The sequence below is a fragment of the Anticarsia gemmatalis genome, chromosome 1 (assembly GCF_050436995.1).
Source record: "Anticarsia gemmatalis isolate Benzon Research Colony breed Stoneville strain chromosome 1, ilAntGemm2 primary, whole genome shotgun sequence".
NCBI classification, from domain to species: Eukaryota; Metazoa; Arthropoda; class Insecta; order Lepidoptera; family Erebidae; genus Anticarsia; species Anticarsia gemmatalis.
In genome coordinates this window covers 12500723-12770809 of record NC_134745.1, presented here as the reverse complement: position 1 = coordinate 12770809, position 270087 = coordinate 12500723, and the positions used below count along the sequence as shown (strand labels likewise).

Sequence of the window (270087 nt, the reverse complement as noted above, 5' to 3'; positions counted from 1 at the left end):
GTTTTAAGGTCGCTGCCACGGGGGCTCGCATGTTTGAGCTCCCAGGAACGTCCGGAGCCGAGAAGGCGGACGCCTTCGCCCTAAAATTGCGCGAGGTCCTCGGGGAGGACATCGTCCGCGTGTCCAGGCCCACCAAAACCGCCGAACTACGGATAACGGGCCTGGACGACTCTGCCTCTCCGGAGGAAGTAAGAGCCGCCCTCTCTAGGGCCGGCGAGTGCCCAACGGACTCCGTCCGGCTGGGGCAGATCCGCCTCGGCCCTCACGGCGGCGGATCTATTTGGGCCTGCTGCCCAGTCGCGGCGGCCAAGAAGATCGTAGATGGCCGCCGCCTATTGATCGGTTGGGTGTCGGCGCGGGTGGAGCTTCTCCCACCGCGCGAGCGTCGCTGTTATCGGTGCCTCGAGGGAGGCCATGTCTGTGCGCGGTGCACCTCCACAGTCGACCGAAGCGGCACGTGCTTCCGGTGCGGCAAGCCGGGCCACATTGCCCGGTCGTGCTCGGAAGCACCGAACTGTGCCGTCTGCGCCGCGGCAGGCAAGCCGGCGGCGCACGTGGTGGGGAGCAAAGCCTGCGCCCCACCAAAAGGTCGAAAGCAGAGTCAGGGGGAAAACTCCAAGAACCCCAGTAATAAAAAGAAGAAGAAGAAGAAGAAGACTGCGAAGAAGGCTAAGGCCGCTTCGCAGTCGGCAGACCGGCCCGCGGCTTCTGACGCCGCCGAAGTGCCGGCAGACGTGGTGGAGATGGAGACCCAACAGTAATGGCTCTCCATCTCCTCCAAACAAACTTGAACCACTGTGCCAGGGCCCAGGATCTCTTCACCCAAAGCCTGGCACAGTGGTCAATAAAGTTGGCAGTGGCGGCAGAGCCGTACTTTGTTCCGCCCAGGGATGACTGGGCGGGTGATTTAGACGGCTTGGTAGCCGTAGTCTCCCCGGCCGCCGTCGGAGTTCCGCCCCTCGTACCCACAGCGAGGGGCCATGGTTATGTGGCGGTCACATGGGGAGACATCGTCGTCGTCGGCATATATTTCTCGCCAAACCGGAGCCTGGCCGAATTCGAGGCGTTTCTCGCGCGGATCGGCACCGTGGTCGGCCGTGATAGGTCTCGCCCCGCCTTGGTCCTGGGGGACTTCAATGCCAAATCCACGGCTTGGGGTTCCCCCTCTACGGACGCGCGGGGCGAGGAAGTCGAAGATTGGTTGGCGGCCACGGGCCTTGTTGTCTTGAACCGGGGTGCCGTGGACACGTGCGTGCGCCAGCGGGGTGGGTCCATAGTGGACCTTACTTTTGCCACCCCCGCACTTGCGCCCCGTGTCCAGTCCTGGAGAGTCCTCGAGGGGGTTGAGACCTTATCTGACCATCGCTACATTAGGTTCAGCATCTCCCCGGTTACCTCGAGGGCCTTGCCTAACCAGGATGCCCCGGTCGAAGTCGGACCGCGCTGGTCCCTGAAACGCCTCGACAAGGAGGCGCTCGTCGAAGCCTCCATCGTTGACGCCTGGATTTCGCAGGCGTCAGAAGATCGGCCCGTCGACGTGGAGGCGGAAGCAGACAGGCTCCGGGCAGACATGACCCGCGTCTGCGATATAGCGATGCCCCGCGTCCGGTTCTGTCCCGGACGGCGGAGGGTATATTGGTGGTCGGCGGAAATCGCGCAGTTGCGCAAGAATTGTACTGCGGCACGCCGCCGCTACCAGCGCCTCCGCAGGAGGCGTCGCCGACCCCCAGACGCGGAGTCGCAAGAGGCGGAGCTGTACGAGAGGTACAGAGCGGCGAAGAAGGCCCTGTCCACGGAAATCAGCAGGGCCAAAACCGCCGCCTGGGGAACTCTTCTGGAGACACTGGATACCGATCCATGGGGGCGCCCGTATCGCTGGGTCAGGGGCAAACTTCGCCCCTGGGCCCCCCCACTTACGCAAAGTCTCCAGCCCCAGGCGGTCGAGAACGTGGTGTCCGCTCTGTTTCCTCTCAGGGCGGCACACATCCCGCCGCCCATGGCTCCGCCGGGCGAGACGCCGACGACGACGACGGAAGAGGAGGAGGAGGAAATTCCCCCGGTGACCCGGGTAGACCTGAGGGTGGCGGTGCAACGCCTCGCGGCAAAAAACACCGCCCCAGGGCCCGACGGCATTCCAGGCCGAGCGTGGGTCCTGGCTCGAGAGGCCCTCGAGCCCCGACTACTGGGGCTCTACAACGCGTGCATAGAGAGGGGCGAGTTCCCGGCACCGTGGAAGACCGGGAAGCTCGTCCTGCTGAAGAAGGAGGGGCGCCCCGCGGACTCGCCGTCCGCGTACCGGCCCATAGTGTTGCTGGACGAGGTGGGCAAGCTCTTTGAGCGCATCCTTGCAGACCGCCTCGTCGCACACCTAAGTTGTGTTGGGCCGGACCTAGCGGACCAACAATTTGGGTTCCGCAAAGGGCGCTCCACGATCGACGCAATTGCACGCGTCAGGGCCCTGGCGGAGGACGCAGTAGCCCAGGGAGAGGTCGTCTTGGCGGTGTCACTCGACATCGCCAACGCCTTCAACACCCTCCCCTGGAGCAGCATACGGGTGGCACTGGAGTATCACAGAGTGCCACTCTACCTCCGCCGCATTGTCGGGGCTTACCTAGAAGGCAGATCGATCGTCTACCCGGGTCAGAACAGTTGGTCGCGAAAAATAGTCACGTGTGGGGTTCCACAGGGGTCGGTTCTAGGCCCTCTCCTGTGGAACGTGGGCTATAATTTCGTTCTGCGCGGTGCGCTCCCGCCGGGCGTCGGCATATTCTGCTATGCCGACGACACGTTGGTAACAGCCCGGGGGAAGACGCACCGCGACGCGGAGGTGCTGGCCACAGCTGGGGTCGCACAAGTCGTCGCTCGCATCCGGCGGCTGGGTCTGGAGGTGGCACTTGAAAAGTCGGAGGCCCTATTTTTCCATGGGCCCCGACGCCGCCCGCCACCCGGATCCAGCATAATAGTAGGCGGAGTCCACATCGGCATTGCTACGTCGATGAAGTATCTTGGCTTAACTCTCGACGGCCGATGGGACTTCACAGCCCATTTCAGTCGGCTGGCCCCCAAACTAGTAGGTGCGGCGGGCGCACTATCTCGCCTGCTGCCAAACCTCGGGGGGCCAAACAACACCTGCCGACGGCTGTACGCCGGGATCGTGCGGTCAATGGCCCTATATGGCTCACCCATTTGGGCCAATGCCCTGTCGGCCAAGAACATCGCCGCGCTGCGACGTCCGCAGCGCGTGATGGCCGTCAGGGCCGTGAGAGGCTACCGCACGATCTCCTTTGAAGTGGCGTGCCTACTGGCCGGAACGCCGCCGTGGGACTTGGACGCGGGGGCCCTCGCGTCACTCTATACATGGCGCGAGGAGGCCCGAGGCGGAGGCTCACTGCCAGCGCCTCAGGAAATCGAGGCGCGGAGAGCAGAGCTCCGCCAAGATGTCCTGGCGGCGTGGAAGCGACGATTGGAAGACCCCAGCGCCGGCCTCGTCACTATCGAGGCTGTGCGGCCGGCGGTCACGGAGTGGCTGGAGAGAGGGCACGGCGCGCTCACATATCGGCTGACGCAGGTCTTGACCGGACATGGTTGTTTCGGCAAGTACCTGTGTCGCATAGGCCGCGAGCAGACGCCCAGGTGCCATCATTGTGGTGACTGCCCCGATACGGCGCTGCATACGCTGGCACACTGCCAGGCGTGGTCGTCGCAGCGCCGTCAATTGACCGGGGTGGTCGGGAGCGACCTCTCGCTCTCGGCTGTGGTTCTGTCCATGGTCGGGAGCGAGGCAGCGTGGTCGGCCGTCGCCTCATTTTGTGAAGAGGTCATTTCCCTCAAAGAGGCGGCGGAACGGGAGCGAGAAATCAACGCTCCCCTCCCTTCCCGCGCAAGACGCACTGGGCGTCGTAGGCGCCGGGATGATCTCCGGCCCCCGTGACGCGGACCTGTGGGCGGCGGAGGCGGAACGCTCCGTCGCCTGGACAGGGAACAGGTCCGAGAGGTGGGGAGTGCGCTGTGTGTTCCTGGCGCACCCCCGTGAAGTGGAGAGCTAGGGGGGGACAATCCTCAAGTCCGCCCCCGCTCGAAGTAGGGCCCGCATCCAAAGCGGGCCGTCACCGGCTGGGACGCGGAGTATCCGATTGGAGGTACCGCGTCCTGGCCACGTTATGGTGACTGTAGAAGGAACACCGTCAGGTTTTTAGTCGGTATGCCCATGTTAGCCGGAACGCCTTGCCGGCGGGAGAGCCCGACAGACCCCCGCTTTCCTCCCTGGGGCGGGACATGCAGTAATGCATTTTCCTGACGCAAAAAAAAAAAAAAAAAAAAAAAAAAAAAAAAAAAAAAAAAAAAAAAAAAAGGGGTAACTTGTCTCCCCCTCGTGGGTCTGCACCTTGTCGTGGTGAGGGGGCTTAGTAGCAGTAGCGAAGCCAAGACAGGCCCGAAGGGACCGTCTCGTTCTGGGGCCATAAGGCTCAGAACAAGGTCCCTTCATACCGTGCGGTGGTGCGCGAGCTCCACTGCGCGAGAGAGGAAGGAAAACCTCCATAAAAAACCAACCCAAACCGCAAGCCAGGCTCAAATTTTGGGTCAGGGTCGGGGGTCGCTTGTCGGAGGTCGGGGAGACAGCGATCGCGAGGAAGAAAACCTCTATAAAAAATCACTGTGCGTGTCCCTCTGCTTGCAGAGGACACAGATGTGGGACGGGTGATCCGTCGGTGGGAGGGCGGGCTCTCCCGGTTTCGGTATCGTCTCCGGGTGGGCAGACTTCGGTCACCGCCCTCAAACTCGTTATCCCAGCGGAGGTGTCGTGGTCACGTCTCGCGGCCAATGCTGGGACCGAGGGCCTTGCCTTAACTGGCCGGGCCAAGAGGACTTAACCTCAATAAAAAATTTAGTTTGTAAGATCCGGTGAAACCTGCCCGACCTCACCGTGTAATAGGGTTACCCAGGTACAGGGGGCTCTGCCTGGGTGGACGGTTTACTTCCCCCATACTCGTGGGATTCAAATGGAATTGTCATCTATTAAAAACAAAAACGAAGAAATCAGTGGGAGGGGCGAGAAGCCCAACTATGAGAAGATCGGGGGCAAAAAGCCTGGCAGTCTCGACTGCGCAGTTGTGGAGGGTCGTCGCACGCCCAGTATTGCGCGACCCTCGTCGGTTGTCGGAGGAGGGGGTTCCAGGCCCCTTTCTCCTGCCATGGTGCTGGAGCGGCTCCCCTTCCATCTTGGGAGCCCCAGCGTGAGGACGAGGATGAGACGAGATGCTCAGGAGTCCAGTGTCGATTCTGACACTGGCTCCGATATGAGCCTTGTTTTTGACGGCACTCATCCGTCAGTGAGTGGTCGCCTATGGCGAAAGAGACGCCCGCGCCCCGAGTCCGAGGAGTCGGATGGGGCACGGAAAAAGAAGAAGGCGCAGAGCAAGCGGGGGTCGGAAGCTGACCCCGAAGACAAATCCGCCGTCCAACTGGCGGACACGATCCTGTCCAATTTGGAGGCAGTCGTGGAGGTTGCCGACAAGTCCGGCAACCTAAAAGGGACGTTTGTGAAGTCCCTCAAAGACGCTGCCAGAAATATAAAACTGGCGGCGTCCGAATTGAGCCGAAAGTCCGCGTCTGAAGAAAACCTGGCCCTCCAGGCCCAGAACAGCCGGTTAAAGGCGGAGGTCGACCATCTTCACAAAGAGATGGCGGCGCTTAAGGCCGTGGTGGAGAATATCAGCACAACCACCACCGGCGCCCAGCCCGTTACCACTGGGCAGGCGCCTCCGTCCATCGAACGCGCCATCGCCGACCTCCGCCTCATGGTGGACGCCCGATTCGGGGCCATAGAGGCCCGGCTTCCGCCAGAGCCTCGCATTCGTCCGCCCCTAGCGGCGGACAAGAAAGCGGTAGGGGCACCTCCTGTGCCCGCCGCTAGAGCGGCGAAGGCGGCGGCACCCACTCCCGCCGCCAGGAAAAGCAAGACGGCAGCGCCATCTGCGCCGGCGATAGAGCCCGCCACCGCGCCGACACCAGCAGCTCCCTCGGCCAAAAACGGAAAGCGGGGCAAAAAGTCTCAGCCGTCTTATAGCGCTGTTGCGGCCATGCCGGCCAAAACATTGCCCGCTAATCCGACGGCTGCCGATGAGTGGCAGCTCGTCGGCAAGAACGGAAAGGCGGCAAAGGCGCCCAAAGAGAAGGCGCCGAAGACCGCGAAGAAGAAGGCCTCCAAGAAGAAGGCGTCGAAGCTCCGGACTCCGAAATCGGCTGCAGTCGTCATAACACTGCAGCCGGAGGCGGCGAAAAATGGCGCAACATACAAAGACGTCATTGGGGATGCAAAGGCTAAAATTAACCTGGCCGACTTGGGCATTGGCCCCAACGACGTCAGGTTCAGGGTTGCTGCCACGGGGGCTCGGATGTTCGAGCTCCCAGGAGCGTCCGGAGCCGAAAAAGCGGATGCCTTCGCCTCCAAACTTCGCGAGGTCCTCAAGGAGGACATCGTCCGCGTGTCCAGGCCCACAAAAACCGCCGAATTACGGATCACGGGCCTGGACGACTCTGCCTCTCCGGAGGAAATAAAAGCCGCTCTCTCCAGGGCCGGCGAGTGCCCAGCAGACTCCGTCCGGCTGGGTCAGATCCGCCTCGGCCCTCATGGCGGAGGATCTATCTGGGCCTGCTGCCCAGTTGCGGCAGCCAAAAAACTCGTCGATGGCCGCCGTCTCTTGATCGGATGGGTGTCGGCGCGGGTGGAGCTTCTCCCACCGCGCGAGCGCCGTTGTTATCGGTGCCTCGAAGGAGGCCATGTCTGTGCGCGGTGCACGTCAGAGGTTGACCGAAGCGGCACGTGCTTTCGGTGCGGCAAGCCGGGCCACATTGCCCAGTCGTGCTCGGAAGCTCCGAACTGTGCCGTTTGCGCCGCGGCGGGCAAGCCGGCGGCGCATATAGTTGGGAGCAAAACCTGCGCCCCACCAAAAGGTCAGAGGACGAGAAGCCAGGGGGAAAACCCCAAAAAGGGTAAAAAGAAGAAGACGACTGCGAAGAAGGCCAAGGGCGCTTCGCAGGCGTCAGACCGGCCCGCGGCTTCTAACGCCGCTGATGGGCCGGCGGAAGTGGTGGAGATGGAGACCCAACATTAATGGCTCTCCATCTCCTCCAAACAAACTTGAACCACTGTGCCAGGGCCCAGGATCTTTTCTCCCAAAGCCTGGCACAGTGGTCCATAAAGTTAGCAGTGGCAGCAGAGCCCTACTTTGTTCCGCCCAGGGATGACTGGGCGGGTGATTTAGACGGCTTAGTAGCCATAGTCTCCCCGGCCGCTGTCGGAGTCCCGCCCCTCGTACCCACAGCGAGGGGCCATGGTTATGTGGCGGTCACATGGGGAGACATAGTCGTCGTCGGCATCTACTTCTCGCCAAACCGGAGCCTGGCCGAATTCGAGGCGTTTCTCGCGCGGATCGGCACCGTGGTCGGCCGTGATAGGTCTCGCCCCGCCTTGGTCCTCGGGGACTTCAATGCCAAATCCACGGCTTGGGGTTCCCCGTCTACGGACGCGCGGGGCGAGGAAGTGGAAGATTGGTTGGCGGCCACGGGTCTTGTTGTCCTAAACCGGGGTGCCGTGCACACGTGCGTGCGCCAGCGGGGTGGGTCCATAGTCGACCTCACATTCGCCAGCCCCGCACTTGCGTCTCGTGTCCAGTCCTGGAGGGTCCTCGAGGGGGTTGAGACACTATCTGACCACAAGTACATTAGGTTCAGCATCTCCCCGGTCACCTCGAGGGCCTTGCATGCCCAGGAAACCCCGGTTGAAGTAGGACCGCGCTGGTCCCTGAAGCGCCTCGATAAAGATTTATTTATAGAAGCCTCCATCGTTGACGCCTGGACTTCGCAGGCGTCGGGAGAACAGCCCACCAACGTGGAGGCGGAAGCGGACAGGCTCCGGGCAGACATGACCCGCGTCTGTGATGTAGCGATGCCCCGCGTCCGGTTCTGTCCCGGACGGCGGAAGGTTTATTGGTGGTCGGCGGAAATCGCGCAAATGCGCCAGAATTGTACAGCGGCTCGCCGCCGCTACCAGCGCCTCCGCAGGAGGCATCGCCGACCCCCAGACGCGGAGTCACAAGAGGCGGAGCTGTACGAGAGGTACAGAGCGGCGAAGAAGGCCCTGTCAACCGAAATCGGCAGGGCCAAAACCGCCGCCTGGGGCACTCTTCTGGAGACGTTAAACATAGATCCATGGGGGCGCCCATATCGTTGGGTCAGGGGCAAACTTCGCCCATGGGCCCCCCCGCTAACCCAGAGTCTCCAGCCCCAGGTGGTCGAGAACGTGGTGTCCGCTCTGTTTCCTTCCAGGGCGGCACACATCCCGCCGCCAATGGCTCCGCCGGGCGAGACGCCGACGACGACGATAGAGGAGGAGGAGGAAATTCCCCCGGTGACCCGGGTAGACCTGAGGGTGGCGGTGCAACGCCTCGCGGCAAAGAACACCGCCCCAGGGCCTGACGGTATTCCTGGCCGAGCGTGGGTCCTGGCTCGCGAGGCCCTCGAGCCCCGACTGTTAGGGCTCTTTAACGCGTGCATAGAAAGTGGCGAGTTCCCGGCACTCTGGAAGACCGGGAAGCTCGTCCTGTTGAAGAAGGAGGGGCGCCCCGCGGACTCGCCGTCCGCGTACCGGCCCATTGTGTTGCTAGACGAGGTGGGCAAGCTCTTCGAGCGCATACTTGCAGACCGCCTCGTCACGCACCTAAGTTGTGTTGGGCCGGACCTAGCGGACGAACAATTCGGGTTCCGCAAAGGGCGCTCCACGATTGACGCGATCGCGCGCGTTAGGGCCCTGGCGGAGGACGCAGTAGCCCAGGGAGAGGTCGTCTTGGCGGTGTCACTCGACATCGCCAACGCCTTCAACACCCTCCCCTGGAACAGCATACGAGTGGCACTCGAATATCACCGAGTGCCACCCTACCTCCGCCGTATCATCGGGGCTTATTTAGAGGAGAGATCGATTATCTACCCGGGTCAAAATGGCTGGTCACGCCAAGTGGTGTGTTGTGGGGTTCCACAGGGGTCGGTCCTAGGCCCTCTCCTGTGGAACATCGGTTATAATTACGTTCTGCGCGGTGCGCTCCCGCCAGGCGTCGGCATATTCTGCTATGCCGACGACACACTGGTTACAGCCCGGGGGAAGACGCACCGCGACGCGGAGGTGCTGGCCACAGCTGGGGTCGCACAGGTCGTCGCTCGCATCCGGCGGCTGGGTCTGGAGGTGGCTCTTGAAAAGTCGGAGGCCCTATTTTTCCATGGGCCCCGACGCCGCCCGCCTCCAGGATCCAGCATCATCGTAGGCGGAGTCCACATCGGCATTGCATCGTCGATGAAGTACCTTGGTCTAACTCTCGACGGCCGATGGGACTTCACAGCCCATTTCAGTCGGCTGGCCCCCAGACTCGTAGGTGCGGCGGGCGCTCTTTCACGCCTGCTGCCGAACCTCGGGGGGCCAAACAACACCTGTCGACGGCTGTACGCCGGGATCGTGCGGTCAATGGCCCTATATGGCTCACCCATTTGGGCCAATGCCCTGTCGGCCAAAAACATCGCCGCGCTGCGACGTCCGCAGCGCGTGATGGCTGTCAGGGCCGTGAGAGGCTACCGCACGATCTCATTCGAAGCGGCGTGCCTACTGGCCGGAACGCCGCCGTGGGACCTGGACGCGAAGGCCCTCGCGTCACTCTATACATGGCGCGAGGAGGCCCGAGGCGGAGGCTCACTGCCAGCGCCTCAAGAAGTGGAGGCGCGGAGAGCAGAGCTCCGCCAAGATGTCCTGGCGGCGTGGAAGCGGCGACTGGAGAACCCCAGCGCCGGCCTCGTTACCATCGAGGCCGTGCGGCCGGCGGTCACGGAGTGGCTGGAGAGAGGGCACGGCGCGCTCACATATCGGCTGACGCAGGTCTTGACCGGACACGGTTGTTTCGGCAAGTACCTGTGTCGCATAGGCCGTGAGCAGACGCCCAGGTGCCATCATTGTGGTGACTGCCCCGATACGGCGCTGCATACGCTGGCACACTGCCAGGCGTGGTCGTCGCAGCGCCGTCAATTGACCGGGGTAGTCGGGAGCGACCTCTCGCTCTCGGCCGTGGTTCTGTCCATGGTCGGGAGCGAGGCAGCGTGGTCGGCCGTCGCCTCGTTCTGCGAGGAAGTTATATCCGCAAAAGAGGCGGCGGAACGGGAGCGGGAAATCAACGCTCCCCTCCCTTCCCGCGCAAGACGCACTGGGCGTCGTAGGCGCCGGGATGATCTCCGGCCCCCGTGACGCGGACCTGTGGGCGGCGGAGGCGGAACGCTCCGTCGCCTGGACAGGGAACAGGTCCGAGAGGTGGGGAGTGCGCTGTGTGTTCCTGGCACACCCCCTTGAAGTGGAGAGCTAGGGGGGGGCAATCCTCGTGCCTGCCCCCGCTCGAAGTAGGGTCCGCATACAAAGCGGGCTGTCACCGGCTGGGACGCGGAGTATCCGATCGGAGGTACCGCGTCCTGGCCACGTTATGGTGACCGCAGAAGGAACACCGTCAGGTTTTTAGTCGGTATGCCCAAGTCAGCCGGAACGCCTTGCCGGCGGGAGAGCCCGACAGACCCCCGCTATCCTCCCTGGGGCGGGACATGCAGTAATGCATTTTCCTGACGAAAAAAAAAAAAAAAAAAAAAAAAAAGGGGTAACTTGTCTATCTACTACTTATTTATAAAAAGATAGGTGCACATCAATACTTCTCTTTCACTTTATTGTTCTTCACATTTTGGAAAAAACTAGCTTCGTACCTACTTACCCAAAATATTACTACAGTCGCATCTGTAATCACTGTATACTAGTAAGGTAGACACGGTACATTTAGATATCATTTATCCTTACAACAAAGAATATTTTACAAAATTATGCGTCTCTCAAGTTTATCTGATACGGACGGATGTAGCATTGATTATAGTATCAAATTGTAATCTGCTCGGTTTAGACCATTATACTCATGGTAGGTATTCTCTATAAAGGCAGCTCTGTGTTAGAGCGTCAGATTGCGAATTCTTAGTATTCTGTTGTGAATACGTTCTAGGAAGGAACGTCAGTATGTTGAAGATAATCTTTGTTTGTATCAGAACTATTTGGTACATTTGTGAATTTAACATGAAGTTTAAATGTAAAGCGAAATTGTAGTATCTAGTAGGTAGCTACCATAAAAGTAGTATAAGGCGATGCGTTTCATACATATTTTTATTATTATTGTGAAGAGATTATGTGTGTGTAAGTATTCTTGAGGGTTACGAGTGAAAAATCTGTCAGACTTTAATGTATGAGTGAAATCAAATCTAGATTAGATATTATATATATAAAGATAGTGAGGCGTCGGGAGAGCAACAGGAGAGTCGTGTAAATCAAAACCACATTTAATTGTAGAGTTTGAAGTTCTGTCTTCAGTTGTTTGCTATCTTTCGTCATCGGTTGCGAAAAATACAAAACTGTTTACGAAAGATATCACATTTATTGTAGAACCAAACAAACAACAAAGTCAAGACAGCAATTCCAATAATACTTACTCGAAAACCTAGCCTAAAAACATGACCTAACGAGTTACCTGCACTGTGCTACATTAATATTTCACTCGACGAATGTAACCCGGCCATAAGAAATGCTATTGTGTTTTGCGGTTGAACTAGTTAATAAAGACGATGGGCTGGCAAGTGGCAACCGGCCAACGACATAATGCAACTTTGTCTTCCACTCAACCATATTTACGCCAAACTTCTATTCAAGTAGTGCCTTGCCACTTGGCACTTGTCGTGACTCAGTTTATGAAAGAAACAGATTACAAGTGCGACTTCGTGAATCATTATTTTTCATATCATACTCCAATTTCGACACGCTCTCCTTATTGTTACCGTGACTAAGGAGTGATCAATAATTTGTGAAGGGGTGTGCGGTAAAGGGTTAATGTTGATAATCCAATAATGCATGCTTTTGATTGATAGGTCTCACGTCCTAGATGTCATGCGTATTTGATGTTTTCCGTGTGGGAACAAATATAAGTCTAAAAAAGGAAGGTAATATCGCCGTAATACCAGCAATTCTGCATCACATAGTCTCTACTTAGGCTGCAATAAGCGCATTTTCCCTTAACGTAAACTTCAAACGAGCAATATACAAAGCAATTTCGCTCACAAGTGAATCTTCAATAAGATTTAGTACAAATTAAATGATTAATGGATTTACGAGCGTCTCAGAAAGACGCAGTGGATAGACTAATCAAATTGTGATCCGAGGACCAAACTACACTTGATTGGATGTTGACCTCGTTTTTAACAACGTGACCGTCGGAGCCGCGCCGAAATGATGAGGATGACTTACGAAAATACCACCATTACCCTCGTTTCCGATAAACACCAAGTTCTGAAAGAGGATTTGACTATGTAATCTTGTTTCTGACCTTCTTGAGTTTTAGAGCGGGATTTAACAAAGGCGCGGATTACGATCTGTGAGGATTACTTTATTTAAGTCGGAGCTGAGTGCGGCTCTGTGCCTGTATTAGAGTTATAACGGTGCTCAGACGCGAATGACTCCAAGTTACGCTAACTACCATCCCTTAACCGAAGTGTAATGTAAGCACTTCCCTAAAGTGCCCTTTATCTTGTCGCGCTTTTATTCCAAGAGATAACAGATCTACCAATGAAAATCTTACATTTGAGTTAATATAAGCTAGTTTGGCAAATGCATTATCTAGTTTTGTCTCTAGTTTTTCAGTGCAGACTGAGTTTGGCCTCTTTTCATCTCAGTAAAGTTGTCCTTCTTCTCGGTAGGTGTAAGTTGGGAATTAGTTCAAACTTTAAAGGAATGTCTCGAAATTCGGTCGTCAAATTGAATAGAGCAAAGATTTATTGGCGCAGTTCGAATTCTTAGTGAATTTCGCGTTCTTTTTAGCACCAATGTACGCGAGTGTTCATGAAATTAGCTTTTCAAAGGTTTTCATTTACACCAATAACTCCACTGAAGTGAAACGGCACCAAGTTTCAGAGGCTATTTACAGAAAGCGAAATGCAAATCAGTATATATGTTACTGTAAAAGCCCGAACGATGGTAAATCCTAAGATTTTCCGGTATAACCTAAGATTTACCAACTCGCAATGGTAAAAGTCCGAACAATTCTTTTAATTCGGATTCGGACTTTTACCTATACTCACTTGATGATGTCGAGATGTCGCCGGAGCCCCGCTTCGCGGGGCTCCTCCTTCTGGGTGGTTAAAAAAAAATAACCACGAAGGCTAAGGTGGGAGCTTCGCTTCGCTCGCTCCCACCTTAGCCTTCTAACCTAACCTACCCATGTCGCTTTGCCCAAAACTCCTTCTTTATAACTATGTCACAGTATATAATTATACCGTGAAATAGTTATAAACATAGTTATGAAGGAGGATTTTTTTATATAACGTAACATAGTTTTTAAACTCTGGCTTGTTCGGACTTTTACCATTGAGAGTTGGTAAATCTTAGGTTTTACCGGAAAATCTTAGGATTTACCACATGTCGGGCTTTTACAGTAACATATACATACAGATATACTTGGATATATCCATGTATGTATCTTTGGTTGAATAAAAATCCAATCAAATGAAAAACTTAAAGAATATAAAAAAGGCGTAGTAAAAAAGGGAGTATTTTAAGAGGGTTTATATAATTTAAATTGTATATGTAGCTACGCATAATTGTCATTGCACCACCCCTCAGGTCATATAAACATATGGGTTGCTCCACAGTTTCCGAACTAAGTTAAAAAATCGAACACAATAGCGCTCATCTAATTAAAGTGTATTGTGATAGTGGTGTGCCAAGTTAGCGATTTGATTACACCCTCGCTGAAAGTGCAGGTCCCGGGGGCGGGGTGTAACAAGTGTCGGCCGCTCGGGACATGTGCGGCGCCCCCGCTCATTCATTCGCCCTTCATTCACTCTCTCGCCGGCACATTTCGAGCCCGACGGCCGCGCGACCCACGTCGTCCTCGCGCACGCGGCAACATCGTCTCTCCCGAACGCGACCGATTTCGCGCGCGATTCGAAAATATAAAAATGCATAGAGTTTAACGTTAGTTTTAAATTTATAAAAATGGGCGAGCAAACGTTCAACATATCAGATGAAAATTTAGAACAGCATATTGTTACTTTATTTGAAAAATTGGAGTGTTTACGGAAGGATGCGAACTCGCACGGTGACGGGGGTCTGTCAGGCAGAGTTCCGGCGCGGCTGGAGCTGCGGACTCTGTCATTGTGGAAAGCAGTGGTAGCGGAGTGTGCCGCGTCTTTTCTTTATGTGTTCATCGTGTGTGGGGCTGCGGGCGGAGCGGGCGTAGGAGCGTCCGCTTCAGCCGTGCTGCTCTCCACCGCGCTCGCTTCCGGCTGTGCCATCGCCACCCTCACTATGTGCTTTGCTAATATATCTGGTAAGTCGGATTCACATAAACTGATTAAATACTCAAGCATGCCAAACGTCTTAAAAGCATAAGTAATCTATGAGCATGTAAAGTCTCCAATTGACTTTCAGAAGATGTAAACAAGCAAAAAATATTTATGTTCAAATCGCTAACGGTATGGCCACAAAATCCTTCAGAGACGTCCTAACACTTAGACGTAGTCGATGGCACTTAATGCCGCGAATAAAATAGAACAGGTAGTCCTAAAATAGCACTTAAAGCAAAGAAAAGAATAAGAAGCATTACCCTGGGAACTTGAAATTACTAGTTACGAGGAATGCGCAACCGTAATTGGCATGGAAAAAAGTAAAAAATATAGCCACGTGTGTGAACGTTGTTATTTTAACTTATAATGTTTAATGTAATGTGGGATGGGGCTTATGGGACCGGGCCAAGGTGCCATTTGCATTTTTACTCCCTTTTTTGTGAATCTGATTTAAACGCAGAACGCAGGCTACAACAACGGTCGCCGCAAGGATAAACCTCTTTGTTAATTTGTGTTACAGATGGCCATGGATTGTTCTTTGTCTTATAAATTATTCGAAATTGTATTAAACGGGAGGCTAATAAAAGTTCTCATTCTTTCATAAATTAAACTGCAAGAAATAACTAAATAAGTACTAATTCTGTTTCAAGATTTCATGAATAAGACATTATTTTTTGTCGATCTGTCTTTGTTTAAAATATAAGTAGTAGGCGGTGATGTTAAACAATCAATTTCTATCAATACATATTTTATGTGAATATGTAAATCTTAGAGATACAACTTTTATTGTATGTAGGTACACCTTATTCACCTCGGTTTTACGAGCACCGAAAAATATATTTCAGTGAGCCCAGACTTAGTATTGATATATTCTTACATAAGCTCGCTGTATAAATCTTTTTCATACATTCAATATAATCTCGTAACACACAGCGAGTGTGTTTTCTTTTACGATTCATTTTGCCGATGTGTTTGTATGTGGCGCATAAACCGTCCAGGGCTAAGAAAACACGATCATGGCTGTCAGGTGTTTTGGTTTTTATTAATTAAGGTCGAAAAGTCCCCTAGTTGTCTATCGAGCCAATTAACCCCTGCGTCGTGGGGCAATTTATACCCGTTTGATAGCGCGGCCAGGCTGTTCGGATACACTTGGGATGAGTTACCGCCCGCGCCCGCGACGTGCAGATGTTCACAATTATCCGCTTTTTTTTAAAACGATCGGCGGCTGCAAGGCGAAAGTCTGACTTTTTCAACTTGTCAAGTAGGTTTTTAAGTGTTCTTTTTAGTTTTGTAAGAAATGACGCGGTGTCGATGATTTACCGTTAAATGTTGAGTTTTACATCGATTATTTATTAGAGCTTATTTAATATAAGCACGCAGCACATTGCATTTTATAATTTAGTGTTTATTTTAAAACAAGCAAAGGCGTGTGGACTGTCCATGTACCCATTCACATTTAAATGATCTATGAATATAAGTTTGACGTCAGTTTCAATAAACACGACATTAGGCGGGATTATTATAAGCCAACAACACGTGCACCCTTCACCCTTCGTCCCCTCGTTATAACTTTATAATGGCGATCACATGATGCCGGGACAATGACATTTTAAATTATATCATAATAACAATAAAACGGAGAAAGCTCTCGGCTTCACAATCAGGCACTAATTCTCAAGCCTATAAAGGATATAATGTTCGCAAGTTACCGTGAATAATTTTTAAAATACACCCCCGACGTGACGCCCTAATTTTCACTAATGGCTGGACAAGTGGACATCCCTATTTCGAGCTCGACTAATGTAGAGCTCCCGGTATATGCATAAATAATAGGTTGTCTATTTTCAAAACTATATTCTCAGTTTTGAAGGCTGAATGCTGAATGTCAAAGCGTTGGCGTTTTGTGAGGCACGGGCACTATTGTCAAGAATCCCTTTCAACTTCTTACTACTACTTACATTCTCGTTTTGTGCGTGCTCTTTTTATTTGAACGCTCGATGTTGTATTCATTTATCAATGCGTACTCAGGAAGTAGACAGCCTGGAGTTGTATTGTCAACGGAGCTTCCTTTGTAACTTGTCAGACGCTCTTAAAAATTACGATAATTCGTCAGCCTTAAGATGTTGAATGAAAGCGGGCAAAGCCCACGTCTTTCTCACAAATTCGAATTAATTAAAGTGCCAACATAATCATTTCGACAAAGAACCGTTATTTTGATTGAGATCGTTTTACAACAACAATACTCATAAAGTTTGTATTGCACTCAATGATGTCGTCTCAGACCATATCTCGGTCAATACATACGTAATTACTTCTTATATTTTACGGACACAATCTCTCTGTATTTTTACTTCAAAGCCAGTCGGATTTTAATTTCGCCCAACAACGTAGCCGTATCGCATTTAGGGATCTCATAGAGAGCCCGAGGCTATGCAATATATCTCCGGTATACTATACATAATCCCAGAACGCAGGTAAACATCCGCATTGCCATTATCGGGTAGCTTCTGTGGTGACTCCTCGCTGCCGTCACGGGACCGAATATTTGACGAGAATACTAAGACGACACGGTTTTATCTCTTAGCAGAATTTGCTATTCCGTACGTAAGCCCGACCTAAGGTAAGACAGATTTTATGAAAACAATATTTGAATGTTGGCTGGAATAATCATAGTGTACTTAGTCAGCTATGTAACAGCTGGCTGGCGCCGACTGAGCGAGAATTAATTTTGCACTTAACGACTTTAAATGCGTTATACCAAATACGAAAGATTAGGGTCTCCTTTCATTTCGGACGTTATAATGAGGTAAAGTGTATTCAATATGTGTGGTTTATCACTTAAGTTTTAGTTGGCTATTATTAAAAGCTATAGAAGCCGTTACCACGTGGCAGTTTTTTCATTATGTAGAGCAGAAAAATCACGTGTCACACATTTGTCTCTCTTATGAACTGTAAAGATTTTATTTAAAAACCTCTATAGGCAGAATGATTTACCTAACAGCAATTTTTTATCATCTTGCTACAATAAAATGTCGTTAGTATGTGTAAACATGCAACAATTCGATATAAACTTGACACCCTAGCTCGCCCTGTAATCCGTTTATGCAATAGTGCGATGTACGACGGCTCTGCCCAGCGTTCGAGATTGTGTCGCTTGCATCTAACGACTGACGGCCTCTTTGACTACGTCGTTCGTACAGTTTCGGGAATCGTCCCACGCTGCGCTGTCCGCTCCAATGACGTTACTTGAGAGCCTTTCCTTACCCCAAGGATCCTCCGAAAATGTCACTTCAACTTACTAATTGCAAAGCTTACACTTGACAGCTTCAGTTCTTCTCTTTGTTCCTATTCTCAGCGAGTAATTAGACTCCAGTCTTCATTCATTTGGCAATATTGAGCCCTTTTATCATTAACTTCGCGTTCTTCATTAATAACGAGGTAGGTACCTGTAAAATTCCATCATAACAGAAGCCAAGTTGAAATGTGAGATTTCGCTTTCGTTAATTAAAACCATTCTCAAAATATTTCTAGCGAATAGCGTACAGTATCCACAAAGCGGATTCGCACGTCACTGGCTCCTATCATTGCATGACAAAGTAAAATGTCCGGGAAATTCTACAGTCTACCGCATGAATGGATTGCTGTACGAATCGCGATACACGACTACTGAAAATAAGGAAAAATGTAATTTGTTATATGCCGTTCAATAGAAATGGGGAAGTTTGGTAATAACGAGTTGATTTTTATACAGATCGTTGCCGGGCTTCCTGTTTATATGCTTGTTAAGTAATATTTGGAGATGTTTACGTCGTGACACGTAATTGTGATGCTTACTCACAAGTGAGTAGTTTTGAAGCATCAGCTTTTTAGTGAACCTCGTGAAAGCTGATTGTCGTATTCGTGTGACGGAACATTATGTAGCATATTTAATGTGTGCTAGTTTTAAGATTCCATTAGCGAGTTCTTTAGCTCTCATAATGTGTCCATTCTCTTTTTGTTTTGTCGTTGTCAATGGTTGGCTCACATTGCCCTTTCATATGTGCGATGGCAATCTGGAGAATTAAAAATTCTTTTTATCACATCAGATCAAGTGTACCGGTTTTGCTGATTTTAAATGTACACATTTTTTAAGATTTTCATTTATTAAATACCGAATTTAACAACTTTAGCGCGCCATACTTTTGGCCACAACGACTTAATTATAACTTTAGCATTTTTAGGTGCAGCGCAGACGGCACACTTTTTGTGAGCGATCGAGTCTGCAGAATATCATAATAGACATTTAAAAAGAAAAATGTGGGATGAAGTGTGCTGTATTGTTTATTCCGCTCCTGTTTGGACATGTATGAGTCTAAAGAAAAAACAAAATACGGCAAGTTTAAGTTTTTAATAGACTTTACCACATTAGTACACAGACTCGATCGCACAAAAAGTGTGCCGTCTGCGCTGCACCTTAACCTCTACTTCAACAATCACTTTTTTGAAGTCGCAATCACCCCTTAAGTAGTCTTCAATCTACAAAGCTTTTTGCTTATTCCTGTTAAAGTAACTAGTATATTTTTTCTCAGGTGCCCACGTGAACCCGGCGGTGTCAGCAGCACTATGTGTACGCAGACGCGTGTCTCCGCTGCGAGCCGCGCTGTATGTCGCCGCGCAGTGTGGCGGTGCCATCGCCGGCGCAGCTGCAATATATGGGTAAGTACTTTAAACTATACTATTTAAATACCTATCCTCAGACCTCAGTTGGATGTTGGTAAACTGGAAATGCTTTAGGGATGTCTATTTGATTTTATACAGCAGCCTTTGGCCCTTTGAACTTCTTATTAATTGAGAGGTAAAGTCGTTCTTTTGTTTTTTGGGATAATATTAAAACTATGTTATAAACTTTCTTGTTGATTAGTATCTATCTAATATTATGATATAAGACTACTGGCTAGTTATTTTGAGACCGATAATGATTATCGACATTAATAATATATGTCATGCGTATCTCTCTCCTACCTATACTTGATAGTAATACAGCTGTTCTTGTGAGAAAATATCTATACCGATGTATACTAACTTCAGAAAGGCTACGGCGTTAACGACTTTTATAACTAAGTAGCTACGTTATTCTACGTAAAGTACTTACTACGTTTAGTAGGAGAAACTTATTTTCTTTGAAGAAGAAAATACACAAGATTATTATGACTTTGTTACTAGCATACTTACAGTTGCATTAACAACAAACTATATCGTTGAAAAAGTTCATCACTTACTTTTTCATAGCAAGTTTGCATTGAACATTCAACAACACTACTTTGTTAAGTGAACGAGAAAATAGAGCAACGACTCTATATAGATTTTTTCTTTTACTACTTGCGCTAGATACTTTCTGTGTAGAGCAAAATAAACGTTGGCGATCATTAACCGTCTCTTACATCGTAAGGGTATTAACTGGGCAATCAAGTATCAAGACCGAGCGCTCCTCTTGCGTGAGACAGCGTTTAAGAATGTGTTTTCGTTACGACACAAAGACCAAAGTTTGGAAGAAGGTATTCAAAGTCGGTTGAATAGTTGTCCGACTTGGGATCAATAAGAGCATTAAATTGAATTTGCGAAGTTCGTACCCAAGGGTCAAATAAATGCACCATATAAAGTATATACGTAGCGGGAAAGTGGTTTTACGTTTTCATTCGTTCGTAATCCAGTTATATGATGTAATATTCTGCATATTTTTTGTAAAATTTATCAGTTCCCGATGTATTAAAACCGTATATTTCGTGAGTACGGCCCGGCTGTCCGCAATTACTCAAATCCTGAACTGTTAATGAGGGCACAGGTGGGCTCGGCTTAATGGCTGACAAGAGATTATATATTGACGATCAATGTAGTCATTATTGGTGACTTGTATAGGATAATGCCCGTGGCTGTTAATGTCTATTCACTTGTGTTGACGACTTACTAGCTAATGCTTGTAAATGACCACTTGCTTCAGGCGTTGCAATAATTTAGTACCTAACAATTTATCATGGATAGTAATAGACATAATAATATACATATAACTATTAATATTGACAATGTTTCGAGTCGTACGCTCTTACGAGTTTTTATATTATTTATTTCCATAGATACAACAATATTAAGGCTTAGATATATTAAGATTTGTGTTTTCAAGCCGTGATACTACCTGTTATGTTACCTACATAATAATATGTTACCTCGTACTAAGCATTCAAATATGTTAATGTATGTGTATATTGTGTACATATCAAAATTATTTCACACGGTACGATTGATCCGATATTCCACGAAAACGGGACTCAAACAACGCCAGTGAATTCAATTTTAATTTACGGATATTTTCCTAAAATATCTCATAAATATTGCAGACACAAATATATTTTCCTAGAAATATTTTATCATGGCTATATCGATGCTTTAATACTATTACGAATACGTTTATTAGAATCAATTGTTCCACGATGGGTTTAGGCGATTAATCGAATGTGTTCGTTCAATCATGTTGGTTGTGTATCGAATAGTAATTTATTTTCTCCCCCGATGGAACGAATAAACGAATTTCTTTGCCGCCGACCTCACACCAGATTAATTTGCGGTTTTTATCAGTAAATATTATTCACGATGTAATTTATTTACTTACTTAAAATTGACAAATAGGCAATTTATTTTATTGGATTTATTCATTGTACGTGTGGTGTGCGGGATGTTAATGCGATATGAAATGAATATTATTCGAAATGAATGACTTCATTCGATATTTATGAAATCGTCTGTTTTAATGTAATTTGAAACTTTAATTAAGTAGCGTTTTTAATGGAAAAATTAAAATAGCGAACGGTTAAAATGTTTGAATAGCTTTTAAAACAGAAAGGTATAGCAATCGAGCAATCGTCATTGCATTGCCGATGTTCATTTGAACTAAGTTCCATTTCCCACTCAAAACACAAAGGACATTTTCCTAGCGGGTGAGTACACTGAGGGCTGGCCGCTAGGTATGCATACTATGCATACTGTGCACTTTTAACGTCCGACGTACATTACCTAGATACAACACCACAAACAATGCAGCCTCTCTGGTTACGCACACAAAGTGATACATTTACTACTTTTACATTTTATTGTAACTACATAATGTATTCCCTTTACCATTTTTCCTGCTTTTACGCAAAAGCTGCAAGCTCAGTAAGTTTAATGTTTTAGTACGATACATTTTACAAAATTCTTGCTTTACGCCAACACCATTGTTAGTGGTAGCTTGATTGTTCTAAGTTTTGACGTAATAATAATTAAAACGATTGGATAAACTAGACTATAGACAGATAATAATTACAGTAGTTTGTAACCTGAAACATATCTAGAGGAGTTTCTTGAGAATCAGACAATATTATTGACACGATTCTCAAACGTTTATAAACCTCAATATATCTGTGTCACTCAATTCAAGATCTTTAACACAGTTTACGAAAAAATCGATAACGTCTGTTATCAACATTGCTTTTTAAAACTTATCGGATGTTTGTGTAGAAACTTTCTATGGAATAAACTTTGATATATCTAATACACAAATAAAATAACGTAGTGTATACGACAGGGTCAAACAAGTACAAACAGCTCGACATGTTTGCTTTAAAGTGATATATTGATACAGTTTCCCAACTGACATACAGTTTGGAATTGTGTTTACTGTGCTATCTCGCGTCGTATTTTCAACTAGTCATGAATTTGGGACTAACACAACAAAGGTGGAAGAACAATTACGTACATAGTACCCATCTCAGTTACACATGTCTTCTTGTTGTCCCCACATATTAGAAAATGTCATAGCTGCTCGTCTATTCGCAATAAACTCGGAAAATACTGAAGTGATGGCTATGTACTTTTTACCCTTATTCTTTTGGTCAATGGTTCTTGTTCTTGTAACTTTTTACACTTGATTAGTAAGTGTATTAAAGCTAAATATGGAAAAAAATATAAGCAGCTACTAGTAGTCTGTTCAGTTCTCTATTAAACACACCATAATTTTGAAACGCATTCAGCTCAGATTCACGTTTTGCTTTTGAGCTGATTTAATGAAGAATTTCTTAGCTTTTGTATTCAGAAGTGGTGCAAATAGTTAAAGTTAATGTTGTATACAAACAATACAGCGCAAGTTAGCTAATGATGTTTGTTATTTATAAGTTACAGAGCTAATAATAACTTAATCATCTACAAACAAGATCCTATTCTTAGCGTGTAGGTGTTCTTACTTAGTTGATATCTCGCACAAACCCACGTTGTATAAATTAGCAACCGTAACAAAAAATAATGTTCCTATTGAAAGGTCCAAGTTATGTGTAAGAGCTCAAACATTTGTATGAGTTATTGTGTAAAGGGTGCGTTAGAAACGAACCCCGGAAGGTGCTTACTTTTTATTGCCTTGTTTGTATAAATGTGACACTTTTATATTGTTCTAAAATTGAGATTTTATGACGCTTAAGGTAAATCTGAATAATTATGCTTTAACGTCCGAGCGAATTTTGATTACGTTCACTTGCCGCTGATATGTAAATTCATTCAAATCCAATGAGAGATTCACGGTAAATCTAATAAAGCTTTTAAAAATATGGACGACGTTTTGACAAATATCTAATTATACAAAACAAACTTTATCCTCAATTATTCTGATGAGAGAATAAAACGTGGAACGAAAATTTCTCAGGGTTGTTCTTAACTTGTTTATATAAAACTGAACTACTAAAAGTAAATGTCGTGTCCGGTGAGAATACCATAACTGACAACAAAAAAAGACATCAAACTATTGTACAAGTTTCATTGTAAGTTTATATAGGTTTTATGTATAACGTACAGCCGTGAAATGTTTCTATGAAATCCCAAAATGTAACAATACAGATTGATTCCTTGTCACAGGAACATTTGTCCGTGAAACTGTCTTGTTATTGTCCCACGCAATACCATCTGATTTATACGTGACGTCATATAACAAAGGAGTTCTACAATCACCACCCTCGTTTGAAAGAATCCCTTTGTGGTGCAACGGATTTTTACCTGTATCCAATTTGCGCGCTTCGATAATTTCTCATGGTGAAAAAATGGGATAGAATTTCTTTGAACAAGTGACCCTGTTAGAACGAGAACGGTATATGTTTCTTAGAAACAAAGAATTCGTTATGACAGTAACTGAACCATGTTTTAATTTTAATATAATGTTGTTGCTATGTGACTATTTTACATAGGCTGTATGACAAAAGCTTTTCGTAGGAGTTATAAGTTTCTAAATATGTTAACTTATTAGAAATTATGTTTTAATTGTATGTGTGTTCTATAAATACATAGGTATTAGCATACTTTGTGAACACGTGTAACAATATTTTCGTCGTAAAGCCTCCGTGAGTCGAACACTTAGCAATAATCGTATGTGTGAGACATTTACAGAGAACTCAAATCATATTTTCACAAACTTCTTATTATCGTTCATGCAAAACTTTCTCCATGAGTTATGTAAACTTTATGAATAAGATTCCAGGGACGCCTTCTTACAGCCGTTTCCTATTGTCATATAAGTTGTGGCGGTTAGAGGGAAATGTTTCGTTGTACAATGTACACTTTTTTATATTTCTTATTTTGTTCTGTTTTTGTTTTGGGATTGATCAAAACAACTCGGCCAATTTGAATACTTAAAAGTTGTTGTTCCCTTCGGCAAAGTTATAAGAGAGCTTATAAGGTAATAACAAGCGGGTTACTTTTAGATTTGCCACGAGTATAATAGTGATATCCGAGATATTATGACTGGTTTGTTCGATCCCACGACCGTTTGTTTTGACATGACTCTGTTACTATCAAAAGCCTTTTACTATTTAAGGAATAATGAACCTACAAATTTGCATGTTTGTCAGGTATTAAAGCAAAGATCCGTAACCGAAGCCATTCAATCTAAGCTCTGATAATCAGCGCCTAGATTGGATGTCAAAGGAATGGTCTAGAACGAACAGCTGACACATAAACTCAAAACCCAATGCTGAAAATGGTTCGCTCAGTCTTTGTCGAGACCGAACTTAGAATCGCTGTGGCTTAATGAACACTATTGACGAGCAAGGATCTTGTGAAGAGATGGCGTAAGTTATTATTCTATTATTATTAAAAACAGGTGCACAATTAACTGCCTATTACAACAGTTATGCTGTCGAAACAATCTATTTTCACCACGCAGCTGCGAGATATGACACATTAAAATATTAATTATAACTTCCCATCTTCAACAAAAAGGATCCACAGACCTTAAATGAGTTAAGAAGCCTTTAGGGAGAGGTGCAGTGAACTTTAGCCGACAGATGCGCGCGCGCACCGTGCACGTGCACCGGCCTGACGTCACAGCACGTGCAGATACCACACCACCCGCTCATCCTTACGATACATATAAACTTTATTACGATAACAATAAGGATCAGAATTGCTCATCGTAAATACAGTACAGATTTCCTTGTGCCATCTGCATACACTGTATTATTACGAAGATAGGATTTTAAATTGAGTGGAGCAAGTTCCGAAGTAGTGCTAGTGAGTGTGTGAAGTTTTTCATCGCTCAAAGAGGAAGCCAGTTGTCAACTGTGCCCCTGATGCAGGATATTGTGGCGTTCATTAAACGGACAGTTTGCCGCAATAGACGTACAAAGTTTGCTCTTGCAATGGCGAGCGATCTTTCGCGTTTAACTTGAAATGTACATTTATCACCCCCTCGAATAAATATTAACTACTTGGAATATAAGAAGTTGTTAAAAATATGAAGGCGTTGACATTATATCACGATTTGTGAATACGTAATTACTTGCCAGCTTTTTAGCAGTACAAGTAGGCGTATAAAAATTCTGTAAATGACATTTGAATCTAAAATTCTCAAAGCGAGTTGTCGGCGTGGGCTTAACATCACATAACAATGTAATCTATTCAGCCTACTGAGCCTACTGTTCTTATTTTCCTCTTTCCTATAGCAATATTTTGTATTGTTTTATGTTTCAAAGAAATCGTATAAAATTGATTAGGTGTACGTTCAGTGCTGAGCTTCCACCTACGAGGTACGGGGAAGGTAATACATTCTGATAAGGTAATGTATCGGTGTACGGTGTCGATACATCTTATTTGATCGATGTAGGCCTGTGTTCTGATAATTTACAGCGCATTTCCCGCCTTTCTTTTATTATTACCTGCCTGCCTGAGATATCGACTTCTTGTCGACTAGCCCCGTTAGTTATGGCGCCAATCTGCAACTAGCATAGAACGAATTATGCTGAGTCCCTTTAAATCAAGTCTACGGACAACGAGAAAAGCGATGAGTGAAATATTCTAAAGTATAAATAAATAGTTTTCTATTCTAGTACGATTCTATTTTATAGACACAACTTGACCTTTTCTTTGTTCATAAATACTAATACGGGGCCGGTGTTATTTGAATTAAATAAAACTCGGCCGGTTATTCCCTCGTGTGATCTGCGTCAACTTATTTTACTTCATGTTTCTCCTGAGAGTCGAGTTGGAGAACTTTTATTGTATTTATTATGAAATAACATTAAAGTGATTACAAGTTTCGTGTCGCCGGCGGAAGAGTTGGCTGCCCAAAGAAAACGGGAGAGAAATCCAGCGCTATTCCCGTTGTCTATGACCTAATTTACTTATTTTGACAAAAATAATAATCTTATTTTTCTTACGTGAAGCTGTAATAGGAAGACATTATTTTAGCGGTGTTTTATTTCATAAATGTTTAATTATATTGTAATTAAGTCTGGAGAGGCTGTACGCAGTAACGTTTGTTGGAGAGTTGCCAAATCTTGTGCTTATACCGAAGTACTTTTCGCTTCATTATTTTGCTTATGACTAATAAATTAACACTGCGATGATAATTAAAGTCTCCTTTGAAATTAATTGAAGGGCACTCTGATGATACAAATGACAATTGAACGTCGTCAAGACGTTTCAATTACCTTGTAGCAATAAATATTGTTTGTGGGAATGATAAACGCAAATAATTCGCTACCAGCAGTAACAATCGAAGGATCGAATTACTGGGGGAATCGGAAATATGGCAATCGGTGGATTGTATCTTACTTAACTTATTTAGATAATTTGATTAGTAAAATATAGGTTTAAAGAAATAAGAGACACATGTGAATATGTTTTTTTACACTAAGTTAATTAGTCATTTTACTTTCTAAATACAATCTTTAAGTTTTTATAATGAAACTAGTACAAAGGCAGACTAATTATTCTAATGTTAGAATAGACAGGTGCGTAGCAGTTACGTAGCACATTTCATTAATAGTCGTAGCACCTCGCTTTGTCTACGCGTACCTACATCGTCTACGTACCTAGCCGTCGGCTACGCTACACTGTCGCCGCTGCTATAATACTGCCATTTACTACCATTTACTCCATATTACTCGCATATACATATTATTGGCTTGTTAGATATTAAGCGACATTAAAGTGACATTTCGTGTAAGTAAATATTACAACTGTAGTGTAAATAGTGTCGAATGAACAGCCATTCGTGAATTGTAAACACGATTCCAAAATACATGTCATTTCACAGATTTTATTGATACAATTTTGTGTGAAATATTTACGAAATAAAATGCATAGTTCCGTTATTAAACGATGTCAGTTAGTATATCCAATCTGTCATGTAGGATGACAGGGTATAAATATTTGGAAAGTATTTTAATTCGACTTTTAGCTTGACGTTTAAAATAAAGGTAATATTTGCGAATGATATCATGTAAATACCGGTATTTTCTCTCTGCTTATTTGCGTTAGACAATAAATTATATTAAGTCCACATCTATATAAAAACACGTATATAAAACACATAGAAAAATCCGATCGTAAAAAATTACTTACTCAAATATTTTTCTATCTTATTTCCTAAAATAGAAACCGGACCGTTAAACAGCTTATATCATAAGCTTGTATTTACGACTAAAACTTAATCCTACCCGTAATCCACCAAGTTTTCCACTGTACGTCATTTTCTCAACATAAAGGAAATGATACGTACAAAGTTTGGACCGCACACGTGACATACGGTACGTACCCCCAACTAAGATGAACGTACTAGAGCCATGTAAAAAGTTTCCTTCTTCTAAACTATGCAACATTATAACATTGTTTAACTTGTTCTCAAGTAAAAAGGATGCGCTTGGAAATTTTAAAAACTTTATAGCCGTTCTCAATTTGAAAAGTGTGCATTGTTTATTTAAAACGGTAGAAAATTCACGGAGGTATATTATGAAGAAACTATCTGATCGATTTTTGTTTTAGTATGTATTACTAATTATCTTTTTTTATGCCCTATGCACGAATAACATTCAGCCAGAATTGCGAGTATTCATATCACCACTTTTCGAATATTGCTAATTTTCTAAAACTGGAATAATTGATATAATTCATTTAGTTTCGATTTGTGGTAACAAACTAGGTTACACATAGGTAATTACTAATTGGGTCGCCATATTTTCTCATTTGAAATATTTGTATCAGACATATTTGTATGAAATTAATATCTAAATTTGATTATCAAATTCAATAAAACAGCTGATGAAATTCAACATGGAGATATCATTATCACTTTCAATGTTCAGTGTTAAATTTGCTTTTACCGGTGGCAGATTACAGCTCTGTAATTAAGATTCCAGTGATGTCACCATTGTTAGCTCTAACGACCGACAAAGTGAAGCACGGTGGGCCACGATTGTCGGATGTCGAATAACCTAAGGCCCAAAATTACAACACGAGGCCGATTTCTAGTAATGAATACAGCTCCTGCAATTTACCGAAACTGCAGATAACTGGGAAATGTTTTCAAGGCGCTTTTGTGCACACAAAGTGGGAATAAAACGAAGTAAAGAAACAGCAAACACAATAGCACCTCATTTTTTCGCAGGGCTCGAAGCACAAAGCGCATCAAACAAAGGATACAATGTTATTTTGAAACTAATCCTCCGAATCACTGTATGTTGCCATGGCAACCATACAATAACATCCTACCACAAACGAAAAATAAGTAGCTTACCGCCGAAACCATGATTCACGTCCGTAAAGAAGTTACAACTCCCCTTTGGTTAGACAAAAACAATAATCTCTTGTTCCGAAGTTAGAGAGAATAAGTTTGTATGATGTAGTGATATTCTTCGATGTATGAAGGTTGTATATCACTTACTGGCTCGACGGCACGTGGCGCATTTATCTTTATTTCTTCACTCCCTGAAGTCTCTGATTTACAAATAGAAGGAGAAAATATAGGTCAGTGTATCTGAAAATTGTTTGTATATTGCGAAGTGCATTTACTATTCAATAGCATCTGGTGAAAAAGGAGAGCCGATTTAAGTCTCAACTGCTTTTAGTTGATTAAAATCTGATAACTTTTGAAAAGACATTACGATTGCGATATTAATACTTTTATTTTTATTTCTGTTGTAACTCAATGTTGTAGCAAAGTATTGTCCGCTCAGTACAGAAGTTATTCCTTTTAATAGAAAGTGCAGATTCCGTTTAAATTTATTTGTTCTCTTGCTAATAGAATAAACAACTTCTTGGTAATTAATAAAACTATTGTACTCCATGTTTTCTATTTCATTTAACCTTCTTTTATATAACACTGCTAGGAAAATTAATTATGAAAAGGATGCGGCTACATCTATTAGTTTTTCCTCAAAGCTACGAGATATTTCCCGCAACTATTGAGGAACTTACGGGATAAAATATATTTGAGCCGTGTGTACATATTGCATCAATTATTTACCGGCATGATGTGTTAATGCTTGCACGTTTATATCTATGTACGGAGCAAAGTGCTTCGGATATGTTACAGTCTCAGAGGCACATCGGTGGTAGAATGCCTGCAGGGTGATTTAAGGGCGGTTATTTGCTAATGGTTTCTAGTCTACGAGGCTTTTGTACTTAGAACCTCTTGGGCCCATCCTTGTGATGTTGAAACGTATTTCTTAGATTGATTTTATTCTCCCAAAGGACCGATCTGTAGTGACACATCGCTATGATTGATTTGTCTCGATATGTTTTATCTCGCATGATGTTAAGTAAAATGTTTTGCGAGTTTTTTACTGCATGTTTCGAGAATTCCCGAACTGCGGTACCAAAACTTTCGTATTATAATTTAGTTTTCGCTGAATATTATTCCCTAAAGGAAACAATGTAATAGTTATGTTCTATGTTTTTCCCTAGAAATTTAATTTAAAAATACTAATTTCGTTTTTATGGATAACTATAATTACAAAACGTTTGTTGCATTACCATAAGTTACAACAACAAAGCGAATGTTTTTTTTTTTAATATGAGAGTAACACGTCCGATATTGCAACATTTTTATTTTTTGCACAAACTGCAAAAAACTATCACTGAATAAATGAAATTCCCACACAGCTCGGCAGTTTCCCGTCTAACGTTTCATAAACTCGTTCAATTTTTATTTTCCACTTGCTACCTTTAATATCGCGTAAAATAACGTTTCAGAAAGTTATTTAGCTTAATTTGCTGGTGGAGTAATAATGAGGTCGCCGCATTTTACCACCAGACCTGGTCTAAATATGCACGGACCACGGAGGAGGGGACACGGGGGTGAAGGGGGCTCCAAGTTGCATTTACAGGTGGCCGGCTACGATTCCATTTGCAGCCGTAATGAAACTTTGATCGAACAAATCAATTGTGTTAGGGGGTCAACTGTCACTAGCGTGGTCTAATCGTTTGCGATATCGTAAGTAGTTCGTAAAAGTAGCTTTAATGAAAACACGTTTGGGCCAGTTAAAAACTCATTAAAATTAACTTATTTTATCATTTGGCTGCAAACTATTTCATCGTGCCAGAAGATAAATTGAGAGAGCTGAAATACCATCTATAAAGTGGGTATGCAGTTGATGCAAATTGAATGTTGTTCTGTTGAACGTCGCCATTTCTTTGTTTTTGCTGTTACAATCACTTCGCGGCGAGTCAGTGAGGCTTTGCTTTCCAGCGAGCGACGCTTTCAAGCGCGCTCACTGGAAAAAACAATCCTTTCTTTTAAAGGACATTTTGACAGTCAGCCCGCAACGAAACACTGATGAACACTCGGCACACTTTCACATAAATTAGGTACTTCACTGCTTTTTGTACGTGCTACAAATATTCCTGTAGCCGTATGAAGAAACTAATTGAACTTGGGATTTTCTTTCTGTTCACATTTTTTCCCTTTGTCTCGCGTTCACCCTCCCTAAATCCCTTAATCTATGACGCGTCAGCGCTATTTTTAATATAGTTGTAAATATTCGCAGAGAGCAGATCCAAGCTGCAACTAAATACGGTTGCAGGTGGGGGGTCGGGCGGTATCGATCGATACAGCACACCCCTTTATGTTCGCGAATTGTTCGAATTTCAGTATGCGCTCATTGAAATATTGTGAAACCTGTGGAGCCACCGAGCCAGTGATTTATTCATTAGTCGTATTTGCGGCGGTGCTCCTCGCGAATAGCGTGCATTCCGACCGAGAGTCTTTGTTCAGCGCGCCACAATGGCAGAGGGATAAATAAACGTCGTACTTAATGGCCCCAGATTAAGAAATCGCACCGTACGGAGTAGCCAGGTGGGCGTACCTTCGCACAGAATATTAACTACCCGAGAAATGTTCTGCAAGTACATTGAATTGTCTGCGACGTGATCCACTAACGGTATTAGAGACCTTTTATTTCTATTCAGCGGACGTTTACAATCCTTTTAGGTCGTCTCTACATTATAAAGAATGCTCCAATTATGATCGGCACGTTTTTGATGAGACAGCAGCAATAATGGAGTAACAAATCGTTGGCTGCTCTAATAACAGTGACAAATGAGTGCCGGAGATAAATGTCTTTAATTACCAAAACATTCAAGATGAAACATTTATTAGTGATCCGAGCATCGTTTTGTAAAATACAACCCCGAGCCATCGCACGTAGCCCTCAGCTCTATATAAAGAAAATATTATCTAGTTAGGCGGTGTATGTTCGTGTAATAGCAGGAAGTTATTAGCTACGTACGACTGGGTATTACGAAAAATCCTAGTTAAGAGGGAATATTGTTTTCCCGCCATGGGCGAACGCGTCATAAACACATACCTAGCGCAAATATTTACTTATCCCAGACAAAGATCTTGCTTCCAATTTTCCATGGCCGTTCCTTATGTTTATGTATTGGAAAATGTCGCTACACGAAATGAGAGAAAAATATACTTTGTCTAGAATAACTTTGGTCTTCTGCGAAATTATATTATGCGATAGTTGTTTCAATTTCCAATTACTCTCCGTCGAGTTTTATCTGCGATATATCTCGACGTAATGTGTGTTCAACTGAAACTATGCAAAGAATTTTCAATAATACTCAGCAGTTTTTGCGAGCTCACTGAAATATAACTTTTCGCATGAAGAGCATTTCATATAAATAGCAGCAGAAATAACTAAATAAGTTGTGTGTTGGGGGCCAGCTCATGTCGTTAGCATTAGCGTTTTGCCGTGCAGCTCAGTTTACGTTTAATTTCGGGTGAAACGTACATTTTCAACTGTAATGAATAAGTTTAACGAGGGCCTGCACCGCGGCGGGCGGTGACGCGCGCCTTCATTAACTATCTAAATTACGCAGCCACCCGACTTACATAATAATAAGATTGCAGTATGTATACGACTATACTATACGACAGTATACGTACTTGTCGAATGTTGAGTGTGACTCTGTCGTATGAACGTGTGCACAATCTAGCGTAATGCACAAATCGGGAATACCGATTCCACTCGACCGGCACCAGTTCAGCGATGAAATCTTACGATCGCATTATTTGATTCTGCCGAAATAAGAAATATCTCTCCGAGAACTTGCTATGTCGAATTCAATCAGCGTTGTTTTCTATTACTTATATTTAGCTGTATTCTGCAACACTATTTAATTATACCAGTAATTATTACATATTAAAGTACAGTAACAATTGTATATAAGGTTAATAAGGTAACATAATAGCAGTTTTTAAAGATTGCAAATAATGAAGTTTTCCAATTAAAATGTTCTGTTACGGAAAACATGTACCTGCTACAGCTACCTATGTGTATTTTAACAGACAATTAAAAAGTTTTCGTTTGTATTAGCGTGGGTCGCGCTTACGCTCCGTGTCTGGGAACTACACGTGGCAACAGACTACATGTACGTACTGACCCACTACATGACATGTATGAGAAATAGTGGCAATGTTGAACGTTGCGTGGGCGGCGAATGTGGGTGCCTGCATCTTCTTGGGAACCGGGAGCACAATCGACCGATTGTAGGCACTATCACTTAGAACAAGCTCAAGTAGGACACCAACCGTATGTCGATTTTATCTTCACGTTTTCAGAATAAACGGAAATGTGGAATATTCGGTATTTCGACCTGCACGTGTCGCTTTATGATAATATACTGTCGAAGTTTACTTAGCCGACAGGTTTTGGCAGAACTAATGAAGTTGCGAACTAAAGCAGAAAGTTTAACATGAATTCTAAAGAAGAGTTCCGGGATAAAGGAAATATACGCGCAGCACGACGCGGCGCGGCGCGGCGGTGGCGGGAGGCTCGCTGGAACTTCTTAATTGATCTAATACGTTTTCAATGTAAATGGAAAATGTAAAGTTTTTGTGTGAGCATGAGTCGGGGCGCGGCGGCGTGACGCTGGAGGCAGGAGCCGCGGTCGGACTCGAATGTCGCTCCTTGTCAACAAGCGGACTCAACTTTTTGTTCGTGTTTAGCGAGCGGTGGTGAGTGATTTCACATTTTTACTCGCATTGAGTTTTTAATATAAAAAAATTGCGTCGCCCGTCAGCGGCAGAGCTTGAGTGACGTTTAATCTATTTCCCACGACAAAAACTTAATTTCTGTACTTGAGCCGTTCTGTAATGTGTACTTTTTTACGGTACATTTGCCGAGCACTGAAGATTTATGATGATACTTAGTGAAAAATTTGCATGCTATCCAGTATCCATATTGGAATTTGTAAACAATTTTTCTTTCTCCATTACCGTGCCAAATTGGTGGAACGAAACGTATCAATTTTGTTTAACATCGTAAGGAACAAACTAAGTGAGTAAACATACTTTGCAATGAAACAGGCAATATGTACATTAAATATTTTATGAATGTTTGCTTGAGGAGTTTCATCTTGATATCATGTGGATCGATTGCACGCAGTGTAACATGGTAACATACATACATACATACATACGTACATGAATGGTCTCGCGTCCGTCGGCGGCGTGTTCCCACGGTGCGCGATGAGCAGCAGCCTGCTAACTTTAACTAAACAAATAATAATAAACTTGGCTATTAGCTGCCTGAGCGCGACCACCTCATACAGCAAGCCGGGAATAATCGCAGAGCGGGTAATCGTTCAGAGCGAGGTACACCCAACCTAATGTCTTCGCAATTTACCTTCTAATTTTATATAATTAAATTAGCGCGCATCTATATGTGAGTACTTACGCTGGAATCTTTATTACCTACGCAATTTTCACTTTCATAATCTAATCGAATTAAGAATACATTTAATAAATTACCTGAAATATTCTTAGGTTATATGAACGTAATTTCTTAAAAAGGCTTATAGCGACCTATTTTCCCCACATTAACATAAGTTTTGGGTTAAAATAAGAAAAGGTTATCTTTTTTATTATCCAGTATCTACTTATTATGATAATATTGATTTACTATAATAGCGTTCATTTGATTTCTGATAAGATGTTTACCGACCACTGCCGACCAAATCGTAATTGGCTTCGGAAGCAGATTCATAATATAATTATAATACGATGGTGGCCAATATTAAAGTTTGAGTACAAGTAAGCTTATTCGTTGATTGTTACGATCGACCCTTCGGACGCTATAAAATCTTACAAACCTATCTAATATATTTATCCCATAATTCTCGGTAAAATTACCTAGCATTAGAACTACCTTTCCTTGGTTTTAGAAAGTATTAACTGATCAAAACAATGTCATCGTATCTTTTCTATATCTACTCTAAGGATTTTAAATAAGGAAGCAAGCCTTTTGTTTGTACATTTTAATTAAAAGAGGTTTTGTTTCAATTAAATGAAGAGTCATTTCCGTAGCCTAAAAGTTTATAATTAGGTAAGAGAAATATTTAAGATCTTGATTACAGAAAATAAAAACATTTGTGGTAGGAGGATAATGAGATTTATGAATGCTGAATTCCTAAAAGGAAGGAAGCTGGAGGCAAACCACTGAAATGTATTTTAGCAGAATTTATATCCATTTATTTTGACAAGAACCAGTTAAATGTTAGCGAAAATTTTCTGTGGAGTCTACCGGGGTAGGTTAAATGGTGACATGTCTATTTGAGTGTGTTGATCAATTAATTCTTGTTAGGTTGTGGCTGAAGTAGCGGTTGTAATCCGCCGAGCGGGCACGATCCAAAGTGACAAAGTTCACACACCGTGTCCCGAGCACTCACTAGGTGACTAGGCTTTTTCCGAGAATTACTCCGATTAGTCGATTGATTAATTTCGAAGCCGTAGAACAGCCAAAGAAGGCTTTCACAGTGTGGTATTCTTGTGTTAAATATTCAAGTACTTTCGTAGTATCGCAGAAATATCGTAAATACTACTATGGCTTAATGGCATAGTAAGCTTATTCGTGCTGTCTGTATTATTATTCACATTATTAATTCTTATGTACCCGTTGTAAGAGGAAAAGACACCAATTTCTTATTGGTTATCTAACCCTAATAACAGGGAGTAAAGCAACAAACATGCTAAGACTTGGCCATAATTATAATTTGTGTTGTGATTTATTTATTTGTTTGTACAAGAGCAGATAGTCTTTTACGACAACAACGTTGTGCATTTGCCCTACCCGTAGCCTGTTGATTATATTATTAACTTATAGTACTAACTGGCTGACAACAAAAAATCCAAGGAGAATATCCTAACCTCTTTAAAAAAACTCTCTTCTTTGAAGTTTTAAAATATTTCTATCGGTACGTCCTCAGAAATCTATCCATCAAACATCGTATGTACCAAATATTTATCAAAATACGTTCAGTAGTATTGCCGTGATTGTGTTACACACATCCATACATATATTCGCATTTATATAAGTAAGAGGTAATACTATTAGGTACGATAACAACAGTCAAATAAATAATTAATATTAGTTGTCGTCAGTTCAACTGTTATTGTTGTTAATTACAGTAAATTAGCATAAGCCGTATTCAGTTCTCTGCATTGCTTTAAGGAATGCATTATGGAATCTCGCTCCGTTACTACGTACCTACATAGTAACTGTAAGATGTATGGAGAATACAATTATACATTCGATGTCTGCATATTAATTGTATACAGTTATGAGTCATGTTTGTGTTTGAATTGTAGCTTATTTAATTAAATATGGGGTATACCTGTTATTGAAGGCAATGAAAAAAGAATGCAAAAGAAGTCAGCAATAAGTATCGTAAGTAAATAGCGTCCTTTGGTCCCTGCCTGACGTGACTAAAAGGCGTGATTTTATGTATACATGTATGTATGATTGTAAACTTGTTTTATACAATTGATTTGTAACAAGTGAGCCACAAGTTTTGACTTATTCCGTTTATGAAACGTCGTAAAAGTTAAATGCAACGCAGCTTTCTGTGTATAACGATTTCATAACTGCAAGGAATTTGGCTTTAAACGCAAATAAAGAATTTGAATTTGGCTGCCTCATGTGTGAATACGTGACACAGTAGAAATACTTTCGTAATCCACATTACGATATAGTTTTATTAGGATATAGTTTTCCCTGTATGCTTATTCATAATCTGTGAAACTGGTTTTTAATTACATGAACGTAGTATTAAAAATACTATAGCGTAATAAAAGCAATAACAATCCAATTTCGCAAAAAACTTCAATACCTTCAGGGCGTAATCAATTCAAATTGTTTCACAAAACAAGTAATGTAATTTTTCACAAATGAAAATAAAGCTGAGTATTCAATGGAGTGAAAATGATGCAAGTAGAGTTTTAACAATAGTGTGAACGGTGCGACACGGGAGTGCACTTTCAGGCATTCGGTCAATCTTTGATTGCTTGACGGTTCGACTGACTGAATGGCACTATGAATAACGTATCGTGAAAACTGGCCGCTCTGCATACCTCTAACTGATTCTAACTACCTTTATTGACAGTTTCTATCGTCGCTTCTATATTTTATTCATTGTTCCTATTGTTTTTTGACATTTTAATTGATATAATTGACTTGTAAAAGATAATAGAATTAGATTCACGAGTCTTCAAAATGTAAATGAACATTACTTATATAAAAACGAACACTTTTACATAAATTGAAGTGATTCATCATAAAAGTTTGTTATATTTTTATCCAAATAAAATAAGCGTAGCGAATTTTATCACAGCGTATTTTAGTTAAACTAAAATTAGTTCGTGATTTAAAATGAATTAAATATTGTTATGTAACGTGAAAAATTATTTCTACCTATTGTTTGTTTGTTAACACACAACAAATACGGTTCAATGTTGATTGTTCAAATATCTCCGTTGTTGCATTTATTGAACAGCATTTCGAAGTTAGTGCACTTTAACACATGCAAAATGGCCCAGTAGTCGTGCTGCGTCGATTCTATCACTCGCACCATTTCTGTATAGAGGATTTATCTAGAGAACACCATGCACCTGCCATGCAAGCTGCTAAGAGCTTCCAGAATATTCCATCTACGTATTTCAATTATGTACATCTCGAAGGTTGACTTGGTCGTGTGTGGTTCGATATTCGAAATATATTTTTTAAGTCTCTCAGCATGTGCTCTGTATGCCAGTTCTTTATAAGTACAAGTAGTGATTAATTATATCGACTTACGAAGTGCTTTGCGCTAATATTTCGTATCTATGAACCGAGTACATAATAATATATGTAGAGTTGTTATCTATACTAATATTATAAAGCTGAAGAGTTTGTTTGAACGCGCTAATCTCAGGAACTACTGGTCCGATTTGAAAAATTCTTTCGGTGTTAGATAGTCCGTTTATCGAGGAAGGCTATAGGCTATATATCATCACACTACGACCAAAAGGAGCAGAGTAGCAATAAAAAATGTTACAAAAACGGGGAAAATTGGCCATAGTTAAACGGAAACGATCCAACCCACACAGACGTAGTTTCGAGATATTTAACTTTTAAGTTCAGATCACTAACTTTGGGGACTAACTCAGGACTATAACTTCATGGTGGGTTTGAATTTTACTTGGATTGTTTTCGTGATATTAAAATTTTAACTTCAAGGAGTGTTTTCGTATACATAACTCATTTTTCCCATAGTGTGGGTTGGATCCTTTCCGTTTAACTATGGCCAATTTTGACCCATTCTCTCTTATGTGACGCAAGCGAAGTTGCGTGGGTCAGCTTGTAGGGAATAAGCTGTTTTGTACTGTCTCGTAGTGTCTAAACATTATTATTTTACATTACCAAGACACAATACATGTTTTTTTCGTACTTAAATATTCTATATATTTTTGTTTCTGAAAATATTGTAAACTTAACCGTATACTTTTCAACAATATCAAAGAGATTCAAGATATGCTTCCTCTATGATCCTGATTTAGAGATAGTTGCAGTAACTCGGCATTCACTTGGGTATGCGAAATGACGACACTTTTTCCGTCTTAACAGCTCCTCGGGGTCGACTTAAAGTAATAACGCTTTTAGTTCACCAACCTTCTTGTTTTAACCAACATTTTGAAAGTAGCTAAGAGAAGTAGATTACGTATCTATACATAGCTTAATATATGTATAGTTATATTATATAGCTTAATGTAGGTAGATATGCATAGCCGAGTGATATATACTTTTAACAATAAGTAATTTTGTTGATTTAGACCTACAATGTTAATATAAATTAAAGAAAAGCATATTTACAACAACTAAAATAAAAGCATTTACATGGCTCTAGTAGTGCCCTATAGAATGTATATCTACATCGCTTGCAAAAAAATAAAATTAATTCAACACCAAAACCATTTGATAATATCATAATTATTAATAATAATGATCAAGGCTAGAGGGTTGTCAATCTAATATAGTGGGTTATAACCACAGACCCTTGTGTGGTTGCGTCTCTAACTAGAGCACACACTCCTGACTACTTGAAATGTGACGTTAATTGAGTATTACAAATTAATTCACGATATTAGCCCCCGGTTACTGAGGTACATTTAGCGGTGGTTTATCTATTCAATAGTGTTTAAGCTCATATAAAAGTGACTGTTTGAATAGATAAAGTACCGCTAAATGTCCCTGAAACCGGGTGTAAGTCAGGTACTTAAGTAGGTGAAGCATGCCTAGAAAATTGACAATCGGAGAGAGTTCCTGAGAGAAAAGTTAGGTTAAAAAAACAAAGACGATTTATTGCTCATTAAGTACTTCGCAAAAAAAAATCTAAAATTTTCATCACTTCAGGAGTAAAAGGCACGGTATCAGTTTTTTACACAGCATACAAAAATATGTAACAGTTTAGTGAGGCAAAAGGAACAACATGTACTGGTAACAGAAAACCGGGAGTCGAATAACAAACCACTACAGAATTTTAACTAGCGAGCACGTTCCTATGTACTACATACATGTACCTTGTAGGCTTGTACGTATATAAACCTTTACGTTATTTTTTGTAATGTTTTTTCAATGATACGAGAATTTCCGCGAACACTGAAAAACATTGACGAACAGTTATCGCTTTTTGCGCGATTGGAAAATACATATTTCACGGATTGATGCCCGGTATTTATTACCGATCTATACGCCACTATGACGAGGAAATATCTCTGCAATTTTGGTCAAGGAATTTTAAAATCGTGTGTGTTTTTAAGTTATTCGCATTGGTTTTAAAACTATTTGCTTGAAACTAACTCGACTAAATTCTTGACGTAACAAAAATAAGACCTTGGCTACGGTAAAATGCAAATGGCTGCTGAAACTGCAAATCGGATTTCAAACACCAATGCGGCAACGTACGTGAAGTTGTCGTTAAAAGTTGGTATCATTGGACGGAAAGGTAAACATTTATAAATAATTTAAAACTTGGTATGACCACTTTTGGACGTTTCGAAGAAGATATAAAAAATTTTGATGGTAATAACGTATTAAATATTAAAGTATTACCAAAGTAATTTGCGTAATTGGTAATTTGAAAGATATTGCACTTTAGCACAGAATCTTCAATTTCACTTACAAGATTAGAAACCCTGAGAGATAAGTACATTAAATATTTCAAATTTAAAGTATCTACTTACAGAATTTAGTAGACAGATAAAATGAATATTATAATTTTCATGTACATATATTCGGGTCTTCGAATGTTAATCCGACTGACATTTAGTCATCCTTTTCATTCATTGGAGTGGTTTTGGGCCTCACCTTTGTGCGGTAAAGTGAGATATGCAAAGATATTTCACCTAAACTCAGTGTTGAATATTTGATACTCGATATCAGCTCGCCGCCATAACTCAAGTTCCATCTGACGGGTGCCTTCACACCTAATATTTGAAGACTAAGATTCTGTCGAAATAAAACCACGAAATAACGAAATAAGTTTTCTTACTGATATATAATATATGTGTTTATATACTGTGCTTTTGAAAAGAAGACTAATGTTAAAAATAAATACAGTTTTCATTTTAGGTTTTCTTCATATTTAAAATACTTATAGTGCCGATAAACTTACTTCTATTACTATTTTAAATATTCGCCTAAATGTTAGAAACTAGTATTATAACTCAAAATTTAAATTAATTTGGCTCGGGGTGTTCGCGCAAAATCCTTATTCCATTTACAAGTCGACATCGTTTCAACGTTATTGATTGAAACTTAGACGTTTTCATGCCGTAACCCGATCTGAGAGATGTCTCCTCTAAAGATGTCAGCAAACTGATATAACTTGGTATTCGCAAAAAAATATCTTCGAAGCAGACTTATCAAAGTTGATCGATAGAAGAGCATTCGATACTATCGTGGGAGATTGAAAATTGGACCGACAAAACATTTTCTTTATTTTATTTGAACACTGCTAATCGATTTCAACCAGCCAGTACCACGACTTGATGAATAGTTTCAATAATTATAATTTAAATCAAAATATTAACAACTGTCAAAGTAAATGATTAATGAGAAACATCGAGAGAATAAATAGCTGGAATACGTTTTAAAACGAATCGTTTGTTGATGACAGATCTCATTTAATGTTTTACGTCTTTGTCTAGCTATCTGTGGTGGAGACATGACTATTTCGTTTGCGTTGCGGTGTATTCGTGTTTTCAGTAACATGAGTTTGCTTTAAATAATTGATGTGCTGTAGTCTTTATATTGAGATTGGAATAAATCACTAGAATTCTTTAGTATTAAATGAGGATTAAAGAATCATAATAACGTAATTCAGGGTTTAGCTCGAGTCGCTACTATTAAACGTGGTTGCAAGCTGTGCCGGCTTGCAAAAACGGCCAGCGCAATTAGGGGCCGTGTAATAATTACTCGTAGTTAATTGTCATGCAAGAGTATAAAAGTAATTATGAATCACTGGCGACAAGCCTTAATAATCTCTCTAGTTCAATATCCGGGTATAAAGTATTAAAAATATACATAATAATAAATTAAGTTTATCGGATCAGTGGCGTTAATGGTTTCACATGATGTGACCACAAATACTGGGAATATCGTTACATTTAACGTGACGCTCGTGGATCCCGCCTGATGGTTAGTGTTGTGAACGTTGTGTGTGTGAGTAATTACATAGTGTCGGTATCGCGAATGTCGACGACACGGTAATGAGTGCCAGACTGGCAGCCCTTAGCGAGCTCGCTGCCGCTCAATAAATAATTCAGACGCCCGCTGCTGATGAGAACACCTAATTATTTATTTATAAACTCACATTTAAAAAGTAAAGCTAATGTGTCTGTTTAAATTCAGAGATTTCGTCCATTTTGAGGATTACTCGGTCTGGTTGCTTAGGTATTCACTTTATCAAGCGCTCGCGGCTCTCGTAATTGTGTATCTACAAATAGCAACGTTACTCGGTGAAAATACTAGATGTCTGAAGGAACTTGAAGGCGTCGAGTGACCTCGTCACCCGTGAGGAAACAACAAGGCTTCAAGGGTGGTTGTACTTTTGTTTGACTTTTTGTGGTAGACGCGGTGTACTGAAGTACTACGTTATACAGATGAATACCGCTGCTAAAACACGTACAGATACAGGCACATAAAATGAAAATTTTAATGAAGAACTTTTTCTACTGGAATAAGTATTGTTTACGAGAACTGTTATTGTAAATCGTAAATCTAATATTTTTATCTGTCACGAGCTGTGTTGTTGAAATAGAAATCGTTCTTATTTTTATGTCACACGTGCTTTGAATAAATTAGCAGTGCTGAAAGTATACAAGTTGCGTCTGAAAGAAAAATCTAGGCATTTAATCTAAAAACGTTTAAACATTAGATTAGTATGTATCTTTTATATGGTTACAAAGAAAAATAGATTATTATTGCAGTTAATGAATTTATTATAGCTGCTTATAAATACTTGGAATAACGTTATCTTAAAAAAGAACAATTCGAACGCAATACGGACAGTTAAAAATTGGTTGTAACAACATCCGCAATAATAAAACAAAAAAACAATCCCTAAATGGCCCGTAATAAAAATAACATTTAATTTAAAAAACCATACATGCGAGTCATACAAATGTTAACTAGTTTCAGCTTTTGTCGGTTGTACATTGTTGATGGGAAAATTCAGGGTATTCAATAAATCAATTGTAGTGCAATTATTGATTCTCTTTGATGATTGCAGCTCATTATAAACTATTCATTTCAAACATGTGTTTACTTCGTTTATTTGTTGTAACTAATAATATTAATTAGTAGCACTAAATGCATCAACATCACCGTTGGCATATTTAAAGTAAAACACGAATATTTATATTCCGATATGGATATGATCTTTTAATCACAAATTCGAAGGCACGAGGACTTCGAAACCGCTTTAAAAATGCAAGTGGAAATGTAGTCACGTACCGATCTCATTTAAAATATACCGAATACTTTAAAGAAGATGCAAATAATCCTTACTCCCCAAGGATTATTCTACATTACGGTCATTTTTATGTACAAAAATATGTTGAAGACTTGTTCGTTGTAATTTAATTCCATAGCAGACTAGACAAGTAATGAGATTGTCTGTACACTGGGACGGTCACCGCATTTTTTTTTTTTTATACAAACCTCGGGAGCTTAATTAAAAAAGCTTCTTAAAGAATCTGTTCACGTGTTACAAGATCATAAACAACAAGCGCTGTGATTATTTTTCCTCGTCATGTGCCACACATGTGCCAGCGTGTATCACAACCCGACTGTAATGTCTTCTAGTTTATTTGTGTATGCCTAACTGCGGATAAAGTGCCGCACTCTACCTCACTACACATCCAAAGCTGAACCTCCGAAATTCCACGTAAATCTGTTCTACTCCAAAAAAAATGTCCAAACCAACTTTGTACTACGATTCACTTCCGTACGTACGGTTTCAGCAACAGGAAACTTTGTAAGGAAAACATCGCGATGTACACGGTTTGTCGGTAAACATAGCCACTAGCTAGGATATGGACAGAAAAACTCGTACACCTAATAAAGGGTGATACAAAACTCAGTGAACCGGAAACAAAAGAAGCTCACGCATGATTACCCTAAATATACGTTAGGGTTGTATAACACTTGATCGTTAGCGGTGTTCGGCAGCCGAATGCGAATCAAATAAATGTGGCCCACCCGAAACGTCATTTACATACGGTCGTTAGGTTCTTTCGGTTCCTGAACTGGACGCCAAATGTTTGGGCGATTTAAATTTGTTAAATTAAGCATAAGTTTCCAAATTACTCGTCGCAGTGCCAACGGGTCCGCGGCGCTACACGACGCCGTAGTAACTGGATCTAATTACTATCATTTGCTAGTAAAGGAATGTCTAAAAAAAGATATTCTGCCCACACAAGCCGGTTTACCCTGCTCATTTGGGACGGGCGGGCGCAATTTTATAAATTACCGGTCCTTGGAGAATTTGATCCGTTACCTGGTCGGGTAACCGCATTAATTGGCCCTGGGCGAACTGTCCAACTACTACGACATCAAAGTAAAACTATTCACTCGTCTTCAAAGATACCGCTTTACACTTTTATGTGAATTTTGAAATGTCATCACCTAACTTCAAAGCGTGTAAAAATTTCGGCTGCTTTCATATTAGTTTTCCGATCTGTTGACTTAAGTTCTCTCACTAAATATGTTCAAGACGGTGATGAAATCAGCGAAGCGTGTTTTCTTTCTGAACGAGTCCTGAGTATATCAAATATATACATCTTGCATAATATGTAATATTCCACGCTCAAGATAAAAATTCTTCAAGCACGTGGAATAAGTATTCTCATACTAAGTGTGTGAAGAAGCTATCTACAAATTTGCCAGGTCGCATCTCACGCAAGAATACTCTCGATTGTTTTCTACAGGAAAACCAAAGCGAATCAATGGAATTGCATTTTTATACAAATTATGAAATTCGTGCTTTGCTCTAGCACCTCTTTAATACACGCAATATTTTCGCCGCATTTATTTTGTTCAAACGTTTTTCATTACAACGGCCGTGTTGCGATGATAGTGTATTGTTTTAAGCGACTCATATGAATACGGGGCTGAGCAAAATGAATGAAACTTGTATGAGAGCGCTGACCGGCCGTTGTTGTGCAATGAGTGGTTGAAACCGAGCAGTTATCTGCGCCGTTGCGCCGCAAATTGTTACGGGTTTGCACATTTTTTATTCTATTTTTACCTTTTTTTGTCAATACGCTTTTTCCAATCCACACAGTGTTAGTTTTAGCGTGGCCGACTTGTACACGACAATTTTAGCGAGCTAGAATAAAATATCGATATTGTACGATTGTACCAATGCAAATATGTAGAGGTTAAAAACTGGACTTTGTAGAGGTACATTGTAAGTGCATTCTGGTTGATAGCGAATATGGCTGCCAATCAAGAATTCCGTGTGTGCGATTTGGATCAAGGGTTGCAATTTTACTTACTCTGAAATCTATAGGGGTGCGCTCATAAGTCCCTTTAATACTCAACTTTTTAAGATATCGGTTGTTATGTAAAACAATGTTAACCCAAGTCCAAAACAGGAGTAAATTCCGATGTTTATCTGAAGGTAGACCGCAGTAAATCCACTGTAGTTCTAGTTAGATAGTTGTTCCCAACTGTTCCGTGATAATGAAATGTAGTGAAGAAGGTATTAGTTCAACATTAGGAGGAGGTGACCTAAGCAAACAGCGCACGACTCGGGGAGCCCTCTTAATGGAGTTTGATGCAGTGTAAGTGGACCCTCAGGCGACCGACACTATGCCAGCAAACTTCAGTAAATCCACTCTTAGTTTCACCTAGTAAAGTTAGGATGGATTAAAGGCAAGAGCTTGGCTAAGTTGTATGGTAAGAATATTATAATGCAAAGTCGATAATTAAGGGTTGGGATACCTTATTTGTTTACCCGACGTTTCGATCGAATTGCTTAGACCGTTGTTTCGCGTTTATGACCCGTTGCTTTGTAATATTATGTGTACAAGTCGCGAGAGTTAATGATCGTTAATTGTAAGAATAGTTCCGAAATATGCTATATGCCAGTTTCCCAGTCTCAAGACTCAAGACAAGTTATCTAACTGTTACATTATCTTGTAATAATAAAAATGAATTAGAACTTGATTGTCAATCTCATTTTGATTGACATCGCGACCGATTGCGTTTCATCCAAGATTTCCTTGATGTCTGTCTGTCCTCGTTCTGTAGAGGTATATTAAACTGAACAATCTTTACAACTATTTACTTATTGGCAAAGTTTTTAATTATTTTACCTTGTTTGTTACAGGTAAGACCTCAAACCTTTGTATTTATCAAACGTGAAAAATAAGCGAAGTGGTAAGAAACCCGTGTATAAAATATTTGTCAAAAGTGAAGAAAAAACAAAGCGGTAAGATTTATATATAAGTAAAATAAGTACCGCGTCAAAACGACACAAAAACTGTTTGTAAAAATTCAGCCACGTGACAGTTTAATACTTCTGTATAAACTTGACAATATTTCCATTTTGTTGAAAGTTAATTAATTAAAGTCAGTTGCACAGCTCGGCAATCAACGCAATGATTATTATCGCGAACATCTGTTTCATAAACAAAGTAAATAGAGAACAAGTTAATGTTTTGTAAACTTACTATATTGAAGTCAACGAGGTAAGTTTACAAGATACTTGAGACATGTTGATACTATGTAATGTCAACTTTACACTAACTCTTTGTACAAAAGAAGTGTTTCTACTCGTTTCGCTGTATCATATTTATTGCTCATGATATCAATTAGTTCTCTGCTGCGACTTTTCTCTTGTACAAGTCCCAACTTCTTAAAGTTTTCTTTAGTTTTCTTCGTAGCCACTTGTACGGTAGCGTCGTGGTGTTGTGGCACTTTTGCTTGTATTTTGAACTTATACATATAACTTTATTCTAAAGTTTTGTACTGTAAACTAGACGTGTCAATTGGCAAACAAATATTTTAAGTCTAATTCAAACCTTTCGGACTGGTAATAATTTAACATACTTTTATCATTTTTTCTTTCCACTTTAGTACTACTGTAATTATTCTGCATAGTACACAATTTTCCTTGTAGAATAAGTAGCATTAAATTAGTTTTGTCTGCGGTGTAAGTCGGCTAGTTTTAGTTCTGTTCTACAAACACTTTAGCGCACAAAGTTTACACACCTTCGGTTCGTGCTCACTTTTTATGTTACGTAAATTGTGGGTGCAGTTTACTTTTAAAACTTTTAGCGGAGGTGATAGCTGAAGCGTATTGGTTTTTGTGTGATCTTTTTGTGAAGGTATTTGCAATTTTACGTCAAAAACGAAACCTTGTCTTATCTTTTACTTGAATACTTTTTCTATCTCTATTTTACTTACCATAACCTTGCTGCTGCTGGCTGATCCTGTTGAACGACACACCTAAATGTCCCTTTAAAAATATATAATATATGCTGTTAGTTTGAGTGCTCAGTCTTTAATAAGTTTGTAAATTTACTGGGAATGTAAATAAAACTCCACATTAGTTCTCTTACTACTCAAAGGGAAAATTCTTTTTATCCGGCCACGCAGCAACGGGATAAAAAGTGAAGAATCGACTAAAGCCTTGACATCCTGTCGAGATAAACCGGATTTGAGCCGATACGGACGATTTAAATACACGCTCCTGCCTAGGGGACGGTCTACCGACTAAATGACAGAGGATTAAGTGCTCGCTTTAGCGCTGATCGAGCGATTCTTATACTCGTTAGTGGTAAGACGATAAGCACTATGAAGCTGTGGAGAGGTTACAAACGACGAATGTAAGGACCCCTTGACATGTTGTTTTTATAGCACGGTTCTTTGTTTGAGTAGCAGCGCGGTTCAGGAAAAGATACATTATGTCAATCGAAGCAATAAGACTCTTTGTTTATTTAGCACAGAAAAATCTAGGGCAATGTTACTATGAACGAAACCATTTGATAGGAACATATTATTATGTAGACCAAGTTACTTACTTTGTACACAAAGTGTGTTTTTAAGTAAAATTATTATTGCTTTGTCGTCACAACGGTATGTAGCTACTCAGCCATATTCCCAATTGTTTCTAAGTAAAAGTAAGTAAGCAACTTTATTTAAGTTCTCTAATTAACAGTTTAATGCATTCACTAGCACGGTCTTAATTACCCACCGCTACCCTCCGCGCTAACCCGCTCCCTAGATGTCGTACCGTTTTATCAACTGGATAACTTTCAACTAAATATCTTATACTAACATCACGTACTTGTATAATATAATAACTTTAAAGATATAAGCACGAAGTCTGAGATAAGACTCGATATATTTTACAGTAAAAATAAATTAGATCGACCTCTGTGGTCGTTCGACATGTCAATTTAAATTGTCAATGGATCTATAAAGCGTAAAATATTTTCAATTTAAGAACTTCGGCGGTATTTATGGTTACCTAAATCGATTTTCAGATTTGAATGTATTTGATCGAATGCTAAGAATTCCGAATGAAGTGAGGCACACGAAATTGAACGACGCGACCCTGACCAAGTTTTAATTAAATTAGAAATTGCTCTAATTAAGAATTTAAATGGCCACTTTCAATGATTCCATTTCAATATTCGCCGACTAAAGTGTCTAGAGTAACAGAGTTTATTTGATTTATACACATCGACTAACTTTTTCTAATGCTTTTTTATAAGTTCGATTGATGTTCGAAGTTTTCTTTTTTATTTGCAGAGTTCGTGTTAAGGACTCCCATTCATTTAAAAGTTAAACTACGGCTCAGAGAAAACGTATCTTTGTTTTATTTAATGTTGCGTGATTTGCAGATTTATTTTCGTTGTAAAATGTTTAGTCTCTCCTATTTTATAATGTGAAAGAGGTGCACCGAAGTAAAGCTGCGGTCGACCTCTGATTACAATGTGAGTTCATTACGCTTCACTTAATTGTGATTGCGCTGATATAATTTCATTGAACTGAATAAATAATGAACTTCTAATAAATGCGATGCATTATTAATTGGGTTAATACCTATCAATGACATTAAACCTTCCTTTGTATAATGACATCGTTATACATAGGGTATTTGTTTATCGTTTCGATACACTACCAATATATTTTTATTGTTGTCTAGATTTGACCTTTCTCTTGAATGTTACGGTCTTTGAAACACGAGAAGAAAAATAGGTTCTCCTGATATTTTTTTTCCTTTAAAATATTTTTCTAAAGTGTGACAGAAATATATGTCGCTGGCTGTGATAGCGGTGCGGTGGCGGTGAACTAGGATACGTCGCGAGCCGCGAGTCTTGTCTCCGGCGTCCTTTCAACGAGACCATTCATGGACTGTGCCATTCACCCTCCCCGCGGCAACCTCATTTAGGACACAGTTTTACTCCTCACTTACATATTTATATATTTTTATTTTTGTACCGCTGATTACCTAACGAATTGCAACATTCAACTTCGGGGTTAATGACTGCCATTTCGTAGTTCGCTGTAACGAAGTTTTGCAGAGTGCAATCAAGTTGACAGTTTGTATAAATTATATAGGTGCTCGTGATAAGTTTCGGTGTTATTTTTGCTTCACTGCAGTTCCGTGAATCTGTTTCAATTTCGCAAAGCGGATCAAATAGCGACCTGAAAATACGATTCGCTAAAAATTCGTAGCGAACTTAATCCCAGATTGACTGATTTAATAATCTAAGCAAAACGGATTTATTAAAACTAGTAAAAACCTTTGACAGGTTATGATAAAGAAGTTGTCTGAGACGGATTTTTTTATTCATTTAAATATTTTAATTTCGAGAAACTTTGAAATCAAACTAAGTAAATTATTTGTTTGATAGTAATGTAAAATTACTCACATCTCAACGTTATTCATCAAACCCTGTATTAACATAACATAAATTCTACAAAATTTGCCCAATTTGTGGGAGAATAATCCCGGCTGAAGCTCACCACAAAACATACACATGCAATCTGTTGCGAGAGGGCTCTAGCAAAACAAAGCCTAATAACTATGATAATTATCGTTGCACCGCAGTTCAGCGAATACAAATGTTGGAGAACCTATCTTTAGGCTGTACTAAATATACACGAGATCCACGAACTAATTTGACATCCATAATATAACATTACAAATGCGAGACTGGATTTGTATGAATCTATGTATCTGTTACTGTAAAAGCCCGAACTGTGGTATATCCTAAGATTTTCCGGTAAAACCTAAGATTTACCAACTCTCAATGGTAAAAGTCCGAACAAGCTAGAGTTTTAAAACTATGTTACGATATATAAAAAAATCCTCCTTCATAACTATGTTTATAACTATTTCACGGTATAATTACATACTGTGACATAGTTATAAAGAAGGAGTTTTGTGCAAAGCGACATGGGTAGGTTAGGTTAGAATTAGCCTTCGTGGTTATTTTTTTTAACCACCCAGAAGGAGAAGCCCCGCGAAGAGGGGCTCCGGCGACATCTCGACATCATCAAGTAAATATAGGTAAAAGTTCGAAATAAAAGAATTATTCGGACTTTTACCATTGCGAGTTGGTAAATCTTAGGTTATACCGGAAAATCCTAGGATTTACCACCGTTCGGGCTTTTACAGTAACATATCCATTTATTAGAATATACAAATATGAAGCTTTCGCGACCAAACTACTGAACACGTATGAAAAAAAACAGTCGAATTAAGATCTTCCCTCTATTTTGAAGTAGGTTATAAGTTTGTGAATAATGTCTCTCCCCATCTTCTTTTTCGTTTCTTGGTCTTTGATTTTATGTATGTATATGTATTTCTCTTCGTAAAACATAGGTCACTTACACGTAAAGCTAATTTCATGCAAATGATTAAACTGACATACAAATAAAGCCCATTAAAATTATTTGCTTGTAAAGGAGATCATCCATTTTGGGCCTTTTTTCAAAGTGCCGGCCAACAAAAAAAAGTGGCATGTATCGATAGAGCTAGCCATTTCAAGCAATAGTTAGTATGGCACGAAACCGTTAGGATCGCTTTGAACCGAGTTATACAGGTTTGAAGATTCATAATATTCAAACATTTATTAATTTCTGAAAGTGCTGTTAAACATAAAATAATGATTGATTTTGCTAGAATTAAGTATCTAAAGCAAATGACCACTCTGAAGTTGATTTAAGGTCGTAAGCACACGTATCAACTCGGAAACGGGTCGTCACCGTATCAACGCGAGCTCAACAGTATTATTTGTATGTAATTCCCTACTGTACCACACTTATCGGAATCGTTATGTGATCGCCCCGGCTCACGACGATGGGAGTGGTGCGCATGCGCATTATGCATACACCAGCACCCAGGGTGGAGTGCGGGACTATGTGCAAATTCCGATAGAAGGGCGGTTATACCTTCTAAACCACAACATGTGTCCTCATAACAAGGGCCCTCATCACAAATGGTGCCCGAAGCACAAAATATTGTTCCACATGCCGATGAGTCGGACATAACAACCCAACGGCAACACTCTAGATGACCTCTTACCTAGACGATGGTTTGTTAGTTGCACACAACCGAGGGTGCGGCCCCTTAGGTGCGAGTTTGATTCCCCCGGCGCCTCAATGTGTCGCCACTGGACTGGTCACTGGCGACTAGCGCAAGGTCAGCGCATCCTCCCTTAGCGAACCCAAGGGGCCGCAACCTCGATTGTGTGCAACTAACAAACCATCGTCTAGGTAAGAGGTCACCTAGAGTGTTGCCGTTGGGTTGTTATGTCCGACTCATCGGCATGTGGAACAATATTTTGAGCTTCGGGCACCATTTGTGATGAGGGCCCTTGTTATGAGGACACATGTTGCGGTTTAGAAGGTATAACCGCCCTTCTATCGGAATTTGCACATAGTCCCGCACTCCACCCTGGGTGCTGGTGTATGCATAATGCGCATACGCACCACTCCCATCGTCGTGAGCCGGGGCGATCACATAACGATTTCGATAAGTGTGGTACAGTAGGGAATTACATACAAATAATACTGATGAGCTCGAGTTGATACGGTGACGACCCGTTTCCGAGTTGATACGTGTGCTTACGACCTTAAATCAACTTCAGAGTGGTCGTTTGCTTTAGATACTTAATTCTAGCAAAATCAATCATTATTTTATGTTTAACAGCACTTTCAGAAATGAATAAATGTTTGAATATTATGAATCTTCAAACCTGTATAATTCGGTTCAAAGCGATCCTACCGGTTTCGTGCCATACTAACTATTGTTTCAAATGGCTAGCTCTATCGATACATGCCACTTTTTTTTGTTGGCCGGCACTTTGAAAAAAGGCCCAAAAATGTATGGAGCGTGGATGATCTCCTTTAAATACTCAGGCAGTTGTCGACCAAATTTGTAAAAAAATGCGCAGCCTTTACACGTTGTATTAACTTCTTTTCCTACTTAATGAAGATTACAAGCTAAGCTCTGAGAGAAATAAAAGAAGATATTATTATATCTGTGGCTAATTAAAACATAGCTGTTTATAACTGTATGAAAAAAAACATTCTTTGAATGTATAATAGAATACGGGAATTAACGCGAACACGCATTTTACCTTAAAATGCCTAACGTTTCGGCGCAGGTTGCACTCGCCGTGGTCCCAGGCAGACTGAGGCAGATTTTAAGGTAAAATGCGTGTTCGCGTTAATTCCCGTATTCTATTATACATTAAACATGCAACGCGAGAGTTTAAAAGTTATGAACATTCTTTGAAATTTAATATTGATCATAGAATTTAACTAGATTATCAAATTCATAAAATCTATTTTTAGTATTTTTAGTGATTCGATTACTCGATCGATGGCCATGAGGACAATTTCGATTTTCATTGTTTTTAATTTTATAAAAATATCAGATACAATATATTCAATGTCAGTACTTACACAGATAAATAATTAATCTTTAGCATATTATGGTGATTATATTTTTAATTATTTCTTATATAAAATTACAAAAATACACGTTTCAATTGTGAAAATACGATACAGAAAGTCAGCCTGGGGTATGTAAATCATTGAAATATAATGGCCAGTGTTTTTCTTATATTTTGGCTTCGAGTAGAGCAGGCACTCACGCATAAACCTTTGTAGTCCCTAAATATTCAGCCAGCCGTAGTGTGAGCACTATTACATAGGTACCTTTAACGGCTTTAACGGCTTAGAGCAATTCAACGAGCGTGGTTATTGCGTTGGGCATTGGGGAAACGTTCCTGTTCGGTTTGGCGACTGAATCTTGTAATTGAACATCGAAGAGTCATGTTTAGTTTGAGTGTCATTGATCTTACAAGTCAGAACAAATTAGTTATTCGTCCTCTGCACGGTTTTTCTTAAACCGTAAGAATTTTGATGTTTTTAACAGTTTCTTCATACGTTATCGTAGCAAAATGACCAAGTTATTCCTCGAGTCAGGAAATAATGCTCCTACAAGCGTAAACACAAACACGGTTTCGTATAGTTCTCATCAAAAAAGAGTTAAAAGTCAGGACAGGACTGGCTTGGACATGCGAATAAGGATAAAACAGCACGAATCACATCGTAAAAACGTCTGTAGTCTGTACCATTGACAGACAATTAATCCGCACTGCGACACTAGACTTCAAGCTAACAAGCTATAGCTCAGTCGAAATGTAAAAGTAGATGTAACTACATAATCTGTATGAAATGAGACGGCACATAGTTAGAGGTCACGTGGCCCACGTTCCGTTTACACTCAAACGCGATTGGTGCATAATTTATATTCACTGAATAAATCTGCGTCACAGTTTTTGTGTGGAATATTTTGTGAAGAGAGCCGTTTGTATGAAGCACGTCGCACGTCGTATTACAGTCAGCTGTATCTAGGAGAGGATGCGATTGCTCTGACATTGCTCTTCGTAGGGATATGTGAGAGATATAAATAAAATATGAACGATTTTTCACATGGAAATATTGTTGGATTCCGCGCGATTTTTCTTAGGAGAGCTGTTTTTCTCAGGTACTATTTGGCTGCAAAAAAAACGTAGATATATCAAATCTCAAAAAAAAAAGTTATCAAGAAAATAAACTAGGAAATGTGAACACATTCCTTAGATTCTAATTTTGGTCCTATTCTCCAGGCTATCTACCAAAAATAGTTCAAAACTTCAACTATTCGGAATTTTCGGACGATCACGTCAAGAGTAAGTCCTCTTTTGGTACTCGCGCTATAATAGACCACTGTAGCTTTTATTAGCGAAATTCCTCTAAAAGTTTTCAGGAGTCCTTAACGAGCACTTGTTTCAAAGTTTTGTATTAAAAAAGAAATGTAATAAATCGTATATTTTGTTGCGCAAAATGCTCGATAATATAAGTATAAGCTTAATTCAAGTCTCGCAAGTAATATCGTCCCGTATGATTTAATCTTTGTAAGCTGGGTGCTTTGGGCCGAGTGCGTCTATGTCAGGCTTGCGATAACCCCGACGATATGCCACCTCCTTTATTTTTATCATTCCCTGATTAGGGCCACGACGACGTGTCACTTACATGCTGTTTCATTTAAAATAAGATATAAGTGAAGCTGTTTTTAAATTATAATTTTAAGCTTAGAGTAATGGCATTCTTACACACGACGTGGGGCGTGAGTAGTTGAATTGGAATTTAGGTATTCGAACTTATTATAATTAATTCTTATATTTATACATTGAAATAAGACTGCTATAAATTTTACTATATTCAAACGACTCTTAATTTAAACGTTAAGATACGGTCAGCTTGAATCGAGACTAATGATCACCAAACGTCATTTTTATGACATACATAGGAAGCCTTTTGTCTTGACTGATCAACATCCTCATCTACCCTCCACTTGTTACCTTTTGGTTGTAACTCACGTAATTCGTTTCGCACTTCAATATCTTCGGCGAATGTCCGCTCTCGTTTCATCACAGCCGCCTCGGGTGCTCGGCTGAGCTTTGATACATGACGCTCCGTGCGCTGCCGCTGGCCACACGCGCGCCTCGTAAAGATCTATGGCTCTAAGTGCCGTAACCAGTTATTTGATTTCCTCTTATTGAAATTTACGACTTAAACTGATATCATCATTCAGAGATGTAAAAGGGTTCGCGTATAATTACAGTGTACTTGTACTTTGCAGTTCTTGGTTAAAAAAATATGTAACAAAACTTATGTTTTTTTCTAAAAGACTCGTATCGTGACATTGTTATAAATAGTTATATTATGGAAGATTTGAACTACTTAGGGGCGTGAGTAGTAAACTAACGAAGCAATTAAGTCCTGTTTTTCTGTTGTACAATTTGCTGCCGTAAATTAGCTGTTAATTAGCCGACCTAAAGCAGTGATTACGCCTAGCTCTCCCTTAAGGGTCCTGCGTAAATATTTTAAATGTCCGACCCTAAAATGCATTTAATTTAAAACAACGTACCCTCACTTATCCTAAGGTTTCGTTTAGTTTCATTATTTAAGGTACTTTATGTGAACACAATCGTTATTTCCGCTCGTCGGCATCCATTTTAAACGGCGTCTCTTCCGCTTGGCGAAAATCCCCAGCTTCAATCAACTCGTATTATACAGTTTTTGCTTTAACTTTTCTAAATTTAGTACCGCTCAGGAATGTTGAAAAAAGAGGTCATCAGCTGCTAGCTCTATACGTCGATGGAGTTATGCGAAAAAAAAAGAAATAAAAACGAGGGTGCGTTGTACCATGCACCCCTATTATAATGTTAGAGATGGTTCACGTGAAATGTATATTTTTAACGACCAGTCTGTATTACTATTTATGTGTTTGGATAAAAGTTTAAAAACTTGGCTACAAATGTGAGGCGAACAATTTGTGCAGGTGTTCTTTAGGTGTGTGCAGGTGTCGCAGAATAAAATTACCGTAATGTATAAATAAGATAAATGTTAGATTGTGGGGTGATTTATTATTCCCAATATTACTTTAAAATAATTTCGCAATATGTTACTGCAATGCGGCGTAACTTAATAAGTTAATAAACAAAGTTGACAAAATAAAAGTTGCGTAACATTTCATAATGCGGTTTAGCGCACATTCTTGAGAGTAATCTAATGTAACATGTTAGAGAGTTCGCTGCGAGGAGTTTTGGGTGGAACAAAAAGAGATTGTGGTGTTTTGTTGTGAAATATGCTGCCCTTTAAAAGTTTAGGGGGTGATAAGAGGAGGTGGTAGCTCGTCGGATGTTGTGTGCAAGTAGCGGCAGTGCGCCGGTACAAAAGCGCAATACATCAACAACTTATAAGTCGACACCAACGAGCCGCCCCCGGCTTTGTGCCCCGGTGCAAGTTACGATCCGAAGCGACAAAACATTTCTGAATAGCTTTGTTTAATACTTACGCTGGCCGAATATAATTCTCAGTAAAGTGCTGGAACTATTGAGGTGTATTTACTTTACTTTAATAAGTTTTAGTTATAGGTGAAATATTGCAAACAAGTTGTTATGTTAATATTTAAAGCCTAATTTATTACTTACCTTTCCTACTTTACATAATAACATCGTTTTATAGATCATTGGAAATAGCGTTCGTGTTCCTAAATCTTTTATCAAAATGTATTGTTTTTTTTCTAAAAGATCAACTTAACTGTTAAGACAGTCTGTCTGTAAGAAGTATGAGTTACAATTTTGATTAAATCTAATTTGGCTTCAATTTATTGGAGTCGTCTGTTCGTACTTTATTAGCTCCGTATTTATTCCGTCAGTTTGTCAGATAATTTGTTCGCTGTGAGGGAATTACTCGGCTCATTTTGACGAATGGGCTGTTTACCGAATTCTTTTTGAAGTCTCCCCACCCATTTTACAATTTTAATTAAGATTTTAGACAGAATATTTTTTTTTCAACGAACTATTTTGGCAGTCAAGCTTTTAGACTCATATTACAAAAGGCCTCAAAACTATGGACCTGCCCTGCACACTGACCCGACTCAATATGCGTGTGATTCACGACGACCCCAACCTTTAGGGAAATACAAGCGTGATGATATGTAATACATAACTGTAAGTAATTTACAAAAAAACTTTGTTTTGAAAACTTCTGCTGTAAACTCTTGGGTAAAATTCACGAAATGATTAAACATCGCAGTTGAGGAGAAATAAGTTTTCAGGAAATGGCAGCCATGTAAATATTTAAAGCGAACTTTTTAATATTACGGGAAAATAAGTTTTAAATGTCATCGCGCTACCGCACTCAGCCGCGTAGGATAGTCCGGCAACTTAGTGAAGAGCACTTGGACAGGCACGATTTATCTAGAGTAGATTTATACCTACTTTTTTGTATGTCCAGAATAAAGAAGCTGTAGCAAACAAGCCACTTTCGGAAGCATAAGCCGTCAGAAAGTTCTAAATTCTTATTTTGTATATCTTCGGAAAGCCGCGAGCCCTAGATCCAAGGCTTTACTAAGTTGTCGTATAACTCTAGCAGTCTGACATATAGTACGAACTAGTTTCTGTACATAAATTAATGAACAATTCATATAGGGGTAGCACAATAGCAATACGCTGGCGAAGTTTTGACGGCCGTCATAACTGTATTAGCGCACAGCTAACTAATATGGCCCGGATACGTCACTCACTTCACGGCTAACAATACTACTATTATACTAACTAAATTTAGTTTAGATTGAACAGTGTTCCTAACAATAAAACTAGTTTTGGTCTAATCAATCAGCTCAGAGTTTCGTTCGGTCAAAGTTCAGTTATAATAGTTGACTGCCTCCGTGGCACAGTGGTTAAGGTCGCCACGCCGCTTTCATTTTCGGCAGGTCGTGGGTTCGATACCTACCTATATAGATCAATTATTTGTGCGATTCACAAATAGTTGTTTCGGGTCTGGTTGTACTTTGTGTTCATTGTTTGTATGCTTGTAAAAGTCTCCGCGACACAAAAGCAATTCTTAGTGCGGGAGTGGTCTATAAAAAAGAAAAATAAATATTACCTAATAAATAGTTGTGTTTTCAACTCGTGACATTTTCAGTTAAATTATAATATCTCAATCTATAGTTTGTGTGTCTTCAACCGTCTCTTCACACGTTCATCTAAGATGAAGCCTCTTTAATCACGGCGTAAGTGCATTTTACCAAGAACATCGCATGCACTAAGGCGATTGGATTAAGGGATACATACTTCTACCGTAGCTCGGATAGGTTTAGTTTCAGACAACGAATATTAATATTTGTACTAAAGTTTGATTTTCAATTTTACAACGTTTTAGAATGAGTTAAAACAAAACGGATGCTATCTCGCTTGAAACACTATATTGTCTCGAATTGAGTCTGAGGAAATAAGAAGAATGAAAAAGTCGATTTAAAGTTCCTTAGCAAACTGGGCGACAGATAAGTTAGCAGCGATTGAGAGCAATAGTTTGAAAAATAAAGAGAGAGCTGGTGAAGATTGCAATAGCAACTTAATCAGATCCGCTGTAGAGCAGCCGATGGAAAAATGTCATTGTCTTCCTTTGTGTGGAGTTATTGATTTTGCCTTCAGTTGTTTTACTAAAGCACGCGAGACAATCAATGTTATCGACACAATCTGCAAAACATCAAATTAGTTTTTGTCTGGATTTAATAAACAGTTATTTCGCACATAACTGCAAAGTACTAACCTGTCACTATAACATAAAATGTTAAGTTGTATTGGAAAGAGTAAGAATTGTACATATTATAAAGAACATTTGACGTGCGGTTGCACTCGATCGCACAACAAAAAGCAGCGAGCGACTCGTAGTCGTAATACACGTCTGAGAAGAAAATCTTTCGAGCTACCACAAGTTTGTGAACTATTATATTGCATTGCTATTGTTCCTCAGCTCTGGCTAAACTCGAGATGTGACTAGCAAACTGTCTACAGCACCACATGATATTACTTTGGTGCCTAGATTAAGGGTGGCTGCACACAGCCGATTTCATTTCGCAGGAGCACGAAACACCGCCGCTTAAACGTGTGTAAACGCGGATCAAGTGCTGAACTAATTAAGGCTTTAGTCGAGGAGACGCTATCTGTTTGCTGCATTAGCTGCCGGATGACTAATTCCAGTTTACTTAGTGTATTGTTGGTCTGTATATACAAGTTTGATAATACAAACATAAAGCTACATTTGATGTAAGCATAATTTACGTATCTGCTCTGTAATAATATCTGATGAAAAGCTTTTAATATTTGCTTGTATATTTCCCGTAGAGTAGAATCTAAAGAAAAAGCTTTTAGTTAAAGTTTTAGTTTTTTCAGTATTTGTTTTCAATCTATTACAAATTGAAGTAGCAACATAGCTAGGAAAATTGCAAGCATTTTTCGTTAGGCAACAGCGATTCCGTACCTATAAAATAAAGTAAACAATAAGACACCACGGTATTATTGCGATGGTCGGATGTGGGAAGTAAAGAGCAAACATAAATGATCGATGGAACAAAATGTGGGAAGTACAATCGTGTATTAAAAATAAAGCCACGCTACGTATATTTCATAAGCTTTTCATTTTGCAGTACGAATGACCGTGTGAGTCGGTGTGTGTTCATTCGTGGCTGTTCTGTCTTTCTTTTCATTGCTTTGTTTTACACTCAATTTCGTAATATATCCATTATTATATGAGTGTTTGGTGTGGTACAAAGAGTTATGCACAATCATCATTGATTACAAAGTTATAACTTCAAGTTTTGAGTTGTGTACACAAGTTCACCCTACATGAGATGTCTTGTCCCGATGTTTGTAAAGAGCGTGAAAATTATAACTGTACCTATTTAATTCTGTCTCTCATACTTTTATATTTGCAAGTCAATTCACTTTAATTATTTAGTCGATTAGTAACAAAAAAACAATTAGCTAAGTAATACTAAGTATATACTTTTTCGTTCATTCTGTTCTGAATAATGCTTCTTTTATTTAATTTCAAGTTTGAAGCTTAATGATGCTCGACAAAAAATAAGAGGTTTAATTTATTTTGTTTTATGCTAAAACTCATTTGTCTGTGAAAAATGCAGTCGAAAATGATCCGAAACATTTTATATTCTGTAAAATTTTCTCGAGCGATAAAAGCTTAATCCAATATTCGTTCATAAATATTTTTATTAATCATTAAAAGTTATTCGTTTTCTTTCGGGTTTTTATAACTGTAATAAAAGAATAATATTAAATTATGAACTTTCGTGAAATTCTTCATTGGTTGGGCGTGTGTTAAGTGTGGGAGCACGAAAATAGTAAATACGAGTAGATATTGAAACATTGCTTTGCTTTGTATACCTACCTCTACAGCTAAAATTGAATTTACTTTGTGCTTTTTGAACAATATTGTTATTAAGATTAAAACATTCCCGTGAAAGGCTTAATACCTTTTACACTCACAATAAATATTTTAAAGATTGAATACTGTACTGAAACATCGTTTCTCAGAAACTGCCAGTAATTTAGAAGGTTGTTGATTTAAGTCATAACTACAACAAAAATACTAAACTTCTAAATAATAATGAAAGAGAAACAAAGCTTTGTTTAAATTAATTTAGACGTGAACACAGAAATACAAGCGCTGTGCTATAGTTACAAAACATTCTGGAAAATTAAAGGTTGGTTTACACACCAGACATGTAGACAATGAAAAACTAATATGAATCATCCTTCATAACCCATACCTACTGTAGCAGGATTCCATACTACTATCAACTATCGACAACCGGCTAGCTAACGAGACGGTTTGTATTAAAATTTGATCAGCGCCTTTAGCGAGCGCTGTATGAACTATTTCTGCATTACATTTTAAATGTCAAACTCTCGACACTCTTTAGCTCGAGAGAATCGCGTGACTGAAAATGTATGTATGTATTTACTTTATAGTATGTAGCAACGAGGTTTACTTTAAGTATTGACGATCACAAGCTTTAAAGCGAACTTCTAAAACTGACATTGTCAATCGCTGTTACACAAGTTACTTGAACTCTCTAACTTCGCACAATTTCGTGACTTAAATTGAACAGTGAACGGAGATTGAATTGTACTTTATTCACTACATAGTTATAAGTCGAAAAATGAAAAGTCGTGGAATAAATGGAGCATTGTATGTCTTTCGTTCGAAGCTCACGTCGTCCGATCTGACACTTAAATATTCTCGTCCGACCTCAAAAACTGTGTTGCCGACAGATAAAAATATTTTTTTTGTTCGATCAATTATTCAAGTCAAAAATTCTTCTCACTTTATGGGGCTTCCATTTTCGCTTATGAGTATTTTTAATTTTGAGAGGAGATACGTGTCTGGCTGTTGACCCTGGGACGGTATCGGGTAGATTAAATATATTGACAGTATTGATTTTTTATCATAAAACATAAAATCATCACCGAGTATTTACTTATACTATAATTGGTGCTTCAATAATACCTTATACGCACTTGCGGTTCGCCTCAGAAGTTTGAGGTGAGCATGAAAGCGTGTATACCGCGGCAAGTGGTCCACAAGGAATTGTTCGAACTATGTGTGGTTGTCCACAAAGGAATTGGCTATCTCATCCTTATATTTCTGTATGTTATAAAGTGATTTAATACAAAACGTAACATTGCAGAAACATCGTCCGTACATTTGAGCAAAATAATTCACTGTTTTGGATGTCGCAGGAAATCCGTCGCCGCTAACAACAATCGAAATGGAATCTTCTCTCCTGCTTTAAAACAATCTTAGTTAAATATCGTACGTTACTTCAAGTTATAAGTTCCCTGAATTTCGTATTAAAGGCTGCTTCAAAGCGTAACGTTTTCTTAAAATAAAACCTATTTTTTATCGCTCCGCAGTTCTAAAACTTACGTTATATATTATGCACAGGTTTAAATTCCCCGCGATAACAGTATTCAAGCAGTTTTATAATAGAATATCTGGGCTTTGGACTGTGGGCTGAGCGCCTTGTGGCAGACGTTGACGACGGTCAGCGGATTTCTTTTGTAGATTGTGCTTTTACTGTACTTTTTATACATACTTGATACTGCCAATAGACCCTTCTGAAATAATTTTAGAACATTATTGAAGAAGAAATAACACAGGTTTTCTATCGAATATGTCACTATTGATTTAGGAATCAAGTTTAATCAAAACGTTTATTTAATAGCTTAGAAGTAAATTTTACACATTAAGCGCGCTCTACATTCGCGCAATTCTGTCCTCATGTTACATTTGAAACTGTATTAAGAGTGAACATTTGCCAGATGCCAACTTTTAATGAAGTTCATATGTGCGAATGATTGACATAATCAATGCTTGATTGAGCTGATGTGGCACTCAGTAAGCTTGCGTGCTGAAACCAAATTGAAACTGGCATCTGTTTGGACTCGTCTCATTACTGTTTCTTTATACGAATAAGCCACGATTTTTGTATAAAAACTTGACTTCAAACGTTTCTGTGTGTTCTTTCTTTTCATGTTGATTATATAATATTTCTTTTTCAATTATTTTTATTAGAGCGTTCTGCTTACATGGTAATCCGCACACTTTCTTTGTACACATTTCCACTGAGTGCGTCTGTGGGGCCCCTTTCTTTAATACATATTGATCTTTTACGCAATATCATCCTCTCAATTGGGTGTTTTTCTATCGGCGCATTTGAATAGCCTTCATCTTTTAATATGTTGTCATGGTTGTGGCTGCGGGTTAATATACTATGTTAAAATAACGTATTGTTGGTGTCACTAGACGTACGTATTTTGTAGAGCACGTGTATTAAGTTATCCTGAGAATATTAGATAAATTTGGGGCACAATTCAACATGATTGACGGGGTTAAAACGACGCTGACACAAATACAGCTATGCCTAAAACGATTAACAAAAAATTAAACGATAACACGTGTGTTCGTTGTTAATTAACAAACATAGAGTAGAAACAACTCGATAACTCTATTATTTTCGTGAGCATCAGCCAGTAATCTAGTTTGGAAGTGAGGCAAATTCGCTTATGCGGTTGTATCCACACATAACCGTTATATTCGGCTCTAGGTTCGGTTGTACCGGTTAAATCCGGCTGCATCCAACCAAATATGACTTGGTCCTTTTGTTTGACTGCAAATTAATTTTCATTGTAGACGAGCCGGTGCTTCATTAAATACATAATGAAGGCGAGTAGTCGAGTCATAATTTCTGGGTTAGTCGAACGCATAGTCTGAAATATAGCTGCACAAATACAAATGTTTACAAATACGATAAAATATTTTTTTACTAATTAAGCTGAATCCGAATTTAACGATGTCAGTAAAATGTAATTGCAGTCTATATCAGTTGCGCCGGTGCAGTCATAAATTTTCAGCGTCACAAAATATCAAATAAAAATATTTGCCGCGTCAATGCACAGACAATCTCGCAGCAAGTGCGCTCTTATTTTTTTATTTCACAAATTAGGCAGGTGCCTAAACAAAATATATTTGTGTCGAGGCCCTGACCTGCCTTCAATTACCGCGAGTACCTCTGAATTTTTAAAGCAAATTGTCTTAAAAAGGTAGATGCGCACTTTGTCGGAGGCTTCGAGACAAAAGCGCGAAGTTATGTACCGTGATATTTATTCAACGGCGCTCTACAATGCGGGGAAACTTCTAAACTTTACAATTTACAGGAAAAATTCTTTTAAGTCTCATTTATAGTGTACGAGAGCGGGGTATTTTTAACTGGAGATATAAGTAGCCATTTCTGAAGTTTATGACAGTTTTCTTGTCACATAAAGTTTGCAGTAGTTAGGTACCTACTTTGTATAGCATATTCTGCGATTTTATAGCTGTCTCGTCGGGTTTCGGAGGTCAGATATCTCTAGTGACTCGTTGAAAGCAACTTGCTAAAGTTGCTGCGTTTAGTTTCTGAATGCTCGGTAACAAGTAGTAACAACAAAGCTTGGGAGAACAAAACAAAGCTATAACGTAGCAAATCCTTTGGAGTCAGCGATGTAAAAACATGCAATTAGTACACACATTGATTTAATGGAACAAAATACTCGACGAAGTTGCTCTCTGAAATTGTAGATAATGGTCTGAACTTTGTATGTTGTCGGGCGAACGCGCAATTTGCGAACTCAATTAATGGTATTACAAATATAAATATGAAAGTTTGTTACATGAAATTAACGTTACACTATGCAATCCAGATTACTTTTTTTGTTAGATACTATGTAGTTTTTGTTGTAGAGCATTTAATAAGTAAGTATATTTTCTTTGGGATATCTACCAGTTAATCAATAATCACTGCCTTACTTACTGTACGCAATTCCCGCCAGACAAGTAAATTAGTAAATAGTAGTTTTGATAATCTTAGGCATTGCAATTTTACCTCTAATAACAAAAAAATGAGTTCACAATATTAACAATTTATACTACAACGCATTCCGATACATAAAACGTTACCAGCTAACTAGAAAAACAGTATAAAAGCTACTAAAATGCCTACATCGTTCATCGAAGAAAAGGAATCACAATATCGTCGTCACAATCTAAATCATATTTGTTTGCACCCTCGCGAGTTTCACACGCAGTCAGTTACTCGAGCTGACATTCAATTTACGTTAGACAAATATACATGTAACTCTGTGACGAACCATTTCATATTTCTACAGAATATGAGCTTACACAACGTGCTTATGCCCACACCTTATTTAACATGATTATGAGGTTTGTTACCATATATTATGGAGGTATTTTTCACCTCTGCATTAGAGAGCCCCTTTTTTGGATGTTACAAATATAAACATACATACTTCCCTAAATAGGAAAGGCGGGAAGTCAATACTTATCATGTCCAAGGTAGATACTCCTTAAACAAATCCCCTAAAACTCTTTGGCAGAGTAAGCCTTTGATACTTTTGCAATATTACGTAGCCTGTTGACTCGTCTCATGTAGATTATTACCTATCATCAGCTTCGCAGCGAAGCGGTGGAACCTTTGAAGGTATAGTATAATTTGACACGTCAAAAGACATGACACACACTTATTTCGATTAAAATAATAGAATAATTATTTATTTGAGCAATATGTGTTAACAAAACATGGTAAAAATAATAAATTGGTACTAGACCCATTTCGCCATTTACATGCATGCAAATATACAAATGAAATTTTACAGTTAGGCATTATAGTGTAAAAGGTACGAATTACAAAAAGCAACACTCACAGACACACTATATTTTTCACTATTTGTATTAATAGTCAACCTAAGTTCAAATATTTCCAAAAAAAACCATTGATATTCTGAAGAATATGTGAAAAGAACGTTATTTAATAAATGTTTACACGCGTTCATAATACCTACCCATCACCTGTTTAACAAATCAAAGTCATGAAAGCAGAGACAGGTACACAATAAAACTGTTACATATACACATGTAACTGTGTATCACAATCATATTCATGGAATATACTCTATTGTGTTATCATATTCGCAATGTTTTACATAATAATATTTGTGTTCAAAGATAATCGTATTCCAGTGTTTTCGCAGGTAAAAAATATAAAAATTGAATGTGGTTTTTATTGAAAAACCGAAAGGTAATTATCGTTCGTCAGATTGTTTACGTTGTGGACAATTGGCTCGATAAATCTCTTGATCGGTACACGTCGTTATGTACACTCATTATTCAGATAGGTAATTTCATCTGTCATGTATTTTTAAAGAATTTATACATTCTGCATTCTGAATAAATCCATTTTTTATTGTTTGAATTTAAAATAAAGTTTATTGGGATTTGCGTCATTGTGAAAATAGCAAAATGAGTTTTTTTGTAATTTTTAGCCTTTGGAGTCAGCCTGCGACTACGGCAAGTGCAACCTGCGCCGAAACGTTAGGCATTTTTCATTCCCGTATCCTATTATATAGTTTTGTGTCACAAGTCAAACTGTCTTTCTCTTCAACCGTTTACTTTGCCTAGGGGACAAAACATTCATTTAGATATACACATTGTCCTACAATATATGTCCTTATTCTATTATTCTACTTACACGAATAGCAGAATACGAAGGCACTTGTATAAAAATCTTGTTAATTATATCGCGCAGCAGAAAACACAATAACATATCTAATAGAGTTATCTTACATCCCCTGATGCTTATCTCGTGTAACATGGAACCCTTATCATGATAACAGACGTTTCTATTACACGGCCTGCTCCAATTAATACTCGTAATTATAGTTTAATACTATTTTACTTATTAGCTATACTTGTTACAAGCTCCCTGATTACCTCCCTGATACATTTAATAATATATTCTGGAATATTATCAGCTAGACTTTAGATTTTTAATGGAAAATTGAATAAACTGTTATGATTTTTCATTGATAATACGGAAAAATAATAACAGTATTACATACTATAAAAGTAAAGTTACATTATCATCGCTTCAAAACAGTTACTGGAAAATTGCAAGCCATTTTGATTGCGGCATTCTCAATGGTATCGCGAAATGTGAAGCGGTACAGCATAGTAGCATAGTCTACATGATACCTAATTGGTAATCCTGTAGCTCTGGCCGTACAATACGGGGAAATACGGACGGGAATGTCGGGATGTTACGTATAAAATTGTTACCTACCCCAGTCACGTTCAAGAAATCCTAATTTTGATAAATATTATGCCAGAGCCCAGGCATTTGTTTGTAACTTTATTTAGGTAACCGTTTTTGCTCGCTCGAAACACATGTGTAATATTTGAGGATCAAGTACTCGTAATTTTTCTTTTTAAAAGTACTTCCCTTAATTTGGTTACTAACGGATCGTATTACATTATTATTTTTATTAAATGCCTTCAATATTTTACTCAAATCACAATCATAGTTGATATAGAGACTAGTCGTAAAGGATTTTAAAGGAATGTAAGTTAGTTTGAATGATAAGGCGTTTTCTAAATGTATTTATAATTATTTAATTACTACAGATACATTAAACTATGCAAGCAATGTCTCTGGGTAGCGGTAATTATTATGGTAAATACTTTTTTCAATTGTCAAATAGAACTTTGTTACAGGGAAACTTTACTGTGAAACTACCGCGTCGGGACACCTTATCGCTTTTTGCATAAAACAAGGGAAAGTTCACAAATAAAGGACAGTGTCGCCATAATTTTATTATCTTGCTACATTATTTATATAATTTATAACATAATTAACGAGCTACATGGGAAGCTGAGAAATAAATAGCAGTTTGTATGGGAAAATCTTTAAACATAGACGATTGACAACTTAGTGATTAGACACTTATTTTTGCAATAGCAAGTAAATGTCCTATTTGAATTTAGCTGAAACAAGAATATTTTGATCTGAAAAAAATATTTTTTCAGAAGTCGGATTATAGTCAAACACTCATGAATCATCTTTAAAGTCAGTCATCAATGAGATAATAAAAATTAAAAAAGAAACAACAGGCAATACTAAACATTCATTAGTTTGACCCTTAAGCTTTGCAGGATATTTCAATTAACTTGCAATATCTCATTTGTTCTCATGCGGGTCTCGAACCTTGAACACATTGTTCCAAGGGGCCGTTTTAAATTTAAATCAATTGAGCAGAAAGAAATACATTGATTTCATTAACTGAACTTTTTCCCATGCTTATTTATATTTTTGTTACGACCCCTATTTATTGACGATGACATTTGAATTTTTCCTTACTTTTAGCATTTGTAGGATTGAAGTAAAATATTACTAGCTTTATAGAACTATACAAATACTAATTATACATAAAAGTAAAACAAGCCTGGATTTATTTTACAAGATGCTACTTTTATTTATATTTTCATGAACCAATAGCAAGGCAAAAATAAACTACAACAAAGTTCTTAACAACGTTAAAAGCAATGTTTATCTACATACATATGTATATCCAAACGTTATAACTATCTTATTTAAATCTCCAAGTAAAAGCTGTTACACATTAACTGTCCCGCACTGAATGGGTTAATCTCCCTCTTTATATTTATGGCAGCCGACTTTACTTTGACACCCGTTAAATGATGCATCATAATTTATATCTACCCCTTTTTTTTCGTCAGGAAAATGCATTACTGCATGTCCCGCTCCAGGGAGGTAGCGGGGGTCTGTCGGGCTCTCCCGCCGGCTAGGCGTTCCGGCTTTTAAATTTGGGCATACCGACTAAAAACCTGACGGTGTTCCTTCAACAGTCACCATAAAGTGGCCAGGACGCGGTACCTCCAATTGGATACTCGATATATCTACCCTAACGATATTATTATTTAATAGTTTTCCAAAATTAACTTTTCTATTTTTGTAATTTAAGCATGGAAAAGCAAAAACAAACAAGTTTAGTTGCGTTTTATTATGCTTATTTATTTTATATTCATTAATTTTAAATAGTTTTAAATTAATTTGAGAAACTATAATACCTGGTAAGCGCTCTAATAAATACCGAGTTTTACAACTACTCAGTATTACCGTCAAACTCGGTACCTAATATTTTACAAGCTAAACAACAGAATAAGCGGCCAACTATTGTTGAAAAGCTCCCGAGACCGAGTTTATTTTCATCGCGAACCATAGCGAACTTAAACACTTATTTAATTCCAACATTGTTTAGCACTTTACCGCGATACTAAATCCTCATTAATGTACAAGTTATCGACTAAGAGGATTTGAATTTACGCTTAAAGCCACGTTGCGTCTGGCGCGAATATATTACACTTGACTAAATCGAGTGGCGCCTAACGTAAGCTCGTACTACGTGATACGTTATGTATCATACCGTATGTTAATGTATTATACTCAGAGCATGCTTCGGTGGCTACCTATGCGAATGTATAATAGTGTCTATTAAGAATTAATTAATCACAATAGCTGAAATAAGTAAAGATGCTTACGAACCCCTATTTTTGCGCTGTAATGCGCTATACCAGGCATCCTTTGTATAAAAGCGATTTCGCCGTATGTTACGCAAAACACGAAGTTTAGAAATCATTGCAATTCACTAAAATTTACGACCTAAGATGATATCGAAATGTACCCAATTGGTATTTGAATTCTTCTCTTAAAATTAGCGCAAAAATGCAATTCTACAATTAAATTAACAGACTGTTTATTACATTCTTACAAACACAAGACGAATTCGCATTCTATCAGGACGCCCGAGTCTTCCTAATTTTGTTCAGTTAAATCGGATAATATGCTCGAGCGATGTAGAACAATATAACAGGCATAATTCGTAAAGAACAAAGTTTTGTTGCGAGTTCAGTAATACGGGTTATCTGGTTAATATAAACATTATGTTTATTGTTCCATGTGTACACTGTACGGCTTCTACGTGCGACTCTAAGGGACTTTGAATTAATTGACATAATTTAATCAGCTTTATTTACGTCACTGGTTATGATAATGTTATAAAAGCTTAAGCTTAATTATTGTACAAACTTAGGAGAGATGAAATTTAATTGGTTATAAAATATAACTATTGTTAAAACAGGATTTTCTAAAATGAACTTGGCATGTGAATGTCGATCAAAAACAATAAACGATTCTTTCTGACGCTGCCGCTGCGCTGTCGTGAAAAAAATCGTAATTATGCATGAAGAACGGATGTTTTGTGTTAATTTAAGCAAATTATGCCGGTCTATTGTATCTTGAACAGCAAAGACCACCGGGGAGCTTATAACGTGCCTTTTCTGCTTTATGAAACAAACTCTTTTTGTAATCCTCCACGGAACACCGACACAGGCATGAAAAACTTTATAAAATTGTGCTTTTGCGTGAAAAGTAGAACAAAAACGTTCGTTCAAACATCATTCTTCAACAGTCGCCCTGAGCGTCGAGTTCACATAAAAAACTTAGTAATTTGTTATTTATTCAGGGACTAAAAACTATGACAGGCCCTCAAACTCAACGTTTCTAGAAATTAGTGAGATAAATCCCTGAGGCGGCGCTGACAGGCATTTGTTTTCTGCTGAAATCGCTTCTGTTAACTAATTATTCATAATGTTGAGTAAGTGTTAGCCTTTGCCTGCGATTGGGACAAAGAAGGTAACTTTTAATTTAAGCTTGTACAAAACTATTTCAAGCATTGTTATCAAATAAATTAAATTCAAAGCCCGCCGCCATGAATTACGTTATATTAGTTAAACAACTAATATTATTTAATGGTAAACATAATATAGGAAGCAGGTGTTACAGATAAATCCGATGTAGAAGATGTAACGCCCTGGGGCGATTAGCGAGAATTAATAACTGACGTCTGTGGCCGTTGCTATGGTTACGCAGTATCAAGCGATTTACTAGATTCATGTATTTTCATGTTTATGAGATAGGAAAAACAAAGAAGTCGATAGAACTATTGATATTATTCTGTCTTTATAGAATTTAAACCGTGCGTGCCAACCATATTAAATTTTATTCGAAATTCGTGAAAGTCAAGTACATACCTTTCTAGCGAATGAGTATAATATGCTTTTCAGTTCGAAGGTTTCACACTTGACTTACGTATAACAAAATTAGGCACGCTGACTTCGCTGAGGTTTTAGATCATACTCATTACCAGATATCTCATTCCTTTGTTCGGAGAGTAGGTACCTAGTAGATAGCACTGTTGGCTTCCCGCACTTATCGTTCCGCGCATTCCGGCGTAAACGTTATCGTGACAGACCCTAATTAAAAGTAGGAAATTAAGGGTTTCATCCATAAAACATGCCTTAATATTTTGAAATGTCCGTCGATAGAAGTAACGACCTATAAAACTGAATGGATACGAGGGATAAGCTCGCAATAATGTCTGAAAAACTTTGTTTTCACTCCACTCTCCGCCAGGCTGTTGAGTTAAATTGCAAAGTAACATTCTATTCGACGAAAAATGCTTAACATTTTCAATTGTACAAATGAAATACTGCTGAAATAAGGTTAGGCCTACAGTTGTTTATTGCAGAATTATTTTAATTTATACTCTGTGGGACGATGATTTGAATAGGTAATTTAATGCTATAATGCCTGTTAGGCTCTTCCTTTGATTTCATTCGTAAATACGAGCATCTCAGGTGAATAATTTCGTATTGAATATTTGCAGCGGCATAGTATACTGTGCTCTTGAAATATTGTTGAATTATGATGTAACTTAGGGCCACAATATAGTAACATATTTACCTAGAGTGATAAATGATAAACTGATTGTTTGACTTTACAGATCTTACAACTGTAGCACGAGTCTGGAAGTGCTAAAAATTAAATGTATTGAGGAGACACATATTGTGGTTTCTCTGTAGAAGCTTTAAGAGAGGGTCTTCAAAGATAAAGCTCCCGCACTTATAAAAGTACCTAAATATTTTAGGATACAGACTCCGGCCCACAGAAATCATAACATACGCAAACACCATCTGTAGGGCGCATCGTCTGCTAACAATCCTACTAATGCGCGCGCAGACACTCGCAATAAAAACCATTCTCCACACAATACACGTAAAAATATACTCTACATATTTCACCCATTATTGTCGCCATTCATTACAAATGAAACGATGGTTACACGACCCTTATCGCTTTGCAATAAGGTTGCAATTGTAATAAACATTATCAGTGGCGCACAGCATGGGTGCTTATTGACGGTCGCGATTCGCGGCTTCGCACGACCGCGGTGTGACGACATGTGTTGCGAAGGGTTAACTTAAGGGTTAAAACGCCGTTGTTTTCTTTATGGTTTAGCAAAACAAAGGGCAAAGGGTAACAAGTTCGCGCCCACCGCCCGCTGTGCGCTGCGCTTTTTTGGATAAAAACGGATTAACGTCGGAAAAATATTTGATATCTTTATTTCGAGTATTTTCATGACATTATTATATTAAGGGATTGTAAGGGTGCCGCAATTATAATTGCTGGCTTCCGAAAATACAATACACCCGTTTATTTTACTGTATTTCATAACTCTACCAAATACCTATTAACAAAATATAATGTTTAGTGTTTATTATTATAAGACACGAGGCTTCAGTACAAAATACGTATAATTAGCACGGAATATGATAATTCAACAGTGCTTCAAATAAATTATACTGTGCACTCCAGAATTTAATGCTCTCACTTATTTCGCCGCACATTACATTCGACAGAAATTTACATTTTGCGAGGCCTATTCTAAAATCATCCTTAAGTAAACTAGGACAAGGTTTAATTTAAAATAAGCAAGTGCTTTGTTAAAATCAGATTATACAGGATAGGATGACAAGTGGCACTTGAGAACAATTGAATTTTTAGTAACAGTGCCCGATACCCTCTCGAATATATTTTTTAACAAATGTCGCGGTAGATTATCGTAATACAAAATGATAGCGGTTTAATATCGCAGGGTGGAGCCGCCACATTGGGGCACTTTAAAAACTCATCCGTAAATTAAATGTAATTGTTCGGTTGTTAACTATTGCGTAGGGGACTCTAGTAGCTTTGTACTTTTTTATTAGTTTTTTCATTTGCGCCAACTGTTTCCGGCCAGATTTAATGTTAGAAAAGTTAGATGATGAAGTGGAAGCAATAAAAATATTTAGGATAATGTTCCCAAGCACTGTTTAATTTGGTTTATTGTAAACTCGTGGGCGTACTTTAAACATGTAAATAGATTTTAATGAAATTTAAAAGGAAACATTATTTTAATCAGTATCTTTCATTCTCGAGCAGTTTTCACCATCAATGTAACATGCGAGTTAGAGTAAATTTTTCGTTTCTTGCAATTCCTGAATCAACGCTTTACGGCCTATAAACGTGTACTAACGAGCTAATATTATTCCATCAACTTCACTATACACAGCACCACGACTAATGAGTTTCAGACCTACAAACATAAAACCAACATTTTACTTTAACATTTTAATTAAATCTGACATTTACATCTTTCCGATTTTACGACATTGTAAAATGCTCATTTACGTTCTTCAGAGAGTGAAATATGCAGTTGAGTCATTAACAGACACTTGGCATTTATTATTTGGCTACTTTAAATACTTTGTACTAGAGAAACATTACGTAGTTTAACTTTTGAGACTGGGAAGTAAGGGTTGCAGTGAAACTGATAATTAAGGGAGGAATGAAGATGTTTTATTCTTGGCGTTCTTTCTGCGTCTGCAGGGCAGCGCATTGATGCGCCAAGCCACGTAGCTCCCACCTTCCAACCTGTTTGTCTTCTGAATTCGTAATGCTTACAACATTACTCCCATTTCCTAGAAATGTAGAACAAATGGAAATTGTGCCGGTTGCTCTCATTAACGTAATTACATTGAAAATAATTATTATTTAGTTGTTTACAAACGGCTTTGCTGCTGTGTAAAGTTTTCTAGTTTAATATTATGTGCAACTTTCAGTAATTACCTATATTTTACGTGGAATTTTAATGAGATAGTATATTTCAACGCAGTAGATTTTGGTTCGGTATTACATTTTATTCCTGAATACATTTAATTTCATGTAAACTATTATTGCCAGCATACAATCCAAAACTATTTTTAAACCAAAACTCATTTTGTCCATAAAATAAACAAAAACAAACATTATTTTTATTATGCATGTGCATCGAATATTAGCCAACATGACAAAATCACGCAATATCAAAAAAATACTGCAACCTAATAAGCCTATTGTGGGCGAGTGATAAGCAAATATTCCGTAATCCGACAATGGTCAAAAAAGTCCAGCCGCGCCATAAGGTGTGAATGTTCCCAATTTGTGACCATTGAAAAACAAGTATAAAAGATGCGCCCCATATTGCATACAATGGGGTGTTCCATTTATGCCCACTTGACCCTAAGCTGGGCATAAATTATGCATAATCATGGGCCAATATCTAGCGGGTGTAGTGAATACTCCAGTTATGTAAATGTTTCATTTAATAAACGACAATTTATTTCGCTTGTGTTTTATGACCATTAACGTTATCGCTGTATTGCATTTGGCTTCCACTGCTTTACTCATAAATATTCAATAATTGAATAAATTATTTTTTGATGTTATAACTTTTTTTGCTATTTAAATATTCGTTCAAATTAACAAAATAAAGCTGGGTTTTTAAATGTTTTACAAATGATTGGTTTAAAATAAAAAATCGGGTATGTTTTTTGCAGTACATATTGCTGTCTGTACATTGACAATCTGATTAACGCTCATTAGATCTAAATCGCGTTAGAATTAAATAAACATCTAACCCTCAAATGCTAAATCGTTGTTATCAAATCGTATATCAGTTATTTTCCCCCAAAATGTACCCTTATGCATTAATCGTAAAGCCATGAAAAAAGCTTTGGAGAGTAAAAAAGACCGAGTAAAAAACTGAATAAAAAAAGGACTTAATCGGCATTAGAATGATGTTAGAATTAGTTGTGTTGATGTTATCTAATGCACGTGTGTTTTGCATACACTCGTAAGCTTTATGTTAAATGTATAGAAAAGTATTGTGGTCCGTTTAAACTGTTGACAGAACTAATTGTGAATACATTTTAACTACGCTTCGTTGATTACCTATAATTATTATTCTTTTGCAAAACATAATTTATAATTATGTTTTGCAACAGAATAAATAATATTATAATTATGATACACATATTTGCGATGTTCTTATTATTAGATTGTGGAATTATAGATACAATAATGTACCTAATAATACAATGTGTCATATTAATGATTGCGTAATACAGAAACAGTCGCCATTTCATTTTCAAGAATTTATTAGATGCGCTACTAAATGATTGGTGTGTAAAGTCTATAAGCATGGGATCCCGCTTCCTTGAGCTGGTTGAAGGGTGAAAGATATATTTTATAAAATAAAATATGTTACAAATATATTGCGAATGGGTTGTCAAAAAAATATCAATCCAGAATGTGATTAATTAAACAATTTTTAAATTTATTTTTTAGATTACACTGGTTTGGTTATTAGTAGTTAATCTTAGTCTATATATGAATTCAATTTATTCAAATTAGGTCTGATATTTTTTAGTGGTTTAAAAGAGTTATAAAATAATAACTCTACATTTAACCTTATCATCCAGCCAACATTTCTTTGTGAGCTGTGCTAAGACGCGACCTGAACCACAAAAAATACTTTGTTTTAAAATAGACGTCTTAAAATCCTCTCATTTTTGTTTAATTAAATGTTTAGACGCCATTAGACCGCAGCCCAAATTGGTCGTATCTCCTCTTTATTACATCGTCTCGTAAACACCTACTGAGGCAGTATTTGCAAACCGATGTAAGATTCTGAACGTGCAAATTGTCTGACTATTATGGTACCTAGATATTCTATAATCGACATAAGACAAATTCCCGGCTCCATACCCTATATTCATGCATTGATTAGCTAAACGAACAAAATTTTATGATATTTTTGTTCGCTAGCTCCTAGTAATCTACATGTAAATGCGACACATCTAGGGAACGCAATCCCGACTCGAGATCGTCAACTCGAGATCCCTCGCGATCAGAAATATCAATCCCGCGGGATCCCGAGATTTTCGGGATCCCGTCTAGTTAGTAAAAATAATACAATTCGAACGGCTTGTTTAATGTAATATGTGTGTGATAGTGTGGTGAATGCAATAAATTATTATTTGAAAGAAAATAAAAGCCTTTATTTTTCAATATTACTAACAACGTAACATAATTAACAGGTGTAATAACATGAACATAATCAAAAAAGTAGGTGTAGCTCCAGGAGATCAAAATAAAAAGTAATCACATGGCATTTTGAAAGTAGCCTCTTAAAATACAAAGTGTATCAATATAGTACGAGCTTCTAATCGGCATCTTAAGTCTATTGCAATGTAGCCAGCTGCTGAAAATGCCCTCTCCGACAATCCCGAACGGGATCTCGTCATATTATGCTTCGGGATTGATCCCGAAAAAATACACGGGATCTCGCGAGATCGGGATCCCGCGAGATCGGGATTGAATTCACTAGACACATCCTTAGTCTTATAAACAGTCAGTGTAATCTATTTTTGCATTAACTTTTATGACTAAAATAAGTAAGTAAGTACTTATAAAAACTTTAAAAGTAATTCACGTAGCCATTAAATAGCCAAATGGCCATCGTTATAAATCGTTAGGAAAAAGAGACCTTTTGGAAGTTAAAAGCGGATTTATGGAGATATTTGCGCAATGCAGCGCACGATTTCAATTAAATATTGATGTATTACGAAGATTATAATGACCTGATAGTCTTTTTGAAATCTTTAAAACCGGTTAATTGCTTTAAAAAGAAAGAAGTCTATTATAATGGGATATTAAAATTGACTAAGTACTATGTACTACTAGGAGGATCATAAAGTAATATGTTATTGTTCAGTAAGCAGGCTGAGTCGGCTCGGCCAGCGGAACGGGGTCAACAAGTAAACACAATTACACCAAGTAATGCCATGCCACATGTGACGTACGACGTGCCAAATTCTGCTTGAACTTAGTATAATATAACAACAACCCTTATTATACATAATCGGGTAACAAATATAGGCACTGACGATAGTATATCAACCTAATCCTGAAATAGATGCAAAAGAAAACTTAAGAAAACTTCTCAATCCTGCTTTATTCATTGCAGCCCTCATAACTCATACTTGAAACCAAGTCAAATTACACAGTAATGTAAAATTATAAACATTGTCACGTAAATATTTAATTTTGTTAATATATGTAGATTTTCCAAAGCGAAATGATTGCGTTGCATGAACAAAACACTATTTCATTTCCATTTCCCCGGTTATTATTTATTTAGATGAATGGACACATTACGACGTAACGATTCTAGTGTCTAACGAAATAGGCAAAAGCCCAGCCATTTAGTAAATAGCTCGGCTAACTAGGTACCTTCTAGAACAGCCTTAATTAACGCCTCGTCGGGAATAAGAAATGTTGCCTGAATAAATCATATAAAGCGTACCTACACGTTTCTTTTATACATTGACTAATACCCTTGCTGATTAGAACCAACGATTTCTACGTCATAAGCGAGCTACTATGTCTCTTTTCGTTGTTTATACCTTACCTTACATTTACCAAAAATACATATGTGACCTTTTAATCCTTTGTTACGAATTGTTTCTTTACTTAAAATCACCTATAATAGCAATAATTTGTGTTATACATATTTTTGCGCTAAATTAAAAAAATCCTAATTCAAGGGTTGAAATGTTAGGTTAGGCTAAATTAAATACGTCTAACATACGTACAGCTTAGCTTGGTTTTAAGCCAAATCAGCTCATACTTAAACACATCTTAGTGTGCAGCTAAGATTCATCTTAAGTCCACCAACCAACTTGTACCAACCCTATGCGTCTACAGAATTTCAAATTACTGATTCTCAATTGATATCGACTGTCGATGGCTTTACTCCCTAACGTATAACTGTGGGATACGTTCATGTAATATATTATGTAGTACATTGACAACAATATGGCATCTCTTATGGTCTTAAGTGACTTGATCACGATAGTGGGCCTTCCAATTAGTTCAGCACTTTGATCTCACGCAAGTATTTAGTCACGAGTTCAGTAGAAGTACTCAGATACTTTTCCTTTAGAACAAAGCATATTACGGTCGTATATTCACAACATCACGAGTACTCTTTAAAAACTTCACAAAGACCTTTTCCTTCCCCGTACTAAAAATATCTAAGTTATCTACATTTCACGGTAAAAAAGAAATGTTCAAGTTTTAGCTTCTGATGTTTGTTTACTTTAAAAATAGCGACGATTATGAGGCCGATTTGAGATTTCAGATAATGATTTTGATCGCTGTCTGTACGGAGCTTTGTCAACAAGTCAATGAAAACTGAAACCCGTGAGTGTTCGTTGAAGGTAGTTGAGTAACGAGCATTGAGCGACCCCCATTCAGTTGTATCAGTCTGCTTCTCAATAGCTATTGTATCTCGCGACGGCACGCGGCTGCCGACGTAACGACAGAACCACTTGAAACTTGCGCGCTATATACTGCTAAGTACTACGTTTAATAGTGACCACGCAGCCTGGCCCAGTTGTAACTGACCTCATTAGCATTATATGTTTGAAAAAAAATCTGAATACAATTTAATAACATTTATCAGTTCCTGATAAGGTGAGGCCAGAAAAAAAACGATATCATCTATACTAATATTATAAAGCTGAAGAGTTTGTTTGTTTGTTTGTTTGTTTGTTTGAACGCGCTAATCTCGGGAACCACTGGTCCGATTTGAAAAATTCTTTCAGTGTTAGATAGCCCATTTATCGAGGAAGGCTATAGGGTATATATCATCACGCTACGACCAATAGGAGCAGAGTACCAGTAAAAAATGTTACAAAAACGGGGAAAATTATGATTATCTTATGTGACGCAAGCGAAGTTGCGCGGGTCAGCTAGTTTTAAATATGCATTACAACCCGGGATCCATAAGCTTCAATTTAAATATGGCGTTTGCACAAATTCTGGCATAATCTATATAAATAATCTCTTTTATATAATCCTGTCTGAACCCGGAAATAAACGTGTTACTTGAATGGTATGAATCGGGACAAACTTTTACACGATTTCAATACGGCCTTCACATTGTAAAGATAGGTATTACTTTTACTCCCTTTATCCCACCGAATGAACGCTGGCGGCCACGTCATATTGAATAGTGAACGTTATTACATTAGTTAGTATTCAACAGAATGTATGGTTCATTATTCCGCGGCGTGGACTCATTATTGCTCTATGAAAAGAAGCCGAGACGGGAACAATTTAGCGGTTTTTAATTAAAATGAAAAGTGCGGCGCCGGCCACCGCTTGTTTATAGAGCTCGGGAAATTAGAACACTTTTTTATTTTGTTTATTTGCCCATAATTGTTGCTTCGAAATATAATTACTCATGAATATTATGTCTTCATACTCTACGCACGGAATTTGAATAGAGGTAGATGGTTTTCTCTAAAATTAAACTTTTTAATAGTAATATAATAATTAACGTTTCTTAGTAAACCATTATTATGTAGAGTTATGTTTGCACTAGATTTATGTTTCATGACATTCGTAGAAAGTATGAGATGTCTCCTCGTACTCGTCAGTGGACACATATCGCGGTTTGCGAGCACGTAGGGAGGTGCGTGTCTAATAATAACGAAAGGCCAAGAGGCTTCGATCCATATAAAAATATACGCTGCTATTTTATGAAAAGCCAAACCTCACTGAATCAATAATGTAACTCCCATGATGAATGAAGTAAAGTCCCTACTTTTTATTAAAGCGTGATTTTTAATACATTGAATATTGGTACTTAATTGATGGTAAACATACGACTTAGTCGTTCAATCAAATTGATGACCTAAATTCTGCTATCGGCTACCAGCTCGGCTTGATTGTCGAGGATGACGGAGACGCAACCAGACAGATGAAAAAGTATAAATACCGTCTAAACTGTTTATGAAACACTTAAGCACCGGAGCTTAGACTCAGGGTTAAGACTAAGTTGTTTTTTTTTTCAAGTAAAATGGGTATGGTATTACTAAACAATGACAAATCCAAATCATTAACCTAGGACGGCCTTTTCTATCTTGAAGATCATCGTAAATTACAGCGAAACGTATTTTTGTTGCAGCGTGAGCGTGCCGGGCTACGCCGGGGGACTGTCGGCGTCGTTGCCGGGCGGCGGCGCGGCGGCATGGGAGCGGCTGGGCGCCGAGCTGGTGCTGTCCGCGCTGGTGGCCGCCGCGCACTTCGCCGCCATGGAGCGACGCTGGACCGGCGCCGCGCCCGCACTCCTCGGGGCTGCCTATTGTGCTGCTAGCTTTGTTTCTGTAAGTGCCGTTGTTGTGAATGAATTCTATCTACAAAAGAAATGAAACCATAAGTATTACAAGAGTGATATTCACTTTGACTGTGAGGGGATAACTTTGATTTCTCGACATTGACTTACTAACCAAACCGATAGAGTCAGGACTCCAGACCTGAACTTTACACTATAAATCCATTATCTAAGTTTAAATAGACGTTGTGAATAGTTTCTTCTATTTATTTGGCTAAACGTTAATGCACAAAAACTTAAATAAATCATAAGCGATAGATACACGAGACGCTTCAATTGTACGCCGAGGTCCTGGCATTGTCTGCTCCGGCATTGGACCATTGTACAGGACGTACTACCTGCCTTTTGTGCGTTGATTCTTAAGGACAGCTGCCCGATTGTAAACATCTGTCGGCGAACAAAGTGTACGTGAAAAAATAACTACCTACGCAATACCTGCGATGTCTATTCAAGTTTTCTTTTGCAAATTCTTTAGACTAGACAGATTGAAATGTAATTTAGCTACGAACAAAAACTGCGATTCTGTTGTCATGTATTGATATACCTATCCAAACTCTGAGGGAAGTTATATAGGTAATTTGGTTTCATAATATATGACCACATGTCACTAACAATGCAGATTTCTTGATTTGGATTTCTCTAGAGATGCTATATCATGTTACAGATGCCGTCATTAAATCCCGCTCGTTCGCTTGGCCCGTCGTTTGTGTTATCACGCTGGGAGAGTCACTGGGTGTGTTGGGTTGGCGGCGTAGGCGGTGGGGTCGCCAGCGCGCTGCTGCACGAGTGGGGCTCGAAGCGCGGCCCACGTGGCGGTTCGTCCCGCGCCTCCTCGCCACGTGACCTCGACGAGCTGGACAAGCCAGCATTCCCATCGCACGCACACTACCGCCATGCACCCACATACTGCGCCGCCGCGGCTCCGCGCCCAGACACTACCGAACCACTGTACTCCGGCACTAAGTCACTCTACTGCAGATCTCCGCCACCTGCCAGGCACGGCTTGCACAGGTACCTTCATCTTCCTCTTTTGTGATTGTAGATCAGTGTTGATAAAATTGTCACCACCGAAAAATCTCTGCTTTCAAAGTATTATTAACTTCCCGTAAACTATATATTCGGCTTTATGAAAAATAATGAATATAATTTAACGCTTCAGGTCACAGTCAGTGTACAGTAAGGGCAGTTCTGCGACGTCAGCTGGCGGCGTGGGCGGCGCAGGTTCGGTGACAACGAGCGCTGGCGGTGGGCCGCTAGTGGGCGCACAGTCGCTGGTGTTGCGGCCGCCCCACGCGCACGCGCATCTCTCGCTTGCGCACAACCAGAACGCGCACAACGCGCAACGTGACCCACCCTACGGCACCGCGAATGGCGTGCGCCCCGGACCCGCCGGTCAGTCTCTAATCTCTATCTTCTGCTCCTAAAGTTTACTCGTACCTTTACTACAAAATGTTTAGAGGACCAAATTGTAAATTCAAACTGATTCGTATTCTGCAGGTGCTGCGGCCCAAACTCGCCGGGAATCAGTGTACTCGGGCAGTGCGGGAGGCACAGCTACGAGCGCGAGCGGCGCGCGGCGCGGGGCGGGCGCGGGCGCGGGCGCAGCGGCAGGCGGCGCGGAGGAGAGCGCGTACGGCACGTACGGGCGCGCGCCGCACTACCGCGCGCCGCACACGCCGCCGCACGCGCACGACCACTACTAGCGACGCGCCTCGCACCACAACATCGCGCTGCTGTTCGACGTCTGAACCGCCGCGGCTGTGAGTGCGACCTCCGCTGAACTGTGACGATACACCCCTGCGATATGTGACCTACGCCTTCGAGATCCGCGATTTACGTTATTGTCGCGACCCCGTATTTATGCCTAAAACGATTGTGACGAGAGGCGTCAGTGGAACCGAGACTGTCAGTGACTTTAAAAACTATCGGGGTGCGCGGTCTCGTTTCGTATTAATTTGTTAGGTAGGCTTACCGGTTTCCTACCTTCCCCAAATGGACGAAAACGATTCGTAAGCTGTGCGTGCTGCGTGCTAAAGAGTACCTAATGATAATTAAAAGTATATGACGTGCTATAAGAAATAGTTGATTCTTACTACAATATTTAGAAAAAAGTTATAATATGTAATACTTATAAAAAAACGTTTAAATACAATAACCTTACAATACAAAAACAATCCTTAAAAACCGATCTTTCTGTCCGACGTGGCGAAAGGGTTCTCTGATTTATTTGAACGAATAATTGTTCAGAGAAATTAACGCAATGGGTAACTTTCGCCATTATGGAATTTGATAGGGCTCTTTCCCATGGACACATTGAGTTGTGAGGTTTTGAGGCTTTACCAAGTTCTCAAAAGTCTAGGAGGAGTAATTTTCTACCATTACTTTTCTACTGTCGAGTACCATTCGAGAAATATTGTTAGAAACTGATCAGCGCTCCAAGTGCATTCCAAAGGAACTAATTTTCTTTAGTAGGTACAAACTGTCGATACGGTAATAAAGAGTAACTTAACTAAGATCGTATCGATTGAAGAATGTATCGATCACTTCACCGTACTTGATTGGCTGAGTGGACCAAAACATTGCCAAATATCACTAGTTAGTTTAATCTTCCATATATTATATTGTGCCATATTATCTAACATTTTACTTCCTTTTTCATGTTGTAAATTAAACTGTTAATGCTAAAAACGTAGCTAATGTTGAAAGACTTACTAGAATAGATATTAATGTAAATATTTGTATGTATAGATAGATCAATTCAAGCGATATCACACAATGTATCGGTTTTTAGTGTAAGTGTCATAGTTATAAGTTACTAATGTTTAACAATAATATTGCTATGTTTCGAATAAACGTGGATATCTCCATTCCTCTTTCTGAAAATTTGTTTTTGATTTTTATTGAATACCTTTTTAAACTTGTAACTTGTATATAGGAGGAGTGTACACGACTGCCGATCACAAGTTCGCAGGGACAATCCCCGGTACGAGCAAAATTCTGTTAGGTATTTGAAATTGCCCACTCTCTAATAAGCCTTTATTACCTCGACTTAAAGTACAAACGGCAAAGCACCTCTGCCCTCACCTTTAAAAGTCACAGACGTGACGTAAGAAAATGTCTTACTTGTGTCTACTTTTTACACAAAAATATATTAGCATTTATAAAATGATATCTAATTGTTCTGCTAAATCTGCTCAGATTAATAATTATAATTAATATAAAACTTTAAAAACGTAAACGCTAAAAAGGCATAGGTATGTCTTCGTAATGTATTGTGCCATAAGCTCTTTTTAAATTTGCTGAATTATTTTGTTTTATGTATAAACCTAAGAACACTTAGAACAGGCTCTAAAATGTTTACTTGTAAAATGTTTGTTATACCTAGTTAGTACCGGTATTGGACCGGAATATTTGAATTAACTTTTATAGAATTTCAATTACTTTCAATTATATGTGAATATTTTTTTATAAAGTGTCCTAAAAATTGTATATTCGTATATTTTCAGTCACGAGCGAAAGAGTAATCTATCAACGACTAGGCAGAAGATTCTAACTAAGTCGTGGTGATTCGTTAAATCTTAATTTCACGTCACTATAGGACAGCTCAGTAAAAAAAAAAACATCAAAAGACAAAATGTGAATTATGATTAATATTGTCTATGATGATCAGTATATTTTTACGTGAATGCCTTTAGCATAATTTTGTTATTCCATTAAAACATCTTGTCTACTTATATATTATACAGACTTGCATTTGTAAATAAGACTTTTGAAATAAATATAAATATTCATCTACACTTGTTTTTTTTTTTTTACTAATGTATTACTTATATTCTCGTTTTTTAATGATATCTTGTTTAATTTTTACTTGTTATTTTTAAAGAACAGTAATATACCAAAGCTTGATATAATCATGTCAATACTTTTTAATGAATTAGAAATAAGAGGAATTACAATATATTACAAAAAAAGTTTTCTTGAAAAAATCCGATTTTAAGTTGTCATTTTTTTCAAGGACTGCCTGGCTGAATGGAATTTGGCGGTTTTTTTGTGTGGCTTTTTTTTCCTGTTTCATTCATTTGTTTTTTCTACACCGGTTTTAATGGATAAATAAAAGTTAATTAACTCAAATTTAAGTTATGTTATATTATGCATCTGCAGTGAATTGATGTTTTATGCATTATCCGAAATTACCGTGAAAACTATAAATGCAAGAACCAAGCACCGAAAATGAGCTTCGTCGTTGCAATTCGTCGAAAGAAGAAGTCCAAGTAAGTTCTATATAATATAGATATTTTATTTGTAAAAAAATAAAAACATTCCAATAATAGCGGACTTATATTAAATGTTATTCCATAGGTATAGTGTATAATTTGGGATTGTTTGCAACTTAGTATGCTAAAATGTAAACTATTTACTATACCTACCTATCATTAATTGCTACACGAACACTACATAATAATATCATAAACATTATAGGCCGGAGTGTACAATCATTTACAAAACTTCTTCCAATTTAGTCATATATAATTACAAACATAAAATAACCTACCCACATCATTCTCTATATAAATTAAAGCTAAAACTGGCATCAGATGCTAGTTTACAAAAAAAAAACGGTTTTATGGAAAGACAGTTTGTGCCCATGTATAGTATATAGCATAGGAACTTACCTATGACGTCTAAATTACTCTAATAATAATAATTGAAAGAACTGTATCTTAATTGACATTGTCGCAAGTTTCAATCGAACAAAAAGCAGATACCTAACTATTTTCTACGTGTATAAGTATTGCAAAATATATTTAATGTAGTGCTACATGATATGAGAATATAAAATCATTTATTTTGTTGTAAACTAGCATTGACGGACATCGCCATCTTGTTATTTCAGTTTTCAACATCTATGTCCTAATTAGATGCTGCAAGCCCAACTCGCGGATGATAGCTTTTAGTGGATTGCTGTAGTCTTCAAAAGCAGCGTCGATTTTCTGTAATAAGAAAATTCCTTAGTTCATAAATACTTTACCTGCTCGTGGCTTATTTTGTACCAGGTTTTGTCTACATCTTGTCATAAACTATAACGTAGAGTGTAATCGATAGAAATTGAAATCAGATCAGCAGTAAAAGTGAAGCAATGTAAAGTTGAAACTTTTTTTTTTGCATATAGGTACATATATTATTATGTAAGAAGGTATATTTAAATTACCGTTTCTAAGCTAGAAAAATATTCATCGTCGTCGTATGTAGAACCGCGACGTTTTTCCTTGAACATACTCATTGCTGTGCTCTTGGACTTCCTGTGATAATCTGGCAGCAACGCGAACATCTGTCATTGAAATAACAATGTAATATCAAAACTTAATAACCTTGAAAGAATATCACAAAACATTATCATTTGGTACATATTTTAATGTTACATACGTCTATTACCTTAACAATGAAGGGTGCAATAATGATAGAGCTGAGATTTGGTTGACTGTGCTTGTCCATGAGTCGTGTGTACTCGTTATAAGCTAGCTCCACGGCCTGCTTGTTGTTGAACTGGTTGATTCGAACCAGTTCCTCGTAACGACTTTCTAGGTTCTGTCAAATTTAGGCATAATTATGAAAAGCTTACCTAAATGCGGTTATTCGAAATTCTGTAATTTTTTTTTTACTTCTGTTTCTCTGTTATACGAACGGTGTAGTAGCTTACCGCGATAAGCTTGTTTTTGTAGTCATCGTTTTCGCTGTCAGGCCTGTCGGCGAGGAACTGCTCCAGAGCACGCGCCCGGGCATTGCCGTGTAGGTCTCGCAGCGCGTGGGGGTGGAAGCAGCAGGATTGTGGACCCCACGCCGACGACACGCAGTTGTTATAAGTGTACTCCGCCACTTGCATTGCCCACATGTTGCTGTTCACGTTCGCTCTCTCGAAATCGCCAAAGTACACTGTAATTTCCTGAAAAACGCGTTCAAGTTATAAATCGACAGTATTCCCTAAATATATTATAAAATAGCATATTGTATAGACGCACTAGAATCGTAATAATGCGTCAAACTTAAACTAGCAAGTGTATTTGCACAATCAAAAATCGTATATTCAAATTTATTGTTCGTCGAGAAATGAACGTACTTGTCGTAGTTGTTCCACGACGGGGTCGTCCTCGTGCTCGGTGCGGCGGTTGCGGTACGAGTGGAAGTGTTTGATCGCCTCCGCTAACGCCTTCTCGTGTTGTCTCTTGAGCTCGTCGGAGCTGACGCCCGCCTGGCAGGCCTCCTCCTTCATCCGAGACAGGTACACCTCGCGCGCCTCCAGCTCCGCGTTCCTGTTGTTCTGCTCGTTGACCGCGCACAGGTGCCGGTACAGCTGCTCCAGGCCCTGCAACAGTGTCACAGCCGCGTCACACGCCGCGGGTCCCGCGCGGCGCGGCGGGCCGGAGCGGCACGCACCTGCAGCAGGCAGTCCCGCTGGTCGTCGCTGGCGGGCGGCACGCGGGGCCGCGCCTGCTGCAACAGCTGCAGCGCGGCGCGGCGCGCGGCGTCGTGCAGCGCGTGCAGGTCGCGCGCGTGCAGACACAGGCGCGACTGCTCCTCGCACACGCCGCGCACGCTGCTCTCGTACGCGCTCTTGGCGCGGGCCACCGCGTCGCGGGCCTTGGCGTCGTTCTGCCACAGGTACAGCGACAGCCGCGCCGCCAGCTCCTGCCGACGAACGACTCGATCAGTACATCGACAGACGAACGATGCGCGGAAGCTGCGATTAGCCGAAGATTCACACCTTTTCGAGGTCCTCCAAGTGAGTGTTGATGTTCTCTTCGGAGCCGAGCTTCTTTTTGGCTTTAAAGTGTTCTACGGCGTCATCAACGGCAGCCGCGTGCCACTCGTGGATCATGCTTGTTGTCACACTGTCGTCTTCAATAACATTTCTGTCCATCTGACTCTCGTAACGCTCCCGTGCTTCTCGAAGAGCCAGCATCATGCAAGCATCCGCTGTAGCCTAAACAGAATAGCACAGTGATTAAAATGAGGATTCAATTTAATATGTTAATAGTATGACAATGTGATACTACGCATGATGTAAAAGACCTGGAAAATGGAGGTAGCTTGTGGTAAATCGTCGCTGTTGAAGATCTCCACGTAACGTTTAAAGTACTCGAGAAAACCCTGCGCTTGAACTTTTTCTCCATTAATAAGCTTTGGAGTCAAGTTGTCCGGGTCGAATAACGACGGGACTAATTCCAACAGTGACATCCTGAAGTGTTCAGTGATATCTGTAACAATAAGTTAAGTAAGAAATGGGCATTGTAAACAAAACTAAAAACAGGGGCTGTTTACTGACCACATAGACGTCCTCTAAAGTTGCGGTCGCCGACGGCAAGACCCGGGTGTGGCATCAAGAAGCACACTAACTTCTCGAAGCACGAGTGAATGTGCTCGCGTACTTGTTGCAACTGTTGCTTCTCATTAGACCGTGGCTGCGAGTGGTAAAAAATATATTAATATTTGTATGTTATGTTCTGTACATATCTCTTGACCAACCATTTTAGCAATGTAATTACCGCAAGTCGTTTCTGTAACAAAGCTTGACCGCCCTCGTAGCCGTAAGGGTGCTCGTAGGCGCTCATCCAGTCCCTGATAAGAAAATTCAATGTTTGGAACGCTTTCCCGTCCGCACCACTCGCTAGTTTGCCATACTCCGTAAAAAGCTGTCAAGAGTATTCGATATATTAATGCCATGAAAAAATATTTACAAGGTTGCCAGAAGATCTCTTGACATCGTAGGTACAAAGAGACTCACTTGCAGGTGTTGAAGATCGTCCTCGCCGATGTTCGCTCGCAGGTTGTAGATCTGCACGGAGGAGAGGAGCGTTGACAGCGCAAAGATGGCGGAGTTGTCGCCCATGTCACTCTCTGTATCGAACGTGCCCTGAGTGTCCATCAGAAGCACCGCTACCTATTAGAGTACAAGAGACATTAGCAATTTAACATCATCCAAGACATATCAAGATATCGAGAATCTAAACGTCGTGTAGTCGTGTTCAAATTCAGGAGAATATGTTTGTCTTGTATGTACCTTTTCTCCAGTACGATCAATGGTGACAATGATCGGTTCCGGCCACAAATGGATGCCCTTAGTATTGCTCTCACCACCGCCGCGCCAGTCGAACCCTTCCAGCGCCTCATCTTCTGAGCCCAACCACTCTCCGCTCAGCTGACTTGCACGCTGTGTCAAAACATTTGCTGTTAATATATCGGAATATTCAGGTTATAGAAAGAGAAAAGTATCGTATTGTGGATTGTTGTGCGGTGATAATGTATAGTGAAGACTTGCCGGCGCCTTAAGGTATCGCAGGAAGAAGTCGAGGATGAAGGACTTGCCGCCGCGGTAGGCGCCGGCCACGCTGACCACCATCACGGGCAGACTGCGCACGTCGGCTCGCAGCAGCACGCTCGCCAGCGCCTGCTCGTCCACCTCGTAGCGCCGCCCCGGCTCTTGCGACATCTTCATTACTTGTACTCCCACTGGCATGTTTCTGGTATGCTCGCTCATTTTTCTTTAACCGTTTACGTATCTTTGGGAACAAAGCGGATTAATATATTGCATTTAAACAGGAAGCTTTTAATAAAATATATGTGTTATAAAAAATATTCTCGTTATCAAGTACAGGCTTATCCGTTATCCTGCATATTTAAATGAGAAATCATAACCATGACCTGGTGCTTAAATACCACCCCCCTCTACATGCATCATCATCTCCTCATCCTGTGTTAGATATTAAATTGTTAAACAGAAAACTTAACCGAATTACGATCTGTTTAATGCCAGGTCTAATAAGAATAATAAGTCAGTACAGATATTCAGTATTCAGCTTTACAACATTAGGTTTAGCTACAAAACCAATAACTGGTCTCCCAATGACCAGTATTTAACCAACGTATTTCATCATCCTTTAATATTGACGCTCTAACTTACCTATATATACCTATTATAATATTATAACTAGATAGGACGACCACAGAAGCTAAAGTTTAATTGTCCAGTTCAACTTAAGATTGTATGGGAATACACCCGTGTAGTTTTCCATAGAACAATATAGCCACCATCGCTCGTTAAATAGTGTAGTATTTTTATGGGAACAAAAATTTATATATTGCATTGATTTAATGAAGGGTTAAGAAAAATTTCATTTGAAAATGTTGTCTCTATAATTAACCATTCTTTAAAAAAAATAAGCTGGATGAAAGGTATAATACCTTTCATCCAGCTTTTCGCAATTCGACCTCTTTGTCTAAGTATACTTTAACCATTCTAAGAACCCGGCGGCATTGTTGTACCGGTTATATTGTTAGGATATTATTATTATAAAATTAGGACAATATTTAAAAAAAAATACCCAATGTTAGCTTAATCCTTCAAGCCCACGCTGAATGTCGAATCACGATCGACGATACTGATAAAGCTTATCACAGATAACCACTTCGTACTCACTCAGTATGTTGTTGTCTGCGGTGGGTACAGCGTCTTCACTAAACACACAGCTCTCGCGAAGCGAATCTCTACAATTATTTGTATCAACTGTATTTAGTACACAGATACAACTGATCTAGACTGAAGTCTAAACTACTCTGCGTAAGATTTGCGAATACTGCGAATATAATAGGGGCTTGCAGACATTCGATGTTTCGCGCATACATGTTTATCGGTTAAATGTGTAGATTTATTATTTACAACCTTTACTTCTAACTAACAGAGTCGATTTTATCCTGCCGTAGTAGGCCATACAAAGCTGCATTTATAAATAGAACAGAGATACGAAAACAAACAATTTGGAATAAAGTTACCAATTTTAAAAAAATCTACTATTTTAGTAATAATTTCAACCATTGCTGAAAATGTATCTATAGGTTACACTTCAAAATATTTTTTTACGTTTATTTTACTAATTTCTGTAAATTTTTTAATATATATTGCATTCAACAATAAATAAATACATTTGGTTAAGTGGATACTGTTATCAGTATGTACTTAAATAGCTCTTATCACCATTACATGTTTAGATGGTGTGCTAGTTTAAGGTTTAGTTTTAATTAGATATCTTTTAATCCTTTATTTCACAATTTAGTACAGCTGTAAAATTTCCCAGATATTTTCCTATATAAGTACATAGAAAGAAAGACAATACTATAAAAGCATCTAAAATGCTGTTCTCGTTGTTATTTTTTAACCTAAAACAATCCAAAGACCTACAAATAAAATGTTAGAAGATTTTTTTTAATTTACGTTTGGCAACACAGACAGCTATGGCGGTTCTTCCCTGAACACTTGCTCGATGTCCAGTCACTTCGCGACACACATTGATTACAATTTATTATGCGAACGACGCCGTCTGACTTATGAAGGTCTAATAAACTTTTTTATTCTTATGATGACGCATACATATTCTATACTTACGAATAATTTTTATTTTATCTGACACTGCATACTGTTGTTGCGCAATATTATGACTTACGCTCTTTCACCACAGCTGGTTAGTAATGCATAACTTGTCTGTTACTTTATCTATCGGATAGAATAAATGACACTTATCCATATGTTGTGAAACTAACCTACTATAAATACTCTTGGATTAAATAGGTATGTTATCCTTGGTTAGTTACTCTATTATCGTTCGCTAAAATTATCATGGCGATACGTGTCGTAAGCCGTATCCTCTTCATTTGCGGTTATATGTTATTGTTATTATATATTAATTATTATATGACTTAGTACATTGTTCGGTAAATGATTCACTTGTTTCGTTGTTTCTTATTACTCACTTCTTAATTATAAACAGAAATTGAGAATTGTAACATCTAATTAAAAACAGTTTAATTATCGTTCTTACAAACTTTGTATACATAATTTTACATGCTATGTTTTATAGTGCTACCTTTATTTGTATACTTGTTCTGATAGGTTCGAAGTTAATTCAAAGCATGCAATAGTTGTGCAATGCAATATTTCTGATGAACTACGATAAGTTGTTCGGTACATGTTCAGACAAGTACAGTGATGCAATTCGGTACAATCATTGTATGATTCATAAATAATACTTGATTGAATACAAAGTACGATCGTACCGCCCAAATTTATGTTCTAAAAGTCCCCGCAACATTGAATCCCAGTGCGGGACTTACTTTCTTTTAAGGAAAACATAACATTATTGTCATTGTTTTTTGTTAATTCAATGTTTAAAGGGTCGCCATTGGATGTGTGCAGATGTGATTATTATGGTCTTCATGGACTTTATAGTGTTAGCCTTATGTATAGTAAAAAAATATGATAGTATTGGATTAATTGAAATAAAAAAAATTCTTAGTGCCTTGATATTTTATTATTAATTTAAGTATTTTTTTACACCTTAAAGCTAAAAAAGAACTTGCGACTGCGCCGGCTCCTCATCCTAAGGTACCGCTTTTATTATACAAAAATATTCAGTGTGATTCGTAGTGAATAAACGGAACAAATGCACATATCAAATAATACCTACCCTTCCCTTAACAATTTATTGCATCAAGTTGTTCTTTTTAGTTTTTCAAGCCCACCTCTCGGCCCAATGCTTGTAATGGATTTTTGTAAACGCTATACGCTTGATCAATACCCTGCAAACAGAAAAATAAGTTTGTTTTGTGCTAAAGTGTTAATGGTTGAACGATTATAATTAAAAGAAACTGATATGTAATTAAATAAATCGTGAGGAAGGCCTTAGCCCTACTATTTTCAACAATTGTTTGCTTTTAAGCTATGTTAAATACCTGAATGTCGTTACCTGTTTGAGTGCAGACAAATATTCATCATCATCGTAACTGGCTCCGCGGCGTTTCTCATTAAACATACTGATTGCTTTGCGCTTCGAGTCGTCGTGATACCGCGGAAGTAATGCGAAGATCTAAAATTTAATCAAATTTGGCCAATGACTTTAAGCAACCATGACAAGTAGGTAAATCTGAAAACATTTGGCGATAAAATGTCACAAGAAAAATTTAACCAAGACTCCTCGTATTAAAGAACCCATTTTAACAAAGACTAATTATTACGCATGGTGACTCAAGAAAATTTAATACGCTACATCTACTTAAAATCGTGAATAGAACACTGTAACGCCATGTTGATCTAGTGTTGGCAAAAGCTATTATCTAATATCAATCAAGTGGATCAAATGGATTAAAGTTTCTTTTTTGAATAATCAAAATGATTACTCAACTCACCTTAAGGACGAAGGGTGCTATGAGGATGGAACTAAGATTGGGTTGACTGTGTTTATCCATTCGCCGCATATACTCGCTAAGAGACTGTTCTACCGCTTGTTTATTGTTGAACTCGTTAATTTTTATCAGCTCCTCGTGACGGGTTCGTAGATTCTATAAAAATCAGGTTTAATATTCATAAATATCCATTTAACATATAATATTAAATTATTGTCATCGTGCACTTACCGCGATGAGTTTGTCCTTGAAGTCATCGTTGTGACTGTCCGGCCTGTCGGCGAGGAACTGCTCCAGAGCACGCGCCCGCGCGGTATCGTGCAGTTCTCGCAGCGCGTTGGGGTGGAAGCAGCAAGACTGCGGGCCCCACGCCGACGACACGCAGTTGTTGTACGCGTACTCCGCCACTTGCATTGCCCACATGTTGCTGTTCACGTTCGCTCTCTCGAAATCACCAAAGTATACTGTAATTTCCTATAAAATGTACTCAAATTATTGAAAGAAAAAACACATCTTGTTATGGTAAACATTTAATAAGTCATGAATAGCGTCAAAATAATATTACATGAATAGCATATTGTACGTACGCATCAGAATCGTAATGAGCGTTTAAGTTTACGGGCGTGTTTATGAACTTGCGAATTTACTCGCGCATTTAGTTTGTGTATTCTAACTAACTGCTCGTCGAGAAATGAACGTACTTGTCGTAGTTGTTCCACGACGGGGTCGTCCTCGTGCTCGGTGCGGCGGTTGCGGTACGAGTGGAAGTGTTTGATCGCCTCCGCTAACGCCTTCTCGTGTTGTCTCTTGAGCTCGTCGGAGCTGACGCCCGCCTGGCAGGCCTCCTCCTTCATCCGAGACAGGTACACCTCGCGCGCCTCCAGCTCCGCGTTCCTGTTGTTCTGCTCGTTGACCGCGCACAGGCGCCGGTACAGCTGCTCCAGGCCCTGCAACAGTGTCACAGACGCGTCACACGCCGCGGGTCCCGCGCGGCGCGGCGGGCCGGAGCGGCACGCACCTGCAGCAGGCAGTCCCGCTGGTCGTCGCTGGCGGGCGGCACGCGGGGCCGCGCCTGCTGCAACAGCTGCAGCGCGGCGCGGCGCGCGGCGTCGTGCAGCGCGTGCAGGTCGCGCGCGTGCAGACACAGGCGCGACTGCTCCTCGCACACGCCGCGCACGCTGCTCTCATACGCGCTCTTGGCGCGGGCCACCGCGTCGCGGGCCTTGGCGTCGTTCTGCCACAGGTACAGCGACAGCCGCGCCGCCAGCTCCTGCCGACGAACGACTCGATCAGTACATCGACAGACGAACGATGCGCGGAAGCTGCGATCAGCCGAAGATTCACACCTTTTCGAGGTCCTCCAAGTGAGTGTTGATGTTCTCTTCGGAGCCGAGCTTCTTTTTGGCTTTAAAGTGTTCTACGGCGTCAGCAACGGCAGCCGCGTGCCACTCGTGGATCATGCTTGTTGTCACACTGTCATCTTCAATAATATTTCCTTCCATCTGACTCTCATAACGTTCCCGTGCTTCACGTAGGACCAGCATCAGGCAAGCATTAGCTGTAGCCTGAACAATGAAATTATTATTGAAAAGAACTACGATTGATAAACAGGTATTTCATGGACGCGTGGTATAACAATCTAATGCAATGCATGACGCCTGATACCTGGAAAATTGTTGTCGCTTGTGGCAGGTCATCGCTGTTGAAGATCTCCACGTAACGTTTAAAGTACTCGAGAAGACTCTGTGCTTGAACTTTTTCTCCATTAATAAGCTTTGGAGTCAAGTTGTTCGGGTCGAATAACGATGGGACTAATTCCAACAGTGACATCCTGAAGTGTTCAGTGATATCTGTAACAATAAGTTAAGTAAGAAATGGGCATTGTAAACAAAACTAAAAACAGGGGCTGTTTACTGACCACATAGACGTCCTCTAAAGTTACGGTCGCCGACAGCAAGGCCCGGGTGTGGCATCAAGAAGCACAATAACTTCTCGAAGCACGAGTGAATGTGCTCGCGTACTTGTTGCAACTGTCGCTTCTCATTAGATCGTGGCTGCAAGTTATAAGCAAATCTATTATTATAGTTTCATAGCTACTTTTACTTTACCACGATGGTCTATTTTAGCAATTTATTTACCGCAAGTCGTTTCTGTAACAAAGCTTGACCTCCATCGTAGCCGTACGGGTGCTCGTAGGCGTTCATCCAGTCCCTGATAAGAAAATTCAATGTCTGGAACGCTTTCCCGTCCGCATCACTCGCTAGTTTGCCATACTCCGTAAAAAGCTGTCAAGAGTATTCGATATATTAATGCCATGAAAAAATATTGACAAGGTTGCCAGAAGATCTCTTGACATCGTAGGTACAAAGAGACTCACTTGCAGGTGTTGAAGATCGTCCTCGCCGATGTTCGCTCGCAGGTTGTAGATCTGCACGGAGGAGAGGAGCGTTGACAGCGCAAAGATGGCGGAGTTGTCGCCCATGTCACTCTCTGTATCGAACGTGCCCTGAGTGTCCATCAGGAGCACCGCTACCTATTAGAGTATAATAGTTATCAGCAATTAAACATCATCCAAGACAATCTTACCAACATTTTTATGTAGTCGTGTTCGAATTCAGGAGAATATGTGTGTCTTGTATGTACCTTTTCTCCAGTACGATCAATGGTGACAATGATCGGTTCCGGCCACAAATGGATGCCCTTAGTATTGCTCTCACCACCGCCGCGCCAGTCGAACCCTTCCAGCGCCTCATCTTCTGAGCCCAACCACTCTCCGCTCAGCTGACTTGCACGCTGTGTCAAAACATTTGCTGTTAATATATCGGAATATTTAGGTTATAGAAAAGTGTAAGGTATCGTATTGTGGATTGTTGTGCGGTGATAATGTATAGTGAAGACTTGCCGGCGCCTTAAGGTATCGCAGGAAGAAGCCGAGGATGAAGGACTTGCCGCCGCGGTAGGCGCCGGCCACGCTGACCACCACCACGGGCAGACTGCGCACGTCGGCTCGCAGTAGCACGCTCGCCAGCGCCTCTTCGTCCACCTCGTAGCGCCGCCCCGGCTCTTGCGACATCTTCATCACTGGTAACCCTTCTCGCTTAAGTTTAGTAAAGTTGCTCATCGTTCCTGTAACTGTTTCCAAGTTCAACTAAAATCGTTGGTGTAGTAGGTACACAACAGATAATAGTTCGCCAATAAACACTACCAAACATTACTAAAATGAATAAGTATAAGTATTTAAATAATGATTGTAAGCCATCGATCGTTGACCACAGATTATAAAAAATTATATCTAAATTAAACTTACATATTTATAAACTTATATATTATTTTGATAATTGGAACTTAAACTAAGAAATTCCCGGACTTTATACACAATACTGTTGCAATATGACTTCTAACACATACTGAACAGATAATATAAATGAGGTAGAAAAAGGTGAAGTCCCGCGAAATCATGAGTCAACTCGAGTGCCAATATAAAGGACATTATTTCATTAACGACCATAACAAAATACATATAAAGTGTATATTGCTTAGTCAGTCTGTTCGATTTACAGCGATAAAATACTATAAGAGCGCGTTATAGTGACTGTTTTATCTTGTTTTCACTAAGACTCGCACTTATGTTTATTTCTTAGTTCTAAAACCTTTAATTCTATAAAATGGGTTCAGTTGCATGTGAGTTTGGTTTTTAATCAATATCCTATTAATTTCATAAAAGCATACGTTTGTGGATATTATTTCTCGCAAATCTTACTGGACGGATTTTATATATACAATTGACACTTCATTTTAAATTACACTTAAGAACGAGCGTTCATTGCTACTTTGATAATTATGGTCTACATAGACGGTGTCTTAAAAGGGGGTATTCGCTGCGAACCGATTCGCGCGTTACCGGGAAATAGCGCCTATAGACAGCGTCCACAAGATCCGCGCAAGTTCGAAATACGCGCGAAGATCACGTTCCTTGTGGACAGAGCGTTTGCGCAAAATATGCGCGAAAGAATCGCAGCGCACAAGCCCCTTCTGGACACGGTCTTATGTAGCGATAGATATAACTGAGCATCACCCAAAATAATTACGTAGGATCCCTAATCCAGATTACACACACATACCTATCTAACTAGGATACTTTTGCCTCGGGGAAATCTTGATATACCTAGGCCACGGTGTAAACGGTAACATAAATCCATGAAAGTTAAAGCATTTCTACCATTTTCTTTTCGAAATAAATACTTAGAGAACAAACGTTTTTGAACTGTATCACCATGGTAAAATGAATAAATTAGATTTATACTATTAACTTATGTCGATATTGAATATATACTCAATTTCATGACGTATAGAAAATTGAATTATTTAAAATTTCATTATGGCTACACACAACCGATCCACTACGGTAATTTCCCTTTATTACTTACTTTCACGGAATTACTTACTTTACACAAGATAATGATTGATGAGTACAGCTCCCGCATACGGGTAATGCCAATTTAGTTGACGTTCGTGTAACTAAATACATCCCCTAATGGGATACTGTTTGAAAGTAGCCACAGTAACAACGGAAATACTTCCGCGGTTATCATATTATTAAGTAGTATGGATTTGTGCTTGCAAGTATCCAATAACCTTAACTTCCCGGGTTTTTTTTTGTCCAATTAAGTGCTGCGGTTGCGAGTCTCTAGCACACCCCAATAAAGCCACTTTTTATCTGGAGTTTTCTAGGTAACCAGGCTACAAATGAGACGTTCTAATATATACAGAACTCTTTGCTTATACAATGGAGCTAAATTTAATAAGTACAATGATGTAGTTCATAATAATTATATATTGTATTGTGAAATATCAGCTAATGTCGTGTATGCAAGATATACCTTCTTACTTAGTTAATTAAGTAGTGTTCTATGGCCAAACTTCCTGCAGGTCCATGACAGCAGTAAATAGATGACCTAGCAGCACAGATTTTATTCAAGGCAGCTCCTCTTGTAGTTTACAATCTATGTTATCTCCTACCAATTTTTAACATTATTGATGATGGCGTCACTTGTGACCAGCTCTCGATGTTTTGGGATTGTAGGCTTTCAAAATAAACAAAGTCTTGTTGTAATCAAAACGCATTTAATATTTAGAACATCATGCTAATTTTAAGTTTTTTTTTACAAAACAAAACTTTTTCTAAACGGCAATAAAGCATATTTAAACCACATTGCGATATGAAGTCTAATAAAAGTACAAACTCTTGTTTTAATCAGCTTAAGCCAAAATACATTATGTAAAATAGTGTTTATCATTAACCCCTTGGGTACTTGCGAATGTTGCTATTCCTACAGTAAATATATACATTTACATTCATTGAATTAATAAATAAAATAGGAGGTTTTATTTCCTATGTAGATATAAAAAAATCATGTGAGTAGAAATTAATATTTTAATGGTATGCAAGAAAGGCACCACTTTAGCGTCTATTTGTATCTAGGTGATTGTAAAAGATAACTCAATTACCTATATAAATTTAAATGTATTCTACTTGAAACGACAATCTAAAGAGAAAAGATAACATTACAAGAGTTCCTAGTATTCATGATTCCTTAGCAACATACAAGGAGATCTAAAATTATCTTAGGTATTTATATCTATTGCTTTATTAATGATATTAAAATTAACATGATATTTCACTAGTAACGTATAGCAACATTCACAAGTTAGCAGGCGCGTCATCGCGTCAGTGTCTCGACACACCTGTTCGGAATGTAAAAATTGAGCTCCAATTCATTAGTCGTATAATCGTCGGTCGCCTCTGGGCCTATCATACAAAAGTCGCATTTCTCTCTAGTTTACATATTGGGAATATATTAACAGCGCTTTTTACTATTTTAACAATTAGTGCCTATCTTCCGAAAAATAACGATAAAAATAACGTATCTTTTTTGAAATTAGTAAAATTGCAGCGTAAACCATTTAACATACTATATCTCTTGATATCTTGGAGATAGTGAAATCATTTCACGATTAACTAGCAATTGCTTAAGTTATTAACGCACTCAACGCCACTTGTCCCATAATATATGTATCATATGCATAAGAATATACAGGTCGAATATTTCCATTCCATTATTTTTAACCAATTCAATATATTGTTTAATGTTTCGCGTAGGTATAGTAAATAACAAAATTGGCAATAAAAACTAATCGTTTTTTATTCCACAAATGAACAATGTTCGTATGCAGACGCCGATATTGATAGCACAAAACTTCTTATCTGAACAAGGCGTTATTTTGGCTTCAAGAGAATATAATGTGCCATATGTTTACGTCAGCAATTATATTTCACTAAAACATATAGAACTAAGAATACTGAAAGGTTCACTAGTTTTGCTTAAAAATAATATACAATAGCTTTATTCAAACATAATTTATAGTTGCTAAGTAATAACGTGGGTAGATCAAGCCGCACTAGGTGAGACATGTTGCCGGAACTTTCAGATCGTTTGTAGACACACAGAATATGTAGCAACAGTTGCAAAGACTTGTTGATATAGACAGAATTAATCAATCGCTATGATTACAAACGAGCAATGTCTACGTGTAATTAATAGTCTATGGAAAATTGTATGTGTCTATAATTATTTTCCTTTTAATACTCTTCTAGCCGATGCACGTCCCGTCACAATATGTTCGATTTTTAAATTTTCCATGTATGTTCATTATTACAAAAATATCAAATATTGCTTGCAAGTTTCCCTATTATCAATTGGCAAACAGAAAAGGTAATTACTTTAATATAATTAGTGGATATACGTTAAATGAAAAGAAATCTAAGCTATTGTCTGGAATTCTATGTAAATGTTAAAAGTAAGATGACTACGCAATAACAAGCATCTCGGTTATCTATCTATAAGCGAATAAGATATTAATGTATAATTTATTACTATTTATTTTTGACATGAGCGGATATTTACCCGCTGAGCACCTACATCCACTTTTGATGTTTTAGTTATAATGTATATTGGCAGTGAGAATACATATATGCAATTGAATACTTTTACGTGATTTGTTATCAAAACGCGGCAACAATAGTAGATTAAGAAGATGTCGAAAATACTTAAAAAACATTTTAATAAACAAATATAATAAACTATGTACATTCGAAATTAGACTTGGGTTTGGTGCAATTTTCACAAGTGATTCAATTTCACTGAGCCTTGTTATCAATAAGACATATGATTTGCAATGCGATAGCGAGTAAAATAGCTGTTCTGCACTAATGTCAAACAGTCTCTGTAAAAAATGAAAACGTTTATTAAAGTTAAAATAATGGTGGAAGACGATCTTAACGCACACCAACCTAATACAATAATTAAGTATGTCTATAAAATGCATCAACCGATGTCTAAGTATAGAAAATCAATTATTTTTAAAGTTTACTCTCATTATAATAATTTATCAAAAAAAGTTACTATCTATCTTATTATAGAAGAAATTACATTCACAGTGAAAATTGCCTCGAGCCCAATCACGCGAGGGCTAAACCAAGAACTTAAGTATTATAGCCCGCTGAGCCCGCCGTCTTTCTCGTCATACAAGGTTGATTTACAACAATCGACACTACCGCTACCCGCCACCTCACCATCCTCGTCGCAGTCACCGACAAGCGACAACAACCCTCACAAAATCCTGTAGACTATCACTCTAACAAGTCAGTGTTCGTCGATGGTAGCAACATGGCCGCGATACTCGTGCAACTAACTACGTGTTGCCGTCAGCTGCGATGCGTGGTTCACAGTCAGCCGCAGGTCTCACTAAATAATTACCAAAATGTTTCCACATCTATTCGTTGCTACGTCAGCGTTCCTAATTTGTAATAATTTCATACATCGTGACAAAGTCACTTTCCGGAACTGAAAAATGTTATTTTCTTAGCACGGATCTCAAAGCTACTGTATACATGTGAAAACATTTAACATGGTACATTATATTTCGTGAGTTCCTTATAAATAATAAAATGCACAACGCCGTCGAGTAAAGGAAAGCACAAGTTCAAGCCTCTCTGTACGTGCGATGAAACTAGCACTACTACAATGATCGATTAATAGTTCCAAAATTATTTTACAATAATGCCTAAAACACTTCGAAGCGAATATCTCAACTATATTATATCTAAGGATCGTGTCATGTTCGCATCAGCTTCTCGATTACAATAACGTTCAGTCGTGAATGTCACACATTCGATACAAGTATAAAAAAATAGAAATCAATACATCAATCAAGTACAGATATCGTTCAAAACAATACGAAAAGTTTTAATTTTGATTCGGTGATTACAAAAGTCTGAATGGGTCGATCGAGAGACTTGAATTACATACAATCGGATTCACAAACGGTTAAATCGGTTATTACAGTCAATACAATCAGTTCTCAACATAGCGTTCTTTCGTATTCAAAATATCCGTCGTTTTATAAAATCAGTACATAGGTAAAAATATAGAGTATCGACGAAGCTCGCGGAACGAACTCCGACGTATCGATACATGTTGTGCGTTGGAAGCGGTGCGGGGGACAGCTGGGGGCGCAGGGGGGCCGGGGGCGCCGGGGGCAGGGGCGGGGCGCGGCGCTCAGCACACGCAACCACTCTCGTTGCCCTCCTGCTCCGAGCCCATCGGCGACTGCGTCTGCAGATCCACCGCTACACACACGGGTTAAGGAATTGTTACACGTATTCTCTACCACAACACCACCTCACATTGTACGTATCCCGCACAAATACAGTTGCAAAACATTAAAGAAATTCCTAGTTTTTTCGTTCACCACGCTTGTTCCAGTACAATCAAATGATCCAATCTCTGAATCTAGATAACAATGCTATTTAGTAGAAAGCGTCTTGGAAAATTAACGGATTAGTTTTTGTTAAACAAAAAGAAGTGTATTTCAGTGATTGGATTACTAATAGACATCTCTGCATTTTTTTATTTAAAGAAAAAGCTATGCTGAACCTTCCTTGTGGTACGACCCGATCTCGACATGGAGTCGTATTTTTTTCTGAATTAGGGAAATACAATAATAAACGTAATAGTGTTTTAAATATTTTATTCAAAATAAATCAGCGTGATATGATGGATATTTACAATTTCAAGACAAAACAACTGATGGCGGCTGCTCGTAACACAAGGCACAGATAACACAGCGGCCGCCTTCCCAACACTTATATTTCACGCGGTTTATTGCGTAACTCAGTATTAGATAATGCAAAATTTAAAATGTTATGTGACTCAATGTGTTTTAAACAGTTCTCTTCTGTAGTAGGTATTATAACTTTTATAAAAATATATATTATCATAGGACTATTTATCTTTACTATTTTTCTTATGTCAGATTATTTCAGAGTTTTGTTTTAATAAGGTACGTAACAACCGAATGAAATAAAGAGAGGAAACGTTTGTAGTCTACAATGCGATGGCTTTTAAACAGATATGTAAATGAGTAAGGGCTCTCAGCTGATATTATATTCCTGTGAATAGTTAAACATCTATCATGTCGTTACGACAACAGATAATAATTGACATGTTGTATGTTACTCTGTATTAAAAAAAAGACTCCCGTTATAATTACTTTCATGTTTACACATTCACAGTATATTTTTACACATCAGCTCCATCAAAAAGTACAAAATTTATTGCACCTAAAATAAATTATAAAAATAATTTATAATAATAATTATAAATAAGCATTAAAGTTATTAAATATCCGTAACGAGGCCAAACATCTCTAGAAAATATTTATGTATATTGCTAAAATTGATTGATTATTATTTATTTCATTAACGAAGCATGTTGGAATGATACATTTATAAAATAGTGTTATATAAATCGATCTATATAACGTCAATATAGACACTTGAAAGCTAGCTGTGAAAATCTCACTAACATTGTTTTAGACAAAGAATTATGTTTTGCACTTAAGCACTAAGTAAATAAATAATACTAAATGTACAAGAGCCGCGCTGTCTCAACTCGTCTTATATGAATGATCTATCGACACCGGAACACCTAGCTCATGACATTCAAAATCACAGACGAATTACGATGTCGACAGATAAATATAAACATTATCAAAATGTCCATATACCAATGATTAGGAACCGTGGTTGAATAGTAAAGGTGAACGGTTGAGTGACATGGCGCGGCCGCGTGCTATGTACAAAATACAGAGCAGCTCTAACTTTCGTTAAATTAAATAAAACAGTGGCAACAGCGGTCACATTGAACGAGCACAGTACATACGATGCACGCTCAGTGTCACTCACTGTTATTGCGCACAACTCTTTAATAAACATATTAATTCTCTCTCAGTAACAATATTCACGTCATTTCTATATGTCGTATAAGATATTCTGCAAGCCTAGCATGCACTCTACACGAATTAAGTTGATACAGGGCTTGCAGTGTCAGTCTCACACGAACTTAAATATAAAACCTGCCTAGAATATAATATTCATAATCAAAGGGTTAAAATAATGTAGGAATCCATTTTTTATATCTCCGGCTAAAATTTCAACGAGATTTTTTATTGGCGTACGAAAGCATGACTGTAAAATCTTAGGGTAATAGTGAACACACTTAATATTGTACCCGGAACTGACACTAGACACTCGCGCATAACAGATATTAGTGGTCAATTTTAAACTAACATAGCGCAGAGAATGCCTCAAATAATTCCTACATAAGTACTCATTTTCCTAGTGCGGCTAATACATAGTGCTTTTGTGTAAATGCATAGTCAACATAGCACGTCACTGTTTTACGTAGACCTTTTATATCTTAGTGAGAGCTCACAACCACACGATAAAACAACAGTGAATCGTAGCATCGAGTTTTACTTAAAGTACACATATATGGCATTGTCAGCGAGTTATAAAGGATACTACAGATCACTGGAGGCCTAAATAAAACAGCTTCAGTCATATAAATATTATGCCTTAATTTGATTCAGTTTCAAACTACAGGTAGTACATTAAAATCTAATATCACTGTAGACACACACACAAAAGCACGCTAGCACGTATCAGATCGGTGCGTGCACGCCGTCGTCTACACATCACTACGTTCAAACTATCACGCGTGTCCTTGCCCCGTCTTTATGTGATGCAAAAACTTGAAATACATCTATAATAAATTAGTCGTTTTTTGAACTACAGAAACGCAGTGCGTTAGCACTTTGTCCGCACGTGGTGGAATCGAAATTTACTTTCACAATAAGTCACGTTGTTAAGTACTCTGAGGTAACTGAATATGGTAATAAGTGGCAGTATGACGTACGGGTGAAATAGAATGTGTGACGACAGCGCGCATGTAGGGCGTGGCCGACCGGTGCGGGGCGGGGCGGGGCGGAGCGGCGGGCTGCGCCTAGCACGCGCAACCGCTGTCGGGCTCCTTGTTGTCTCCGGGCGCCTGTCGCAGGATGACCTCGTGCACTGTACACATATCGCATTAAGGAAAATAAAACGACTACGATAAAGGGTAATTCAAAGCGAAGGAGGTATCGGTAAACCTGACCTAACAATCTAAATATACTTTGCGAGATCCTAATCCTATGAGATACTACTTCATCAATCATAATCATGAAATATCACCAACCGTTTATTAATTACTAGCATGTCGTTTGTTTTAAATTAACTTTGGCAGAGCTGTTGATAAAGCAATTCTCTTGCATATAGCATGCCTAATAACTCAAAACTGAATTAAAGTCCTAATGTATTGTTTACCGATACCGTCACAAGTCACAACGCCAACAATAAGACATTACGAGTATACTTAGAAACGATCGTAAGTATACGTCCACAAGTTTGTTCCAACATGCGTACCCGCATGCTTTTCTCTATAGTGTCATATGAAAATAACGTTATAAGCGCAAATTATAAATAAGCAAACAAAAAATAAAGCTTATTAGTGTGCTAAAATAAATAAATAATGAATATCTAGTACAGTCAGCAACATTTTCTCAATTGTAAACGGTTTCAAAGATAGCTTTACTTGATAGATTGGATACATTTATTATTAAGCTTTTGTCGAGTGATTGTCACACGCATTCAAAGTCACGGACAGAAGTTAGTTAGATAAATAAAAAAAAGGTTACAGACAAATCTATGATTAAAATTATTAGGTCTTACTTTAAAAACAATGATCAAGGTATTACATAAATGTAAAAACGTTATTGTTATAGCTTTTTCAAACAATATTACAATATACTATCTAAATAAAATAGTTATTAATATTAGATAGTTGCCGATATATTATATATAGACCACTTTTACTCACTGTAGATTATATTATTAAGTTAAACCTTTGTATAGTTGCCGACTGTACATATAAATTACTTGTATTTAATAAGCATGGATATGAAGCGATGTTATTTTGACAAACAGTCACATCACACGCGGTTTCCTTATACCGTTTTTACCTTAAACGCTTTATTAATAACATTGTTTTATTGTGACTATAGTATTTATAGATAAATATAGATATATGTTATGATACATTGATTATTTTATAAGGAAACCAAACGCAATATGTTTAATGTCAGTTCGAAACGAAATTTTGATAAGAAATTGAAGCCGCTTCTTTTCAGTCTAACAAGGAAACTAAGTTATAATTTCAAATTATTCAATATATTTAAATACTTCAATTTCAAAAGTACATGTGAGTAAATGTTATCACTAACTTGTTATAACCGGCGGTAAGTAACGCATGCCGAGATAGTTCAAATTGCAGGTCAACATAATGATGAAGCTAATAGTAGATTTTACTACCAGGTAGGTTTTAATAAATTTTGTACTTAACTCAAAACATAGATGGATGCTCCGTAATATTTGAACTGAATGTCTCCGTAACATTCAGTTCAAATATTACGGAGCATCCATCTATGTATTGTCGGCGTCAAAGGTTGCTTAACTTGCTGATCTTTTACTGATTGGCGAGTGATGTTTACATGAATTTAATATATAATATAGCATTGTGATAAGAAACAACCAAAATTTGACCGAATATCCGTTTTTTTGTCTTATGTAAGGCTTCTGCTTCCTTTATCAAAATTTCGTTTGGAAGTACACGTTTGTCACGAGCGATAGATACATAATACAAGACAGACATAATATTAGTAACGTTAAGTTTACTTACAACACAGGCGTTAGACGTTATTACAACCACCACCATCGCCGGGACACTCACTAGTAACCAATAAACGTTTAACGGTCTCGTGGAGAAACAGCTACGAATATACACGATATACTTTACAACCAGGTATTGAAAAAAGGCCTTTATCTAACTAACCACTTATAAAGTTATGTTTAAGAATATTTTTTATTAAACTTAATGTTTCAAATATTTTGTTTTTTAGGAAGGCAGCAGTGCACCTATGTCATAGACGTGTTTTACAGGAACTGTCTAGTTTATTAGTATTAGTGTCTATAAATGTTGCTGTAGTTTAGCTTGCTCATAACAAAAAAAAGGGGAAATTAAATTATTTAAAAGAGTCACGAGATGTATGGTAAAATTAATCAGCGCAAGGTTCGACGCTACAAATCAGGTCCATTTTCAAATGGTATCTTTCAAACAAAAAAGTCGTAGCTTATCCTCCACGATAAATTCAATTCAAAATAATTCCGCCAATGTATCAAATACCGATTAAAATAACATATTTATATTCTAGCAATTATGATTGTTGTACACACTAAATATATTACTTAAATACTTCATATGTGTGCGTGTATGAACGAGCGTGGCGCGTTTGAGTGTGTGAGTTAAAAAACAACGTTAGTTTCGTTTAATTTCCGTCAAGTTGGCGCTACCGTCGGAGCGGACCACAAATTCATCATTCTTATTTATTAGGTATGTATATTTTCATTCCTTTTAACATGGTGTCACTTGAACGCAAAACCCGTCTTTTTTGATGACGTACGTAATAATTTGTTATTTAACACTTTACTAAATAGGTAAGTTACTTTACTAGTCTTAACAGCATGTTGCCTTGTTATATCACCAGTCTAAAAAGCTCATTGTTTTAGCTAATTTATGCCAAAAGGAACATTACTTTACTAACCAGAGATAGACAAAAAGTTGTCGGGAGCATTAACAATTAATATGAAAACAATAATAATAAGAAAATCTCTATAACTGTTCCGGTGTGAAATATTTGGCAAAGGAAAAACAAAGTTGTGCGTTCAACGTCCAACGGCACATGCCCGCAAGCGTCCCATTCCATGCAAGTACAGTGTGACGTCACACGCCACGGTCCGCTCCGAGGCACGCGCTCGCCTTATGTAGTATGTGCAAAGGATACTGTCTTCCGGTGGCTTGTTCTCCGCAGAGTCCATGCCGGGCAACGCCGCCGCCACTCGTCGGAACAACTGCAATTATCATTTAAATTGTATTATTGTATGTGAATAAAAAATGCTGGTAAGACGTAGTGTAGTGGTTAAACGTTGATTTAGTAAGTTTAAACAAGTAATAGTGCGTGTATACCAGCAGTTTGTTACGAACCACTTTACAACATCTAAAGTTCTAAGAAAATAATAGCTTGAGTGAGTCAATTAAATATTTAAGACGTAGAAGAAGTGATGAAATATGTTACAATTGTCTAGATTAAATAAATTCTAATTAAGATAAATTCCTTACTTTTTACAAGATGTAGTGATACGTTACATATTTCATACTAGGCACATCATATCCAGCGCAATATATCGCTTCCCTGGATACTTTTAATCATTTTCAAAACACTTTTTCCTAAACTATTCCTAGCATTCGAACATTTGACAGAACGCAAGCCCACTGGGACAGCTTCTTAAAAAGCTCTTGATTAATTCTGCTGCTTAGTTTTTATGAAAGTGCTATGTAAATGCTCTTAAAATATTCGTTGACGTCAAAAGCACCTGGTATAAGGCTAGCACCTGTTGTTTTCTAACAGACTCGGCTAAGTTAATGACTGTTCTTCTCAACATGATTAAATAATCACTTGAGTCGTTAATACAACGGATGATCAAGCTGACTTTAATGCATTTACGCATTTGTTTGTTTTAATACTTAGTTAAACGTTTCATGAGACCCTATCAATATAAAATTATATTAAAATTTAAGATTAACTGATGATTTCAATCTATTGCTCAATATTTAACAGTTTTTTTTAATACTGTAATTTCATTTATCAAATAGTTTTTAGCTAAAAGATAAATCCAGGGCAGAGAATATGACCAATTTTACAGTTTCCTTCGTTCGAACTTTTGTTGTAAATAATTTAAAATTCCATAACGTTTTCTTTTAATAATAGGTAATAGCCAAGCCATCAAATAAATCAAACACCTATTTTTATTTAAGCCTATATGCCTTAATGCCTTCATAGAAAAAACGCATATACATACGAAAGCGATCAGGCACCTAGCCAGATACACACGCATATTGAACAATGACACAAAATTGAAACATTTTCCAATAAACTATTTTGACAAAAAGTCTAAAATAACCAAAAAAACTAGTAAATAGATTAGTCTAGCCACGTTTACAACAATCACAGTTTTCAACTGTACATTTTTGCAACGGCTGACTGACGCAACCAAGCAGTTGGGAAATTGGTCATCGATAAACCCAGTATTTTTTTGTGAATTTCAGGTTACATTTTTAAGGTTTTTACAGACAGAGTAAACTTTACGCGTAACTTTTTCATTGCTGACCATGGACCAAAAGTTCGCATTAATTCCCGTATCCTATTGGTATATCAAACATGCAACGCGAGAGTTTAAATTAAAAGTGATAGCAGGCTTTCAGCCCCAAGCTGACTAATTAGTGTTTGTTTAAAGACTTCGGATTTCTTCAAGAGCTTTTTCTCAGAACTCAAATTATGTCAGTAGTAGGTAATACAAGGTGGCAAATATTCGTAGTTTGTCCACGCCGTGTGACAGTCAAGGTGAGTGTTGATTTGTATGGCCTTTATTGATCCATCGTGATTACGTCATCACTAGACAGTAGACACTGTGGTACTTTCAAATACGGAGAAGTCCCTTTTTATGGGAAATAGATGATGAGCATGAGCTTTGTAAGTTACATAATATAAAAGTTATTTTAGAGGCGTGTCAAACGATTCCTAGGTAAGTTCAAATATAAAACTTATTTTTTTTCCAGTAACATTGAACCGTGGTTCCATGGTTACAATTATATTTTAAAGTGAGCAAAGTAAATCTTCCATTCATTTTGTAACTGAAGGCTGTAATTTTTTTAGGGACTACAAGGTAACATAACAAAGAGATTAGTTTAACAAAGTTGTACCTGTTTAACATTGTATCCAGCTTTAGCGCTGGTCTCGATGAACATGACGTTGAGCTCCTTGGCCTTGCGGTCGCCGTCCTCGGTGGACACCTGCCGCTTGTCCGACAGGTCGGTCTTGTTGCCCACCAGCATGATGATCACGTCGGAGCCGCGCTCCGTGCGCACGTCATCGATCCATTTCGATGTCTGGTGGAATGAGTTTGCGTCTGCAAGTTTCATAAAAAAACACATATTAGACATCTATTTAGTAAAATTGTGTCAATGTTATATCTAATTTAACTAGTTCTTCCCCATGAAAAGATTGCAGATTTAATTGTTATGCGGTATAATATGATTTTAGACTGTATTTTCTCTAATGGAAAAAGTAATTCTGGAGCTTAGAACGTTCATAATAACGATTTCTACAGTTTCCTTATATTCATAGCTAGGCGAAGAATAAAACGCTCATCAAATTTTCAACTTAACTATTTCGGTAAATCGTCTGCAATAAATAAAGCCAAGGATACGAAACCTTCAAAGGTAGCTATTAGCCTTCGAGTTAAAGCTACAAGTACACAATAGCTGAATGAGCCTTGATAGAACGACTGCCGAAGATATAGGTATCTACGTAACCTTCATATTGTTGTATTAATTTAATAAAGAAATTGCAGTTTTCGTAATGAACCACTAATTAAAACCAACCTCAAAGGATACTGTAATATACACAAAAAGGCATTTAGGGTTTCTAATTAAATAGATTCTTCATGTTTATCACGCTACAGCGTTATTAACAATTAATATTCTTGTACAACAAAGGCAATGATTACTTCTTTTTCTCAAAAATACATTTATATTGCAATAACAAACAATCAAGTACCATTTGCCTAGTTAAATACATAATAAGAAACAGACGCATGAGTACTAAGTACAATGAATAAATATAACTAAAATATTTGAAAGATTACGATTTCTCGTAACTTACATCCCACATTACATACTCCACCAATTTCTTAAGAAGCCTTATAAGTAGTTGGTAATATAGTGATCAACGCGAACAAAGAAGGCGCGGCAATAGATTATTATGAACACATTCGCCGTGTGAGTAGGCGGGTACATGTTCTCACAACACAAGTTCGCACGCACATATACTAGCTACAGAACAAATCATTAGCTGTATAGTAGTTGAACCATTATACACTATACACTATAGTTGAAGGTCCCCGCTGGTTACTGACCTCAGTGCCGGAACATCACCGTAAAATCATTCAACGCGTTGTTTATACATGCGAAAAAGTGCGTAAACGCAGTTCCTTACTCTTTATCGCCTACGTCCAACGAGTTTACGAGCAATTAGACGTCTTTATCGCTTTATCTAGACTTCGTTCTCGTTAAATCTTTGTAATAATCCACGAGCTTTGTTTTCATGATCAAAGTTAGGAACTATATTTAGGAATTTGTTGAGACAATAGAAAAGTTGGCAACGGAGTTCGTATAGAAGAGTTTTAAGCACTGCTATAGAAATTTTGTTTATGAAACTATGCGGGCGATGTTAAGTTTAAAAACCGTGTGTTTTACAAGAACCTTAAATATTTAACTGAAAAATCCGCAACCCATTAAGCTAAAGCAAAAACGTGGTGGACACACTACTCAACATCTCATTTTACGAACAACCTTCACCCAGATACCTCTTGAGTAAAATTGATAGAGGTCGTACCACTAATAAGGCGCGCCCTCAGTCTCCTTAGAAATGTAAAATGGCTCTCCGCAAGATAAAATTCTGGATCGTCCTTTTCGGTAGCCCAGTCGCACGTGCCACTCTGAATACCAACTATCCGTGGCGGTATTTTAAAAGCGGTCAAGTTCGTATATCTACGCACATTTAGTTCGATTACAATCGCACCGGCAAACGTGAGAGATAATGAAACGTTCGTATATTAGACCTTGTCTATAATAGGACAATAAAAACGATTTATATAAAATCTCTTTATCACAGCTACTTCATATTTTGATATTATTTGTAAATTAACAATTTAGAATAATAAAATATGGCTTTTGCCAGCAGTTTATCTCTTCTTGGTTTGAAAAACCAGGCTTTGTCTCTCCCCGAGTTATAAACGACGGTGGCTGATACCAATTTACATCTTAATCGGTTCAGCAGTTTAGTTTAGTAAATGCGTAAGCAGACAGACTGGGTTAATACCTATGACATTTATGATAATTGTATGGATGAAGCAACACGGGTTTCACGATACTTTAACCAATATGATACACGCATTATAACAGGTCATTATCAATTTACAGTTATCCTCAACACAAGCATACAATACAATATTTACCAGAACATTAATCCATTGCTAATTTACCATACAATGTAGCCAATCACCGGCAGCGAAATTAAAGAATCTACTATTAACGAAACACATTTCCTTAATGACCAATCAGCTTTTACAATAAACAGTCTTTAAAGTTTTATGGGACTGGGTATCTTTTTGAGGTCGGCAATCGATATTTTAAAATATACTCTTATACTAATATGATGGGGGAGTCAATTCTTTGTAACGCCCTAACCAGAATACAACAATACCTATTTCAGACCGAAAAATCTAAGAAAACTTTGTCCTGGAGTGCTGTAGGCTGCTTTTTCCCCTTAATTCAATAGAAGTTATATCGTCTCATGGCTACTTATCAAAGTTCTCAATAATCACGATAAAAAGTAAAAAAATATAAGTCTATACTAGAAATTTCAATTAAATTTATCCATTGTTGTGTTTAATTGAAATCTGTTTAACTTTTTCTTATGATGAGGCAACATGCCGCCGGGCAAAATTATAAAAAAGACAATTTACATTCCGTTGGTTATTTCTCAAGCATCATTGTTGTGTCCGGTGTAATACGTAGATAAAACCATTGTATCATACATTACTTGTTTATTATTCAACGCATGCTCTTTAACTTGCCTAGGAAATTATATTATGAATAATTTAATACAGAAAGAATAACTCGAGTTAGGAAATATGTTATGTAAGAAACGGCTTCGAAACAGTACTATTGTCGGCACAGAAATGTTAAGTGCAAATAAAATCTAGTTCTAGTATAGTACAGTACCTCATGGTCAGTCAAGACCTATGACACTTGCACTGACATTGAATGAATTATTTCAAAATTGCTATTTTAGAGATATTGATAAAAAACCGTTTTCAATTTCCTAACGTGAACAAATTATCGCCTACCGCAGCTTAGTTGCTAAGACTCTTTTTTAAATACTTAAATGTTGTTGCCAACTACTACTATCTCCTTAATGAAAGCGGCCGAATGTTATTTTCACCTATCTAAATACTTTCATTATCTTTTACATTTTTGATGATAAAGAACCCGTTTGATGATTTAATCAATAATTTTACCTTTAAGCCCCAGTCCACGCAGTATCCCTTTAGTACACTCCCTTAGTTTTAAATCTCTCTGAATATAATCACGGAACTTGTCAGTTCCACAACTGTATCGATACAATTTCAAGTTTACGATTAATCCAATTGCAATAACCTTACGTTTTTACGATACCAGTATGTACAATTATGTATATTCTGAACCTTGATCAATACGAAACTATTTTGCGATCGTACTGTAATTTTCAATCGATTGTAGGGCAACGAAGAACTCTGAGTACAACAATGCTCTGTCTACCATATAACACGAATATGTATGACGATATCAAATGTGAGTTATGGAGCTAATTCTAGTTTGATGTGTTTGTTTCTTCAGAAAGCAAATATATCATTAAAGCATCCTACTTTATCAGTAAATAGTAATGGAAAAGAGGTTATCAAATGCCTATTTTGCAACAACACATAATTCAGTGTAATGTGTTCATCTATCGTCTGGTTAAAAAAAGCCCTTTATTTTATCTGGGTGTTCAAACAAAGGACATTACAGTACAGTTGGCTCCAATATATCATGTAGACATATAGAGCCTGGGCCAAGGTCCGGCGCCCACCCCGCATGGAGCAAATATTTGTCACAGACAGACACACCCCTCGTCACAAATATTGGCCTTCACACCCAGACATAAAGTCTATATTTGCTTGCGCACATCTCGCGGTTGATTGATTTAATTAAAGATTTCAAATTGTTTTGTGACCGCTACGGAATTTGAATGTTAGCTATGTCAGTTGTCACGCGTATGATTTAAACCTCGCACTGAACATATACAGTTAATACCATAAACTTTTCAATTTATGAGTTCAATACATTTTACGACTGCAGCTAAAACATAAAAATGTAATTCAGTAAAGAAAATTACTTGACACTCTTCCAGTAGAACGTTTTTGCCAAAATTCTACATTGGATCAATAATTGTAGTGGATTTCGTTCAGCAACCATCCAACGAGTGGAGTTTAAATTCCGAGCCTAGCAATAAAGCATCCCCTAAAATCAAACAGCAGATGTAGGAGAGGCAAAATCAATGTTGTACTGTAGTAACCTCAGCGCTGACCGCGGCCATTGGCACTTGGCACACTTTCAGTGTCTGAAGTACACTGAACGTGCACTCGCTGTAATCGCGTCTATTCATTTCCCGGTTGCTTAAAACATTTTATGAAACGCACTGAAATACTGTACACAATGTAAGACGATGCAATAGTATAGTGCTGTGAATTATACGTCTTGTGGTTTGAAATGTATGCTAAATGTCAATGTCAAGTGTATGTTGTTGTCTACATGCTGTTATGAGTCAGTTATCTTGTACACGGGGTAATTAGTCGTGGTTAACTGTAAGATTGAGTTACGATACAATGTTCCGCTATAATGGGTGTTTGATGTAACATAGATAAGATTTCTAACATACAAACTATATAATCAACTAATTGAATCAAAGAGACTTTCCTTTTTATCACGATATATCTGGAGCCTTGTAGCGGACTGGTCATCACATCATCACGTAACGTATCAATTTAAGTCGATTAACTCACACTACAAAATGACGTATGACGCGAACAAACTAATGAATACAAACTGAGTTCATTTTATAAGTTCACATAAGATAGGTCACGAATTTTATCATGTTCGGTATCTGTTGGACCAAGTGTCGATGTTTAATTAATGACCCTTATTTATACAAGACTCGTGCTAAAGTGGATACTGTGTGGAGCTTGCGACTGCTAAGAATAAATATGGATACACCCATGTGTAAATATAGAAAAACTTCTATCGGAATAGCAAGTAATGTCAGATTGACCTAAAATTGTTTTATTATCGTACAATAGGGTTTAGAAGAGGCAGAATTTAAGGCTCCATAGCAACGACAGTGGGACTGCATTCTAGCTTTGAAGCAAGCCAATTTAAAGAACTTATAAGCGCGGTACTCATAGGCAACAAACATATTGGTTAAAGTAAACCTTGTACATATGTATAAAATACATAAAAGTATAATAGAGTTATTTTTTGAGCCGCGAGCGAGACCCCGGGGCCTGAGATATCGTTACCTCGGGATTCAATCCTCGTAATACGGTTGGACGGGAGCGATATTTTATGTACTTTAAGTTCTACAACAAAGTTCTGTATTCAGACGTTTTTTTGTGCTACCAAGTTCTCTAATATAAGGATTAACTGAGCAAACCGTATTAAATCTTGGTTACAAGTATATGTTGCTAGTTAAATTAAATGGGATAAAAAGAATGACCCTTCGATGTTCTTGGAAATCGTTACCTCTTAACATGGTGAGAACCATTACGTAATGTATACTTTTGATTCATCCCACCTATAAGCACTGATAGGCTTAACAATCATTAACAAATCCAAAACGCAGCAAACGTTAATGTGTTGAACTTTTTTTTCCTTATGGTAGATGTCCATACTATTGCATTTAAATAAAACGATGAGGTTGCTCCATTAGTAGGAACCATGTAAGTATATCGGCAGTACTCGCTGACTCGGTATTAAATCGTATAAAGTTTATGAGGCACGAGGCAGACGGCGTTCATAGCCGCACCACCACTATCGAATTTTGCCGAGCAGCAGACTACGCTATTGGCAGTATAATCTTCATTGGATAATTTTATGTCATGCTGCATCACACCCGAAACACATGCCTACTTTTAAAAGACGAAATAGTTCCGTTCCCCCCTGTTTTTCTACACCTATATCCAGTTTTCTTATATTTCGAAAGCAACAGTACATGTTTCGAGTTTTCAAAACCTCCTAATCACAAAGTCCTAATGCGGAGTCTGGCGACGAATGCGGTAGAACGCTAGACAGTATTATTGATAAAGTTTCATACATACGTTGCTCACTTACATTCTTCTGTGTGTCAAATCAGTCAACACCAGAAGATATATGCAATTATAATTGATATATCCCGCGGACACGCGTATTCCTTATTTTTACGCCTTTCGTTGCCGCAGAGACATTTTAGCCAAATCCAGAGAGACTGAATATTGACGTTAAAGTCTGATGAAAATTCTAGGTAGAAAAAAAACGAATATACTTACTGGTAATATCGTAAACGACTACAGCGACGGTGGAGTCTCTGATGTACGAGGGGATGAGGGATCGGAACCGCTCCTGACCCGCCGTGTCCCACAGCTGCAGCCGCACCGTGCGGTCCTCCAGGTACATGGTCTTCGACAAAAAGTCGATACCGATTGTTGCCTAGTAGACAAAAATACTCATTAACATTTTGGACTACTGACAAAATATACAGAGTTAAGTAAATAAGACATTAATAGTATAACCATACGCCATCTAAAGTAACCAAGTGAAGTATCGTTACGAAAGTTAAACAAAAGGTTTTTTGTTTTCAAAACGTAAATGTAGAAAAAATAACATTTAATTATTTTTCTGAATAAGGCTGACATAGTTCTACTTATTTTGTTTGAAAATCTTGCTTTTCAAAGCATATACATATAGCACGCATTAATTGAATAAGATTTATATGAATGCGTTCAAAGAAAGATTTGCCATCCTTTGTACAGTTGTGACACCCATTGTTTCAATACATCTGTTCTGAATAATGTAACAATATTCTGTACATAACAACAGTTTATAAAAACATATTATTTTCTACTTTATAGTCTCTCATATACTAATTACTGTTAAAAGGCACGACTTAATATATTTTTATGAACTTGTAATAGGAAGTTACACTTGTATAACTGTGAGTGAATAGTGATTTTAAGGTCGAAATCAGGAAGGCTATCAAATATATCGTATTTTAATTTAATTAAATAAATATTGCAAGGCCATTTCACAGCGGCACGTAAATACTAATTACATTATTTCTCCTACTATATTATAGCTTGATCAAAATAAAGAAAATTGTTATTGATAAGAATCCAAATTAGCTGTTTCGAAGGTTTTGCGATTTAAATGTAAATACAACTAATTTGTACGTAATTTATAATCAAATCACGATCTCCCCGCCCTGTCTCACCGGAGCCTGAATACCTGCTCCGATCATCTTGCCCAATTGGGCATATAATTTTATTAACGCCCGCTTGATTGGTCGGGAGATTAATTAAGGAGGTGTTACATAGATTTAACTATAGCAGTCTTTAAAACCGATCTTTGAAGAATATGGAAATTGAAATCTTAATCTACCTCACATCTACCAATATACTTGCAAAAATCTAAGTTTTCATAATTCTATTATTATGCAAAATTTGGTATCACCTTTTTTGAAGTCCGTAAAAAAATTACTTGACTTTTAACTAACATATTGTGTTTAAGCAATTATATTGTTCGGCAGCATTTCAACTATTGATTTGTTCGAAAGTTGAGTATGATTCTACGTCAATGAGCATTATCCATTTTTTGCAACAGGTCATAATAATTATACAACACGAAGGACCCTAGGTGTGAAGCAGACCGCATAAGAAACTCAATCCTGCGGTGTAATACAATTGTTAATGAAGGTTATAAATATACATTAGGGCGCCATTTACCTTGTCTGGGTCACAGGATAGTCTGGCGAAATATACAGAATCCAACTATAGAGCTGGTCGAGATGCATGCTACCAACAAACTACTATTGGCATATTTATTCGTGAATATAAATGTTTTTTTAACGAAACAGAGCGATTTTTCGATAAATATATTTTCGACTTACATGGTAGTTCGGAAACCTATCCAAGTATGAGACAGAAAACGCCAAGAATTTTCGTTGTACAATATCCCGTTCATCCAATATGTCAAGGCAGGATAAGGAATTAATATTTAATTTAATAGCTGTCAGAACGAGTCCGAACGTCTTCCCCGGAGAATAGACGCTGGCGTAACTTGCTGTACAGGTGAACAAACTTGAACAAAATGTAATAAGGTCGACTCTATTGGCATTTGCTAGACATGATTGAAGTCCCCGGCCAACGCTGGTCTTTTCTTTCACTCATTGCTTTTGTACTTAGTCTGTAGATTACTTTGATCAACATGCAAGCCGCGTTAAATGTCATAATGAGAATAACAAACGCCGTACAATGCAGTTACGTCATCTATATTAGAGGATATTGGCCTGATATATTTTACACGGTAATATTTACCTGTTTGCAAATATGAAAACGATTTAATTTTCTTTCCCCGTTTGTATTTTTGTAATATGTGCCTAACGACATCGTTTGAGATAAAACAAATCAAAAAAATTAAATGACTAATAACTGAAAGGCTTGAATCGCATTATCTCATTCCCAACTACGAATTACTATTGGCCTGTTTGTGTTATAGTAAAGTTACAGAATACTGTGGATCCAACTGAAGCAGAGGTAATAAAGATTAATATTTAATGGACCCGTCGATTACTCCCGACCAATTTACGTAAGAACAACCGAAACACAATCATATTTCCGTCTGTGTGTCAGCAAAAGTAAATGTTCAACGCATGGTTGATTCGAGACAACTTTTACTGATAAAAAATGGCCAAAAAAGCATTATAAAAGGTATGTTTGATGAGCGAAATGTTCCTACTGACACCAATAATAGTGGTAAAGTATGTCAGTTAATGTTGATTTATTTATTGGTAGTTGTTTTGACTGCTGATTCATACGCAGGTGTAGTTAGACTTAGCAAATGAGGCTTAAGATGAATTAAGTATTATTGATGACTTACAGACAGCAGTCTTTCGTGTTATTTGTCATTTTTATTGGCTATACAGTAGACTACGCATTCTTAAATTACGAACTCACTGGCCACGACTACAATATTCTTCTAGAATTCCAATGGGTTCTGATTTAAAGTACGAAAATCTTATTGGTTATTTTATTACGAAATTGATGAAGTTGGCATGAAAGCCAACGAAAGCTCCAAAATTTTGTATTCAACGAATGAAACCGAAAATATTATAGCACTACGATGACCGCCAGGTCTGCTAGTTCGTAATATGTCATAATCCATTTAAAACACCAAGTTCCGTTCATATGTATTAATCAATACTGTCTGCCTAAGGAACACTTTTTGCTTTAAACAAAGCGGTATCCTTACTTTTTACAAGTATTTCAATTTTCATAATAATTCTACTTTAATAAAAAAACACACACCGTGTGTTTATAAATCAAACTATCGTAAAACAACTTTTCCAAATGGGGAGGATATTTCATTGATTTACCTCGGCTTTCCTGTTTATGATATGTTCATATTAATTAACAACATGTATTTAAATAGAATTATATAGTTTACACTGATACACAATCAGTTTTATAGGCTTTGTTAATGGTAGAGTACCTACAACACAATATGATGGCACCTTTTGTCATTTGTTTTATTTCTGTAAAGCCGGGACCAGACGAGTGTAACGTGAATTCTTACATGAAATGTTGAGGTAGTACATCTAGAGCACCCATTCGAATAGCACCTACCCTAATCCACGAAAAGAACATGTCAAATATAGGTGAGTAAGGCTAGCCTCTATTCAAACGCGTGCTCTAGATGGACTACCTCGCGATGTTCACAGTGCCGTCCACACGTAGAATTCACGTAACATTACACTTTACACACGTCTGGATCCGGCTTAATATGACTAGATCCTGCAGTGAACTATTGTTAAACAAAAGCGAGAGCAGTAGGTATCATACAATTTTTGACCACACTGTATATGATAAATTAATTATTTTATTCACGCGATCAAAGTTATCGGAAGCGGAAAATACATAAAAATGCATGCTTAATTAATTCAAGGCACTGCCAATCTATTGTTTAAGTCAAGTTACTTCTTTATTCTAAACAACTTTGTTCTTATCTTCCCACTATGAGAGGGATAGGAATCTAGGCTTGAGTTTAATACTTAGTCTGTGTGTAGTTAAAGAAAGAACAGTAAGCATTATTAGTAATGAACTTTGAGTAAGCAATAATACTTTTATAATGGATATGAATGTAGCAAGGGAAGTTTGTAAGGATCATACCAAGTGGGGTTTATATCATCTCTACCAACCCCTATGGGAACAAGATGTGATTTTGAGTTTATATGTATATAACTTTGAATAATTTTTAATTAGCTTCTGAAATATTGACTATGTAAAAGTAATAACATAGCACACATAACATTAACAGTAGGGTTTTAATGTCTATTTTATCTGAATATCCCCACTTCAAAAAACCTATGACCAGGCCTAAAAAAATATCTAAGTACACTCAAACAAATTGTTCATGACTTCATAAGCAATTATTTCTAATCATGATTAAACTATAGTTTTTGACATCAATACTATCACTTAATTATACTTATATGTTACAGATAGTACCTAGAACTGATAACAGTATCAAACTTTATGATCAAACCACACCGGAACATATATAGATTATATTGTTATTATTTCACAAACAACTTTTTCAACTTAAATGATATTTAGGCTTTCATTTTCCTTTAGATAAGAGATACTACTACAAATAATAATAAAACAATACAACCACTTACTTTTTCATGATTTAGTGTTTTTTGAAAAGGGTGGTTCTACTTTAAAGAACTTATAAAGATGACTCAATCAGATAATGATTATATTAAGTATAAAACTATGAATCACACCAGTAATTATTACAGCTACTAAATAATAAGAATGTTTACATCATACAAGAAAACTAATAGTTTGGCAGATTTGACATATTTTACTCCTCCAAAGGCTTTTATTGTTTTTTATAGTTATCAACAGCTGACTATTTATAAGTATTAAAACCAGCTGCCTTATCAATTAAGGTTGATTTGTTTATAATGGATAATAAAAGGGTAAGTATAAATCAAGTCAGATTAGAGACTTGACAAGTTGGTCATAAATATAATCTTGTTATTTTTATACATTTGTATAGATACTAATTCAAGCCAAACTTTTGCTTGACAATAATAATGATTAAATGACCACTTTTTTGGTCTATTATTAAAACTACTTGTATAATCTAACAATTGACTGCTTAGTTAAATGAAAAAAAAAATAACCAAGTGTTAAAGTATCTAAACTACTCTGCCTCAGTTTGTTTATTCTATATAATAATGTTATTTAATAATGATTCTTTAAATTAGTAAATTTAATTGCATAATCTATAAAAATTGCATGTGACTATATTTGTAAACTAAACCAGTTAACCAGCCAGCTTACCATTTATGGAAGTGCTGTGTAATAAAATCAGCAGCGTTTTCTTTTGATACAAGTAACAAATTTATAAAAAAATCAAGTGATGGTTAAATGTGGCATACATTCCCTAAGATTATGCACTTTCTCAATATAGTTTGTGTGTATTCGCCACTTTGGTACTATCACCATTTAAAAAATATTAATAATGATTATATCTGTGTGGTTTCTGATGTAAGTGTATTACTTTATAATTTTTCTATTGTTTAAAACACATAAAAATGTTAGGAGTTTTGTGTGAACATAATGCAGAGAAACAATTCAATTGCAGGCTAAGTAACAACACAACTGGATTGCTGTCTAGCATGATTTCCAAATACATTTCATTGTTAATCAGTGTTGCAGAACATTCAATACTCTCATATTGAAAGAATTATTGTACCTCATATTGTAACAAATATTTTTGGTGTTGCCTGCAAATACTTTCAGTTTTGAGCTCAGTCACTTTCATTGCACTTCTCATTTAGAGCAAAAATTATGACTATTACCTTGCTCAGATGTTATGCTGATACAACACTGTGTTCAACATATACATATTCATGAGGTTAAGTGACTAACCAGTGATGTAATTCATAACTGGACACACACCACACATAATTGCTATAAGATTTCAATCAGAATACTCTCAAGCTAGCATAACTGTCAAAGAAACATGATGACTCACCTGATAAGTGTTGTCAAAGCTATCATACATGAACCTAGTGATGAGCGATGTCTTTCCCACTGAAAAAAATACAAGTCTTCGTGTCAGTATTTCTCCTCATTACTATAGGTCGAGTCTAATCAAGTAACATTATTGATAACGGCAGATACGCGTGAGAACATTGTATAGAAGCGGTTCAACGCTCACAATGTACTCGGAGAGTGTAACCTACATCTCAGCTAGTAATTCGGCACAGACGCGGCAGACGTAGCTGCAGAGTATTGACACTTTATCCGCGGATAAAACCCGCAACTTGCGCCTCCCTACCCCTATGTAGGTCAGTAATTCGATAAAGTCTAGACGAATCTATACTTACATATCGTAAATTCAAAACTATATATTAAAAATGTACGACGGAGGGGCGATAATTCGCCCTCAACTCACCACTTTGTTCCCCTAGGAAAACGAGCTTGAACTTGCGTAAAGGATTACCGAATTCACCCGAGGCGGACATCGTGATTGTGTAAATTAGTTCGCTAAACTATAATTTCACAGTAATTCTTATCACAGAAAACTACATGAACAATGACAGTTCGAGCCACTGAGCCACTCCTGCAGCACACACACGAGCGCAGCGCCGCCACGTTACGGCAGACTGACGGTGCGACGCGCAAGCCAACTCAGCAAAATTATTATGAAATAGAAAAGAACTAACGTATTTAAAAAATCTATATCCTTTGAAAGCAGCACATTTAGAACAAAAATATTTATAACAGATTCTTATTAAATGAGTTATAGTAATATTTAAAAGTAGTATGAATATAACTTATCATTAGTTTCCGAACGAATCTGTTGTCAATAGTGCGCCTAGAGAGGGGACAATAAAATCGACTATTATGTTTCTATCAGCTAATATGAACTTAAAGAGTTGCTGCATAATGTTAAGAATAAAGTCCAGACTACTGGACCAACGAAATAGTATAGGTAGGCTGTGAGTAGACTCAATTTATTCATATAACTAATATTTTTTCATGTGCTTTAGTAAGTCTAGATGTTTGAAACAGGCTTATGAATCATGCTCATAAATGAACTTTAGTTGCTTACTGCAAGTAATAGCTTTTAGTAGGTTTTAATCAATAGATATTTATTTTTTATTACTTGATATTAAATCTTGAAACCTTCGATAACTTATTGTTACTGTGCTGTTATTTGTTTACTAAAGACCATGCTTGTTATTGTACAATGTTATACTCACAAACTTTAATATAAATCAGTCCTCTTTCAATTATTTCGTATCGTCTACAGTAATGAAACCAAGCATGTCCTTATTATATTTTTTTTTATTTCAATATTTACAATATAATACATAAAAATAAATATCACAATTTTGTAACTCAAAATTTAAAATTACTAGGTACAAGTATAGTTTACAAATAAATGGGATCATTGAATAAAATTGATTTAAGGTGGTTAACAGGCACCAAACTATTAAAAAATATATATTAACTGTTAAAAGTACAAAGGTATTATAATATTAGTTGACTGTTACAAGTTTTTAAAGAAGAACTATTTTTATAGAATTTGGACACCATGTAGGTACTAGTCCAAATACCATCATAATACATCCAGGCATATTTACATTTATTTGCAAACATACAGAAATGGCTCTTACATCTATTACATCAAACACCATATCAATTAGGTAGGTACCTACACAAACTTACAAAAAATAGGATGATTACTATGTGTCAACATCTGCAAAATATAGAATTCTTAAAAATCATACAATTATATTTTTGACTCTAAACATAATAGGAATAACTCTATAACCAAACATAAAAAAATAGATAAAAACAATCAAAATAAATAATACAGATTAAAATTTTATGTTAAACAGAGTAAATAAACCAAAACTACTCCTTTACACACAGCTAAGGTACTTATTCATACCAAAAATTCTTTGGTCAGTAATTTTTAAAGAAACTAGCTCTACCCACATCTACCTATTGAGTATATTATATTAAATAAGTATACAATAAGATGTAGAAAACATTATCGAACATGAATATATAGTTGATTATGTAGTTGATTTAAGAATAAATAGTCTTACAGTTCCGTAATTCATCTATTGAATAGAAAAATGTAGCTAACAATTCCATTATGAGAATATTCCTTAATTAATAGTTTTAAATGAAACTGGGCACCAGTAAGGTCGCTACACAATATATGGTAACTGATTTCATTCTGTTTAAAGGTTTGTATAAGTTTATAAAAACACTACAAATATCGTAATTTTGTTAATGTATGTACATAATTTAATATCCCAAAGCTACAAGTTTAATGCTTAAGAAACAACACACAAGCTGTTATAAGTATGCAACTTACGTCATAGTCTTAATCTTAATCTTTTCTAAGACCTGTACGTGCAAACAAGAGGAGATAAATTATGTATGACATAGTTCGCACGTTTGTAAAAGTCCGAACATAGATTATTTCACCATGATATCATATGGCAGGAATAATGATTTTTCAGAACCATTTCTTGAATCATTTTAAGGATAAGTGCTTGGAAGTATAGCAAGAATGCATTATGGCAATGACTTGTTGTTTGTATTCTTATGGAACCCAAAAAAGTAATTCCATATAAAATTATTATTGTACATGTGTAGCGACTTTTATGAAAAACTGTTGGAGTTTTACAGCATTACAATAACACCATCCAGTCAAGGAGCATGCCTTCTCGGAGGAAACATGTTCTCTTCAACGACAATTACACCGCAAAGCAGATCGTATCCTGTGCGGTTATGTCGGAACACAAAAAGAACAACGCATAAAGGAAACAGTAATGATATAAGGAAGTTCTTCATAAGTGACCTGATCAATGCTACGTTGAAAGAAAGAGGTCTGCCTGGGTAAAGCAGCACTGTCTCACGAGGCCGACCATCGACTGGAATGACAGCGGAGGCAGTAACGACGCGCAGGCCAAGAAGTGCTTTTCCTGGAGTAGCACCACCGGTTCGTCCAACACTGCCTGATAGACAGAAAGCCTGAAAAAGAGTTAAGCGAAGTTAGTAAAAAGAATGTAATTACCACAAATCTGGGACAACCCTAGAAATATCTTCCTTGACATTGATTTGGTGAGTAGTACTCATAACCTGTGGTATGAGGTAAAGATGAGATTGGAAAAGAAGGAGTGTTTTTATTGGTATCTGCCTAGGTCCATTAAATATAGGAATATGTGTGATTCCATACAAAATATGTAGGTATGTGTTTGTAATGTAACTCACCTCAAATATGCACACAAGTATCCTGTAAATGACTTCCAGGAACAATATTTCTGAAGTCAACTCCATTGCATACTTGTAATCATCATAGTTTTCACTGAACTTGTAGAAGTCAAACTTTTCTAAGTCACTGAAAAATATGGATATATTTTAATTTATTACAGTCATAGCAAAGTGCTAGAAGAATTATGTTAGAGAATTTAAAAGTTGCATTAGAATTGAATATTATTTGGAACTGTTTAATTTTTTTTTAAATAGCACATAATGTGATGCAAATTAGCTTGTTAATTTAACAATAAAATATTAAAATCCAAATACTTGTGCTCAGTTCATTTTCATACTAATAATTTAAGTGATATCGTAATTAGTCAACAATACAAAAAGTGTCCTTACATCAATTCAAACATATCCACTGCAATGAAGGTGACGATCAGCTTAAGGATGAATAGCAATATGAAGTCAATGAATTCAGCAAACAGCCTCTTGTGTAGTTGTGGTATTACATACTCATAGCCACCGTGTCTAGCGATCACTGTAAAACATTGTACAAATATCATATGCAGTGTCTTATGAGCCTAATGTTAGGTATGTAATTTTGTATTTGTTATGTTCTTTGGTGTGGTTTATAAACATTTTCTCATATTTGTTAAAAGTGTTTTAAATTATTAAGAATTTATATTAGAGTCTTATATTTTTAGTATTGAATACCATGATGTAATAACAACATTTTGTAAGCAATAAGGAATAAAACATTATCTGATTATAAAACATTATTTAATTAACAAGATCTACCTTCGTTAGGCACAACAGGTTCTGCTTGAGGCTGAGTTTCAGGAGCGTTGCGAGGAAGATTCTGCATTTGAAAAGGAAACTGCTGGCCTTGGAGCTGATAGTTATTGTTCAACAATGGAACATTCGTCGGATTGTTCTGTAAGCCTTGGAATGTCATCATGTAATAAGGGAAGCATGTGGATAGATTCTGGTACATCTGAGCTTGTTGAATCCATAACCGAAGAGCTTGGAAATAAGCCTCTCGTTCCGATACCGCTGGGGCTGCGTCACCTTCGCCTCTCCCCTCAGCCGATTCTGAAGGTGCCGCCGCATCTTGGACAAGTCTTTCTGATTCCGACATTTTTATATTTTGTATTTAATTACCAATTGGGAATTTTTCATTTGTACCTTTCCAATAGTTCAATATATTGATAAGTACACGTCAGTTTATTGACAGCATTTGTTTTGACATTTGTTCGTTTTTTTTTATTATTTTGAATACAATAAGTTCGGATACACCATCAGTCAGACAAGAAGATGGTACTTAGTCGATTTTTCAAACTAAATATTCCTATGGAATGGCTTTGCTTGGGTTATGAAAATGTTGCTAGTGCTTTTGTTGTCCCTTATTAAGGTAGACATTTAAACATTTTAAACTGAAATCAATCATGTAGGTACTGAATTCAGAGAAAATTTTGAGCAATCATTTGGAAGTTGTGTTCTCCTTGTTAAGTTTAAAATAAAAAATGTTCGTTCGCCGTATATAATAATTAAGCATTCTCACATGATTAATTATAACACTATTATATTAGTGCTATTAAGAAAACGAAAATAAATGTTTTTTTTCTTGCTACTTATGTATCAGTGCATACGAACGCAAAAATAAGGGGTAATATTGTTACTGTTTATAGCAACATTCCTTATGTCAGCCGTCGTTTGGCCGAATGGCCGATGTGAACGTCGGACTTGCTACTGCGTGCGCAAATAATGGTGATGTGAATTTGGGTGGTAGAGGATCGTAGAGTTATCATTCATGTTACAAAGTTGGTTTTTATACAACCACATTTGTTGCCGTGACGGCGTAATACATTATTTTCAAGTGTTGTGTAGTATTTGATGCTAAATAAACGTTGATCTAAGTACAGAGTCAGCTGTGGACTAATCGGTAATTTAGAGTATTATACTTGATGCAATGATAAGTGTTCCATGTTGGACCGGTGGTAAATAAAGAGAAACCTTCGCGTGATACTTCGTGACCAGTTACATGTAAGTATTTGTACTTGAGTAACACTTGCGATGTTTTCGTAAATACTTTATCCGGTCTATTTTTTTTGTTTTATTGTGTATCATTCACGGTAAGACCATTGAGTGGTATATTGAAGTTATCTTCGTGATTAGATTTGTCGAATTTGGTAAAATGCCATAATTTAATGCGTCACGCCTTCACATTATGAATATTAGTAGGTACCTGTGCTAAATAAAGGTTATCTCATATATGAACAGTTACTACAATATTATATCTGTACTTAGAGGGCAGAATCGTATTTATTTGTTATCTAAAAGTTGTTTTACATCCTATTTCTCCATGTATACAAATAAACAATGACTGTCATGATTAATGTCTTAGTTTTAGGAACTGTCCTTAAATTACTGTCAACACTAAAACAACTATGTTTATCAAATTTAATATACCTTCCTGTCCAGTGTCTAATTATTTCGAATTCATCTTCTAACAGACTTTTCACATTTTCATAAGACCTTGTTAACTTCTCTTATTAACAAAATCATAATGTGTAGGATCAATTTTTATTTAACAAACATGCAACTGTAATTATCTATCCAGCCAGTGTTCCTGCTCTATGACTTTTTATTCATAGAAGTCATATTATTTAAAAACAAAAGCTTGATAGATCAACAATACAACCAGCTTGTAATATGGCACATTTAAATTTGGAATAATCAATTAAGTAATTTAATATTAATTATGTCAGTGGTTAAAGCAAACCGGTCTAGACTACACTCTGTTTCTTATCTGTATTATTTGTAAAACAATCTTGGTGATACTGATTGTTGAAGTATTCATATAAAAAAATATGGAATGTATAATTTAAACAAAAATCTGTTTAGATATGTGACTATTTTTAAAATTAGTTATTAGTGTGATTTTATTAAATACCCATTAATAAAAAATTATATTATAATGCTATTTAACTATTCTTACTTAATAGGATAAGTAAACATAGTGTATTTTTACCTTTTTGATAAGTAAATTGAGTTCTGGAAAATACACAATTTTGTAATGGTAGTTGGTACCTTGTTACTAGGTGGTCTCATATTATCAGTAATTTTGATTGGGTTTACCCCCATTTGAGGAAATACATTGACATTAATTACCAAAACTATTATGTAATGAATTTATTTACTTCATTTTAAAAGATTCTGTGTATACAAAACAAATATATATTATTTTTTATTTCAGCTATGAGCATGTTGATAATCTTATAATGTCTTAAGATTCTATTCCATAAATTATTGAATGTAAAATGTTAATCTTTTGCCCATTAACACAATGTACTAACATATTCAGCTAGTTTCCTTAATAAAACTCAGATTACTTGTATATGTTATAGGCTTATAATCCAGAGGAGGATAATTCATTCATATAAGAGTACACTGAAAGGCTTAATACACCTGTATTCACTGTACATACACATTAGCAGCAATTTAACCAGTATGAACTTTGAAATACTATAAATGTCAGTTATGTCTGGTTTGATTTACACTTTACTATATACAATAACTGTAGAAGTAATTACTGTTTTGCCATTGAGTACTAGCAATTTAAGATTTTTGATAATTGCTTTAGTTATGGTATACCACCTTCTCCCATTATGACAGAAGATACAAGGCATGGTAGAGCAGTGTAATGTTAGCGTTCGTCATCATACGCCGGTATGACCATGAATGTTTTTATTATTTTGTGCCCGTGCAGACAGAGAGTGCCGGCGCCGAGTCCACTGTATAATTAATATGAACATCGCATACGAGCGTGTTGCATTACACCGAGTGGCGAGTATTTCCCCGCTGTACCTCGGATCATGTTAATGTCGCCGTGAAACAATGTTTTAAGCCCTTCGTTAGCTGCTCGTGATTTCCGTGCAACGTCCCGGCTTTCATGTTTCATCCTCAGTGCCAACTCACCGACGTAATCCTCTAAGAGGTGCTAAAATTTCCTGACAAATATTTTGCCTTTTAACGTTTTTGGAGCGTGATTTATGTCCGCTACTCCTGAAAAGCCACCTTTTACCGATTTTACCTACGTTTTATTACCGACAGATATACCTACGTATGTATGTTTATTTATGTATTTATTGCTAATGTTAGTTATTACATAATACACATTGTCGTATGACACGACACGCACCTTATCGGTTGGCCTTCGAAAAGGTCAAGTGCATAGTGTTGTGACCGGTGAAGATGCATGCAGCAACGAAACTCCGAATTGTTGCACGTGACGTTCTCCGAGGAAAATATCGTCTGTTTGTTGACTACAGACAATATTCCTTCGATTAACGGCAGCAGTCAGCCGAAACTGTAATAAAATTTGATTAAGAAATATAAAACTAAAATTCGAGCAATAAAAGCACATTCGAAGCCATGTTTTAAACTTTAATAGTTGTTATGATAGCAGATCTATAGTTTGAAAGACTGCAATAACACAAAGTGCACTTTCCGTGCCAAGCTTACAGCTACTTAGCATTGAAGTCACGCTACATAGGGCTTTTTAAATACGGTACCGTTCATTATCAAGTGAGAAATCTCAAACAAATAATACCTAAATTCTGCTGTTTGGTAAAAAGGTAGGTAGATTCTAGGGTACTCTCACTAAGCTGTGATCATCTTCACTTCCCTGACACTATAGTTAAATAACGGAGACATCGAATAGAAATCCTTTAACAGGGTTACAAGTGGATTAGCTAACACCCTCTCTCGTATAATTGGATCAGTGTAACGAAATTGTGTTCGTGGCCCTAACCACGTCCTAACTACTGCTCTGTACTAAGCCTTTCGACATTCGTTTTTTGTTAATTTACGATCTGTTAACGACTTGATTTTATAACATTCCTTAAACATCCAAATTACCTAATGATTATTGAAGGTTGTGACCGTAGCTGTTACAATGTCAGTATTTACGTCATTTCAATAATTTGATGTTAATCTTGCACAATGATTATCAAATTAAAAACAAAAAGTCCAACACTACGCTCGTTATGCCTTTTGCGTCGGAGATTCTGCTAAGTCGGCGTAACACACGACTTCTGAGAAAATGAATTGCTTAAGCATCACACGAGGGCAGACTATTAAACCACTACTTAACGCCATGAATCAGTCTGGACGGTGTAGTCCACCGGCTATCTGATCTGACTCATTGGACGTATTTGGTTTTCGTGTGAGATTTCATCGTTAAGTGATTAGTCACAGCCGCGTCGGCACTTCACACAGGCCTAGGAATGCGTTTAAAATAGATAAAGCAATAAACGCTGTAAAAACTTTCATATTTAGGCTGACGCTTTAGAGTTTATGCCTCGAATACCGTTCGTTTTGCACTGTTCAGCGTAAGAAGACTGCACAGTTTGAAGAAGCCAAGTATTTAAAGTATTCAGTGCTGCGTCATCTCATATTGAGGCGGTCATTTCCCACGGGCGAGACAACCTAATTTATCCCTTCGCTCTAAGGATTAAAGATGTGATTGGTTTGTGATTGGCTCGCGTCGCTCCCTGTACTCCTCATCGGCGACGGTCGGCCACAATAATTTGTTCCGCTTTATTTGCCAACGTACGCCGATCACTACTACAACAGTTATGTCATATTTCGTAATCGATAAAATCGCCGTACAGCCTATAAGCATGTTTGCTTTATAGCTTTAACCTATTATATCCGTGCCTACAATACATAAATAATGTCATTTATTTCGTAAAAAGAGTATCGATGATAATATCGATTAACTATTTTGACCTTTGGTGGAAAGAACGACCATTTGTTACGATTAGGATAAGTTTTAATGGTTGGTCGGTTCACAGTGCACACATGTGTAAAGAGTTAAAGACTAGCGTGGTTAAATGGCGCGTTGTTTTTACTTTTTGTTGACATTCCCACCTGGCGCCATGTGTACGTGAAAGGATACTAAAGACAGACCGCCTCAGTGCGCACTTAGAGCCACTTGTACTCGTTACTTACTGTTACGTCACACGCTTCAAGGAGCACGATGCGATACAAAGACACTCAATATTTTTGTAGCCGAGCGTAGAGTGCTGTTCTAAAAGGGAATGCGAGACTACTAACATCGACTGGCCTGAAGGCCTGAAGAAATACGCCGGCTTTAATTAGTGTTCAGTTAACATGTCTGGACTGGACTCATTGTGTTGTTATAAAGTTGTTACGCTTCGTCCGCATGGAAATATAACTCGTAAATACTGATCATCGATTTGTAAATCGACGTTATAAACTATTTGTGAGCTAAATTCCACAAGGTGAGGGAATTCACAGTGATGCAAATAGACTAATCGGTTTATTCGTATCATCATGATGTTAATAAAACAATATGGCCACTAAACGAAAAACACTGTGTAAATAATATTCAATAAATCCTCACCAAATCTATTTGAGAATTACTTCAGGGGGCTTTTAAAGGTGGTGTGCGTTCGCGCAGCGGAATGTTGTTGAATTTAAAGATATTAATTATGCAGATATTTAGTGTATGACGTCGTATAATTGTGTATGGTAAAAAAAAAATTGTGTACGCAGCCATTGTGGAGAAATTCACCAAAAACTGATTCCGCTGGGCGAACGTTGTCCTGGCGGAACTTATTTTAATCCATAGACTTTAGAAGAAAAGAGGTGTGTCCAAAAATTAGTGTGTATTTGTGTGTAATTGTGTATGTATGAATAAAATGAGTGCATGCATAAACTTCGGAGAAATTCAAGTTTCCGCTACGCGAACGTTTGGCCATTAGCTAGTTTTCATATAAAGCGCTTACATAGAGAGCTGTAGATTTTTACATACGTTGTTTTGAATTTGTTTATATTTGTTTAAAAAACAGATTTAGAAAAAATCGTAGGGCTTAAAAGATAAAAATATAAACGTAAAATACACTTAATAGGTCTTAGTTCTTAAAGTATGCACTTTGGGGTCTAGATTTTCACGTTTATACAAACCTTGTAAGTATCTGAAACATGTTGCCAAGTATCAATGATGTTCCGTTAGTAATTAAAGAGTTAAAGGACAATTTTACCATGAATAGATCACTGTTTACAAAACAGTCAAATATCACGACGTTCTAAAGGAATTGCATGGTAAAATGTATGCCAAAAATTAGTTTATTCATTCAACTATTCACATGCAAAATTTCATGTCATTAAATTTAGTAATTAAAGAAATCAATTAAAATACTGACGAAGCATCGAAAACCTACATAACCCGACCAAGTTCGGATAGCTACAAAAAAGCGGCCCAGCCATATATCTAAGAGACGTTCTTAACCTTCCAATATAGTATTTACTAATATGGTACAGTTCCGTACACAAGCGTTAGGAAAAAATAAAACAATTGCATTTCTTGAATTAAAAATATTTTTTTAATAATAACCCAACTATCTACGATAAAAACAAATCTTCAATTAACAAGTACTTTTCTATTTAAATATCCGTGTACAAAAATTTTTTTTATTAAGTATATTACATATTATTGCCCTCTCTTTTCTTCAAGGATGGAAGTACCGTTTCAAGCGGGAAGCCGCGCGCGTCCTGTTCGACTAGCAGTTTGTGGAATATTCCACAGACGTTAAATTACGTGCGTTCACAAGAATATAATTAAATCAAAATATTAACTTTTAAAAAATGTGAATATCTATCGGAACTCCGGAATTATTCCAGTCAATTCTGGAGCTGAAAAATCAGAACAATTGAACAACAATTTGGTGTACAAAAATAAATGACCTTTAAATTATATTGAAACAACAATTGTGTTATCACCTATACCAATTCAATACCGGTATTATACGGTAAATTTTGGGATGTTACCTAAATATATTGCATGGACGCTTTTTTGTAGCTATCCGAACTTGGTCGGGTTATGTAGGTTTTCGATGCTTCGTCAGTATTTTAATTGATTTCTTTAATTACTAAATTTAATGACATGAAATTTTGCATGTGAATAGTTGAATGAATAAACTAATTTTTGGCATACATTTTACCATGCAATTCCTTTAGAACGTCGTGATATTTGACTGTTTTGTAAACAGTGATCTATTCATGGTAAAATTGTCCTTTAACTCTTTAATTACTAACGGAACATCATTGATACTTGGCAACATGTTTCAGATACTTACAAGGTTTGTATAAACGTGAAAATCTAGACCCCAAAGTGCATACTTTAAGAACTAAGACCTATTAAGTGTATTTTACGTTTATATTTTTATCTTTTAAGCCCTACGATTTTTTCTAAATCTGTTTTTTAAACAAATATAAACAAATTCAAAACAACGTATGTAAAAATCTACAGCTCTCTATGTAAGCGCTTTATATGAAAACTAGCTAATGGCCAAACGTTCGCGTAGCGGAAATTTGAATTTCTCCGAAGTTTATGCATGCACTCATTTTATTCATACATACACAATTACACACAAATACACACTAATTTTTGGACACACCTCTTTTCTTCTAAAGTCTATGGATTAAAATAAGTTCCGCCAGGACAACGTTCGCCCAGCGGAATCAGTTTTTGGTGAATTTCTCCACAATGGCTGCGTACACAATTTTTTTTTTACCATACACAATTATACGACGTCATACACTAAATATCTGCATAATTAATATCTTTAAATTCAACAACATTCCGCTGCGCGAACGCACACTTAAAGGTGCCAGACGAACTTTATGAGTGTCAGTGACTGAAAGAAAGTTGGGAACTTATAAGAGTCGTCGCTTAAGAATTCGTCTCACGTACCGCCCTCACGTCCTGGCGTAGCTGACAAACTTCGGAGGGCATAAAGATTAGTGAAGGTGTGTCCCTTAATGTGTGCCGACTTTGACTTACGTATATTATTAACTAAATACACTTCGATCATTTAAAATAAAATGTCGTTAATTAAATATATTTTTGGGTTCGAATAAACATTGGCGAAAGGATATGGGTGTATTTGAAACGAGCCACAATTGGTCCCGGGTGAGAAGCCAAGCCGAAAGTCTGTCGGATGGAGGGGAGTGATCGTCAGGCAGGGTCATCAAGTATGCATGAACGACGGTTTCCGTCACGTCCTCGCACCCGAACTGATAAAAATACCACTGCGTGTTGTCTATCACGTCGAGCTGTTTCGTTTATGGACCATTGTTTTCGGCATTGTTCGATCTTCTTTTTACCTGGTACTGTTTTCTTATTCCTGCAATGGAAATTTACCGTTTGATGTAACTAACGAAACCAATGGATGGTTGAATATATCCACAGTATGCTATAACAGACACTCGTCTCTGATTGTTCAGAGGAATTTAAACGAAATGTCTGAAACGGGAGTTTAAACTGTGTACAGAATAGCATTGAGCTATAAATACATAAAAGGCAGATGTACCCGCTGTGAAGAATGCGCCGCGGACCAAAAACAGATAAACGTTGCCCGAGGAGCACTCCACATGACCGATGACGTCAGAACGACTTACGAGTCTTACGACTTACCATAACTGTGTAGCTGTATACTGTGCGTACTATACTTTAACTGGTACATATCTTTGTTTCATTCACCTTCCTGTGTTTTATTCCCGTCTCGAGGACAGCATCCAGTGTTTTCTTTAACATTAATGTCATCTGCAGCAATTTTGCGGCTACTTTATGGACCAAGTTTCTTTTCAATAAAAAGTAGCGAACTTTTTGTTATAGTATTCCCAGTAAACCATCGAATGAATGTCGTGATTGATTGTAAGTTTTTGTGTACTGACCGGATTATGTAAAGATCTCATCCATCCTGTTGTTATGAATGTCACAGTGACGCTTATTTACATTACGTTATGTCAGTTATATGCCATCAAAAACATTCTGTAAAAACCTCAAGTCTCGCCGTAAAAAGTTGTGAGATCGATATAATACCAAGTCGATTAATGTATTTAGTCTCTACTTAAAGGACCTTCTGTCTTAAGTTATTACGTATGTTATTATCATGCCAATTTAAAAAAAATACCTCTAAAACAAATAGACCGACCTGGCCATCGCATGATTTGATTATTAGTATGTATCACACTACACAGCACGACGAGAAGTTAATGCTCCTGAAATGTTAATAGCGAATTTGTGTTTTCTTGCGATGACCAAGTCGATCTATTTGTTTTAAAGGTATTTTTTTTAAATTGGCATGATAATAACATACGTAATAACTTAAGACAGAAGGTCCTTTAAGTAGAGACTAAATACATTAATCGACTTGGTATTATATCGATCTCACAACTTTTTACGGCGAGACTTGAGGTTTTTACAGAATGTTTTTGATGGCATCTCACTTCTTTTTGTAGAGCGAATATAAGTCCAATTTGTATGGAATGACGTTTTTTTTTCATAATTCAACATATTTTCCTATGGGAATGTTGTTCAGTTTCATGGGCTAAACACCCTTACCCACCCTATACCCCCTCCCGTTATGTCTCATATGGTAGATACATATTTACACCTATTTATTTTATTTTCTACAGAAATAATAATTTAATTCATTAACTGCAAATGTAACCTTGTAATCTTATACATTTATATGGGATTACAAAGTTATGGTTGCAGTTAGTGTATTTAGAAAACTTGACCGAAATTAGAAAATATTGAATTTTTCCCATGATTAAGACACTAAACCCTATTTGTATTCTAAATTTTAAGCTTCTAAGTCTGCTAGAAGTACCTTAGACTTTTGATGATCGGTGAGTCAGTGAGTCAGTGAATCAGTGAGTGACAAAATTCAAAATTTTAACAAGTTGTCATTCTTAAACTACTGGTTCAAATTGACTGAAATTTTAAATATACCGTGTTTATACAATGACTGATTAGTTGCTGAAAATCCAGGCTTCTTGTTTTATCCACTACGAAATTATAGGGGTGTCAAAAATAGCCCGAATTGCTTCGAGAAAAGGATGTTACGGCCGTGCCGCTTTTTTTTTGCTCGACTTGCGGGGGCACTTCCGTGCCCCCAGATATCGCTAGAATCATTTTATTATTCTCGGTTAAGCACAATGCCACCAAGGTTGATAGCGGCACATGCTCGCCCTTCCTGCCTTTTTCAAAATACTTTAAATTCATTCTTCGAATGTCTTTATGCGTATTTTATTCACCGGATTTCTTAAAACGTTCCTTTCTGTGAACGAGCCTGGCAATTGTGACATAACAAAGGATTTTATGTAGTGATATATGAGGGTCTGATAGGAGATTCAAGAGCACTAATAGATTTGAAGCCTTTCAACTAAAACCATCTCGTAAACAGGTCTATTGGCAATTGGCATAGTTTAGCTGATCTAAATCTAAGATCATATCTGGGATCTAAATCCGTTTACAACATTGTTGGTCTCGATGTAATGGCTCTATTTGTTTTGTACATCTACTGTTACGAAAACGAATGTTTAGTATGGCTTAACAGTTAAGCTTATCAAACATCTAAATCGCAGTGTAATAGTAATAAAGTTGTATGAGATGAATTTGCAAGGGTCAGCGGGGGAACACGTCAGGTGCAAGTCTACTAGTAAATGCCACTTGTTACTTGTGCGGGGAAAGGTCAATATGTCGGGTCGTGACATCTATAGCGCTTTGCAAAACAATACAAAATATATGACACGACTATCGGTCAATTGCCAAACGAGTTATTAATTTAAACAGGTATTTTAATACAGGAAACATTAACGCTTCTCAAACATAAAATGCACATTATTTGATATGTTGTGTTATTTAAATGTTAGCAGAATTCATAGGTTTTGTGTTAATATTTGTTATTTAGTCCGATTAATGTTAATGATACGAGATAAAAATGTTTTTATTACAAAAAAATGGAATAGTAATAAAGTTATGCGTTAACGATACAAAAAATGACATCCTAATGTTGAACGATGCAATCTAGAAAATAGTTCCCAAGATATGGATCCACAGATTCTGTTGATAGCCAACTTACAATTACGACCACAATATTACCAATGCATCAATATATCACGTGTAACAGTAAACTCCAGCACTCGAACGGTATCATTGGATACACGTGGTATCATTTTTCATAGTACAGTCGCCCACAATAACACGCGGAGTACATTCCTTTACTACGTCTCCAAGAAAAATAAGATCTCGTAACGCAATAAAGCGTTCGTACGTCTTGTAGTTTTATATGGATGTGTTCCTGGAATGTCTAGATTAGATAACATTTACATACTCGTGCGTATCTCTCGACCAGTCTTCGCATTCGGAACGCGTGCGTCACTAACATTTGAGTGTCACTCACGATTCACGAAAAATAGAGTAAAATTTGCTACCAAGGTTGTATTTGTTATGCACAATTGGTATAGGTAAACGTGTGATGAAGTAGCGTTATGTTTTGCGGATAAACTTCGTTTGAAACGGAACAATTTTTAGCAAAAATTCAGGTAAATATGTCATTCATACTAAATACAATTTTGTTAATGTAATTTTGGTCGGTTTATGTTATCAAATAATTTGTTATATTTATATAATATATCGATGATATTAACCTTAACAAAGAGTTTTTGAAGAAAAACGGATTTTTAACCCGTTAATTGCAATTATATTAGAATCTCCTGCCCTGTGTTCTGAGCCTTTTGTGTTTAAACGACGGACCATTTACGCAATCTGTTGGTCTTTCTGGTGTTTCTATTCGGTCACAATGGTTGTTATTCGTTCATATTCTTTATATCACAGCAAGTCAATGAGTTAATCCTTGAGGTTTTCCTTCCTCTGAACGCGTCAAGCTCTAGAAAAAATAATTAAAAATAATAATTTACCACAATGTGCCACTTATAAATTAGAATGCATAATTTTACTTAATTAGAATTGACATAATATTTTGGTGACATTTTATCCACGTAATACTGCCAAAGTGCCAATCCATATAGTTATGCTTACACAGTGTGTATGTTACCTTATATTTTCCGCTTTATTAGCGAATATATCAGTGCCAGATAATTGTTATCGATATTTTGACAGCAATTACCGGTCACTCCTTTGCTTATCTAAACATCGCTTTATTTTTGGCACAGATATTTAAGGCACCATACCTCTCTGTTTACTTTCATCAAGGAAATTTCATTTATTATCAAGTCGTTTGAAGTCTCATCTCGCAAATGTTCTTTAAATATACATTTTGTTTCTTAATAAATATTTCCTTGTGTCAGTTTTTGTATGTTGTTCTTTTAACGTGAAATAAACTAGGAAAAAATACCTTTTATTTTTAGAAAGGAGGTAAATACTTCCCCGTATTTCCTTTGTTTACGTATGTTTGTAACTACACAGTCATAGCTACCTGTTTTATTCCCCTAAAGAGTCTGTGAACTTTAAAACACAATTTATAGCTAGTTTTAAGACATTGAAATATGTTCTCCGATAAATAACAACAAAGCTTCACTTATATCGTTGGTGGTTGCCAGTGCTGATATAAAGCCGCGCCATTTCCAGTGATTTGTCGGTCCAGGTAGATTTAAGTATCCAATATCGTTAGACAGATGGCTTTGTTAACCAATTATGTTTAACTAAAGGTCATGTTTTTTCCGTGCGGTTATTATGTTACGAGATCTACGCGAGGGCATTTGGTACGTAGGCTGTTGAAAAAAGGTGAAATATGACTCCAGTATATCATAGTTTAAGGTTAACTAACTTGTAGGTAAAAAACATCACTAAAAACGAACAAACATACTCGCAGAAATTAAGATTCAAGCTTATGCATGTTATCCTTATCCAAGATATGTATTATATTCCCAATTAGTTTTATTTAGACATTGTTTGAAAAGCATTTCGCTCAGTGCTTTAGTCCAGGTATCGTCTGTGAAGTCGCCTTTCGGAGCACTTTCAATGAAAACAATTATCTATACTAATAATATTATAAAGCTGAAGAGTTTGTTTGTTTGTTTGTTTGATTGTTTGTTTGTTTGTTTGTTTGTTTGAACGCGCTAATCTCAGGAACTACTGGTCCGATTTGAAAAATTCTTTCAGTGTTAGATAGTCCATTTATCGAGGAAGGCTATAGGCTATATTTAATTACGCTACGACCAATAGGAGCGGAGTAGCAACGAAAAATGTTACAAAAGCGGGGAATATTTTGACCCATTCTCTCTTATGTGACGCAAGCGAAGTTGCGCGGGTCAGCTAGTCAATTATAAAGATAAAAATCAATATTCTCGTCAAGCAACGGGAATAAGTTCTTTATCTAGTTTTTATACAAAAGATTGTAGTTTTCCTTGTAAATAACGAAGTAAAGTAACCAAGTGGTAAATTATGCGTCCTCTTGAACTTTGATATAGTTTTTGAACCTTCGTTCGTTTGAGTGAAGTAGTGTTCGTGACTTGGCATATTTTTACTACAAAACAAGCTTATGAACAGCTTCGTCCACACCTCTAACATGCAAGTTAATCAGGAATTACTTAAAAACATAGCCGTCATTGAAAAAAGTAAGTGAATAGGGATGGTAGCAAGTAGCGTTCTTTGATCTTACCCTATAGAAAAGGTGTAACGTGTATTTTGTCGAAAGCATTTCATAGGATGGTAAATAGCTACGAATTGGTCAATCAAGTTTTCGTTATCTTAATTTTCAAAAATAGTTAAAATACGACTAGTGGTTTTGAAAACAGGTTTATCAAAAAGTGATGTTAGTTTTTTTATTTCATTGAAAGTTGTTCGTTGTGTTGTCAATGTTCACCATTAGCAGTATTTCTATCTATTATTCAAGTGTTTGCTAGCACCACATTTATCTGTATCCTTCCTTCGATAATGACCAGTAGATAAGAGCAATTGTTTCATGCACTCACTCGTCCTATCAATGGGATTGATAACAATATTTTTAGAAGGCAAATATGCGTAGAACGTTACGTCCGGGTAGAAATTCTGTATGATTGTATTGCTTGAGGAAACAGTATAATAAATGCAATTACTTAGTAAATGTATTTTCGTGAGAGCGAGTGTAATTTTGAATGATTGCGTTTTTTTATTGATTAGTACCTTGTTGCCAATCCTGAAGAATATAACCTAAAGAGAACAAGTCAATAACTTGGTATAACTTAAACTGCTCTGTTATTTATATTATGAGAAGATCAGGTAGACTTAACATCTTTGTCAATTATGAATCAATTATTTGATATATCGGTTACTATGAATATGAAACTGTGACATGAAAAACTGAGACAGCTATGTACCTTACTGTGACCATTATTTATAACTGTTTACGATCTAAATATAATAATGAGTTGTTTCCCTCCGCTAGTTAAAAGAACATCAATTGTATGGCAGGCGAGCGTGTCATAGCGGCCGACATCAACTCTGTCCTTTTATACATTTATCATTTTGTTTTGTACTATTGTGCGTGTTTTCGACGCAAGCGAACCGTTAAAAACGGTCCTTTACAGAGAAAGAATCTTCCACGAATGTTGTATACGTAATGAAGTTAACCGAATTTCTGTCGAAATAAACCCTTTGGATCAGAGGACCTTTCTATTAATACTTTTTAATTTTCTCTAAACAACACCAATGTTATTAACTGCCATCCTTCTATCAAATTTAAGTATTCGTATAAATTATATTCATCCATCATTCCGGACAGTATTAAAGCCAACTTGGAATAGAATTTCCCTCTCGCTCTATCAGTTAGGGAAGGAAAGTGTCAACATGTTTTTTATCTTCCTTCCTGTACATAAACCAACGGCATAATGTGTTATAGCACATTCGACCCCCGTAAATCGTTTATTGCTTGAAACCAATTTTGTTGTTTATAATCACGATACAGTTTGTTAAAGAGGACTCAGATAATAAGCTCGTTCTTTGTTTTCGATTTATAATTTAATCATTTTGCTGGAATGGGAGGAAAGATTACAACATTCTCCTTACACTCGTGGGCGGCGCTCAGATGAAAATGGATGGAGCCGATTTTATGTTAGCTGGATTTATATGTGGATTCTTATCTGTCAACAACATTTTAGTATCATATTTATTATAGTATCATATATATTTTAGTATTTATTTAGAATCTTCTTAGAGTTTATTCAACTTATTGTCGCTAGTATTTTCTAATGTCGATGACCGATGAGTCGGAAAACTCGAGAACCTATTAAATTTATTGCAAAAAGAATTTGAGGATTGCTTCAAATTTTGACTTGATTTTTTCATCAGTCAAACAGCCATTTTCATCAATTTTCTTTGGATTTCCTTGGGTTAAAAATACATTTCCTATTATGCCGTAACTCATTTAATCCGTTCGTGACATTTCCGCTGTGAAAGAAAGCTAAAGAAAATATTTGGGTCGTTTTGTGAAATTCAATCTTATTTAAATGATAAATAAATTAAATTTGAGGGTTCCTTCCTATCTTCTCATTGAGAAATGAAAAGAGGAATTGGAAAAAGCGTAGCATTAAGATATACTGCTGAAGAAGCTTTTGTATTGTTATTTGTGAATGCTACTAATATAGGTTTTTTCAAACAGCTTTACTATCATGGACTGATTTTTATGTGTATTTAAGCCAACCACAACTCACCACACTGTTGCTATTTAATCTTCCACATTTTAGCTAATCAAACATCGATTAGATCAAACTGGGGCGGAAACAGTACTTCACAGGAAAGGTTAAATACATGCTTCCAATATTACGAATATTTTATGGCCATTAATCTCTAAAGCCTTGTTTATATCTGCACGTTCTGCGTAAATAATAGCGAAACTAATTGCGAAGTCAGCGACGTCTACTAAGCCTTTGAAGGCAGCCTGCTCGTGAAAAACGATTAAACGGTCAGAAGGCAATTTACCTACACCTTATACAACTTTGGTATCTTCGTATACTTTGATGCCAATTTGTGATGGCCATTTATATAAAGTTTTACCCTTTTAATATAAGTGTTGAGTTCGAAATGTCCTCTCTATTTTCTATACATTTTGAAGTGACGCTCATTAGATTTTCTATCGTTAAATGCTGTACAAAGCGACCAACGTTAGTTGTTTCCTAAAATTAGGTTAGTAAAGTACTTGGTTATTATATTGCTGTTTCTCAAAGGTATATAATACAGAAACTGTGATGTGTTTCAAAAAGAACAATCAAGGAAGGAAGTAGGGACAATTCGCCCGCGACCTGTTTTACTTGAATACGTAACGAGTGGACTTATCTGTGACAAATGTATGAAATATACCACTATTATGTTCCTACTTTGATATCTTACGAAAAGTTTACACAGCGAAACTGTTTTACAAAGATTTATTTGTTCAAAAAACCTATTTTATTTTGTTTAAAAGTGTATGTATGTAATTATTTTGTCATTGGAGTATTGGTCAGTAGCGTATATCGAAAATAATCAAATATCAATCGACATACATGAAATTAAAAGCACTATGTTTGATCACTTATTAGACCGTTTTGGATGCACTCTGAGTGATTACTATGGCATTCCTAGCAATAGTACGACACGCGACGTTTGTAAACAAAATCCTGTGGAAAGCTGTTGGAAAAATCTAGGGTCTATACTATTGTAGGTATACGTTATGTATTATTTCTACAAAGAACCGTCTTGCTTTCTATTACTTGACTAGGAGTACCTACGTCATTATTTTTATTCGCGGCGGATTCGTATCATTACGGTGGGAAGTCGTCAGCGGTTCATATTCACAGATTTCCGTCGAGATTTACCCGTTCCTATGTGGAATTGTCTATGAATAGTTTCTGTTTGTTTAGCTTTCTGTTTCTTCTCTTTCTTGGAATAGTTTATGATTTCATATTTTATTATTCGAAGACAGAAGAGAGAGATACGTCCGAAATTGCTAGAGGAACAGGTAATCTGTTTATGTTTTGTTTATTTGACCTGTTGATTACAACTATAACAATTAATTTTATTTGTCTAGCTAATAGCTATAATATGTTAGAGGAAGCGTGCGCGCACCATTTGCAATTATAATTAGAGCGTATAACAAGGCACATACTAATTGAGTCGAATGAACGCTCATAAAACATCTATGGGGACAACCTTGACCACAAAAAGATGTGCCTTGACACTGTATGCGCACGCGCACCTGCTAGTGTAGCGCCATCTGTCGATGCTATTTATATTCACATAAATTTAAAGTTATTCATGTTATAATTAGACTGCTATTTTGATACAAAGAGTGTCTTCATTAAAACCATGTGCATTATTATAAAAGTAATACGTTGAAGGGACAGTGAAGCATTGAGCGTTAACATACGTAATTTAACGTTTAATTATCGTTCTTAATGAGTTACAAACTCATAACTGTGACGAACATTCATAGAGTTCTTAACAATTTAACGAATATGTACTCGCGCAGTCTTTTGATGTGTCGAAAGTGTGATTTACAAGAAACAATTACATTTTACCTCGGAACGCATTACATTTTTCATTCATATTTCAAGCGACGAAAGTGCCGTTTAACGTGCAAAAATGCTCGGTGTTTTTACACGTTAACGGCGTGGCGATGAGACCAGAGCCAGGATAAGCGGAAAATGGAAAAAAACCGTACATTGTTTATACTGTTAAAAAGGGTCGCTTTAGGCGATCGTAATAATAATCAAGTATTCATATCGTACAGTCGTGTAAACGCAAACATTGATAATGGTCGCTCGGATTATAGTGCTCAATGTGCTCGTGTTAGGTATCCGTGGATTATAAAGGTGCGGTGAGGATAAAATAGCAATTTCGTTGTGCCCACGGCTGACCGCTTTTTTAAAGACTTAGGTTGTCTGATTATACGGCCAGATTGATTGATTTTCTGCATTTAGATCAAAAGATTCGCCTCAGTTTTAAATGTTCGAGACTGATTTTAGACTTCCGTTCCCTATTCGAAACACTCGAACTGACTAAAAATGCTTCTTTATAAGTTGTTCTATTTATTTACAACTATATTTTGGTATATTTGTAATTATGTAGGATTATAATAAATTGATTAGTCCATGACAACATTGTGAAGGTTAGTTTAATGCCTGACAATTTATGCTCGTCAACAAATTAATCCTGTTTATCCCAAGCGAAACGGGTAAAAAATACATTTGAATATTAAAAGCACGTACAGCTCGAGTGTATAATGTGAAATAATGGCGTCGTAGGCACGCGTAATTCATCATATTCATGAAAACGCGCAGGATTTACTGAAAACAGGGATTTTACTTAGACATTGTTTTGGATTAAATGGAAATATTCCAAGAAATACGCAGAAAAGGCGAAACTTGTTCATGCCAAAACATAATTTGAATATTATTGACGTCATTTATATGTTAAAAGTTATCCTTAGTTTTGTTTTTTTAATCCATATGCATTTTTGACGGATGTATGAAGACCTCTTCAACTTCAGTGATCTCTCGCCAGCCATTTTGGAACACGTCCAAAGAGTCCCGCTTTCCCTGTAAACGTCAATCATGTTTATATTAATTAAAATTTATCTCAACAGTTCCACGTTGTATTCTTTTTCATTTAAAAAATCTCTATATTTTCCCGCAACACAGTACACAATGCTAATGTATCAAATACGATGTGACAGTTAACACGTATTCGCTCTACGAATGTGCTCTATACATCTCTGTTACGATGAAAACACTCCAATGTTGACCCACGAAACACTTTGACTCGGTTTAATCACGCCGAATCAATTAGTGCGATCTGTTCTAGTGAAATTTAGTAAAGATATTAGCGAATTAAACATCATTCATGAAATTTTGTTGATAGACTTGTAATGTTTTATTTTAATCTGACGTTGATTTGTTAAAAAACTAATTATTCCAAGTGGAACGTTTCTGAAAAAAGTTAAATCATCATCAGATTTTACTAATTTTAAGTTCTCTAAACCGAGTCCGCAATTGCAGACATTTTAATTATCCACTGCAATGTAGCCATGTAAAACCGTCCCGTCCCAAAATCAACAAGGTTCTCATTGTTATCAAACCGGCCATTGCTTACATTATACATTAGCACTATTGTCCTGATATACGTGGAGTAATTTGTCGCCACTGCCGTCTGATTACACCCAGTTATACATAATTCATGTATGGACTCGCCTCACCAGGACGTCGCCACCTGAATACTCATTGGCACAGAATATACATACAATATCAAACAATCTCTGGTGATGACTTGTAATTAAAAAACTTGCCGTATTTTAGGAGCATTCCGTCTTGGCAGACGCATTGATTGATTTATTTGAGTATTGAAGTCTGAATTCAAAGTGACTTCGACAGATCGATACTTAATTATCATTATTATTGGCAGATTCTTCGTTTTTGCAGATTAAAATTAGAGGATTAGTCATCTTTGGTTATTAAAACTGGATGTCATATTATAAGGAGAAACCATTATAAATAGATTGCGTATACCGTTTCTAGAAAAGAGAAAAGATAGCAAGATTTGATAACGTTCGCGTTCTTACGATGACTCGTATCTTTTACACTCAACAGGTTTCAGGTAAATGTAATATGAGTGTTGAAATATAAATTGGCATGCTATCAGTTTGTAGACGGCACGAGGGCATTATAATTTAACATACAAGAGAGCAGAACTCAATAAGCAGTCACGAAACATTTCTAAAACCAACAGCGAGGCATGACGCTGCAACAGCGAGGTTTTAATAAAACTCGCAAGAGTAAAGCCGAAATGAATCCCTGTGGGGTGAACGCCCCAAGTACCTGTAGTAATACCTGTGTAAGTGAGCACTGCTCTTAATTCGATATGAATAATGAATAATTGCGAACTGGTGTCGCTACCTTTGTTTCGTACGATAGTGCTACTGTTTGTCGTGGCATTAGTTGCGGAGGCCATTTAATGAGGACAAATTATGGAAGCTGTTTCACGTTAAATGCTCGCTTTCTTGTCTGGTTTCTATTCGTTGTTCTGAGGGAATTGATGTTCATTGTTATATTGTGTACTCGTCTGGGTACAAAATGTGGCTTGAGTTGAGCGCTAATTGGTTCATAGATCTAAGTTTTATTTTATTATGAGGCTCATTCAAACTAATATGGCTCACGAAATATACCGCAACGTTTTTCCGCAAAATTTATATTCAGAAAAATATTGTGGTTGGTAATTACAAAAATTCGCTACACAAAAAATACCATCAGAAAACTGAAAACGAGTTGAAATAAAATGGCAATGAAATTATTACGATCGTACCATTTTACATAACAAGTCATACTAAAAAACGGATAGGTATACATGTTGTGCAAAGCAGGCAACCTAATTAACAACACAAAACACGTCAAAGGCGTACAGAGGACTCCAGCATTAACTATGTACTGAAATCCGTCAAAGTTCACACTGAAACACTTCCGTGGAAAGGTTACCGCAAGCTTACACTCACTTGTTTCTCTTTCACACACAACCTTTGCAGAGCAACGCCAACTAAATTGGGTTTTGTGAATGAATTTTCTTCTTTTTTCGTTGTCAAACTATGGGTGAGCTTTTCTCAATCCTACAGTCTCTGAATCTAACTAGGTAGGTGGCTAACGTCTGGTGAATGAAAATGTGTACTTACCTTTTAGATTTTTGCTTCGTCCTGAATCTCTTATTATATGCTCTCATGAAATATGTTTTAAATATGTTAGTTCTATATGTACCTTGTCGGTAAATGTGTGTTCTTTTTACGATGTAGACGATTAAAGGACAATTTCGTTAAAAATCGTGGAGCATGGGGTCGTTTGACTACCTCAATGGCGCACAGTACATTTTATCGTGCGATCCACAAATAATTATAATTGTTTCGGGGCTGGTTGTACTTTGTGTCCGTTGTTTGTATGTTTGTAAAAGTCCCCGCGACACAAGAGCAATTCTTAGTGCAGTTGTCTTTAGAATCAAATCAATAAAGCGGAAGGAAAGAGGAAACAGTTTTATAATTAGCAGTAAAGGCATTATCTATCAAACAACCCCGATTTCAAAGACTTGAGTAAGCTTACACCTGTTCATTACGCTTCTTCCTTCACTTTTATAGAAACAAACTCCCAAGCTCTACTTCCACATATAATACCTATTATTTTATGAAGTCGCTTTTACATTTCCATGAAGTTCTCAGCGTTATTTGGTTTTTCATTTTAGTTTGTTTCAATGAATACAATGAACATTTTCGACTCAATAAAATAGGTTTAGCATTACACGTGTATGCTTTCAAGGTTTACTGCGCATTAAGGTTGGGAGGGTCGTATATCCAGTGGTTTACAGCGACGCCCTGATTCTGTATTGACTGCCGATTTTTACATGTTTTGTAAATCAATCGTCGTTTGCCGACCTTATACCTACCATGTTTCTGAGGTTGTTATCTATATACATTCAGTGATACTATTTTAGCTGCTTTCCAGAATATTGCAACAGCTTAAGACGTGGACTGGTATACGGTCACATTTGTTATTACATTGTTTGGTAATTGCAAATATTTTAAAGAGTAGCAATACTAAACTACAGTTTCATCAAAAATGTGTCAAGTAAATTATCAATTTGAAGTTGCCGTTGTTAGTCCAATGTTTACCGTCGTTGTTATAGTCAAATACTTATATCGTAAAACACTCAAACACAAATAGTAGCAATAAATAGACTAGCAATATCATATCCATATAGTGAATAGAGTAATAGAGTATCGTTATCTATGCGATGCAGTGCATGTGGCTAGTTGTCGGCGATAAACAGCGGCGTCCGCGCATATAACACAATTACACGCCCTTTGGGGTATCATACCGCTTTGATTGTTCCTGATGCTAATGTAATTACCTTGATTAGGATTACATCGCACTGCCCGCCTTTAAATGTTTGAATTCTCTCAAAGATTCAAATAACTATCCTGTTCTACATTTTCGGTAAACTGGTACTTCACCACTATTGTCCGACCAAGCACTGTTAATTATTCCGTGAAACTTATTTACAACTTAATTAAAATCGTATTCGAGCCTCCTTCAGTGTTTAAAAGCTTCTGTCTACAACAAGCTTCGTAAAATCAATAGCATTTAACAGATTATAAATATGTCGAAGGACTTCAAACTCAAAGACACTGTTACCCACCCCCCTTTCAAGTAAATCGATTTATTTCAAGCCTCTTAAGGACCTGATCCAAGTTTGTCAAACCCTTGTCTGCAAATTATTTCCGTTCCGAGTGGTTTCCTAAATACTTTTAAAATTAATAAGTGTCTGTTTGACGTTTGTTTAAACATCTGAAATGTTTAAACAACAATTTTCTGGATCATTAATCATCTATGAAACGAACATTAGTCGGGTGGTTTTGGCGTTTGGAATGTCCGAACTGTGTCGGTATCAATGCTAACAATTTGACGCCATAAATTCGATAACGTTTGTAGCAATTCATGCCTAATCGCTCGAGTTGAAATGATAATGATTAATAATGAGACTCGGCCGGTCGCCTTAAACGTAGTGGCATTCGGTTGTAAAAGGAGGCGACTTTTGTGCAGTACACAATAGGCACACGTTCAACCTGTTGCGACTCTCTAATGAATAAAGATTGCGCAATACGCATGCACGCCCTATCTGCATTCATTCGCAGCTCCGCTCGTGTGCATTGTGCATACAATTTAAATCATCCACAAGATGTTTGCGTCATCGGTGTTTATCCGACGAGGTCGTTTTCTTGTGCGATTTGTTGTACTGGAATTTCAAGGGTTAGAACACACTTGGTTACACTGTACATTGTACAGTGTACTGTTTGGACACAGATGATGTCGCTCACACAGTTATTATACACATTATAACATTCAATTGTACGCGCATGAACATGATATTGTTTTAGTGCCTAACTTGTGAGCACGATTACAGCAATCTGCCTTAAAACACATGCGCAGTTGATTAAATGACACATGTGGTAGATCACAAATAAAATTCACATTTAAACCGATACATTACAATGCGGGTAATAGAATACACAAAGCACGTTTTAAGTAGACACACTGCGACCGAGTTGGCACCGACCCTAGACCGAACGGTCAATGCGTGGGAGGTCGCACTTTTCATAGCAAAGTACACGATACCTTTTAGCTACTATTTCCCTAGAGGGAAATGAAAGCTTCGAGTAATATTTTCTTATCATATGACGAATATTATTCATCATATCGTGGCTGGTTATTTAAATAAATTGTTTAGTCAGGACATTACGTCAAAGAGCCGAGCTTCAAGCCTTTAACCGATTCAATATTCCATAGCTCAAGGCAAAACGGAGCTTGCAGATTGTAATACTGTTTATCCAGATTTAAAGAATAGGGACCAGGATTATGTTGTCTCTGGGGACAAGAAAATAAAATCCTTTGGTACGAGTAAAGGTAACATGTTCGAGGATTGAGCAGGGTTGTCGAGACTCCCCATGGACCTACCACCGCCTCTAGCAGGTCGGTTTTTCCAACAACTTAACTAATTTCACTCTTTTATGTTTGTTAAAACACCATAACAATGCTATTTTCCTGCCGTAGAACTTACCAAATACGACTTTTTGTAGTATAAATCAAGTATGGTATACTTGGTATACTTAATATGTATTTTGATTTTATTTCTAGCATGAACGAATACACAATCAAACGAAACTCGTCTTATTTTCATTTGTGAATTTAATAAATTTTATTATTTTATCGTGTTCAATTTTCTGGGCCGTCTATTTTTATCATAACATCGCAATTGAAAACAGCGACTCTTGAACTCGATCTAACGACCACTTGAGTTGATCTAGAATTCTAGACAGTGCCGCTTGTCTCATAACTCATAATAATAGGAGTATTTATGTAGAGTTCAAGAAGCGGCGGGCCACGTAGCGACATTTATGGCAGCCCTAATCTAAAGGAAAGGTCGGTTATTGGTTTTCGCCGGTAAAAGCCTCGCTCGGTATTGATGTAAAGGAAATCTAATAACAAGCATGGAGGTGACGTATGTGTGTAATATAACATACGTAGCTAATACGCAGCCTTGTGATCGTTAGCTCACACTCACAGGCGGGTACACAGGGCCCATGTCGGCTCCACGCTCCACCGGACTGCTAACTTTTAATTAAATAATTGCTGGCAATTCCAAATTTGATTAAGCTCTCTTTAGTTCTCAGAAAATAATAACGGATACCCTTGCAATGCGAAAGTAGGCCAAACGACTTATAAAAATGCTTTATGTTATGATCAGTGAAATTAAAACCGTAAGATTATACGAGTTCTAATGTGACTTGAAGTTGTAAGGAATATTTTAACTTGCCATATTAAGCTTCTAATAACACTTATTAGCGTCGAACAAGTATTTTAGTTCTGCCTTTTAGAGACATTTTTACATTCCTCGGCGTAGAAACGGCGAGGTGTCTTGGCTTATTACGTGAACCTTATTTTTTTCTTACCTCAATTTGACACTGTTATGTAGCTCGATAAAATCTTGCGTATGCCATTAGGAAAATTTTATAGTATTTCAATTTTATAGTAAGTACCTAATCAGAACGTGTATTTTCATTGTAAAAGGCGATCTCGGAAGGTTACAGAAAGCTGAATCTTTGTAAATGAGAAGTAAATTGTTGTGTAAGCAAGGAAAAAAAACAAACATTATACGAATAATTTTCCGTAGACTAAAAATAACATCCGTTGGAAATTAACTTGTTGTGAATTAGATTATTAAATGTTTGCTCAATTAGCCTGTATATTACAGAACATTAAAATTTTAAATTGAAGCGAAGTTTTCAATTAAAGCGTCCACTGAGAAAATTCTGTGGCTACGTCACTTGGTCGCGTTCTTATCTTTCTGATGTTAACTTTGACGGCGGCTCGCGGCGCGGAGGTGGCTAAGGGCGTGACGATGAAACGCCCTTCAACGTCACTGCATATTATATTTTCCCCGAAATAATACAATAGATAATCACTTTTGACGCCATTACAAATGGACGTGGGCGGTCTCAAATTATGACTTGTTTATTGAAGCTATTTTCAAAGCCAGGTGTCTACTCTGTGAGTGCCTTGAAACTGGCCGGAGATAATTTTCATTTATGAAAAGTTTTCAGTGTTTGTTTACATCACCATTTTAGTAGGCGTTGGTTCTCAAATTACCGAAGTTTAAGAATTGCGTAAAGGATTTTTATGTATGTTCTACTTATAAGTAAAACAAAATTGTTTGCTAGTTTAGGAAGTTTTCTACAATATTTGTGTTTACTTATGTGATTTGTTTCAATAATGCATTGTTTATTGTTGCAGGTTTATGCTGGCCTTGCGCAAGAGCAGTTTGCGGGTAGACCGCGCCGCCTAGCCGCCAGTTGAAAAGTAAGTTCGATACAATTTTTCTTCTTTCATTGTTCAAATAAAATGCGAAAAGATGAAAAATTTGGTGACAGACACATTGTGTATTTTTTCACGCTCTTTTATCACTTTTATCGTCGTTGTTTGACTACACCCAGTCACGATATCTTGAAAGTTATGCCGGAACATTATATTTTACAAACTTAAATGAAGTTACTACTGGATTTTGCAACGATAACATCTAGATATCATTCTTTGTTAATAAAATGTTATTACATTCGACAATAAGGTAGTATTCTTATTAATATCCTAATATGTAATCTACGTAATTAATTAATCATCAACAAAGAAACAATCATTTTTAATGCAAACCGGCAATGAGTTACGCTGTACAGATTACCGTCATTACAGATTATACGCATATACATGTATCTAAGTTAATGTTTGTAATCACATGCTCGCACAGAGCGACATGATCACTAGCTTGTGTGAATACATGATACACGCCATATGCCATGAAACGTGTCTGTTCATACGCGTTACGGTATGATTACTGTTGCCGATTAACGGCCATTTGCAATGTTCTGTCAAAGATGATAACGTCAAAATGGTATACTGATTTAGTACAAAATTTTATTCATGAATGGATCAGGTTTGCTTCATATATATTCGGTTCGGCTCATTCGGTTCGGCAATGTTTATCGAACAACAAAACCGACTCGACTCACTTGTTCGTCTTCTGCCGATTGGGTTCATTTAGGTACATATTTTGCCGCTAGGCCGATTAATGCCGAACCGAATATGTGTGTAGCAATCCCAATAGAAAGCGAACTACGATTAAGTATAGATCATTCTTGTCTTTAGTAAGTAAACAGTGGATAGTTTGAACGATAGTAACGGGAGTTAAACGACCGACACGGTAAAGGTAGAGTAAACTTTTCATAAAAAAATAGAGGTAGGAAGTAAAGTTTTGATTTATAATGAGATAATAGTTTTTCCCTGTATTATTACAGAATCCAGCATGAATCACGTAGTATTATGGAGGTGTATTACTAAATGTATTGAATTGACACGATATTCATTTCTGGTGGATACAGTCTGAACAGAAGTCCCAGACCTAGTATTATATGCATGGGCGTATGTTTCTTCTCAACAATGAGAAAAATACTCTTAGAACGTTAAAAAAGCCACTTCTTTCATAATAAACTGACTGTAAGTAAATGGTCCCGTAGTTATTTTTGGTCCTCTTTAAGCACAGCTAAGCCACTGTGTATTAAATATTCGGGATATCGTTACACTCTAAAATATCGTTTCATGAAAACGGTAATACCCCAATTTGTTACGATTTGGAGCTCTGAGTTGACAAACCTCTAAGGAATACGTGTCCTACTTTTTAAATCGAGCCTTTGTTTTTAACTTAATACAATTGTAACGTTGTTTTTTATTAGTCTTTATTTTTTTTAGCTTTTGCTACTAATTAACAGTGCTCACTTGGCATTTAATAATAGAAAATGTTTTAGCGTTATTCTGCTATTTCTTGTCAGTCTTAAGGTATATTTGTTTTATTTCGACGGGTCATTATTTTATAAAGGCTTCATCAAACAGTACGTATTCAGTTTCATTGTATTTGCTCGCACTTCGGCTCTTCTGTACACCAAATTAATATTCATCGAAATAATACTAACTTTATGATTACTTTGCGTTTGTTTTATAAAATATTGTTTTCCCCAAACTTTTCGGAAGCCTGAATCACTGTATGCTGGAGTGAAACCAAATACGTAAAAAACAGAAAATACTCAATATTTAACAGCACGTATATTTCCGCCAACATCTACGAAATAAGCGACTTTTTGTATCGGTATAATAAAAGGCCTGATAGAGCCATAAAACCTTTAGCGAATGGTTACCCATATGGTTAATCATTGAGTCAAACGTTTCAACCACAAAAGGATTTATGTCTGTTTGAAGTGATAAGGTCTCAAACCTAACTCGATTGTAGACTAAAGCGTAAAGATTACCAAATAGAGAGTGCTAAAATTATACAATACTGGCTCTCAGTTACAAATAGAGCACTCAAGATCCACAGAGCGCAAAGTAAGATGCGACGAGACCGTGTAAATATCAATATTCCCGCCACAAAAATGGTTTTCCACTCAGCTGGCAAATGTTTCGAACGAAAACGTGAATAGGTCGCCAGGGACTCGCGATCACACAACACAGATAAGGAAAACATATTCAAATGAATTATCTTAATACTGACTAATACTTATGAATATTTATAATAACATGAAAATATAAGTCCATAACAGTATAATGTTATGACTATGGCTAAAAATAACATTTGCCGGATAGATGGATAACTGTAGTCGTCGCAGATCCAGACCAAAACATTGCAGTTTGTATTGAGTTATTTGATATAATCCTCGGAGTTATAAAGTTAGACATTCAATCTCAATATTGTAGCACAATGCAGACGACATTCCGCGCAAGTTTGATCGTTTTAATCTAATCCCTGTGTCATATTCATATGCGAGTTGGCATTGTTTTGACCGACGAAATGTTCATACTTTGTGTTATTGTTGTTTTCAGGCGTTGACATTTTCATACATGGTCACAGCTCAGCTTCCACACGCCACTCCATTTATATGAACTCGAAACTTGTTAGCAAATCAGAGTCTAGATTTTATACTATTGAATTACGTTGACTGATAGTGATAGAGTTCTATTGTTGTATATGGAAATTCGACTTTAAAAAGAGTTGTACAATACAAAGAATTGTCGTATGATTTTTAGGCGGTGTTTCAACAATGTTCGTGCATGTATGTTCGACGTTTGTGTGTACCGTGTTGACCGATTGTTGATTCTACGAGGCTGATTCAGGCGTTGTGTATTGTGCTGTCGCGGGATTTGCATGTGTTGGTACAGTGAAATAACACTGCACAGACTACACGCCCTACTCGTACGCAAATTTAGGCACGCTGCCAATTGAATAAACGGTCTTATTTGAAAGACAGCACTGATATGATTTAGCACGTCTCACTCATACTAGAGCTATGTAAACAGCAGTACAACTACTTGGAACATACGTACTCTTCCTCATCTGTATATATCATAGGTACCAAAATTCCCTTCCTGATATCCACAACACACATGTATCTCTTCTAATATACTCGAAGATGTTGACAGCAGTGTATGAAATTGTGCATTGTAATCATAAAGTTATTAGTAACTTACCATTAAAGTATTATTGTATGAGTGTTAAAAATGCAAATGCACATTTTCTACGAACTCTATCAATCTAGTTTAGTGTGTCAGAACGTAATTTAAAATTACAAAGTGTTTGATGAAAGGAATTAATTTACGCGTTTGTAAACGATCGAAGCTGCCAATAACATTATTAGGTGTAAAACAAGCGTATGACGTTGTATGCAACATTATTAAAGTCTGTAGTAAGTACTTCATTCACATCGCAGAATCCGGCGTGGCGCCATCTTATCTTATCGGATGCTGACAGTTCAAATAATAATAAAATATTTGTAGATATAACCACCTGCTGCATGCCTCCGTAATTTATTATATTTTGCTCTAAAGTCAACAAGGAGAGCATGCGTTAAGAATTATAATGGCCGTGGACTGTGAACACAGTTTGCGAACGCGGCCGATGAAAACCTATGTCGAAACATCAAGCAAAATCGAAGTAAATAATGCGTAATCGCGTGAATTCCGAAATCGTATCGGTGATGCTCTGAACAATATGTTCGTTGCAATAAAAAAGATTATATTTGTGTGAAAGAGTGATGTGCGATTGAGCCAAGTGACGTCTAATTGCAGTCATTAATTAATTGATTCACTATTCTGCTTATTCAAAACATAGTATTACTACTCACGTTTTCTTTACGTCAAACAAACGGTTTTTGATTCATTCATTGTGTAGGTAATTAGTGACTAAAGTTATGGTAATTGTATGTAAACCACGGCACGTTTAAAATTGCAAATAAAGAGAAAATACTTCATCAATGACGAATGTTCGTGGTGTCATTTAATTATATTAATTTATTTAAAATACAAGGAAATAAATCAGCATGCTTAAAACTTGTTCGATAAATAACTTTTCTGAACAGTTTTAATGTCACAGTTAAATTTATTTCTATCGCTTTTTCTAATTGGACGGTAATATATTATAAGCTTCTGTCTTACGCAAAGAGTATGCAACGAAGAAATAAAGAAAATTAATAAAATATAAGCTCTTTTTGCCCACATTTCTATTAAACAATATTTACGAAATACTAAACTATCAACAAGTTAGTTTCGAAAACCACGATTCATTTTACAAATTAAATTAATTAGTAAATTCCATTAGGGTAAGTGGGGATCTGATTTAGCCTCGGAATATTTTAATGCTTACGATATACGGCTCCTATATAGAATCATTTACCGTTATATAAGACAACCATATTTGTTTTTATTCTAGTTTATCGTTAGACGTGTCGAATTAAGTCCTAATACCTTAACAATGGTAGGTATGAACCGAATCTCGGTTAACCAAATATTAATCGTCTTGCGAACCACTGCTCATAAAGTAATCAGATTAGTTAATGAACATTCCGCGAATTCTCACTAATTTCCTTTATCTACCGTGAGATATTCGACGGATTCCATATAAGACTCCAGGCAAATATAGTACGTTATTGTTGTAGGTACCTAACTAGTACCTAGTTTTGTAAAAATATTAACATTTAGGAATAAAATAATTAGACTTTCGTCACCAAGCTCGTCACTATTTTTATCAAGTGTTTGTAGTTTATCTATTCTTAAAGTGGTTCAAGTCGAGTACTTTGGTTGAATATAGCTTAATGTCTGATGGACGTTCCATCCCAAGTACGATTACCCGTCTACAACCTGCTTGCACTATAAGTAAGTTGGCTCCTTTATCATTGTCAACTGTGCGTGCTAAGTTAATATAGTTTGTAAATCTACAAAATTACATCATTACAATCTTGTTTATGCCCGTCTCCTGCAAGATGGTTGTAATAAGCGTGTGTTTATTAATATGTATCGAATCAGATCGATGCGTCTTATCAAAGTTTAATTGAATTTAACTCGCCGAATCCATTAATTAGTTCAAAGGTCGGCAACATACGAATCAATAGCGACAATAAATTAATCATGAGTGCTGAAACTTTATTCCCAATGTATCTTTATGGGATAAGTAATTTATTATTCAAACAAATATCGTCAATACGATGTTTGTTTGTATTATACAACAAATATTTTGTTTGTTAAAGTGATTGTATTGTAATATGAAGTACACGTTTATTCCCACAAATAATTTCCTCCAAATCATATAGAATTGTGTACCTTCACGATACGCTACAACAAATTGAAATATAGCAATAAATAATGAACATTTATTTATTCCAATCATTTCCTTTATTTCCCGAATCATATCGGAGCAAGTACCTTCGAGATACGTTATAACAAATTTAACTGCCACGATCAATACATCGGTACAAGTCATAAGTACATACACATGTTAACAGTTAACCAGCTGATATCAAGATTGTTTGATGTCCCAGTTTCATTTCCTCTCTGTGTACATTGCATTCCGTTGTCGAAGTTTATAAAGGAAGTTTAAGACGAAAGTACGGGATGGAATCTTGAGCCGCGGCTCTTGATCGATAACTGTCGAGGGCCGTTGAGCTTTTATCGGCAGATAGTTCGATGAAAACTCGTTCAGATATCGATAAAAAAGATGATCCACTAGAATTCTTGAGAATATAGTGCAAAATTATGTTGACAGGTAGACAAGGTGATGTTAATTTCTGAATTTACGACAAAATCGGATATGCGTCACCGTATCGAGTTTATATAGAGTCATTATGAATAGTATACCTATCTCTAATCTTTGATCATTGACTCATTTACGAGATAAATGTCTTTACTTACTCATAATTTCCTTTAATTTTATAGGCGATTAGTTTTGATAAGTGATTTCGCGTTTTTCAACATCAATAAATTGTTAAGTTTTGATAAGTGATTTCGCGTCTTTCATCGATTGTAAAATAAAGTTACTGTTCGTTTGAAAACGCCACTCCTAGCATTGTTTGAGCGTTTATCTTCAAGGAGATCAATACCTACAAGGCACCGGTAATGATTGTAGATGCCACTGGCATTAATGGCAACAAGGTTGACTCTTATCTTTCAATCTTGTAATCTAATACTGCACGGACGGACGTGCTAAATTAAAATAATAAAAAAAACCTGTTATATTTAATCCTATTTTTGGTATGTGATTTTTTTTCGTTAGATAGTCGGCTATATTAAAATGGTGATATTATCCGTTTTATTTAAGTTTGTATAGTCTAATCTAATATTTCTTTACTAATCTAATAATTTTTAAAATAATCCTCCAAAACGTATGTATATTTAAAACGTAAAATCGTTTGCTAATGTTGAGAATTATGTCATATTATTATTTGACACGTTTAAATCATCGACGCCACTATATTTGTGCGTAAAGTTATTAACGGAAACGTACTAATCAATACGAACACTATTCATTATACATACGTACACTTTGTGCGTACTTATATAAATGATACAATCAGAACTTTCCGCCTTCGTCCTATTAATTACATACATTTGCAAGATAGGCTCTTTCGTTAAACCTACCCGCATATAATTAAAACCTTCGTTAAAATCTTTCAGGCACGATTTAGTTTCACATAATTAAATGAAATCTTAATCATTTAATCACCCCTCTCTCTTTTTACTAGTACTTAGTTAAATGAGAAAAATTGCCGGCGAATGCCCCGCTTAATTATGCCAAGGCTCAATTAAGATTTAGTTAAATATTACAGCAGTGGAGCCCGTTACCTCTCACCAATAAGGTGCTTATTTATGAGGCAATAAAGGCTACGATGGTGTGTATTAAAACGGGTACTTAAGCTCTTATTGATTGGACGGTATTAAGGTTGCATTATGTATGAAGCATATGATACACACGTGTGCGTTGATACATTTAATTAATATTTACAACGATTGTTAGACATGTTTTTTCATAGAGTAACGTCATTGCTTTTAATAATATAAGTACTGCGACTGATGTCTTTATATGACTAGCAATTTGAATTTTATTAGCGTTTTATCGCTGTCTGTTAAGACTCGTAAGACAGTATCTTATTGCTGCTAAAATGGAACGGGCACGATACCTATGTACTGTAGCTATTATACCAAGTGTTGATGCACTCGCTGCGGCTGAGATTCTCCGCTATTTTACTGAGATACTGACTTTTACGAGTGTCTTTAGCCAAGCTTACCCTGACATTTTGATATTCAACATAAATTGCGTTGTCACGGAAGCCTACACTAAATTTGAGGGCCAAGAGAGGACGAAGACAGCTACTATAATAATGTTTCAGAAATATTGTCTTTAAATATCAAAACTATACTTTAAATATGTATGTAATCTTTATATATTTGTACGTAAACACGTACTGCTTGCGCTATTCGTGCGTGAAACACGTTGTAAAAGAGAAGGTAATGGCTTTCACATAAAACAGAAAGGTGTCTTGTACTACAGTAGCATAATACAGCAGTTTAATATTTTCAGTTCTAAATACATTTGAATATTAGAATCGTAAATGTTGGACACTGTACAATAAACATTTTTTAAGAGTTATTATATTCCACTGTTTAAAATACTGACTGTTGACTGAATATGTTGGTATACTAGAATAAGTAGCACGCAATAAGATGATATGCTTAGTTTTAGACTATACACTGTTTATGACAATACATAAAACTATCATTTGAAAAGGTGCTTCGGAGAGCTTTTCGGGCGGCTTGAGCAACTTTGACTCTAAGTTAACCACTAACCATACGATAAAATAAAAAAATAATTTATACAGGGCGAAAAGATAATGTATTTTTATTGCAAAAACAGATTAAATACCAAGAATTAAAATTATGTAGACAAATCTATCGTTAAGTTAACAAGGCGGTATGTTCACAACATTTATACAAGTCTTATGATCAAGTAATATCTTAAAACATACTTATTTAATAGCTCTCATAAAACGTATACGTTCCCATTTCAATTTGTATAAAATGTTTCAATATACGTTAAAGTAATTGGCGCATAACATTGTTCTGTTACAGCACTTAGCGAATGAAACGCCATAACGATGATTGAATTTGGTATTTTATTTAACCTTTTACAGTTCAAATATGACTATCACTTTTGTGGTTGAAGTTAGAACAAATTTATGCCATCAAAAACATTCTGTAAAAACCTCAAGTCTCGCCGTAAAAAGTTGTGAGATCAATATAATACCAAGTCGATTAATCTATTTAGTCTCTACTTAAAAGACCTTGTGTCTTAAGTTATTACGTATGTTATTATCATGCCAATTTAAAAAAAAATACCTCTAAAACAAATAGACCGACCTGGTCATCGCATGATTTGATTAGTTAATCCTTCTGAAATGTTAATGGCGAATTTGTGTTTTCTTGCGATGACCAAGTCGATCTATTTGTTTTAAAGGTATTTTTTTTTAAATTGGCATGATAATAACATACGTAATAACTTAAGACAGAAGGTCCTTTAAGTAGAGACTAAATAGATTAATCGACTTGGTATTATATTGATCTCACAACTTTTTACGGCGAGACTTGAGGTTTTTACAGAATGTTTTTGATGGCATCTCACTTCTTTTTGTAGAGCGAACATAAGTCCAATTTGTATGGAAAGACGTTTTTTTTTCATAATTCAACAAATTTTCCTACGGGAATGTTGTTCAGTTTCATGGGCTGAACACCCTTACCCACCCTATACCCCCTCCCGTTATGCCTCATATAGTAGGTACCTATTTACACCTATTTATTTTATTTTCTACAGTAATAATAATTCTTTCATTCATCAGCACTTGACCTAAATGAATAAATGATTTGATTTTGATTTTGATTTCATTAACTGCAAATGTAACCTTGTAATCTTATACATTTATATCGGATTACAAAGTTATTGTTGCAGTTGATGTATTTAGAAAACTGGACCGAAATTAGAATATATTGAATTTTTCCCATGATTAAAACACTAAACCCTATTTGTATTCTAAATTTTAAGCTTCTAAGTCTGCTAGAAGTACCTTAGACTTTTGATGATCGGTGAGTCAGTGAGTCAGTGAATCAGTGAGTGACAAAATTCAAAATTTTAACAAGTTGTCATTCTTAAACTACTGGTTCAAATTGACTGAAATTTTAAATATACCGTGTTTATACAATGACTAATTAGTTGCTGAAAATCCAGGCTTCTTGTTTTATCCACAACGAAATTATAGGGGTGTCAAAAATAGCCCGAATTGCTTCGAGAAAAGGATGTTACGGCCGTGCCGCTTTTTTTTTGCTCGACTTGCGGGGGCACTTCCGTGCCCCCAGATAGAACATTTATACCGCTTTTGTACAAGAGAAATTTCAAACACAGTAGGATGAGGCAAGGATATGTAGGCATATGTATAGCAAAAGCCAATTAGCAGTAACAGCTCTCGCAATGGGATTCTGATTATTTCACAAGTAACTGCATAAAATTACAATAAAAATCAATGTTTGCTTTTAACCACATTTCGCAATCGCTGTAATGAAATGGCTTTGTTCAGATTTCATTTTCATTGACGTCATTAGAACCAAGCATTGACGCTTATAAAACTGCTGAACGAAACTTTATTCAGAATATTATGTTGGATTTTATATTATTTCTAAACCCAGTATATACGTATAACACAGCCATTTCATATTTTAGTATGTTAATATTATTTTATAAGCGAGAGAATAAAATGAAAACTCCTTTGAACTTATAAAATACAGCAGTATACGTACGATCTAACATTGCGTTGTACCTAATTAAAATTGTGTTATTTTTAACGATGACGTAGTACAAAGGTTGAGAACATTGCAGTTACTTGCATTAGGTAATGTAGTTATTAAGTAACCTACATTCACGGTAATTGTCTCACCGCGCCTGCATTAACAGGCTACGGCCCGTAGTATATACTTAATTACGTAGCGCTACGGGCGTAGACACGTAGACGTAGACCGTCGTATCATTAAAATTTATTCCTCTACGTCGGTATTTTTGCTACGGCATTTTGGATATTTTAGGTAGGAATACAAGTAGTATATAATTGTACTGCTATAAACCTGCTTAATGTTCACCAATGTAAAGATGTCTCTTTATAAATGTTAACATGTCGGTTTTGTGTTCAAAAATAACAATATAAAGGTCTTAATTACTACTAAAATCTTACAATGTGTACTTTCCTACACCTGTCTACGACCTTTGACGTTAAACATAACAAGCACTCTTAGACTTTTTCACCGTCACCATTTCAGAACAAAAGAATTAAATGTTCATTATAAAATTCCTACAAAAAACACCGTAATTAATTCTACAATAAAAAGGAATATCGTTCGGCTATCAAGAAATACGAGGTCGCCGGTATAATAAAAATAAAAGCTTCGAAAGCTTAAGTTCTAAACAAAATTACTTTTATAATACCTGGTCTACCTACAGTAGGTAGTCTAGAACGTAAATTAACAATTAGACTAGAAATAAATTAAATATAATAAAAAGGCATATTATACTTTGTGCCTCAGTCGGGTCCAGTAGATCACAAACTTATTTAAATACTATATAGGCATTGAGGGTGGCAGCCCTGCGGGCTTATCTCTGAGCATTCAACGTCCCTCGTTTATTTTATTTACATAAAAATAAAAAATAGTAAGTTACTCTTAAAAATACAAAGCTTTCTAAAATCTAGTATTTACTTTGTAAAATAAATTACATTCGCGAATTTACTTTGAGCCGGCTTTGTCGCTCATCATTCGTCCGAATTTTATTTACATAGCCTTTTCTTTGATGTTTTAGTAAATAGCGACTGACGATGGTGGTTTCCTCGATAAAATACATAAAGTAAAATTTATTTATCGCTAACTGAACACTCCTTTTGCGCACTCAACGGGGCGACGAAGCCCAACGTTTGAATTGACGTTTGTAGTGATTCGTTTTAAATACAATTGACTGTATTGAAAGTGTATATGTTACTGTAAAAGCCCAAACTGTGGTAAATCCTAAGATTTTCCGGTAAAACCTAAGATTTACCAACTCTCAATGGTAAAAGTCCGAACAAGCCAGAGTTTAAAAACTATGTTACGATATATAAAAAAATCCTTCTTCATAACTATGTTTATAACTATTTCACGGTATAACTATATACTGTGACATACTTATAAAGAAGGAGTTTTGGGCAAAGCGACATGGGTAGGTTAGGTTAGAAGGCTAAGGTGGGAGCGAGCGAAGCGAAGCTCCCACCTTAGCCTTCGTGGTTATTTTTTTTTAACCACCCAGAAGGAGGAGCCCCGCGTAGCGGGGCTCCGGCGACATCTCGACATCATCAAGTGAATATAGGTAAAAGTTCGAAAGAAAAGAATTGTTCGGACTTTTACCATTGCGAGTTGGTAAATCTTAGGTTATACCGGAAAATCTTAGGATTTACCACCGTTCGGGCTTTTACAGTAACATATACACACAATGTATACATTCTTTTATGCAACGCTATACAACGGTTCTACTGATCTTTAATGTAAATACATAAATAAATATGTAAAGGGTTATGTTAAAGTGTTATCGAACAGTAACCGTGCAATAGTTAATGGTATGTATAACTTAGTTAACGTTTTCATTCAGACAACTTTAGCTCAGTCTATTCCTAAGGTCTAGAGTACCATTAGGAGTTTTATCGTGTGAGACAGACCGGAGCCGTGGGAAGTGTCTGAAGACACGCGAGATAGAAATATAGTGGTGAAACGTGCATCTAAGATGTATACAACGGAATCTTGGTTGTATACTTTGTTTATCTTAGTTCTTCTATTCACCTTTATGATATCAAGTATTTACTAGCATTTTCTATGAATTTTATCGAAAGCATTATTGATATTAAATTAGGTAATAAAGTTAGTTCGGGTTACTTTATAGTTATTATACAATTAAAATAATTTTATACAAATGTATATTAAACAGTATTAAACATTCCCCGTTTGCAGAAATGAATACAGTATCTGTTTTGTATGTTTAAATAATATACATAGGTACTGCGTAGTGATTGTCACCGTCCATAAAACAGATACGGGATTTGGTTCATTGCAAAGAATTGTAATGATATTGGCTTATGACAATATCTTAAGCTTTATCATTTGAGCACGTTACTATTTTTGTACCAAAGATCCGCTTTAAAAGCAATCCGTGAAGAAATAACGAGGAAAAATTTACGCAGCGTTCTAATAGCCGTTGATTGAATCTCAACGACCACTTACATACATTAACATCGCTATATATTTTTATTCAAGGCAAATATAAATCGTCCCAGATATGTTTACATAATAATCGTTTAGATAAGTTGTGGCGCGATGACAGATGGCTTAGCAGATGTACGGAACTGTGAGCTGGCGATGTGAAACGTGCCTCGGTGTAGTGACGCGCACTCGTCACACTGACGGCTCTTTGAAATGTTTGCTGAATCACGTGCGATTTCAATCTGTTGCGTTCGAGTGTATATTTCGATCGGTATGCGGTATCATCTACTCTGCATTTTCTGATATTAGGCAGTTACATATTCCTTTTATATCTCAAAGATTTCCAACATCCGTTTAGCATTCCAGCACTATGGGTTACAGAGTTCTAGCTAACTTATTACTTTCGACTAAGCTTGAAGACTTGATGGGCGATGGTTGAGTTGACATTATCGCGCTTGATAATACTATAACAATTCCGCCTGCTTCCATTATCCGAGCCTCGTGATCGGCAATCACATACATAATAGGTACATGGAATAATAATACATTCCAATAATGAGTCTAATTCGATATACTATTTGTTGAATTACAGAAATAGATCCGTAATTTAGAAATACATGATAAGCAATGAATAGAAAGATCAGGATGATTTACGAAATGTATGTTCCGCAGCGATCCATTTGACCTTTTCGAGAAAGGTAATACACATAGTCGTAAAATGTAGGGCCTGTTTTAATTAGTTGCTCGCTCCAGGTTGCGGTGTGGTTTGTATCTGTACACACAATAGATCGCTCGGTGCGGAGCAAGGCTTGCGGGATGAACTCATTTCCGTAGCACTTGAGTTTTCTATCAAGGACGATTTGCAGTATAGAGAAATCTTATTGTTGTTTTGTTTGAATGTAGAAACTTAAATGTGAAGAGTATACGTTGAAAGTCTTGTACGGGATGATTTGGATCTCGCAAATTTTATTTTGTAGTCGCAAATCGGGTTAGTTTTTTTTTATTACATCCAACTTGTTCATTTACCTGTTCTTTTTGAAAGGGTTCGAGGGTTGTCTGTAAGTTTAGCTTCTGCCCCTAACTTTGTCGCGTGTAAATATCTCCTGGTTCAAAAGAATAATATGAGACACACTCATCAGAAGAGACTTTCGTACATAAAGGCTTAAAAGAGCCTGTCGTTTCAGATGTTATTTCCTTCATTCATACTAACAACTTTATCTTGTTATAATATTAGAATAGAAATCACGATCTACCATGGCGGCAGTATCTTGAAAGTTGTTAGCAGAATCACGTGCGGGTTTGATCTATGGTATAAGTGCTTCCGATCTGATTTTCTCGTACATCAAGGTTTATTACACATAGATATTATAACGATTATGTATTACTGGAACGAACGCGGAACGTGCCTCAATGTACGTCAAACCAACGACCTCTTGAAAGCAGTTATAACGATATACGACGGAGTTATCACGTGAATTCACGTGCCGCATTCACTGAACCATGGGAACACTGATCTATAAATAAGTGTAGCTGATAATAAGCCTATGATAATTATATTTATCAATGAAATGAGTTCACTGATAACTTGATATTACGATCTCGCACCCCACCCATATCGTCTGCTCCCAATAACGGTAGGTATAATAATCTTAATAAAAATGTCAGAAGTAAAGTCGACTTTTTAAGAAGGTTTTTTAAATAAAAGTTAGAGATGTAACAAGATCTGTTGTTGTTATATTAGTTATTTTTAGAATACTGGTTTCCTTGTGTGGTTTATTTTTATCTATTTAATAACATTATTTAATATAATGTATAATAGGATCTCAACAAGTATAATAGCGGCATAGTCGTTAACCGCATCGTTTACCCATTTAATTATAATGTTATGACACATAAGGGCCGCCTATTAATGACCGCTGTTAGACCAAATGCTAATTTTAATTTAGTTTAGATTATGAACATAAGCATTTAGCAAGTTTCCTAGTAATTGGAGCGTTAAATTCTAACACGCGCTAGCGTTATTTCAGTAAGCATCAGTAACAACCCTTAGCAACCATTTTAGTTCAAGATTCTGTTACATTTAGTTATCATCATCTTTATTCATAGGTTTTCATCCCTCGAACATAATTTCTTCTTGTTTTGACACCCTCCGTGGAGCAGTAGTTAAGGTGGTCTCCACGCCACTAGCATTGCATCGGAGGTTCGATTCCCAAATTGTGCCATCCACAAATAGTTGTTACGTGTCTGATTGTACTTTTTGTCCGTTGTTTGTATGTTTGTAAAAGTCCTCGCGACACAAGAGCAATTCGCAGTGTGGGAGTTGTCTTTTAAAAAAAAAACTTTTTTGCGCGTCATCTCTACCCCGTGTCACTGTAAACTTGTAGGTATCATCTCGCATATTTTCTCACGGCAATAAATACCTCGTGTTCTTACCCTTGGACACATAAGCACCTTTCTATCAAAGATCTGCACTTAAGGGCCCCAGATCTTGAAGTTCACACCACGTAGATTAAAAACCCTGTGGCCTTGAAGCTTTATATAGAAAGTAAGTAGTTCCAAATGATTCTGCACCTATTGTGTTGAATACGCCTGTAAGATTCCGACCGGCTGAACATTTACGCAGATCGTGAGAACACGGTGTTCGCCTCCAAACATAACAAACATCGTGTTTTATAAACTGACCTCGTTCGTAATGTACTGTGTTTGGAACATGTGGCGTTGCGGTTCAGTCAGGTATGGACTTCGGTACATGCACACGACGCAATTCATACTGATACGAATAATCTATGATATCTTACACTTAGTACTATCATGACTTTAATCTAACTCTCTTCTTCCAAAAGTCTTTAAGATCTCTGTAGTGACGATAGCCATATAGACGCAAATGGATATGGCGTTTATTACCCACGGATAGCAATAAAATAGTACTGGATTGATGTCATTGATGATAGCTACAACATCGATTTCGCGATAGGTTTGTCTTAGTATAAGACTATGAAGGCTTCGCAGATACTGAATTAGGTAACTAAAGAAATACTCCTAACAACCTGTAAGTATATATGACTCAAAGGTGACTGACTGACATAGTGATCTATCAACGGCCAGCCCAAATCATGGAAGGGTGGAACTGAAATTTAGCATGCAGGTAGATGGTACGACGTAGGCATCCGCTAAGAAAGGATTTGGAACAATTCTACCCCTAACAGGATAAAATAGGGGCTGAAAGTTTGCATAAAAATACTGTCCTAAGTCACAAATCACTCAGACGGGTAATATAAAGAAGAATATTTTTCTACCATTTCATTACAAACCCAAACATTTACCTGTTTTAACATCTACAAATAAACAATATACCTCTAAAACAATATTTGTACATTATCTCTTTATTTCAGAAAACATTTGTCGTGTACACAATGTTATTTGCCATAGTTTCCGGCATCTTTTAGACTTGTTATTAAATACGATTCGTAAAAACAGGCTCCGGATTTTCCGTCCGTATGTAAACGAATGTGACATAACATAGTCTACATGTTGGTTAATGTTTTTGTTTTTATACGCACATATTACGCAAGCTTAATTAATATTTCCTGTGTCGAATCGCGTTTCCTGGTTATGCTCATTTTTCATGACTGGAACTGCGGGGTGTCTTTTGCTTTAAAAACTAATATACCTAAACAAAATAAATGAATTAGTCTATCTGTAGCTTCAGTATTGAACAGATTAAGTTGTAATAAGGCGAATTAATACCTCGACTAAAACCCTGACTATTTTAAAAGCAAATTCCGCGCGTGGTTTTATTTTTCGCGCCGTGCAAGGTATTATTATATTTTTTCTCTCTCATCTGTTAGAACTGGGGTAGTTCATTGTCACTACCGCATAGGCCTTTTTAGCTATGAGCCAACTAAGACGCCACCTGAATCATAGAAAAAAGATGAACACTGGCGTTTCATGATTAGGAAAGTAGTGTCGTATTCTACAATTATGACTATTATCAATAACTAATCCATGATTGAAGTCAATAAGGAACCGTAAAAGGGGGGTTAAAATATATGATACCTCGTTATACCTTGTTTATTAAAAACAACTAAATGGTTTTGCTAAACAATCGTTTCTCTTTACCAATTACGTTGTATTCCTAGTAGTAGCGAGTACTGGCCCCCACCGGTTCATACGCCGTACCACTGAATTAAACAGTCGTTCCACTGTTTTATGACACATTGAAAACGTGTAATGATCTAAACCGATTACTATAAAAGCTTTGTTCTGTGTTCTTTTGGTGCGTAGTGTTTCGCGTATCTACGTCTGAATATTGGCACTCGTTTCTTCTAAATAACTAGTTATGTTACTGTAAGTGTATGAAAAGCTAAAATTAGAGGACAATACTAACTGTCATATTTAGTTAATCTTAAATTAATCAACCAGTTACAGGTTAACTAAATATATGACTTTTTGGGCAGATTTTTTGTAGCTTTATACTTTACTAGCTTTTACCCGCGACTTCGTCCGCCGCCTGAATTTTCCCATGGGAATGCGTCATTTTCCCGGGGTAAAAAGTAGCCTACGTCCCTTCTCGGGTTTCAAAATATCTCCATACCAAATTTCATGCAAATTGGTTTAGTAGTTTATGCGTGATTGAGTAACAGACAGACAGACAGACAGAGTTACTTTCGCATTTATAATATTAAGTATAAGTATGGATTTGTACACACGCACTTTGAATACTTCCTTTACGCATTTATCGTGTCTTTTGTTCCTACAAAAACAAAGTTATTTTGGCGAACATATAAATCCGATGATCGATTCCTAACCATATTCACTGCGAACTAAAAGCTTTTCTATAGAGTGCTCTCACATCAATTCAATTCACAATATATTGATAGTGAAGTCAAGATTTTGCCATACACGTCGCCGTCGGTCGCCGTCGGACGCTGTCGGGCCGATGTCATCAGTCGTGGAAAGGTCCATTGTATCTGTTCCGGTCGACGTCGCACTATGACAAATTCTCTTGTCCGGTCTGTAACGAGCTTGCTTTTTTATAATGGAGGTAATTTATTTATGAAGTAATTATTTCTTGAATAGTTATTTAAAAAAATATGCATTTCATTTATTAAATATCGTAGCATTCTATAATGATTAAGAATTCAAACACTTTTTTAATTATGTAAAAGATTTTTTAACGAGTTTTTTTTATTTTGTTATAATTGCATTTATAGTAACAACAAGAACACAAATTGATTTATTATACTTACTTAATGCAGGTTAATACCAAATTATGATAAAATGTTCATATAATTCGTATTCCTGTCTGAAAGCCAGGTCTCATATCCAGTATTTGGATAGTGAATGGGCGTGAACGTGACGTACGTACGAGATGACGTCAAGTGCAGGCATGCCTGTTGAATACACGGCGGTACACGCGCCGTTAACGTTTACAACCTTACTTCCTATTATTCATATTAATTTGTTTACCTGTTACAAACGAGATGAAAGAAAAACTAAACTATAAGTTGTAGCTATAAAAAGATGTTGAAAATAGATATAATATACAAAATACCTATCAAAGGATAACCAAAAATATGCAATCAAATTAATATTACTAAGACTTTTATGATAAGAGCTGAGACCTTCTATTGTCTTAATTCAAAACATTCAATTCAATAGAAGTTATATCCTGTTTAATATTATATTAATAATCAGCACAACAGAATCAGAATAAATCAAGGAAAACGAGTAGAAATTTGTGCCGAATTGGATCCGCCCTTGCTCCGGCATGGCGCAAATAATGCAATATAGAGAGTACGCACACCCCCTCGTATGTACGTAGTGTACGTCGCGTCGGTGGTTGTCAGGCAGTAATGAGACCATGTATCATTTCGTGCTGAGTTGTGCATGTCGCCTAAAGCATTTTCAAACCCGTTTTAATAGGATTTAAGAACTTAAAACATAAATGTAGCTGTCTTTACATTCGAAAGTCTCGGATACCTTTCTATTGTGAACTTTTTCACCGCTTAGCCTACATATTTTAACATGAATAGTCTACGAAACAACCCCTCAATCTGTTAACTTGAGAAATCTCGACAAAACTTTTAATATTCCAAGTTATCAAAACAAAAGGGTCTTGGTAACTACTATAAATTGAAATATTTAATTTAGGCCACAGTTTAACGTTGTTTAAATTTAAGGGTATGCCCCATAATCGTCGTAGCGATTAAGGCTTTAAGGGCTTCAGTTCGTCCCAATTTTCTCGTTCCACTTTATGCCAGCAGATCAATAAGTAATTAAAATCCGTTTAGCTTTGCATATTGTAGAATAAAATGTGAAACAAGTAATTAAGTAGACGTCCAAAACAGCATGGAAATACTCGAACGTTCCGATAGAAATAACGTTAGCCTTTCACTGTTGAAAGAGTTGATGTTGGTAATCACGTGCAAAATTTAATGGCTTGCTAAAATAAGGTTTTATCTTTTCACAATATTCACATTGAATACATCTTATGCCCGGTTTCTGAGTACTTTTAGCGGTATTTTATCTATTCCATAGCGTTTTTTTATATGAGTTTATTAACGCTGTTGAATAGATAAACTTGCGCTAAATGTAGCTCAGAAACCGGGGGATAGTCAATTACTTTATATCTGTTTTCAAGTTTAATAACGTTTACACCTCGGTACTCATATTCCCGCTTTCCCAATAAAAATCAATGCTTACAATACTCATTAGTGAGCTAGATTCGTACGTACCTAATTCAGCTCTAACAAGTTTTAGCAAAATCCAATTTGGGAACAATATAAACGATTAACGTCATAGTAACCTAGTTATATGTTACAACGTAGTTCCACCGCTATTATAATGATATTAGTTTCCCGGAGCGACACATGTAAGGCTCTATCACGTAAAATATTTTTAAATTGAATCACCTGTGTGCCAGGATGTTCCCCGCCCTTTCGGTCGCATGCATATAACAGCTGGTAACCGTTTTATCTCGGGGCTTCAAGCCGCACTCAATTTATTAAACGTTGATACCGTTTCATGTATCTTGTTTGTAAAATTCTGTATAAAAAAGAGGTAGGTTTTCAGCCTTTCTTGTTCAAATCTAAAACTTCTCTTATTTAACCACTTTCAAAACAGTTATCGAGTATCCACATTGCCATTTAAATTCGGTTAAGCTCTACTACAAAAACATATTCATGAACAAATCCTCTGCGACGACCTTAATACAAAGACTTTGTTTGCACAATCAAATTGTGTTTTACGATCAAGTTGTTCTAAGGGTAAATGTACTGGGTGAAATGACCGAGCGCGCCCGCGCCCGTACCTCCTAAATCTAATAATAACACACATTCAGGAGGCACATGACTGATAGAAACCAGAAACACATTCGTTATAAAAGTCACTCTTTTGATATTTCTGCACGTTTTATGTGCCCATAATGTTATTATTACCTCGCAAAGAAAGAGATATTAAATTCTGCGTATGGGGGTGTTATTGTGGCGATAGCGCTAATCTATCCTTGGTGGGTTAATAGTCGCCATATACGAAATGGGGACACTGAAAGTGTTGCTACACCCTAATAAATAAAGATAATTTTGTTAGAGATTTTAATTAGCTGCCAGCAACAGCAACCAATCCGTAGCACACTTGAGTGCCACTTGAAAAGAGCTTCCCTAAAAATTCTGTGGAAAAATGAAGTTGAGCACTCGCAACATTGAGCTTGAAATTCTAAAGTAATCTTTAAGATGATGAGTAGATATTATTTCGCGATCCTCATCTTAACATAGTAATATTCGAAACCACTCATACAGCCTCATAGTTAGCACGTTCTTGCTAGAGTATATTCTTGCTCGCCATACATTTTTCAAACGTCGATCGGCTTACATTTCCATATCCAGTTGTGTGTGTCGGTAAGTTATTTAAATGCGAAGTGGGATATCTTGTGTCGTAGGTGTGTCGACACCTCGTGACCTGCTCTCGACACTACAGAACATTTAGCTCACGTAGCCTGACTGTGTGACGTCACATCAGAAAGCTCTGTTCTCTGTTCTACAACCGTTGATATAATTTGTTCTCTTTCTTGTCGCAGTTTGTTTCTACTTTTTTTATTTAAATTATAATGGTGCTGTCAAAATGGTACTATGAAAGAAAAGACAAAGCTTTCTTCGCATCGTATTTCCAAGAAATACCAATTAGATTACCCAGTAAAGCTCAAAATTGGATGCTAGTGATGTCGACGTCTAGAATGATTTATATAATAACGATAGAAAAATATCTTGCAAAATAAAGAAGTAATGATACAAATAATTTCAAGGAAGGGACATCATATGTTTTGAATTTTCCTGCTTGGCTCCATGTGAATTTGTCTACTATTGTCAGCGGTTGTGAAAAAAGGAGGAAAACATTTGAAAAGTAGTCGGTGGCGGTAGTTGGCGGCACGTGGCCGGGTGCGCCGGTGAAACGTGCTCGTTATACCACTCCGGCTCTCCACGTTGGGTCAACAGGAGCCAACACAGTCCTACTACCTATATTAATGCTGTAAGGTAACTGTTACGAACATTGTATGCCAATAACGCTTTAATTTTTGGGATAAAGGAGGCTCTATGTTTGACGCAAGCTCTGTACTACAAACTCGTATACATACATAATGATGATTGATGATCTAGTACGAGTCTTGATTATTCTATAACTCAGATATTCAGAGACAAACTTCAAAACAACTGCACAAGTTTCAGCAACGCTTCAAAAGCACGACTACTTTCGTGTTTCCCCGTTTAATGGCGTAGATAATACGATATCTAGTTCAAAATCGACATCGTAAAAGACCTTGATAATTTTGGCTCTATGCCGAATAGGGAAATGTCAAATCGATATTGATTGAACGAAGCCCATCATTCAGGCACGCACCGCTGAATAATTAAGAGGTTTAATCGTCTGTTGATTCGTTCCTGGGAATTATACGTACGATTTGTTATATTAAATTATTTGTTCACAGCGATCGTTATAAAGCATATCCTGAAATATATTATATTGACATAAACTGCCTCTGTGGCGCGGTCGGTAGTATATGCGACTGCGGTGCGAGAGGTCTCGGGTTCGAATCCTGGGTCGGGCCAAAAAGTCTTTTCTGAGATTTTCTGTTAAGAATTTCTTAGAGATTGCCCGGAGTTAGGAAGTTGAGGTCGAAGACCTCCGTGCCTCGGAGAGCACGTAAAGCCGTCGGTCCTGCGCCTGACCTCTCACTGGTCGTGTCGGTTATCCGTCCCACCAAACTATGAGAGTGATGGAATAGAGAGTGTACCTGTGTATTGTGCACACACTTGGACACTATAAAACAAAGTCCTGCACAGATGGCCAGTTTCAATGAAACTGACCGCCGTAGCCGTATATCGGCTAGGAGGACATTATTATAATATTGTACGCCTTGCATGGCCGAACAGTGTGATTCTACAAACCACAATGTACTTATTAACATCTATGTAACCACTGTTTTCACAATAAAATAAACCTTTGATTTTATTTGAAATGTTTCACTGTATATTATCCACTGCACATTAAAATACTTTAGATTGAAACACCGCTTGAGTGAAACGGTTCTTGCACAAACTTGACCTGTCTTCTTTACGCGAAGTCTCTCGGGGATAAGAAAAAGTAAAGTATCAAGCATTACCATCTACCGTCATTTTAACTTGAACTTTGCGCTTTTATATTTTCCCAGTATTCCTTTTGCAATTTTTCTCTAGAAAAGGGATGTAGAGTAAAGAGAACACGCTAGTAATATTCTTTTCTACTTAATTAAGTTATATTTTTGTAATACTTTCATTTAATATATGTATATCAAAATATTAACCCAAACGTGAGTACGTAATGTATTTGATAGACTTAATCAAATTATAAGCCAAGGACATCAAAAGCTAAAGTTGTCAAATAAACGTGAATTACATAATTTTGACCTTTAAATCTATTCAGCGGAGGGTGAACTCCCCAACAATTTGTAGGTAATGAATTTGGTCCTCGCTCTCCTAAGCATAATTCATACATTATGAACAGGCGAGCTCACTCGACCATCGGTGACTGACGTGAATTGGACCGTTGCTTAACCGTTCAAATGTATTTTATCTCTGCCCATTAAGATATAATTTTTAGAAGGCGGTATAATAACGAAGCCATCCCTTTATGTATATTTTCCTCTTTTATAAAGGCCATCTCTATCAACAAAAGATTTTTCTTCAATAATAGCAGAAGCGATGGAGCGTGAAGACTAACAATCTTCAAGTATTGACATTAAATTGTCTAGAAAAAGTACACAATCATCCACCGTAGTTTTATTACAAATCGTCAGAAGTACTCAGAGAACAATATTGTAAGAAAATTCTCGTTGCGGTTCTTCAGCTTCCTTTTATACTACGAACAATCTATTTTTCAGGCGCAGAATTGATGATATTACTTAGTTGGAAAGAAAAGCTAATAATTTTTCACGTGTCTGTTGTGTTTGTGTTGTATATTGACATAATTACGCGTCGATGAAGCTTTGTTTGCATTTCTCGAGCGAGAGGAAGTGTTATTTATTGAAAACGCCCTGGAGGCTACACCCCTACCGCAAGTCCTTCCCCCTGCACCTGGCCTACGCCCCCTGATCCCTGGCGGAGACGCTGGCGTCTTGAGTGTATTAAAAACAGGTCACCGACACAAAGAGATGGATGTTTCGTGCTACAGGATTCTTTCCCGTCAATTTATTGTAGCCGTTACACACGCACACCGGTCCCGTTGCTCACACATTACGTGCGTAAACAGTTGTAATTAATAGTGTAAATGTTTTTGTTTAATGTGTTCCTTCAAATAGTACGCTCGTTACGATTCTTAGAATATATCCACAACAGGTACCTTGTTGCTCAATCCCGTACATGTTTGTTACAATCTATTCTCATTTGTGCTGTTCATTCGTGAGCAAATATTTGTCATGCTCGGGTTATGAGATTTTCTTATGTGTAATGAAAATATAGATCGTCATATATTTTAGCCGGATACCGATTGTAACAAGATTGTGTTATTCTAGAAAGGCTTGCTCGTAAATCGTAGAAAGATCAGCCCGGTAAAGTGATAATGTATTTATTCTCTCATGATTCTAAATGTATTGAATAATAGTGACAGGTAATTTCAATGAAATGAATAAAGCAGGACTTGTCGTTTCTGCATTTATAAATTAATTGAATTATAATATCAATACGACCTACCGCAAGCCTGATACCTAATCCTTTTATTCAAGTTTAATAATTTAGTTCATTTCAAACATATAAGAGCAGCTATTACGGTCATTATCAGTTATTACCACTCGCGGCGGAATTTTGCGACGAGTGGTCGAATAGATCGGGAAAACTCCAATCAAGCCAGGGTCGGTAGGGTGACGTGCAATCCGAGGGAATGAGATATAAATGGAAAAGTAAACAAGGTGATAGCGACCAGTCTCGACCCGACGCCTACGGTGACCATAATTGTGTCATGAAAAGTCCCTTATCCAACATTAGCTCTCCCATAACGGTTATAGCTGAATGAACCTCATGTAACAAGTGGTGTTTACGGGGCCGGCCATGTTGCCAATGAATACGCACCAAAATAACGATGTGTCCTTTATTTTTTATTCAGATAGCGTAGTTCCCCATCTCCAATTTAGATTTATTGAGGCCAAAGCGTTCTTTTCCAAATCCGTAATAGATTAACGTGAATCACCTTCATCAATGTAAATGAAATCGAATGGGAAAGTTTAAGAAGTAAAGTCTCGCATTATCCGGGCGGGTGGCGACCTCGCTCGGCCCGCTACGACGGATGGATGGCGATCCGATTATACGATCCCCCGTCACCGGCTCCGTGCCGAACGGGCCGGATCTCGGTAATCATGGCAGTGTCAATTCCTATCAAATACTTATTACCCACACCGCCGAATACTGACTATGTGCGATACGACGTGTTGTGAGCGAAACAATTGGCAAAATAATAGGCGCCTTCAATTGATAGGGGCTCATCTTGTCAACGAGGAAGCATTGTACGTATGAAAGTGGCTTCGTGGCGTGTATTGTCCATGTTATGAATACGGTTTAGTTAGGTTATTGTTTACGATATAATTTACGGATCGTTAGTTCACTCATAATACTGATTCAGTCCAACGCGTCTTCATAACGACTTGTTAAATTGCTCTGCTGAATACGAGGTAATATATCCAGAAAATAAAGCTCTAATGTACGGTAATAACGGGAAAGCACTGTTCACGCTATAAAATATCAGAACACAGGTTGCCAAGATGAAAACTGCTCTCGTTTTTTCTATAAAACATTCTTAACGAGTTAAAGTTCTTGTAGCATAACTGAACAATGTATTGGTTACTGTACTGTGTTCACGTCAAACATGGTTTAGGAATGGAATTCTGAAGGAATACCCAACACGATTCAATTACAATTGTTGTTTTGTAAAAATAAGTTTTACCAGGAGGTTGAGTTCATTGTTTTTGCTCTGTTAAATAACTTATAATGTATTTAAAAGAACAATCATTGTGCAATGAGTAGGTACGTTACTTGCAGTTGTATGTTTCAGTTTGGTATAACGTTTCATTTGAAATCTTATAAAAAATACAATAGATACCTTAAGGAAATCCGTGGAATCTTCCAGAAAACTGACCTAAATATCATATTGAAAGAGATAACATATTTGTTGCTACGAAACCAAGAAATCTTTTATAAAAGTTCCGATTAAAAGACGCGATGATTTACGGACGAATACTATTGTATGTACACATCTAAGCGTACAAACGCCCACCAGATTACGTACTTGTTACTTACTGAACCCTACCCTGAAGATTGTATTGTCGACATTTCTAAAGACCTTCTTGTTAGACTCTCTATTCATTTCGCTTAACGATAATCAGAGTAGAAAGATCTAAAATCAACATTGTTTACTTCAGATCGTGTATCCAATGCTTTAGTTTAACTAAGTTATAGAATGTAGGCGTTGTTTCCATCGCTTGATTGGAAAGAGTTTAAAACATTTTCATGGGCAGTAACGCGAAGCTAGTTACAAAGAATTTTATGCTCTTTGCTACCCTCGTCGAATTTATAATTAAAAACTCGGAGGAATTTAATTGACATTCGATCTTTAAGGGTCCGATGCTCAAAGACTTTGGATGTTCAGGATAAATATTGATGAATTTTATTGAAGCGCTTCGAGTTTTTTTGCTAATAATTGGTCGTACTCGTAGTCCGAGACCAGAGCACGTCATTTTGTACAATTTTTACAAACTTCCCTAGCCCTACTCAAATTCATTTTCTACCAAGTAATAAATCCTTTTTACCACAAAAGACACAATTTGTATTATTGTCGTGACTCTATTATGAAAATACGATTTAACTAACTGTTATTGCCTCGTTGTGGGTAAATAGCCTAATTTGCAAAATTTATTACAATACGTTGATCCGTTAGTTCGCGTAGGAGACAAATTCTAGTCTTACCTTATAACATTCGTTGGGTTTGTGCAGGCTTCTAGACAAGGAATATAAATGTGGTCTTAACTTTTTTGAAAGGCTGTATAACCTCATTTATTCCGAGTGGGTGCCCGTCAAGAAGATTTAGTGGCATTAGAACGAGAAAAGAGGACGAACAGTGGACCTTATGGTTAATACCTGAATGTCAGAAAAATCTTAAAGTAATGTTCGGTAAGGCCAATGTAACGAAAGACAAAACGATTGCTCAAAATATATTTATGCCACTTTTCCTGCAAAGTAATATGAAAACTAATATGATTTCGGAATCTACTCCCGGGCGAGGTCCACGTACATTTGTGCGAATTTCTACAACTGTCATTGTATGTAAAATGTATGACATGATCTCATTATCCTCGCGTCTCCGGAGGGAAAACCCGTGTAAAATTAGGGCGGACGTACCCTTGTACCTATGAATTATTAGCTCTTACACTAATAACACACTAATAACCAGTATTACATTGAATATTATACGGTTGAATTATTAATTAGTGAGCCGTGAGTCTGTTTGAAAGTGAAGAGAAAAGACCATTGTTTGAAAGTTACGGCCTTATTACGGCAAGGTGAGATGCCGCCGGAACAATGTATCTTATAATTTATTTAGTGAAGACGAGCGGAACTGTCACGTCTCGTGCACGTTTGTTCCAATGTTTGTTTGACGTCCCTTGTTCCTTAATTTTGCTTTGAATTTATGAACGTACTACTGTTTACAACTTGCGCTATTGTCGCGACAGTCATATTCACACTTTGCTAAATGTTTATATGAGTACCTGTGATTTATTTATAGGTGGACCACTGCATCGTTTATAAAATGATATTGTTCACGTGATATTTGGACAGTTTCCTCGCCTGGAATGAAACATTCAAATTGTAGTCATTGTAGAAATAGTATTTTATTCGAACCTATTATATGTAGTTTAGGGTTATCGAACGAGCGTTGCACAGAACCCAGGGGATGGAGAGTCCAATTCGCTCGTATTCTGTTTTTTTTTCTCGCCTATCGTTCGGAAAATGTATAGAAAGCAACAATAGCGTATCGACAACAAAAGCATTGAACTTTTACAGCCAACACACTGGCATGAAGCTGAAGCGAACTCGACGCGGGATTATTCGGTGTATTGTGACTTTGTGAACTTATACTGAAGTCGCCCACCGTGATTGAACAGCATGATTATCGATATTGTTCCATATTAAAATATACCGTACTGTTACAATAAAATAAAATTTCATAATAATGTTTATGCCACGTGTTTCACATCTCTTGATAATTCTTGACAGATTGATAGAACAGAAATAAGGGCTTGTTAATGCATCGCTAGAATAATGAAGAAACACCTTTAACGTTGTACATATGGGCAAAGTGTCAAAACCGATTATGAGCCTGTGGTTTCAGCACGTAAGATATTCTACTTCCAACAGCATCGTAACTTGGCAACAGTTTATTTTACAAAACATAAACCATCATTTGCTTAACGCATTTAATTTTAGCACCGTCCAAAAATCAAAGTAATAAATAAATGATGTTTACACGATGGTCAATAACAGTTTAATGGTTTAACAGTTAATGTTTGGCAACAGGCACCATTAAGGTATATGTCGGTTTGGCAGACGTACTGTGAACATGACTAACTATAGAATAGTAATGTTTAGTGTTGCGTTTTATTGCTGTATTTGTTTGAGGCAGTAACTACTAGTAATCAGAGACTGACGAAGTTCTACCTAACACAGAAAATAAACAGATTCAAGAAGAATTGGTTTCTTGTTTCAGATTCTTTTTATTTTAAACCTTCAAAATTAGATATAGATAACGATAACGATTTGATATTATTGCAGTCTATTTTTTTCGGTCTTAATAACATCAAACTTTTACCAATTAATTGTATATCGTAGTAGTAAGTGGAAAAGTGTTGTTCACAGTAGTGTGAATGTCCTCCATGTTGACCTTTGGAGGTTGCTTTCTCTATGTTGTTTGTTTATTAGATTGTATTTGTTTGTTGCAGGGCGGCCTGGCTGCGCAGTATTAGTGTGTAGCGGTAACGCGCACCCTGGAGCCGCACAGGGGTCCACGTAAGTATTTAAATTAATATTTATTTCTTCAAGTAATTGTTACCTGCTTTACTATGGTTATAGGCCCTTTATGCCTGGAAGTTTTTTGGGAGTTCGTGGCTTAAAGCTTATTCCCTTGCTCATTATAGGAAAAGAATTGGGCCTAAGAGTGTGACTGTAATGGCAATTTGAGATTAAACATCTCAAAGTGTAATACTACAGCCAACATAATATGTTAAAAATTTAAAAAAGTAATACGTAAAGTCGACGAATTTTTTTACAAATTAATATTAATGATCAAAAAAAGTTACCTACAAGAATAAATTCCATGTGTATAATGTCCTACAATATGAGTGTCGGCTTACGGTCTTTTCACGTGTGTTTACGCGAAGCCAGTCTGACCCATAAACCGGAGAGACACTAGTAATCTGCATAAGTGCTCTTACGATCCATACCGAAGGTTTCACGTGGTTCAAAGAAGCGGCGGTTGCTATGTGTACCTGGCAAACAACGACCCCCGTCTAAGGTTTTAAACGTATCCGGTTAGTCGATCACGCAGATAGATCAATGTTCCGTAAGCCTTCCGCGCGAGTACGTAATCCTACAGTAAATTGAATCTCCGCCCACGTCTTTTATGTATAGTTTTTACAGTGTTTTAAATCCAAAAGGTATTTTTTCCACAAGCGTGTAGAATTACAATGATTTAAATCTCAATGTACTATATTTTCACAAGTGTTTTTCCCAATAGTTTAATCGATATTTACACATACACATTTTATTTAGTAATTCACTAAATAAAATCGAATAAGGAAGGAATCATTACACATACAACTACATCATTTTGTGTTTATGTAGTTTCCAACAGGAATCGGCATTTATTTCAGAATTTCCACGTACCAACATGTTTAGTTTACAAGGAAATGTATTTTTTCGTGATTCGCGCTGATCTTCCAGCTACGTGTTTGACGGATCGTTACCCACATTTCAAGTTGAATTTATACATACATATTTGCATTCATTATGAGTAATTGTACATTAATGAATTCAGTTTCACACAACTGAAGCTGCGATTGGATACGAATCACGATCGTTTTAAACACAGAAATTCTTACATAATAATTAACGTTTCCAAGGAACATCGTATATGACGTTATAATAATTCTCGAATATCATAACGTCTTAATAAATGTATATTTCTCCGAACGATATTTAAACATCTTTCTTTACGTAATATCATTTGTACTGAAATAAAAGCTTTCAATGATGAAAGAGATACTTGTATTACATACTTTTTAGAGGATCATTGAATAAATTATAAACACGATATTTGCTGTATAATTTAATGTATTACGTGAAATTCTTGTTCCAGTCTTGTTACTAAGTTACATATGACCTTCAGAGGATAACTGTAATATATACATTATTATATACCAGTAACAAATACTGTGGTCTATAAACTTAGTAAGAAATAGGTAAGGCTTCGCTTTCACTTACAATTACTTTGATAACGTGGAGCTTTCTTCGAATACAATCGATAGTTTTACATTACTGTCTGTGACTGCGAACACGACTATGTTGTTAACCAGCTATTATATTTGCTATTTCATTTCTTAGTATCGCACAAGTTGAATAAAGACATAGAAAATGGATGGAAAATTTAACAAAAATAGTAGGTACATCCAAAAACTACTAAAGTATTTTTTGAAGCCATTACTGTCTCACCGCTGGGCAAGGGTCTCCTTTAAATTTGAAGGAGGGATTAAGCTTTGGGTCCACCACGCTGGCCAGGATATACCACCAGGTTGGAGACTTTGCATACTTTTTAAATATGGGAAAAACAATTTTAACGCATACAAAATCAGTATATATTGGGTATATATACAATCAGGCCTGTGTTGTTGACATTGGAAGGTCAGCCTGCATGCCAGTTATGTGCTATAGCAACAAGTTGTGTGCCTGACAACTGCAGCAACTCTTGCTGAAACTTAATGTAGTTCAACACATTAGTACGACAGCTTATGAATTCCAAAAGGGCACATCTCACAACAAAAACATAAGACATTTGCCCTTTAGTAACTACAAATTCTAGAATAAACAGTTACTAAGAGCTTATTTAAGTAAAGGTAGACTACGTGTACACTTTGTCGTTTGAAGATTTCTGCGCCTCTTTATAAATTCTTTTTAATTACTATATGGTTATATAGCGTGCTATTCAATGCTTAAAGACCGTAGATAAAAAAAACCTATATAGATTTGCAATGTAAATATCCCGTACTAATGATGCGCTCTGGTAATAAAATAACGACGTTGCGGTTTCGCTAACTGTAGACGTATGATACACGGGGGCGGTTCGAGGCGGAAACGGAACACGGAATCCGCTGGAGCCAGGAAATGCTCAATATGCACTATCTGATACAGATGAGATATTGAGAACGACTTATTTGGTGTTAGCTTCCAACTGCCTACAAGCGATAGTTTAGGTTGATTTTCGCAACGATTTTACCATGACTTTTTAACAACTGTCGACGACTACACCAGACCGAGTTACTATCGAGATTTTTTTGTGAAATACTAATCAACGCCCCTGGTGCGCTCTATAAAAACCTTTTTTTTCTATACTCGATAGAAACGTCTATAGGAAATTGCGTTACATATAACTTTGTTTGTGGAATTATATTTGAATTTTTGATACAGTATGGAGAATTTGTAAAAATGCCTAAAATATTCTTCAGTAAATGTTATTTGATGATGGAAAAATCGGCCCTTAATCGAATAAATTATAATAATAATCGACCCCGTATTAATAATGTATCTTTAGTCGCACTCAACGAGATTATAATAAGTACATTTCCTAGAAGGCATTACCTTAACTTTATAATTAACCTCGATGCCGTCGCCCACGTCGTCCCACTGCCTTAGGTGGGTCGCGAATATCCCAATATAATCCTGAATCTATTTTCTTTCCATGATATTGTGTGATGTAGGAAATATGCGACATATTTATAAATACGTCAGCGAAGTGTTCCCTAGGGGTGTCTTTGTCGTCTCCAATATTACCGGATAAAATCGGCCGGGGTAGTGTTGTAGAAAACTGAATGACAAACTATTTATTTATAATAGTTTCTCTTGAAATAAATATATCAAGAGATCCCGATCAAGCTTTACCTAAAATAGGAAGGTAGTATTCTTTCAGCATCGTATTTCCATTAGCTTAAAATTCTGAAATCACACGTGCCGCAAAAAGTGGTTCTGAAAGAGAAATAAATAGGCTATGCATAATGAATGAACTAAAAATACCTACGTTTTGTTTAAATTCGCTAGGGACCGATCGATTAGAGCATATCACGTACAAACCGTTTACCATTGAAAGGCAAACAAACTTATCCCAGGACAAAAGAATCACAGATGGCGTTTCTAAAGAAATAAAACTTTATTATATTATATCATTGCTCCTGCGTAAAAGAGATTTAAAGAAAACAACTCTACTACAGCTTGTTGACTTTTACTACGAGTATAATAAATCTACGGCAAATATTGACTCGAGGGAAAATTGGTTACGACAACAATGTAACGACCAGTTCCAGCTCATATACGATAAAGAATACCGATAACTGTGTTAAATTGAAATACTTAGTACCACTTTTACAGATTATATTATACGTATAGATAAGTGTCGGATAACTATCTGATGGATAAAGTGACATATACATACGTGTTGGGTATAAAAACAATTGTCAAAATCCCACATGCTGAGTTAACCAATACTTATTCATATATGTGGTGAAACCGGGGTTTTATTGTGGTTAAAAATACTCAACGGGTAATTTATTTTTCATGCCAGAGCGGAAAGCCTTCAATATTAGTAATAATTAATTACCGCTATATAAATGATTTCTATAGACCTTCGTACAAGATACTCATTCAAAGGACGGCACGTGTACGTAGTGAAATTTTAACAACTAAATTAAATCACGAAGTTGGAGGTCAGACCGCAGACACTTCATATAAACATAGTTAGTTTCAGTTAGTCCTTGGAGCAGGCTAAATAGATTCCACGAAATAATTCAACATGGACGAATCTCGACGTTAAATGAAACTAGCGCACCTGAGCGTTGAAAACTAGTTCACAGCAAGAGAGAATCTTAGCCTTCCCGCATATTCTCTGGGGAAAGACAACTTGAACTTGTTATTTGTCTCCAGATTCCACTCAACGCTTGGCGGCCAACTCTAAATGATTTTTCTTTTACTTTAGTGCAAAGTTTTTACAACCGACCCATATATATGAAGCTGCAAAATAAAAAGTTCACCAGTTACAATCTGTTTAGTTTTTGCACAGAGTACATAAGTTAGTTCCGTGTTATTATGGTTATTTCTTCCGTTTTTTATTCGTATTCTGTGATTGCTCTATCTCTTTTCTTTAATCAATTAACTCTATTAAACAATGCGAGTGAAATATTTCTCGACCTTTATGCGGGTACCGTATTATGTGGTTGTTAATTACATTCAAAATATATTTGCTAGTTACAAACTGTTCTGAACTAGGCCGTGGTCAGACCTTATTTGTTCCCTTAATGTGAATATATTTATATAACATGAGCATTAAGGTTGGTTTTAGTCAGCATTATCCTTCCGTATAGCTGGGGAGTTTTGTTGATTTTGTGCGCGCTCTAAAAATCCATATATATTTCTATGAATCACATATCACATTATTGTGCAGTGTTGAGGAGGGCGCGGCGGCAGAATGGACGACGCCGGCAGCAACAAACAAAGGCAAGCCACACGAGTCTTCAAGAAGAGCTCACCAAATGGCAAGGTAACATAAACAGTTCAATACTTCCTCAAATCGTAAATTTCATTCTCATTAGTCTTCAAGCACTCTTCAAACCTATAAAGATATTTCAAGTGGAGTCTTAATAAATCAAAACGGCTAAAGGAGAATGCTCAAAATGTATGGGAAAAAAACCCAGGCCGTACACAAACGGTGTGTAACTCAGAATTTTAGTGATACTGAGTGATTCAATTCCAGATATTCGCCTCTATCAAATTCGATGGCTAAATACTATTTTTTGCTATTTAAAAGGTGAATTTAAAAAATAAATATTTTTCAAACATTCATCACAATGATTATTTTTTGAATAATATAATTGTATCGAAACCGCACTACGGGCGCCAGCTAGTAGTGTGGGCGGGTATGTCTTTTTTATATTCATGATAAAAAATATTGAAAATACATTAAAACCCCTACTGAAAAGTAATAGCAATATAATATGTTTAGCCATTGAATTTGATAGAGGTAAATATCTGGAATTAATTATACAGTATCACTCATTTCTCCCATTGCTCCCATGCTGGATTGAGAGCGAAAAAAAAACATAGAAGGTGCCAGCTGCATTTCTTCCCGTGCATACTGCAAAAGTCAGTAGAGGGATGGAAGGGTTTGGTGCTTCATAGGCTATAGGCTAGCAATCTACCACCATGACAACACTTTTCTACCTTATAATAGCCCTCCAATTATTGTCTGCCAACCCGCATTAGACCAGTGTGGTGGACTAAGGCCTGATCCCCCTCTTTGTTAAGAGGGGAGGCTCGTGCCCCTCGGTGGGGACATATATGACCTGGTGATGATGACTCATTTTTCAAAAATATATTTTTGAATATTTTTAATTTGTAACTCAGTTACATACCTACCTATATTAAAAATGTGTGACTCAAAAAAGATTAAACATTTATATAGGTAACTTATTTAGTAGTAGTAGTAGTAGTTTTGTACTACTCAGTTACATACCTATATTAGAAAATATAAAAATATATTGAAAACCCCTACTGAAAAGTTATAGCAAAATAGTAAGTTCAGCCATCGAATTTGATAGAGGTAAACATTGGGAATTCAATTACACAGTATAACTAATTTTTTGAGTTACATAACTTTTGTGTACAGCCTGGGTTTTTTTTGAGCATTCTCCTTTTGTTCAGTTTGAGCTCATTAGAACCTTCATTATCTTTCGACACCTTTCGTCTCGACGACTTTTTAATCACGCAGCGCATTTTAATTTTCCCACTCTCGTTCTTGTTTGACCTAAAAGAGCCTAAGTAGTCCGACATCCTTATAAATCGGTCATGACGTAATGACGTCACATTAGAATAAAATACGATCGCTGTGCTCGATCGTTTATCTGATGACGTGATCAATCGCGTCACTGTGTTATGAGATATGGCCACTCACCCAACTAAGTTGGTCATGACGAATGATCATGTGAACTATAATACTCAAACAATATCGTAACGTGACAATTTGTTGAATGCGATATAATAATATGATTGCGTACCTCTAAGTTGCAAATGCGATGATCTCGATACAAACGACACAGTTAACTTACTGTAATGGACTTATAATGTCTTTTATCTAAGTCTGATCGGGCTGTCAACCGCACTGTTTATGGCAATAACCTCCCCTGATCGTTCATTATTACAGTTTTTATGATATAAAAGTACTATTACGGGTTATTATGATTAATTTTATGTGTTTTTATGTTTGCAGATAACAGTATACTTAGGGAAAAGAGACTTCGTAGACCACATCACACACGTAGACCCGATTGGTAAGTAGTAGTACTACTACACAGGTAGCAACTTACGTTTGAAGTCTATACAAAGGGCAATTGTTGCAATTGATCAAACTTGTAAGACGTTCCATCAATTCGGACAAGTTGCTTCAAGTCAAAGTATCCACTTAGATCGTAAAGGGACTCGAGACCATTGTATAATAGATTGCCACTTCCACTTCAGATCTTATAGTTACAAGTTAATTACGACTAAAAGATATTCACTAAAGAAGAAGATATTCCTAATTCATATAACAGACATTACAGGGGAGGAATTTTAATTTTTCTGTTCGTTTGGTTACGTGAATGATGAGATGAAATTCCAATCGAAAGTAGATTAATTATAATTATTGTTGTTTGAGCGATTGCGATCAAGATTCGTTCAATGCTTAATGTAAACTCATGTTGTTTCCACTTTAGAGGAACACCTTCACCGGTTCAGTGCTTCTCTCTTCCAACACACCCATTTCCGCTTTGGTGAATTCCGTCCGTGACAAGTGCGTAACATAACCACATGACGATAAACCGGTTTGATTGACGTACAATTTATCTGTGAATCATAGTGACGCACGGGTAGTTTGCTCAATGGAAAAAATCTAAACAAATATCATACCATCTCATGAATGAATGTTGATCGTGCAAGTTCCTTGAACTAGTGCGTGGCAGAATGACACGGTAAATGTAATTCCCTTAATGGAAAGTACATTATCATATACTATGACTTTCTCTCATAAATCAAATTGACGAGGAAAAATAACAACATGTGTGTTGAGATCCTTGTTGGAGGAGCACATTAGGACGGACTACACATTAGGGCCTCGTAGACCAACCATTTAATCATAGTTCTCATATAATTCACGAATATCTACGACGAACTCTGTGACCGTGAATTTCAGCTGAAAATTCTCACATAAAAATGCGGCATAACGTATTCCCACTCGGGCTGCCGAGGTCGGTGTCACTCACTCTGCCGAAATAAAATTAAAAAGTTGGTAATATACCTGGACGAATATTCCCGCTAGTCCAGTAAAATGTCGACTCATTTTGGATCAAAAGCTTTATTGAGTTTTCATGTTCTAACGTACACTACTCCGTTGAATACCAAAATCTATCACTAGTCAACAATAATGGAACTACCTTTTAGTCTTTGTCAACTAGCTAAAAAAGAGTCAATAAATATACTCTGGTGTATACTTCACAACTTATTGTCAATGACCTAATCGATCGAATCGAGACGTCCATAGCCAGTTGCGCTCACCGTTCAGTAAACGATCTGTGGTTTAAGCAAACGTTGGCGCCGTCATTCCATAGATGGGTGACCGCAATGGTATATGAAGTGGGGATCTCCGTGCTTCGGAGGGCACGTAAAAAGTCGGTCCCGGCTGTAGTCTACTAAGATAACAGTCGTTAAGCCATGTCAAAGGCCTCTCGGGCGACTTCAACAACTTTGACACTAGGTTGACCACTAACCATACGCCAAACAAACAAACAAACAAACTGACCTAATAGGAGTATCAAAGCTTTCAAAGTATTTTAAACCTTAATGCCTCTTTCAGACGGCGTCGTTCTAATCGACCCTGAATATGTGAAGGACAGGAAGGTATTCGGTCACGTGCTGGCCGCGTTCAGGTATGGACGCGAGGACCTCGACGTGCTGGGGCTCACGTTCAGGAAGGACCTCTACCTGGCCGCTGAACAGGTAATCAAGATCACGGTAATAACTGACCAACTCTTGTAGCTAGAATGATATTTTGCTTTGGGCTAGGTGGTGGTAGATGCGGAATAGAATTTGTAAGGTCATTTAATTGGGTAGGGTTATTGTAAAATTATAAAACTTGTACTAGTTAAAGGTTCATATATAATGCTAATTTTTTCCGTAAATGATGTAGAAATTGTAAATAAATACATACTGAAACATTTTATTAGGAAAATACGAAACTGTGACCTCACTACACCGTATTTCTATACTAAAATGTATTTTGAACATTTCATAAAGAGAAGCTGATTTGACTGTTGTCAAGTACCCTATTGTTCAGCCATTTTACACTGTGTTACTTTTATTTATCCTGGGAAAGACAGACTGTTTTAAATCCATACATAATGAGCCGTGGGTAAAAGTTAACCTGTTATAATTTCGAAGTAGCCTTCCAATAATTCAATTCGATCTATGAAGAGGTCCGAAACTCACCATTCTCCACAAAAAAATATCGCTCGTTGCCTCAACCACCATACATAATGTATTACCGATTAGTCACGTTTAAGGGCTTTTTACACACCTCACTTCACGCATAGAAGACCGATCGATTTGTGTTGTGTGAGTTGCTTAATGTTCAATGACTAGATTAGTTTACAGTTATCGACCGAACACTACGACGTTTGGTACATTGAATAACTAGTTCACTATTATATACTATGCTTTATGTTACTGGTATATGGGTATTGGGTACATAGCAAATCCTGTTAAATAAAAGATACAGAATTCTGTTCTGAAATCCACAGTTGCTAACTTTTGGGTTGGTTCTAGGTTTCTAGGTTCTAACAAAGTTCTGGAAAGTCCCTTTGTAAGCTTAATGTTTTTCGAATATATGTCTCTTTTTGTCTGAATTTATTTATCCCTCTCTAAGTACTTCTGAATATAATTTATATTCTTTCTTACATTTCTCGTTGCCCAGTAGGTGGCCGCAGAGTGGGCCACTCGGTCTCGGTTCAACGCAACGGGCGAAGCTATTTCTCTAATTGCAACCCATTTCTTTTGTTCCGGAAGAAACACGCTGTTCCGGCCAAGTGACTAATATACATAAATGTGTTTGTACTAATGCTCATTTATTATTCAGATATACCCACCGACGAACACCACTAAGCGGCCGTTGACGCGGCTTCAAGAGCGCTTGGTTCGCAAGCTTGGTGCGGCGGCACATCCTTTTTACTTCGAGTTGCCGCCGCACTGCCCCGCTTCAGTCACACTACAGCCCGCTCCTGGGGAGACTGGGAAACCATGCGGAGTAGACTATGAGCTCAAGGCGTTCGTCGCCGACTCGCAAGATGATAAACCACATAAGAGGTCGGTATAATAATCGCTTTAGGATAATTTAAACGATTTTTAACATTTTACGTAACTTTGAGATAAATAATTTATTCATTATATTGACATGCTAATATCTTGTAATGACAAACGTATACGTGTAAAACACGCAATTACTATGATTCATTGAATGTTTAATGTGTTGTTAAAATGTGTCCTAAAATGGTAGAACAGTTGCTCATCTTGCCTAATTACTAAAAATGATACGATTTCTTATTAAGACAACGTTTTAATAAAAGTCTGTAATCATTCGGAAAGAGGAGACTATAATTAGAAGGAATTTCGTCTAAATGAGTGAGCAGCTTTGACCTATTACTAAACTGTTCTAAGCCTTGTAATTATTACTGATCGTTAATTGGACACATTTATCGACCTACCCTATATTTAACGATGGACAGCGCTTCACTAAATACATATTAACTTTGATTACTTATTAAACTTTTCCGTTAAGTAATCTATTTTGATGAATTACGCGAATGCGCGGTGTTCACATACGAAACATGACTAAAATAATATGTAGACCGCAAAACCCACAATTTGGGAACCGATTGTCCGATTGAGTAAAACTCAATGTTCGATCGAATAAATCTGTTTGGGTACGGAGCATTACTTAGACTGTATAAAATAATAACTTTTCACGTATTTAGTTACTTAGAAATAATGTTTTATCAAAACCCACTAAGGAAAAAGGAAACAGCTTCCGGCAGGGCAATCTCAAACTCATTATGAGGAAATTGGAAGTTCGATCGGTATTTGACGACGATTGATGATATTATTTGTTTTATAGGAATTCTGTGCGGTTAGCGATCAGGAAGATAATGTACGCGCCGAGCAAGCAGGGCGAGCAGCCTTCTGTGGAGGTGTCTAAGGAGTTCATGATGAGCCCCAACAAACTGTACCTTGAGGCATCGCTAGATAAGGTAAGAAAAGGAGAGTTTTTAAGGTCACAGTCCATAACTCCATATTCTTTGTACTTATAATGATAACGCGTGTTAGTTTCTTTTTATTTCGCGTCAAAAAGTTTGAGCCGCTTTAAATAAGTATAGGCTGGATGATAGATTATAAATGTCGGTGCAGTAGCCGGATTTTCTACAGACGAAACTATCGACTGGCCAGCGTTTGGCATTTAAAATGGTTGAAAGATAATAGTTATTTTAAAAACGCTCATCAATTATTCACACAAAACTTGGACAGGAAGCTACTATAGACGATAGAAAAAAGTGGTTGAAGCCGTGGATCTAAATTTAATACAATTTTGTTTTGAATGTCCCCAGGAGCTGTACCACCACGGCGAGAACATAGCAGTGAACGTGCACATAGCGAACAACTCGAACAGGTCGGTGAAGCGCATCAAGGTGTCCGTGCGACAGTTCGCCGACATCTGCCTCTTCTCCACCGCGCAGTACAAGTGCACCGTCGCCGAGACCGAGAGCGAGTAAGTACCTTATTATTATGGCATTACGACACATAATTGCATGTGATATATTAAACCTTATTAATAAACGTTATAATAAGCTAGTTATGTCATATTTTGTCTCTTTCACTCAAGTTTAAAACTACCTGTGAGAAACAAAGACAGAATACGGAGTACTCTAAGTTTACGCTACGATTATTATAAGCCAGTAATATTGACGAATCATACAACCACACTGTCTATAGCATTCAGAGAAAGGAAATTGACACTACCTTTATGCATATAATAAACATTTATACGGTATGTTTTTTCATATAAATACATATTGTAACCTATTCCATCTGGTATAATGTACCCTTAAATGGTGAAGGATTTAATTTAACTAGGTATGTTCAATAGTTCCGGAGATAATTCCCAACACATATCTACACAAAATCACTGTATAAAGTAGTATAACAGTTTATTTTGAATTCAGGAAACCAAAGTCCATGATGAAGAGGTTATTTAGATTCCCATTATTTGGGATATTGAATAAGAAATATTGTATGCAGTCCGTGTAAGTACTGTGTGCGTGCATGAGACTATTGAAATCGTGTGACCATATAACGGTGTTGGCAAACTACCCAATCATTAGCTGGTTAGTTTAAAGCCCTTATTAATAGACTAGTATTAATTAAAGCATTGTTTTGAGAACCAATGTAACAGACATACTTGAATATTAGGTTCTTAAATCCGTGTTTTGCAGTTACTAGTGTATTAATTTGGACCTAAAACATTGATGTAATCAACCAAATTGAATGCATTTTGTGCCCGTATAGATTAGTTTCCTTCATGACATGTTATACGCAATCCCAATTAACTTAATCATTTGGGATTTTGAAAGCAAGTCTGCTAATGCTCTAATCAACATCTCCCTACATTGTATCCAGTTTTTAAACGATATTTTGCTACATAAAGACAAGTGCGTTTTAGTTCACGCACCATGCACGGGTCCCATATCATCAAGAAATTATGAAACTTTGTTATAATTCCCAAAAACCTTTCTAAATATTCACCAGGGGTGAGGGTTATCGTAATGCGAAATATTTTAATATCCGTTTCGATATAAGATAACGATGTACGGATCCTTCGACGCCCACATACGTTATAATAGAACTTTTAGAACATTCAAACTAAAATGAATTTTGTTTTGAGTGCGGAGTTGTTTTGATTGCGGTGATTGATTGTGACTAATTACGCTACTTTGTGGAGTTTCTATTTTGAATAAACCTGTTTATTTTATGGATTGGTTAAGGCATTGAAAGTCTGGGATATAGGATCGCTTTTCAATCGTTTCAATTGAATATAATGAGGTCGATGAACTTTGTTCTACAAACTTATTAGCAGTAAAAGCTGTAAGATTTTCGCTTCTCATACGAGTGATCGGAGATTATTTTATCATAGATATTGTCATTATTTGCTTTGAAGTAGGAGTTCTTTGAACAGTTATCAATGAAATACGAAATTCAAACAACCAAAAGGTTAGGATGTCGACTGAGTAATGCGATAAGACTTTTTCCACGACCTAATATATCAGACGTGTTGTCAGACATAATTATGATGTAATGTTGTAATGTTGCAGGGAGGGTTGTCCGGTGGGCCCCGGGTTCACGCTGAGCAAGGTGTTCACGGTGACGCCGCTGCTCGCCAACAACAAGGACAAGTGGGGGCTCGCGCTCGACGGACAGCTCAAGCACGAGGACACCAACCTTGCGTCTAGCACCTTGTAAGTACTTAACTATTACTTTTAAAACATCTTTTAAATGATTAACTTCGCGTGTTATATAAGCACCGTAAATGTACCTAATGTTTTGTTTTAATAATATTTTTATTTTACTCTGGCCAGTGTTAAGAAAAGCACATAAAGTTTTTAAGTTTATTCGTAATGTTAGGTTCTAAGCATTGGTTTTCTTTTGTTCTTAAAAGTATTTCTTTGTCGTTATAGAATCGCAGATCCATCCCAGCGAGAGAACCTCGGCATAATAGTGCAATACAAGGTCAAAGTGAAGCTGTGTCTCGGACCACTCGGCGGGTAAGTAAAGGAGATAATTGTTCATTGGTCTCTATTTCATTTTTTGTGAAATCAAAAGTTATAATATAATGTTGATGTGATTATCAGTGACCTGAGTGCGGAGCTGCCGTTCATCCTGATGCACCCCAAGCCCGAGGAGGAGCCGCGCCAGGCGCCGGACAGCGCGCCGCGCACCGCCGACCAGGACCTCATACAGCTCGACCCGCACCCGTACGTACACGTGCACCTACTACCCGTACACGTATACGCAAACCCCTGATACATATATCCCTTGTATTAATAAAATCCTCTTTTTCTTATCACAGAGACGAGAACGGCCAGGAGCAGGACGACGATATCATATTCGAGGACTTCGCGCGGCTGCGGCTCAAGGGCGCCGACGCCGACGCCTGAGACGTGACCCACAGCTACTAGCGACGGCCGACACACTACACCATACTTGACACAACTCGTCTATCACGACTCGTTACCGCACCGGCGGATAATGATTCGTAATACGAGCCGTTATTGCATCTGAGTCACGCTTGTCGCTCGACGAACAAAACATAAAAGTACGATACAGCTCGCGTCAGCCCGGCGCGAGCTCCGGCACGTCGCGCACGTGCCCGCGGGAACACACCGCCTCGACTTAGTACCACGCGACGATATCGATTCCTACGATATCGTATGACTATTATGTAATTTACGGTCTAGAATGCTATTGAAATTATAGTTCTCGTAAGAGTCGATGGTGTTGACGTAAAATGTAATTAATCGTATCTCGTAAATAAATGTCATAGGGTGTCGTATGAAAACGTAAACGAATGCAAATGCAAACACAATCTGTCCATGAACATTCACAATCCCTGTACAGTGTATAATGTGTTGAGAGGATTTGACTATTCACAATATAACGCGAGCGTCTGTCGGACATGTCCGGCGCGGTTGCACTTCCCGTGCGGGTCGCGTGACGTCTGTCCCGCCGTCTGCTTCACCTCGGGAACGTATATCCGACAGACGAGCGCGAACCACTAGCGTATTATAATAAAGAATTTTATATTATATTCGATGTATATTGTATGTGAAAATTTATTTTAATAGTTGTGTCTATTGATCAAATAAGCGAGTACAATTTTAATTTTCTTTTATTTCTACATATTTATATCATTGGCCATTGGATATTTAGGAGAGTAGTACAATGTTCGACGAATGCATTTAATAGTATAAAAGAGAAGTGTTTTTACCTCTAATGTAATTTTTACTTTTCGACGGTAGCGTTGTATGTGTTATTGTTGATGTTGGAGATAATATACTACGTTTATATACTGGCATTGTGATCACTGCGTGCGCGAACAATATGTATTTGAGAATCAATATAATTTATTAAATCATTTCGATGAAACATGTACGAATATTGAATGAATAAGAAGCCAATATTATTGAATTGATATGTGAATCAGAAGTGGTGGAAGTATTCAGTGATCCTAATGCTAGTAGGGTACAGTTCGGTACGTGTTGTCGAGCCGCGAGGGCTCCACTCACTCCGCACGTGGCCTTCTCACAGAATTTAACAACATTTACATTAAATATACGCTCTATATCACTCATTGTAGAACTTTACCGTTCATTGTTGATCATCTGTGTTATATCCGTTACATGAGACAATCTCGCCGCCCACTGGGCTGCCTCAGAACAAAAGCAATCAAATGTAAATTAATTATTATTTCAGTATATGAATCAACAATATTCAGTTTATATAACACTCTGGATAATGTAATATGTCGGTTGCTCGTAAGCTTACATATCGCCGTCATCATATGTTCGCAGATTGGCCACAAAGCTATCCTTAATCACGTCATAGTAAAGGGACTATTTTTATAAATAATGCAATTTACCATAAAATATATAATAATGTGCTGTATGTTATACTATTTTAAATTAACTTAGCTGCTAAAATATTGCCAACTTAATAAATAATTGTAATTTGATGGCTATTTTTTGGTCGCTAAACATTTACCCCCTTTATTCATAAACGTCGAATAACGGTGTAAAGACTATTTAACTCTGAACTCATTTGAAAGATAAAATGAATGAATACTACATATATGTTTATAACACACTGTTAATTAGCGTTTAAGAGTAACGGTGTTAGCGTGTATATGCAGCTCGTACCAACAATATATAAACACGGTAACAAAGTAAATAATGTAAAACTACGTTTTAGTATCGTTATATGTTATAGCTTGATCCGTCTGTGTACTGGCACGCGGCTCCGTGTCGCGGCCGTGTCGTGCCCGTGTCGTGTCCGTGTGCAGTACACGTACACGTCTTATGATGTTCGTTCTGTGACTATGTACATTCATTTCGCTATGTACAGTATAATAGTTGTGTATATTACGTGGCATGTTTTATTGTATAATAAGCTTTATGATGCACAAAAGTATTCTATTGTTTAACACTCGGGCGGTACTACCCGCCCCTTTCTACTAAACACAGAGAGTATCACGGTGTCAATATATCGTATGCGTGGAATATTTTCTATTCGCATGTTAATCCCTAGATGAATATATTTTCTAAGGTTCTATCTATGGGTAAGCTTACTGGGCCGCGTCTACATCGCGCATCTCAACAGACTCGCATCTCGCGCTTCATTTACTTAGAACTTTAATTTTACAAAATATGTTTCAATGCATTAAATAATTCAGTGTTTCTGTTACTATCAAATTGTATTATTTATGTATTTTAAATATAAGTATTAAATGGAAATAACGATTTGTAATATGATAGTAGGAACAAAATAAAAAGACGTAACAGTGGATTTTACAGCCAATAGGTAGATATATCGTGGCCTATGCTGGCAAAATACTCTAAGTACAATTAGCCAATTTTAATATACATAATTTACACTTATCAGAGGCTAACTTTTTTACTTTCCTTGCACAAATGTATTTTACACCTAAAAGATAAAACCTTTTCTACTGGAATACCATTTGGCTGTAAAGGTATCTGTATGATAAACCCTTAGCTAGTACTTTCAATACCCAACGCGATGTTAACCAGTCAGGCTGAGAATCATCGCAACAAATGAAACTTTATAATAGTAAAGTAAGATTGAACATAGATGATATCAATCTCGGCTGGTATGACGTCGTTATCCCGTGCAGACTTCATTCACTAATGGCAATTCGCACACGTTCTTTTTTTTAATTTTACATCGAAACGTTTTTGATGTATACTTTTTCAATAAATAATATGTAACCAAAATGCCTTTTATTTATATCCTAATGCCTGTGGCTCCACCCGTGTAGTATTTTTCATTTGTTGATAAAAATAGCAAATGAACGTTCTTTCCTTCTGTGACCCTGCCGAAAGATACGATACAAGACAACATTGGTATAAAATTACCCCCGGTCTACAGGTACATTAGCGGTAGTTTATCTTTTCAATAGCGTTAACGCCCATATAAAAACAACGCTATTGAATTAACTTAACTCCATTGTGGTCAAAGTGTGGATTGAGTCCTTTCTGCTTAACTACGTCCAATTTACATACAACATATTCCTCTTTCATTTAATCCCTCCACCCGAGACCACTCCTATGATAAAAGTTTTAAGGTCGGACAAAGCGTCTATTGTTAGATAAACATGTTATATTATAGAAAAAATATGTAATAATGATATTTACATAAAAATAAATATTAACTGGGCTAACAATAAAAGGAAATAAATATATTTTTTTATTAAAACTTACTTTTCTCTACCATAAATCAACAACCAGTCGTCCACCGCCACCAAGCAAAAACGAAACGTAAACGTCGATTATGACTGTTGGCGTTTAGGTTATGTTGTCAGTTGTGTTATTAAAATTGCTAATTTTATGAAGTAATCCATTTAAATTAATACAATTTAGTATACAATGTGATATACAACAGAATTTAATGTGTAGTAAGGCTTCCTGCTATTCTGAATGTTTGATTATATCGAACATTCGTTGTCATCTATTGGCAACTTTCGGTAATTTTTAAGTGTTAGCTCTGCCGATAAAATGAGTTCTCGAGGCCTTACTAAGAAGGAGCTCGAGGAGCTGAAGAAGAAGGAGGAAGAAGAAGCAGCCGCTCATGTAAATAATGTTACTTTTATGCTATTGGTTTAACAAAAGTAACAAACATTTCGTTTCCTCTCCATCAATATTTGTTTACTGTCAGCGATGCATATCAATGATTATGTATCTATATCATAGATGTTACTGGTTTTCGCCTCGCGGTACTTTTAGAATATCCGAAAAATCTAAACGAAAAAGTAAATATAGGAATTGCAATTACCATAGTTTAAAATTGCATAAAATAATCTCATTAGCAGTCATCCATATACCAATAACTTGCTCAACTTGATTCATTGTCCATATAATTTATTAATTGATATTACTATAACACATTAATAGTTTTGTCTGATATAATTATTAGTTGTAACCAACTGTTGTGTAATTGCAGGTGTTCAAAGAGTTTGTGGAGACTTTCCAGGAGGTTCCTAGCAATACAAGTAAAGTGTGGGTGAAGGCCGGCACATATGATGCAGGAGCTAGAAGTTAGTCGCATTTCATTATTCAGCTACTTCATCTATATTTACACTTTATTAATAATCTTGTTACTACTGTATATTTTTACTGTTCTGTATGTTTTGTTACTGCTGGAAAGATTAAATTGTTACTGTCATCTGAATGTTGTTGAAGAGCCATAGATTTAATTCAAACATTAACACTGTATAAGACCTAACTAATTCATGCTCTCTCAAATTTTTTGCTTGCAAGTTCTGTTACAATAAAGGATAGAAGTATATTATGTTAAACAGTCTCAGCAATGATTTTGTACCAAATATATGTTTTATTTAGCCAACACAATACTTACAAGAATATATTAAATCCCATAGAGGAAGATACCTCAGAGAGAGGTAAGCTATACAAGCCAGTGTCCCGTTTGGATGAGAAGCGGAGTTCATCAGAGGCAGAAGTGGTGCGCAACCTTGTGCAGAGACCGGAGCCACCGGGCAGACCACATGCCAAGAAAAAGGGACAGGATAAGAAGAAAAGCAACTTGGAACTCTTTAAAGAAGAACTTAGACAGTGAGTGGTAGCATTTAGTTTCTTACAACTTTACATAGTTTAAATTCTTACATATTTTGAATTGTTTTATAATTTCCAATATTCTCGACTAGTATTTGTAAAAAGAAATTAAATGTTAAAGAGCACAAACCTCTGCTTTGTAAAGTTTGTTGAGAGAAAAACTTACATTGTTATTGAGAAAGAACTTCTACTGTGTGGTAAAGGTCTCCCTTCAAATTGTATTTTTTATAGCGGTGCTAGCCCATCTCTCAGTTATTTCAGTGATGATTTTATAATTTTGTAGTAAAGAATAGCTTCCTGTTGAAATAAACTATTCAAATTCTTTATAAATTGTACAATAAACCAAGCTTTATATTATATTTTTCTAGAATCCAAGAAGAGAGATCTGAGCGCCACAAATACAAGAATGTACTCCGAGAGCGCGGCGTGGTCGGCGTGGAGCCGAGCCTGGCTCTCGACGTCATTCCCGACGTGGGGTCATACGACACTGGTGACCCCAACACTACTAACTTGTACCTGGGCAACTTGAATCCAAAGGTGAGATGACAATGACAAGTATAAGTAAGTAAGTATAAGTACTATGACAGTGTTAAGTAATGTTTTATTTAAGCTGTTGGAGTACTGTTTTTGATTGTTTGTTTATGTTCTGTCAATAAATATGTTCACCTGAATTGAGCTTATTCTTGTTGCGTTGCAAGGCACAATCTTATTTCAGAATGAGAGGGATTGTCCCTTTTATTTACGATTTAGACTCGTAAATAAATTAAACAAAACTTAGTAGGATAACTAAACAGTTGCTGCTGCTTGCTTTTACTTTATATCCTAATGTGCCTTAATACCCTTGTTTCTCAGATAACAGAGCAGCAGTTGATGGAGATATTCGGTCGCTACGGTCCGCTGGCCAGCATCAAGATCATGTGGCCGCGCTCCGACGAGGAGAAGGCGCGCGGACGGAACTGCGGCTTCGTCGCCTTCATGTCCAGGAAGGACGGCGAGCGAGCACTGCGCTGTATTAATGGTACAAACATTAACTCAATACTAATGCACATAAATTAATATGGTAAAGGATCTCTTACTACTCTTTCTGAAAATCTACATGTTCCCATACATTCGTACACTAAAACATGCGAACTTGTATTACACGAACTTTCATGGGCAGATTTTATCAACTGCTTCAAAAACGATTTTTCTGCCACATTTTGTACACATGTTTAATGTTCAAGTTCTTTTAACGCATTTGTTTTTTCTTTGTCTATGTTACTCTTGAACGTAGTATTATATCTTGTGGAGACCGGAAATCTACTAAGTGATACCCTCTCTGCAGGTAAGGAGATAATGAACTATGAGATGAAGCTGGGCTGGGGCAAGGCGGTGGTGATCCCGCCGGTGCCCATCTACATCCCGCCGGCGCTGCAGACGCCCAGCAAGCCGCCGCCGCCCTCCGGCCTGCCCTTCAACGCACAACCACCCAAACATCTCGCTAATAAGGTACAATTTTATTTAAAAAATAAACATTCTACTTATATTATAAATGCGAAAGTTTTTGAGTATGTATGGATCTTTGTTACTCTTTCACGCAAATACTACTAAATCGATAACTATGAAATTTGGGGTGTAGGTAGCTGAAGACTTAGAATAACACATAGACCACTTTTTATACCGGAGATCCCAAGGGATCGGGATTTACACGGGAAGGGTTTCCACACGGACGAATTTGCGGGCGGCCTCTAGTACACTATAAAGCTTACATAATATTTGCTTGTAAATATAATAAATGCTTATAAATAAATACTGTGTTTTACATTATAGATTCCTCGCATCCGGCCTGGCGAATATTTCCCGAGCGATCCAGATGATAGGAAGCTTTATGAACAGGTATTATAACATATAAATTTGACACCACTGTGTTCAAAATTCTGTATTCTGTAAATTTAATTATTATGTGTTGTACTTACATGATAAAATTGTCAATGAAACTTTTTCTTTTCAGATTTTATCACAATCAATAGTCAAAGTTGTAGTGCCTACGGAAAGGTAAGTTTCACTCTTTTAATAAAATGTTCTTTATTTTTATTTATCTCTTACCATTATATTTTAATAAATTAATAACGAATTTAACCCATTAATATCCCACTGGGCAAAGGTCTAAACCCTTAATGCGGGAGGGGTTAGACTTTGAGTCCACCACGCTGACCAATACCTACCTTGTGATATATTCGTATATTTCATATTCAATATTTCGCAGGAACATATTAATGTTGATTCATCGAATGGTCGAGTTCGTGATCCGCGAGGGTCCGATGTTCGAAGCGATCATCATGAACAAGGAGATGAACAACCCGTTCTTCCGCTTCCTGTTCGAGAACCAGTCGCCCGCGCACATCTACTATCGATGGAAACTATTCTCTATGCTCCAGGGAGACTCGCCTAAACAATGGTCGTTAGATGACTTTCGAATGTTTAAAGGTAATATTTATTTTATTTTATTCGTTTTTGTAGCGATAATTACTTATTATATAGAAACATACAGTATAGATGTTAGTCATAACGTAATAATTAGAATTTTAGGTAACAATATCACCAATAAAGTTGGCAGCATTCTCTTTTGCTATGTTGAACATTCAATAAACTAATAACTGTTTAATGATGAAAGAAAACATAGCGAGATAACCTAGCATGTTTAAAAGTGTTTTACGTACTGCTTGAAGGAATCTTATGTTATTAACACGTGGAATCTTTTTGTAGGGAAGTGCTCAGTGAGGAAAAGCAAAATTTATTTTTTAATTAAATTTTTATACACTTATTAGCAGTCGTTATATTCGTATAATAGAAAATGATTATGTTTGTGTAACAGGTGGTTCAGTTTGGCGGCCGCCTGTTATGAACTTATATACTGCGGGTATGCCAGACGAGCTGGTCGAGGAGGAAGACGCTAAGGAAAACATCAGAGGAACACTCTCAAATAAGTAAGTATTACTGCTTTATAATACGTATTCAAATCGTAGGCTACCTGTTACTAAATGTCATCAATTTACTTATTATAATAAAAAAATATATATGAAGGGGAACAAATATCTTTTTAATATTTTAAAGTTGCCGTAGTTTTTATGACGGAAGTAGTATTTAGTGACATATAAATTAATGTTGTAGTTTTAAAGTGCCTTGTGGCGGTTTACTTAGTGTTTTACCTTTCGACTTATGCAATATTTTTTTTTCAGTCAACGCGACCGTCTAGAAGAGTTGATTCGCGGTCTAACCCCGTCCCGCTCGAGCGTGGGCGCGGCCATGGCGTGGTGCCTGGAGCACGCCGAGGCGGCGGGCGAGGTGGCGGCCTGCGTGGCCGAGGCGCTGGCCGGCGACGGGACCGCGCCGCCACGGAGGGTGGCACGCCTCTACCTTGTGTCGGATATACTGCACAATGCCGGCGCTAAGCTTACTAATGCTAGTGCTTATAGGAACGCGTGAGTACCTGCCTTTATATTATATTGTTCAAACCGTCTTTAGATATCTATGCAAGTGGTGTTCTTTAGCTTGTAGACCACAGTATGTAGAACTTTTGACTTAGATTTAAAGAACTATGTTATATTGTGTGTAGGTAATGTTTATACGCACGTATACGGATCTCAATAATAACTCATGAGTACGTTACACTTATGTCATATTTTTCCTTCATCAAACGAAATACACAGATATCATGTATACTTTTTACTTCAATAATATCAAAAAATCTAAAATCGTTTTTTAAATGCAAATTGTTTCAAAATAGACAAAGAAGGCATTGAAGTAATGTCTCGCTTGAAATCAAATTTGTAATTACCCTACATTTTATTCTATAGTAAGATAAACTAGCGTTAATCGTTTATAATGAATCAATTATATTGTTTCATTTAATCCAGGTTCCAACAGCGACTAACAGAGATAATGCGCAACTCGCACCTAGCACTGACACGTATGACGTCACGGCTGCAAGCGGAGGGGTTCCGTGCCCGCGTCACTCGCATCCTACAAGCGTGGGCCGACTGGGCCGTGTACCCGACTGACTTCTTACTGCACATCAATGATGTCTTCTTAGGACATGAGAAGGTGAGCATGCGAGTTTATAAGCGAATCGAGCATCGAGTTTACTTTTTAATTTACATATAGTATGTTTGTTCGTTGGACAAGATAAATGGTAGGTATGCAAGATTTTGTCTTGCACTTTGACTCGTTATAAAGAAGTAAATCTGAGGAAAAAGTTTCATTTTCTATTTACACTGCTTAGCGGTGCATTTCGGAGTTAATTTAAATTGCGCCTGCAGTATTAACCGAAAGTGAAACAGATGGACTTTTGAATTTACAATTTTATCTTGGATTTCATTCAGAGACAACGTATTAGACTCTCGGTCTAGTCGATCAATTTTGGCGGTAAATCAAATGTTATATTGTTCTATCAGGGTTCGGAGAGCGTGGTAGTGGAGGGCGTGGAGGCGGGCGAGGGGGGCGGCGGGTCCCCGGGCGGGTCGCCGCGCTCGTCCGCGTCGTCGGGCTCGTGGGCCGGCGGCGCGCTGGACGGGGCCGCGCTGCGCCGCCTCGCCGCCATGCACACGCAGTTACTGCACCCTGATACTGTGCCTGCTGCCGGGGACGATATCGACGGAGTGCCGGGTGAGTGCGGCTGCATGATCATTTACTTGAAGTTAATTATTATTCTTCAACGTGTAGAAAATGGATTATATTTTTGAGTATTAAATGATATTATAACTGAACATATATGCCAACACAATTTTGAAATGATTTTTCGTAAAAGTGCTCATAATAATATTCTATTATGAACTGAAAAACTATTAAGTAGTAATAAAACCTTGCACTGATGACTCTCCTTTTTTAAGTTGTTAAATGTGAAAGTCGTATTCAATACGACAATAATATTTTCCTTTTAACAATGTGTAACATATTGTAACTGTGTGCGGTAGTGGACGAGGACATAGACGGCGTGCCGCTGGAGGCGGAGTCGGAGGCGGGGCGGCGCGCGGCGGGCACGTTCGTGCCGTCGCGCTGGGAGAGCGTGGAGCCCGACGCCGAGCCGCCCGCGCCCGCCTGGCGCCCGCCCGCCGCCCGCGACCCGCCCACGCCCACCACGCCCGCCTCCGGGGACATGCACCACGACAGGTCACAACTCCTATTTTAATCTAGCTTGGAAAATATACTTGTAACAAATAATACTAATGTTGACCGACTTGAAATATGAAATGTAGGCGAGTATTTCTTCTTGTCACGGTTACATATAACTATTTTAACTCATTAGTGTCTATCGGGCATTTATATTCTACAGCTATCTAAGGACAGTAGTCTAAAAGTCGACCTGATTGTCAGCCTAACATACATGACTTCATCAACTCACTGATATTTCCATGTATTTGTATTAAAGTTGTGTATTTCCTTGTGTCCCCAGCGAGGAGCAGTCTCTGAAGCGCGAGACGCTCCGAGAGATCGAGGTGCGCGTGCTGAAGTACGCGGACGAGCTGGAGGCGGGGCTGCGCGCGCGGCGCCCGGGCCTCACGCACACGCAACAGATACAGCACTACCGCAGGAAACTTATCAAGAAGGTATAACTATTACCAATATCTTAAAAAACTCTTGTAATTTGACCGTAAGTATGACGAAGGCTTCTCTATAACGGGTAATTTGATTTTGTATGAAAAGGTAGGTTTGCTAAGTAACAGACCTACAATGTTTTTTTCTGTGTTGTATTAATGACTACTTTCATTCATAAAAATTTAATTTCTTCCTATAGTAGTACAAGAATCTGCATAAAACAGTTAAATTTATGGTTTATTTAATGCATTTTAAAATAAATAAATATCATATGATAATATTTCGTGGTTGTGTTTCAGGCATTACGAGAAGCGAAAGAGGCTACCGAGGAAGTGCGTGACTCGCCCGACGTACGACGAAGATCTCCGCCCGATGATGATGCTTATTCAACGTAAGTAATAACTAAAATGTTATAGCTCTTTAAATAAAGGACTATATGACGTCTAAACTACAAATATGAATGATGTATTACAGAACATCGTCTAAGAAGTCGAAAAAGTCTAGGGAGCCGTCGTTATCACCGCCGCCAAAGAGATCTCGATACAGGTAAAATATAATATTTCACATTGCCTTTATTCCGCTTTAATTTGATGTAGACAGTTCTTTAGTAGACCTGCAGTCTTTTTCCACTATAAGCCCCTTTATCTTCTCACCACAACCAGAAAAAAGACCTCGCTTTTTGCTCATGAGAATAAATTATTACTAATTAACAGTGATTTGGAAGTCATTAGTAATTCTTACAAATGTTAATACTTATGACAGTCATAGCTACTATTCCTGAATCTACCATGATATGGAAACGAGTAGACTTTTTTCGAAAAAGGTTTCTTATACTTTGTTCTTATCGTAGTGACCGCAAATCAAGATCACGTTCCCGTTCCCGAGAGAGGGAAAGAGACCGCGATCGTTCCCGCGAGAGAGAAAGGGAAAGAGAGCGAGAGCGTGAAAGAGACAGAGACAGGGACCGTCGCCGGCGCTCCCCGGCCACGCCCCCCGGACATCATCACCGCAGCAAGCACAGCAAACATGCCAAGTATAAGTACTGACTGTGATGAACGTGTAACTGAGTAAAATATTATATGTATTATGAGAAGACAAGCTGTTGTATGATTCATTGATATAAAATTATATTACGGTCCTGTATGACAAGATGTGATGTGAATGAGGCAAGGGAAGTTTGTAAGGATCGTACCGAGTGGCATTCTTTGGTCAATGCCTAGCCCTTCGGGGAAAATGCGTGATATTTTGTGTATGTATGTAATTTTACTCGTGAAAAAAAATATGATTACTGATTCACTATTGTATTCGACTCCCAGAATGAAAGGGACATATAGTCTATCACCAATCTGAATTACTTGGAGTATAAGTAAATGAAAATCCATAGTTAGTATTGTATAATTTTATTTAATAAACATCTCATCCATAGTGATTAAATTATTATAAAAATCATAAAATACTAATATCATTCCCTAAAAATACTAAAACAATCCAATACAAACAAATTGAGAACACAAATTATAATTCATTGAATAATCTCATATAATTATTAACTCCCTGATGCAATAGTAACATACGAATAATACGATCTAAGAGTAAGTATCATGTCAATGCATTTCATTTACATTTTAATCTCTTTAAAATAAAATTACCTAACTTTATTGTAGTAAATCATCATGTTTATAATTTCAAATATAATTTTAAAAGAATTTTCTAAGGCTTTCCTTCTTGTCGCGTTGAATCGGTCAAGTAGATCGAGTTCACCGTCGGTTGCGTATCATATAGAATAATCTACCGTATACGTGCAATCGTGTATTCGTTCGTGACACCGACGTCATCGTAGGAAAACAGGAAGCCTAAATATAATACCTAATACTCGTTGTAAAATGAGACACATTGACATATTACATCGAGACGCGCGCTACACTACATGACTAGCTGCTAGGCTTCACCGCACACTTAAAACATACACATTTAATTAATTTATATCATAATTTGTCAATTTCTCCTCAAAATTCCTTGAAAGTAACTTTTGATATGTGAAATTATTTTTACAATCGGACTGTAACAAAACCGATTTATTTTTCGTATAATTCGTAGGCCAAAAATTGCGTTCATAATTTGATAAAGTCTGGCTGTACCAGTGCATCGAATGCGGTTTATAATAAACTTCATTATTTATTGCAATATCTAAACGTTCTGTTAAGGCATTACACGTTATACTATACAGTTATAACATAGTTATATATCTTTGTATTGTTAATAAAGCTCCCAGCATTTATCATAGCCTCGCAAGCGTTCCATTATCTGCATTCGATTCTTACTTAACCCAAATAATGTATAATATATTTGTGATTCTATATAAACACTAGCACTTAAAATACATAAGGCAGCTGCCTATAAAATATTAATACTGAAATACGCATTGGGGAGAGACAACACAAAACAAACCAACTATTGTAAATAAAGATTATTTAAAAATGTTCATAGCCCTTCGTGCTTACGCTAAAGTTAAACATTTATTTGGACATTAGTACATTATAGTCGTATAAATTTACTCCTACATAATTTGACAGTTACCTATTTGACTAATATATAATGTGATTACATGGTTACGACGTCGCTATGTCTACCCGTAGCACAGGAATGTACAAAAATATAATTAATTATTCGATTAATCACAGACATATCATAATTGATGTATCAGTTCTAGTAACAGTAGTGGAGACTTCTATTCTATTATAGTCTGACAACTTAGTACAGAGCCTTGTATGCAAGGATGGAAAAGGTATAAAAAATGTAGAATATAGAGCGTCAGTGACCTATTCTACGTAGCTGACGGTGGCCTGTTTGATATAGCTAGCTTAATTTGGAACGACACCGAATTATTATCTAGATAAATAGTGGATGTCAAAGCTGTCTATTAAGTTGTCCGTCTATAGTTAATTTGTGTAAGACTGGCATCTCCACAAGCTATGCACTTACTTTAAATTAAAGTGATACTTATAATTATGTTCTAAGCTGTGATTCGATTATACACTCCTTTGCAAAAAAAACGGGCACCTTACACACACACTTTACCTTAGCTTTTCTATGGGTAAATATTATTATATTTTTAGTATGTCATTAGCTTGGATGACTAGAAATTTCTTATTATCAATGAGAATCTAGTTTTTTAACACTTTTATCCTGGTATCGGTGTTTTAGTCAATGTAAACAGAGAGCCGTGTTAAAATGGACATTTTTATGGGTATAATGAAATTAAGACTACGAGTATTTTATGGTATTTTAATAAAAGAGACATTAAAAAATAAAAATTAATAACGAGTATGACCTCCTCTTGCAGCGATTACGGCATGTAATCGTCTTGGCATGCTTCCCACCAGGCTTTTGATGGTGTCCTGTGGAATGTGTTCCCACTCAGTCGAGATTACACGTTTAAGCTCTCTGATGTTTTGTGGAGGTGGTTGAACAGATCGTACTCGCCTTTTTAGGAGGTCCCAAACGTGCTCAATGGGGTTAAGGTCGGGGCTCCGCGCTGGCCAATCCAAACGACGAATACCGACCTCTTGCATATAAGCATCTACGTCGCCAGAACGGTGGGCCCGAGCATTATCGTCCATGTAAATGGCATCTTCACCAATTACAGTCAGTGCGGGTTGTGCATTTTGAGAAAGGATTTCTGTTATGTACCTATGCGCATTTAGTGAGCCATTTTCTATGAATACTATCTCGGTACGATAGTTGGAAGTTACGCCCGCCCAAAACATAACGGACCCTCCACCATAAGGGGTGATTTCTTCAAAACACACATCGGCATAGCGTTCCCCTGGTCTTCGTAACACTCGCCGACGTCGGTCCTCACCATGCAGACAAATTCGAGCCTCATCGGAGAAGAGTACGCTACTCCAGTTACCTGGTGTCCAAGATAGGCAATTTCTAGCGAACCTCAACCGCGCAATCCGGTGCTCACGGAGTAACTTGGGGGCCCGCGCTGGTCGTCGACTACGTATATCAGCAGCTAAAAGTCTTCTCCTCACAGTCCATAGGCTAACTTGTGCTCCTCGTACCTCTTCAAGGTTTCTTTTGAGGTCTATGTAACTGCATTTGCGGTTCCTCAGCGCCTGAGTCACTAAAAAGCGATCGTCTCGCGGCTGTGTGCAACGTTTTCTCCCAGAACCTTGCCTTCTCTGAACGGAACCTGTCTCTTGGTATCGAGTCCAGGTTCTTTGTACCGTTGAACGACTCACGTTTAACCGCTGTGAGACGTAACATTGGCTACACCCCTCTTCCAGCAGCGCTATAATTTTACTAGCTCTTATTGCTTTTTCTGCCATTACGATAGACACAAAGATATCTGTTTTAAGTCACAATAAGGCAGAATTATGCGATAAACATAAATTGTTGTACTAAAAATAACGAAAAGTTACTTTTAGTTGCTTGATAACCTTTTAACCGCAAACCCGCGAAAAGTGTCACAAAATGAAAAAGGGATTAATAATTTAAAAAACAAAAGTTTTGAATTTGGAATGAACTTTTTTTCATACCCAGACTCTTTATTAAGTGCCAGTAACATAGTTTGGCTATTAAAACCTCTGAAGAACTAAATTATTACCAATAATGTTAAAAAATCAAACCCGCCCGTTTTTTTTGCAAAGGAGTTTATGTTATGTTTATAGCCAGTACATAGTCAGTGAGAGAACCAGTCACGTCTAGCGCTCATAAACGGTTGTCTAAAGGTAAAAATGTTAAGAAAATTTACGCACAGGGACTGTGAAGTAACTTTAACTCTATTTACACTCAACATCGAGTAAATAATGTCTTCATGATTGAGGTCAGTCATGTTGTTTTCATGTTTGAGACACTCATAGCCAGTTGTTCTCACCGGTCGATAAACAATCTGTGGGTTAAGCAGCAGTCATTCCATAGATAGGCGACTGCATAGTGGTATTTCAACTGAGCGTCTCCGAGCTTCGGAGGGCACGTTAATTGTTGTCTATTAAGATTACAGTCGTTAAGCCACGTCAAAGGCCTTTGACACTAGATTCACCACTAACCATATGACGAATTAAAAAAAGGGGTTGTTCAATGTAAATAGAATTAGTCAATTGTGGTACAAAAGAGTGCAAAGTCAGTTCTATTTGGGAATTTGGCTAAATAAAATTGGCTTTGATACGTTGGCCGGGTATTGTGCGTACAATTTGGCAAAATGCGTTGGCTTCTAAATGACGTATCATTGGCGATATCTACACACTACTAAACGTATAGGTACACGTTAAATAATCACAGGATTCAATTAGCTAAGCTAAGGCCGTAGGTTTATGATTTAGTATACTGAAAGGTGTATGTAGTGAAATGTGAATTTAATTTTTGAAAGACTAAGAGCTAGTTTCAGTGTTTATGAAAAGTAAACTGTCAGAAAACTTATCCCTTCGGTAAAGTGAGGTAAAGTGACAGCAAATGAATGAGAAAAGTAGCTCGATTCTTTACCACCGGCAACCGGCTAGCTATCGAGAAATTTTGTACGAAAATCTGAACAACGCTTCTAACGGGCGTCGTTGCAGCGTTGTAGGCTAATCGAGTGGAAATTTCTTGTTACTTCTGCCTCCACTTTATCTATTGGATAGGTTAACCAACATTTACCATGAGCTGTAAAACTAGCATTAGTAAGGAAAGAAGTGATTTGTATACCTAAGTAGAATAGAAAGCTGAGGAAAAAGACAAGATGCGAGAAAACAATAGTTGAAAATTTTTAACATTTTTAGTAGTTTGGTCCGTAATTTAAAATGACATTTAACTACATATCCCTTGAAATAAATTCGGTAAACTTATTATGATAATGAAGGCCATTTCTAGCGGTATACTGTCACGGTTACACAACACTCGTCTTTTGTTCATTGGTCTAAAGTGGCGCTAGTATCGCGAGACACCACATTATGAAAATAATTTGTGACATTGTTTTAAATTTCATCAATTTACTTTATAAAGGCTGTGATAGTCTTTTTGATTAAACAAGTTGTATCCTTAAAGCTGCATTTTTATAAGCTACGGTATAAAATATAGCAAGTTGACTTCCCAAGACACTAGCGCCACAAACGCCTTGCGGCGAATATGAAAACTACACGATATAGTGAATCTACTTTTGTCTTTACGATCTATATCCTAAGATTAATTTCACAATAATTGCATAAGTTGAGTGATATTAAACATTATTATATTCCTAACTACTCGTAACTGTTAGGCCTAGATTGTCAATTGTGTGAGGTACCTACATTTCTTAATATTAGCTTGTAAGTTAGACTTATCTTATTGGAATGTCTATTGTCTTCGATGAAAGGAGTTGTTTTGACGGAATTCGTCCAGGTACGTTGAAAATTTATCCAACACTTATAAAAAGTTATTATAAAGGACCCAGAGCGGTACTGAGTAGTTACCTTTAATTATTATGAGGCCCCGGGCAACTCTTACAAAGTATATTGCTTGTGAATTATTAGAATACAGTTGACATAATTTCATACATTTGTCACCCACTAATTAGCGCTATAACAGCAAATTGAAATATTATGATTGTCTTTTTCGAGATCAATATTTTTTCGAAGGTTAAACTTCAATCGTACTAACATTTTCAATTGAAAATGTATCCGCGATACTACTCTACTCCGGGCGATGAACACCCGCTACGATAACATTGTTCCTAACTCATTCTACCACACTTGGTCTTAAACTTACGATAAAAGTATAATATTCGTTCGATCGACCTTACTTCGACACTCACCGAGCACATTTATAGAAACGCTTAATTCTTCTAAAATACAATTTAAAGATAGAAGATTGTCATGATTTTGATATTATTATAATTATTTATTTATAGCGTCTCTATACATGTATTCAAAAAGATTCACGATAAACTAGCAACACAGTCCATAAAGCAAACAAAGCTGCGTGTCCACCGGGCGCTGTGGTCCCGGTCACCGCCAGGCGCGGCGCGGGGAGGCGGGCGTGCTGGCCGACTGCTGCGGCCGCGTGGCGGCTGCGTGCAGCTTGCGGGCGACGGGCGGCGTGCTCGGGCTCGAGCACGCGCTCGTGGGTCATCTTCTGTTGCGTAAGCGGAAACAGCGTATACGACCGTCACTGGAATATCATTATACAGTTAGATTCAATACTAATTTTATATTTCGATGGGTGCCGGTTTTATATAACATTTTTATAAGGATTCGTGAGATTTAGGTAAGGTACAAACCCTTAGATAATTATTTTCTGCATCAGTATTTTTTGCGAATTTTCACATTAAACAAACTTGAAACTATACAGCTGTACCGAACTGTTAAATTTGAAAACTAATAGAAATCAGTATGATTTAAAATTTCCCAAAATTTAGATTTTTGTGAAAGTTCTCATGTGCAATTTGTGCAGTTGACATGTGTTTGTGTCCAAACCAATAAAACACGTGCACTTCAAGCCTTTACCTATCAATAATACTAGCACAATCTGGCGAAGAGCTTGGACGACAACAGATAGAAAAAAAGGAAATGGAGAACTACATGACTACAAGGGAAATATCTAAAGTATTTCTACAAGTTGAAACATCTTAATATTTCGGGTTAATATCTAAATGTTTAAAAGAACTGTAGGTTTTCTGTCTTCTTCTAACTAATTAAGACGAAAAGGGATAGAAATATTGGCTTAATCTTACGGTTAAACAAATGATGATAGTACAGGGTTAAATGAAAACTACATACAACATCAAAAGCCAATCGGTTAGTGACTATTTGACTACAAATACTTAACCAAATGGTCGATGGGTTAGTAAATAAACTTAAGCTAGAATTAGTTACATTTTCAAAATAGGCTGGAAGTATACACTCACAGGAAAAACATCGATAACACACTCTTACCTTTTACCTTTATATATGATTTTCATGGAGATGTTTTTCCAACGTTAAAAATTTTGTCATAATTCGAGGAAAATCTGACATTCTGACAGATAAAATTCGTCAGAACGAAAAACGTCTCGATTTGATTTACTTATTTGATATGGAAGAAGCTGTACTTAGTAACTTACGCAATTTTATAAATAGAAAGTCTTTTGGGAATATAATCGGATCTATTCCACTAGTCTCATTGAGTTATCCAGTTACAGACCAAATGTGACAAAACAGTGTCAGTTGTCCCGTTACGGGATTAGTAGGATAGAGCTATCATATAAAACAAATTAATTTTTGTTTGGTTTCGACAATAAGAAAAGGCTTAGAAGAAAATATATAGATTTTCGGAGAGTTAGAAAAGCATGTATAAAGGCACACATAAGTGAGTGGTACATAAGTAATAGAAGCGCGCGGTTCTGCCTGTAGTGTGGAGTGACAGTGAAGCGGCGGCGGCGTGCGCAAGCGTACTCCTGTGTGTACGTGTATGTGTGTGCGTGGACGTGTACGTGTACTTGTTGTGTGTGTGTGCGTATACGTGTATGTACGTAAAAGGTTGTTTACGTATGAATGGTATATAGTTATCAACTATATTTATTTTGTGGGGATGATTTATTATCCATATAAATGAAAGATTATTATTATATTAGGTACGGTATTTCGATGTGTTTCAAAATATGATGTTTAGTTTTGCAATGATGATGCTGTATTTACATACGAAATAAAACCAACATATTTATTTGCCGGCCCTCTACAGGGTGTAGCAAAATGATGACTTGATAGGTACTTAGCGTTTGTTAGTTAATGCGACATCTAAAGCTATTGCAGGACTCGGCGTCGGCGGATCCAGGGGGTGTGAGGAATTACTCCAACTTGAAGCCTTTGCATATTTAAGTTACATACACTTAAGTTAAGCTTCTTTTCTTGAAAATCAATCGGACATCGGTATCTAAACAGTTTCAGTAGTAATATATTACTGAAGACAAATCGTACATCATCGTTCTCATTATGAGGTCCTGTGACTTGCAAGTCATCAGGCAGTCTTAAACCTCGTTGTACTTTTCTAACTGTCTGAAAAGATAATTTTTAACACCCTGAGGATAATTTTATCATGGAGCGTTGATAATTCAAGCAGACAATTCTAATACTTGTATAAACATAAATAGTAGTTGTTATAATAAAAAGCCCTGGATCCGTTGTTCCGCCGAGCGTGTGGGGTGGGGTGTAAGTACGTAAGCACCTGAGAGCACGGGCCGCTCACTGCTCCACGGTGATCCGCCACGAACGCACTTCGCCGCCGCTGCAACACACTCACGTTACATCTCATATCATACCTAACAACTCGACCCTTATATCTTTCAATGTATTCTTAAGGAACTATTAAACAAGAGTGGCTCTTTTGACACTGGGTTGACGAATAAGCTGATTAGTTCCTTGATTAGACTATTTCATAAAAAGTTGTTGTGAAAGAATAGGGTCTCGACTTGTTTGTTCGTCACTCGGTCACGGTGATTAGAGAAAGTTAACGATTAAATAGAGAACCAAAAAAGGAAAACGATCAATCTCAGCGTGATGTCGTAGAGGTTCGTGGAAGGAAACGTATTTAGTAAATATATGAGTGAGTACGTACTTCCCGGCGGTGTAGAGCGCCCGCAGCTGGGCCTGCGGGTGTGCCCGCAGCGCGTGCGGCAGGTCGGGCAGCGCGGCGGGCGCGGCGGCGGCCCGCAGCGAGCTGCTCCACACGCGCAGCGCAGAGTCGCGCCCGCAGCTCGCCACCAGGCTGCCCGCGCCCGCGCCCAGCACGCACACGCCCGTCACCCAGCCCTTGTGGGCGTTCATCACGCCCTGCGCAAACAACATACAATCATAAAACCGTAACTGATTCGGTTCATAATCACCTATGCACCCAAAAACATATTACGTAGTACGACTTAGAGGTTGTCGTAAGTTATACTTATAAATTAGATAAATCTCGAATTTCATAGATATTTACAACTAGCTGACCCGCGCAACTTCGCTTGCGTCACGTAAGGAGAATGGGTCAAAATTTTCCCCGTTTTTGTAACATTTTTCACTGGTACTCTGCTCCTATGAGTAGTAGCGTGATGATATATAGCCTATAACCTTCCTCGATAAATGGACTATCTAACACTTAAAGAATTTTTCAAATCGGACCAGTAGTTCCTGAGATTAGCGCGTTCAAACAAACAAACAAACAAACAAACAAACTCTTCAGCTTTATAATATTAGTATAGATATATAGTATGTATATAAACAAACAACAGAACCCAAGAACCGATAAAAAATGGTCATTATCATAAAATATTTAAGACCAACGAGACTGCCGTAAGCTTATAGCATATGTCATACATACATGTGTAAGCGTATGATCAGTCAAGCTCCACCGCTTGAGGCTGGTGTCCCTCGAGGCACTGTACAGCGCGCCGTCGTCGTCACTCAGTGCCAGCGCTTGTACTCCGTCGTAGTGCGGCGGCTCTAGCAGCCAGCGGTTAGTGGCTTCCCAACTACCTGTCATTGGAAAACTTTACGTTATTTACCTTGAAATTTAATATGAAAGTATAAAATCAACTGTAGACAAAGAGGAATAATTAAAAACGGGCACAAGTGAACCATGCGAGGACCTGTCGAGATATATTAATATGTTTAAAGGAATGTACGCGATCGTATACGTGCACACATGTATACGTTGCAATTTTACGAGAAATAAAATATACAAACAAAGTTTCATCAAAAATACGATGTTAAAACGTCTATAATAATAATTATAAATGTATAAAGTAAAGTGGTTACCATTATCCTGTGGTTGCATGTCTATTGTTCTGACATAGTGGTCTTTAGAGCCGGTAGCAACGAGATCTCCTTGAGGCGCACTTCCTAGTGCCAAGCACATCACAGCCGCCGCGTGGCCCGTCCACAACTTGCACACGCATTCCATCCTATAAACAAAACATTTATGTTATTACAGTCAGTATAAATAACGATTATCTTTTTCTAATATTTGCTAATGGAAAAAAAGCATATTTCAATTAGGGTTAGAAAAAGGACCGTCTGTTTCTACGGGGAATTTTGTAATTTTATGGAAAAATGTATTTTCGAAATCAGCGAAGTGCTTCTTACATGCGTAGATCCCATAAACGCAGTTTATCTCCTGCAGCGGTGTACAATCGGTGTGACTGCGCAAGTGCGAGTGCTGTGACGGCAACTTCACCGCCTATACCACGAGTCGTCGGACAAGGGCCTGTTGCGCCGGACGACCTATAGGTAGAAACAATATTATGAGACTACAAATAGCATCTTCATGAAACTGATTTACCACATACGTTCGGTAATATTTAACAGAAAGAAATAAATATACACAATTACACAAATAAACTTGTTTAAGAGTATAAAGGACAGTTTAATAATTCTACAAAGGGAAAACTAAATTTGATTTGGATTAATAAAAATCGTGGGTAGATTTTGTGTAACGCGTTGAAACATTTAGAAGTGAGGTGTGTGTGTTACCAGAGCGTGGTGACGGGAGTGCGCGAGCGCGTGTCGAAGAGCCGGACGGCAGCGCCGGCGGCGGCCAGCACGAGGCGCTCGCCGCGGCCGTCCTTGTCGCCCGCCGCCAGCGCGCCCACGCCGCCCCCGCACCAGCCGCGCCACGCCTCCGCGCCCGCCGTGAAGTCCCAGCCGCGCACCGTGCGGTCTAACACATACAACAATTTACAAATAATAGATTGACAATACCATTGTTCGATTATTTTAATCAAATCGAAGCTCTTCAAATTCTTATTAGCTTGATTCTCTATTAATATCGAATAGTGACAAGCGGGTAGCTATTGCAAATATTCAGGCGAAAATCTGCTCAGCGCCTCTACCGGGCTCCGTAAGAACTATTTTGGCAGTATATTTTCAAATGTCAAACTCTCGATACTCGATAGCACCGACTGTAGAGAATTGTGCTACAGATATTTTTTTATTTGTTCACAATCGATAGCAATAGATAGATTGGTAAGTAATGTAGTATATCTCACCGACTCCGCCACTGTACAGCATGTCATTAGTGGCGGCGAGTGCGAGCGCGGCGCCGGCGTGTCCCTCCGCCACGTGCGTACACTGCAGCCACACGCCCGTGTTGTTGCCGCCGCTGCCACTCACACGCTGAACATAACATACACATTAGTTACGAGATACAGAAAAGACATTTCTGTAACTGTAGCACGCGTCAAATATCTTTTTGTGTCTTATTTTAACTGCAGGCTACGACTAGGAAGTATAATAATAAAAAACAAGAGATTTAGAAGAGTAGTGCACATCCTCGTTAGGTCAGCGTCACTATCATTCGCATATTATTCGTATTGGATAAAGGAATAATTAGTTTTTACATTCCAATTCAAGATTTTGAAAACACAATAATTATTATACATTGACTACCTACTGGCGCAAAAAGTGTAGTGATTTTCTCAGTATTTGAATAACGATTTAATAGTATTGGAAAAGTAAGCTAAAATAATTTGTAACAAATTACCTTTAATGCGATTTCCTTGACAACCCCCTGCGGCGTACTATCAGTGCCGGCGCCGGCGAGTCGCAGAAACACGTCGTCGTCGCGCGCCCGCCGCGTGGCGCCCGGCGACGCGGGCGGCGTGTTCGACCCCGCCGACGTCTCTCTGCGTTAGTACCAGCGTTAGCACGTCACGTCACGATACGTCACGACATCATGTTTTACAGCCGTGATTGTGCCGTGCACGTCAGCGTGACGGTTAGGAAGCACATCACTCGGTTAAGGCACGTGTGAATTTGTGAAATATTTGTTACTTTATTTACACCCATGATTAATATATTTTAGAGTCTTCAATTCTCTAGTAAAATGATGATTTGATATTTTAGCAGTTTTAAGACAAACAAAATGATTACTAGACGTACATAAATGAGTTGTATGGATCACAATGGCGGCTCATTCCATGATTATGGTTGATTCATGTGAACATTGAGCGCTAAACAAATATCTATACTTACAGTTTCTTTATTTTAACTTCATTGGAGAACAAATATTTGAATTATTCTTGATTTCGTCACTTCTTGGTTAATTACTTGATAAATTATTGTGTTTCACAAGTGAAATGCAGGATTTTGTACAGTAACACGTGATGCAAACTAAATACAACACTCAGAACAGCAAACTTTTATATTGGATTGTTTCATTACATCAACTTTTATCCACTAAATATTGAGACAATATTCCGACAATAAAAGAAAATTTAATGTAAAATTACTAATTTAAAGTTTGTTGCTTCAGCTGTTGTAATGGAAACAATCCCTCGAATACGACATCTAAAAATTGCATAGCAATCATCACTAGGTACTTTCTTAAGTAAGAATAAATGCATAATAAGATCATTATTTTGTGTATCCAAAGAGAGTTCCCCCTTTTGTTACTATTGGAAATAAAACATTAACTCATTTTTATTTAGACAAATATTAACATTCGAAAAGAAAATTAGTTTAATACAAAATTAGATCGAGACCAATAACATACTTTCTTTATCATCTACTTCTTGTAACTTTCATATATTTTGGTAGTATTTCATGTCACCAATTTCAAATCGTCGCTTGCAGTACTTTATAAAGCGTTCATGCAGCATTATACAGTAATAATATAAAAACCATCGAATATATCTGTGGCACATTTTAGATGATAACTTATTTCCCTTTTTGCCCATACTACAAATGGTATAAGCAAATGTCATCTATACTAATATTATAAAGCTGAAGAGTTTGTTTGTTTGTTTGAACGCGCTAATCTCAAGAACTACTGGTCCGATTTGAAAAATTACGCTGCGACCAATAAGAGCAGAGTAACAATAAAAAATGTTACAAAAACGGGGAAAATTATGACCCATTCTCTCCTAAGTGACGCAAGTGAAGTTGCGCGGGTCAGCTAGTCTGTTATAAGCGGCATACGAATTAAAAGCAGGAAGTTCAATTTTAAACGAGTCAGAAATACGATTTGCAAGAATAGATGAAAAAATGCCTCTATAAAGTTCCTTACTAGGCCTAGAAATATCCTACAATTCTACATTGTGACTATTTGTGACTCTCCACAGATATTTTCGATGGTAGTATTGGTAGCGTGGGTGCATCATGCCGGTATAACAAAACACAAGCTGTATTGCAACTATTTATTGTACGACTACTATAATATACACATACTTAGTACACATTAGATTGATGTTAAAGCTTACTTTACACTTGTGACCTAAGCTTAATAACTAACTTTATAATACAGTAAAATGCATTAAGCCTGCCTACTAAAGTCTGAAAACTACTGTTCAAAAATGCATTTGCAAAAAAAAATCCACCTATGTTTGTTATCTTTTATTATATTATTAATAATATTTTTTTTAAAAGGTAAATATGATGACTATAATCATTGATATTATTAGTGTTGGAATAAGTAAAAAAAATAAACTTTTGTCAAAGATTTCTAAGAAGAAAAGTCTCCCGACATGTAACGCAGGCATAAGCTAAATAATTCTCGTTGTATTAGTGATATTAATCATACTTTACAAGTTTTACAAAATGCATATTCACCTAAATTATCCAATTCGATACAAAATTAGTCCATAAACAAGAATATCACAATTTAAGATTGTATTGTCAAAATTTGCGGTATCAAGCGTCTTTGGATTTATTTTGGTTTGATACCCGTATTTTAGTATGTAGAATACTTAAACATTTCATATTACAATAAACTTAATAATATATTAATTTCTTAATATTCAATATAAAATCATATACATTTTCATGCGTACGTATTATCGCACGCAGTTAACGTGCGCGCATAATACAAGCGTGCTTTAACATTGACTATAATATATCCGCGGTTAAACGTAGAAAGCAATAAATAAAAGCATGCAGCGACGTCGTGTTGTTAGAGACAGTAACTTTGTGGCGGCCATCTTGTTGTGACGTCAGTCCTCGACTATGGAGAGCTCAGTCAGCAGGCTGGAAAAATATACGCGTCAGCCCGCTAACCCACCTCGCCCTTACCAACCACGTATCATTGTATATGCCAATACATATTATAGAGAGAAAACTATTCTACGAACCAGAATATAGAAGTATATAACTTCATTCTATTGTGAAGAGGAAAAGAGATAATTTCTGTAAGAATTTTACTATTAAGTTTCTACGACAAGTATTAATACTATAATAGGGAAATATTCATCGTAGCACACACAATGATACGTGGTATAAAAAGTACTTATATCTACAAACATATAATACACAAGTCCCAGTACTAACTACTCGTACTACCTCACACCTCTACACTGTAGCACATATACCCAAGCAGTGTACCATGCAGAAAGGGACGGCGATATCACTCACCAACCAGACTGACAGAGACAGATGTACTAACTACACAAGCGATACTTTACACACGTTTATTAAAGTGTAAGATAGTAAGATCGTTTAGGAAATCCATAGATTAAATTGTGTGAAAGTATTGAAGTATTGTTTCAAGTGCACACATAGTGACTTTTTACAGTGAAAAATAAATAAAATGCTGAATATATCGAAAATATCAATAATTTACTAACAGTTTGGTGAAAGGCGAATTATTATAAAAGATATTTTTTTATTAAAAATACTTTTTGTTTTGACACTTTTTAATTAATTTTCCGTCGGCATATATCAAAATATTCATAAAGAAATATCTGACGATGGAAACATCGGCCCAAACTAAATCTGTGTAATCGGAATTTAGTTTGCAGAAGGACTTTTTTTTTTATAAAATCTGTTCTACCCATTTACTAGGAGCGGGTAACTTTTTCGATATCATTCAGCATTAAATAATAGTGAAGAGATATAAAATAACGTGTATACGTACAAGGAGGCAGGTTTGGCCAAGTTGTGGTGTCTGCGCGGGGGACGCGGGCTCTCGGGCGGCGGCGGCGGGCGGCGGACTGCCACGGGCGATGATAACACACCACTAGTCACGTTCAATGGTTGCAGACCTCTGCATATTTCAATTTAGATTATATACATGTACAATTTGTAGTCATTTAATAAATACAGACTTTTATATATGAGTGTAAAAGATCAGTTGATTATTTTGTTATAAAACTTATATCCACTATTAAAATAATGTTAAAGTAGTTTTTGGTAACTGCACTATGTATAAATCGAGTGCTGAACCAAGTTTTATTACAATGACATGACTGGCATTATAATAAACGATATGTAAAGACATATTATTATAATCAAAGCACAAAGTTTTTCAGCTGCGCCAAGCAGTTATTTATAATTTGTCAAATAAAACTGGAAAAAATAGAATTACTTAACTATAGCATATTTTTTGAAATTTAAATTAAACTAGGTATATTACCTGAGGCTGCCAGGAGCGCTAGGCACACGACTCAACGGAATAGGGCGAGGTGATGTGGGCTCTATCATGGACTGAGTCATCGGGTCGTTGTTGTCTTCGCGCCCGTACACGCCCAGGTCGCGGAGACGAACGGAACCGCGACGACCACTACGATACAATACATTGTTAATGAAACCCCGCTTTATGTTTTTTCATATCATGATCTGTATTATAACCTAAAGTATAGCTGCCTATACTTTAGGTTATAACACAGGACATGCTTTATTATTTGTTATAAGTAATCCTCTGATTACAAAATAAATAATAAAGCATGTCACACACAACAACTTAATTTCATTTACAGTATTTTCGCCTTAAGACTCTACTTAAGGCGAAAATACTGTAAATAAAAACTTAGTTGTTTTAAATGAAATACTTACGTGTTTCGTTGGAAAGGTGAATTGTTAACGTTGTCGTCAGGCGGCGAGGCGGGCGCTGTATTCGATTCTCTGATACCGTTTGGTGGACGCGATTCGAGCATTGCACTGTGAAACAAAGTAATAACCTTTAAGTAGTTTGCTTTAGGAAAGTAATTTGAATGGCTCTTTTACTATAGTCTAGGCACATCTGGAGATCATCAAACATGAGACAAGCTGTTCGATCAAATTGACACATGTATACGAAAATGTATGTTATTACGAACAGTCATGAGGGAGACATTAAGAAAAATACATAGGTAAACAAGCATTTCTACTCAGTCGAAGGTTTTTAGGGTTAAAAAAGGAAGTTGAGTCCCAGTTGAGGCGCTCCACGCGTTCAGGTTGTGGTCGCCGCCGCCGCCCGCCGCGCGCAGTACGTACGGTACTGGGTTAGTACTACGTTAGTTAGCGCTCACTTGTGATGCAGCGAGGGGTCGACGGGCGACACGGAGCGCGTGGAGGTGCCGGACGACACGTGCGCCAGCAGCGCCTGCAGCGCGGGCGCCGTGGCGGCGCTCCACGCGTTCAGGTTGTGGTCGCCGCCGCCGCCCGCCGCGCGCAGTACGTACGGTACTGGGTTAGTACTACGTTAGTTAGCGCTCACTTGTGATGCAGCGAGGGGTCGACGGGCGACACGGAGCGCGTGGAGGTGCCGGACGACACGTGCGCCAGCAGCGCCTGCAGCGCGGGCGCCGTGGCGGCGCTCCACGCGTTCAGGTTGTGGTCGCCGCCGCCGCCCGCCGCGCGCAGTACGTACGGTACTGGGTTAGTACTACGTTAGTTAGCGCTCACTTGTGATGCAGCGAGGGGTCGACGGGCGACACGGAGCGCGTGGAGGTGCCGGACGACACGTGCGCCAGCAGCGCCTGCAGCGCGGGCGCCGTGGCGGCGCTCCACGCGTTCAGGTTGTGGTCGCCGCCGCCGCCCGCCGCGCGCAGTACGTACGGTACTGGGTTAGTACTACGTTAGTTAGCGCTCACTTGTGATGCAGCGAGGGGTCGACGGGCGACACGGAGCGCGTGGAGGTGCCGGACGACACGTGCGCCAGCAGCGCCTGCAGCGCGGGCGCCGTGGCGGCGCTCCACGCGTTCAGGTTGTGGTCGCCGCCGCCGCCCGCCGCGCGCAGTACGTACGGTACTGGGTTAGTACTACGTTAGTTAGCGCTCACTTGTGATGCAGCGAGGGGTCGACGGGCGACACGGAGCGCGTGGAGGTGCCGGACGACACGTGCGCCAGCAGCGCCTGCAGCGCGGGCGCCGTGGCGGCGCTCCACGCGTTCAGGTTGTGGTCGCCGCCGCCGCCCGCCGCGCGCAGTACGTACGGTACTGGGTTAGTACTACGTTAGTTAGCGCTCACTTGTGATGCAGCGAGGGGTCGACGGGCGACACGGAGCGCGTGGAGGTGCCGGACGACACGTGCGCCAGCAGCGCCTGCAGCGCGGGCGCCGTGGCGGCGCTCCACGCGTTCAGGTTGTGGTCGCCGCCGCCGCCCGCCGCGCGCAGTACGTACGGTACTGGGTTAGTACTACGTTAGTTAGCGCTCACTTGTGATGCAGCGAGGGGTCGACGGGCGACACGGAGCGCGTGGAGGTGCCGGACGACACGTGCGCCAGCAGCGCCTGCAGCGCGGGCGCCGTGGCGGCGCTCCACGCGTTCAGGTTGTGGTCGCCGCCGCCGCCCGCCGCGCGCAGTACGTACGGTACTGGGTTAGTACTACGTTAGTTAGCGCTCACTTGTGATGCAGCGAGGGGTCGACGGGCGACACGGAGCGCGTGGAGGTGCCGGACGACACGTGCGCCAGCAGCGCCTGCAGCGCGGGCGCCGTGGCGGCGCTCCACGCGTTCAGGTTGTGGTCGCCGCCGCCGCCCGCCGCGCGCAGTACGTACGGTACTGGGTTAGTACTACGTTAGTTAGCGCTCACTTGTGATGCAGCGAGGGGTCGACGGGCGACACGGAGCGCGTGGAGGTGCCGGACGACACGTGCGCCAGCAGCGCCTGCAGCGCGGGCGCCGTGGCGGCGCTCCACGCGTTCAGGTTGTGGTCGCCGCCGCCGCCCGCCGCGCGCAGTACGTACGGTACTGGGTTAGTACTACGTTAGTTAGCGCTCACTTGTGATGCAGCGAGGGGTCGACGGGCGACACGGAGCGCGTGGAGGTGCCGGACGACACGTGCGCCAGCAGCGCCTGCAGCGCGGGCGCCGTGGCGGCGCTCCACGCGTTCAGGTTGTGGTCGCCGCCGCCGCCCGCCGCGCGCAGTACGTACGGTACTGGGTTAGTACTACGTTAGTTAGCGCTCACTTGTGATGCAGCGAGGGGTCGACGGGCGACACGGAGCGCGTGGAGGTGCCGGACGACACGTGCGCCAGCAGCGCCTGCAGCGCGGGCGCCGTGGCGGCGCTCCACGCGTTCAGGTTGTGGTCGCCGCCGCCGCCCGCCGCGCGCAGTACGTACGGTACTGGGTTAGTACTACGTTAGTTAGCGCTCACTTGTGATGCAGCGAGGGGTCGACGGGCGACACGGAGCGCGTGGAGGTGCCGGACGACACGTGCGCCAGCAGCGCCTGCAGCGCGGGCGCCGTGGCGGCGCTCCACGCGTTCAGGTTGTGGTCGCCGCCGCCGCCCGCCGCGCGCAGTACGTACGGTACTGGGTTAGTACTACGTTAGTTAGCGCTCACTTGTGATGCAGCGAGGGGTCGACGGGCGACACGGAGCGCGTGGAGGTGCCGGACGACACGTGCGCCAGCAGCGCCTGCAGCGCGGGCGCCGTGGCGGCGCTCCACGCGTTCAGGTTGTGGTCGCCGCCGCCGCCCGCCGCGCGCAGTACGTACGGTACTGGGTTAGTACTACGTTAGTTAGCGCTCACTTGTGATGCAGCGAGGGGTCGACGGGCGACACGGAGCGCGTGGAGGTGCCGGACGACACGTGCGCCAGCAGCGCCTGCAGCGCGGGCGCCGTGGCGGCGCTCCACGCGTTCAGGTTGTGGTCGCCCGCAGCGCGGAGTGCGCTCGCCGTGCGGGCACTGCTCTCTTCTAGCTGTACACGGGGAACAAATACTAATGAAGAATGGACTACTTAAAAAAAAATTAGAAAAATCTTATTTCATTTTGTCACCTTATTTTAACTAGGTCGAAGCTTTTGAATAAGTTAACACCTAAAAGTGATACTGATGCATCACACCAATAGTCGAAAATAGTACACATAAGAAGTTTTTTTAAGGTGGTCATATGAGAATAACACCTTACCTTACTTTCATGGGTAAATACGAAATGAGTGAAAGTCATACCTCTTTGAGCGTGGCGCGTGTGTCATCCAACATCTTGAGATGTCTGGCGGAGTCCTGCGCGTGTTGTAGCGCCAGTGTCGTCAGTCGTTCTAGCGCGTATCGACCGGCAGCCGCCGCCTCGATGTTGTCTAGCAGACGTGGTAGTTCGTTTTCATCGTTCTCCTCCTAATAAGACCAAATACATTTACTCGTAGTCACAAATAAAATAACATAGATATCAAAAGAAAAACTGATATTGGACGGCTTATAATATGCGATGTAATTTAAACTTAACATATTAAGCCGAAATGATATGCAATCAACAGTTAGCCAAAACATTTTCATGAACCTATATATACCTACGCACAAACATATCCTGTAAGAGTTTTAGCGTATACGTATACCAATTCATCTGTAAAAAATGACTTTGATTAGAATGAATGGGTACAATACCTCAATCTGCATGATCTGCGCCTGCGTGTCGGCTATGGCGTCCCGCAGGTACCGCAGCAGGTGGTGCGCGTCGGGCTCGTCGGGCGCGCGGGCCCGCTCCCGCTGGCGCAGCAGGCGCTCCAGCGCCGCCTCCAGCTCGGCCAGCGTGGTGCGCGCCGCCACGGAGCGCGACAGCCAGCACTCCAGCCGCGACCACGCCTCGCGGTACTGCCCGCGCCGCCGGGGGCGGGAACGATCTATGGGAGCAACAGTTTCATATTGGACAACACCTTGGGACGATTCTCATAATTGGAGGGAATTTCATCCAACACCCAATACGAAATACTCAAATAAATTTTAACAATTTATGTTGTTGATATCACAATATATGTGGAAAGGGTGATTTAATTATAATACCCTAAAACTTGAATAGTTTTGTAATTACCGTGAAGCCTGCCAGCCGCTTTACTGCTAAGCTTGTCGCGATGCCCTCGCCGCAGCAAGGATACCTCTTCTTGTTTCCGTCTTAATACCTACAAACACCAACCAATATGAATTTAATGTATAAACATTTAAATATCATCTACGTTGCTATGTAGTTGTTATTACTTACAGCTTCTTTCATCTTGGTCTCAGCTTCTAACGATCTTATCAAATTGGCGTTCTTACGAGATTCCTTACGAAGTTGGGCAACCTAAACACAAACATACAAATGTTAGTCAAATGAAGAAAAGATAAAAACAATTTTAATACGGGATCTACTAAACTTACTTCTTTAGCCCTCGCAGCTTCAGCTTGCGCATGACGTTTGGCCTCTTCACGCATTCGTTGAACCAATTTTACCTGCAAATAAAGAACAAAACCTTTAAATTCCTGCGTACCTAGCACAAAATGAACATTTTATATACTTATACGTTTTTTTCTTGTACTCATGAGTACATGTACGTGCACGTGCACGCACGTATACGCTCGTTTACATAACAGACGTCATCTCAATGCTATAAAACCGATTAAAATGTAATTTAAACTGGCAGATAACAAACAAGATATTCATGGAACAAACTATTTTTCAAAACTTTTGTTTTAAAAGAATTCGACATAACAATGACGAGAATTACTCCTCGGTTTAACGATTGTTTTTTTTTACTGAATCGATTACGATGAAATTTGGTACCTGAAGACCCAGAATAAAACAAAAGCTACTTTTTATCCCAGAGTTCCCGAGGGATCGAGATTTACTCGGGAAGGGTTTCCACGCAGACGAAGTCGCTGGCGGTCTTTAGTATTAGTATGTAATCGTTTGAATAGCCGACCTTATCCCGCTTCATATTCTGCAGTTCTCCCCGCAGCGTGTTGATCTGCGCGGCGGTCTGCTGCTGCGAGCGCTGCAGGCGCGTGTGCTCCTTCTGCGCCGCCTGCAGGCGCTTGAGCTCGCGCGACATGCCCGCCACGCGCCGCTCGTACTCGTCCTTCACGCGCTTCAGCTTCTCGCTTGGAGGGGATGCTTGTGTGGCTGGACAAGTAATATTTATGATATTAATAAGACTGCCAAGGCAGAGTGGATGAAAAAAAGAAATTATAGAAAAGGTACGGTTTTACGGCATTATAAATAGTTGTACTTAAATCCGTCATTCAAACTTTTTACTTATATTCAACTGTACCCTGTTAAAGTAAGAATTACCAAGTTCAAACAGAAAATTTTTAAAGAATTCGAACCCTTCTTAGCGTGTAACATTTAATACTACAGTTACTACATCAGTAGTATCAGAAAATGACGCCATATATCAAATAAATATCAAACTAAAAAGTTTTCGTTTCTAAATTCGTCGCATCAAAAAAAACCTTATTTGATAGCTCAAACTACAAAATCACTCCAAATTAACAGCATTTAAAACAATAGAATAATAAATAATCTCCTCACCTAACGAAGCCAGTACTTTATCCTTCTCATCGTTAGTAGCTTTGATCTGATGATGCAGCGTATCAAGGCGCTGTTCGTAGTGTGTCCGGAGCGCGGCCAGGCGTCGCTGCGACAGTTCCAGCTGCTCGATCAGACGAGCCTTCGTGTCGATGTCCTCGCTCAGAGCCGCCAGTTGCGCTGATAGCACGCGTTGACCTGTACAAGAGATTATTTGACACTGGAGTAATATGGAAATTGGATAGCTGAATTTTTGAGGAAGTGTGCTAAATGTCCATAGATGACTTAATTTTCTACACTTCATTATCTATTGTACAGTTATCCAATTAATCAAAATTAACTGTCAGAATAATCCATGAGCAAATAGGAAAGTAAACCTGAAGGAATGAATGTTAAAGAAACCTTTCGAACTTTATACTTAGATTTATCAGTAAGCCAGTGTTTGATAGACGAATGTTGATTTATTCTTTTACAAAAAGTGAATTAAGAGTCTTTGATAATTGTTTCGTTTAATTTATTTTCTATGGATGTTTGTAGCAAGGATTAGGTTTACAGTACAAACATTGATTTGCATTATGAGGGATCTAGTTTACCTTTAGTCTCAGAGTCTTCGTCCTCCGAGTCACTAGGCTCTCCATCTCCATCAGAAGGTTCCGAGTCTTCAGCACTCTCGCCCTCTGCCCTCTCCCTCTCTCCTATAGGCCGGTCGTCGACCGCGCTCGTCATGCTCTCGCTCATGTTCAGTTTGCGCTGGAATTCTAGCTCACCCATACTGCGTGCTAGCAGTTCTTTTTCCTGTATTTTAAAAAAATAACTTTATTAAGCACCTTCCTATTGTCAGAAAACGTTCGCAGAATCATTTTCACATTTTCATGGATTGAATATCCAATGAAATAGTTAAGTTTGTTGTCCCGCCTGTAGGACAAACGGATAAGACCATGGGTATTGCACCCATTGAATATTCATCAAAATATTAAAGTACAAAAAGCACAACTGTTACTGTATCTTTTCCAAACCAATTCTGATTACTTGGTTTTGTCATTCTCTCTTAGTTGTTCTCTTTCAATAGTTGTTAATCATATCACTTACCTTATACAATTCTCGTTTGGCATCATCAATAATAACTGACGGATCGTGTACGGAGTCGTGTCGTGTTCTTGCTACGGTCTGCTCGCGTCGTCTACTCGCCTCGTACAACGCGTTGGCTTCCATTAGCTGAGCGCGCAGATCTTCTATCTCGCTTACATAACCCTGGGGCGAAAAGAGATGGATATTAGACCACTTTTATGACAAACCAGACAAAAGGCTTAATTGAAAAGTGCCTCTACAACAACAAGTAATATTAGTAAGGTGCGAATGATTTGAGAAAATTGTGAGTAGGTTACGAAAGTAGCAAATTTTGTAACTAAATTTCGTATGGAAAATTTATTTTTTCTGGGAACTAAAGCTATGTGTGATTGTTTTAGGGCTGACCCAAAATACACATCTTCCAATATCCAATAGCTATAGTTTATCAACGTCCGGTTACCAAGATCTTCTTAGTAACTTCTTAAAAACCTTGTAGTAGTCTCCAGTCACGAATCATCGTCGGGTATGGTCATTGCAGTTAAAGTACGATTAAAATTAGATTTTAGTTTTTACCTGTACAAGTGACGTGAGCGAGCACTCGTTGGCATCAGGGCTGCCATCCTTCGGCGCCCAGTTGCCTAGCGCCTTCTCAGACAACAGCTCACTGTTCCTAGCCGACAGCTGCTCTATCGTGTCCTGCATCGCCTTCACTCTGCGTCTCAGTGATTCTACCTCGCCGGTCAAGATTGCGTTCTCCTGGACCACGTCACTCCAACCTTCTTCGCCGTTTTCTGATACTATGCGTTTACCCTGTGAAGAAATAATGAGTTAGTCTTTAAATTCATGTACTTTAAAATAAATGTAATATGTGGACGGGAGAAAAGTCTGGATCACATTCGTCAATGCTAAGACTGTGTTATCCAGTGTTCTTGACCGATGTAGATGACATATTGCGAGGCGACGCGACGAAATACAAAGTACCGTCGGATCTAGTCGCCGAACGCGAGATTGTCGATTTGATCGCCGACGTAAAATAATTTGTGATGATACCATCGTAAAATAGGAATAATGTGCTTGACTTACCTGTTTATACTCAGCCAGTTCCAATTGCAATCTCGCAACCTCTTGCCTCAGCTGATGAATAGTCCTCGAAGTCAGATCTTGGTTCACAACACACCTGTTCTTGATGTTCCTCGCTCTGTTCGCGTACTTCAACGTGTTCAGCGTCTCCATAAAGTCTCTATCACTAGGAGACACGCACGCTATCATGACCGTGTTGCTATTCCCTCCTAGTGAATCTTGAAGTAATCGTGTTAATTTCGAGTCTCTGTAAGGAACGTGAAGTACTTTCCGAGATTTGTCCCCCAATGCTGATATAACGTTGCCCAATGCTAATAGTCCGCAATTAATTGAAATGCCTTCCTTTGCACGTTCGCCTGTTGCTCCTGTGAAACAAAAATATATGGTTAAGATTTTGAGGCACCTTATTTCTTTATTTGATTAGTAATAGCACGGCTTGCATAAGAAATCCGTTGAATCCCTTAGATTTTATTTAATGATATGTACCCCACAGTTGTGTCAGGGGCACTTTCTGCCTGCCCTCTAACTGGAGGCCACATAAACCTGCCCGTCACCCAGGGCACAGGGTATACGTAATTTATTCCCCACGTTAAACAAAAGGGGAACTTTCTTAGACCATAATTACCATACCATTATTAGTTATGCAAATGAGGTAAAACCCAGATAATTAGAACAATCACAATGACAATTGCAGCACACACTATGACTACGCTTAAAGAAAATTGCCCCAATTAAGTAGTTGAGAATTGAGTACAAAGGTCACTCACCTGTACGTTTTAACCTCTCCGACCCCGCCAGATCTACGAAATGGAACTTGGCTGTCAACGTTTCATATTGCTCGGGAGCTTCTGAATCAGCTTCCTTGTCACCAGGGTCTTGGTCTGGTGCTAATCTTCTCTGTCTTAGAAGGAGAGTGAATACAGCGTGTGATCGCGAGGACGATGAGTTCATGTTCGTAGCGGCCGTTGTCCTGGCTAAGGCTCCAGCTCTCAACGCTCCTAGTGCTTCCCTTGCTCCACGGACTGCTCGCATTGAAGCCCCTACTATACGTACTCCGCCGCAGCCGTCTTCTGTTATCCTTAAGGCGCCCTGAAACAAGAAGTCTTTGAGGAAATATTTCTTTGTAAGAAGTTAGGCCTGTTGTATGCTGAGGCGCTGGTGCTTGAAACAACGATCTGTCAGCACTAATAAGGTTAATACAACTGTGTTTAAAAAAAAATACTTTACGTCATCAAGCTCAGAAGCTAGGATATTTTTAGATAAAACTTCCGTCTACAGGTTCAAGTAAGTAGCTACAACTGCTGCTATAGACAGCTAAATTAATGAACAATATTGAGAATGATTGAGGAACTTTGTATTGTTTAGAGCGAAAGTAAAAGAAGCACGTAATCCGTATAAGATTTTCCCTCATCCAACTACCCTCGTGGGAATAAGCGTGAACAAACCCACGTATATATAGTTAATCTTATTAGTGCCTGAGTGTTGTGACAATTTACTTTACGACGTGTTTTCCATCCTATAATCTGCTTGGTAATTAAACGGCCACGTGGCTGATAAATTAATTTATTAGCTTGTAAAGATAACGCGCTCGAGTGCTTCCCAGGGAAGTTGGTCTCGTTAGTGAGGCACTGATTTGACGGCGCCAAGTGAATGGACGCGATTAGATAGTACTAACTTGTTCTAAGTTTTTGTTCCCAGTTGGAATATTAGAGATTGTGATTTTAGACAAGTGGGTACTTTTTTGCCATTTTGCGAGTCTGTATTCGAACGCTATTGGTGATACCTAACTTAATGAAGTTGCTGCTTAGATCAACATTATATATTTTTATTCAAGTTTGTGGCTAAGGGCGGCTTGTGGGCATTTTAAAACATTCGAAAAAGTATGAAACGTATGCTCTCAGATTTCCCAAGTCGTGCTAAATTTTGACAGTTTGGTTGCAACGGCTACTGTCAAAATAAATATTAGTATTATAGCTGTACGTCCTCATAAATCAAGTTTGTAACTTGTGTTTAAACAGTCATTCGTTTCCGTCATCGACGCGAAACAAACAAATGTAAGACGTCCAGTAACTTGCGACATTCACTTGCAATTCGCACTTTGTAATAAATTGTGGACGCGCGAAAATGTCGCCGGTATTGCGGCAACACTTGAGTTTTGTAATCGCAGACAAAAAGCAATGAAATAAAACATTTAATGAACAGACATCCTGGAGGTCCATTAAAAACTAATCAGTTTTTACAGTAAGCGGGTTTCAAAGAACTGTCTGATGCGGTTTGTTTCCAATCAAGAAACATAAGATACACTAGCAAAAAAAGCAAATAATAAAAGGCTAAAAGTGCGATATTGTATTTGTATAAAACACTGAGATTAATAATTCACTTTATTTTTTATCGAATCATAAAAAGTTGAAATCAATTTATTAACACGTATTTATAAATTGATTTTCATCCGTAGGGTTCTTGAGTAAATTATTATGCTTGTATAAAAAACAAGTTGCTTTGGACATTTTTGTTCGTTGGACAAACGAAACAGCAGTTGGCAATCGTGAACTGCATTAAAATCTCTATCTCTTATTTGTGCCACAAATAGATACATAATAGACAGGTTGACTTCAGTTCCCGTCGCACTATATTAGTCAAAAGAATGTGACTTATTCAAATGATCGGACTCTGAAGCGGACCACACCGTACAAGGAGCTGCAACGTAAAGTCGTAAACAATTATCGAACTGTCGAGGACATGATTATAGCCTCCATACTCGGCAACTTGTAATGATACATGTAAATAAACAACGTGACGAGAAATGATGTATTTTTCTGAATATAACGATGTATTGCAAACTATGACGGACTCAATGTATACTTCTTCTTATTGTATGGTTAGTGGTCAACCTAGTGTCAAAGTTGTTCAAGCCGCCCGAAAGACCTTTGACATGGCTTAACGACTGTTATCTTAGTAGACAACAACCGGGACCGACTTTTTACGTGCCCTCCGAAGCACGGAGATGCCCAGCTCAAATACCACTATGCGGTCACCCATCTAAAGAATGACCGCGCCAACGGTTGCTTCACCCACAGATCGTCGTCAGATCGGTGAGCGCAACTGGCTATGAGCGCCTCTCAATGTATAGCAAACTATGACGGACTCAATCGCCAACCAATAGGGCTGCATGGTAAAAGCGCGGGCGAAAACTAAGGCCATATTTATTACCACGAAGGTTTCTTGTCGTATTACCTAGCGCTTACGTTATATTTGCCTACTGCTACCAGTTTTCTATTATTAACTAACTGCAGACTGATGAGAATCCGGCTTAGCCGACGTTTTAGCGAATGCTATCAACAACGGCCATTTGTATCACCATCATATTTATCAGATTCTAAGAGTTCATCCTTGTTTAATTACTGATAAAACTACGAGTCTAGCCACACTACTGTTCTGTAGTACCTAAATCTGTAATATTACATCATCGACACCAACCTTAGCAAAAGGATCTTTGGCAGGATCAAGCAGGTCCACGATATCTTCATTGTAGAGTTCTATGAACTGCGCTTGGACTGAGAACTCCGGGGGCAGCTGGCCCTGGGCGCGGGCCTCCTCAGCCCTGGCTTCAGCGCCGGCGAACAGATCCCGGATGGCGCGGGGGATGATGCCGCGCCTTTCCTCGTCTCCGTCACCTTCGCCTTCCCAACCGCTGCCCATAGTGTATGTCTTGCCGGAGCCAGTCTGAGAACAAAAGAATAAAAACATAAGTCTAAGAACATCAAGCGTTTAGATGTCGAATATTTCAAACTTAACACAACACAACAATATGAGTTTATTGAATCAATATTTCAATCATGAAGACGTAATAAAATTGGCGTTATGCAACGAATTTATATCCTATCTCTAAACCGTTACGAATATAACAGTTTTAGAACGATAATAGCGTCAAATAAACATGTTATCCGAATATCCCGGAAGCATTCACTTGCGGAACTGCTCCGTTAATTACTTGATAAACGAAGGAATGGGCGTGACGACACCAGTTCCCACGGTCACGGTGACTGACCGCCAAACTCACTTTCTAAACGCATGAATTATAAACTACTATGGACGTTATGTTTCTTCAGTACAAAGAACATGTAAGACGCACTATGACGGCTTCCATACACCAAGTGTTTCTGCAATAAAATCTGACCTAAATTGTATTCATTGTCTCATGCATGCAATACCTTATGTGCAATACCACACAGCTTCTAGAACTTTAAAAAACTTGACCAAAACAATCAATTTGCAATATATGCGCGTAACAAATGGAAAACATAAGAACTGCGTGCTCTGTGTTAATAAGATGGAGATCTTATTTGGACGCCGAGCGGTCATCTCATCACACATTCATTTCAAGTATATACCTCCGCATAACACCGGCGTGTGTACACAGAAATCGAAAGTATGATATCTAGTGAATGAGCTTATTCATTCATGAGAACCCATAGAAGGCGAGTGATCAACTTCCTCTTGGAGTATTTAATCTAATGAAAATTAAAAAGAGATAACATCACTTGTTTACAAAGGAAACAGGCCTTGTACCCGGATACGGGATCCAAGCGACGGATATACATATTCCAACGAAGGCGTTCGATCCAATAGAGATAGCGATCACAACATACAATTACGTACTTATATGTGGGACATTAATAGCCATTGTTACATCGTTCGCACATCGGGCGTCTGTCTGTCTGTCGGCGCGAGCGCGTGACTGCAATACGGATCGTGAGACTCCACTTAACAATCACTATTGCTTTACAATTATATAATTTTATCTCTAAACCACAGAAAAAGTTCGTACGTGCGGAGTACGGTTACATCGTCTTAATCAGATAAAGAACAACAAAGAGAGAAAGCACCAAGCAGTGATGCGTCTCTAATCATATATGTTGATAATTGTGAGATAAAACGGACACTAATGAAGAGGGCGGGACGATTTCTAGCTTGGCATTTGGAAAATATGGCGGAGACAATAGAAAGGCTAGTCTCAGACACCTAGGAATTTCCTCTTATTTCGCTTTGTTTCCCAACAATAGTGCTGTTCACAGACACACCAACTACCGACGGAATTCAATTTTGCTTGACATCTAATTCACTTCAAGCACTTACTCATATTATTGCATTTTCCAACACAAGAGGCTGTATAATTTTATGCGCCTGTGACAACATTCATATCGTTTGTTCTTCGAATAAAGGTCTACATTCACTGACGTCATAGCACCAGGTTAGGATCGAGTATTGTTTGTGACGCAAACCTGAATAGGTTACAAGCTGTTCCCATATAACAACTTGCTTAACTATGAATTGAATAGGACATTCAATAAAAAAGTTTTCCCGTCTTATTACATGTTTTCCAGTTACTTCTAAGGTTGCGAAGGTCGACTTTATCTTGAAGTTTCTAATTCCAAGCAAACAATTCTCGGAACGTCATGGTGGATTTGACCACCTCCCACTGAGCAAGACTGTCTAATTAGTAAGCATAAAATCGATGCGACGGCTCTCAGAGAATATCAAATTCTTAGGGAATATCATATTGCGGGGCACAAACGGGTCTTTAATCTCTTAGAACAAGCATGACATAATCCGAGTTGATTGGTGTTGTATGGGATTAAGGCCACGCTTTTTGCAAACTTTATGCTATCGAGATATTGGCTTACGACGCGCGACGTTATAACATTAGGTAAGGCTATTGTGTACGGATAATGGCTTGTGTAAACAGATTCTGTGTAGTTGTTTGCTAAACAATTATCAATTGCCGGCGAATACTCTTAGAACAAACATTGGTTAGAAGGTCAGCGGAATGAGATGTTGCTCAAAGTGTCTGTAGACATAGGTCATGGAGTTATTAGTTTTGGTTACCAGCTGTGTCAAGTGGGCGGGCAGTCCGGCCATAAAACACCTTGTATATGAAACTAGCTGACCCGCGCAACTTCGCTTGCGTCACATAAGAGAATGTGTCAAAATTTTCGCCTTTTTTATAATTTTTTTACTGGTATTCTGCTCCTATTGGTCGTAGCGTGATGATATATATCCTGTAGTCTGCCTCAATAAATGGACTATCTAACACTGAATTTTTCAAATCGGACTAATAGTTTCTGATATTAGCGCGTTCAAACAAACAAACAACCACTCTTCAGCTTTATTATGTTAGTATAAATTAGTATAGATGTTTATAATTTCGTTTTGGGTATTAATTTACTAGAGTACATTATTTATGCGACGCCTACGACCGTCCCGTTATAGGTCAAGATGAGTTTGAAAATTTCTGGCATGTGTTGACTTTAAACTTAAAATGCAATAATTATTTGGAATGCGACTAGTTGGCCTATAAAATTCAATAACAACTTTTGGCTTGCAATAGACTTCATCTTTGTTGAGATGACCTTGTGGTCAGAAATTCTATTTTACTTTAGTAGGTAAGTTAAGTAACTAAAAGACAGTATTGTCCTCTTGCTGGGTCGGGTCTCTTTCACAAATGAGAGAAAGGTTAGGTCAAGACACCTGTCGAAGAATCATATTCTCACATTGTATGATGGCCAGGTCGATTTATTTGTTTTACACGTAAAATATATTTAATATTGGCATGATAATAATTTATGACAGAAGGTCCTTTAAGTAGAGACTAAACAGATTACTCGACTTGGTATTACATAGATCTTACAAATTTTTACGGCAGAGAGAATCAGCTGCGAGACTTGAGGTTTTTACAGGATGTTTTTGATGACATATATTTATTGCAGAATATTCTCGCCACTTTGTACGTTAGTACGCGCGTGACAAATTATGCTATCAAATTATATTGACTTAGCACACTGTTGACTATTGAAAAAGTAAACTAATATATTTATATTTGAATATACAGCTTAAGGATATAATCTACAAATTTACTTCAAAACGTATAGTTAAAACACGTTTAGAGAGATAAACAACAGAAAAATTATATTTTTAAGCAAATATTGTAAATTGCCTTAACGCGTAAATTTTTAAACACATAGGTGCGTAATCAATTAGTATATAATCAACGTTCAAGGTACAAATCAACATTTTACAAAACCTGTTTCTCTAAGTTCCTTTAGGTGATCTTACATAATACATTTACGGCATAAGTTACGAGGTTTGAGCGAATATGTTGAAGAAGACAGGTATAATATGATAAAAATACGGTTATTTTCTATGGTAACCATCTTAAAAGTGGCGACAATCCATTCTACAATTGATAAAACAGCAAAAAAAAACAAAATTTTGAATAAGCAAACAATGTTAGGATTAAACAAATAACAGATATCAATATAAATAAAATTTCAACAGATGCTTAACCAAGTGTTTGTTAGAACATAAACTCAAGTAGGTATATATTTCTTTCCCTTTTTCAAAAATATTCTAACCTCCAGCAACTATTACCATGACGAAAGGTTGACTAAGGGTGATAAATGGGTCCCATGTAACGACCATCATCGCGGAAAGCTTACACAAACGAAGACTGAAACAAAGTAAGCACAAATATTCCAAGATGGGAAATAAACAGCTCACTTAAGAGGACAAAGTATCCCATTTTGTACTCTTCAGACCACAGTTTGTATTTTTACAAAGTCGCCAGTCGTTTACATGTTAAATAAGGGCAGTAATAAACTGAATGGCACGCGCACGATCGTTTTGTTTACTCTGATGTCACCTGCGACACGACACGACACGACAAAACGCGGAAACACGCTCAAATTGACGCAGTGTATTGCGTCCTTAGCGCTATAACGTTTAAGGACGGATTAGATTGCGGTAATAAGCGAATATGGTGTTGGGACACCTGTATCCTTTTATGCAATTACAATTGAATGAACGTTTAGAAACTCTTGGGCTAAATGGATACAGGCTGTGAAGAAGCTGGCGGAAGCTTTTTGGTAAATTTGCTATAGGAATGAAATTGTCAATTTACTTTCGTGCAGATACATTTTAGGCTGTCTTAGGGAATGTTTTTGTCAATAGAAAACATAATTCCACGGTTAGTAATCTATTTGTAGTAAAATGTTCTGGGCAAGAAAACAATAAGCAACTAAAGTCGCGATGTAAATAGTCCTGAAACACGTAATCTCGATTATTTATCATTCCGTGTGTACATAAGACACGCCTAGAACAATAGCTTGTACGTGTTTATGTGCATTTTATTTGCGAACTGCAGCGCATATTGATACGCTATACAATACTCGTGTAACAAGTTAGCATGAATTAATATATTATCATAACATGTGCGAACAACCGCTTATTACCATAATTCGATAGTTTAACATTCCATGGGTATTTTCGTAAATTGTTGAGAATCACGGAAACTGAATGCCAATATCATCAATTAACCGCATCTCAGAAACCTTTTAGAATGCTTGACAAGTAAATAAGTACCTAAATTAATTTAAAAGTTCGCCTAACTTCCTTATATTTCAATTCGAATCAGGGTTTTAAAACCAACATTGTGTTTGTGCGAAAAAGTGTTTTTCATATTGTATGTGACATTTTAGGTCGTGATAAACCAGAAAGCTGTTTGAAGTAGTCGAATTATTCAGCGAGGAGGTACCTTCCCGTACTACTAATTTACTAATATACCATTCATAGTCTGTAACCGACACATTTCGCATTGGTACGGCATAATAAAACGTACGTTTTGTACATAAACTTTGTTAATCTCCAGAAAATGTTCTCACAAATCTGTACAAGATTGACTTGGAATTGATCGTAATTTACAAATACTAGAGACAGAGTTTTCTTTTATAATATTTCTTGAGGTCTCAAAGTCCAGCGCAGTGAATTCAAGGCCTAACCCATAACTCATTCGGGAGGACCTCCTTACCCAGCAGTGGGACAGTAAGGGGCATAAAAAAAGCCTTTATGTGTACGACTGTGGGGAAAAGGCTTTTTTTGCTATACAACCTTTTTATCATTAGAAACACGTTAATGAGTTTAAAAAAATATCTTTGTTTTCCTAAGCTGGCATTTGTACTACAAGTTCATATAATTCACGTCAATGATCATATCATCACCCGTGCCGTATTACTAGAATCATTACTGTTGATTACATTTCCAGTTCAGGTACAATGATGAGGCAGTCTAACGTCCTTGCGAAGCATGCCGATCAATGAGAATCGAGATAATTAAATTGTAAACACGTTTCTATAATTAGGTGCTGGTATAAATTTAAATAAACGATAGGTATTGGATCCGTATCGTGATCGCAATGTTATTAAGAGTAGGTCTAGGTATCTCTTGATAAACGAAGATACACGAGAGAGCGTGAAGTTTTTAGAATGATGACATGGACAAAAGATGAACAATGTAAGAGAAAATTCAGGGAGGCTGACCCACTGACACAAAGTAGATTTTTTTTTGCGCACATAGAAAGCAAGTCTTTGCTCATTTTCCCCGTTTATGTGGTTTTTTCATTATTATATTACGTTTGTTTGGGCGATATAACGATAAGCTATCATGGACCAAAAATATCTTCAAAAATAGCGATTACTATTTTTGTTGAAAATAAAATTTCTTACATCGATCTCTGATTGAATATCTTGGAAGAAAGATATCTATTGATAAGAAAGATCTGAAGAAGAGAAGAAGGTTATGTTTATGTAGCTACTGCTTGAGATTGCACCGAAATAACATTCAAATATGTTGGTAAATATACTGTTAGTTGGTTTGATACGCCCAATTGAAGTTAAGCAATATTGGTGTGACTTTTACTATACTATAATTTACTATAGGTAGATATGAACTGATAAGATAGATAGATAAAGAATGAATACTTCTAGAACGAAAACTGTCAAGGTCACAGTCACATTTGTCACGGTCCATTACATTATGTTAGGTGTGAAAACTGCATAAGCTCAGTGAAAGCCAAAACCAGTGTCAAGAAAGATACTTAGCTTAAGCACACGTGTTGTTCTAACCCTTGCAGCAGAGACTGGGTGGGATTGGTTGTAGTTGCCACTCGTTGCCTACTGGGCGAAATGATTGCGCAAATTCTGTCCTTTGTACTCGAATAGAAAATAAGGCATTGTTGATATTAAAAACTACCTGGAACTGCATCCGTGCATTTAAATTGTCAGCGTTTTACAAACTACTATAAACAGAAGTAAAAGATAACCAATATAAACAAGTAGTACAAAACTGCACTCCTCACAAGGATGTGTAAATGTAAACACATTACTACGAGTATTGAATCAGGTGTAACCCTTCGTGAGTCTTCCGTTAGCAGGTCACTAGTGACCGAGGACCTGACCACTATTAGAATATCCACCTTATATATGAAACTTTAAGGTATATTTTTCTCTGAGTCTGTGTTATCTATGTATATGAGTAGTATTTATCTGGTGGAAGGATTAGAGGCAGCGGTTGAGTTGGTGACGAATTCGATGTTATCGTCGGATGGCGCCCGCGGCCCGTCTATGACTATGTTTTGATACAAGATTACGAGCTTGCCTGTTTTGTTTACCGATTCTAATATAGATTAAGAGTATTACTATGTTATTTTTTGCATTGTATAATGAATTATGTAGTCTATTATCTTATACTATTCTTCAATTACAATAGACAGGGTGAAAGGCTATATTTTGAAAAATATGTTATTACACAATTTTCTTTTTCAAGGACCACACGTTTTAATCTTTACCGTTTTACTACAATAAGCCCAGTGCTTTTTATATACGTATTTTAACAAAAATGTAAATAATAACAAATAAAGCAAGGTAAATTTAACCCATTGCAGAGTACAGGTTTAGTTCCAAAAAGAGAGGGGTTTAGGTCTGAGCCCACCACGCTGCCCAAATGCTGGTCTGGGAGTCCGTATCTGTATATATTTGTTAATGTGCTAGAGATATTTCGTAGGTGTAACTTTCAAAAACTTCACTCTCTGCCATTCACTTGCGAAGAAACAACAACTCATCAGAGTATTTGCAGAACACTTGACATTTTAATATGTAAACAGTAAATGGTCATCGTGACAAGTGACATTACCTAACACTTTCAATTGTCGAGATCGTTGTACGAGTTACTTCATAATCCTTTCACTATTTGTAACTAGGAAGAGTTTGAAGCAGTCATTGACGGGATAACATCTTAAAATGCTTAATGTAGCTAGAGTCTTTGGCAAATGCCACCAATCTGGCAAGAAAATTCAAGTATCGCGGTTCACTATTTACCATATTTGATTCATTTCTATATATTAGGTCAATCAGTTTAACATCTAAAGTTATAAGGTGCATTTCTAATAACCTATATAAAAGCCTTTTAGTAATTCTAGCGTTGCCCACTTCCGCCAGCGGTAGCGTAAACCGCATGATTCCGTCGTATTCGGTTTGAATCGGCCTTAAATCTTGCAGCCCCATATTATTATGTTTTTTTAAACGTTTAAACCTTCATAACTGATTAATAAATTAATTTTACTAAACGACTATTAACTGCTCGAAAATAAATCACCTTATAATACACAATCAACACAACGATTAGTGTAATAGCTAAACATTTTTCTCCCCATTACATTACATTACTCGACAAAGAGCGACACTTTGAAAGGCATGAAATGAGACCAGTCATTTACATATTAAGAGAATGAATCAACACAAACAATAAGGTCGCCGGCACACTGTGTTTAGCTCGTAACAGTTTACGCAAGAGGCGAATTACTTGGCCTTATTAGAACGTGCCGAGATGTTTGTGGTGTAAGTGAGCGTGTAATCGGCCTAACGCCTTTACTTTGCGGGTAGAACTTCGAGGCTTGCTGCACACAGCCTACACACAGATTCGACTTGAATCGGCTCAGTCGTTTGGTAAATCGAATATATGTAGATGAAAGTCCGGGGAAAATATTCATCTACATAATTATGAATGACCTGAATATGTATGTAGCAAGCCTAAGTTTGATTTCTTAGTTCGGCTTTGTATGGATACATGAGCAAAGACCCTTTAAACAATGCTTTCTCATAATAATATGCAGCTATAAGGGCTTGCATCACACTGCTGTCTATTGAGAGCTGAGTAAATCGCAGTGTTAAGCTTTGGTTTATATTTGAAAGGCAGTGATTGTGAATGGTGTATTTAAGCGTAAACTATTCATAAAATTCTATGAAACGCTTTGTTTTATTCATTCTTTTCATTAAGTTTAAATCTTAATAAGGGGATAAAACTGCGTAAAGAATTTTATGTAAAGGTGTGAGAATAACATGAATGAAGTATTATAAAGTTATAGAGCATAGGCATAATTAAATACAGTTTTCGGGTACAATTTAGGTACTTTATCTTCTGCCTTCAATTGCTAATTAGGAGAAACTCATTTCAAACTGGACTGCGAATCAATAACTTAGCCCCAATCGGAGAATTCGGCAAATGAATAAAGTGCTTCATGCAAATAGTGTGAATGTAGAGCAATTATATTCAATTCGTGTGTGGTGACTGGCCGCAGTGGCCACCGCCTCGCATGTAGGAAAACGCTTCGGCGTGCGCATACGCACAGATACAGATCATAAGCGCGCGCCGACCGCCCATTTACGGCGTAGGCGCTAATGTCGTCACCGTTCTGCCCTTAAATGCTTACTGCATGCTTTTCAACAAAGGTTTCTTATGGTAGTCCTGCTCACCAGTCGTTGTAAATTCAGTAGTTTTTATGAATTAAAAAAAAGGTATACTTATTTTTTTGATTTACGTAATAATAAGAACATTAACAATTAGTAGGTACGCGAGTAGGGTTTCGTAGAAAAACGGTAATAACATATAACTTAATAGTGTTCTTGCTAGGGTTAATTACTTCCTTTTACAATCGTAAATAATGTTTTTTAGTTATATTACTAATTATTGCCACAGTTCGTTGCCTTTGTATTTATTCTTAAGCATAAATTTATTATTTTTCAAGGCATTCGGGCAGTAACATAATATTACGATATAAAATCCTAAAGCTTAAGTTTGAATGAGTTAATAAACTTCTCTAAGAGTATTGCGTATTTACTTTATTTCTATAAGTTTATTAATACGGACATTAATCTACTCATATATCTTGTTTGGTCAGTAACATCCATATTTTATAGTAAAGATTAATTTGTAACCAAACCTTATTTGGCAACTTATGAATGAAACAGCCGCCACGTGAAGCCAAAAATAATACACAATCTATTGAACACCTTTTATGTAACTTGCAAAACGTCAATTTTATAAAACCAATATAATAGCTATTGCCCGCGGCTCCACCTGTGGCGTATGTCCTGGTTAGTGCCTAAAGTATCCTATGTCCTTCCGTGAATATTATTTATTATCTTTCCAAATAATTGCGAAACGTGTTTCCTTAGTTTGGCGAACAAGGAAAAACAACAAAATACACATTCACAAATATTATTTTATATGGTATGAAAGTGCGAATAAGACTTCTGAAGAAGCATTCTCGCGAAACACCTACGGATACACAAAACATTGCCAACTACAGACATTCAGTAGGCGAAATAAACCGCACAAAAATATTCAACAAACGGAAATTATTCATCAACACCTGTCTTCGTGTCAGTCATACCTGGCCAAAGTGAGAACGTTCTGAAAGTCAAAGGTATCCTCATATTTCGTGTTCTATTTAACTTGATTAGGTAATGCCTATGTGAACTGGTTTGGGCACGAAGGCTGAGGTCATGTGTTCTTCGTGAGTTATGACTGGGGTCGTTAACATTGCGAACTTCAGTGCGTGACAGTTTAAGACGGTTAATTATCGTATTTTTAGATGTCGGGAAGGACCAGCTGAATATAGAAAGAATGTTTAAACATTTGCATAATTACTAAATACTTGTGTCATTAAAAAACGACATAAATAAGCTCGTTAAATTCCGTATAGAAAATTGATACCTTATTATAAGATGGAAAAATGGTAGGCCATGGAAGGAAATTACCTTAAGTATGGCAGATACTTTAAGTCACTATTCACGAAAACTGTTTTGTTTTTTAAAATAAATATACTTTCATACGCTTGGCTGATAACTTGCATTTGAAGATTTTTGATAGGAGTGTTTCTCGAAAATTTTAAAATGCAGTTACTTTTTCACACACTGTAGAATAGATCGATAGCTACCTAATTTTTTTTTGTTATGATTCTAAAGGCGTATTTCCCTATCCCTTTATCACTAACAAAAGGTTTATTCGTAGTACCGGATATCCGCCGATAACAGCCATAGACAAAGACGGGCGGATATACATCGAATAGTTTTCGTCTAACATGACTATGAAGTTTTTATTTGCATAAATTTGTAGTCAATCATCATGAATTTATGTAAATTGATACAGCATAATGGAGATCGTTAGACACATATTAATTTATTAAAGATAATAACTTATGTTTTAAATTATACAGAGGAAAACACGAAAACAAACTTTTTTTGAAATTCATTTCATTTTTAATTTGTTGGGGAGGTCAGTAGTCGGTTAAGTTCAAATTAGTAGGGTCGCAACCTTTGGCCTATATTGGAAAAAGGGGACAAATTGCGTCCTCCGCAAAACACAAGATGAGGTCTAAAAAATCTAACATTTTAATAAACTAGTTTAAAAACAAGTGTTTGTTTTTACATCATAAGATAAATAAATAAGTTTAAAACAGTTTCACAACCAAGCAAGTAACACTCAAGATTTCCTATTCATTATTATTTCACCCACATCTTTGCAACGAGTATAATAACTTTAATACGAAAACAATTTCGCCAATTACTCACGTCATTTCTAAATAACGGTGCACCTCCGTGTTCTAAAACCTCGGCAAACTGGCAATAAATTATAAAAGTAAACTGGTTTATAGTAGCAATTATTGAATACAGTCACGAGTATAAATATGTTAACACTGTCATACTTTTTTTCTATGAAAATATCAATTTAATTATCGCTAATAGCCGACAATAAAGGCACAGTAATTGTAAAATTACCTTAAAGTTGTAAAACTGTAGTAATTTCACTATTTTCATTGACAAAAGTGTTGTTAAACATGTGACAGTGTATAAATATTTTTGCTTTTGACTGTACAGTTTGAAACTTTGAACGTCATAGATAAGATAACCTAGTTGTAACGTCTCCATCAAGTTCACGAACAAGGTCGTCGCTCTTTCGCTAATCCTCTCAATTAGGGAGCACGGGTAATGATGATTCACTATTAAGTAGATTCTATCAGGGTTGTTCTAGTTTCTGGGATTCAATTAGCGGATTGTCAAGTAGATAAGGCGAAGGTCTGTAAGAGTGATAGAGAGTGGGAGAGTTCTAAAAATAGAGATTGAAATTCTTTTGTTTTCAGATTTTTGTTCAGAACGTTAAGAGAACAATCAAAGACACACATTATGCTTTAAAAATTTTGCCCTACCTAGGTATAATTATTAAGGTAAACTTGACTGTTGGTTATATTGTTGTGCCTTAATATTCGGCAGCGAACAGCGACAACAAAATTATGCCAAAATGACTAACGATTCGAACCTACATAAACAAAGCCTTATTTCTGAGAATGTTTCTGATTTAATGATGTACGGCGATTGTAGACAATTTTATTACAATTTGCAAAACATCAATCATATTACGTCCTCATTTAATAGATCGTTTGGCCTCGCTATAAATAGACCACAACGTCACTCCCCGTGGGCGTCCTTAGGAACGATCAGAAGGATGGGTAGCAACATACATTAAACTATACCGAGTATCCCAACCTCTGCGACTAAGAGCTTTACTATGACACCTTCTCCATAATAACTGCCTTCAACGTTAAATCGATTAGTCAATCTACATTTTGTCTCATTCACAGATAGTTTAAAATTTGATAGGAAGAGACAACATAGATTAGCTGTCACGAGATTATTTGATAAGTCGATATGAGTTCTATTTAAAGCTAAGAATGCGTCGTTTTGGAAAACTGTAAGTAATATGATCCTGGGTGGCAAAAAAAGGAAAGGAATCATCAAAGATAATCGTAAAACTCTAAATATTTGTTCGTTAGCTACCGAGCACCCCGGAACAGTGGGGAAAGCGTGTAGACTGTCATATTTTGTAAACAGATCATAAGAAATGCCATTTGGGATCGTAGTAGAGGATTCAAAGTGGACTCCTTTTGATCTTTGTTTAAAAGTTTTAGGGATTTCCGGAACAATGTTATGCTTCGATCCTTTTTACAGCATATTATTATTACATACAAGGGGCGAGATATTGCATTAATTTTGTATGAGTTTCGGTCTGCCGCTCCGTCCGCATTATTTTCTTGAGAGTAAGCCTAAGTACTTCCCAGGTATAAAACTTACTATCCTACCTAATTTTATAAAATTCCGGCATGTTTACGTACTCAAAACAGAACGTATTTGAGTTAATTTTGTCGTGACTTATGAGATTTCAATCTATTATATCTAGGATCCAAGAATGACACAACAATTTCAAAATTAATTAAATACAATATTAGCAATACAAATCACTACACAATAGATAATGATAAATGACTACCATAAACATGTATTACATAATATAAAATTAATGGTTGAGTCTGCAATGACCACATCAGACAATGCACATTACTTTATTAAGAATTTGTCCTTTATATTGAGAACAAGAGACAAGATTAAATGCTTAATATAAGCAATCATGTTTTACTGAGTGCATAATTAGCGACGTGGCAAGCATGCTGCTTAGTAGTCATTTGTAAGCCACGATACATTACCGATACGACTAAAGAACAGCAATTCTCTACAGTCGAGTATCGAGAGTTCGACATTTAAAATGTACTACCAAAATAGTTCTTGCGGAGCCCGGTAGAGGTGCTAAACAGACTTTCGTGTAAAATTTATATAAGTCGATAGTAGTAGAGAATCAAACTACTTAGCTCTTGATTTCGTATCTACTTCACTATTTAAATGGAAAATGTTCGAATAAAACGCGTTTTCTTATATAAAGACAAGTTACTGATGTTATGAAAATAACAAGTTGTATGGTAATTAACAACTTTTGTTAATTGATTATGTCAGATTAAGACTTGAGATATGTCAGATTAATAAATCATTTCTTATTGCTTTTTAATTGGGCAATTAGCTTATAAGCGACTGGCTTTTTACGTTTTAAAAACCTTTTGACTATAGTTATTGTTAGTTGTCAGTTCTTGTATTTTCTAAGTCTTCTGTAGACTCTTTCTCACACTTATAGGTACCCGAATAGATATATGGTCAGTGCGTTTCATTTATTTTGTGAAAATGTAATCATACCGTTGAACCAATATCGGTATCGTGTCGTGGCATGTAAAATATCGTATCGCAAGGAGGTCGACGTGGGCGGGCGGCAAGGACTGACGCCCGCGCACATCGGGCCGTTTCGTTCAACTTTTATTGTTATTATGACACCGCATGCAAATCATAATCCGTTCTGTCATTGAGTTTTTGTAATGTAACATAATTAGTGCTAACATGTGGGCAGACACCGAGTTACTACCAACAGATAAGGAGAAACTACTTCACACGAGATGTAAGATTGCATTAAACAAATATTTTGATGCGTAGTTACGTCATAATGCGACAGTTTGTAGTAGATGCATGTGCATATTCCACGTATTGTGTTAAGTTGTGATTAGCGATCGGTATCACAGATTTATCGATCTGATATCGTAAGGAATGATTTGCACGCATATGAAATAGCACACCCATGTTGGTTACATAAAAGAGTATACATTATAGGATTCAATTACAATAAGTAATACAGAAGCTGTATTGTCTTAGAACATAGGCAATGTTTTATTATGTTCCGCGTGGGAAGCGATCATCGGATGAACCACGTGTCATTTGAACTAGCTTTACGATCCTGGTCCAAATCCTTGCCGATGATATAATAATATCATCGGCAAGGATTTGGACGGATGTCATATGCTCTCTCTAATAAAATGACCTCCGACAATAATGACACAAATAAGTCATCCAATGACAGACAGTGGCTATTTTAAGTCTACAATCGAAACGATCGATTGAAAAGACTCTTCAATGTTAAAAATATCAGAACGATTTTTTTTGTACTTTTAACCTAATTACACAAATTAATATGTGATCATAAAGAACATAATACACATGTTATCTGGTCACAATATAACACCTTAATGTTCTGTTCTGCCACATAAATCAACGAGAACAAAGTCTATAGGGCCACTATTTTACAACACGTTTGAAGTAATAACAGAAGCTCTACTTTCCCCCTCTATGCCGTCGGCACTTCCTGTCAATTTAAATCCATAAATAAAGCAGTATATTATTTCGAAGGGGCAAATATACCCATGACGTGTGGGAGTACTAACTGACGTAATCTTGTTCTGGATAGTCGTATTCAAACAGTATGCAAAAATGTGACTTTTTCTTATTAGGCCAAATCTAGACTACACCGACGATAATATGCGCCTACACTTAGTTCGCGTATTTGCGCATGTATGTGTAAATAATTTCAACACATGTTCTGTTTAAATAAGCTAGTGTTCGCACGAAACAGGTCGGAACAACGACAAATTGGCCGTGATGCATCAAATAAGCCGTTTGACTCCATTCAGATGTGGGCAAAAACTGCGCTGCGAAATTACTACGTTATATTTATGTGCACAAATGCGAGTAATGGATATTAGTCTACGAGTCTTTACAGTTCGTCGACTTCTGTTCAAGATTCCAATCCGATATCCAAGTGTTTAAGAGGTTAGTCACTGGCGTACCGCAAGGTATTACAATAGTTCCTATTTTATCTACACTATCAACGCGACTAGTAAATAAATAAGCTATCATAAAAAACAATAGGTTAAAGCAAGAAACTCATTTCAACTGCGATTGTAAGACGCGATAAGATGTAAGTATCCATTCGTACTATGAACCCATGACGACAAGTCCTAGATTCAAGTAATAGATTGGCGATAGCAAATCATTTGTGTACTGTACAAGTTTGAAGTGTGCAATTTGATTGGGAACTGAGTAAAGTGGGGTCGAACACGCGATGTGCAAACGTAGGGAGCGGTTTCATTTCATAAATATTCGCCACAATTTACACATAACACATGGGCTTTTCCGAAAGGGTGTGTGAGTCCATTAATTTAACTGATATTCAGTTTACGTTTTACTTATATATCACTTTTCATTAGAAGGTCGAAAACACTGATTGACGAAACGAATTCGATGAACTTTATGATCATATTCGCCGATGAAAAATAAAGATGATTAAGGGTGTCGCCTTTGTTAGACCTCGTGACTACCCGTGATTTGGAAACAAATTCTATTAATGAACGAAAATAAACTTTTAATTTACATTATTGTACGTAACTCCACTGCGTACTTGACCCAATAATTCAAATTAATGAATTAGTTACGTAAAAATACTAGCCCAACTAAAACTATGTCACTGGGTGAGCAATTGATCATACAAATATTTAGTTCAAGATTAGGTTTCATTTATAGAAAAAAGGATGTGTATAAACCATAATTAAATAAGTGGAAATGTATTTTATATCAATGCTATCACCTTGTGTGACACCCACACTAAGTAACAACTAAAGGTCTCTGAGGATGACGAATGCCAAATAGAATGAAATCAATACTTTCGTTCTACGAAAGGGCTGGGAGCAAACAATCGGAAGGGAAATAAACGATCTTTCTTGTTTCTTCAGAAAAATATACGAATATTCGCGCTATTACTCGGGTCTTCTTTGTAACGTATTTGTTTACACAACAAAACTACGTCTAAGTCTTACCAGCAACCACTTCAACCGTACAAATCGGGTTTAGTACGAATACGGCTTCTTTTCCTGCGGATTTACTCCAAGCCGGTATAGATTCGGGCGTTAAGTTTCACAGCTCGGATATATTGGGATATAAGCAAACATTACGTAATTGTTTCATCGCGGAAATTTTCCTAGAGAGATAATTATGCAAGGAATCGTTAAGATACAAAACAGTTTAAGAGGATAAATTAATAAAGTGCGCAATACCATAAAACGTTGATTGTCGTTTGTAGCATTGATTGTCCATATATGCTGCTATAAGTATAGGAGTTCTTTTGTAATTGTGTACTATGTCTACGTAGAACCTGTCATTTCAAAACAAGTACCTATTTATTTACATAGATATGAGTGTTTGTGTAAGTTTAATTATGTAACCTAAGGCCTTCATGCCCTTCATTGTTTACGATAAAACTGTTGTATCAAGGACAGTTAAATATTAGCCACGAACTTTTTCTCAGTTTTCGGTGCCGTCTATTCGCCTTGGCAGACAACGTTTATTTCTCTTAGGACTGTTTACGAACTATTCCCCACTTCGACTTCGCCAAAGTAAGAATCAATATGACATTATTTCCATTAGGGTCGGACGTAACCGAGATTTAGAGGCGGAAGTAAGCCCCCACACAGCCTCTGCAGACCTTGCGTTCCGATCCACCGGAAATTTCATTCAAATTAATACTTCTTAGACGGGCCCGAGTCTCGCTCATGAAAGTCATGAATTTTAAAGATATCTGACTCCAAATATTTGATGAAAAAAAGCTACTTAACATGTAAAAACTAGATTAGATTACCTTTTAAATTACGTTTTGTTTAGGGTCACGTATCGTGTAGTTCTTACAGTAATTCTTTTAACATGCTCGAGCCAGCAGAGCATGTCGTTACTCATTTTTCCACCGGACCAGTAACAAAGTGGCCAGGTAGCGTGACTGCCCACATTTCCCAAGGATTCGTATTACGACCCGAAATATCTTCGGGCGTATCAATATTATCTTATTTTGTAGGCCGTTTATGCGTACCCTTCTCTTTGGTCTTATCGTCTTGGAGCGTAATACTGTCAGCTTGCCAACAGTTCCGCGGGTGATTCATGGGGTAACCCACTGTACTAATACAAAGTGAGTGAAAAGACCATGCTTTTAAATTATATTTGTCAAGTCATAAGTTCTAGGAGGCTAATTGACGTTTTATGTCGTTATGTAAATCTATCTACTTGACAAGCGTCGGAAGATGAATGCTGCCATCGATCGTGCCTCTGTTTTATATAAATCCACTCGTGACCTTAACCTAGGCCCGCCTAGAGCTGACAATGCACTGTCGACGAACGCGACGAGCCGTCAACAACTCGTTCGCGGCAAGATGCAACAATTGCACTACAGCGGCCACAGCCGTTGTTCGCGACATATTTTTAGAGCAACTTGCAACTAGGTCAAAAGTAGACTGCGGCGAGTTTTGCCACAACACAACAAGATACATGCTGAAGATTGCACGACAATTAATATTTTGAAAGACACGAAATAAAATGCCTGAAACTGTAACTTTCGTTAAAACCGGTATCTTTCAGGTCATTGTACGCTCGAAATCAAGTTTCGCTTTGTTATAAAAACTTAAATCACAAACTTCAGGTGTAACACTGAAACAAAATTTATTTTATTTGAAGATCACGGAACAGTCTGGCTGTGATATTCATAGCGGTTAGCAGTGGTATAGCGTTGTGTGATCCACCAATTTAGTTCCACTACATTAAATGTTCGCCACGCTCTATATTTATGAACTGACCTGTCCGTACGCGAGCACCGTCGCATTGTATCCGTCTAGAGCAGCTTCAACGAGTTTCCTGACGCAGGTGTCGTAGACATTCTGTTGGCACGATGATGGTTCGAACGCGAAGTCGAACGTGAAGGCTCGCTCTGAGCCCAGGGCCACGCCACCGTCGCCGGCGGCCCCGCCAGCTCGCGCGCATATCCCGCATCCTTCAAGGACTTCTGCGGGTGTCTGCGGCCGAATTCTGTAACAAAAGGAAACACGTCGTAAACTATCAGAATAAAAAGGTTTTTAAATAACAATTGAATTAAAAATTACACGTTACGTAAACCATAGCAAAATAAACCATCAAAGTAATAAGACAGAAGACGCCTATTAGTGGTAGCCGCTACCCGTTTTGACACCCGATATTGCACATGCACTTTACGCTCGTATGACAAGTGACGTTTATTGACGCACGAAGGCAGTATGCATGTTGAGTTTCATAACGAACTCGCTAACGATGTTTTCATGCACTATTTGAAAGCACTAGTGCATAATGTTCTTGCATATTTATTTGTTAAATACTACAGCACAAAAGGATATGAATATACATGAGATCGGCTGCTGCCTTTATGACAAAACCTTGTCCGGCTGGTGACTAAGTTTTGTCATTAACGTACCTTTAGGTACTCTTAAGCTGTATCATATTTCAAAGCAGTTGTAGAATCATTAGATTTTTTTCTATGGCCAGTAATATTTTTTTGCAATCCTGTAAGTGTACACTGTTAGGAATGTGAACTAGTATTCAGACATCACCTTTACTGGAAGTGGACAAGTAAACGACATCGGACGTCGATCAAACAAGTTGCGACACTTGAACGAACGGGAGTCAAGTTTATCACGCTCTACCAGACATTGTGGCGTCGCGATGTCATACACACTCACCGACCAATCGATCCTACTTTTACCCGTTTAATATTTACTACCAAAACTTTTTAAAATAACATATTAGAGTTATTATTTGATATGGAATGTGTCTATTACAGATCGTTTTGGTGATGTCCTTCAAAAAGGTCAGGTGCATAGTACTTGTAAGCAGCGGTTTTGAGTGACAAGATGTATTAATTGATAATAATGAAACAAAAGAAGTTTCTAGTAATCGAATCAAATGGCGTGCTCTCGTCTCGCGTCTCTTGCCAATGGAAAAAGAGCTAGAATTTGTATACGAAAGTACTCATTTATGTATTTGATGTAGAAAATAGAAAAACCCCTGTACTCACGATGACAGTATATTCTAAATCCGTCTTACAGCTTAATAAATCAATCACGTAACACGGATCATTTCATTTACATCGACACGTGAGTGTATCAGATGTACAGCACAATCGTAAATATCCTGTTGTATTGTTGCAAACATTCATGTTGATTTACATAACACAATACTACTACATCATCTGTGTAAATAAAGTGCCAATAGTTTGTTTGTTCGGTGGATTCCCGTAAAACAAACTTGGTTTATTTGATGAGCTGCCGTGGCCTCGGCTCATCATGCAGTACTTCCCACTGCGCTGACATTGACATGATGGATAAAGCCACTTGTCTACCTACTGACTACTTACGATCATATTAATAGATGAAGTATTTTTAAAATAGTAACACCTAATCAAAACTTAAATCTAGGGTCTCCTACGTCTGCGTTAACGTTTTTTTGGCACCAACAAATAACAATTTTTTCGCACGTGTTGGAAAAATATGCAAAATAACTTTGCATAATACTTATATCTTATAAACAGGTAAATAAATCATCACAAGTAGGTGTGTACTATCAAGGCTGGTCATACGTGCTAAGATATAAAAAACCAGATCTCGCAAAGGTCTAACGGTAGATACCATTCAAGGTTAGTTTGTGCAACATCCAGCTGATCGATGCGAGATAAAACTACGTTGTGCCAACATAAACACCACGACGGAAAATTATCTCGACTCAATGAGAACTAATGTCAAACTGTGAATAAACGAAGCGCTATAGTTTCACCAAAAAAGATCTTCAATAAGATCCAAAGTCACCTAGCATTATGTTATTTATCACAATACCTATTGGATTGGCTAAGAGCAGAGGCAATTGCTGTAACAGCACCACAAAGGACTGACCACGAGTCTGAAAGGAGCAATAAATAAAATAAATGAACGAAATATAATTGAATATTCTAGAATTTAATACATTAAGCCCAACACGATGTCAGCAGTAAGTTTATTTTTCATCGACGCGCCGTCTAGGGAGTAGACAGCGTTCATGAACCCGAGGACACCTTGCAAAGTCATTGTTTTTATGATAAACAACCATGCAAGTTCATTATGTCCCTACAACTGCATGTCGCCATCCCTCCACATGCAATGAAGAACGGAAGCACCAATTACTGGTTCTAAAGGGAACATTACCGACCGCCGACCGCCCGGACGAACGCGAGCCGCATGCGCAATGTACCATCACCATAAAAAAGTATTTAGTGTTTTTATATCCATCGTTAGTACATTATTCACGTTTTTCATTTCTCCCGCCTCTGTCGTTGTTTATGAAGATTAAAATTCAAAATTAGCCACAATTAGCCGATTTGTCATACCGTTTTTTCTTATTCTTGGTAATAGCAGTTTCCTCCTTAGTTATTAGGTCGTGAATGACGAATGCAATTAACTTGAGATACAGAATTTGCTCTTTGTCTTTTTGAATTTACTTCATCGAGTTCATTGTTAAGTGATTTGTCCTCATAACGTTGGAGTACGACTTTATCACTAGCTTACGTGGAATAATATCCAACTACGAAAGGCTTTAGGCTGCGCAGCCAAGTTTTTATTCTAGTTTATGGACTGTCGAGATGTAAGCTATATTTATTTGCTGCGGCTGCACTGACTGCAGTTATTCGCATACCTACATAATATTTGTTTTACCGAAGACACTCGTCACCATATTGTTCGTACATTCTCATCGTTGTTGATTTCTACGCTCGTCATTGGAAAAGAACCTTTCACAAAGTATTCTTACGTCCACCGCAAGTGAATTTCGCCACAGCACCTCAGCTATTTTCTTTGAAGCAATTTCTTGTATCGTCCAATGCATGCACATATTTATATTTAGCCGTAGTGAGGCTATTGTACTGCGTTACACAATGGACGGCACGTGAGCGCCCGTGTGGAAACAGTGCACGCCATGCACCGAGCCTCAAGACTAAGTACATTTTCAACACCAGTTTTTAGCGCTGCATGCAAGCTTTGTTTTTCCGCAGGTTCTATTGCAGATGTAATTCATTTGAAGTATCTAAAGAATCGCAAGTGCTTGTTTTGCTTTACTTGAAGCTAAAATAAAACATCACCTCTAATGGTCGTCCGTTTAAATATTTCTAACTTTTGCTCAAAGGAACTGCATAATTTACGCAATGGAATAGATCTATCTAACGCTACTGCTGAAATCCAACCTCCTCCAGATTGAATGACTGCAATAAATTAACACTAATGTTGATGTCCTCATTGGGTTTGGCGGTTGACGTAAAGTATTTAATTAATGGCTGCGTGGAATACTAGGCCAGCATGACCATGTAATAACTGCGGACCAACGATGCGAAATTTTTATTAGAGATTTTTTACATACTTCTCTGTTATTACGGCTTTTTATCCAACGTAATAATGGATGTATTTAGTAAATAAAACAAAGAAACGACCGACATTCAAGGCTTCAAGCAAATGAACTCGTGGGAAATAATATCTCAATTTACTTCATTTCCCGTTTCACTGAATAACTGTTTATTATGAAAATCAGCTGACTCATACGAAATTACTTGAGCGACAAATTACGATACAAAAAACCAGTGATAAAGGTAACAATACACATAATACCGTGGCTATTATATGTAGTGATATCCGATTTGCTGTTGTGGTTTAATAACACTGAGTAGACAGACATTCCTGTCTCCATTGTGGTGTTGTACAATAGACCTCACATACCCGTATGTAGGAAACGATGCATTCTTAGAACAGAGTGATTGAAGTTCGTGTATGTACTGCCAAAGGAGCCGTGCTTTTGAAGTGGAACTTTTGTGACGTCACACGAACACCGGTCAAAGGAGCACTTGGAGTTTGCTTCGATACTAGCTTAGGTATATCGGCGTCTGGCCTTAAGTGTACAAGAAGCCACTTCAGTGATTCGCAACGTTCATGCATTCGGTTATTAGCCCTTCGCTTAAGTATGCGATTATTATATTAATGTTTTCATAAAGAAAAACGGGAAACTAAGATCTGACCCCAGAGATAAACCCCCTTTTTACATATAAAGTTTTATGTAATTTCCGACCAGTTTTTAATGCATATTAGGACCTGGAACAGACATTTATTATTTCGTAGTTGTTCCTCGCTGTCTCCAACTTTCTCAAGTACACAGCAGGCTTTGTTTGTGGTAAAGCAGACAAGGCAAGTTTGTAGGACTACTGATTAACAATACACTCGGTATTGTTGAGCCGAGGTGTGATTTGCATGACGTCTCATCAACTGGCTGACAGAGAGATGTTCCTTTGCCTTTGTAAAGATGTCCAATTGGACAGGTTTTGTATAAATTGATGGACGTAATATTTCCTTTTAGTGTATGTTTCTTGAGAAAGCAATTTGGTTGCATCAGAGATTTTATTGGTCTTTGGTTCAACACAAGAGATTGCCACTTTTCATCAGTATCTTCATATTTTCAATAATGCCATAAATATGATGTCGTGAGTGTCAAACGCTTCCGTCGCGGTTTCACCCACTTACTTTAAACAGCGATCAATGTCATCATCATTACATAACAAATCATCTAATATAGAGAAAACCTATCAAAACAAGGATATTATTTCCTTTACAACCAGTTTGTCTGCAGTAAAAAACATATCCATATTTTATAAGTTGGCATATTTGTGAAGTGCAAAAGGCAATGTAGAACAGACGTGGGTTGGAGTCCAAATATTTTGCGATTCTCGCCCACTACTCATTGCCACTGGTCGTGGGCCGATAGAAAACTATAACCTTTGAATATATATTAGTCCTTAAAACACTTGACGGGTTGCAACAGACCCTAGTCGAAACTGGTAAGAAACTGATTCTAGATTTAATGAATTGTGTTGTTTGAGTGGTAGAGTTAAATTCATTTTACTTGATTGTTTGTGCATTTAGCAACGATAAAGTGATAGTAGATTGAATGAAAATAATCACAAGATAATAGAGATAGTATAATCAAGTGATAAGATGGCCAAGTTGATACAATATCTATAGTATTGTTGATACACAGACAATAGTCGTGATTTACCGATTCATAGCACCCACAACAGTTAAATATTTCGTAGTTCAACAAAAACGTTAAGTATTTCATTCAGTTTTGTAGTAATAAAAATTCATTCACACCTGACATTAAGGTGTTGCTTTCCGTGTTCGATGACATTAAAGCTCAAGCCATAAACAGGTTGCAACACCGACTACATTCTCATTCGGAACTGCGAGGGTGGTCGAATTCATTTGCAATTAAATGTGCACTAAATGCAATTTTGATCACAGCCTGTACAATGGCTTCATATTCAAAATCAGTACTAACAAATATAGGTCGTACAGCCTTGTAATAAGGACCGGGTCATTTTAACGGTTACTCAAATTACAACACGCACTGAATGCATAATAAAGCGAATCACAGTTACCGGTACCCAACTTGGATGCGTCCGAATTTGTATCCGTTTTTGATATAGTGTCTGTTTTTATAGAACTGCACCGCTCTATTGTCGGGATGAAAATCAATAAACGTCGGTTTTATAGTTTCGACAACACGCCGTACAACAATAGACGGATATAGCATCTGAGGCGGCCACACAAATGACCACATTACCGCGCATTCTCAAATAAACCGTGACTAAAAAAGTAAATATTATGTTTAGATTGTGTTGAGCCTACACAATTATCCGTTTCACTTGCCCGCATAAACTAGGCGTGTGGAGATAAGAGCAATACAAATATACAATTCTTCCGCGTTGGCGCGAGTGTTGCAAGCTAAGTTCAAGAGACCTCCGAGTATCATATTAAATTAAATTGGGAATACGCTGAGGTCGGGCGTCGGTAATTCTATGTAACACACCCAACCACATCCTCAAACGAACGTAGGCAATAAACTGGTTGCAGTAAATCTAAAAGCTGCAACCACAATGTTTGCTGAATAGCAATAGTAAAAACAAACTTGTAGGACTGTATGTACCTACTAAAGAATTCAGTGAGGAAAATGGGGAAAGTTGGGTGGGTACCTATTTATCTGTGCCGGGCCGCCGAAATAAATGAACGGACAGCTGACGGCATTTCGGAAATAGCAAGGGTAAATGAAGATATCTCGATAGGACTCGCGGAATGCAATGCTGGCTACCAATCAGATCGGTCGAAATGTGTATCAAAATAAAATGTTTCTCAACGTGAACAGTGACTTATCGTTGCTCAGAAACGATAATTAAAATTTATTTCAGCCACGTGATAGCGGAAGGAGTTTCTTGACTATAGGCTAGGCGATGTAAGAAGTGAAAGTTTATAAAATAGAGCCTTAAATGGGAATAACATCAAGTTTAAGAAGCTCCGCTCAGGATAAGAGTAACCACTGGTCGAAAGTCTATCTGATGAATAAAATAACAGAAAATTGACAAAGAAAGTAACAAAACTATGCTGATTAAACCAAACTATGCTCATCCAGAGGTTGTGAAACCAGCCGTAAGCCGGTAAATTCTCAACAAAAGCGACGCTTATTGGGCTATTAAGTATGCAAGTATCTCGGTTAGAATGTAATGCGGCCTTAATGTTCTACGATCATTGTAACCGCGGATTGCGCTACAATTCTTATGATTTACCCGTGTATTGAGAGTTTTTATATCGCAACGCTGCCTTACGGGGTCGATGACCGTTCAAATTATATGTTGTAGCTTTAACGAGCCCAAGGCCTATCGCAGACCATAACTATTAAATACACAATAGGCTAGAGCTAGAATAACTTTGTTTATAACAGTTAATAACAGATTGTTAGATATTTATTTTATTGGTCCCTTCTCTACTATCGACCAGTTTACAAGCACGAATAGGATTTATTTAGTTTCACGGCGGGACGCCAGTAGGCCGCAGCGCCATATTTATTTATTCGTACTGCAGTCTAAACCACCTCATCAAAAATACGGAGCAACATTCGTATCAAAACCGCACCACGAACAAACGACCTTTTAATTACCTAAATAAAGTTTTATGCTTGTTTTTTACCTAAAATCTAGATCTAGACTGTTTTAGAGACTGGTTCGTTAATATTTAATTAGCTAATTCCCTGGCGAAAATAAATACTGATATCAAGTTTGTCGACCTAAATGATACGATGGTAGAGCTCTAGTTATGAAATATTTTTCGTATATTATCATCTCTTGAGTTAAAATCCTTAACCACTAAGCTGGGAAGTTTATGTTCCCTACGTTCAAATGACACATGGCAGTAGATGTGTATTATATTGTTAATATTGATTGATATATTAGGTAAAATTATATTTATTTGGATGTTAATTTATTTGGGAAGGTTTTACATAACAAAGGATAGTCTTTACTCACTACCCTTCCGTTCCCACGTCATGGGAAAAGCCCGAGCATTTTCGGCGAAGAAATAGTGCTTGAAAATTTTAAGCCTTGCAATACCAAGAAACCGTAAGGCATTTTCCTTACCTTTCAGCCTGCAGCGAAGGAAGTAAACAATAATAGATTTGTATCAGTTGTTTATCATCCTGTCGCCATTAAGCGTGGTGCTGGAAGTGGGTCAGCGTGGAGTAAAGACCAACAACCCGCAATTATGCACACCACCTTACTTTCCACTACTATCTGCAAAAGCGTGAGCTATTGCCAACGTTCATTTACATAATATACACGAACGTTTTACATTGTAAAGTTCTTGCTGGTAATCTTTGTGTCATCACGACGCTCTTTACACGCGAAGATTCTACGATACAACTTTAAGTAACTTAACATGCAGAAAAAGATTTTATGTATATTGTTTACAAGTACAGAGAAAAAGCATCGTGTAGCTATGATAAAAAAACGACTTACTAGTTCATACAGATAGACCAGAATATTATTGAGTGTAGAACAGAATGAAACAATATGTTGCATCTAGCTAGACTAAAAGCCAAACTCAATAAACCTAGAAAATCATGAGGTCAGCCCGCAAAAAATGGCGCAGATTATCTTTTCTACGTGATTCCATATAACGACACGTTCCTGAAGTAAAAGTTTCAGAAAGCGGGTCATTATTAGGTAATTTAGTCGCCTAGTGGCACAAATAATGTATAATCGATACGACACATGTTCCACTCGACATTCGCCCACGTCTGGACTCAGCGAATCAAATATTTAAAATAGCTGAACGCCCAAGTTTGATGTCGTGGCCTTACTATAATATGCACACTGTATATTTATCGATCGTTTAATCGTAAGTCAATATCAATAATTGTTCTATGTCAGTTTTGATTACACCACATGAGAAATCCAGGCTGGCTGAGTGTTTCTTTCCAGCTAATTTTAGGGCAGACACTGTCTGAATTGATCCGAAAACGAGGAGGCACTTTCTTTATCTGTGTTACTTATTTACTTTTACGTCAGCGGTCCTTAATGGATCCTATAGCCGTGATAAGTGGCGTCGAATCTAAAGAATAGCGAAAGAGTATCTCATATGACGTAGCTTCTATTCCTAAGCAAAAATAACTACGACACCATGACACCATAAATTCATTACTTGCTATTACCACACGACCTTCAGTTGCCAGTTTCTAAAATTGATTGACAATGTCTTTCATTTCGCTTCATTTAGATTATGATGAGTTGTCATTTCATTTTTAAATTAAATAAGTTAAGGTATAACGTAAAATCTTGCTGCTACAAAATAAAGAAAGTCTTTTAAATGATCATAATGAGTGCTAAGAAATTGCCGCGTTTACAAATAGATAACAAAAACGAAAACTGAGTGAGAACATGAAAGGAAATTAAGACATCTCTGTTAATTTTCAAACTAACTAGTTGACCCTAATTAAGTGTTAAATCCTTTTCTAAACCACACTACAGAGATAGACATCACTGTACAATAAAATATCAGTGACAATCACTGAATAGATACTATCAATATAATGTATTAAAAGAAGATTGATGTTCAGACATTAATTACGGGAATGCGTCACCCGCGTCATGGACAATAGACTGGAGTTTGACATCCTCCGCCAATGTAACACGATCATTTGCTATGAATATATCGCGAAATAACGATAAATTCTCATAGCTGCCTCATTCGGACATTAATGGCCTTTCTACTGTTCGCTTTTTAATCTATTTCTGAGGCTGGAGACGGAAGTTGACAGCTATTTTTTACGGCTTCTTTTTGTCAGGCCTAAATTAGTTTCGAGGTCAATTTAGTGCACAGAACTTCATAAAGGAAATCTTAACACGTAGAATTTATAGCAGAAAGTCCACAGTCCGGTTGTTATAATTTATCTATTAACTGGAAGGGAAATGTAAATTTCACATAAGTGCAATATAACGCGTAACGTATTCCGATTGGTACTTCCGACCGAGGCGGAAGACATCTAACAGCCGCCTATAAATTGGTCGCTTGATTGAGGTCGTTGACCATGGCTAACGGTTTTCAAGGGCTTAACTAGATACGCTAAAAGTTTATATAACTGTTTTTTCTTTTTTTATACAAATAGGGAAAGAGTCTCTTTAAATATACGATGATAATTGGTTGCATAAAAAGTCTGTTGGTCCGTGGCTCGCGGCGAGTTACGTCTCTCGCACAATACCTGATTCGGTATCAGGAATGAGTCATAAAAGGTAATTGTAACGTGTGTAATTAATATTAGCTCGGCCGAGCGTGTCTCTTTATCTCACTGAGTATTGCGGTCACAAGGAATGCATTTAACCGCCTACTTATATTTTATATCAGATCTTACAAACCACTGCTGGTTTGATAAAAGATTTAGAACGATCCGAAGCTGTTTAAGTAACCCATTGCGTAACTTGTGGCCGATTTAATTGACCATTATGGTACTCCATCTTTCTGTAGAGTTTTAGTACCAATGCCTTTAATCTTTATGCAGTCTAACAGCAAAGTAGAGAAGTTTTATTCGATTCAACGCTTCAAAAATACAGACAAGATAGTTTGTCTTTTCATTGCAAACATGCAATCAGCACTCCAAAAGACAAAAACCAAATGCAACTAAAAAGTTCAGGAAATTGTATTTATTCAAATGTCAACATAGGCCCGTTCACACAATTACAGCATCAAACCTACGTTACTGGCAATACAAGTGCCAATCAAGTTGTGGGAGGACAAAAAATAAATTGATTTGGTATCGACTTACAGCAGATTCGTGCTTGAGATGTATCATCAAATTCTTGAGGCTAATGGCGGCTATACACACTCTAGTCTGCTATAAAAGCCTACCTTTCCTAAGTCTGTAAAAGTAGACAGAACTTGTTTAGGAATAGACCAGTAGCAATATTCTCAACCACTATCGACAACCAGTTGGTTATCGAAAAACGTATTAAGGAAATTTGGTCAGTGCCTCTAGCGGACGTCGGAGAAACTATTTATGCAGTACATTTTAAATGTCAAACTCTCGATACTCGAAAGTACCGACTGTAGAGAATAACGATATTGTGCAGCTTTCGGAACTACAGGTCGTGTGGCCGACCTGCTCAGAAAAACGTACACAGGTGGCCTCTCTGGTACACCGGGGCGTGTAAGGGGTTTATACCTCTATAGATCGCAAGATAATAATATCACGCTGAAACTAAAATAACTAGAGAAAGAAGCTCAAAGAGAAATGTTCCTGTATTGTCGTCTATTTTTACCATCCCAAAATACTCAAGCACGACACATTTATTTTAGTCTTTTCGTTACTAGCAGGTGATTCTTTAGATGAATCATTAGATATAAATATCACTTATATTATAAATAGATACTGAGTTTATTAACTCGTATACTACTGGACTGATTCCAAGATTTGTTATACTGTTACAAAGGCATATCATTCTAGATGAAGAGGAAATATATTTATTTATATACTACACGTTTCCTACTTTCTTACTATTAGTGGTGTATAACGTTTAAGGTATTGACTGACTTCATTAATAGCAACCAGTACCGGCAAATTTCATGCCTTCAGATGACTACACATGGCCACCCATCTTTGAATTGTTCACACCAAAGGTTGCTTAACTTACCGACCGTCTCGATACTCAGCAGTCATAAATTTTAAAGAGAAGTCCTAGTACCAGCGCTAGAAAATTCCCGGTCTGTACTAGAAGTTAAGCATTAGTACAAGAAGGCACCGTTACTCTCTACAAGGCTTTATTATCGTTCTCCTTTCATAAACTGTATCGCGGACGTAATCCAAAAACGTCAACCTGTGACGATAATTTACTTTAAGTGCTCCTACGTAAAAGATAACTTTATAAGCATGTTCTTCTATTGTTATCTGGCTATTATAAAACAATTAGAACTGAGAACCACTTACTGGATCAATTATAAGGAGATATTTATATCGTTAAGGATGTGGAAGACAATAGATTCTTAATTATTCACACTACATCTGCTATTATCATGACACCTTATCAGGGAACAAATACCTATACCTAATAAAGTTCGGCTATAGCGGCCAGCTTCATTGAAACCAGCCAACTATGCAGGACTTTTGTTTATTGTGTCCACGTGCGAGCACAATGTACAGATACACTCTCTATTCCTTTATTCTCATAGCCCGTCGGGACGGCTAAACGGAGACGACCAGTAAGAGGTCAGGCGCAGGACCGACGGCTTCATACATTCTCCGAAAATCGAAGGTCTACGACCTCAGCTTCCTAATTCCAGAAATTTCTTAAGAGAAAAATCTCTCATAATAGACTTTTTGGATAGACCCGGATTTCGAACCCGAAACGTCTAGCGCGGCAGTCACATACTCTACCAACTGCGCCACAGAGGCTATACCTTTTCTAGTTAGGAAAGTTTAGGTGTCCGGCCTCAACCTTTCAGCTGAATGAAAGAATTGACCTTTGCAAAACTTTTGCAAACTCGATAGTATGAAATAAGGTAAAACAAACGGTTCACTCACGTTTATGAACTTTGTCAGTATTACGAAATATGGTTTATAGATAGACCTGACCTTTGGAAACTTCTTTACGGTTCTATAACTTCGATCTAGTTCACTCATCCTTGCTAATATTGTAAATGTGACAGTGCGTAGGTACGTATTTTTATATCTATGTATGTTATTTATAAATCGATTGAGATAAATATGGCAAAATGATTCGTGATATCCCGGGGAAGGACGAACACTTTTCGGAAAAATAACTATAACGCTAATAATAAAATAATAATTATCATTTGCTCTAACGGTGAAGGCAAACATCGTGTTGAAACCTTGCACGCCTAAGAATTGTTTAATACATTTCTTGATGGCATGCAAAGTCCCCTACCCGCACTTGGCCAGCATGGTGGACTCCCTCGTTCAGGAAGTGAGACCCTTGCCCAGCAGTCGGACACTTATGGGTTGAAACAAAATATAACGCAGGCATCGCTACGGGTACAAACTAGTACCACATAACGCAATATGATAAACGAAATGATGTCGTAGTTATTGTCAATATTAATTAAAGTACAAAAGAAATCGTTAGTATAGAGAAACGATGACACGTATTGTATTGAATGAGGTCAGTTAACGTCGGGTATAAAAACAATAGTTAGATAAAACACTATTACAGTAACAGGCTGCACGTCGGGAACTCTTTAATGACTTTAAACTGATTAGCTGGGGCCGGCGCTCACACCGTACTGTATCTATTGTTCTTTTTTATTATTATTCAACTTGTTCTAAAGGGTATACCGTCATCAATGTATGGATAACGGCTATTGATATTGTTTACTATCTAAATTATTGGTCTTAAGATTCGGTTTAGTGTCCTAACTGAAGTTTTTGGTCTTTTGAATAGAGACAAACAAAACAAAATTACAAAAATGTTTGAAGGTTTGTTTAAAAGTACCTACGATATATTTATAATCTATCTACTTTCACAGCGTAAATCATAAAATAATATTTACGAAACATCAATATTAATATACCAACAAAGTTAAAATAGATCCAACTTATTCGGCGAACGAAGTTTATTGAAGTTACTCGTGCGTATTATACCAATTTAGGTTCGAACATCTGTATCGAATTCTCCGTACACATGTTACCTGTTCCATAACGGGAATATAAAACTATTTTATGAACAAATCATATTTTTGATACAGCTATAAGACATATACTTATGCGTATTTATAAGGAAGGTATGGCAAAAGGCGGTGTCCCACAGGTAAAGTAAAAATCAATGTTTCACCCCATGCCAACCCTCGCCCTTTCCAATGGTTTAATTGCCTAAGAAAATAACCTATAAAAATATCAGGTTGTAATCCTGGAAACTTTAACGGCATTGTTTAAAGCAGGTGTATGTTCAAGTGCTCTACGAGTAATAAGAACCAATTTACAAACTTTCTTCAAAGTGTTTACTGGGCCTAGTCTTTATGCCCCACTATTATGCACCAATTTGAATTATACGTCAATTAGGTAATAATACATTCTGTAATTCCAAAAAGATTTTCCTAATAAGTAACTGGAATAAAAGCCCAGCACTAGACTGACAAAACTAGAGCCTAATTAGTCAGCAACAGTTTTAAATCTCACAAGGATAATCGTCTTTCATCACCCATCAAAAACCTGGTATGCTGAACATCGTGTGTTCAAGCCACGCTCCGGTGTGATAGAGATCTCGAATCAAGACGAGGATAGGTCGTGTCTTGTCCTCTAAGGCGATTGTCTCAGATTTGACATGGCATAGTTCAAGGGGCCGCCAATTGTGTTGCAATGTTTTTTCTTGTCAGCTACCTCACTTGAGTCATTTCAAGTGGGATTAGAAGTGTGCTACATACGGACTGGACTGCACTAGATAGGTTTATTTAAAGAGGTTTATAACTGTCGCGATGTATGTCTAAAAACTGACAGAATAGAGTCACCATCTCGGTAGCCATTTTTTTTAACACATTATTTTGTCCCACTGCTGGGCAAGGATCTCCTCCCTAATGATGGAGGGGTTAAGCCTAGACTCCACCACGCTGGCCAAGTGCGGGTTGGGGTTTGGGGTTGGGGACTTTGCTACAAATTTTAGGCACGCAAGGTTTCATTGTGTTATTTTCTTTTACCGTTAGAGCAAATCATAATTATTTACTTCTAATATTTAAAATTTATTTCTCACACACATAATTTCGAAAAATCATTGGTGTGTTGCTTCGGGTTCAAACCGTCGACCACTGGCGTGAGAGGTGCCAACAATACGACTCGGCTATCATTGGGTAGACTGATGGGAAATCGAAAAAACATTTGAAAATTTAATAATTTTGTTACCAGCTTGTATGGCGATAAAACTCTTCCATAGCATAAACCTTATACTTACTGAATAGTGAATATGCAGGCGTTGTGAAGATAACAAGCAACTTGACATTAATTATTCAAGTCCATCAAACACTTCAATTAATCACACTTGACTGACATGACGGACCACACAGTCTAGCTCTAAATTGTAGTTCATATAAAACAAAAGACAAGTCAATACAAATATTAATTGTTTATTTATTACTAATGATCTTGCAGGTATACATAGCCGGTTGCACTCATCGATCAGCGAGTAAAGCAAAGTTTGTCATGATGATGGGTGGCCGCTAAAGAGTCGGTCCCGGGCGGTTGTCAGTTATGCCGTGTCATAGGCCTTTCGGGCGACGTGAAAACCTTGCAGTAGGTTAACCACTAACTATACGATAAAATAAGAAATAAAACTATTGTAAAAACTATGACAGCGATCAGATACAGCTCATCAATCACATTGAACAGGATGAGAACCGGTAATGTACGCAAAAAGTTATGAGTGCGCGTGCGCACACATATTGAGCACTTCGATTTATTACAGTGTTTGTAAACAACAAAGATACATACCTACATTCTTTAAGGCTTCAATACCAAAGTTTATTAGAGATTGGAACCACTGTCGACATATTTTCGGAAAAGTAAAATTGGTGACCAAAAACTTAATTCTTTTTAAAAGTTAAACCTGTTAATCGATTTAATTCTAAGTTTTATCTATACAGCTTTGTATTTAATAATGTCTGCGTTTTCATTACTTTGTTTAGGACAATGATAGATGTGTTATTAATTACCGCCCGTAGTTTCCAGTTAACGACTAGATTAGACGGTGCGGGTTTGTTAGTTTAGTCTATATCGATTTCGAACCTAACATAAACTCAAGGCAGCTCTATCTTCAGCAACAGATAATATTATCTACTTCCAAACAATTTGTCAACAATGTATCTAGTTAGATTACATCGAGTGGACAAAGTGACGTGAGTTAGTAACACAGATGCGTTTTTAAGACTTTAATGTGTGATTGTGCGAAGTATGGTGATGACGAAGATATTTTTAACTGCCTCAAGGCCGTGATGTCATAGCGCAATAGATGTCATGTTATACACGTGAACATTACTTCACGTACCTACACTAAAATATAACCACAATGAGAATTATATCTCTACACCGTACCTAAGATCTGTTTATAAAAGGATGTAGAGACGGTTTATGATTGCTGTCGCCTGACTGTGACTCTGACGTCACCCCTAATTTCCTCTAATGTACAAAACGAGCCAAAAATATACCGTCAACTGCAGACTAACGGTGGAATAAGTAGGGAATTGAACTTTTTACGTCGTCAGGCGATAAATCAAACTGCGTATGTCGTTGCAGCAGTTCGTTTAATATCTTTACGCGTCACGCGATTCCGATATAAAAAGGCCCTGCGTGAGTGTTCCACGAATTATGAAGAAAATGCGTTAAAGTATAACGTGTCTTGCATTCTAAGTTGACGAATTTCAATAAGTTTTTTACTATGCGACGCGACGACGCCCACTCACTGCGCTTCTATTGTCGGTTTTTTTACAATGAGGCGCTTGCATTATTTTGTTCAACTCCTTCTGTGACATATTAGTGGTCGTTTGTATATTGAATGCGCGTCCTCAGTCAAGATTATAGACGCATAAAAAGCCTTTTGCGATGTAATAATATAAATAAAACGGACACTTGTAGCTAGTGATCAGCTTGATTTAGATAAATGTGTTGGGCGTTATGATTTATTATAATAACGTCTTAATTTTTTACGAGGCGTAATTACTTGCTCTAGGAAACCGCGAAAAATGTTAGTATATTGAATTACGAACGGATGTAAATAAATAACAAAATTAATGTGTAGTTCAAGACATAAAATCTGCCTTGCCTATATGATTTGACTGAAATGAAGTAATAAAATATGCAAATACATTACGAATTTGGTCCAACCTTACGCGTTTAAGTAAAACCTCGTTTGAACAAAAAAGGCTTTGTATTAAAGAAGCCGTGTCCTAATTCCCTTGAGAATCGGACTGCTCGCAGTAGATCTAACTGAGATACATTCAAATGTAACTACAACAAGTAAACTACTGACTGTCACTTGTTTTCACGTAACTGAGAGACACACTTGAATTGTTTTAACCTTTCCTACAAATCTGAAGTCCTAAATATTGCGTGACTCATTTTCGTTAGAATTTGCAATAACTTTTACTTGTTAACTTTTGCAAAAGGGTTGTTATATGGACATTTTCTTCCGAATGAATAGGGTTGACAAACCGAGGGTAAAGGCCCTTGAATCATAGTTTTGGATATCCGCCAAGTAAGAACTAATTACAATTAATTCCGGAGTATGGTAATTATGATAAAACAACAAGTTAACATTATTGCCGTAGAAGCGAAGACGCACAAATAAAATATTTCATGCACAACCTTTAGTTACGACAGAGTGCAAAGACAGTAACTAAATAGTTACACAATACTGTCTGAAGCACATTATTGTTGGAATCTATACTAATAATATAAATTTGAACAGTTTGTTTGTTTGAACGCGCTAATCTCAGGAACTATCGGTCCGATTTGTTTTTTTTTTCAGTTTTAGATAGCCCATTTATTGAGGAAGGCTATAGGCTATATTTTATCACGCTACGACCAATAGGAGCAGAGTACCAGTAAAAAATGTTACAAAAACGGGGAAAATTTTGACCCATTCTCTCTTATGTGACGCAAGCGAAGTTGCGCGGGTCAGCTAGTACACAATATTATGTGGTGGCGAGTGGTGGCCCTATTGTTCGCACACATTGACACTGCGTGTGTGCACACACACGACTGTTGCAATACCACTTCACACACTGTGGGTCTTTGGGTCAGATATTTACATAAATTAAGCAGTTATTTGGTCATCAGTTACTTCATTGATGCTTACTTGACACTTGTTTCGTGCAATTTTCAGTCGAGTACGCTATTATTGGCTGATATTTTTCAACTCTACTTGCAATAAGGCTTGCTTCATAAGCACACACATATTCTATTCGGTTCGGCATAATCGAAACCAAAACCGAATATGTGAAGATGAACCCGATCGGCACAAGCCGAACAAGTGAATCGAGTCGGTTTTGTTTTTCAAGAAATAATGCTGGATCGAATATGTTTAGCTAGCCTAAGTCACACGGTCGTGTCAAATATCTTTGCACGATTTACGTAATTGGATAACAAAAGGAAATTATGACACAAATATTTATAGTTCATGTCTAAAAAGAAAAAACAAAGAACTGTGACGAGAATAAACAAATGAGTTGTTCCACATCATTAAGCTTTAAGATGTTAGCCGATGAAATGTATAGTGTCGGTGAACTATGCTCGTTTGTGCCGCGGCTTCTTCCGCATTCGTGTGACGTCACGCAACCAATGATTAATGCCATTATAATAATTTGTGCTGCGAAGACGGTAAAGCAACGACAAAGAGCACGCAGCCAGGAAACTACTTTCGACTAACTATTTTACTCGAGCATTTGCACTAAAACCGAGATAGGTAATAATAGGTATATTGTACGAAAGTTGGTAAGAATTTAAAAGAAATGTTTTGTGTAATGATGTTCATTAGTGATTTGGTGTAAGTACATACCTGACTGCAACACGCACGCTGGACTCGTCGGCAGTCATGGTTGCGCTCGCGCACCTGCGACAAACACACAAACATACTTCTTACTATTGTAAAAAAACACTTATTACATTTATTAATGCTTTGTTCACAGTTCACTATTTACTTAGTATTTTTTTCTAGTATAAATCTCCTAATAGGTGTCTATCTATTTAATGTAATAGTAGGCTTATTGTAATGAATAGGCAAACTCTATATGTTCTAAACAGTTTAACTTAATATAATATTTTAATAGATTAATATTATAAGTATCTGTTATTATTGATGATAAAAAACTTAATTCATTATACTTGAATGGAAACTTATTAAGTTATTTAATACATGTCATAAATTATCATTCCAATAACATCTAGAACAGGTAGTTTTAAAATGATGAACAAAATAAATAAGATTGTAATCTTTGATGTTTTATTCCTCTGCGAGATATGATTTGGGGTTAACAGGTAAACAATTTTAATATACAATTTATTTGATACCTGTACAATACTATTAATCAGAAACACAGATTCATCCGTCCAGAGATATTCAATCAATCTGCTTTTTTCTAATATTTTGTAGTCATAGATACTAAAATACCACTTAAATTTCAGTCCATATCTTGAACTTCATAGACAAAATCAATCTAAACTTAAGTATAACTTAATAGTCACTGTTAGTTATTCATTTGTATTCAATAACTGTCAATAGTATGACTAAAGGGGAACCAATACAAATAAGTGATTGATATATTTGAATAGACAACCACCCCTAAATGCTAAGGGTAGCATTGTGGACATTGTTATAGCAAATAGAAACTAAAGGGTTTTACATAAAGGCTTTATCATGTTATAAGTTTATTTGTTTAATAAAATGTTGATATTTTACCTAGGTATGTAGCAGGTCTCTGCTCCCTATAAGAAAGAGTGATTTTATGTATGTTTGTTACCGGTATTTGCATAGTTACCCATGTCTGTTTCAAAGTTATTTGTTTATAATTAGAACCAATGTTTTACAAGTTCAAATATTATTATAAACTTTACATTTATTTACAAACATCCATTATTCTTATCAGAGTGTTACAGTTGATAGATAAAAACAATACTGGGCAATATAAAAACATTGATAAGTATTTATAAAAGAAACAATGTGTAATATTTTAATGTCTTATCTGAAGTTTGCTTAAACTTGGTAATCTCAAGTACTATTGAACCAGATTTGATAGCCACAAATATTTCCTGGGGTTTGCTACTAGTGAAACACTGTTTATCTTTACAAAATGGATTATATGTTATCTTAATAATTATATTTCTGTTCATTTGAGATGAAAAATAGATATGAGCAATTTTCTATATTTTATTTAAATAAATTTTAAGTTTATGCACAGTTTATTGACTAAACTACCTTTTATTTTACTAAGCATCTCATAGCTTTTCATAATATCTAAGTTTGAAACTTCTACTACATGTAACTATCTCAATATGAAAAGTTAAATTAGTTTTACTAATAAATTATCTACCAATATAGTATACAAGTAAAAATAATATCTAGGTAAGTATATCAGTAAGCCTACATGCTGACCCTTGAATAGATAAACAAAAAAGAAACCACGATAACTTCAATTCTTTGCGTCGTAATATTTTCATAGCTGTTCAAATTACGTTATGTAAGATAATCTCTTTACAAGCATTACTTTCTACACACCGACTTTCAGTGTAATATAATTACCTGGATATACGTTAACAAATCTCTATCTATTCGGCGAAAGGTGATAAAGTTACGAGCCGTAACAACTACTAAAACTATCATAATAAATTATTTATTGTAATTATACTTACTGCGATAATATAAATCCTTATTTCCGATGCACTTGATCACATTTCATAAAGCGTCTGCGTCAAAACGACAAGCTAGATCGACAACGAACGATATTTACGTCCATCTTTCACCATTGTGGCAAGATTAAACTGATTTTATTGTTCCGTCGCGATTTATTTCTACTCTTTGTTCGTTACAGTACCTTGTTTCATTATTCGCCAAAGCAATTTAGATACGCGTGGCTTATAAACGTACGATAAATAATCGTATTCGATTTAAAACGGCAATTTTATAAGCAGCGCCGTTTGTCACTCGCGATCATCCACAAAAATACGATTGACAACTGACTCGAAACTTGACAAAACAAACGATGCGGAACAGCTTGCTGTCACTTTGACAGACAACTCTTGTGTTGCCATGCTATAAAGAAATTGCATCTACTAAACGCAAGAGTTAATTTCATTAAATATTTACGAGCTATCTTACAAATTCAAGTTCGAAATCAACTACTAATCCATGAAAAAAATGTTAAACGCCATGGTATGAATAATGTAAAGACGTAAATTAGGTATGGAAGTTAAAAATGTTTCAACAATGCTAATCCAATAACATAATTTTGGGCTTTTCACTGAAACGAATATAAAACATTAGCAGAAGCATTAATCAAAATAAATCAATGCTTTATTTATTTTCTATTTGTAATCATATTTTTTTATATTGCTACACTTTTTGGATACTACTAGCGCCATATTTTGTAACCAGAAATTTACGTTCAGTGGTGGTACAAATTTGTATCGTGTGTGTGTGAATGTTTTGTACCTTTTATGATAGATGGCGTTATAATTAATAATTAAGATTTTAGTACATAATTAAAGGTGGCGCTTTTGCAGTTTAGCTATAGCAGAGATGGATTCATTAGTGATCATCAAAAAGTGTTTGTTTTAAGTGAGAAAATGTTTTTTAAACAGAATGATTTAAGAGAAGTAAATTAAACTACACATCACGATTTTGGTACCCGATGAAAAAAATTTGATAATAATTGAAAAACAAAATTACAATCAAAAATAGGTAGGAAGCAAAGAAAAGTGAATAGTTAATTACGTAGGCTAACAGGTTAACAAAAAAGGATTGTTTCCTTTTGATTGAATTTAGCTCTACATGAAAAGAATCAGAGTACTAAAAACGATAAGCATCCTACCTTTAAAAAAAACTTGTCAGTCAACAGACAAAGTTTGCTAATAATCGTTTTAGACGCGTCATTTCATATAACGGACTTATAGAATTAGTGCTGTAAAGATTCCTGCCTATAATTTGTTCAAACTAGCTTTGAAATACGAGTCGAGACGAGTGACTCACCATTACCAACAGATAACCTATTCAAATTATATTTCTCTTTGAATATTTTTTGCTGATATTTTTTTGCAATGTCTGCATAATGACATAATTATAAGTGAAACGGTTTGAGGATGTACCTATGGTCTGTATCGTCTATGAACATATTTACAAAGAGACACGCGATACAAATTATTGTGTAGAAGCTAAGAGCTCAGTGCTAAGAGGTTGTTCGTCTGTTGTACGTTGAGTTACGTGACTCATTGATTTGAGAACAGCTGTCGGCGTCTTCTTATGAGATCTGTGTTGATTCTACCTATCTATGTCTCACGAACTACAATATTACTCCCGCGGTAATCAAATATTGAGGCTTTAAAATATTTGAGTGCTTAGCTATTGACGTAAGAACATTTCTAGGTAAAAGGTTTTTAGTCGGTAGATTGGATGATCCGTGTATTGTATAGTAATGTATAGGTACATACTACATGGACGGTAGGTTTGACAATGCCTATGAATAAGGGAATGGGAAAAGCGTTTCGACTTTATTAACAGTTTTCATTATAATATATGTAATTCTTCCGTGAAATGGATCTGAAATATTTACATTGCAACATTTTCTGAAGCTTTTATGCGCGAATATTACAGATATAAGTTGCCCTCTATGTATCTTTCTTTTTGACGAAAAAGAAAAGTCGAAAATAGAGCATAATATCTCTAAGTGATGGAGGAGACTTTATATCTTAATGCCCAGCATTAGGACGATACAGACAAAAAAATAACATTCCTAAAATAAACATAGTTTAATATCTATATAATCATTAACAAATTTCAACATTTAATTGAATGATAAGTCTAATTTAAACTTGCGTAACTATCTAAAACACTCGTTCGTACAAACTTGGTCGTTCTGAATCTTTCAATGAAACCAACTTTTATTATTCAGCGGGTTGTCAGACACCAATTGAATTCTCGATTATCGCTCGTTATTTCACAACTTGTTCCAACATTTCTTATATCTTGTTCAATACTAATATTTCTTTAACTGAACTACGTTTATTCCTACTTAGCTATTATTTATTTGCACTAGTTTGCTTCTCTACTTGTTTGTTGTCGTTGTCGTTTAAGCGATGTTATAGTTTGTATCCATGATTAACAAATTGATATCAATTAGGTACATTATAGAATTCAGCAGAAACTCTCAACTATTCTTCTCAACTTAACTAACATATAAATAACTAACTATTCATAATCAAACATACAAAAATATTGCTCTTTGAGGAAATAGAACCTACGTCGATGGGTGTAGTCGAAGTAAGCGTGATGATCTCCTCAACTCCTGCACCCAACGCACCGTAAAAAAATATGATTGCTTTTGATCAATAATATTCTATTTTCTCTTTATAATAGAAAATAGCTCTATAACTAATCAATCAAAAGCCTTTTATTATCCTGCCGTACTTTATGATATTAAATAATTTATTCATCTAAGTAGGTCAAACATCGATGCTCATAATATTATATGGCTCATAATGGTCAAAGTTTCAATTACGAAGTTTCCTTACATTCAAAAGGTAGGTAAGTCTATAATGAGCACGCATGCACTCCGTGTAAGAGCTCTACAGAATGAATAGGTTCCAATTATGTAAAGTTTGTAACGAGAGGTGCTAAGCATTTATGTTAAGTTCGCAATTAATGTTAAAGCTGAACTAAATTTTCTTGACTGTTTCTATGTAACTATTTTAAACCTTGTATACTCTTAAAATAACATTTTAACTCTCTTCAACCCTTAAAGAAACTGAATAACTTATTCTGTAAATAGAATGCTAACGAAACGTTTCTAAATAAAGTTAAAAAACTTAATAAGATCCCCTCCGGTCGCGGATTCTATTAGC

The 270087-nt window shown here is 37.8% G+C and overlaps 8 protein-coding genes across 15 annotated transcripts; 3 read left to right on the top strand and 5 right to left on the bottom strand.

The window, feature by feature from the left end:
* The first annotated feature begins 13965 nt into the window (after window positions 1-13965).
* bib (MIP channel family protein big brain) lies at window positions 13966-82732 on the top strand. The gene is made up of 6 exons (XM_076120579.1): window positions 13966-14438; window positions 19023-19149; window positions 78641-78839; window positions 79512-79858; window positions 80007-80239; window positions 80345-82732. Exons 1-6 carry the CDS (start codon window positions 14105-14107, stop codon window positions 80548-80550), a joined length of 1446 nt encoding a protein of 481 aa, XP_075976694.1. The 5' UTR covers window positions 13966-14104; the 3' UTR covers window positions 80551-82732.
* A 391-nt stretch (window positions 82733-83123) lies between these two features.
* On the bottom strand, window positions 83124-88454 carry LOC142976944 (atlastin-3-like). Its single transcript, XM_076120565.1, has 14 exons — window positions 88320-88454; window positions 87162-87402; window positions 86904-87053; window positions 86628-86783; window positions 86389-86535; window positions 86169-86304; window positions 85916-86100; window positions 85608-85826; window positions 85280-85531; window positions 84963-85208; window positions 84546-84788; window positions 84281-84433; window positions 84057-84176; window positions 83124-83838 (listed from the first exon to the last, which is right to left on the bottom strand). The coding sequence occupies exons 2-14, from the start codon at window positions 87378-87380 to the stop codon at window positions 83752-83754; spliced, it is 2313 nt and encodes a 770-aa protein (XP_075976680.1). The 5' UTR covers window positions 87381-87402; window positions 88320-88454; the 3' UTR covers window positions 83124-83751.
* Window positions 88455-90194: 1740 nt separating this feature from the next.
* Window positions 90195-94477, bottom strand: LOC142976929 (atlastin-3-like). Of its 2 annotated transcripts, none has more exons than XM_076120545.1 (14): window positions 94383-94477; window positions 93978-94207; window positions 93719-93868; window positions 93453-93608; window positions 93214-93360; window positions 92994-93129; window positions 92741-92925; window positions 92422-92640; window positions 92094-92345; window positions 91777-92022; window positions 91307-91549; window positions 91079-91231; window positions 90640-90759; window positions 90195-90472 (listed from the first exon to the last, which is right to left on the bottom strand). In XM_076120545.1, the coding sequence occupies exons 2-14, from the start codon at window positions 94194-94196 to the stop codon at window positions 90398-90400; spliced, it is 2301 nt and encodes a 766-aa protein (XP_075976660.1). In that variant the 5' UTR covers window positions 94197-94207; window positions 94383-94477; the 3' UTR covers window positions 90195-90397. The 2 variants fall into 2 exon arrangements, with proteins under 2 accessions (XP_075976660.1, XP_075976668.1); XM_076120553.1 differs by having other exon boundaries at window positions 94399-94454.
* Window positions 94478-99619: 5142 nt separating this feature from the next.
* Window positions 99620-120279, bottom strand: Rab6 (RAS oncogene family member Rab6). 2 transcript variants are annotated; one of them, XM_076120526.1, is made up of 6 exons: window positions 120049-120279; window positions 119626-119684; window positions 113850-114009; window positions 107389-107594; window positions 105413-105479; window positions 99620-99764 (listed from the first exon to the last, which is right to left on the bottom strand). In XM_076120526.1, exons 1-6 carry the CDS (start codon window positions 120116-120118, stop codon window positions 99694-99696), a joined length of 633 nt encoding a protein of 210 aa, XP_075976641.1. In that variant the 5' UTR covers window positions 120119-120279; the 3' UTR covers window positions 99620-99693. The 2 variants fall into 2 exon arrangements, with proteins under 2 accessions (XP_075976641.1, XP_075976647.1); XM_076120532.1 differs by lacking the exon at window positions 99620-99764 and adding an exon at window positions 100149-102548 and having other exon boundaries at window positions 120049-120277.
* Window positions 120280-120934: 655 nt separating this feature from the next.
* LOC142976911 (protein FAM8A1) lies at window positions 120935-124142 on the bottom strand. The gene is made up of 4 exons (XM_076120513.1): window positions 123681-124142; window positions 123282-123420; window positions 122892-123018; window positions 120935-122651 (listed from the first exon to the last, which is right to left on the bottom strand). The coding sequence occupies exons 1-4, from the start codon at window positions 124018-124020 to the stop codon at window positions 122328-122330; spliced, it is 930 nt and encodes a 309-aa protein (XP_075976628.1). The 5' UTR covers window positions 124021-124142; the 3' UTR covers window positions 120935-122327.
* Window positions 124143-124570: 428 nt separating this feature from the next.
* krz (beta-arrestin protein kurtz) lies at window positions 124571-193419 on the top strand. 5 transcript variants are annotated; one of them, XM_076120466.1, is made up of 14 exons: window positions 124571-124925; window positions 149058-149123; window positions 176962-177028; window positions 181725-181820; window positions 183546-183606; window positions 185166-185323; window positions 186444-186670; window positions 187479-187611; window positions 187966-188126; window positions 188581-188661; window positions 189727-189870; window positions 190090-190176; window positions 190264-190386; window positions 190482-193419. In XM_076120466.1, exons 4-14 carry the CDS (start codon window positions 181749-181751, stop codon window positions 190567-190569), a joined length of 1335 nt encoding a protein of 444 aa, XP_075976581.1. In that variant the 5' UTR covers window positions 124571-124925; window positions 149058-149123; window positions 176962-177028; window positions 181725-181748; the 3' UTR covers window positions 190570-193419. The 5 variants fall into 5 exon arrangements, with proteins under 5 accessions (XP_075976581.1, XP_075976596.1, XP_075976588.1 ...); XM_076120473.1 differs by having other exon boundaries at window positions 124573-124925; window positions 185166-185308; XM_076120481.1 differs by lacking the exon at window positions 188581-188661 and having other exon boundaries at window positions 124572-124925; window positions 189724-189870.
* Window positions 193420-193969: 550 nt separating this feature from the next.
* Window positions 193970-201945, top strand: LOC142976866 (U2 snRNP-associated SURP motif-containing protein). Of its 2 annotated transcripts, XM_076120431.1 has the most exons (18): window positions 193970-194274; window positions 194645-194738; window positions 195081-195273; window positions 195642-195810; window positions 196126-196291; window positions 196598-196761; window positions 197083-197148; window positions 197264-197307; window positions 197519-197739; window positions 198128-198239; window positions 198492-198734; window positions 199170-199356; window positions 199707-199917; window positions 200226-200421; window positions 200705-200858; window positions 201147-201238; window positions 201322-201393; window positions 201698-201945. In XM_076120431.1, exons 1-18 carry the CDS (start codon window positions 194200-194202, stop codon window positions 201891-201893), a joined length of 2655 nt encoding a protein of 884 aa, XP_075976546.1. In that variant the 5' UTR covers window positions 193970-194199; the 3' UTR covers window positions 201894-201945. The 2 variants fall into 2 exon arrangements, with proteins under 2 accessions (XP_075976546.1, XP_075976555.1); XM_076120440.1 differs by lacking the exon at window positions 201322-201393.
* Window positions 201946-202231: 286 nt separating this feature from the next.
* Klp31E (kinesin-like protein 31E) lies at window positions 202232-267220 on the bottom strand. The gene is made up of 29 exons (XM_076120454.1): window positions 266884-267220; window positions 265034-265087; window positions 246927-247155; window positions 228857-229102; window positions 226147-226468; window positions 225383-225744; window positions 224873-225109; window positions 224321-224482; window positions 223825-224026; window positions 223235-223429; window positions 222627-222826; window positions 222085-222156; window positions 221927-222007; window positions 221759-221846; window positions 221335-221570; window positions 220903-221067; window positions 220483-220652; window positions 217584-217688; window positions 217165-217311; window positions 216667-216795; window positions 213301-213442; window positions 212807-212933; window positions 212292-212478; window positions 211905-212042; window positions 211578-211723; window positions 211141-211295; window positions 210397-210611; window positions 210007-210066; window positions 202232-207975 (listed from the first exon to the last, which is right to left on the bottom strand). Exons 2-28 carry the CDS (start codon window positions 265069-265071, stop codon window positions 210024-210026), a joined length of 4539 nt encoding a protein of 1512 aa, XP_075976569.1. The 5' UTR covers window positions 265072-265087; window positions 266884-267220; the 3' UTR covers window positions 202232-207975; window positions 210007-210023.
* Window positions 267221-270087: the final 2867 nt, after the last annotated feature.

Coding starts and splice junctions, on each gene's coding strand:
- Klp31E (XM_076120454.1), bottom strand. CDS start 265,071: ATGACTGCCGACGAGTCCAGCGTGCGTGTTGCAGTCAG. Junction 225,110..225,382: donor AACTGGCTGAGTATAAACAG/GTAAGTCAAGCA, acceptor ATTTCTTCACAG/GGTAAACGCATAGTATCAGA. Junction 210,067..210,396: donor GCGCTCTACACCGCCGGGAA/GTACGTACTCAC, acceptor AGTGTGTTGCAG/CGGCGGCGAAGTGCGTTCGT.
- LOC142976944 (XM_076120565.1), bottom strand. CDS start 87,380: ATGAGCGAGCATACCAGAAACATGCCAGTGGGAGTACAAGTAATGAAG. Junction 85,827..85,915: donor AAGCTACCTCCATTTTCCAG/GTCTTTTACATC, acceptor TATTCTGTTTAG/GCTACAGCGGATGCTTGCAT. Junction 85,209..85,279: donor AGCGGGACTGCCTGCTGCAG/GTGCGTGCCGCT, acceptor ACACTGTTGCAG/GGCCTGGAGCAGCTGTACCG.
- LOC142976911 (XM_076120513.1), bottom strand. CDS start 124,020: ATGTCGGAATCAGAAAGACTTGTCCAAGATGCGGCGGCACCTTCAGAA. Junction 123,019..123,281: donor GTGGATATGTTTGAATTGAT/GTAAGGACACTT, acceptor CATATTTTTCAG/TGACTTAGAAAAGTTTGACT. Junction 122,652..122,891: donor TACTTGTGTGCATATTTGAG/GTGAGTTACATT, acceptor ACTCTTTTTCAG/GCTTTCTGTCTATCAGGCAG.
- bib (XM_076120579.1), top strand. CDS start 14,105: ATGGGCGAGCAAACGTTCAACATATCAGATGAAAATTTAGAACAGCAT. Junction 14,439..19,022: donor GTGCTTTGCTAATATATCTG/GTAAGTCGGATT, acceptor ATTTTTTCTCAG/GTGCCCACGTGAACCCGGCG. Junction 79,859..80,006: donor GCCAGGCACGGCTTGCACAG/GTACCTTCATCT, acceptor TTAACGCTTCAG/GTCACAGTCAGTGTACAGTA.
- Rab6 (XM_076120526.1), bottom strand. CDS start 120,118: ATGTCCGCCTCGGGTGAATTCGGTAATCCTTTACGCAAGTTCAAGCTC. Junction 107,595..113,849: donor AGTCGTTTACGATATTACCA/GTAAGTATATTC, acceptor TGAAACTTGCAG/ACGCAAACTCATTCCACCAG. Junction 105,480..107,388: donor CTGGATACAATGTTAAACAG/GTACAACTTTGT, acceptor TGATAATTGCAG/TTGTTCCGACGAGTGGCGGC.
- LOC142976866 (XM_076120431.1), top strand. CDS start 194,200: ATGAGTTCTCGAGGCCTTACTAAGAAGGAGCTCGAGGAGCTGAAGAAG. Junction 199,918..200,225: donor CGATATCGACGGAGTGCCGG/GTGAGTGCGGCT, acceptor TGTGTGCGGTAG/TGGACGAGGACATAGACGGC. Junction 200,859..201,146: donor GCAGGAAACTTATCAAGAAG/GTATAACTATTA, acceptor GTTGTGTTTCAG/GCATTACGAGAAGCGAAAGA.
- krz (XM_076120466.1), top strand. CDS start 181,749: ATGGACGACGCCGGCAGCAACAAACAAAGGCAAGCCACACGAGTCTTC. Junction 188,127..188,580: donor GTCGCCGAGACCGAGAGCGA/GTAAGTACCTTA, acceptor TTTTGAATTCAG/GAAACCAAAGTCCATGATGA. Junction 188,662..189,726: donor AAATATTGTATGCAGTCCGT/GTAAGTACTGTG, acceptor GTAATGTTGCAG/GGAGGGTTGTCCGGTGGGCC.
- LOC142976929 (XM_076120545.1), bottom strand. CDS start 94,196: ATGAGCAACTTTACTAAACTTAAGCGAGAAGGGTTACCAGTGATGAAG. Junction 93,869..93,977: donor TGCGATACCTTAAGGCGCCG/GCAAGTCTTCAC, acceptor GTTTTGACACAG/CGTGCAAGTCAGCTGAGCGG. Junction 93,609..93,718: donor TTGATCGTACTGGAGAAAAG/GTACATACAAGA, acceptor ATACTCTAATAG/GTAGCGGTGCTCCTGATGGA.